Source organism: Drosophila takahashii, chromosome X (assembly GCF_030179915.1).
Source record: "Drosophila takahashii strain IR98-3 E-12201 chromosome X, DtakHiC1v2, whole genome shotgun sequence".
In the NCBI taxonomy this organism is placed as follows: domain Eukaryota; kingdom Metazoa; phylum Arthropoda; class Insecta; order Diptera; family Drosophilidae; genus Drosophila; species Drosophila takahashii.
This window is the reverse complement of record NC_091683.1, coordinates 16,653,959-16,889,054: the sequence shown is the minus strand read 5'-3', so window position 1 is coordinate 16,889,054 and position 235,096 is coordinate 16,653,959. Positions and strand designations below refer to the sequence as shown.

Sequence of the window (235,096 nt, the reverse complement as noted above, 5' to 3'; positions counted from 1 at the left end):
GTGCTTAGTCTAATTGAAACTGATGACCGCAGGATCGGAGAGAGATGGGTATAATGGTGAAGAAAGAGAGGGGGGATGTATTCTGTATAGGGATGTGAGTTACAAAGAAATATATAAGAATTATAAAATATATTTATATACCATTAAAAGCGAATCTAAATTAATTTTATAAATTACTCGCAATGCTTTTTCATAAATCCCCTTAATCGATATAAATTTTGTTTAAAATTAGTGGCCATCCCTAACGCCATGGGCCATTTGATTTCATGTTTTAATAATGCCAACCACAATTCCATGTTTTTACGTTTCATTCCATGCCATTTCATTCCATTCCGTTTCATTTCACTCCGTCCCCATCCCCCGTCACCATCGCCATCCTCAGTTGATCCTTTGTGTCCTTGTCATGTCGCCTGGCATTATTATTACGGATTTAACAGTAGAGCCCATGCCGAACACAAATCGCTGAACAATGGATGCCACTAAATATTAAATATTTATAGCCATGACCCCCGGGCGCCGCCGCCCCTTCCTCATTGTCATCTGCATTTTATATTTTATATTTTCATTTTACACTTTTTCCACGCCTTTGCCCTCACCGCTCAATTTTATTTTTGCAATTGCATTTCTGGTCTGTTGCAGGCAAAATGTCAATTTTTATTAATTAAAATTGCCGCAAACGGAAACTGACATCTGAAAGGCGGTTAAAAATTTCTCCGCATTTATCCGCAGCCCTTTTCCCATCGCTGTTAAGCTGTTCCATTTAATATGCACAAAATGAATAAAATCAAAATCCAATTGCATTTGCCATTTGCCATTTTCACATTTCCACGACGCGTCACACGCGGCGTATGAGTAATGCGGCAACTCTGCCTTTTTCCGCCCGTCTACTTTCCTTTTGGCTGTTTATGGAGACCGAGTTAAGGCTAATTATGGCACATCAACGACAAATTCCGACGTGCCATATCACATATGCACTTAAATACACATATATATATACCGTCTGAAAATATCTGTATGTATGTATGTGCATAAATCAATCAATTACGAGGGGAGGGGTTGGGGGTGAAAAAGGACCTCGACCCAATCTGTGTGGCAAGCTGGCAATCATAAAACTCACTCGATCGTGCAATGAATAATTTCCGCTTTAATAAATTTTACAACGCAAGATGCGATTTGCAGTGTGATTTCAGTAGCAGCAATATACACCCATCTTTGAATATATATGGGTATATAAATATATATTTGCCCATATGACTTGCACATATTTTTATACCCGTTACGTGTACAGTTAAAGGGTATATTGTAACAGGTAGAAGAAAGCGTTTCCGATCAGGGTCAATATAGATCAATATATTCCTTTGTTCCAGCAAAAAACGGTTTTGTTTTTTGTTTTTAATAACAAGTTCAGAAATGTTAATTGTTGTAACATATAGCTAGCTTCCTTTCTTGTTTTTTTTTTTAAATTGTATTTAAAAATATAAATATTTATTTAATGTATAAAGTCCAATGTCACATATGTATACTATTGTTTAATACAATTTATACATTTAATTCATTTTTGTATAATACTTTCAATACATTTTGCATGAATACTTGGATTGAATTTTATTCCCCATCAACCCAGATATCTGTAAAATTCAACATATGATGCAGGGGTTCGTGGTCCTTCAATATTTATGGCAACATGCGAGCTGCAGCACTCGAGCACTCGAGCCATTTTCGTTGTACGATTTTCCGATTTTGCGATTTTCCGACAGCAGTTGACAAATGTCGAGATGGTCGGAGGAAGCCAGCGAAGGGATATTGGATATGGGATATGGGAAATCAGCGGGAATAATCGTTGCACTAAGTTCATTTCAGCAAATCCACAAATGGATCGTTATCACTTTCAGCTGGAGCAGGAATTGAAATGTGGTTGAAAGTGTGGTGTGTGGCGAAGGATTTGTTTTCCCCCAAGGAAGGGGTACACTTGCCTCCTCCCCCCAACTAATGGCACTTTAATATTGACTGACTGTCCCAGCCACTGATGCTGTATCCTGGTGTCCTGGTATCCTGGTGTATGTGTCCTTGCGATGATGGGAACTGCCAGCAGCTGCAATTTGCGTGTGTGTGTGGTGGGAGGGGGCGAAAATCCTAAGGGCAGGGGACACTGGAATTTTTGGTAACTACATGTTCGAAACCAATCAAAGCACCGAAATGGAACCCCTTACACTGGCATTTCAATGAAGCCCGAAATCGAAATCGCAATCGAAAAGCGAACAGCGGGCCAAAAAAGGAGTGTACGAGTAGAAAATGAATAACGCAAGACGCCGACGATTGGGGCAACGACAACGCATGACTGAAACCGAATATGTAATAAAATACGCCAAAAAGAGAGCAGCCGGAATCGGTGGGCTAAGAAAATAAATATGGCCAGGCCAAGGATACGCGTATTTCCCAATTTGTTGCTAACTTTGGTTTAGTTATTTTTTGAATAATTCCTACTGTCCCTATCTACTCATTTTGGTCTAGGTAGGTGAAACATAAAATATTCTGCTTAAATCGGGGTTCTTTAATACATATATATTTATCCTACTACTCCCATCTAACCATATTTGTAAATATATATTTTTGGACTGGCGGAGATATATTCTCGTATTGAGTTATGATTTGAATAATTCCTACTGTCCCTATCTACTCGTCTTCCTCTAGGCAGGTGAAACATAAAATATTCTGCTTAAATCAGGGTTCTTTAATACATTTAAGCACCCCTTAAAATGTAATTCCCATTACTCCTATCCACCTATCCGTAGTTATTTTACCTGCGCTGGGCTCTCCGTTAATTTCAAGCTTGGCATGCCTTCAGAATCAATTGCGGAATTGAATTACTCTTGCTGGTCCCTTTTTTGCCTACAGATTGGCCACCGAGATGATATGACAAATCCCGGCTAGCCCAAAAGCCCGAGTTCCCAGCCCCGAGTCCCAAGTGCTGCCATCCAATTTGAAGCACATGGCTGGCAAACTTCAGCTGGAGTTGCGACTTCAAGATGCCGAGGGTTAAGGAACATTGAAGCGGCCCGAGGAAGTTGAGGACGTCGCCCACTTGTGTAAATTGTAGCCAATCATGATTTAATAGATAAAAAACTGAAAGAGTTCAAGTGGATAAAGCATAAAGCGTCATGCACACAAAGGGTGGAGGAAGATGATATGCCGCCGCCCCCCCTGAGGTCATGGGTGGAGGTGGGGGAGGGGGAGGGGGTTTCAGGGATTCAGGGAAAACATGCAAACCATTTTAAGAGCTCCCCCAGGATCGATCTCGGCTAAAGCTCGGGCTAATAGTGGCCACCGCAATGGGAGGCTGGGAGGTTCTGGGAGCCAGAAGAGATTGAAAATGCCAATGGGAAATGGTAAAGGAAACTTCTGTCCCGAGATATTGAAACAAGACCGTATGTATGTATGGGCAAAAAAAAAAAGAAAAGAAGCAGAGACGACGGCGAAAAGCAAAGGACAAACAAAGTACAGGGGAAATATGGATGGCAGGCAGCCCTTTTAGAAGCGAAGCCCGCATGGAAAAACCCCCCGATTTTCCGAAACTCAAGTGGAGTCGTCTTCTTCTACTTCCCGACGTTGATGGGGCCATCATCCTAGTCGCCTCGAATCGCTGCTGTTGCCGCTGTCGATGACGGAAATTGATAAACGCGCAAAGGGGGAAATGTTGTTGCTCGTGGAGGGCGCAATCAAAAATCATCCAGGGGTGGCAGCGAATCGGATATGCTAGTACGTCAATTGCTGGATGGCGGGGGAGGCCCACAATGGCCAAAATCAGAATCGAAATCAAAAATTGAGCAGCTTTTGATGACAGCTCAAGTAGCGGAGCAAATGCGAAGCTTTCAGCTATCGATTACGACGCACAAAACAACAACAACCAGGGGGAGGGGGGGTTGTTTGTTTGAAAGGCGATTCCCCCATCGAATCAACAGCATCCCCTCTTAATTGCCACTGCAACGGCCCATGCTTAACCCTTTTGCTAAGATGGAAAAAAGAATTCACTAGGGGTTTAAAAGGTGTCTAAAAGTATGCAACAATTTATTTAAAATTCATAAGGGGATGAAATTATTAGCACATACTTTTAGAAATCTTTTAGTTCATTTGTTATTAAGTATGTTAACGTTCTTTAATTGAATTAAAATTCTAAAAAAATATTTAAAAAAATAGCTTGTAGCACTGATATAAAATATAAAAATAATACATTTTCTTAAAGCAATTTAGGTGCGCAAGTTAAGGGTTAATGCCATGACCCGGGGCATCAAGGAAGCATGAATTAATCAAATTGCAAAGTGCGGCCAGCAAAGAGGAAAAAAAAGGGGAGAAAGCTGAGCGGGCAAAGAACTCAGGACGATTAGGAGGGTGGGAAGGGGAAAAGCAGCAGCTATTCGCTAATGAGCGACAGACAACACACAACAAAACATTCAGGACGGGGAAACTTAATACACAAATAGTGTTGGGGGAAAGCGCCGGGAAAATGGGAAGAAAAGTCGAGCAAAGGGAAGCCGGAACAAAGATGCGGAGGATTCACCAAGGAGTTTATTACGCAAAAAGGTTATTAAGATAAATACAATATTTAATTGGTCTGCCGATGGGCAAGGCAGGAGGCCAGATGCTTAGCTCGAGAAAGGAGAATGGATACCAGTCCTTAATAAACTGCACTCGACATCGAGTTCATTTTTAAATACAGTACAGCACAGAGAAGTGCAACTGGCAGGGGAAGCTGAAGATTTCACGCCTTTTAAGCAGCCTGGACACAGATGGACTTGCCAAAGACCCAGGCCGTATTCCCAGTTCCTGGGAAATGGGAAATAGGACATGGGACACTGGGTAGTGGACCCCTTGCCTTCGTCAGGACAATCCCACAAACGCACTCAACCTCTCACTCAAAATCCAGCTTCTGGCTTCCAGCTTCAACTTCAGTTTCAGTTTCAGCTTTTGGCCAAAACTTCGGCCTGCATATTTCTGCACTCTGCCACTCGCCCTGTATTTCTGTATTTTTTTCTCTTTTTTTATTTTCTATTTTTTGTTGCTTTTCGGCCAGCAGGAGCTGCAAAAAATTGAAACATTTGCATGCAAGCTTGCTTTTCTTTCATACCCTGTAATTGGGGTATCGTGCGATTCAGGGAAAACAATCTGTTTTCGGTTGAGGTATTTTAATTGACGCATTGTATGTGACACTACCCCTATAATCCGAAATTGATTTATAAATAAAATTATTAAAAATCCATCTTTTGCATTAAAAGAGTTCTGGGCCTTTGACTTTTTTTTTTGAAAAAAGAATCAATAATTTTTTGTTTTTATGGATTTTATTTAAAATGCTTTGTATTTACTTTATAAATGGAATAATATTATAATATTATCAATAAATAGAACAGTATCCGTTTTTATAATATATTTAAGCATTAGTGTTTTTAATTGTATTTAATTTATAGTTTTATGGATTTTACTTAAAATGCTTTGTATTTACGTTATAAATTTAATTGGAATAATATAATCAATAAATAGAATAGTACGTGTTATTCAAATATATTTAAGCATTTGTTCTTATAATTCTATTCATTTTATAATTTTATGGATTTACTTGGACCCATACACAAATATTCTGTCTAACTCATTCTTAAAGGGTACTTAAACCATCGGCTATTGCAAATCCCTTGTTGTTTTGCTGTGTGCTTTCCTACTTGTTGTTTTTGTGATTTGTGTGGCTTTCAAATTGCAAAATTCGCCGAGGCTGACATTTTGTTGAACAACAAGAGCAGAATGGAGCAGGACGGGGGGAGGTGAAGGGTGAGTCGCCATGGAAAAAATAAACCCGCTCATGACGCGGGGTTATAGAAATGGATCCGGGGGAGGGGATCGGGGATCGGGGGCGTCTATTGTACGGACGTGGCCTACATCAACATCTACATCTCCATTGGCCGATCCACGCACAGTCGGGACTCAGGAATCAGGAATCAGGATTCAGGACTCACGACTCTGGAGTGGGGCAACAAAAACACAATGAAAAAAGCAGCTGTGAGAAGAGATGCATTCAGACGAAAAAATATTATTGATTTACGAACGTTTCTTAAAATAATATCGCACACGCTTCCCGGGAAATTAAAGTTATTTCTGGTTTAGCTATAAAGAATGCCATTTAAAAAGGAAGCACATATTCGAAAAAAGTGGAGATTTTCTCAAAAATGTATTTCTTATGACTTTTTTCACTTAATAATTCGTACATTTATGTTGTTCTCCTTTTCAAATATTTAAAATTATTTTTACAGTAGAAAATATAGTTTTCTTTCGAATCAAGCTATATCTTATTTTTTCTAAAAATCAGTTCAATAATAAAATAGTAAATTAAAATAGTAATGAAATTTTTATTTGATTAAGCATTATATTAAATGAATAACTCAATTAAATATGAATTGATGAAAACATATATCTTTATATTACACACTGGATATTTTCTCTCAGTGTTTGCGGGGGCGTGTGGCCGTTATCCTGGCAACCAGTTGCTAAACCCCCCTTCCTCCCTCCCTCCCATTTTGGCACCCCTTTGCCCGATGGGCATTGACACCTACAATCCGTTTGAATGCTGCTCTCCGTTATCGCTAGTTGGAATTGCAATGGCTGTTGCTGCTGCTGCTGTTGCTGTTGCTACTGTTGCTGCTGCTGCTGCTGTTGTCGCATAATTTAAGCCCGACAGAGGTGCCGGTGCAGGTGCCATCCTGGCATCCCGGCATCCCAGCATCCCAGCATCCTAACATCCTGGCATCCGGAGTTGCCTTGGTGATTGCCATAAAGCAACCCGCACGGTGAAAACTCACGCCCGCCCCCGCTTTTCCCTTTGTGTCTGTTGGTGTGTCTCTGCCTGGGAAATAGATGCAAGATGTTTTGTTAGATAACCACTAAAAAAAGGGGACGCGGGAAGGGGAAACGATTGCCAATACTCTCTTGAACGCCCCCACTTTCGGCACTTTAATTCAATGGCTATATTGTCGATGGGAACGGCGACCTAATTGGCACACAAAAATGTGTGGCAAATGATGCAGGCGAATTGTGGGGCAAAAATGTTGAGAGGCTGTTGAAATCAAACAATTGAATTCGACACATTTTCCTTCAAACTTCTTCAGCAATCTATATTAAATTCGAGTAATAGGATAATTTGTTTTGGTGTATTTCTTTACATTTTTAAATAAAAATATTTAATCACCTGAAGTTACTAAAGGTTCTGGATCTCAATTTAATTTGAGAACGCATTGAAAATGCAAATGAAATACAAATGAGCATATAGACATTCGAATACATATATTCACTCAATAGTTTTCCTTTTCTTTGGTATTTTTCTCTTTTGCCTTCGGTAAATCCAATTTGCTGGCATTTCACAATTGCACCGCAATATTCTTTGCCGCACAAATAGAGCAACGAAAAGCGATACAAAAAAACGTAATCCCCCTCCAAAAAACCCAGATCCTTATCCACCCCCCTTGGAATAGACCCAGACCGCCGCCCATGCAAATTGGCCGCAGGCATTGGGGCAAACATTGATATGCATATAACCTGAACAAGCATGTGTACATATATTGCGAGTCTATGCACATATTTCTATATATGGAAGCCATTTGTTATGCAGTTATACAGTGCGTTACATGATCGTAAAAAATTGATGCATATATTTAAAAAAGTTTCTGCACTACGGATAGGAAAAATTTAATGTTATCGGAAAGCTAAGCATTTTAAAAAAAATTTCTTAAGATTTGTAAAAACATATTTTTCTAATGATAAACAGACAATTTAATAGTTCGGTGCAAATTATTCCAAAAAATAAAAAGAAATTTTTACTTTTTAGTCATATTTATTGAATTAAAGTCCAAAAAACATATTGGCATTTCCACGAAAATTGAATAAAACATAATTCGCGATGTCACCCCGGTATTAATTTCCAATTAGTTTGATCCTCATTTGTTTTTAAATATATGTATCTTGAAAACTATAAGTGGTTCAAAGTCAAGATCATTACACAAAATAGTAAATGAGTAAAAAGTTGAAAAATTAAAAGTATTTCTTTTGGTTTTATTTTTAATTTTTAAAGTATATTTTAATAATTTATTATTTCAGATAATTTTTCGAGAAATTAGAGCTTCGGACAACATAAAGTTGTGCTACGCACTGTGTGTATGCACACATAGAATTGATTAAACAAATATTTGCATTCGCCTGTGGTCCTTGGAAAGCCCCCCTTCATACGCCCCTGATCTTCCTTTTTTATTTCATGTTTCGAGTTGCTCCTGTTGTCGTTGTTGTTGTTTATGTTGTCGTGTGACAAATCCTTGCAATTACCGTAATGCCAGCGGCCTTGAATTGAAGGCCGAAGGGGCGTGGCACGTGGGGCGGGGAAGGGAAGTTATATAGGATGAAAAACTGGTCATGCATATGCATGAATTTACATGATGGACATATGTCGAGGGGCAGGATATTTGCAGGACTTGGTCATTTGATTGCGATTGTGTGTGGGTGTTGGTCCCTTTATTTATGAAATCCTGCTGTGGTAGCTCCTCCAGCAAAAAGTTTATCCCTTGGTCCTTTTAGCTTGTTTTTCTCCGGGCACAAGATGCATTTTTTCCCCTTTCCCTTTCCTTTTTGAGAATTATTAGTTTGTGCAGTTCAAGAGAGTTCTAATTGTAACTCTGAATACTAAGTAGTTGGCCTCTGGATTTCCTAGGACTGGAAAGCATTTAGAAAAACCAGCACACATGGCATTTACACAAGACGAAAATATTTAGATTTATTTTCTTTAGTAACTGCGGGAGATTTTAGTTTATATACCATATATATACTCCTAATTATAATTGTTTTACCAGTAACTTTTTAATTCATAATGATGTGGTTCAAGTTTGAAACTTTAAACAGCAAAACAAAAAAAGAGTTGACCCTTTTTTCCGTGCATTGTTCATTTGTTGCTGCTCGCAAGATTAATTGCACTCCCAGGCTGTTTCCCGGAGGCCTGGAGGACGATGATGATGATGATGATTCGGCTCCCAGAGCTACCGAAACTTGGAGATGTCCTGCCGATGACAGCCAACAGGCCTGGGCTCTTTCGGAAGGGGAGGGTGGCCTTCGGTACTATGCAATCCCACCGGGAGTGGCTTCCAAATTTGGCCTGCTCTGCAAGCTGTTTCCCTTCCGAGCTTCCGAGTCGCCAGCTGTCACCTCCTCCTGCCTTGCGGCTCTGGCCATAAGCTTCCTCTTCCTTCTCCGGGCACATTGCCTTTGTTTTTGCTCCGGGGAAAAGTATCTGAGGGATCCGAAATGTATCTGTATCTGTACCTTCTGTGTCCAGGTGACAGAAGCCCAGAAGTTGTCCTGTTTTTCTCGGACATCTTGATTGATTTGTTGACTCCCTTCGGCTGGAGGGCATCGCAGCTTCTGGGCATGTAAAATAATTCTAAATTTCGTCCTCATTCTGTTGCCGCCTGTATATCCAAGCGACCAAACGATGATGAATGGTCAAGATGCTTTGGCAGGTATTCAGGGGGTATAATGATTTCAGTGAGACGTTCAGAACACAAACCGATCTTGTAATGAATATATATATTCTTGATCAGCATTACTAGATGATTCGGTCTAGCCATCCGTCCGTTAGTTCGTCTGTCCGTTCGTCTGTCCGTTCGTCTGTCCGTTTGTCTGTCCGTTCGTCTGTCCGTTCGTCTGTCCGTTCGTCTGTCCGTTCGTCTGTCCGTTCGTCTGTCCGTTCGTCTGTCCGTTTGTCTGTCCGTTCGTCTGTCCGTTTGTCTGTCCGTTTGTCTGTTCGTCCGTTTCTACGTCAACTAGTCTATTCGTTGTTTTCCCTTTAATTTTCGATCTACAAATACTACTTTAAAGTGTAGTTATTCTGCTTTCACCGTTTGACTAAGCGTATTTTTTATTATACTTGCAGCAAAGTGGAGTGGAATATTTGTGTCCCCGTGTAACTGTTGCCGCTGCCTTTCGTTTTTTGGTTTTTTAGTTTTTTGGTTTTGGTAATGACCGCGCAACAACAGCCGGAGGAGCAAAAGTGCACTGTCCAATGGCCAATGGCCACTGGCAAATGAAAAATGGGCACTCCAACTTCGGGACTGCGGTCCTTTCGCAGCAACATAAACAACACACAGGAGCACAGGAGCAACATCACAGGAGCAACATCACAAGAACAACATTCTCGACGAGAGGTCGTCGCTTTGCTGCTTTCCTGCTTTGCTCCTCGCCAAATTGGAAAATATGTGAGTGCTTTTTGATTGTTTTGCAATTTTCCTGCCATATTTCTTCGTGTTGCATCCACTCCGTCAGCGTCTTCGTTTGCCTTTTTATTTTCCTTTTGGCGTTGCTGCTGGCTGGCTGCCTCAAGTCAAGTTAGTCAAGTTAGAAATTGGAAAATTGCACGGCAGCCTGGACAGGTTTTTGCAACAAACGTGCCAAAGATGCAGCGCAATCTTTCATGGCACTCACGTTGAGCGTTGACAATGACAGCAACACCGAGTTACACTTGCAGCACAACAGCAGTAAAACTAGCTGACATTTTGATAACGAGCATCCCAAATAGCCAATGGTCAATGACGATTCGAATCTCACGGAATGAGAATTGAAAATTGTAGCACCCACCCAAATGGGCGAACAATTTACTGAATGCCAGAGGTTCAATTTTCCCCTAACAGCGTCTTAAAGGGGCAAAAAAAAAAATATTAACAATAGTGTCATGGATTTACTTATATTTTGTTATCTGTTCAAAACAGAAGTATTTTTGGTGTAAGACCATTTTGGGACAAGTTACAGCAAAAAATCAAATAAAAATCGTATTTTTCCCAAAGAACTCATTCTACACAAAAAATAATAAATAAATAAATAATACCTCTCTGAAGTCGTTATTAAATTTCCAATCGATTGGCATTTAAAATCATGATGTAACCCCTTGTAAAAAAGTGAAAATTGCAACGGTATACAAATGTTTGTAGATGTTGATCTAATTGATCTAATTAATTAATTATTTAATTAGGTAAAATCCAATCTACAATGTCAAATGAAATGTGTCACCTTTTCTCTATCAACTGTTCTGGCATTTATTTTTTCTGGCAAGCAATTGCAACGAGTGAAGAACGTTCATTGCAGCTGTCAAGTTCTATTTTAGCTGATATCCCTGCTCCTAGAATCACCTGACGTTAATTCAATATCAATCGAATCAGCGGAATCTCGCGCTCCACCTACAACATATATATATAATACTGTATTCACTCACCTTTCCATGCACTTTTCCCCGCTCTCCGATTTTCCGCCGGAGAGGAAACCCTTAACTTTTCCACCTCCCCTTCTTAATGCCACCATTTTGTTCTCTAATTTGGCAGCCATCGACGTGCTTAGCAGTAAAAATATGCATCTGCGGGATTAGGAATGACTTTTGCTCCACATTGGGCGGTGATTGGGGGGTGGTGCTGGTGGAAAATCAGGGGGGTCGGGTGGACGGGTCGGAAAACTCTGGAGACAGCCATTGCCGGAGTGCCATTGAGAAGTTTCAAGTGGCGAGGCGAGCGGCGTGCAAAAAGTTGGCTGCAGTTGCAGTTGCACTTGGCCCAAGTGGCGGGCGTGGTCATAAAACAAAAGGGGGGTCGGCCACCCCCCACCCACCATCCCCCGAAACAGGGGTCACATATAGATATATACACCTGAATCTTAGCTAGACACCATTGTCATTGTCGTTAGCAAATATATGGCCAAAGAGGATCAAAGAGCGCTGCACGTTCGAAAAAAAATAATTGCAGTGGCGCAGGGTATGGGTGTGTGAAAGGGGGGCGTGTGCAAAAAAAGCCAGGCGAAGTAACCAGAGACGGGGTGGTGAAACAGAAAAAAAAGGGGGCGCTGGCATTCGTTTTGAAAGTCAAATTCCCCAAGCGATGATGAGGATGTTGAAGGGGCGTCGAAAGGGGGATCTTCATGGGAGCGGGAAGGGCGGGAAAAGCGGGAAAAACGCAGGCGCTAAGCCTCCTTAATGTCATTTGTCATCTTTTGGCCAAGTACCAGAAGGAGCTGCAGTCGGTTCTGTTTGCTATTATGCAAATATTATTTCGTGCCAAAAGCTGGTGGCGTCCTCCTGCCCATCAAAAGGCAGAGGCGGGGTAGAAGGGGTTCGGCGGGAAGAGTGTTATTTCTGCCACCCACTTTACTTGTATCTTATGCGGCAGGGGTTGAGTAATGGGTGAGTAAGCGGTGAAAAGAGGGGTGAAGAACGGGTAATGGGGAAGCGCCATTTCCGGTACCCACTTCACTTGCATTTTATAATGGAGCAGCTAGAAAAGTTGCTGCTCAAGACAATCAAAATGAGAAATATAAAAAAAAAAACACATTTGGCAGGAAGCGAGGGGCTGAAAAAACAAACAGTGCATCCGAGGAAAACTTATCGAAGACATTCAACTTTTCCCTATCGACGGCACACTGGGTGTGGCAACAAAGGCCTGTCAAAGGCACTGGCATTAGATTCCCGGCTCAGCCAATAATAGAGTCCCTGCCACTCTGCCATCCCCCTGGAAAAAGCCAACGCACCACCCATGGATGCATCCCCTTCACTTCCGCTGACTACTGATTCTTCCGGTTTGTGATGTTGTTGATTCGTGGCGTTGTTATGCCAGAGCAGAAGAGGTTAAAAATGTTTAGAGAAAAATACTTTATACTTCCGAGAGCGTGTTTTATTATTAGTGATTTATATTAATCACACGGTTCCAAAAATAAATTTATGTAATAAAAATAAATGCCAGAAATCTACCTTTTCATATCGAATAAAAAAGGCTGCGTAATCCCTATTTTTCATACATAAAATATAATAGAATGTTAATTAATTCCCCATTGATTGGCATTTAAGAATGAATTTTAGAATTTAATTATTGTGAATTTTTTTGTACAAAAAAAATATATATTATTCAAATAATATTTTCAGAAACAAGAAACGTACTTTTTTTTGAGTTCTTTCCTGTTTTTCTTTTGCCAAGTGTAAAACCCAGCAGCAATTAGTTTCGTAAGCATTTTGCCTGCCGCCGCTGCTGTTGCAATTCGTTTTCATTTTCATTTTCGTTCTCATCTCGATTGTGGAGCAAGTGTGGTTCTTGAGTTATCAGTATATTGCGCACACAAAAGCAGACTTGGCTGGAAAGGGGATGGGAAATTGATTCGAACTCCGTTGGCAATGCCAGAATGAATTGAAATGAAATGGAACGTGACCAAATTTGGCCACATGTCAATATGCTAATGATGATGTGGAGCTGCCAGCTCGGTGGCCCTTTTCCCCCCAAAAAGTAGTTTGCACTATTGTTTTCAGCCTTTTCAAATGGCAGCAGCAGCAGCAGCAGTTCAGCAGCAACATCGTCTGCGTGAAAAGGCTTTAAGCAAATGGCCAGAGAAATGGGACATGTGTAGAAAGGAAGGGGTTCGGCAAGGGGAGAAGGGGTTTGGCAGGGGGTGGAGAAGGAGGAGGAGGAAAAAAGAGCGAGGGAAACAGGATGGACACTGGCATTCCCATTGCCAGGGCCATGTTGTGTAATTGGCGGCCCGAAACGAATTGAAATGGGAAATGGCAAATAAATTGAATGAAACGTGTACCGCACCCACTGGGAGTTCGACAAGGACACCAGACGGAAAGAGACAGAGAGAGAGAGAGAGAGAGAGAGAAGGAGCACAGGTGAACGGGTGGGCGTGGCCTGCTGTTGACCGCAAAGTGGCGTTTCCCTTTCCACATCCGCCTTTCTCGCCCACTCCCCATCCGCTTCCGTTTCCGCTTCCGGCCGAGGCCATTAAATATTTACCAACCCCACGGCACAAGAAGATGGCATTCTGCATTTCGGAAGAGCAGGAAACACCAAAGGTGGCCACTTGAAAAAAGAAACAATACTTCCTCGGATCGTTTTATTTTACTCCTCCGATATACACAATATATTTCCAGTCTTAACTTGCTTTTTTCAACATGTTATGCAAATCGCTTTAACAGAAAGTGGAGCGTTTCCTTTTCCTCAAAGTCCCTCGGAAATCCTCATAAAGTTGACTGTTCATGGGGTTTCCCCCATTTTGGTTTTTTTTCCAGTGCCAACAGATGTTGCACCCCCTTTCCCTTCCGCGTCTTTCTTTTTTAAATAACTTTCTTCGTGCGCTCCTCCTCTATTTTCCCCCCATTGTTTTCGAGGACGGAGGGAAAATGCAGAGTCGGTGGCACGATGCCAGCTGAAAGGCAACAAAATCAACAAAGGAGCGGCTAGCAGATAAAGAATTAATTTTGCACAAATACGCTTACATGCTGCGTAATAGTCGGGCGGCAGTTTGCACTTTTCGCCCGATCCTGGCGACTCCCACTATATATCCTCTGTATGCCATGGGTGCCCATATATATGGGGCTATGGCATGGGGGCCATGCAAATGAAAGGATGGTGGATAGGGGCGGGGGAAATTTGTCTGGTTTGTGCATTAAGCGTAAGCTGCAACAAATGACAGGGGGTCGCGGGGGGCGGGGGAAAATGTGGGAAGGGGGGTGGGGAGGGAAAGGAAATGCGAACAATGGGAACTGAGCCAAAGTCCCGCAGGACAATGACAATTTGCGGGCGTTGACAGTTGCCCAAAAAGAATAAAAAAGAAATACTGTTTCATTGTGCATATGTGCACAGGAAGAAAATGTATTCGAAAACAAATTGGCAAATTATGCACTTAAGAAAAGGGTTTAGTTTATAACTGAAAAAGGGAGATTCAAATTGATCTGCAGTATTTCTAAGAAAATATTTTATTTCAGTTTTTTGGGCTCAACATTCTGATTCACTTTAATTGCAGTAAAATTTAGATCGATTTTTCCCAATAAGTTTTATGACACAGGCATTTTTATTATTAGTAGCTTTCTGCATTAGATCGTTATAAAACTACACAAGGCGATTTAAAACTGACTTAACGGCAAATGTTTCGTTAAGTCGAGATATTGTGCGTTTAGATGTGTGCCAATGTAAACCAAGTTCCATGGGGAGACACTTGTCCTCCGACGGGGCAACTTTGGCCCTTGTGGCTAACCCAATTTACCTTAATTAACCTGCTGAATATTTCATTAATCAAACATTCCCGCACACACACACACTTATCGCTTTCAATTAGGCTGCCCTGACATTTTTACACCCTGTTAGCAAGCACATAAAAATCCCTTAGTCTGTTTTTTTTATTCGCATTTCAATATCTTGCATATTCCCCCCACCAAGCATCTGTTGTTTTTGTTGTTCGGCAAAGGTTTCTAATTACTCACCGATACTGCCACGCCCCCCGGACGCCCCGCCCTTCCTTGACTAACTGGTTGACTGACTTAATTACAAATTGCATTATTTATCGGGCGACAAAGTTCGTCAAACTGCAGAATTCCAAGGACGAAGGATGAGAGAGGGAAATCGGCAAGGGGACTCGGATCCAGAAGCTCGACTAAAATCGACAGTTGACTTCGAGTGCCCGGAATTACCCATCTACGAATTCAAATAACTAAGCTAGGATTCTTAAATAATGCGTTTGGAATGGTAAAAAAAAATCATAAAAAAATTCAAAATTGGCGAAAATTTTATTTTTCCAAAATTACACGGAAAGTTTTATGGATTTATAGCAAATTTTGTTATCTGTTCAAAACAGTATGAGTTTTTGGTGTAGGACCATTTTTGGCCAAGTTACAGCAAAAAAACCAAAAGAAAAAATTCCAATTTTTGTCAAAAACTGAAATCGCGAATTTCCAAAAAAAAACCAAACCCGTTTTTTCGCTAAAACGTTGCAGTTTTTTCGCTATAACAAAGCAAATACTGATTCAAAGTATGGATTGTCATACCTTTCTGAACTCGTTGTTAAATTTCCTAACGATTGGCATTTAAACCTTGACAATTTATTCATTTTTAATTTTTCGCAAAAAATCATGGGGTACCCCCTTATAAAAAAATTAAAAATTGGCGAAAATTTTATTTTTCCAAAATTACACGGAAAGTTTTATGGATTTATAGCAAATTTTGTTATCTGTTCAAAACAGTATGAATTTTTGGTGTAGGACCATTTTTGGCCAAGTTACAGCAAAAAAACCAAAAGAAAAAATTCCAATTTTTGTCAAAAATTGAAATCGCGAATTTCCAAAAAAAAACCAAAACCCGTTTTTTCGCTAAAACGTTGCAGTTTTTTCGCTATAACAAAGCAAATACTGATTCAAAGTATGGATTGTCATACCTTTCTGAACTCGTTGTTAAATTTCCTAACGATTGGCATTTAAACCTTGACAATTTATTCATTTTTAATTTTTCGCAAAAAATCATGGGGTACCCCCTTATAAAAAAATTAAAAATTGGCGAAAATTTTATTTTTCCAAAATTACACGGAAAGTTTTATGGATTTATAGCAAATTTTGTTATCTGTTCAAAACAGTATGAATTTTTGGTGTAGGACCATTTTTGGCCAAGTTACAGCAAAAAAACCAAAAGAAAAAATTCCAATTTTTGTCAAAAACTGAAATCGCGAATTTCCAAAAAAAAACCAAACCCGTTTTTTCGCTAAAACGTTGCAGTTTTTTCGCTATAACAAAGCAAATACTGATTCAAAGTATGGATTGTCATACCTTTCTGAACTCGTTGTTAAATTTCCTAACGATTGGCATTTAAACCTTGACAATTTATTCATTTTTAATTTTTCGCAAAAAATCATGGGGTACCCCCTTATAAAAAAATTAAAAATTGGCGAAAATTTTATTTTTCCAAAATTACACGGAAAGTTTTATGGATTTATAGCAAATTTTGTTATCTGTTCAAAACAGTATGAATTTTTGGTGTAGGACCATTTTTGGCCAAGTTACAGCAAAAAAACCAAAAGAAAAAATTCCAATTTTTGTCAAAAATTGAAATCGCGAATTTCTAAAAAAAAACCAAACCCGTTTTTTCGCTAAAACGTTGCAGTTTTTTCGCTATAACAAAGCAAATACTGATTCAAAGTATGGATTGTCATACCTTTCTGAACTCGTTGTTAAATTTCCTAACGATTGGCATTTAAACCTTGACAATTTATTCATTTTTAATTTTTCGCAAAAAATCATGGGGTACCCCCTTATAAAAAAATTAAAAATTGGCGAAAATTTTATTTTTCCAAAATTACACGGAAAGTTTTATGGATTTATAGCAAATTTTGTTATCTGTTCAAAACAGTATGAATTTTTGGTGTAGGACCATTTTTGGCCAAGTTACAGCAAAAAAACCAAAAGAAAAAATTCCAATTTTTGTCAAAAACTGAAATTGCGAATTTCCAAAAAAAAACCTAACCCGTTTTTTCGCTAAAACGTTGCAGTTTTTTCGCTATAACAAAGCAAATACTGATTCAAAGTATGGATTGTCATACCTTTCTGAACTCGTTGTTAAATTTCCTAACGATTGGCATTTAAACCTTGACAATTTATTCATTTTTAATTTTTCGCAAAAAATCATGGGGTACCCCCTTATAAAAAAATTAAAAATTGGCGAAAATTTTATTTTTCCAAAATTACACGGAAAGTTTTATGGATTTATAGCAAATTTTGTTATCTGTTCAAAACAGTATGAATTTTTGGTGTAGGACCATTTTTGGCCAAGTTACAGCAAAAAAACCAAAAGAAAAAATTCCAATTTTTGTCAAAAACTGAAATCGCGAATTTCCAAAAAAAAACCAAACCCGTTTTTTCGCTAAAACGTTGCAGTTTTTTCGCTATAACAAAGCAAATACTGATTCAAAGTATGGATTGTCATACCTTTCTGAACTCGTTGTTAAATTTCCTAACGATTGGCATTTAAACCTTGACAATTTATTCATTTTTAATTTTTCGCAAAAAATCATGGGGTACCCCCTTATAAAAAAATTAAAAATTGGCGAAAATTTTATTTTTCCAAAATTACACGGAAAGTTTTATGGATTTATAGCAAATTTTGTTATCTGTTCAAAACAGTATGAATTTTTGGTGTAGGACCATTTTTGGCCAAGTTACAGCAAAAAAACCAAAAGAAAAAATTCCAATTTTTGTCAAAAACTGAAATCGCGAATTTCCAAAAAAAAACCAAACCCGTTTTTTCGCTAAAACGTTGCAGTTTTTTCGCTATAACAAAGCAAATACTGATTCAAAGTATGGATTGTCATACCTTTCTGAACTCGTTGTTAAATTTCCTAACGATTGGCATTTAAACCTTGACAATTTATTCATTTTTAATTTTTCGCAAAAAATCATGGGGTACCCCCTTATAAAAAAATTAAAAATTGGCGAAAATTTTATTTTTCCAAAATTACACGGAAAGTTTTATGGATTTATAGCAAATTTTGTTATCTGTTCAAAACAGTATGAATTTTTGGTGTAGGACCATTTTTGGCCAAGTTACAGCAAAAAAACCAAAAGAAAAAATTCCAATTTTTGTCAAAAACTGAAATTGCGAATTTCCAAAAAAAAACCAAACCCGTTTTTTCGCTAAAACGTTGCAGTTTTTTCGCTATAACAAAGCAAATACTGATTCAAAGTATGGATTGTCATACCTTTCTGAACTCGTTGTTAAATTTCCTAACGATTGGCATTTAAACCTTGACAATTTATTCATTTTTAATTTTTCGCAAAAAATCATGGGGTACCCCCTTATAAAAAAATTAAAAATTGGCGAAAATTTTATTTTTCCAAAATTACACGGAAAGTTTTATGGATTTATAGCAAATTTTGTTATCTGTTCAAAACAGTATGAATTTTTGGTGTAGGACCATTTTTGGCCAAGTTACAGCAAAAAAACCAAAAGAAAAAATTCCAATTTTTGTCAAAAACTGAAATCGCGAATTTCCAAAAAAAAACCAAACCCGTTTTTTCGCTAAAACGTTGCAGTTTTTTCGCTATAACAAAGCAAATACTGATTCAAAGTATGGATTGTCATACCTTTCTGAACTCGTTGTTAAATTTCCTAACGATTGGCATTTAAACCTTGACAATTTATTCATTTTTAATTTTTCGCAAAAAATCATGGGGTACCCCCTTATAAAAAAATTAAAAATTGGCGAAAATTTTATTTTTCCAAAATTACACGGAAAGTTTTATGGATTTATAGCAAATTTTGTTATCTGTTCAAAACAGTATGAATTTTTGGTGTAGGACCATTTTTGGCCAAGTTACAGCAAAAAAACCAAAAGAAAAAATTCCAATTTTTGTCAAAAACTGAAATCGCGAATTTCCAAAAAAAAACCAAACCCGTTTTTTCGCTAAAACGTTGCAGTTTTTTCGCTATAACAAAGCAAATACTGATTCAAAGTATGGATTGTCATACCTTTCTGAACTCGTTGTTAAATTTCCTAACGATTGGCATTTAAACCTTGACAATTTATTCATTTTTAATTTTTCGCAAAAAATCATGGGGTACCCCCTTATAAAAAAATTAAAAATTGGCGAAAATTTTATTTTTCCAAAATTACACGGAAAGTTTTATGGATTTATAGCAAATTTTGTTATCTGTTCAAAACAGTATGAATTTTTGGTGTAGGACCATTTTTGGCCAAGTTACAGCAAAAAAACCAAAAGAAAAAATTCCAATTTTTGTCAAAAACTGAAATCGCGAATTTCCAAAAAAAACCAAACCCGTTTTTTCGCTAAAACGTTGCAGTTTTTTCGCTATAACAAAGCAAATACTAATTCAAAGTATGGATTGTCATACCTTTCTGAACTCGTTGTTAAATTTCCTAACGATTGGCATTTAAACCTTGACAATTTATTCATTTTTAATTTTTCGCAAAAAATCATGGGGTACCCCCTTATAAAAAAATTAAAAATTGGCGAAAATTTTATTTTTCCAAAATTACACGGAAAGTTTTATGGATTTATAGCAAATTTTGTTATCTGTTCAAAACAGTATGAATTTTTGGTGTAGGACCATTTTTGGCCAAGTTACAGCAAAAAAACCAAAAGAAAAAATTCCAATTTTTGTCAAAAACTGAAATCGCGAATTTCCAAAAAAAAACCAAACCCGTTTTTTCGCTAAAACGTTGCAGTTTTTTCGCTATAACAAAGCAAATACTGATTCAAAGTATGGATTGTCATACCTTTCTGAACTCGTTGTTAAATTTCCTAACGATTGGCATTTAAACCTTGACAATTTATTCATTTTTAATTTTTCGCAAAAAATCATGGGGTACCCCCTTATAAAAAAATTAAAAATTGGCGAAAATTTTATTTTTCCAAAATTACACGGAAAGTTTTATGGATTTATAGCAAATTTTGTTATCTGTTCAAAACAGTATGAATTTTTGGTGTAGGACCATTTTTGACCAAGTTACAGCAAAAAAACCAAAAGAAAAAATTCCAATTTTTGTCAAAAACTGAAATCGCGAATTTCCAAAAAAAAACCAAACCCGTTTTTTCGCTAAAACGTTGCAGTTTTTTCGCTATAACAAAGCAAATACTGATTCAAAGTATGGATTGTCATACCTTTCTGAACTCGTTGTTAAATTTCCTAACGATTGGCATTTAAACCTTGACAATTTATTCATTTTTAATTTTTCGCAAAAAATCATGGGGTACCCCCTTATAAAAAAATTAAAAATTGGCGAAAATTTTATTTTTCCAAAATTACACGGAAAGTTTTATGGATTTATAGCAAATTTTGTTATCTGTTCAAAACAGTATGAATTTTTGGTGTAGGACCATTTTTGGCCAAGTTACAGCAAAAAAACCAAAAGAAAAAATTCCAATTTTTGTCAAAAACTGAAATCGCGAATTTCCAAAAAAAAACCAAACCCGTTTTTTCGCTAAAACGTTGCAGTTTTTTCGCTATAACAAAGCAAATACTGATTCAAAGTATGGATTGTCATACCTTTCTGAACTCGTTGTTAAATTTCCTAACGATTGGCATTTAAACCTTGACAATTTATTCATTTTTAATTTTTCGCAAGAAATCATGGGGTACCCCCTTATAAAAAAATTAAAAATTGGCGAAAATTTTATTTTTCCAAAATTACACGGAAAGTTTTATGGATTTATAGCAAATTTTGTTATCTGTTCAAAACAGTATGAATTTTTGGTGTAGGACCATTTTTGGCCAAGTTACAGCAAAAAAACCAAAAGAAAAAATTCCAATTTTTGTCAAAAACTGAAATCGCGAATTTCCAAAAAAAAACCAAACCCGTTTTTTCGCTAAAACGTTGCAGTTTTTTCGCTATAACAAAGCAAATACTGATTCAAAGTATGGATTGTCATACCTTTCTGAACTCGTTGTTAAATTTCCTAACGATTGGCATTTAAACCTTGACAATTTATTCATTTTTAATTTTTCGCAAAAAATCATGGGGTACCCCCTTATAAAAAAATTAAAAATTGGCGAAAATTTTATTTTTCCAAAATTACACGGAAAGTTTTATGGATTTATAGCAAATTTTGTTATCTGTTCAAAACAGTATGAATTTTTGGTGTAGGACCATTTTTGGCCAAGTTACAGCAAAAAAACCAAAAGAAAAAATTCCAATTTTTGTCAAAAACTGAAATCGCGAATTTCCAAAAAAAAACCAAACCCGTTTTTTCGCTAAAACGTTGCAGTTTTTTCGCTATAACAAAGCAAATACTGATTCAAAGTATGGATTGTCATACCTTTCTGAACTCGTTGTTAAATTTCCTAACGATTGGCATTTAAACCTTGACAATTTATTCATTTTTAATTTTTCGCAAAAAATCATGGGGTACCCCCTTATAAAAAAATTAAAAATTGGCGAAAATTTTATTTTTCCAAAATTACACGAAAAGTTTTATGGATTTATAGCAAATTTTGTTATCTGTTCAAAACAGTATGAATTTTTGGTGCAGGACCATTTTTGGCCAAGTTACAGCAAAAAAACCAAAAGAAAAAATTCCAATTTTTGTCAAAAACTGAAATCGCGAATTTCCAAAAAAAAACCAAACCCGTTTTTTCGCTAAAACGTTGCAGTTTTTTCGCTATAACAAAGCAAATACTGATTCAAAGTATGGATTGTCATACCTTTCTGAACTCGTTGTTAAATTTCCTAACGATTGGCATTTAAACCTTGACAATTTATTCATTTTTAATTTTTCGCAAAAAATCATGGGGTACCCCCTTATAAAAAAATTAAAAATTGGCGAAAATTTTATTTTTCCAAAATTACACGGAAAGTTTTATGGATTTATAGCAAATTTTGTTATCTGTTCAAAACAGTATGAATTTTTGGTGTAGGACCATTTTTGGCCAAGTTACAGCAAAAAAACCAAAAGAAAAAATTCCAATTTTTGTCAAAAACTGAAATCGCGAATTTCCAAAAAAAAACCAAACCCGTTTTTTCGCTAAAACGTTGCAGTTTTTTCGCTATAACAAAGCAAATACTGATTCAAAGTATGGATTGTCATACCTTTCTGAACTCGTTGTTAAATTTCCTAACGATTGGCATTTAAACCTTGACAATTTATTCATTTTTAATTTTTCGCAAAAAATCATGGGGTACCCCCTTATAAAAAAATTAAAAATTGGCGAAAATTTTATTTTTCCAAAATTACACGGAAAGTTTTATGGATTTATAGCAAATTTTGTTATCTGTTCAAAACAGTATGAATTTTTGGTGTAGGACCATTTTTGGCCAAGTTACAGCAAAAAAACCAAAAGAAAAATTCCAATTTTTGTCAAAAACTGAAATCGCGAATTTCCAAAAAAAAACCAAACCCGTTTTTTTGCTAAAACGTTGCAGTTTTTTCGCTATAACAAAGCAAATACTGATTCAAAGTATGGATTGTCATACCTTTCTGAACTCGTTGTTAAATTTCCTAACGATTGGCATTTAAACCTTGACAATTTATTCATTTTTAATTTTTCGCAAAAAATCATGGGGTACCCCCTTATAAAAAAATTAAAAATTGGCGAAAATTTTATTTTTCCAAAATTACACGGAAAGTTTTATGGATTTATAGCAAATTTTGTTATCTGTTCAAAACAGTATGAATTTTTGGTGTAGGACCATTTTTGGCCAAGTTACAGCAAAAAAACCAAAAGAAAAAATTCCAATTTTTGTCAAAAACTGAAATCGCGAATTTCCAAAAAAAAACCAAACCCGTTTTTTCGCTAAAACGTTGCAGTTTTTTCGCTATAACAAAGCAAATACTGATTCAAAGTATGGATTGTCATACCTTTCTGAACTCGTTGTTAAATTTCCTAACGATTGGCATTTAAACCTTGACAATTTATTCATTTTTAATTTTTCGCAAAAAATCATGGGGTACCCCCTTATAAAAAAATTAAAAATTGGCGAAAATTTTATTTTTCCAAAATTACACGGAAAGTTTTATGGATTTATAGCAAATTTTGTTATCTGTTCAAAACAGTATGAATTTTTGGTGTAGGACCATTTTTGGCCAAGTTACAGCAAAAAACCCAAAAGAAAAAATTCCAATTTTTGTCAAAAACTGAAATCGCGAATTTCCAAAAAAAAACCAAACCCGTTTTTTCGCTAAAACGTTGCAGTTTTTTCGCTATAACAAAGCAAATACTGATTCAAAGTATGGATTGTCATACCTTTCTGAACTCGTTGTTAAATTTCCTAACGATTGGCATTTAAACCTTGACAATTTATTCATTTTTAATTTTTCGCAAAAAATCATGGGGTACCCCCTTATAAAAAAATTAAAAATTGGCGAAAATTTTATTTTTCCAAAATTACACGGAAAGTTTTATGGATTTATAGCAAATTTTGTTATCTGTTCAAAACAGTATGAATTTTTGGTGTAGGACCATTTTTGGCCAAGTTACAGCAAAAAAACCAAAAGAAAAAATTCCAATTTTTGTCAAAAACTGAAATCGCGAATTTCCAAAAAAAAACCAAACCCGTTTTTTCGCTAAAACGTTGCAGTTTTTTCGCTATAACAAAGCAAATACTGATTCAAAGTATGGATTGTCATACCTTTCTGAACTCGTTGTTAAATTTCCTAACGATTGGCATTTAAACCTTGACAATTTATTCATTTTTAATTTTTCGCAAGAAATCATGGGGTACCCCCTTATAAAAAAATTAAAAATTGGCGAAAATTTTATTTTTCCAAAATTACACGGAAAGTTTTATGGATTTATAGCAAATTTTGTTATCTGTTCAAAACAGTATGAATTTTTGGTGTAGGACCATTTTTGGCCAAGTTACAGCAAAAAAACCAAAAGAACAAATTCCAATTTTTGTCAAAAACTGAAATCGCGAATTTCCAAAAAAAAACCAAACCCGTTTTTTTGCTAAAACGTTGCAGTTTTTTCGCTATAACAAAGCAAATACTGATTCAAAGTATGGATTGTCATACCTTTCTGAACTCGTTGTTAAATTTCCTAACGATTGGCATTTAAACCTTGACAATTTATTCATTTTTAATTTTTCGCAAAAAATCATGGGGTACCCCCTTATAAAAAAATTAAAAATTGGCGAAAATTTTATTTTTCCAAAATTACACGGAAAGTTTTATGGATTTATAGCAAATTTTGTTATCTGTTCAAAACAGTATGAATTTTTGGTGTAGGACCATTTTTGGCCAAGTTACAGCAAAAAAACCAAAAGAAAAAATTCCAATTTTTGTCAAAAACTGAAATCGCGAATTTCCAAAAAAAAACCAAACCCGTTTTTTCGCTAAAACGTTGCAGTTTTTTCGCTATAACAAAGCAAATACTGATTCAAAGTATGGATTGTCATACCTTTCTGAACTCGTTGTTAAATTTCCTAACGATTGGCATTTAAACCTTGACAATTTATTCATTTTTAATTTTTCGCAAAAAATCATGGGGTACCCCCTTATAAAAAAATTAAAAATTGGCGAAAATTTTATTTTTCCAAAATTACACGGAAAGTTTTATGGATTTATAGCAAATTTTGTTATCTGTTCAAAACAGTATGAATTTTTGGTGTAGGACCATTTTTGGCCAAGTTACAGCAAAAAAACCAAAAGAAAAATTCCAATTTTTGTCAAAAACTGAAATCGCGAATTTCCAAAAAAAAAACCAAACCCGTTTTTTTGCTAAAACGTTGCAGTTTTTTCGCTATAACAAAGCAAATACTGATTCAAAGTATGGATTGTCATACCTTTCTGAACTCGTTGTTAAATTTCCTAACGATTGGCATTTAAACCTTGACAATTTATTCATTTTTAATTTTTCGCAAAAAATCATGGGGTACCCCCTTATAAAAAAATTAAAAATTGGCGAAAATTTTATTTTTCCAAAATTACACGGAAAGTTTTATGGATTTATAGCAAATTTTGTTATCTGTTCAAAACAGTATGAATTTTTGGTGTAGGACCATTTTTGGCCAAGTTACAGCAAAAAAACCAAAAGAAAAAATTCCAATTTTTGTCAAAAACTGAAATCGCGAATTTCCAAAAAAAAACCAAACCCGTTTTTTCGCTAAAACGTTGCAGTTTTTTCGCTATAACAAAGCAAATACTGATTCAAAGTATGGATTGTCATACCTTTCTGAACTCGTTGTTAAATTTCCTAACGATTGGCATTTAAACCTTGACAATTTATTCATTTTTAATTTTTCGCAAAAAATCATGGGGTACCCCCTTATAAAAAAATTAAAAATTGGCGAAAATTTTATTTTTCCAAAATTACACGGAAAGTTTTATGGATTTATAGCAAATTTTGTTATCTGTTCAAAACAGTATGAATTTTTGGTGTAGGACCATTTTTGGCCAAGTTACAGCAAAAAAACCAAAAGAAAAATTCCAATTTTTGTCAAAAACTGAAATCGCGAATTTCCAAAAAAAAACCAAACCCGTTTTTTTGCTAAAACGTTGCAGTTTTTTCGCTATAACAAAGCAAATACTGATTCAAAGTATGGATTGTCATACCTTTCTGAACTCGTTGTTAAATTTCCTAACGATTGGCATTTAAACCTTGACAATTTATTCATTTTTAATTTTTCGCAAAAAATCATGGGGTACCCCCTTATAAAAAAATTAAAAATTGGCGAAAATTTTATTTTTCCAAAATTACACGGAAAGTTTTATGGATTTATAGCAAATTTTGTTATCTGTTCAAAACAGTATGAATTTTTGGTGTAGGACCATTTTTGGCCAAGTTACAGCAAAAAAACCAAAAGAAAAAATTCCAATTTTTGTCAAAAACTGAAATCGCGAATTTCCAAAAAAAACCAAACCCGTTTTTTCGCTAAAACGTTGCAGTTTTTTCGCTATAACAAAGCAAATACTGATTCAAAGTATGGATTGTCATACCTTTCTGAACTCGTTGTTAAATTTCCTAACGATTGGCATTTAAACCTTGACAATTTATTCATTTTTAATTTTTCGCAAAAAATCATGGGGTACCCCCTTATAAAAAAATTAAAAATTGGCGAAAATTTTATTTTTCCAAAATTACACGGAAAGTTTTATGGATTTATAGCAAATTTTGTTATCTGTTCAAAACAGTATGAATTTTTGGTGTAGGACCATTTTTGGCCAAGTTACAGCAAAAAAACCAAAAGAAAAAATTCCAATTTTTGTCAAAAACTGAAATCGCGAATTTCCAAAAAAAAACCAAACCCGTTTTTTCGCTAAAACGTTGCAGTTTTTTCGCTATAACAAAGCAAATACTGATTCAAAGTATGGATTGTCATACCTTTCTGAACTCGTTGTTAAATTTCCTAACGATTGGCATTTAAACCTTGACAATTTATTCATTTTTAATTTTTCGCAAAAAATCATGGGGTACCCCCTTATAAAAAAATTAAAAATTGGCGAAAATTTTATTTTTCCAAAATTACACGGAAAGTTTTATGGATTTATAGCAAATTTTGTTATCTGTTCAAAACAGTATGAATTTTTGGTGTAGGACCATTTTTGGCCAAGTTACAGCAAAAAAACCAAAAGAAAAAATTCCAATTTTTGTCAAAAACTGAAATCGCGAATTTCCAAAAAAAAACCAAACCCGTTTTTTCGCTAAAACGTTGCAGTTTTTTCGCTATAACAAAGCAAATACTGATTCAAAGTATGGATTGTCATACCTTTCTGAACTCGTTGTTAAATTTCCTAACGATTGGCATTTAAACCTTGACAATTTATTCATTTTTAATTTTTCGCAAGAAATCATGGGGTACCCCCTTATAAAAAAATTAAAAATTGGCGAAAATTTTATTTTTCCAAAATTACACGGAAAGTTTTATGGATTTATAGCAAATTTTGTTATCTGTTCAAAACAGTATGAATTTTTGGTGTAGGACCATTTTTGGCCAAGTTACAGCAAAAAAACCAAAAGAACAAATTCCAATTTTTGTCAAAAACTGAAATCGCGAATTTCCAAAAAAAAACCAAACCCGTTTTTTTGCTAAAACGTTGCAGTTTTTTCGCTATAACAAAGCAAATACTGATTCAAAGTATGGATTGTCATACCTTTCTGAACTCGTTGTTAAATTTCCTAACGATTGGCATTTAAACCTTGACAATTTATTCATTTTTAATTTTTCGCAAAAAATCATGGGGTACCCCCTTATAAAAAAATTAAAAATTGGCGAAAATTTTATTTTTCCAAAATTACACGGAAAGTTTTATGGATTTATAGCAAATTTTGTTATCTGTTCAAAACAGTATGAATTTTTGGTGTAGGACCATTTTTGGCCAAGTTACAGCAAAAAAAACCAAAAGAAAAATTCCAATTTTTGTCAAAAACTGAAATCGCGAATTTCCAAAAAAAAACCAAACCCGTTTTTTTGCTAAAACGTTGCAGTTTTTTCGCTATAACAAAGCAAATACTGATTCAAAGTATGGATTGTCATACCTTTCTGAACTCGTTGTTAAATTTCCTAACGATTGGCATTTAAACCTTGACAATTTATTCATTTTTAATTTTTCGCAAAAAATCATGGGGTACCCCCTTATAAAAAAATTAAAAATTGGCGAAAATTTTATTTTTCCAAAATTACACGGAAAGTTTTATGGATTTATAGCAAATTTTGTTATCTGTTCAAAACAGTATGAATTTTTGGTGTAGGACCATTTTTGGCCAAGTTACAGCAAAAAAACCAAAAGAAAAAATTCCAATTTTTGTCAAAAACTGAAATCGCGAATTTCCAAAAAAAAACCAAACCCGTTTTTTCGCTAAAACGTTGCAGTTTTTTCGCTATAACAAAGCAAATACTGATTCAAAGTATGGATTGTCATACCTTTCTGAACTCGTTGTTAAATTTCCTAACGATTGGCATTTAAACCTTGACAATTTATTCATTTTTAATTTTTCGCAAAAAATCATGGGGTACCCCCTTATAAAAAAATTAAAAATTGGCGAAAATTTTATTTTTCCAAAATTACACGGAAAGTTTTATGGATTTATAGCAAATTTTGTTATCTGTTCAAAACAGTATGAATTTTTGGTGTAGGACCATTTTTGGCCAAGTTACAGCAAAAAAACCAAAAGAAAAATTCCAATTTTTGTCAAAAACTGAAATCGCGAATTTCCAAAAAAAAACCAAACCCGTTTTTTTGCTAAAACGTTGCAGTTTTTTCGCTATAACAAAGCAAATACTGATTCAAAGTATGGATTGTCATACCTTTCTGAACTCGTTGTTAAATTTCCTAACGATTGGCATTTAAACCTTGACAATTTATTCATTTTTAATTTTTCGCAAAAAATCATGGGGTACCCCCTTATAAAAAAATTAAAAATTGGCGAAAATTTTATTTTTCCAAAATTACACGGAAAGTTTTATGGATTTATAGCAAATTTTGTTATCTGTTCAAAACAGTATGAATTTTTGGTGTAGGACCATTTTTGGCCAAGTTACAGCAAAAAAACCAAAAGAAAAAATTCCAATTTTTGTCAAAAACTGAAATCGCGAATTTCCAAAAAAAAACCAAACCCGTTTTTTCGCTAAAACGTTGCAGTTTTTTCGCTATAACAAAGCAAATACTGATTCAAAGTATGGATTGTCATACCTTTCTGAACTCGTTGTTAAATTTCCTAACGATTGGCATTTAAACCTTGACAATTTATTCATTTTTAATTTTTCGCAAAAAATCATGGGGTACCCCCTTATAAAAAAATTAAAAATTGGCGAAAATTTTATTTTTCCAAAATTACACGGAAAGTTTTATGGATTTATAGCAAATTTTGTTATCTGTTCAAAACAGTATGAATTTTTGGTGTAGGACCATTTTTGGCCAAGTTACAGCAAAAAAACCAAAAGAAAAAATTCCAATTTTTGTCAAAAACTGAAATCGCGAATTTCCAAAAAAAAACCAAACCCGTTTTTTCGCTAAAACGTTGCAGTTTTTTCGCTATAACAAAGCAAATACTGATTCAAAGTATGGATTGTCATACCTTTCTGAACTCGTTGTTAAATTTCCTAACGATTGGCATTTAAACCTTGACAATTTATTCATTTTTAATTTTTCGCAAAAAATCATGGGGTACCCCCTTATAAAAAAATTAAAAATTGGCGAAAATTTTATTTTTCCAAAATTACACGGAAAGTTTTATGGATTTATAGCAAATTTTGTTATCTGTTCAAAACAGTATGAATTTTTGGTGTAGGACCATTTTTGGCCAAGTTACAGCAAAAAAACCAAAAGAAAAAATTCCAATTTTTGTCAAAAACTGAAATCGCGAATTTCCAAAAAAAAACCAAACCCGTTTTTTTCGCTAAAACGTTGCAGTTTTTTCGCTATAACAAAGCAAATACTGATTCAAAGTATGGATTGTCATACCTTTCTGAACTCGTTGTTAAATTTCCTAACGATTGGCATTTAAACCTTGACAATTTATTCATTTTTAATTTTTCGCAAAAAATCATGGGGTACCCCCTTATAAAAAAATTAAAAATTGGCGAAAATTTTATTTTTCCAAAATTACACGGAAAGTTTTATGGATTTATAGCAAATTTTGTTATCTGTTCAAAACAGTATGAATTTTTGGTGTAGGACCATTTTTGGCCAAGTTACAGCAAAAAAACCAAAAGAAAAAATTCCAATTTTTGTCAAAAACTGAAATCGCGAATTTCCAAAAAAAAACCAAACCCGTTTTTTCGCTAAAACGTTGCAGTTTTTTCGCTATAACAAAGCAAATACTGATTCAAAGTATGGATTGTCATACCTTTCTGAACTCGTTGTTAAATTTCCTAACGATTGGCATTTAAACCTTGACAATTTATTCATTTTTAATTTTTCGCAAAAAATCATGGGGTACCCCCTTATAAAAAAATTAAAAATTGGCGAAAATTTTATTTTTCCAAAATTACACGGAAAGTTTTATGGATTTATAGCAAATTTTGTTATCTGTTCAAGACAGTATGAATTTTTGGTGTAGGACCATTTTTGGCCAAGTTACAGCAAAAAAACCAAAAGAAAAAATTCCAATTTTTGTCAAAAACTGAAATCGCGAATTTCCAAAAAAAAACCAAACCCGTTTTTTCGCTAAAACGTTGCAGTTTTTTCGCTATAACAAAGCAAATACTGATTCAAAGTATGGATTGTCATACCTTTCTGAACTCGTTGTTAAATTTCCTAACGATTGGCATTTAAACCTTGACAATTTATTCATTTTTAATTTTTCGCAAAAAATCATGGGGTACCCCCTTATAAAAAAATTAAAAATTGGCGAAAATTTTATTTTTCCAAAATTACACGGAAAGTTTTATGGATTTATAGCAAAACAGTATGAATTTTTGGTGTAGGACCATTTTTGGCCAAGTTACAGCAAAAAAACCAAAAGAAAAAATTCCAATTTTTGTCAAAAACTGAAATCGCGAATTTCCAAAAAAAAACCAAACCCGTTTTTTCGCTAAAACGTTGCAGTTTTTTCGCTATAACAAAGCAAATACTGATTCAAAGTATGGATTGTCATACCTTTCTGAACTCGTTGTTAAATTTCCTAACGATTGGCATTTAAACCTTGACAATTTATTCATTTTTAATTTTTCGCAAAAAATCATGGGGTACCCCCTTATAAAAAAATTAAAAATTGGCGAAAATTTTATTTTTCCAAAATTACACGGAAAGTTTTATGGATTTATAGCAAATTTTGTTATCTGTTCAAGACAGTATGAATTTTTGGTGTAGGACCATTTTTGGCCAAGTTACAGCAAAAAAACCAAAAGAAAAAATTCCAATTTTTGTCAAAAACTGAAATCGCGAATTTCCAAAAAAAAACCAAACCCGTTTTTTCGCTAAAACGTTGCAGTTTTTTCGCTATAACAAAGCAAATACTGATTCAAAGTATGGATTGTCATACCTTTCTGAACTCGTTGTTAAATTTCCTAACGATTGGCATTTAAACCTTGACAATTTATTCATTTTTAATTTTTCGCAAAAAATCATGGGGTACCCCCTTATAAAAAAATTAAAAATTGGCGAAAATTTTATTTTTCCAAAATTACACGGAAAGTTTTATGGATTTATAGCAAATTTTGTTATCTGTTCAAAACAGTATGAATTTTTGGTGTAGGACCATTTTTGGCCAAGTTACAGCAAAAAAACCAAAAGAAAAAATTCCAATTTTTGTCAAAAACTGAAATCGCGAATTTCCAAAAAAAAACCAAACCCGTTTTTTCGCTAAAACGTTGCAGTTTTTTCGCTATAACAAAGCAAATACTGATTCAAAGTATGGATTGTCATACCTTTCTGAACTCGTTGTTAAATTTCCTAACGATTGGCATTTAAACCTTGACAATTTATTCATTTTTAATTTTTCGCAAAAAATCATGGGGTACCCCCTTATAAAAAAATTAAAAATTGGCGAAAATTTTATTTTTCCAAAATTACACGGAAAGTTTTATGGATTTATAGCAAATTTTGTTATCTGTTCAAAACAGTATGAATTTTTGGTGTAGGACCATTTTTGGCCAAGTTACAGCAAAAAAACCAAAAGAAAAAATTCCAATTTTTGTCAAAAACTGAAATCGCGAATTTCCAAAAAAAAAACCAAACCCGTTTTTTCGCTAAAACGTTGCAGTTTTTTCGCTATAACAAAGCAAATACTGATTCAAAGTATGGATTGTCATACCTTTCTGAACTCGTTGTTAAATTTCCTAACGATTGGCATTTAAACCTTGACAATTTATTCATTTTTAATTTTTCGCAAAAAATCATGGGGTACCCCCTTATAAAAAAATTAAAAATTGGCGAAAATTTTATTTTTCCAAAATTACACGGAAAGTTTTATGGATTTATAGCAAATTTTGTTATCTGTTCAAAACAGTATGAATTTTTGGTGTAGGACCATTTTTGGCCAAGTTACAGCAAAAAAACCAAAAGAAAAAATTCCAATTTTTGTCAAAAACTGAAATCGCGAATTTCCAAAAAAAAACCAAAAACGTTTTTTCGCTAAAACGTTGCAATTTTTTTGCTATAACAAAGCAAATACTGATTCAAAGTATGGATTGTCATATCTTTCTGAACTCGTTGTTAAATTTCCTAACGATTGGCATTTAAACCTTGACAATTTATTCATTTTTAATTTTTCGCAAAAAATCATGGGGTACCCCCTTATAAAAAAATTAAAAATTGGCGAAAATTTTATTTTTCCAAAATTACACGGAAAGTTTTATGGATTTATAGCAAATTTTGTTATCTGTTCAAAACAGTATGAATTTTTGGTGTAGGACCATTTTTGGCCAAGTTACAGCAAAAAAACCAAAAGAAAAAATTCCAATTTTTGTCAAAAACTGAAATCGCGAATTTCCAAAAAAAAACCAAACCCGTTTTTTCGCTAAAACGTTGCAGTTTTTTCGCTATAACAAAGCAAATACTGATTCAAAGTATGGATTGTCATACCTTTCTGAACTCGTTGTTAAATTTCCTAACGATTGGCATTTAAACCTTGACAATTTATTCATTTTTAATTTTTCGCAAAAAATCATGGGGTACCCCCTTATAAAAAAATTAAAAATTGGCGAAAATTTTATTTTTCCAAAATTACACGGAAAGTTTTATGGATTTATAGCAAATTTTGTTATCTGTTCAAAACAGTATGAATTTTTGGTGTAGGACCATTTTTGGCCAAGTTACAGCAAAAAAACCAAAAGAAAAAATTCCAATTTTTGTCAAAAACTGAAATCGCGAATTTCCAAAAAAAAACCAAACCCGTTTTTTCGCTAAAACGTTGCAGTTTTTTCGCTATAACAAAGCAAATACTGATTCAAAGTATGGATTGTCATACCTTTCTGAACTCGTTGTTAAATTTCCTAACGATTGGCATTTAAACCTTGACAATTTATTCATTTTTAATTTTTCGCAAAAAATCATGGGGTACCCCCTTATAAAAAAATTAAAAATTGGCGAAAATTTTATTTTTCCAAAATTACACGGAAAGTTTTATGGATTTATAGCAAATTTTGTTATCTGTTCAAGACAGTATGAATTTTTGGTGTAGGACCATTTTTGGCCAAGTTACAGCAAAAAAACCAAAAGAAAAAATTCCAATTTTTGTCAAAAACTGAAATCGCGAATTTCCAAAAAAAAACCAAACCCGTTTTTTTCGCTAAAACGTTGCAGTTTTTTCGCTATAACAAAGCAAATACTGATTCAAAGTATGGATTGTCATACCTTTCTGAACTCGTTGTTAAATTTCCTAACGATTGGCATTTAAACCTTGACAATTTATTCATTTTTAATTTTTCGCAAAAAATCATGGGGTACCCCCTTATAAAAAAATTAAAAATTGGCGAAAATTTTATTTTTCCAAAATTACACGGAAAGTTTTATGGATTTATAGCAAAACAGTATGAATTTTTGGTGTAGGACCATTTTTGGCCAAGTTACAGCAAAAAAACCAAAAGAAAAAATTCCAATTTTTGTCAAAAACTGAAATCGCGAATTTCCAAAAAAAAACCAAACCCGTTTTTTCGCTAAAACGTTGCAGTTTTTTCGCTATAACAAAGCAAATACTGATTCAAAGTATGGATTGTCATACCTTTCTGAACTCGTTGTTAAATTTCCTAACGATTGGCATTTAAACCTTGACAATTTATTCATTTTTAATTTTTCGCAAAAAATCATGGGGTACCCCCTTATAAAAAAATTAAAAATTGGCGAAAATTTTATTTTTCCAAAATTACACGGAAAGTTTTATGGATTTATAGCAAATTTTGTTATCTGTTCAAGACAGTATGAATTTTTGGTGTAGGACCATTTTTGGCCAAGTTACAGCAAAAAAACCAAAAGAAAAAATTCCAATTTTTGTCAAAAACTGAAATCGCGAATTTCCAAAAAAAAACCAAACCCGTTTTTTCGCTAAAACGTTGCAGTTTTTTCGCTATAACAAAGCAAATACTGATTCAAAGTATGGATTGTCATACCTTTCTGAACTCGTTGTTAAATTTCCTAACGATTGGCATTTAAACCTTGACAATTTATTCATTTTTAATTTTTCGCAAAAAATCATGGGGTACCCCCTTATAAAAAAATTAAAAATTGGCGAAAATTTTATTTTTCCAAAATTACACGGAAAGTTTTATGGATTTATAGCAAATTTTGTTATCTGTTCAAAACAGTATGAATTTTTGGTGTAGGACCATTTTTGGCCAAGTTACAGCAAAAAAACCAAAAGAAAAAATTCCAATTTTTGTCAAAAACTGAAATCGCGAATTTCCAAAAAAAAACCAAACCCGTTTTTTCGCTAAAACGTTGCAGTTTTTTCGCTATAACAAAGCAAATACTGATTCAAAGTATGGATTGTCATACCTTTCTGAACTCGTTGTTAAATTTCCTAACGATTGGCATTTAAACCTTGACAATTTATTCATTTTTAATTTTTCGCAAAAAATCATGGGGTACCCCCTTATAAAAAAATTAAAAATTGGCGAAAATTTTATTTTTCCAAAATTACACGGAAAGTTTTATGGATTTATAGCAAATTTTGTTATCTGTTCAAAACAGTATGAATTTTTGGTGTAGGACCATTTTTGGCCAAGTTAAAGCAAAAAAACCAAAAGAAAAAATTCCAATTTTTGTCAAAAACTGAAATCGCGAATTTCCAAAAAAAAACCAAACCCGTTTTTTCGCTAAAACGTTGCAGTTTTTTCGCTATAACAAAGCAAATACTGATTCAAAGTATGGATTGTCATACCTTTCTGAACTCGTTGTTAAATTTCCTAACGATTGGCATTTAAACCTTGACAATTTATTCATTTTTAATTTTTCGCAAAAAATCATGGGGTACCCCCTTATAAAAAAATTAAAAATTGGCGAAAATTTTATTTTTCCAAAATTACACGGAAAGTTTTATGGATTTATAGCAAATTTTGTTATCTGTTCAAAACAGTATGAATTTTTGGTGTAGGACCATTTTTGGCCAAGTTACAGCAAAAAACCAAAAGAAAAAATTCCAATTTTTGTCAAAAACTGAAATCGCGAATTTCCAAAAAAAAACCAAACCCGTTTTTTCGCTAAAACGTTGCAGTTTTTTCGCTATAACAAAGCAAATACTGATTCAAAGTATGGATTGTCATACCTTTCTGAACTCGTTGTTAAATTTCCTAACGATTGGCATTTAAACCTTGACAATTTATTCATTTTTAATTTTTCGCAAAAAATCATGGGGTACCCCCTTATAAAAAAATTAAAAATTGGCGAAAATTTTATTTTTCCAAAATTACACGGAAAGTTTTATGGATTTATAGCAAATTTTGTTATCTGTTCAAAACAGTATGAATTTTTGGTGTAGGACCATTTTTGGCCAAGTTACAGCAAAAAAACCAAAAGAAAAAATTCCAATTTTTGTCAAAAACTGAAATCGCGAATTTCCAAAAAAAAACCAAACCCGTTTTTTCGCTAAAACGTTGCAGTTTTTTCGCTATAACAAAGCAAATACTGATTCAAAGTATGGATTGTCATACCTTTCTGAACTCGTTGTTAAATTTCCTAACGATTGGCATTTAAACCTTGACAATTTATTCATTTTTAATTTTTCGCAAAAAATCATGGGGTACCCCCTTATAAAAAAATTAAAAATTGGCGAAAATTTTATTTTTCCAAAATTACACGGAAAGTTTTATGGATTTATAGCAAATTTTGTTATCTGTTCAAAACAGTATGAATTTTTGGTGTAGGACCATTTTTGGCCAAGTTACAGCAAAAAAACCAAAAGAAAAAATTCCAATTTTTGTCAAAAACTGAAATCGCGAATTTCCAAAAAAAAACCAAACCCGTTTTTTCGCTAAAACGTTGCAGTTTTTTCGCTATAACAAAGCAAATACTGATTCAAAGTATGGATTGTCATACCTTTCTGAACTCGTTGTTAAATTTCCTAACGATTGGCATTTAAACCTTGACAATTTATTCATTTTTAATTTTTCGCAAAAAATCATGGGGTACCCCCTTATAAAAAAATTAAAAATTGGCGAAAATTTTATTTTTCCAAAATTACACGGAAAGTTTTATGGATTTATAGCAAATTTTGTTATCTGTTCAAAACAGTATGAATTTTTGGTGTAGGACCATTTTTGGCCAAGTTACAGCAAAAAAACCAAAAGAAAAAATTCCAATTTTTGTCAAAAACTGAAATCGCGAATTTCCAAAAAAAAACCAAACCCGTTTTTTCGCTAAAACGTTGCAGTTTTTTCGCTATAACAAAGCAAATACTGATTCAAAGTATGGATTGTCATACCTTTCTGAACTCGATATTAAATTTCCTAACGATTGGCATTTAAACCTTGACATTTTAATTATTTTTAATTTTTCGCAAAAAATCATGGGGTACCCCCTTATAAAAAAAATTCAAAATTGGCGAAAATTTTATTTTTCCAAAATTACACGGAAAGTTTTATGGATTTATAGCAAATTTTGTTATCTGTTCAAAACAGTATGAATTTTTGGTGTAGGACCATTTTTGGCCAAGTTACAGCAAAAAACCAAAAGAAAAAATTCCAATTTTTGTCAAAAACTGAAATCGCGAATTTCCAAAAAAAAACCAAACCCGTTTTTTCGCTAAAACGTTGCAGTTTTTTCGCTATAACAAAGCAAATACTGATTCAAAGTATGGATTGTCATACCTTTCTGAACTCGTTGTTAAATTTCCTAACGATTGGCATTTAAACCTTGACAATTTATTCATTTTTAATTTTTCGCAAAAAATCATGGGGTACCCCCTTATAAAAAAATTAAAAATTGGCGAAAATTTTATTTTTCCAAAATTACACGGAAAGTTTTATGGATTTATAGCAAATTTTGTTATCTGTTCAAAACAGTATGAATTTTTGGTGTAGGACCATTTTTGGCCAAGTTACAGCAAAAAAACCAAAAGAAAAAATTCCAATTTTTGTCAAAAACTGAAATCGCGAATTTCCAAAAAAAAACCAAACCCGTTTTTTCGCTAAAACGTTGCAGTTTTTTCGCTATAACAAAGCAAATACTGATTCAAAGTATGGATTGTCATACCTTTCTGAACTCGTTGTTAAATTTCCTAACGATTGGCATTTAAACCTTGACAATTTATTCATTTTTAATTTTTCGCAAAAAATCATGGGGTACCCCCTTATAAAAAAATTAAAAATTGGCGAAAATTTTATTTTTCCAAAATTACACGGAAAGTTTTATGGATTTATAGCAAATTTTGTTATCTGTTCAAAACAGTATGAATTTTTGGTGTAGGACCATTTTTGGCCAAGTTACAGCAAAAAAACCAAAAGAAAAAATTCCAATTTTTGTCAAAAACTGAAATCGCGAATTTCCAAAAAAAAACCAAACCCGTTTTTTCGCTAAAACGTTGCAGTTTTTTCGCTATAACAAAGCAAATACTGATTCAAAGTATGGATTGTCATACCTTTCTGAACTCGTTGTTAAATTTCCTAACGATTGGCATTTAAACCTTGACAATTTATTCATTTTTAATTTTTCGCAAAAAATCATGGGGTACCCCCTTATAAAAAAATTAAAAATTGGCGAAAATTTTATTTTTCCAAAATTACACGGAAAGTTTTATGGATTTATAGCAAATTTTGTTATCTGTTCAAAACAGTATGAATTTTTGGTGTAGGACCATTTTTGGCCAAGTTACAGCAAAAAAACCAAAAGAAAAAATTCCAATTTTTGTCAAAAACTGAAATCGCGAATTTCCAAAAAAAAACCAAACCCGTTTTTTCGCTAAAACGTTGCAGTTTTTTCGCTATAACAAAGCAAATACTGATTCAAAGTATGGATTGTCATACCTTTCTGAACTCGTTGTTAAATTTCCTAACGATTGGCATTTAAACCTTGACAATTTATTCATTTTTAATTTTTCGCAAAAAATCATGGGGTACCCCCTTATAAAAAAATTAAAAATTGGCGAAAATTTTATTTTTCCAAAATTACACGGAAAGTTTTATGGATTTATAGCAAATTTTGTTATCTGTTCAAAACAGTATGAATTTTTGGTGTAGGACCATTTTTGGCCAAGTTACAGCAAAAAAACCAAAAGAAAAAATTCCAATTTTTGTCAAAAACTGAAATCGCGAATTTCCAAAAAAAAACCAAACCCGTTTTTTCGCTAAAACGTTGCAGTTTTTTCGCTATAACAAAGCAAATACTGATTCAAAGTATGGATTGTCATACCTTTCTGAACTCGTTGTTAAATTTCCTAACGATTGGCATTTAAACCTTGACAATTTATTCATTTTTAATTTTTCGCAAAAAATCATGGGGTACCCCCTTATAAAAAAATTAAAAATTGGCGAAAATTTTATTTTTCCAAAATTACACGGAAAGTTTTATGGATTTATAGCAAATTTTGTTATCTGTTCAAAACAGTATGAATTTTTGGTGTAGGACCATTTTTGGCCAAGTTACAGCAAAAAACCAAAAGAAAAAATTCCAATTTTTGTCAAAAACTGAAATCGCGAATTTCCAAAAAAAAACCAAACCCGTTTTTTCGCTAAAACGTTGCAGTTTTTTCGCTATAACAAAGCAAATACTGATTCAAAGTATGGATTGTCATACCTTTCTGAACTCGTTGTTAAATTTCCTAACGATTGGCATTTAAACCTTGACAATTTATTCATTTTTAATTTTTCGCAAAAAATCATGGGGTACCCCCTTATAAAAAAATTAAAAATTGGCGAAAATTTTATTTTTCCAAAATTACACGGAAAGTTTTATGGATTTATAGCAAATTTTGTTATCTGTTCAAAACAGTATGAATTTTTGGTGTAGGACCATTTTTGGCCAAGTTACAGCAAAAAAACCAAAAGAAAAAATTCCAATTTTTGTCAAAAACTGAAATCGCGAATTTCCAAAAAAAAACCAAACCCGTTTTTTCGCTAAAACGTTGCAGTTTTTTCGCTATAACAAAGCAAATACTGATTCAAAGTATGGATTGTCATACCTTTCTGAACTCGTTGTTAAATTTCCTAACGATTGGCATTTAAACCTTGACAATTTATTCATTTTTAATTTTTCGCAAAAAATCATGGGGTACCCCCTTATAAAAAAATTAAAAATTGGCGAAAATTTTATTTTTCCAAAATTACACGGAAAGTTTTATGGATTTATAGCAAATTTTGTTATCTGTTCAAAACAGTATGAATTTTTGGTGTAGGACCATTTTTGGCCAAGTTACAGCAAAAAAACCAAAAGAAAAAATTCCAATTTTTGTCAAAAACTGAAATCGCGAATTTCCAAAAAAAAACCAAACCCGTTTTTTCGCTAAAACGTTGCAGTTTTTTCGCTATAACAAAGCAAATACTGATTCAAAGTATGGATTGTCATACCTTTCTGAACTCGTTGTTAAATTTCCTAACGATTGGCATTTAAACCTTGACAATTTATTCATTTTTAATTTTTCGCAAAAAATCATGGGGTACCCCCTTATAAAAAAATTAAAAATTGGCGAAAATTTTATTTTTCCAAAATTACACGGAAAGTTTTATGGATTTATAGCAAATTTTGTTATCTGTTCAAAACAGTATGAATTTTTGGTGTAGGACCATTTTTGGCCAAGTTACAGCAAAAAAACCAAAAGAAAAAATTCCAATTTTTGTCAAAAACTGAAATCGCGAATTTCCAAAAAAAAACCAAACCCGTTTTTTCGCTAAAACGTTGCAGTTTTTTCGCTATAACAAAGCAAATACTGATTCAAAGTATGGATTGTCATACCTTTCTGAACTCGATATTAAATTTCCTAACGATTGGCATTTAAACCTTGACATTTTAATTATTTTTAATTTTTCGCAAAAAATCATGGGGTACCCCCTTATAAAAAAAATTCAAAATTGGCGAAAATTTTATTTTTCCAAAATTACACGGAAAGTTTTATGGATTTATAGCAAATTTTGTTATCTGTTCAAAACAGTATGAATTTTTGGTGTAGGACCATTTTTGGCCAAGTTACAGCAAAAAACCAAAAGAAAAAATTCCAATTTTTGTCAAAAACTGAAATCGCGAATTTCCAAAAAAAAACCAAACCCGTTTTTTCGCTAAAACGTTGCAGTTTTTTCGCTATAACAAAGCAAATACTGATTCAAAGTATGGATTGTCATACCTTTCTGAACTCGTTGTTAAATTTCCTAACGATTGGCATTTAAACCTTGACAATTTATTCATTTTTAATTTTTCGCAAAAAATCATGGGGTACCCCCTTATAAAAAAATTAAAAATTGGCGAAAATTTTATTTTTCCAAAATTACACGGAAAGTTTTATGGATTTATAGCAAATTTTGTTATCTGTTCAAAACAGTATGAATTTTTGGTGTAGGACCATTTTTGGCCAAGTTACAGCAAAAAAACCAAAAGAAAAAATTCCAATTTTTGTCAAAAACTGAAATCGCGAATTTCCAAAAAAAAACCAAACCCGTTTTTTCGCTAAAACGTTGCAGTTTTTTCGCTATAACAAAGCAAATACTGATTCAAAGTATGGATTGTCATACCTTTCTGAACTCGTTGTTAAATTTCCTAACGATTGGCATTTAAACCTTGACATTTTAATTATTTTTAATTTTTCGCAAAAAATCATGGGGTACCCCCTTATAAAAAAATTAAAAATTGGCGAAAATTTTATTTTTCCAAAATTACACGGAAAGTTTTATGGATTTATAGCAAATTTTGTTATCTGTTCAAAACAGTATGAATTTTTGGTGTAGGACCATTTTTGGCCAAGTTACAGCAAAAAAACCAAAAGAAAAAATTCCAATTTTTGTCAAAAACTGAAATCGCGAATTTCCAAAAAAAAACCAAACCCGTTTTTTCGCTAAAACGTTGCAGTTTTTTCGCTATAACAAAGCAAATACTGATTCAAAGTATGGATTGTCATACCTTTCTGAACTCGTTGTTAAATTTCCTAACGATTGGCATTTAAACCTTGACAATTTATTCATTTTTAATTTTTCGCAAAAAATCATGGGGTACCCCCTTATAAAAAAATTAAAAATTGGCGAAAATTTTATTTTTCCAAAATTACACGGAAAGTTTTATGGATTTATAGCAAATTTTGTTATCTGTTCAAAACAGTATGAATTTTTGGTGTAGGACCATTTTTGGCCAAGTTACAGCAAAAAAACCAAAAGAAAAAATTCCAATTTTTGTCAAAAACTGAAATCGCGAATTTCCAAAAAAAAACCAAACCCGTTTTTTCGCTAAAACGTTGCAGTTTTTTCGCTATAACAAAGCAAATACTGATTCAAAGTATGGATTGTCATACCTTTCTGAACTCGATATTAAATTTCCTAACGATTGGCATTTAAACCTTGACATTTTAATTATTTTTAATTTTTCGCAAAAAATCATGGGGTACCCCCTTATAAAAAAAATTCAAAATTGGCGAAAATTTTATTTTTTATTATTTTATTATCAAATATCACCTCCACATTAAAATCCTAGATTCGCCACTGGGATAAACAAAACAAAGCCAGCTAAGCTTTTTGACAAATTAATTATATTCGATGGTATTAGCAGAAATAATATTAATATGTTAACTAATCCCATTGAAATTAAATAAATAATATATTTTAAATTAAAGTAATTTTCATTAGTACTTTCAAAAGAGAAAGGGCGCGGTCCCCGATTAAACTGTCTCACATTTCTGAAAGGTATCTCTAGGCGCAGAGGATCCGCAGCCTTCCACAATCCACTGGTGTTTTTGGTGGGCACCAAATCCTTTTGAATTTATGTCACCTGGTCAGTTGTAGCTCTCCCCTCTCCTTTGGCGGCCCCCCTGTGCCATGTGGTTTGGGTGGGCGTTGGTGGTGCAGGTGGGTGGTGCTGAAAAGTATGCTACGCTCTGCGCACATGGCACATAATTGAGTGACAACGTGGTCTGAAACATTTGCCAGGCGGACACCGTCAAGTGCTGGCCAGCCAAAAAGGGGTGGTTGGGTGGTTGGATGGATGGGTGGTTCGGTGGCTCGGTGGCTCAGTGGTTGAGTCGGTGGACTAGGTGGACTGGCAGCTGATGCAGGGCATTTGAATTTGTAATGAGATTACACACAGACAGAGACGCAGAGCTAGAGATATACTATACAGCCATATAGCGAGGATACAACACCTGCTGTCCTTCTCTCGTCTGTCTCTTTCCCTCGGTGAAGCGACTGTTAATTGTGGCCATAATTAAGGTGACCCCGAACCGGTTGGCCATACGCAAAACGTGACGAGCTCATTAATTTTATATGCTTTATTTGCCCTTAACTGTCCCGTCCTGTCCTGTCCTGCAACATTTTCCCTCGCTCTATTTGCGTCCCTTTTTTTGTATCTATCTCCATCTCTATCCGAATCCAAATTCAGTTTGCTTCTTCTCTAGCTTTTTGTGTGTGTTGATTTAAAGCCCAGATGCAGAGGACGAGATGAGATGATGATGGCGATGGCGATGGTGATGATGACTCCAGGACGTTGTTAGCGCTGTTGCTGCCACTTGGCTGCTTTATGTCATTGCTGGTGCCGAAGCTGGACGGCCGCCCACCGCCCAGCCACGCCCACATTTTTGCCAAGGGGAAAATTTGCATTTTGTGGAGCGAGCAAAACCCAAGAAAGAAAGTGAGAAGAACGTGCAAAAAAAAAAATATCATAGCAAGGTGTTGCGGAAAAACGAGAATCGTTATACTCTTGGATTTATGGATAATATCTTAGCATATGTACATTTTGCAAATGCAAACTCGAAAGTAAAAAATAAAAGCAATGTTTTACAGTTGGGGTATTTTATTTCATTAAATATGTTGGTAGTAAATATTATATTTAAAGGACCACCTTAATCTCGTGATGCAAACTATCGTATAAAATTATGATTCGCTTGGCAGCAGGGTATAGAAAAAGTACACACATTCAGTGGTGGCGGGTGAGAAATTGTTTGCATTTACTTTGGCTTGGTCTCGGTTTTAGTCCGGGTTTTTAGTCCTGGCAAATAGTAAATGGAGGCGTCTGCCTGTTGACTGCCACCTGGATTCTGGGATGCCTGCGATGCTGGGATGGCGGTGCTGCCTCTCAAACCGCGTTGCTCGTTAATTTTGCAGCATTTCCGCTAGCAATTTTCAGGCAACTCCCGCTGCTACTTCGTCCTGTGTCCTTTTAGTCCTTGTTGTTCTTGTTGCTGCTGCTGCCTGCCTGCAACCGGAAATGCAGGAAACGGATATTACACGCTCCAGAAAACTCACAGTGGAGGGGGACGGGTGGCAACTGGAATAATATGAAAGAGATATGACTTTTGATGACAACGTAGATGCCGCTGCCTTTGCAATTTGATGCATTTTCCGTGTTTAGACAGCTGCCCCCAAAAGTTGTCCTTAGCGCCTGGCACTCACCTTTTCTTTTTCTCTGCCGACTTTCCCGCCCCGACTTTTCTGCTTTCCTGCTTTTCCCTGCAATTGCAACTGGAAACCCAATTGGAGCGTGCAAAAACGAGAGCCATGCAACGCGAACGCGGCGCTTTAATTGCTTAGCCCATGGAATTGTTGTCTCGCTTTTCCATTTTTCTGTTTTTTCCCTTTTTGGTGGCTGACTGGGATTTTCCTTTCTGGCTGCTCAATTGTTGGGAAAATGAAATTATTGCAAGCCAGCAGAAATGGCAAAACCAGGTCACAGCTGAAAAAGAGGATTTTCGGCTAAGATGAATTGACTTTCCCCCACTAAAATAGAAAATAAATTCGCCATTTGGTTTTTTTTTTGTAAGATTTCATTGTTTTTGTTCGGTTTTATTTTGTATTTTTTACTCTTTCGTTTTTCCTTTGCATTTTTGTTTTTCTTTATTGAACATAATAATTTTCTGTTTCGGTTTTTGTTGTTACTTTTAATGCTTGCTCACTTTCGCTTGTTAAATTTGTAGCTTAAATTTAATTTGAAATTTTTCTTCAACGCTTTTTCAACGCGCGACCTTTAATTACTTCCATGCAATTTAATCCATTTTATGTGTAATTATTAGTTGTGTATGGTTTGTTTATTTTTTATAGGGGGAATGCGCTGTGTGTGTGTCCGTGTGTGTAAACTTATTTTGTTAGAATTGTAGCGTATTTTAAATTTAATTTTAATATGCATAAATTGTTTGCCCTTCGCCCCTCGCTAGCTAACCTTTTGACCCCTCTTTTCTGCCGCTTCATCGCTTTTTGCATTTCGCATTTCGCTTTATCTTTCCCCGCCTTTGTTTATTATTTAATGTGTTAAATTTTCGCTTGCTTTTATCAATTTCAATGCACGCATTTTGCAAAAAAAAATATTCTTTTATTTTTATATATCTATATATATAAATGGTTTTGTTTAGCAATATTTATTAATGAACATTTATTCGTAGCTTTATCTCTTTATGTATTTTGCATTTTGTATTTTGTAATTTGTTATTAGTAATTTGTATTTCGTATTTTGCTGTCTTTTGCTTTTGCTGCTGCTGCTGAATAGATTAAATTGTTGTTTTTTGGCTCTCATTTGTTTGTTAGTCTGCTATTTAACAATGTTGACAAAATATATATACACATGTATATCTATATATATTTCGATTTCGATTGTGTGTGAGTGTATGTGTGTGTGTATCTTTAACTTTGCCTGCGATTTTCGGGTTTATTCACTAATTTTAAAATGACTTCTTCCGCCTGTGTAAATAATTATATGAAATAATTCTTGCCCGTGCATGAGTAAATTCTTAAATATTTTTTGTTTGCTTTATTTTTTTGTTGTATTTTTCCTTCATTTATAACTTGACTTTTTGTGAAGTTTTCGTTTTGTATAAATTTAAAATTGTCAGCCATTTTTGTTGTTTGTTGTCTTTGTTGTTAATAAAAACGTTATGTAATTTATTTATATTTATATTTATGTTATATTTAATACGTCTACCGTCTCCAACTTTTTTCCTTTTATTTTTCGTTCTCGCTAAGTTCTATAAAAAGTGCGTAATTAAAAATTGTTGGCGTCCGCAGTTAATATTCAAGTATTCGGTATCCTTTCAGTTAATAGCTAAACTTTTTATCCCATATCATATATAGATACACACGGCTGTGCGCACAAAAAAAAATTTGTAGTTACTGCTCAGAGTGCGAGTTTTCCGCCGACTCCACTCGACTCGACTCGACTTTTTCATCGAGTTCAAGTTTTCCGCTTTCGCTTCATTGCGTTTCCTTTAATTTGATTTGATTTGAATTCCTATTTCTTTTCTTCTTTTCCGTTCAAATGCTTAGTTTCCGGCTTTCGTACTGGGCTTTAAAAATACTTTACCCTTAGGACAGTTCTCCATGGATTTATGTACAACATTTAAATTACTAATAGTAGTAAATTTTTTCGTCGCCTTCGCTTCGCCCCGGTATTTAATCAACTCTCAAGGACACAAAATGAAACGATAAGGACTTTAAATGAAATATTTGCCTTTCGCGCGGATTATCAATAAATGTTTATTTAATTTTTGTATTTGCCTGGGTTCTTGTTATTCTTTTTCTTTTTTTTGTATGTCGTTCTAGCTGTTATTTGCATAATGCTTCTTAAATATGTACACACAGAGAGTGGAAAATCGAGTCCGTAATTAAAGCGAATCAAGTTTGTGTTTTAAGTGATGGGGTTTATTAAGCACACCGGAAAGGATAAGAATAAATCGAAAATCAACTGACTTATGTTATTTTCGCTGATCCCAAGATCAAATCGGACAAGACACAACATTAGATTTGCACAACATATACTTCTACGATACCTATGGGTTCCAATTTCATTTGGGGGAGGGTTTCTTTCAGCTGGACTCGATTCAATTTGTATCGCCTTTGCGCTTTTACAACCGAATGTGTTCGTTTCTAGCCATAAACTCTATATATACTTGAAGTATGGTTATAGTAATTGCCTTAGCTCTCGTTCTTATATACAAATCTAATCGGTAAGTGCCAGAGTGGTGCGCCATGGATGGATTGTTTTGTTTTGGTTTGCGAATCGCTTGGAAAAATCAAAGGCAGAGTCTGCGGTCAACAATATATAAAACACCTCATCCTGGACGTACTTTGATTGGTTTTGTTTCGGGGAAGCCAATTCGTTATTTTGCGGGGTCTTTGACGTTGGGGGTAAGTAGGCTAATTTTGGACGCAATCGAAAATTTTCTCACTTTTACCTAACAAATATGGCTAAAAAAAAAAAGTACAAAGAACAAACAATTAAAGAGAATAAAAAAATTAATATATGTATAGACTATATTTTTATATCGATTGTTTTTACTTGCTTTTACTTTCGCTCTCGTTTCGAAATTAGCGGGCGGTGCAGCATGGCGTATGCGTGATATTTGTGGAACGAGAACGAAAAACGAGAAACGAAATCGTCGCCTTTCGCTTGAATAAGTTCTGCATATTCCGCTTCCGTGGGCGGATATATGCATGTGTATTGTATATATATAAAATGCCATTTCATATATGCTCTTCTTTATTTATTTATTATTTTCTGTGGCCCATAGCAGTGTTGATAATTTAGTTGTTTAGATTTTAGTTAGCGTTGTTTTTTGGGAGTTAAGTTGAGTGTTAGTTTAGCTACAAATACATATGCGTGTGTGTACTAAAATATCTCGTATCCGCTCCTCGCTTCACTTCCGTTTCCTGCTCTGTCTCTCTCTTGTTTCCTTTCCCCTCTATTTATCAGCTTTATTGCCTTGGCATTGTCCTTGCTTGGTTACCTTGTTTAAGTGTGTGTGTGTAGAGAGTGTGGAGTGTGTTTTTGTCACAAAGAACTAACGCTATAATTAAAAATTGGCTTTCTCTCTCTACTTTCTCTACCATTTTCTCCGTTTTGGCCGCTTTAGTTTCTTCATTATTTTCTCCCTTCATTTGCGTTGCGCAGCGTTTTTTGTTTGTTTAAATTTTTATGAGAACTTTTGCTACGTTGGTATTATAATGCATGTGAAATTAGCTTTAGGTTTTAATTTATTTTTAGATTTATTAACTGCTTATTGCGTTTTATAAACACTAACGTTTCATTTGTCTTATTTCAACTACTTACTTAAGCCGCCAGCTTTCTCTTTCTCCTTTCCTTTCTCCATTTCTCCACCGTCGCTTTCTCCTTCTCCCTTCGCATCTCAACCTCTTGCATTTGCTTCTGCCCTCCTCCATTTTGCCATAACTTAACATACATTTCGTTAATACTAGTAAAAAAAATGTTCTCATCTTCTGTTCTGTTCCGTTCTCTTTTTTTTTGTTTGTTACCTTTTCTTTTTTTTTTGACTGGCTTTCGTTTGCCAAACACACACTAATGCACAATTAATACTAGACAAAAAAAAAACATAGTTTCGCTTATTAGCCTAGAGTTGTAAAGGTCTATATAGAAAAAAACCGATCTTCACTCCTTGCCGCCGTTTTTTAAGTACTTCGTAGTTGCTTTGCGATCGTTTTCATATTTTATTTCCGGTTTTCGGTTTCAGTTTCCGCTTCCGTTTCCTTGGCCTCTGTTAACTGGCGAGTCGCTGGTGGTTGGAATGTCCAAGTTCCCAAACTTAGTAGCGCTGCTGGTACTCGTGGTGCCAGCGATTGAAGTCGATGTGGAATACTATGATCGAGCCCGTCGAGAGGCCGGCCAGAAGGTATCTGTCAGATAAAGAAGATAGATGGAAGAGCGACAGAGAAACAACGGTTAAAAATGAGGGCAAAATATAATTCTAGGGAAAAAGAAAATACTAGAGGTATAAAACCAAATAAATATCCTGGAATATGTACTGAATATACGTATAAGTCCTTGAAACTGATTTATTAAAATTTATTTAGTTACTTTAAAATACTTTTTAAATTTTCCCATCATTAAATAAAATAGTTAAATTGAAGGTAAAATCACTTAATTAAATTTTAAAGGTATCTATCTATTGTTGAATTTTTCGGAATTATAGGTATATAAGCTAGTTTTCGACTTACTTCTGATCGTGGGTGAGGGCCAAGGATCGGATGCCCGCGTTGCAGGCGGGGAAGGCATAAAGTGGTGCTAGGTTGAAGGTGCGCCACACCTCCACGATGCCGCGATCGCCGGCGGTCATCAGGTATTCACCATCGCGCGACAGCAGCATGCACTGTAATTAAGAAAAAAATAAAAAATTAATATATAATTATGAAATTATTTATTTTGATGTAAAAGAAGTAACCAAAATAAAATATAAAGTAGACCCAAAAAAAAAATCAAATAATTAAATAATTCAAATTCTATACTCAATAGTATTAATTTCATATGAAATATTATTAATATTAATATTTTCTAGTTTCATTTCTATACCGAAAGTTTAATTTAATACTTTTAAAAGTATTTATTTAAAACTCATCTTATTAATGCACATTTGACACTCAATAGTGTAGAATTCACGTAACAATAGTTTCGTTTCTATAACTATTTTTTTTGGGTGTATATATAGGTAGTATGTACTGGTGAAGAACCCACCTGCAGATTGTCGTTGTGCGTCTCGTGGCGCAGCTTCTTGCCATTGATGGTGTAGGCGGCCACATTGCCCTTGTCGTAGTTAATGACAATGAAGCCCTCGCGGGACATGGTGATTAGCTCCGGGGAGTGGAACTCCGCCGGCGGATCCAGCGAGCGCAGGAGGTCGCCGAAAGTGGTGTGGATCAGTACGGGTCCATCTGTGGAGAGAGTTTAAGGTTTACCCATAAGCTGCCGTTCTTCCCCGAAATCCCCCAAAGAGATAGAAACTCACTTGAAGATCCGGAGACAACCAGACCCAACTCGGCACTGATCACCACCGAGGTCACCGCCTGCTCGTGACCAGTTAAGGTGGCCCGAGGAGTGGGCACATCGCCCTCGCCCACGATGCTCTGGGTGCGGGCGTTCCAGTGCCACAGGAGCACCGTGCAGTCCGCCGATCCGGAGGCGATGTAGCAGTCCGAGGTGATGTTGCACTCGGAACGGGCCATGCACGTCACCACGCCAAAGTGCCCGAACACAATTTGCACGATTTTCGCTGGAGGTGGAAAAGATGGTAGAAATATAAACGATTTGGGTGTGATAAGGAGGGTGCTTTAAGTAGAGCTATGGATATTTTATATTTTTTACAATTTCCAATACTTAATTATTTTTACAATTTACAAAATCGGACTGGGAAAATTAATTATTACGAAAAAATATTAAATTGCTTTAGTTTTATCTTCAATTAAATTAAACTTGAATAAAGTCCTCAAACTCTCTGATTGATATTATTGTTGAAATTGGTTTTTATTTCCTTTTAAGCTTGTATCAAAACTAATTTTAGCATTGCTGGCATATAATTTATAATTATTATAAAAATTCTTGCAAATATGCAAGTATTAAATTTAATAAATTAATTTTGTATTTTGTTTCTATTAAAATAAAGTTGATTTTGGCATGTGGCATGTTGCTTTTAAAGATGTCACAAGTTTTTAAATAAAATCGAGACAGAATATATATTTCATAATAAGACTTACCTGTTTCGGTGGCAAAGACCCGGAAACTGTTGTCCCAGAATCCGCAGGCGATTAGGAACCGACTGTCCACCGTGGTGACAAAGCAGTTCGATCGGATCTTGAGCATTTGGCTGAAATTATCACCCAAGTGCCGCCGGCTGACTGCATTGCTGTTATTGTTGGTGCCATGGACAGCTATATAGAAAGGGGGGAAAGTTAAATAGAACAAAATAGTTATTCAGAGATAGTATAGTCTAAAATATAGTATATAGTATAGTATACAGTATACATTATAGTATATAGTATATTATATAATATAGTTTACAATATAAAGTATAGTATACAGTGTAGTATATACCACAATATACAGTATAGTATATAGTATAGTATATATATCCCTATAAAAACTCACCCAGAACCGGATCGATGGTCAGCGGCTGGTTGGATCCCGGCGACTGCGGCGACTCGGCGTAGCTGGGACTCTGGACGGAGGCGGTGTAGTTGCAGTTCCACCGGTTCACCGCGAACTGGTGGCCCGCGGTCACGGTGACCACCGAGGGCAGCGACAGCTGCGGATACGTGTTGGCCGAGATGTGGATGACCGGAGAGTTCTGGTAGAACTTGAGCATCTGGCACAGATCCTCGGGCATCGCACTGAACATCATCGGGGACAAATGCATGGCCGAGCTGCGCGGCGGATGCGGTTCCATCAGCAGCTGGCTGGGCGTCTGGCCAAAGTTGCGTATTTGATTCTCGACGGCCTCGCGCATCACGGGATCCAGGACGCCGTCCAGGTCGACGCTGCCCTCGTAGGTCAGATAGTAGAACACATTGGTGGCCCGGATGGCCTCGGGGCCGCGCTGCTTGTAGCCGAAGATCAGGTCGATCCACTGGTGCAGCTGGCAGGACACGAACTCCGACTCGAGGGCCATGCGATTGATGCGCACGAACTCCTCGGGACTCTTGGCCCACGGCGGCAGTTCAATGTCGTCGACCAAAGCGCCATCTTCGCGATGGCCCAGCCGATAGCCCGACGCATTGTAGAACATCTCGGGCAGGAAGTACCACTCGGGTATTAGCTCCTTCACGTCCGACGTATCCCGCTGGCAGTTCTTCCACGAAAGCGACACCGAGCTGAAAAGCCTATCGGGATAATCGAACTTGCCGCCCTGCAGGGCCAGGAACATGGTGGTGAAGGGCTCCACGCGCACCAACCAATTGAGGGTGAAGGCGGCCGTCGAGTAGTGAGTGCCGTAGTGGAAGGGCGGTATGGTATCGCTGTCCCAGCTCTCGTAGCGCTCCTCAAAGTACGCCCTCCTCGAGGGATTCAACGCCCCAATGGGCTTGGATAAATCCCTATAGTTCGAGGGCAGACTGAGATCCAAATCCTTCGACTCGTAGTTGGTCAGCACCCACGGAAAGATGGGATACTGATTCAAATCGTTGTACGTCCGTCCGGCGATCGTGTTGAGGAACATGAGATACTCAAAGTTGCTGATCTCGCGACGCTGCCACTTCTGCGTCATGTTGGAGTTGCGCATCAGCTGACGTGGCGACATCATGGAGGCGCGACGCGTCTGCGGAATCCCATACTTAATGCCCACGCCCACGCGGGGCAGCGCCTTGATCACCTTCTTCACGGTGTGCTGGTCGGGAAAGGCGAACAGGATCGAGGTGCGACTGGCCAGGAAGATCTCCAGGGCAACGTTCTGCAGGAGATAGCGTCGCGAGAAGATGGCCCTCACCTCGGAGAAGTACCACTTGCCGTGCAAATGATCGCAGTACTTGAGCACCTCGCCGTCGATCTTCTGGAACTCCGGGTGCTCCTCGTCCACCTCGAAGAACATCTCTGTGCTGGTGATCGAAACGGTGCCGGGTGCCACCAAACCGGGAGCTATCAGCCGCGCCTTGGTGCTGATGTTCACGGGGCCAGTGAGATCCAAATCCAATTCCCGATCCTCGATCAGCAGCTCGGCATCATCGAGCAGCTCGCCATTGTGCTGATTCGACGAAGGATGCGCTCGCGAGACGGCAATCTGGGTGTGGAACTCGTCGCGTGTCTGCAGGATGGCATCTTCGGGTCCTCCGTTCTCCAGGGCCGCTTTCAGCGTGGCCTGTGGATGCGAGGATCCCCGGGGATTCTGCACCATCCTCTTCCGACGACGTGCATCATCCTCCCAGGCATCCAGCTTCCAGTAGGGACTCTTCTGCACAGCACCCACAATTGCACCGCCACCAGTGGTACTCAAACTACTACTAGAATCACCCCAGGCCCCATGGCGATTGCACATTATGTTCCGCACCTTCTCCAGCAGCCGGCTGGCAATCACATTGTCCCTTCGCCGGGCGGCGGTGATCAGGTGATCGCACATCCGCTCCTCCTCGCGTCGCTCCAAGAGCGTTTGGGCGCACTGCGACTCGAAATCGGCATGTTTGAGCACATCATCCGCTCGCATCCTGTTCAGTATGAACTCCGCCTCGTTGGCCACTCGCACAATGTGATCCTTCATGGCGTGCGAGAGCAGGCGACCCTCGTTGATCAGCTCGATGAAGGCCAGGCCGGCGTGCTTCTGCAGGCTGTTCTGCCACTCCTGCGAGCACAGCAGCATCACCAGCTCAACCACCGAATGGGAGTTCTTGAATGTGGTCAGTCCCTTGCCCTCCATCAGCAGCTCCTGGCCGTGGGAACCGACGAGGGTCTTGGACAGGAACGGGGCAAAGTCCACCATGATCTCGCGCAGCAGGGGACACACTGGGCCCAAGGCAATCTCCAGTTTCTGGGTGAGACTCGCCTCGCGCGAGGGAGTCGTCAGCGGTAGTTGGGCCACCAGAGCGGGCGGCTTCATGGGCAGCTCCTCGGGACGCGGACGCTGGCTGGGCGGCCCCACCTGACCCACCTGTCCTCCCGGATTGGCTACCCCGGCACTGGGATAACCATCGGGCACGCGGACCACCGAGATCTCCGAATCGGGCTTATCACCCCGTTCCGAGTGACCAAGGGATCCATGTTGCTGCTGCTGTTGCTGTTGCTGCTGCTGCTGTTGCTTGTCGCTTATGGCATTGCCACCATTATCCACTAGACCCACAACCATGCCGGCACTGGCCGCCTGGACGGCTGCATCCTCGTTGAGATTCACATCCGTCCAGCTCTCGTCGTTCGAGTGACTCGGCTTGTGGTCGTCGATGAGGATCTCGCTGGAGGACTCCACCTCGGGCACCTCGTTCTCCGTGGAGTTCATGTTCAGGGAGCCCACATCCGAATCGACGCTCTGCGATTTTTGGATTTGTTTTGGGGGGTGTGGGAAAGAGATATGAAAATAAGTAGGCAATCAAAATATGCATGGAGAAGAGCAATCAAATGGGTCCCCAATTTCGAACGTGGGTTTCTCTCTACTACACTCGGCAAAATAGTATGCAAGTAAGGCCGTGAATTTGGGAAATTGATTCATTTGTACTAGTTATTTGCAAAGTGTAGTGCGAATGGTGAAATTAGAAATAAATAATATATTTTCATTTACGAGAAGTGAGAGATATTTTCTAAACTTTGCTGAATTTTTTAAAATATTTAAGGTTAAGGTTACTATTTATATATTAAATACATCAAGTTATATTTATTTGTATTGCAATAGTGTAATAAATTGTAATATAAATAAATTCTATAGAGATTTTCTTAATTTCAAGGCGATTCTACCCTCAGTGTAGGATCTATCTCTCTCTCGCTCTTTCGTGGGCGTGCTGATGTGAGCTGTGTTTGTGGGGGTTTTGATGTATGCCTATCATTTGCACATTAATTATGCACATCGGACTATAAATCAAAATTCCCAAGCAGCACTGCCCCCGTCCGTTCGTTTTGTCAACACATGCATTTGTCATCAACTCGAACCGGGATCACCCCATATCACCCCTCCCTAGCTGTCCACAACCCTGTTACCACCAACTGCCCCTTGTTTCCCTTTCCCTTTGGCTACCCCTGTTTATTCAACAACTGTCACTCATCGGCGTTCATGGCGGCGACAGTTTGTCAAGTGATTTGCATAAAAGTAGTCCAGATTGCCCCAAACCCACAGATTTTGGGAAAGGACAGGACATTAGGCAGGCGAAATGGAACGCAGCGAAATGAAACGATGCGGAATGGTGTGGAATGAAACACGTATGGCATATGACAAATTTTGTTAAGCGTTTGACAAATGTCAGCTGTCAGACACCAACACGAATGTCGTGGCCATAACCGTGTTTGTGTGTCCGTGTCCGCTTGTCCGTATGTTGTCCGCTCAAGGGAGAGATGTGCGTTTTTGGGTTTTCTTTTTGGGGGAATGAGGGTTTAGAACTCCCAAAGGACAGCTGTTGCGTGTGGCATCGGCATGTCATCAACACGAAATCAATCGCCTTTGTTTGCCCTCGATTTCTCGAGTGTTGCGGTGTCCGTATCCCTGGTCGAGCACCCAAAAATTCCAGTTACCCCTTCCCAATCCCCTTTTCTCACCCACTAAAAACCAATGCCTCATTCCGGGGTCTCCAATCTTGTCAACTGTGATATATGCACGCATTCATTAAGGGGGGGTTTTAGGTTGGAAAAGGGAGGGAGCGAAAGAGAGGTAGCATTGCACTTAGCACTCACCGACTCGCACACACACAAACGACAGCTAATCACTAGGCTATCCGTGTGTGTGTGCGTGGGGGCATAAATAATGCGAGTGTAGTAGTTCATTAGGGTGTGTGGGGATGTGGGGTCTTTCGGGGTTTACCCCAAAAAAGCGATAAAAGCCAAGAAGTGCTCCATGTGAGAGTGGGTTCGAGTGTAAGAGTGTGTGTTTTACAGCTATGTATCACTAATTGCACAAGACATACGCAGACATTAACATATACAAACACAAATGGGATAAATCACAAGCACTCACACACACAATGATGCATACTTTCAGGCGCCACAAGGTGGTTTTAGCGGCATTTCGGGTGGTCGGTGGGTGGTTGGGTGGTTGGGTGGTTGGGTGATTGGGCGTGCCTGTGCGACTCATTAAGTGCTTTGATTTGTCGGTGGAGATTACAAAATGAAACATGGATCCAACTTAATTGCAAGCTCATGGCCAAGAAATCAATGAAACACATTTAAATGTCAAATCAAATTCAAAGCATAAACCCCAAACAAAATTCTAAGGCAAACAAACAATAGGATAATATTAATTAATAAATCATTACGCAAATGATTGACATTCGGCTCAAGTCATAGGCCCCAATTAGGGTTAAGTAAATTTGAATTATTATTACAATTACGATTGCTTACATCGAGTGGAAATATTTCCGTTTTAAAAAGCTTTCAAATGTTGTACAAATTTTAATATTAATACAAGTAGATTTTAATTTTAGATATTATCCTTGGCAACATTTTTTTTACAGTCAAATAATAATAATGAAAAATACAAACCGAAAGTGTTATATTGAATTGCAAGTTTGTCGAGGAAAAACATTTTAATGATGATTTGGCCAGCAAAACCGACCAAATGAATGTCAATATGAGAGATAAATACTGGCAACCAAATTACAGACGAAAATACCAAGGACAAACAATGGCTACGGGCAACAAATTTGGGACAGCAATTAAAGCTCAACGAAAAACACACACAAAACTCAAAATCAAAACGCAATGAGTGGGCTGGAAAAATGTGAAAAATAAAACCGAAATTTGAGTTCTCAATTGTACGGGATGCAAACAAAACAAGAAATGAAGCTAGCTTCGGCCAGCCGAAGTTTATATACCCTTGCAGATCATTGTTATTATACTATTAACTTAAAAAAAAAAACAATAAATACAGATTTACTTGCGTATATGTTATAACAATCTAAATTTTAGCTGCTTTCGTATAAGTTTGGCATTGATTTTTTGATCCTTCCTATGGCAGCTATTATATAGCCGTCCAAATTTTGTTAAATTTAATACGAAATTTCCCAGAAATGAGAATGTAATATAAATCAACAAAAATATAATGTCTTTCCAATTAATTTAATTTTTCCTAAAGCAGCTAAATAATAGAGTGATCCGATTTTTTAAAAATTTGATGGTAATGATATTTCCAAGAGTAGAAGGTTTTATTTCGAAAAAAAGTTATAAAGTGAGAGACTTTTTTGCGTGGAAACGGACAGACGGACGGACATGGCTAATCAAGAATATTTATTTTTTATGGGATCGGAAACGTCTCCTTCACTGCGTTGCAAACTTCTAACTAAAATCATTATACCCTCTGCAAGGGTATAAATATATGTTGGTGTTTTTCGAGTGCGTCAAAGGTATTTGTAGCTCTGTACGTGTGGGTGGTTCGGTGTTCTTGATTTTCTTTTTATTTTCACAGAGGTGCAGTGGATGGTGTTTTTGTTTTTTTTTCCGACTGTCGATAGTTGTTGTTGTTGTTGCAGTTGCAATAATTGTTGCTGATTGGGTTTTTGTTTTTGCTTTCGCTTTATGGGATATTTTTACCTTTGGCAATTTTTGTGGCACCAACGGCTTTGGTGGTGACAATGGTTGTTGTTGAATTTTAATTGTTGTTGTTGTTGGAGCGTTTGCTGTTGTTGTTGTCTTAGTGTTGTTGTTGTTAATATGGGTTGTTGTTGTTGTTATAGCTGTTGTTGCTACTGTTGTTGTTGTTGTTGTTGTCTGGTTGGCCTGTGACATTTTTCGTTGTGATTGATTTGCATACAAATAATTTAGTTTTCGTTGCACATGCAAATGAAATTTAGTTTTCGTATTTTTTGAATTCTTTTGGCATTGAACCCATGAATTAACTCTAATCGAGGATGCAAACACTCACACACACACAATCTTGCGACACTCACACATGCAGCACTCTCTCAAACACACACATTTCTTACTTCTTACAAAAAAAAATGCAAACAGCCTTAGAAAAATCTAAGAATAATAAAAGTGTAAATTGAAATTCCTTTAAAAGTATGTCTAAAAGTCTAAAATGTGTGCGGGTAGAATTATATACCATTGCCCACTTTTAGACACCTTTTTGCTTGATTTTGAGTCCCTTTAAATCATATCAACCATATTTCAACACCCTGTATAATAAATTGAGGTACCAACTCACCTTTATGGACGGCGGTCCACTGGAATGTGAATCATTATCGGCCAAAACGGATGGATTGTTCTCATCGACAACGATTATTTCATAATCACTATCCTGGATTTGACGACCACCTGAAAAAAAAACACAAAAAGAAAGGCAAGAAAGAGAACAAATAAAGCAATGAGATTAACTAGTTGTTGATTATATATAATTTTAGTTTTAATATTATTTAAATATTTTCTTTGTTGTTGCAGTTACGATACAATACTAGAGTAGAAATCTGTAGAGTTTACTTTACGAAGCTGTAGACGAACTCAAGAAGTAAAACCAAAAAGGATAAGAAAAACAATAAACACATAATTTAAGACCAACTTAAACTCACACACACTCAAAGGTGTTTTTGAGGATTAAGCATTGGGGTGCGTAGAAAATGTGGATTACAATTTACAATATGGGGGAGTCTTGAAAAATCTGGCAACAAAAGGCTTACGATATTCGCGTAATTTTTTTTATAACACCATCTAAAAATTTTCAGCTAAAAGCTCATAATTTGTAAGATTTTCCTGGACTTGGCTCCCTGGCTTTTATCTGCAAATTAACCTTGTTCAACTGTTGGCCATGTCCTGATCTGGCTTAATTGAAATTTATGATTGTCCCGGAGACACGTGCTCTCTGTCTCTGTCTACAACCACTCGCCCCCTCTCTTTCTCCTCTGTTAAGTATGCTACACTTTTGTGCACACCCTTATTTCATTTCATTTTCTCTTTTTTTTTGGTTTAATTTTGCAATTATTTTCATGCACTGCCACGCCCCTTACTCCCACTTGCACACAGATACACACAGAGACACACACAGACAGATTCAAAGGGAGCTGGCCACAAATTACTTTTGTACAGAAGTCGGAGCGTGTTATCGGCTCCAACAGTTGTACAAACTGTTTTTCCACCTTTTTTCTTTTTTTGTTTTTTTTTTTGTAATTTTTCCCTTGTCCTTTCATAAATTATCCGAAAGTTTTTCCCAGTCTGTTATGTTTTCGTTTCGTTTTTTTCTCCTCTTATTTTTCGGTGAGACTAATTTACATTTTTGTCGCTGCCATTAATTTCGTAATGGAAATGTTGTTGCTGCACAGACTGCTCTGTGAAAAGGATCTATGGTCAGGGAATTTCCTTTTGGTTATTGCTTTAAGGATGGACTGATAGACTAAGTGATTTTATGCGATATTTAAAATTTACTCAATGTAATTTTAATTTGTTTTTAACTTTAATTTTAATTTAATATTTTTATTGTTTTATTTTAATATTCTATGAAAAAATAATTTAGTAATTTTAATTGGTTTTTTTTAATATAATTCTAATTTAAATAAATTTAAAATATTGTTAGTTTCCTGACAAAAACGGAGTTTAATTTTCATTCTGATTACAGGGTATTCTTCCATTTAGATGGAAATCAAGAGAACAAAACTGCCCTCTGCCAATTTTTCGGGCCTTCCCTGTTTTCCTTCCATTGGCCTTTTCCCTGACCATTTTTACAATTTTTACAATTTTTAAAATGCAGGCGTGCCGAATGCCGTTTTATGGCCTGTCTGCGAAATGTTTTATGCGCACTCACACTTGCCAACGCACACACACACTAATACACACTCACAGAAAGAGAGCTCCGTGTATGAATGGCAAATTGTATAATTTTCGTGTAATTCATTTTCATAAAATGTAAAATTAACGAATTATGTTTCATTGCCGGTGGGAAAGTGGGAGGTTTTTCGGGGGGAGTGCTCAACATATTCCAGCTTTCGCTCTGCCTATGTGTGTGTGTCTCTGTAAGTGTGAGAGTCTATTGCAAATGAAGATAAATGAAATGGATTTTTGCTGACAGCACAAAAATGACGAGCGCAAAAAATTATATATAGCTGGAGTAAAAGCAAGAGAAATGGATGGAGAAAGTCCTAGAGCCCCCAAAACGTGTCAAAAATTTTCTAGCTGTCACTGTGTGCATGTGCGAGTTTTACAAAGATAGATTGCAGTTTTTAAAAGCATATTTGGATACCGAATTTCCAGGCTGACCATTACACAATACAACCATTGCTTCCATTTTCCCTTTCCCACACATTAGAAGCCAGAAACCCAATTATAAACCTCCCTCAATCGAAAGGCAAAATGAACATTTTCCTAGCCGAAAATGAAGATTGGTTGGTTTTCAAATTTGGCGAAATACGAATAAAAGTGGTTGGTGCAGAGTGCAGCTGGAAAATCAGGAAAAACTGATGCGATTAAGCAGGATAAAATGGGGAATTATTAACTGAATATGAGGCGAAACAACACAAAATATAAATAGCAAAGCTAATACTTTAAATTCATTCTTTGTTTTTTTATTTATTTTGATAATTGATTTCTTATCTTAAAACCAATTAAGAAACAAAGAAAAGATGGCCAACAAGGAATATTCTTTCAGTCTATTTGCATCCTATATATATGACATATATTCCCACAAAAAATAACACAAATCCACACACACAGTCACACATCCAACGAATAAGTAACAATTAGCAGAATATTTCACATAAATCCATGTCTCAGTTTCAGTTTCAGTGAGTTTTTGGGTGGGAAAGTGTTTCATGTACAAATCTATAAATCTTTCAGCTTTTTTTTAATATATACACACATATCTACGAATACGGAAAGTCAAGGAAATGAAAGGCAAGTGAATCGAGAAAAATCAAAACCAAAATCGAAATCGAAAACAAATGAAATCGTAACGAAATCGCAAGGAAAGGCAAGAAAGTGAGCAACAATCTAGCAGCTAAAGATATAGAGATTATAGCCGTGTTCCACTGGGATATGGGTTTTAAATCTATCATTTAATAATAATTTCTCGTAACTTAAATTTTAAAACTTATGATCTCTTAGTGGAACATGGCTACTCAGCTAAGATAAATATAGAATACAGATTACAGTTTACAGATACACATAGATAGTTGGGCAGTAGTGCGAATTGGTTATTCTATAGACTCTACGACAGTCGAACGAGCGATACCTGTTCCAGCGGATGCGTTGCGTCCATTGTAGCGATAATTATTATTTATGGCGCTCGTCTTGTAGGCCACGCCTCCATCCAAGCCCCCTGCCACGCCCCCTGCCATGCCCACACCACCACCAACACCACCAGCAACACCAGCATTTGCATTTGCAACAACGCCCGTTGTTGCAGGTATTCCGGGTATGCCAGAGATTCCTTGGTTTCCCGGCGATGATGATGAAGTTGCTCCTCCTCCGTTCCTCAGGTTTCGCATATTGTTCATCAGACTGGAATTATTATTATTGCCGCTGGCATTGGATCCATGGCCATTCATCAGTCCCACTGTTTGGTAGTCGGAAATGCCGTTCTGCTGTCCCGCAGACTCTCCATTTCGTAAGTAACCAGCATGCGGATGTGGATGCGGATGGGAGTGGGGATGGTAGCCCGCCGTGGATCCATTTTCCGCATAGTGCTTACCATTCAGCTGCTGATGTTGCTGGTGGCCATTGATCAGTCCGTAGTGCGGCTGATGTGGATGGTAATGTTGCTGCTGCTGCTGCTTGTGCAACTGGCGATGCGACTGCTGCTGACTCTGGGAGGCCAAGCTGGAGAGCGAGGAGCTCGAAGCTGGCTGGGATGTGGCCGTGGAGCTGGCCGAGGAGCTGGTCGAGTGTGTGGCCAAGGGAGTGGGCGAGTGTTGCTGCTGTCCAGCTGCAACTTGCTGATGTTGCTGCTGCTGCTGTTGCTGCTGCTGCTGCTGCTGGTAGTAAGCAGCAGTCATGTGATGGTGACTGTGATTATGGGCAACCTGCTGTTGCTGCTGCTGCTGCTGCTGTTGCTGGTAGTAGTGTTGCTGCTGTTGCTGCTGCTGGTGTTGCATGTTGCTATTGTGATTCTGGTGCGATTCGGGCAGGAATTGCGGGTAAACATGATGTGACCATTGGGGAAACAAAGGACGCGCACTGGCGGCTTCTAAAGTTCGGTTTTTATATGTTTTCATGGTATTTACACACATATTTTGGGGGGCAAAGGCGAGGTATTCGGTATTCGTTGGTTGATTCATAATCAGTTTTCCGTTTTTATGCAATTTTTGGTTTGGTTTTGTTTAGTTTATGGTTTTTTGTTTTTTGTACAATAAATCCGAAAAAGCAGCGTGAAATGAAATCATCGGTAAACGGAACAAAGAAAAGGAAACATAAAACCGAATAGTATCTCCAACAATGGAACAGACATGAGATATTCTTGTGTTCTTAACAGCTAGTGATTATATATATATATATTGTATATATAATTTATAGTAGTAAAGGGGGCGGGGGATTGGTGGACTTTTAGGTGGGGGTGGTGTATGCGGAATAATGATGTGGGAGAGGTGAGTTACTTTTCAAAGGGGAAGACACACACACGCACATGAGAGGAGTTCTAGAGGGGATTTGGGGGTGGGTCCAGCGGTTAAAGTGCGGTGGTTGGTGGGCTGGGTGGTCTTGTGGGTGGGCTTTAAGGTGGATCGAAAAAAAACTCTCATCGAGTGGCATCTACCATTTAAAACACTTTTGTTCAGCTGTTCAAAAAACACAGAACACAAAACCAAAAGCGGAAACAAGCCGAAACCGAGATGAAAAATGGAACGAATCGATAAAACAACAATAAAACTAATAAGTATATATATATATATTTATTTAGGTAATATATATAGGTAATGGAAAACAAATCCAGTTAACTAGCGGCCGAATCGAAAACAGAGCCAAAAGGTAAAACGATAAACGAGCGTGAAGTTTTTGGTGCAGCAAGAAAAGGGAAATCAAATCGGGAACGAAACAAAAACGGAAATCAAAATCGAAATCGAAACGAGAAACAAACGCAACCGAGGAACACAAGTGAAACGGAAAACGAAACGAAACGGAAACGGAACACGAAATGACGAGAAGTTCGTTTCGCCGTCCCAGAAAATGATCATCTCTAGCAATGGGTATAATATAATAATATCTATAGCATTTCCGGGGACACTGATCCCGACCAAAGTCGGCGGGATGGGGAATTGTCTGGGCGGGTCTTTGATCTCCTCCCAGGGGCTCCACTTACCGCCGCCTGCCGTGCGCTGGAGCACCGGCGATTGACGCTGGATCTGCGGCTCTGCCGGCGGCTCCAGGATGTCGCGGTACTTGGAGACCATCAGGACCGATATAAAGTAGACGATCGCCAGCGACAGGAACTGTGCCTGCTTTGTCTCCTCCTGGAATGGGTGAAAAAGTACCAATTTTTGTTAATAATATGTATAAAAACCATTCTGTCATGGTAATAATATAATATTTAATTCCTGATAAGTATTGAGATTGGTTGAAAAATATGGTTCAGTTTTAAATTAAAATTTTATTGAATAATTGGGATTATTTAATTTGGGGCTTCAAATTGTCTCTCAATGATTTATAAAAAGCCTTTAAAATATTTTATTAAAGTATGTATTAAGACCACTCTATCATGGTAATAATATAATATTTAAATTTTTGAAAATATTTAAAAGGGTTAAAAAACTTTGTTTAGTTTTGTAGTTATTAATTAAAATTTTATTGAATAATTTGTAGGTATTAAACTTTATAAAAAGGCTCTTAAATATTGTATTAAAATATGAATTCAATTAGTTTTCGAAATTTAATTATTCATCGATTTTCTTGTTTTTCCATTTTAATACTTTTGCAACTCAATTATGCTGTTAATACTTAGCACACAATTCTCTAATTAATAAATAAAGTAATGTATTTAATAATGTATTTAATTTTAAAAAGTCCTATATAAAATCTTAGAGTTAGTATTCGCTCACCACATCGCGATAAATGACGGCGCGCAGGCGATTGACGTCCATGTCCTGGAGCAGCTTCTCGGGATCCTTGACGGGCGATAATTGACCGGTGATTGACTCGACAATGTTCTGTTCGAAACGGGGCATTTAGAAGGGGGAAGTGAGGATTGAGGACTTTGGGTTTCGGGGGGGCTGAGGGATATCTCACCTTGGGCGATGCCTGAGCACCGCGGATGAGCGCCTGCAGGTGCGCCGCACCCGGGACATCTCTCGCCAGGGCGCCCACATTGTAGCGCGTTCGCTCCTTGCACTCCAAACAGTTCCTCACCGCACAGGTGCAGACCAACCGAAGGCACTGGCGCAGGATGCCGCCACTGGACATGTTCTTCTCCGCCTCCAGCTCACCGAAGTTCAGGGACGTGGCAAAGATCAGCACATCCGCCATGTTGACCAGGCGCTGCAGGAAGGACACGGCCACCTCCAAGGGCATGCCCTGCGTGGGCTCCAGCACGTCCAGTTCGGACTGCAAGGAAAGGCAGGGATTATATTTTATATGTTATATTTTTTATGTTTTATCAAAATATTTAATAACTTTCTACAAGATGTCCCTAAACTTCACTTCCTTAAAAGTAAAAAAATTAAGGATATTTACTGTGCTTTCGCTATGACTTCTTGAAAAATAACTTTCTATTAAAATAACACAGCCGGGAATCCATGCTTTTAATCACTCTCAGCTGATAGAGATGCCGGACCGTTAAAAATATGTGAGACTGATTTTAGACCTAATTATTCACCAAAAATTCACCAAAAAAGTTGGTAAACGTGTTTTTATACTCGTGTAATTGTACAAATAGAAAATGTATTTAATTTTTAATTTCTAATGCCACTGAGGGGGGGAAAAATCTGTTGAGGGAAAGAGTTTGTTATATTTTAGCGATCTGGCAACGTCGATAATTTATATCGGAGTTACCAGAGCTGAAATCAAAGTAAACTTTCGTGTGCTGTCGAAATCACGAGCATTAAAAAGTTACAATGTAAATTATTAGGTGCCTTATTAAATAAATTATCTAATAATTTTTGCAATTTTTTAATTTCTTCTAAAATTTTTCAATAAATTTTACCTTTCAAGATTAAAAATGATTTATTAAGACCAAGCTTATACTCACATTGGGTGAAGTGGCGCTGGCCAGCAGGGGCAGCAGTCCTCCGCAGGCGATGATCAGGTTGTCCGCCAGCTGCGAAATCAGATGCACCGTGTTCACCACAAAGATGGCATTCTCACTCGAGTTGACAAAGTCGAGGACGCTCTTGGTGGAGTGACTGCGCCACACCTGGATGTCCGTTTCCAGCGAGAAGAGCACATCGCTGAGCAGTCTCTGGTGGATGTAGGACCACTTGAATTCCGGTATCCGGAAGGGTGGACGCGTGGGTCCCGGACTGAACATGGGTCGTGTGGATCCGGACTTGGAGCGCTGCTGTTGCTGCTGCTGCTGTTGTTGCTGCTGCTGTTGCTTGGGTTCCGGATTGCCGGGGCCATAATGATTGGCCTCCAGTTGGTTGGCCTCCGATTGTGTCTGCTGACTTGCGTACTCTTCATCTTCGATGGCAATGCCACCGGCTGATTGGGCCTCCTCCTCCTGGAGGACTTGCTGCACCTCCTCAACCATCAAATTAGAGCCCGCCTCGTTCTTCGGCGTCGTCTGGGTGGTGGAGTCCACCTCAGTGGGTTTCACACGCACTGGCGTCACAGCGGCTTCCTTGGTTAGAATCTTTGGCGACTGCTCCTCGGGAGCGGGCGAAGTCTGGGTGGTTTGCTCGGCGGCCACGGCCTTGACGGTATCATCGACCAGTGAGTCCAGGACTTGGTTCACAATGGCCACCACTTGCTCCTCTTGATTTTGGGGTAGTTCTGTGGTAACTTCCTGATTTGTTGCTTCCTCGGTTTGGTTATTCTTTTGATCTTCTTCAGGTGCCTTGGCTTCCTCCTCCTTTTCCTCGGTTGGCGCATCCTCCTCTTGGACCAAAACGAGAGCTGCTTCCACCACCTCATGGACAATTTCCTCGGCTGCAGCGGCCAGATCCTCGGAATCCTCTGGCTGGGAACTCTCCCCCTTGGGTAGTTCATTATTATTTGTCTCCGTTTTGATTTCACTGGCAGTTTCCGCTTCCGTGGCATCGATCACCTTGTCGATGAGTTGCTCTACGATATCCCTAACGGCCAAGGCCACTGGATCCTCAGCTTCCACTTCCGTTTCCGCTTTCGTTTCCTTTTCCTCTTCCGTCTTGACCTCGTTATCAGAAAGCTGTAGAAGATCAGCTTCTGGCTCAGCTTCGGCTTGCACAATAATTTCGGCCAGCTTCTCGTTGTTGTTCAGCTTGTTGGCTGCATCTTCAGTCTTTTGATTGGTTGCTACTACGGGGCTATTGGGTTCTATTGGGCTTGGCTTGGCCGTTTCCGGTGTTTCCACTTCCGTTTTCGTCTCCTCCTTGGGCGGCTGCTCCTGTGTGCTGCTCACGATCTCATTGGCATTGACCTCCTTTTCCGTTTCCGCCTCCTCCGTCGTCGTGGGCATTATGGGCGTGGCACTTGGACTATTATTATTGTTATTATTATTATTGTTGTTGAGCAGATTCTTGCTGTTCAGCAGGCTAACATTCACAACATCCTGCTCCTTGTTATCCTTGTCGGCCTGGGATTTCTTTTCGTTATTAAGCACTCCCTGAACGACCTCGTTCACGGCGAGCTCGATCTCCTCGTCCTTGAGAACGGACGAGGACTCCTGCAGCACATCGTCGACAGCCATTTTGCAATCGTTGAGCGCCGCCTCGGAGGCCTGAAGAACTCGCGCCACATGCTGCTCGGCATTGAGGGCATCCTTGGCGGTGGCCAGCTCCAGTTCCTCCACCTCCATGTCATCGCCCAGCTGCAGCGTTTCCCTGAGGGCTTCCAAAGGCGAGGCATCCGGCTTCAGTTCCTCTGCAGGATCCTCCTCCTCCTTGACCTCCTCCAGATTGCCATTGCATGCGCCTTGATTCGTTTTGATCTGCTCGTTGTAGACATCCGAAATGTTGGCTATCACGGACTTGGGTTCGGCCTCCTCGATGATGGGACCCTCTTGGATCTCCACCTCCTCGAGCTCCAGCTCCTCCACCTCCTCCTCGACCACCGGCGGCACATCCTCCAGCGAGGCAATGGAAACGGCGCCCGCTGCTGCTACTCCTTGATTGGAAGCCACTGCTGCTCCAGTTGATCCACCACCATTCTGCTGCTGCTCCTCGCGCTCCCAACCACTGATCGTACTAATCGGCCTGGCCTGACGCAGGGCAGGATCGGTGATGTTGTCGGTGCGCTGGCGCTCGTAGTGCTCGTACATCTGGGCAAACTGCAGCTTGAACTCCTCGTACGACACCTTCGAGTGGACAATGGCCAGGGTGTCCACCCAAACACGCCAGCCGCCGTACTCGTGCTTGATGGCATGATGGAGCAGCATGCGGAACAGCGAGTACACCATGTCGCTGATCTTCTGCTCCTCGCTGCTCTTCGGATGGATGTAGGCCATCGCAATGAGCCACTCCTGCCACACGGACATCTGGAGCACGGTGCGCCGGTTCTCCCGATTGCTGTTGCACAACAGGGTCATGTCCTGCAGGAACAGCTTCTTCACGTCAATCAGCGACTCGGTCTGCTTCGACTGCCGAATGAGGGTGGCCACCACCTTGAGGATCACTGCAGGGGATCACAAAGATTTCGATTTGGTTACAACAGGAAAAATCATTAAATAAAATTATACATAAAAAAGTAATTGAAAAAAAAAACATTTTTTTTATTAAAGGAGGAGTTTTTTAAGTTTCGAGGATTTATTTAATAGATTATTGTTTTAAAGAATTAACTATTAAGTAAATTTTTAATAATAAATCAATAAAAACCATTTTAAAAATACTAAAAAAAAAAGAATTTTATCAAAGAAAAAGTTATTGGAATTTCGAGGATTTATTTAATAGATTATTGGTTTTTAAAATCAAAGGTCAAGTAAATATTTAATGTTAAATCAATAAAAACCATTTATAAAATATTTAGCTAGAAAAAATAAATAAAAAAACAATTTATTTTATCAAAGGAAAAGTTTTTTGAATTTTGAAGATTTATTAATAGAGAATTGGTTTATAAAGTCAAAGATCAAGTAAATATTTCAACAATAAATCAATGAAAACTATTTATAAAATATTTAAAAATATTTTCCCTACATTGTATCATGGTATGCATTTAAAATTTTAAAATTTCATTCATATTTCGAATTATAATCTAGCATTAAAGATATCCCTTCACTTACTTGGATTCTCCAGACGGTAGTGACTCTCCGGTTCCGGATGCCGTGTGTACAGAATCTGCTGCGAGATGTGCTCCGTCATGATCTCGTAGAGAACATTGTAGGTGGGCAGGGACAGTGACTCCTCGTAGAGGAGCAATCGTTCTGCCAGCAGTGTGTACAGATTGTGTGGCGACATCACGTCGTACTTGCGTCTAAATGGGGACAATCAAAAGAGAGATGGGGGTTGGATTATACCAAAAGGTAGAGCATTCATTCATTTTCCCCCGCGAAAAAGGCCACTCGATAAAGTGTACTCACTTGTGAGTGCTCCGCGAGAGGAAGAAGCCCAGCAATTTGAGGGCCTGCAGCCGAATCAACTGACTTTCGGCCGCCAGCAATTTGAAGATGCTGCGCACACCGTGCTTCACATCGAAGGCAGGTACCATGGAGCTGGGGTGCTCCGACATCAGCGAGATGAGCATTTGCAGCACGTCGTGCAGGTTCTCGTCCTGCGGACAATACGGACAAGAAACAGGGGGAAACAGTTAATCGGGCTCCTCCTTTAGGGCTGTTAGACCCACCTCGTGCATGGTGGTCAGATAGTTTAGAATGCTCTGCAGTTCGTCCTCCTTCACGCCATTGCCGATCATGATGAGCTGCTTGAGGAACAGAAGGATGTAGGCGCGGATGGCCAGGATGTCCTTTTGAGCCGGACGAGGTCCATCTGTCAAATAACACAGGAACACAAAATTAAACTTTGTGAAATTTCCACGAACCATTTCAAGTTTTCCATGATATTTGGGTGCTCCTGAGTAAAAGTCCCATACAAAAGTATTTTCCATCACCTACAGGTTCCGCGGTATAGCTAAGAATACAAAAAACCGATGTTTGACGAAATTTTGAATTACATGGCCTATATAATTGGACTAACCTTTATTATTTTCGGTAGAACCTATTCTCAATACATCACGGCATTCCTAAAAAATAGTCCCCATTGTGAACCATTGCCCATGTCTTTGGAATTCGACGCCAAAGTTGAAAATCCCAAAATTGTAGAGATTTTTCTGATGGAAAAACAATTCTGAGGATTAAATCTTGAATGGAAGTAATTTTAACTATTCATTGTATCTATTGTTCATTGTATGCTTTAATTTCGGTTTAAAGCGTTTTCATGAGGACATTTTATTGGATTTCTTATACTAATAAAACCGATTTTTTTATTTCATTATCTACTCCTAAATGTTGTCAAATTTTGAATAAGTCATGGCAACCTCTAGAACTAAGAAACTAAAATACGTTCACTGAACATACAAAGAGAAATGTAAATGTTTACTCCCATTCTGTAGGATGCCTTGACTTTTTTAAAATTTGACAACATTTAGGAGTAGATAATGAAATAAAAAAAACGGTTTTATTAGTATAATAAATCCAATATAAAATATTCTCATGAAATCGCTTTAAACCGAAATTAAAGAATACAATAAACAATAGATTCAATGAATAGTTAAAATTACTTCCATTCAAGATTTAATCCTCAGAATTGTTTTTCCATCAGAAAAATCTCTACAATTTTGGGATTTTCAACTTTGGCGTCGAATTCCAAAGACATGGGCAATGGTTCACAATAGGGACTATTTTTTAGGAATGCCGTGATGTATTGAGAGTAGGTCCTACCGATATTAATAAAGGTTAGTCCAATTATATAGGCCACGTAATTCAAAATGTCGGCAAACATCGGTTTTTTGTATTCTTAGCTATACCGCGGAACCTATAGGTGATGGAAAATAATTTTGTATGGGACTTTTACTCAGGAGCACCCAAATATCATGGAAAACTTGAAATGGTTCGTGGAAATTTTTGGCTGTGTACCTGTGTAATTGTTAAATCAATAAAAAGTCGATACGAAATATCAAATCTATGATTCAAACTATCATTTTGATATTTTACCGAATCATTTAAAATACCATTTTAAGTATTTTATGAATATATAGTGTAAAATAAGATAAACATAATCTTTATTCATATCAAAATGATATGAATAACTGGATCTTTAAAAAATATAAAATTGACTAGCACATTTCAATCTGACGTTATGCCAATTTTTTTTTGTGTATAAATATTTTTCAGAATTCCTGCTAACAAAAGTCTTGCAAAGCAAATAAAATTCCATATAATAAGAGCTTTAAAGTAGACCTTGAAAATATATCGACAGTTTGCTGTTTCTCGATTATTAATTTGTGTTTTCCCTTCAAAACATCGATATTGTCAAAATATCGAAAATATCGATAATTCTCAAGCTCTACTTTAAAGACCTATCGAGAGTGGTGTTTAAAAATCTCTTTTTAAGAATTTTTATTCCAATAGAGTTACTCACCCAGTCCCTTGGGAATGATGCCGCTCTTGGCCCGCGGATTGACCACCCAGTAGTAGTACTTGAGGGTGTGCACCGTCTGCAGGACCGTGCTGACCCTCCTCACGTTGCTGTAGATCTGCGTGTCCGAGAGGAACTCGGTGGCCAGGTAGGAGTACAGTCGCGCCTGGACATTCGCGGGCGTGTATATCCACAGGGCTGGGTTGAAGAGCACGTGGTCCAGCAGCTGCCACGTGAGAAACGAGAAACAGAACAACTGCGGCGAATTAGTCAAGTAACTTATGCTGTCCTCTCACATTTCGATTGGGTGACTTTGTATAAAAACTGTGGGGGAGCTCGAAAGGGAAGGGTGTGTATATAGATTCTCAGATAGTATAGTTTATAGTTTGGGGGATAGGCAAAGAGATTAAAGCGTGTGGATATTTAAGAAAGAGGGGGGCAAAGAGTGCAGATTTTAAAAATATGAGATCGTTTGGTATACATACGGTTAAACATGAGTTTCGGTTTTTGGTTGTTGTTGTAGTTTATGTTGATTTTTATTTATTTGTTTGGGTAGTAGTTATTTTGGGAGTAAACATGGGTAACACATGCAGCAAACAGCATAACGGCAATCAACGAACATAAAATCAAATTCCAACGGAACGGAATGGTACGGAACGAAATGAAACGAAACAAACAATTGCATTCCGGTATTCATGAGGTTAGCTTCAAAAGTTAGGGGTTAACACTTAACTAAGCTAAATTAAACTAAAGCTAAATCTAGGCTAAGCTAGGCTAATTAAGTAAGTTAAGTTAAGGCTGTAAATATTTAAGTATATAACACAGTATGCTAATTTATATAAAGTATGACGGAAAAATGGCTTTTGATGCTTTCATTATGATATATGTATAGACTGATGGGAACTATCTAAACGATTGAAAATACTCTTTTCGACCAGGTCAAATTTACCTGGCCGCATATCAAATTGAAATTGATCTTAAATAATGTAAAATCGATCTGCGTTTCATATCAATTTTTTTTTTGGGTGTGGTAACCATATTCGTATACATGTTATAGTCTTTTAACCCTGACCTGCATCCCAATGAAATCCCTTTAACCATCTGAGCATTCAGCTCAAATCATCATCAAGCGCACTAATTGAAACTTCCAGCTGGTTTATTACCAGAGACCAGTAGAATATCGCCTGAAGAGTCACTTAATGGACGGCATTAAAGTGTGCAGTATATCTGAGTGTAATCCAGTTAAGGGCAACTTCTGGCTAGTGGGAATCGCAATCCGCTTTAATTTCATTCATCTGCTTTTGGCCGGGGCCCAAACAAAACTTGTTAAGCCATCGCCTCAACTTGTTGGATTGTCAAAACCAGTGTTGCCATGGCTCTCTGGCTCCCTGGTTCTCTGGCAACAATGCAACAAGGTTTTCACACCCCTCGAAAAACCCAAACCCAATCCCGAACCGAACCCCACTCGACTACTGCTGCCGGAGAAGTTTCCCAATTAAAAAGCTGTGCACCGAATGTAAAATAAAAATGCAACCAGCACCCCCAAAGGTGCCACGAGAAATATTTGCAGCTTTTCAACTCTTCGTATTTTTTGTACATTTCTTTCTGTTTTTTTTTTCCTACCAGAAATTTATTCATTTTGCGAAGGACAAGGGAGAATCGGATTGTGGAATGGTATGGAACGGTATATATATATATAGAGAGGGATTGGAGATATGCGAGGCGAGCAATTAGGAAGGTGCGATGCGGTGCTGTGAACACAACTTTCGCTTCAATTATCCAAATGACACATTGAACAAATTGAGTGAGGAACGGAGTATGTGGGGGTTGGGTATGGGGATGTGGGTGAGGATGAGAAATGTGGCGAGGGAGCAGGAAAAGCCAAAGTAAAATCTGTGACTGACGTTCGGGTTTTTCGGGGGGCCTTGAGGTTGCGCTCAAGGTTTTCCACACAGAGTTAATAAGATTATGCGGTTTATCGTTGCGGTTCGGCGGTTAAACAAAGCGTAACGGAACAAAATGGAATGAAGAGCGAAATGAGTCGGCTATATACTTAATATATATTTATATAGTAGGTATACAAATCGATGAATATGGGGCGGGAACGATGACGAGATGGGAGTTTACTTTTATATGTACAGATGATGTTCAACAAATTACGCTAAACACAGACACAAAATGAAACGAAACGTTATGAACAGTGGAACGGAAACGGAAACACATATGTTACACATATATTGGATATAGTATTTGGAATATATATGCGAGTACAGAGAGTACAGAAAATTCGAGAATTGAGCTTCACCTGGTAGAACTGTTGTTGATTTTTATGTTGTTTATAGTTCGTTGTTGTTGTTGTTGTAGTATTTGTGTGTGATTCAAGTGTTTGAGAATTGATGAGGCGCATTTGAATTGAGTTATCGATAACCGATCACAATAGCAAGAAGCGGGGAGGGGAACGATTGAAATGGACAAGCGATCATGAGTGTGGAACGTGTGGGAACGGTGGGCGTGGCAGGAAACACAGACAGATAGAGAGAGAGCGCAGGGGAGAGAGAAATAGAGAGTGAGAGTGAAAGAGAGAGCAGACAAAATTAGAAGAAGACAGTTTAGTTGTAGTTAATATTTGTTCTTCTTTTACGCTATTCATTTGTCATTCGCTGACTTCTGGCTAGGGAAAGTATTAATTTTGATTAATCTCATTTATGATTTCGAGCTGATCAAGCGAATCGAAGCGGTGCCCAGGCAGGTGCAAAGTGCAAGCGAAACGAAACGGAATGGAAACGAAACGCAAATGGATCGAATGGCTGCAACTGATCGGCAATCGGAACGCAAGAATGGAACAATTTGCTATCGGCCAATCGATAAGCTTCCTCGAAGCACATCACATGCAGATAAACAGTGTGCGAGAAATGCATGCAATAGTCTGGTTAAAAAATTATACAAAATTATAATCTTAAACAACGAATTCAAGTATCAAATTAAAAAATTTTTAAAAAAGACTCACAGATTGAAAATAAAACAGGGCATTATACTCAACCAATTCTGTTTGTTTTGTCAACTGATAAGAAAATCAATCAAAAGCCAATCCGTTCACTTTCCATACTCCGCTCAGCCTAAATAATAGAACAAAGACTTTGCTCTACCTTTAAACTAAGCGGGTTATAGAATTCAATGGGCAACCAATGGGATTTTGAGGGAGAGATACGAGTATTTCCCCCAGGTCGCACAGACTGGCAAATGGCATAAAACAAACATAAATATGCCGGAGATACTTGTATACATATATATACGTATATATACGTGTATCGTGTGGGTGGATGCTTGTGAGTATATGCGAATAGTACGAGTACGAGTACGAGTATATTTGCTTAAGAGATTCTCAAGTGCAGTTACTTATAACGAGAAATGTGAGCAGTTGTTTACGGTTGTGTTTACTTTTTTGAAAGGATTACGCAGGCCTGTGTTCAACTGTGCGCCATCATCATCATAACCATCATCATCATCATCATCATCATCAAATCATCATCAACAAAAGGCAAAACATAGTGAGTGCGATAGATAGAGTTGAATGTATATATTTATGTGTGTGTGTGTGTGTAGAAAGAGAGAGATAGAGACAGAGAAAGCAACAAACGAGACGAAATCGCATATCATTTCTGGGATTTTCTTTTTTGTTTTCTTGTTTTTCCGGAGAGATGGGTTCACATGCCACCCGGAAAACAATCGATGGGTTGGGTTTTCATTTTGTTTTGGTTTTTTTTTCATGTCGGGTGTAAACGAACAACAAGAACGCGTAACACAGTTGTAAATCAAATTCGCAAGGAGATTTCTTTTTTTTTTTGCTGAGGGGCGGGCTTTTTGCATGCTTAACCACCCCCCAAAAAACATAACTGGCACTTAGATCAAACTTAGTCATTGTAATATATATATAGATAGTATAATACATAGAAATACATTTCACATTCATCACAAAATAACACGGCATGCCAAAGACATTGCGCATACGCAGCGTGGTCCGCATTGCATCCGATCGTCCCTCCTTATATATATTATATATATATTTATAGGTATGTATATATGGTATTCTCATTACAGGCTAACGAATTGGCAGGCAGGTGGCGAACTCGCTGACGACTTACCTGCTTGAGCAGCAGATCGCTGTTGGCCGACAGGCAGGTGACCAGATACTTGGTGAGGTTCAGGAAGGAGCCCAGGACCTCGAGGGTCAGGTGTTCGCGGGAGGAGCGCTGCAGCATGAACGAGATGACCAGGAAGCCCCGGTTCTGGATCATGTGCTGCTGCACCGTCTGCGATGTTTCCACCAGTTCACAGATGAAGCCTAGCAGCTTGGAACTGAGAAAAGGGTAAAAATGTATGAAAATAATTATTAATAATCTGTTTTATTAATTATTATAAACCAATTCTGACTCATTGTTGCAATTTATTTACTTTCTAGGTTAGATAAATAAATTTAATTAAATTTGGTGTCTAAAAGTATGCAACAAAAAATTTCAAAACAGATAGACAGGCTCAATATCCTCATCCCTTTTTTACTGCATACTTTTAGACACTTTTATAATTTCTTTCAAAGCACTAGTGAATATAAAAACTTGTTTTGGTTTTAAATATGAGAAATAGGAATACATTTTTCATATGAGTTATAAAATTAGGTAAATATTTTTAAAATCCCTACAAGCAGATAATATATTTTACCACCCAAGTGGGTCTTTTTCGCACTCACCACAGCGTGGGATCCCGCTTGATGTCGCCCAGGCCCTCGTGGGCCATGTCCAGCTGCGAGAAGAGCGGGAACAGCACCTGGATGCCGCCAATCGAGTTGAGGGTGCAGTGTATCGAGTGCGTGACCACGGCCTTTACATCCTGCAAAAGTAAAAGCAAAAGCAAATTTCAATTTAATCAGAGGTCTATTAATCGCCTAAGCTGTCATCAGCTTGCTGTATTTCGCACAGGACACGTTCGCCGGTGCTTCGTGCTTCGGCTCCTGTGCTTCTGCTCCTGCTCCTGCTCCTCTTATGATTTGTGTGTTGTTTGCCCAAGAAATTACTACAAAATTTATTGAATAATTTTCGGCCAGCAACGCCGTGCTTTCCGGTGCTTTTCGGACCTTTTGGGCTAATAAGAAATGCCAAGGCATGCGCCGGTGTCGTAAAATTTCTGCATTGAATTTATGCTCCCTGGGAGGCTTATGCTGCCCCTCCAGCTACTTTTTCACCTTCCTCAGCGTGTTTCTGCCTGTCATTTACTCACCTGCAACATCAGCGCATGCGGCGTGTGCACGAAATATGAAACGTTTCCCTTGGGCGACGACTGCAGACACAATTGACCATCGGTGGCCACCGGATTGTACATGAACACAATGGCATTCGATAGTTTGCCATCGTACAGGACCTGTGGGCAACAAAACATGGGCTGGGTGAATAATCAGGGCAAATATCTGGGGAATCTGGGGAGTCTGAGCAGTGTATATGTGGCAGGGATTAGGCCGGGCTTTCGGCGAGTCATCGAGTGGCATCGAGCTGGGCACTAAGGATGGCCCAGTCCATGGACTCCATGGACCGGAGATTTGTCCTCAGTTATTGCAATTTACTTAGGCTTTGTCTTTAGCTTTGCTGTTGGCTTTGGCTTTAAGCTGGCACACAAAGTACAAAACCAAAAAAGAAGAAAACAAAAAAAAAGAAACAGCAACACACACACAGACAATAAAAGCACGTTTCCAAGGAAAAGCCAAGTTTGAAAATCCATAGCATTAAATACCCAACAGAGTTAAAGTAGCAAAAGTTAAATGATTTTTCGAATTTACTTTAAAAAAAAAATTAAAATTTAATATAATTCAAAGAATTAAGATATATGTGGTATTTAAGAAAGTTCCGTTAACTGATCTTGAAACTGTATGGAATATAGAACACTGCATAGAACACAATTTATGTGCAGCTCGGATATTAAGTCCTTTGTGCTCTGATAAACTCTGTAGAAATCTATAAGGAACTCTGCCAGGTCATTACAATTTACCCACACGCGTGCAAAACACAAAGACGGCACTGTGTATGTGTGTGTAAGTTTAATATTAAACTATTCCATTGCTGTTCAGGAATATATATACAGTATATACACAGCACGCATCGCTGCACTTATGCTGCTTTTTCCGGCTGTAGATTTTCCTTGAGCTTCGAGTTTTCATCTCCTTGTGTGCATTTCGGCAGTGTGTGTGTGTGTTGAGTGTTTGTGTGTGTGTGTGCCATACATGTAAGCTGGTGCTTAAAATATTATAATTACTTATTTTTGGCTGCCTAATTTGCTGCTAAAAATACTTCTTTGTAATATTTCCAAGGAAAGCAAATAATCAGGAAATTAAGCAAAATTTTTTTGAAGGACAAATAATAAAAAAAAAATAAAAATAATTCCAAAAATAAATCAGAAAAAATCTAAAAAGGGAAAATTTAGCTTTAAGAGAGAAAAATAAATGCGAATTTCTACTAGTTGAATGAGCGTTTCTTTAACTTCTATTTCGCGGCACAGTTTTCTTCTCGGGATCATAACTTTCGCCCACCCATTTTCCTCACCATTTTCCCTTAAAAGCGCAATGTTTGTGTGTGTAAATGTAATTGCGTGTGCGCGTGTGTGTATGTTTGTATGTGCGGCCTTGTTTTCCCATCCCATTAACTCAACTCCCGATTTGGCACATAAAAACAACATTCAAAATAACTAAAGCACTCACTTTCTCGACCCCCTCCCCCCTTTTCCCAGCCCAGCGCCGTGGAAAATGGCATAATACCTGGCACAGCCGGGTGGGAGGCAAGTGAAAAGTGGGTGGCTGTCTACATAATAGCTGTTTCGGGTCCTGAAATGTGGAGCAAACAGCGCACACACAGGCATAGAAAATGTTCTAGCGGAATATGGAACATGCGCGCCCAAAGATTTCCAACAATCTCCGGTGGGCGGAGTGTTTTTTGGCCTTACACATTCGCCTTTGTTTACCGCCAGTTGGGTACATTTTTTTTTTGCTTTTTTCCTGAGACACCTGCCCAGGTATACGCTACATTTACTTCTCCTTACTGAAAACGGGAATTGTATTGGGGCCCATAAACTCACCAGCTTCAACTTTAAAACCCAAAAACAAGTACTAGTAAAAAAAAAACGAACCTCAAGCTATCGATTTAATGGCTGCCGCTAACTTCTTAATTGCTCACCGAAATTATAAAAACTTTTGGTTTTTGATTTCCACAGGGAACACATAAATGTATACAAAAAGTACTACAAATTGTTTAAGGGGAATTTATAAGTTTAAAATTGTTAAGTAATTAACTTTTTAGTAAAATTATCTACAAACAGGTCAGTTAAAATTCCAATTTATGATCTCCTGCAACCAAAAAAAAAACATATCGCGGTCAAATCGATATGCGTATGGTAAATTTCTGGTATTGCATTCGCATATCGTTTTTACCGAGCTTTCTTGGAAATTCTCTAACTTCGAAAGAGAGAGGGAAAATCAAACTATCTGAATTCGAAATAGAGCGAGATAGCGCGTAAAATTATGTGAGTGAGAGGGAGTCAAAATCGACATAACATCAAATCGATCTTCGTTTCATATCAAGTCTTTTACTTTAAGTTTTCACAAAGAAAAAAATAATAATAATAAAACCAGAGTACGAAAAACTTAGAAGTAAATTAAATTAAAATATAAGGTAAATAAAGTTGGCTTACAGCTTTCAGCTGGTTGACCTCCTCAGTGTCGGCGGTCCCCGACATTGAGTTCAAGCTGCTCACACTGGACATTCGGCGGAGTTGCTCTAATTTTCGGTTCCCAAATGAAAAGTTAAATACAAATTAAAAGACATAATTAAAAAATGAGGGAAAAGCAAATGAAAAGCAGTGTGTAAATACCAAAAGAAGAAGCATTTCCAGTGGGCAAATGGCCGAGCGGATCGTCCGCATTGCCAGTTGATGTTGCATGTTGCTGCTGTACCGCTGCTGCTGCTGCTGCTGTTGCCTCACTCTCTGTGGCAGCCGCAGATGTTGCTGCTGCAGCAGCTGTTCCTCCTCCTCCGCCTCCTGCTGTTGCAGAGCCTACTGCAGTGGAGCTACTACTACTCCCAGCCAAGGTCACCGCATTGCGGGCGGTTAGAACCGCTCGAATTTTCACAAAGGCCGCATTCAAATCGAGCTTCTCATCGGACCAATCGATCGCCCGCGCCTCCTGCTCGGCGGCCAGCGTTTGGAACTGCAGCTGCAACTGTTGTTGCTGCCCGGCTGCAACAGCGGCCGCTGCTGCTGCTGCATCGCCTCCGCCTCCGCTTCCGGTGCCACTCCCACTTCCACTGCCCGGCAGTGATGACGCCCCCAAGGTCGCTGGCAGAAGTTGAAAGTGACTCACCCGCTTGTGATTGTCCGGCAGATTTAGATAGCACTCGTTGTCGAATCGGAACTGCGACTGTTTTTTTCACAGTGTTGTGGGTATACATTTTTTTGTTTTGATTTCGGTGTGTGGTGCATTTATGTATTTTTTTTGTAGCAGTGCATCGGACAGGAAGTTTTGAAAAACACGGAAAGAGAGAGAAAAAGAGCAAAAAAAAAAGGAAAATATATATATAAATATATATGTAATAAATATATATAAACAAATGACGTTTTTATGTACAGACGAGGACATTTTTGCTGCTGCATTTCGGCTGTGCAAAAGTGGTGCAGTGGTGCGTGCGCTTGACCCTCGCTGCCGATGGGTGGGTGGTCTGGTGGTGGGGTCACCAGGTCACAGGGTCACCGGGTCACCATTGCAACCACCCACCGGAAAACCTTACGGCCATCCTACAGCCCACTTACCTTGTAGCCGGGACCCAGGCGGTGCATCGCACAGATCTGCTGCGTGGTCAGCGCCTCGCTGAAAAGGTAGATAGCCGACATTTGGCCACAGAACACTCGCTCCTCGTCCAGTTCGGGGGTGGCTCCAATGTAGCACTTGTCAAAGGGCTAAAAAAGGGTTGGTAAATCGATTAAAATGGGCCCATGCCATCTATAAACAGTGCAAAACGCATCAGAAACTAAACTCATACCGAAAATCATAAAAATCATAAATTCATAATCATAAAAACTAAACTACATTATTTCTAAACTATTGAGTTTCAAAAATATCTTAATAAAACTTCCTAAAGTATTAAAATTAAACTTTGAGTATGGAATTATACATAGAAAATATAAACTTTAAATTATTTAGTGTAACTACATATTACAGAGTTTATATTATTTGTTGTTATATCAATTGTAAATTATAGAACAATTTTAATACAACTAGTTTTAAGAGTTATGTATAAATTCAAAGTTAAAAAAAAAACAAATTAAAAATATGTACACCACAAATTAAATAAGCGAAAATGTTAAAATTCCTCTATTATCAATATCCTTATCTACTATTTAAATATAATTCCATATTAAACAATCTGAATAATACAGTTGCATTTTTCCGATACCGAACTTAATAATAATAAAATATTCTTAGTATAAACGGATGCCTCCTTATTACAAAACAAAGCACAATAAAACTCGACACGTTTAATAAATATTTATTGAAATGCCATCCTATTGAGATGTACATCGGTACTCACATCGTTTGTGGAAACAAACCAGGCCATCTCAGTTGAAGAGGCCAGCTGTCCATTAACGAGGCACTTGATTTCGCTTTTCGTCCAACGATTGTATATATACACTATGGCAATCATATACCACTGAAACCGAAACAGAAACAGAAACGGAGACCCAGTCAAGGCAAATTCATGTGGAGAGATGAGAGCTGTGGGGATTTATCTCTTACCTTTCGTGGCTGGAATTCGTATTTGACACAATGCTGAAAGCCCTTGCCCTTGACCTTCATCGAGGTGAGGACAAGGCAATTGCCCACAAAATGCGCCGTATAGCCCACACCCTTCGATGTCTTGAAGCTGTGAATATAAGAAGGGGATTTTGGTTGAGAATATGATAATAATATAATGTAAGAAAAATATATAAATAATCTCGTATGTATATTATAATATTTATTAAACATAAATAAAATAAAATTGATATAAATGAAATATGTATATATTTTTAAGGGATTTTTAAGCCTAGCTTAGTACTCACCAGTAGAGATAGGGCTTCTCCCGCTCGATATTCACCGAGTTGATAGGATCCAGCCGGAACCAGGTGGTGAAGGTGAATCCGTTCTCATAGGGCCATTTGGCCAACGGCGGCAGGACCATGGCCTATAAAAGAGAAACCCAAAAACCGATTAGCATCCATTTAAATTTGACCAGCAATTCTATGCTAAATATCAATTACGGACAGTTTGGCACTCGATAGCTTGGGCACTTAACATTAATAAGCCGCATAATTGACTTTGCATATATAGACACAAAACAACTCTCGAAATCCCCCCGAAAGGCTTCAAATTCCCGAAACCCGAAAGCGAAGTTGTGTATAAATCACAGAGGGAAATACTTTTGACTGGTTAGGAAACTTGTGGCACATTCCACTCCAGAACACAAACTACACACGAATGTATTTCCTGTGGCAACCTCAACTCAAAGCCATGCCAGCATTCAGAATCCAGAAACCAGAGACCAGAAATGCAAAAGGAACGGAAAGGCAGATGGAGTGGAGAATTCAACAGAAGAAGCCGCAAAACAGAAATGAACTGAAATTAAAAGGAAATGAGCACATTTGATTTATCATCAATGTTGTGGCTTTACGGCTGGTCAACGATGTTTGCAAGAGCAAAAGAAAAAGTCAAATTCAAGCAACTATTTACTGTTCTAGGTGAAATTCGAAATTCTGCTGGCAGTTCATAAATTTAATTCTGCCTTCTGCTCTGTCGTCTGTCCAAATAATCGTTTAGAAAATACCATTGCATTAGTTCTTTGCAGAAATTCCATTTGACATTATCCGCTTGAGGCATCAGTTGGGTAAATTCATCTCCAATCTGATAATAGATATTTATGCATTTGATGGCCAAGTCACCAGAGTTTGTCACTCATTGTTTTCCCTTTGAGATGACAATCTCTTGCTATTTATTTAGTAGACCTATGATGGCTTTAAATAATTGACTTGATTGCAGGGCACTAATATTTGATTATAAAATTGGAATTATTTGATTGATTTTAGTTAACCATTACACTCTAGTTGAATATCGATTTGTAGAAGAAAATTTTCAAATCGGATCATTCGATAAAAAGTTATGAGCAACTTACTATTATTATTTTCATTATGGGCTTAATTTGGTAATTATATATTTTAAATATCAATTTATGTACTTAGTTTATTGCTTTAAATATTTGAATTTATTTTCTGAACATAGAATTTTACTTAATATATCTTAATCCCAGGCTTTTCCTGCTTTCGCAATAAATCACACACATAAATTCCGTCCAACTCACCATTTAAATAATATTTAAATGGTGCGACCCCAGTATTTGACTCATTGATTGTTTATGATTTATTTTACGTATTTATTCGTTGAGTTATTAAATCACTTGCTTGCTCTTGAACTCTGTGCAACTATTTAGCCCTCTTACGAAGATCAAATTTCATTTACTTTGCACTTATCCAGTGGTCTCGTCCCTTCGAGTGGGAAGTTGCGACATGGAGACCACTTTTTGGGGGCCCAGAAGAGACCAATGGGGCTAAATGGGTTAAGGCCAGGCGGACGTGACAAAGGCTGACACTGTTGTTGGAGTTTTGCTGCGGTTGCAGGCAACTTTGCACCGCACACTCCCACACTCACACACTCCACTTCACATTTTCCCCAATTTTCCCCCATTTCCCGTGACAGTAGTGGGAAAATGCGGATAGCGGGTAGCGGGTAGCAGGAAACTGAAATGGTGCCCTGGTGATTTTGGGTTTTGGCTTTTCCGAAAATCTCATTATTCGAATCGAGTCCCGTCGTCATCCTGTTGCAATCAGCACCATCAATGGCATTAGGCGTGCTTGTGGATCGCAGATCGTTGGGTTAGGAGGGCTGCTTTTCCCACCCCGAATAGCCTGGCTAAACGGAAAATTAAAAAAAGCCAAATGCGTGAAAAGTCGCCACGGTAGAGAGAAAAATAAACCCGCAAATAAGAGGAGAGTGCGCGGTGGATTTAATGTGGATTGGATGGATGGATATGGATAGGTGGGCGATTTTCGTTTGGCTGGGTGGCACCCGTCTATTTATTAGACATTTTGCGACAATTGCGAAACGCCATCCATGCGATGCTCACATTTGACTTGCAATTCACTTTATGGCATTTTTTATGTGTTTATGGGACGATGGACACATCGATAGAGTGCTCTCCAAATCCCCCATCCCCCTCAAAAAAAATAAAGCAAACAAAACGTGGGAGTGGTCAAGCTCATAGATAAGAAACATACACACACACACACGAGGCTATTCTGGTAAAAACACATTTCGAATTCGTTTTAAGTGCGACGCAATAAAATAAAAGCCCCCGGAAATGTCGAGGCACCCCCGGGGGACCTCATCCTATATCGAAAGTGCCGGCTGTATGGAGCCTTTGTTCCTTTGCCAGATGCAATCAATAAAAAAATTCAGGCGAATTGCATGGCCTCAAAATCGGAAAAAACAAGTAGAGGAAAATATAGTTGGCCAAGCTAAAAACTAAAGATATTAAAAAGTGTAGGTACCTATTGGTTACGATTTGTATTCCAACAAAATAAACTTAATTTCCCTTTAAACTAACTCCTTCAAATCATTGAGAATGGAGCCTGTAAGTAGGCAATACAAATTTTAATTACAGCATACTTTTAAACACTTCTAGAAACCAATTTGAAATCACCAACTATTTTTCGATATTTAATTTGAGTTTTCCCTTCATGAAAATTGTTATTGTTGTTATTGTTAAAATATCGAAAATATCGATAATTTGTGAGCTCTAGTTTTATTTCTGGTTTAAATACGATCCATCTTCACCAATATCTCTATTTTTTAACGAAGTTTAGTATATATAGTTGCTTAATGGGATTTCGATCCCTCATCCATTTTAGTCTACTAGCACTCACCGATCCCTTGCGGCCCGGAAAGCTGAAGAACACATCCGGCCCGTTGCGATGTGGCATCTGCCGGAGGACGTTCAGCAGCTTGGCCGAGTGACGCGGCCACTTGCCATTGGTGGCCTTCATCGTCCCGAAGAGCAGCTTCAGCTCCTTCACCGTTATGCTATAGCTGGCCAGCACGCCCAGCATCTCGATGAGCAGATCTGCAAGTAGAGGTGATGGGAAGAGATGGGAAATGGTTAGTGTCAGCGGCAGAAACACGTTTATGCAATCCACGTCAGGAGTTTGAAGCTCAAAGGACTAAATGGCTGGCTGCCGTTAATTGCACATCAAAATGATGGACATTTATGAGGATTATCTGCCTTGATTTTAATTATGTAAGCTTAATACATGTTTTTCAAATATGTGATGAAAATAATATTTAAATTAAATGTATTTATTTCTTATATCTCTTTTTGGGTTTTATATAACTTTCTTCCTTGAGCTTCAAAAATATCCTCAGCTTGCTAACAATATCGATACTTAAATAAAAAATTAAATTTTTGCCTTTGCTCAATTTTTTTTATAAGGGTTTACATCATGGTTTTTTGCGAAAAATGGTCAAAAAATAAAATGTCCAGGTTTAAATGTCAATCGATTGGAAATTTAATAACGAGTTCAGAAAGGTATGACAATCCATATTTGGATCAATATGTCCATTGTTTCGGTCAAAAGACGAGTTATTTTTTGTGGAAAATTGGGTTCTGGGTTTTTAGTAATTATAGTTATTTTTCATTTATTCAGTTATCTTCCTAGAGCTAAAGTTAACATTAAACTTAAATAGAAAGCACTAGCCGTATCGAAACTGTGAATATATCTAAAATATCGATTATTTTCAAGTTCTATTTTGCCGGCATAAACAAAGTTAGCGATAAACAAAAGCAGATCTGGAATTATTCAAGCTAAATGTGCGGGAAGGCCGGAAATGGTTTGAAGGCCTAAAGGATATGCGCAAAGCCTGCCAAACTCAACTGTGTGTGTGTGTGTGTGCTCGTGGGTGTTTGTGGCAACAATCAAGTTCCCGTTTTAGCTCAGGTGGCAAGTTGCAAATGCAAATGCAAATGCGAAACCGAATGCAAAGTCCTCGCGTTCATCCAAGTGGCAAGGACACGCGCTCTCATAGCGAATGCTAAGAGACAGTGAGGGGCGGGGCGGGGCAGAAAGGGGCTAGGCTGGGGTGGGCGTGGTCGTGGTCGTGGCAAGGCCATCTCAGCTATATTGCATTTGATCTAGCACTGAGAGGCGCGAACGGAATTAGAATTTAAAGCCAGGTCAAAAAGCCTCAAAATAACAGTCATATTTGTTGTTAAAAAAAAGAAGAAGGAAAAGAAAAAATCAAGCTTTAATCCCTTTTTAACCTTCTGACCAAAATTATAATACCCTCCGCATATATAAATATCTCTCTATAAATATCAAAGCAATATTCAATGACTAAATACCAGCTACAAAATATTATTTAAAGCAGCTGCAGGACATTTACTAGCATTCCTTCAAATAACTTTCAAGTTTCAATTGACTTGCAATATAAATTATGAAATTTTAATAGGAAAACTCCCCCGGGGTAAAAGTTTTTGAGCCAAAAACTATTTCCATCATTCATCTATCTATGTCTTCAATGAGCCACGAGGACGATGATGATGATGTCGAAGATGATGCCCTCCCTTTCTCTCTCCCTCTCTCTTTCTATCTCATTCTGTTTCTAGAAGTTATGGCTTTCTCGCTCGCTTTTCGCCATCTCCCTCTTGTGAGGGCTGCATTTTCAATCAAGTTTAGCCAAAAGCTTGGCCAAATAGTTATTAATTCCGGAGTTCAAACTGATTGCCTCCGCTGGCTGAACCTCTTGCCCTCTCTTTCGCCCACCGCCTCCGCCCACTGGCCACGCCCACCTCCCGAGGGGCGGAGTGACGTCGTCTGGTTTTCCACCGACTGCTGCGCTATTCCCAAACTTCATTTGTAATGCACACTAATTGAAATGGGACGCTCGGGCCGTTTTAATGCTTGGACTGTTGGCTCACCTTCGTTCGGCCCTCTCACTCGCTCACATACCTTTCCGTATTTGCCGCCCACCACCCACCGAACACACACACAAGTACTGTTCTGCACCGAAAATATTTAAAACATATTTTTAGGATCAGAGAATATAATTATTATAAAGTTTTGGTAAACATTTTATAGTAAGGTGTAGAAAAATAAATACAAAATGGTTGGTCAATGAATTTAAGATTAATACTGCTTTTAAAATAAATACTAACTTAAAAATTGTTTTATTACCGAACTATGAGATTATGCAACTTTTGAAATATAATTATTGTAGACAAATAAATACAAAAATGGTTTATCAATGAATTTAAAGATTAATACTAATTTAAAAATAAATACAAACTTAAAAATTGTTTGATTACCGAATAATAATCTCATGATTATGCAACTTTTGAACTCCCTTAAGTTTATTAAATATTTTCCAGTGCATGCACACTATTCAGCACGTTTTCGGTTGCGTGAATTAAGGAATCGAGTAACTCTGGCAGGCTGAACCTGCGGGCCACTGGCTGACCCAAGTTATCCAACCTCGAACCTTAAGCCCACTACTGCCCATTCCCCTGCGGCATTCCCAGGACGACAATGTCGCCCAGTTGGTCCCCAGTTGGTATTCAGCCCCCTGGCTTTCCATGGCTTTCCCCACTCTTCCGTATACTTTTTCCCTCCCAAAACGCCACAGCTTCATCAGCATTTAATTACATTTTCCTTGGCATGCCAAAGTTTTTACTGCCCCAACTCATCATCATCATCAGCAGCAGCAGGAGAAAAATCAGCGAGATGAAGGATATATATATATATATATCCTGAGATAAATATGTAAGGAACAGGAGAGGGAGAAAGAAGTGAGAGCGTTTAACGCAACAATTTCTCTTATCAAATTTTTGCGATTGCATTGCCGAGTTTTTAAGCACTTTAAGTTGGAACTCGGGAAAGTGGGGATACAGATACAGATACGGATACCCACTCATACGCAGACACTCATACTCGTATGCTACTTCTATGGAATCCAAGAATTTGCCACTCTAAGCTGAACTTTGCCCGAGACAACGAACTTTTAACTTATCTAATTTCTTGGCAAGTGTCACGTTTTGGCATTTGTCAGGTGACACACACACACATATGTATAGTTAGTGGGGAGGTGAAGAGGGGAATGGAAGAGACAAACCTAATACACTGTACAAAAAAAAGGAAACTATTATTAAACAGAATAAAAAGTGATAAATAAATACCTTGAAACAAAAGAGGACGCCACAAAAATCACTAGAATTGTTTTAAATATCTCTTTAAGTTGTCTAAAAGTATGCTGCAATATATTTCATCTAAAATATTAATTTCTCTGCACACTCTTGGGATGCTTTAGAAGCGATTTCAAAACCCTAATAATTTTTGCGTCATATTTTATCCAAATAATAATCTTAAAGTCTTCTTTGGAATTATAATGAAGCTAATTTTAGTTGACAAATTATTTCCCTTAGTGTACGTATGAAATTATGTCTTTGTTTGCGGCCTTTCTCCCCTTTCTCTGCTCTCTCCTTTCTCCGGGCTCCAAGCACACACACACACACACATGGAGCTCAAAAGTCAGCGACTACAAATTGACAGCAGTTACAGTTCGTTAAATGCGGAATGAAGAAGCAGGGAGCTTGGGTGGGTGGTGCAAAAAGATATATGAATGGGGGTGGGATGGGGGAGGGTGGTTAGTGGTGGGGTGCTGGGATTTCGTGGAGACCGCAGATGTGTCATTGACTTAATAAAATCAAAATCAAAGCCAAAGGCACGCACATGCTTAAGGCATCATGTGTGTGCGTTTGTGAGTGCGGCGGTGGTGGTGGTGGTGGAGGGGTGGGGCAGTGGGTGGTGCAGGAGGCGGTGGGTGGCTCAGTGGGCGGTTCCAGCGAGGGTCGCTAATGAAGAGCAAATTTGCTGCCGAGCTGCGCCATTCCATCCAATTCACTACCCTATTTCGCCCCGGCTTTTCACTGTGTGCTCCACTGGTGGGTGGTTTTTGGGTGGCTCGGTGGTTTTCCAGGGGCGTGGAATGGGGGACGCAACTGGGCGTGTCAGTGCTGCTGACAAGCGTGAAATTAATCGAGAGGCAATTCAGCGGACCAGACCAAACGCAAAACCAAAAACCAAAGCCAACTTGGGATCTATTCAGAGCAGTCAAACAATGGCCGAAAAGTGTAAACTCTATTGTTCTGCGCAAACGAAAATCCTGTAAGAAATGTCCAGCCTAAAATTTTGATTAAGCACCGAGTGAAAATATTAAAAGGCCACTCGGTAAATAAACTTGCGTGTTTTGAATGTGTAATCATTAAAGCTGAGAAATAGTTGCTATCGGCTTTACTTGTTTTTAAAAATGCAGAAAATAAATGGTTGATAAATCTTATATCTTAAAATAAAAATCACCGCATTCCTAATAATTTATTTTGGTTGAATATATACTCGTATTTACATGATTCTTCGGACTTTTATTTTTTGTTGCATAGTTTTAGAGACCTTAATAATAATTTCTAAGCCACCCTCAAAAGTAAATGGTTGATAAATGTTAAATCAAAATTCGCCGCTTTCCTGATAATTAAGTTTGGTTTATTAAATCTATTGGGTGTGCGTCTAAAAGTATGCAGTGAAAAGAGAACATGATTCTTAGGACCAAACATATTTTATTGCATACTTTTAGACACCTTTATAAGTGTTTTAAAAATCTCCTAGTTAATTCTAAGCCACCCTCGAATATGTAATTATTTTCTAGGGTTTTCCCAAGATTTTCTCACCTGCCACAACCGTTTCGGAGCGCTGCAGGCGGACGAGGACATGCTCGATGAGGCCGACATCGGTGCAGGCCTGCAGGTTGCGGACGCTTTTGCGCAGGATGGCAATGAATACGCTCCAAATCTCCGCCTGCAATTGGAAAGCAAACAAAAGAAATGTTTATTTTAAATGGCTATCAACAAATATAGAGATAAAGATTTTCTTCTTCAAGGAAAAGGCAATAGAAGGACGAAGAGGAGATCTCGAGAGAAAAAGTGTATGGTGAAATCAAAGTATCTTTTCCCCAGCTCAATAAGCCAAAGTAAAGTGGCCCACACAGATACGCACACTCACATACACACATACACATATTCAGGGCAAACAAAGGCAGGAAGTGGAGGAAAAAGACCAAAATAAGCAGCTCACGCGCTCGAAAGTATGAAGCACTTATCTGCTGATTCCTCTCTCTTCCTTCGCTCAAGTGTGTGTTTGAGTGTGTGTGCGAGTGTGTGTGTGTGCCTAATGTAAACAGTCATTGAAATAAAGTAAAATAATGGAAAGTAATGGCAAAATAATCGCAAGCCAAGACCGAGTTTGCCTCCTCGAATTTCGTTTTTCCTTTCAGCATTATTGCCTCAATTCTCGAGAACAAAAACAAAGCGTTTGACGGTTTTTTATGATTATTGCATTTGGCACACACACAAACACTCGCACAAGCACACACACACACACACAGATACGGCCGAACAGATACATTCGCAGAGAAGATTGCACATTGATTGGCAATTGCAGAGAAAGCATTGCGAATATCGCTCTGAATATATATTTTGGTATTTCAGTTATTTCTCCCATTTTCACAATTTCGATATAAAAAAAATAAAAAAAATATATATATATATTGTCAGGCATCTCGTGTGACTAAATTTATAAATAAATAAAAGAGATTGTGGCCTTAATAACTTATTTAAATGTTGCTAAGCGGTATAATTTAATTTCATAAATTTGTAATGTAGTAAAGTCAGAATTTTGTAGAAAATTGTTAATAATAAAATAATAACAAATTAAGGATTTAATAAATTCATCCCGTTTTTGCACCTAAAACGGCGTTTTAAAAAATCGTATTTTCTCTGTGTATGGTTATCAGTTTTTAGGTTCGTTTTCCACTTCATTTACCGCTGCCTGTATTTTTCATGTCCTTCAGCTACGTTTCCTGTTTTTGTTTTTTTACTGTACTGAACACGCATAATGTAATTTGCCGATTTATAAATTACTCACAAAAGCTCGAATTTCCACAACATTTTCCTACGGGGCCCGGAGATTCACCAGGAATTTTGTAAAGCGTCTTTTGCATTTACAAAAGGTAGTTAAATTACAAAACTCACTGCTGTACACGCTGTGTACTTTTGTGTAAAATCAGAAATACTCTTTCTGCATTTCAGTAAGCTGCACCACAGGGCACTTATTATAACCCAGGGTCCTTTTGTTCGTTTGCCAGCATTTTCCGCTTTGCCCAGCGTTCCCTGCTGGCTCTCTTTGCCCTTTGATTTTGGCCCTGATTTTCCTGATTTCTCTCTGTTTTTCTGTTGGCCAAAAAACGACAGTTTGTTGGCCAAAACTCATTTATTGCTGTTTGTTTAGCAATCGATATGAAGTTCTCCAGAGCCTTAATTTCGGTAATACATTCTAAGACTTTTAACTAGTTAATTTAAATTACATAAATACTACTACAAGTAATTATTTTCTCCTTATTATAAAATACCTTTATACATTTCGAATATTTCATTTCTGGTGCAAACAATCAAGCCGAGTAAGCCCACTTAATAATTAAAATCTTTACATATTTTGTTTATTTTCTTTAGAGGTCTTAAATTAGCCTATTCAGTATTTGCCTTTTGTATTTCTTGTTTATTTATTTTCTTTGTATCTTGGCACATTTAATGTTTTGCCGCTGGCGAGATGGGAAAACAAAACAAAAGTTGATTTGACGCCGTTGCGTTTTGTTTTTGCAGCATTATTTCTTAATAAGCGCCAAGCGGGATTTTCCAGCAGGTTCCCCGCGAATTTTCCGCCTCCCGTCATGGACTTTTCTCGTTGTTTTTTTTTGTTCTTTTTTATCCCCTACCAAATCTCCTCGAACAATTTGCTCCCCATTGAGGAGAGATGGGAAGAGAGGAAAAGATAAAGAAAAAATTAAATAATAAGAGTAGAAACTTCAGTCAGATTTTATTACGTAATTGGGTAGCAATTTCTTCATGGCCCAGCAACAACAACAAGAACAACAGGACCCAGAGTTGCCACAGCCACTGAGCACAAATTAAATTTGGTCTTTTCTACGCCACCCCCCTCAGCCGCCTTGTCATTTTTTTTATCTGTCTCTCCTCCATCATTTTCCACGGACAACCCCCCTTAAGTATGCTACAGAAATGCGGCTGCTTCTTTGAGCCGAGATTTTCCGACTTTTCGTTTTTTTTTTTTTGTGTTTTACTGCGGAACTCAGTCGAGCATTTTCATCTGCTTGTTGCTCGCTTTTCCGTCTCCGTCTCTCGTTTTTCCTTGGCCAGGTTAAATTGAGCATCGCTTGTCCAGCGTGGCCGGTCAAAGGCCAAATGGAAGAAAATTAAAAATTAAGTGCAAAGTTTGCCAAGATTTTGTGTTGTGGCCCCACAATCCTCGCCGAAATAGGCAAAATACCTATAAAAGCCGCCCGCCAGAACAAGATAAAATTTATGCAATGGCTAAAGTTTAATTGCCCACGCGTTCGGAGCCATTTCAGTCGACAGGCAGAAAAATAATATCACATATAATGACATTGCCTAAATTGGTAAAAGAAATAACATTCAATAAATAATAATTTACACATTTTTCTATGACAAGTTTTACTGATAGAACAAAAATTTTCTATGACAAGTTTTACTGATAGAACAAAAAAGGTGTTACTATTAACGTATTTAATTTTGTTTTCTTTATCTGAACCTTTCACCATTTTAAAAATCTGACTTTTCATTAAAAAGTTATGGGCAAATGATGGAGAGGTTAGTTTTCACGTGTGCAAGCAGTCGCTTCTCTTTTAATATAAAAATAACTTTATAGCTTGAAGGTTTTTTTTATACTAAAACCCAGCTTAAAATCTTTTCTTTTAAAAATCTGTAATAATAAATATGAGTAACCAATGTTTTCCTTGGTTTACTTTTTTTTTTGTATTTTTACACCCAAATCAATCACATTTATTGCACATTTTCTCGCTGTGCACAGTATCATGCAATTTATTTGCAATTTTCTACAGTTGAATCTCCTCTTTCCACATGGAGACAATTTTCTTCTGCACTTTACTTTTTGTTTTGCACTCATTTTCCACTTTATCAGCGATTTGTGTGGGTCGCTGTCCCTGTCTCCTTCTCTTTCTCTGTCTTTTGGTCCTTGGTCCTTGGCGCAGTCAAATCGTTTCGTTTCAATAGAATTTCAATAAATTTATCAACGTGTCTTGGCCCCTTCTCCTTTTCCTTCTCCTCAGCCGCCTGCCTACTTTTCTCCATCATGATGCCATGGATCGAGATCCATTCTCCACTTTTCCCCCAAAGCACTTCGCCCCAACCTCCCAACCCCCGATGATTTTCCATTTTCCATTTGCATCCACACCGTCTGGTTGAGCGTCTGCGATTTTTCCTTTTGGCCCGTCGAGCAGAAACGGGCAATCGGTCGTATACTTTATCAGGCGACAGCGCATCGTTTGCATGCCTGCAGTGCGAGTTTTTCCTTAGCCCCCCTGCTTTTCCACCCCACCTTTCCCCGAACCTGACGCTTCGTTACCCCTATTCAATTTCAACACCCGCCCGTCTCTATCTTTATGTCATCTTTTTAGTGCCGAGCTGCAATCTCCTTCCTTTTCCTCAATCTCCTTCTTGTCTTGGCCAATGCGCTTATGTGCTTCCTTCCTGTTCCTGACTTTTCCTACTTTTCCTCCCTCCGCCCCCCCTAGATTTTCACCCAAAACGTGCCGCCCGGCGAGCCAACTGGTTTTCCCCTTTTTGCAAATCTGCTGCGGCTCTAACGGAAATTTATTATTGACAGCATCTGCCGCTGCAATGCAAAAACAACTGCGCAAGAAGGAAGGTTTGCGCTAGCTGTAGGAAAATGGGAAAATGGGGGTATATCAAGGAAAAGCGAAGGCATATAGCACACAGCACACAGCACATAGCACATATACGCACATGCAAAATGCCAGAGTCGGCAATTTTGCAGACTAAGTAGCGTGTGCCTTCTTCATCTCGGCAATGTCTGCTGGCTGAATGACTGAATGGCTGAATGACTGACTGAATGGCAAAGACACTGACTGAAATTGACGTTGTGCCACGGCTGATGTGCATAACATTGACACAAAGTGCAGTCCTGCAGCCAAAGGGGAAAGGGGGAAAACTCCGGGAAACTGCTCCTTCGATTCTGGTGAGTCATCAAAGCGAGACAGGCGAACAAAGTGGCGGCATTAGAATGGCCAGCGAAAATCGTAGGGATAGCGAAAAGTAACAAAACATACATTAAACTAATAAAAAAATATTAAAAAATACTAACTAAACTCAAAAACACCACCATATTATCAACTACAGAGAAAACAACTTTGATATGAAATAGGTCATTCTACATTTTTTTTCTACATCATTTCATGCCAATAAGAACCCCATATGATGTATTCAAATTTATGGTTTAAACACATAAACTTAATATTTTATCCTAACAGTTATATCATAAAAATGATAAAACATACTATTTTAAAATACCAAATGTAGTATTTTTTGAACAAATAATGTCATATCAAAATGATGTGCATAACCTAATCTTTAAAAATATTAAATTGAAATGCACATATCAATCTGATCTTTTGTAAATTTTGTTTCTGTGTATAATTTATTATTGAATTGCAAATGCTTAGCAAAATCAAAACCAATTTGGCATTGCAAGTGAGAATCAAATTGGCAAATAGTTTCACATTAGCCAATCAAATTTAATGCTCCCAACATGACATACATAAGTAGGATGTCAATTTATAAAATTCAAACATGCAAGAGATTCAAACAAAACGGACTGACAGTTATCACTGTTTTCCACCCATGAATTATTCAATGCGCCTGAAAAGTGCTGGCAAATCGCTAGCGACAGTTTATGTGGGGTTGATGGAATCGGATGCCTGTTCCTGGATAGATTGCTATATCTTTAATGGACGTCCTGTCAGTCAATGTGGCTGTTGTTGTTGTGTTTGTCGTTTGTCGTCCTTGCTCGTTGCAACGAACGACTTGAACTCGAACTCTGTCACGTTGCTACGTTGCCACTCAAGTGCCAAGTGACAAAGGGCAATCACTTGCCCTGACCTCTGACCCCCACCCCCTTGCCTTTGTCCCTCCCACAACATCCGCTTCGCAACTTCACTTCCCCTTAAGTTAATTACGCCAAAGTATTCCATTTCAATTTTGTTTTCGGGCACATTTTCTAATTTATTTAATTAATTTATGTCAAGCGGTTGAAGGGTTGGGATGTTCCTTCTTTTTTTTTCTAATGGCAAGAAATATATTTTCGCTTGATGTTGGTTTTATTACACTGGGCAACATAGTAGTACTTCTGGTTTATAGAGTTAATAGCAAAGTTCATCGAGTTGCTGTATAATTATTATTTATAAAATTTACACAACATAAACTAAAAAAGAAAAGAAAACCTTATTTTCATTTTTGTGTAAATTTTTCATGTTGCCTAGTGTTATTTATTTGGATTTTTCCTGTTTTTTGTGGTCATCTTCTAATGATTTTTATTTTGTCGGTGGGTTTGTTTGCCCTCAAAAATTATCTTTCGCAAATTAAAAGTTTCTCACTGCTGCGAGGGAAAAGGGCGAAGCAAACAAAGTTCGATGAGGCGTTCGACCCTTTTTTTTCTTCTTTTTTTGGGGACAACATCCACTAACAAGTTAATTGAGAGCAATTTTCAGTTCTCTCATCGTTGAATTAAATTTGCCCGGAAAAGTGGAAAAGTGGGGGGCAATTTGGGTTGAGCTGTAATTAAGAATTGACCGAAACCGATTCCCGAGAGACCCGAGAGCACGTTGTCCCTGCTCAGTTGGCCATTAAGGTGTCGCAAATTGAAAGCGAGCTGCGAGAAACGCGCTTAAAGTCGCGCACAATCACTGACGCCTGACGGATCCAAAAACGAGGAGAGAGAACACGAAAAAACTTAAAATAAAAAATCTCAAAAGGGTAAGAAGGCTTGGGAAAAAAATGAATTATGTCAACCTTTTGATGCTGTCAAGTGCCGCAAATTGAATTATGCACAAAGAAAAGGTGTCGCCAAAGTCAGCAGTTTTTCCCTTTTTCCTCGCATTTACCATTTCCCAAAACTATTTATTTTGCTCTAAAGCATTTCTTTTAAAATGTTGTTGGACAGTTTGTTTTATTCAAGATATATATCGGACAACTCATTAAAATTTCATATTAACTGCATTGCTGAAAACAATTTTGACCACCGTCGAAAACGTGGTTTTTTATAATTAACTATTATGGAAATTTAGCTTTGCTTTTGACCGCAGAGAAGCATTGTGTGTGGCAAAGGAAATGTGATCCCAAATCTGAATCCGTATCCCGAATCTGATGCGAATCCGAATTTCCCAGTGAAGCCAATGGGAATCGCATTAAAATTTCTCGCATAAATCCCAAAAAGCGTTGGGCGGTGGGTGGAAAACAAAAGGAAACTTTCGATGGGGGTCAGGTGGTTTTTCCAGGCGGCGGTGGTGTTGGTGGTGTCGTGTCAAACATGAAATTCAATTGTGCTGGCAAAAAGTGGTCGAAAGTGCTTCTAGCATATGCGCACCATCGGCAGTAGAGGGTTAAGCGGAAGCATCGCATTTGTGCAAAAGTTTCACGTTGACATTTCCATAATAATTTTCTTTTCATTCTCTCCTGTTTTTTTTTGTATTTTGTATTTTTTGCTTCTTTTACTTCTTTTTTTTGCCACTCTCTGTGATTTTATTTGGGATTTTTTTGTCGGCCGCAGAAAGTTTGCATTGCTTTTGACGCACGACTGAGTAGCGGAAGTGGGCGGTGGGTGGGGAAAAAAAAGAAGCCAAAAGGGGCGGGGGGCGGTGGCGCTAAAAGTGGGCAAGGCTAACCCCTTGTCGCCGAGTTGACCCCTTTTCCCTACTCAAAAGCATCAGCTTTCGGCTGTTGCCTTTTTGCATATTGATGAGGCTGAGAAATCTGTTGGATCTGGGTGGAAAATGGAAAATCTGAAATCTAAAATCTGAAATCTAAGTTGCCAAAGGGGAAGAGGGGCTGTGGCGAAGAGGGGGAATTTGGAGGGGTTGAAAAACGCGTGTCAAAATTGAATGACAAAACTCATGTGTGTGCGGCATTTTGTCGCTAAAACCCCTTCTACTTTCGCATTTTCCACCGGCGACACATGTGCGTCGATGCTAAGCCCACAAGCCAAAAATGCAAAGCAGCTCAAAAAGTATTCCAAACAGTTTTTCACAGCGACCGCTAAATCCAGACATAACGCCCATTCTCCCTCCGCCCATCCGCCCCTCCGATCGGCCACGCCCATATGGCTCGTGTGTTTGTCCTAAGGCCTTGGCGGAACCAGAAAAAGAAGAAGAAGCTCTAAACTTTATACATTTTTCATGGCTGGCAGCAAAGCGGAAAAACGGAAAAGCGGCATAACAACAAAATAAAATAATAAAAATAAACAAAAACAAAAGCAAAAAAAAAAGAAAAACAGCTTTTCTGCGGCAAAAAATTTCCATAGCTGTGGGATCTACAATTTTTGCAAAGAAATGCACTCTAATTGGCCTTTAACCTGAGATTTGTCAAGGCCACCGGAAGAAACTGCGGATGGAAAGCGAAAAGAATCAAAATAAAAGTGGATTCCAAGTTTACGAATTTCATTTAATTAAATCGAATGAAAAATTATATTACAATCAATTTAATAATAAACGTTCTCTTTTAATTAAATTTTTCCTATTCTTCCCCCATTTCAGGCCAATAATGTGCTTTTAATTTCAATCGAAATTAACTTTCAAGTTCGCCTTTGATTGGCTGTATAAAACTTCTATTGCCTATATGCTTTGTGCATCCAAAAATCCGCCAAAATACCCTGAACCCATCGTACTTAAAATGCTATTAACTCAAGCGAAGAGCACAAAACGAACCAACGAAGGGGAGGCAAAAAAAAAATATTGAAACTTGTGCGGCTTTTGGGATTTTCGGCTACGCTATTTCGGCCCATTTCACTCCACAGACCATTTTGGTAATTCTATTTTTCCTGCGGAGGAGAGGCGTCTACTTAAAAATACATTTACACTTTAATGACGCCCGCGCGTCGGTCTCGAAAGCGCACAAAACCCTGAGAGCCGAAGCAAAAACAAATCAAAAAGAAATTAAATGACCTTTTCACATGCCAGACAATTCTTTAAACTCAACGGGTGGCCCCAGGACGAAAGCACCGCAAGGCCGGAGTAACGGTTTCCATGGGCGGTGGGCGGTTCGGTGGGTGGTTCGGCGGCCACCCAGGGGCATGGGGGTCAGGTTCGGGTCATTCAATGTATTTGACTGTCGTCGTTGCCATCGCCGTTGTCCCCTACGTGACGAGTGCTGCCAATAACAAAAAATAAAACAAGAAAAGAAAAGAATCCCAAAAGAGGGCTCCAAGAGAAGAAAGAGTGGGCCAAAATCGGATTTCAAGAAAATATAGAATGCAGAAAGTTTAAATACCCTAGAAAGGTTTAGAAAATATAGCAATAATAGTGTTACCATCATATTTAGGATTCGTAGAGTTACCAGACTCACATATGCATCTCAAGCATCTCACATAATATAATTAGTGTGACCAACATATCAGCACCAACCAAATAGGTCAAAACAAATTGATAACAATAAATTGTAATGGCATACAAATTTAATTACCAAAAGAAAAGAGTAAATTAACCAGTGTCCAGCCATGTATGAAATACCATCGAAAAGGGTATACAAAAATCAAGGAGAGAAAAAAGGGAAAAACGCGGGGGGAAAAGCATATCGCCAGCGTCACAAATGTAATAAAAGGCGGCATCAAAAGGCCAAAAACACACAAAAGGCAACGCTGCCAATACAAATGCCAGGTCCCGGCTAATGTTGAACCCATTTCAAAGTGTGTCCTTCCTGCCCAACATCGCTCTATCTCTCTCTCTCTTCTCTATATTTGTCCCTTTCTTTCCTTATCTGTCCATCTCTCTTTAGATGGCTGCCTGCCTGGCAATCCTTGCTCCATGTCCGCTGTGTCCGTAAAACTTTTGTTATTCTTGTGTGCATTTCAATTCGATTCTGTCCCGCTTGCCCCTTTCTGTCTCCTGTTTTTTTTCTTTTATCCCTCTCTTTCACCCGCCGACTCGCCCCGTTTCTTTCTCCGCACCTCCTGTCGGGGCAATCACAATTCATATTTAATGGCGAGTTCGATTCCTGCTGCCCCGCAGTGGCTTTGGCATTCAGGGCCTTGACTTGCCTGACTTGCAGCAAGCTACTTGCATTTCAATTGATTCAGCTCGTCGTGAAAGTGTGACCAGACTTAAATGACCAAAAGCGGAGAAACTAATGAAAATGTGAAAAAGTTTTGAATTTAAGTACCAAAAATGAGTAACTAAAAAAAAACCTGCTAAATTGTTTCTTGCAGTGTGACCATCCATAAATTTAAAGCATCATTTCACACCATGATTGCAAAATAATAACTCGAAACGGTCTGAAACTTCGCTCTCCTGCCAAACAGACCAAAATAAACAAGCGCAAAATAAATCCCCCGAAGAACGCCGCCAAAACATAATCTTCTTATGCTCATTGCTCAGCATTACACAAAATACAGTCACACTGGCAAATGGAAAGAGCAAGTTCGCTAGCAAACACAACAACGAAAACAGCTAGAACATCGATTGGTAGAGGAAGAGGGTGGGCCGAATAGAAATGGAAAACTTATAAAATATCTGCGAGGAATACAAATTCAATTCATGAATAAATTTCATGTATAGCCCTTGGCTGCCTTTCTATTTTATGTATTTTATGGCATGTGCCTCCGTTATGTTGTCGAGGTTGCCGGGGATACCAAAGAGGATAACGCAGAAGTGGAGGGCATCTGCATATCTGCCTGACTTTGGCATTGCCACAGAAGCAGCAGCAGCAGCAGTTGATGATTTACCAACGGGCCAACACATACTCCAGATAATTACGACGCGGTCTAGACTTTAAACCCGAAAGTTGCCAACTGGCAACGGAAAATCGTTGGCTGGCACTGACTGCCACTGCCAACATAATCACAAGTTAATCCTCCGTGTAACTTTACCACCAGCAACTGGGCATTTGGGCAGCGCAGTGGAGTGGCTTTTTGCGGGACGTTCGGCAGGTTGGAGAAAACGTGGACGCCCCTGTTCGAATGTAGATAAGCGGCCCTAAGCCAAAGATACAACTTTCAGATACTTGCCAAACTGAAATGTTGCGATGGCTTCGCACTCCCTCAAAAAACAGCAGCAGCCAAAGCGGCAGCTTAAAAATGTTTCATTTTTATCGCAGCCAGTCAGAAAACGAAGCAGTAGCAGAAGCAGACGGAGAGGTGGAAATTCCTTGCCAGTAATGCCAAAAGGAAATCTCTCTGCTAGGGTTTCCCCACCCGTCAAGCGGATATCTTTATCCAACTTTGATGTTTGACCTAGCTCGGAGTGCAGAAGTAAAGGTATCTGAGTAGAAAACTTAAAATATGGCAATACTTCATATGGGTTTCGAGCAATCGAGCAAAAAGTAATCAGATTTAATAGTGTGACCAGACTGACTTATGATTCAGAAACATTAAACCTTCATAATTAAATTTAACTAAGACAAGTTCGTGTTTTAAAATAAACCATTTTTAATAGAAACTATAGTGCTAGTGTGACCAGAATGGAAAATAAAGCAAAGTTATAAAGTGACCAAATTAAATTCGAATTTGCCTAAAGCCATAGGCTAGACTAGAAAAAAGGTCTTTTCCCTATTCCAGCTGTTCATTTTTGAGAAGCTGGCCGTTGGACATTGTTTGCCGCTTTAACAACGTTATTTACAGCTCCGAATGGAGAAAGAAGCAGAAAAAAAAGGAAAGGTGAATGCAAACGACAACGAGACGAGGGGAAAACAAAGAGCGGAAACCAATTCGACGAAAGGTGAAAGGTGTTCTCGTCTGTTGATTCGACCCTCCTTTTAACCCCGCCTCGAACTTTAACCGCAGAAATCAGCTGGAGGTCCTGGACCATTTCCCCCTCCCTCTACCTATATACACCCTATACATTTCTCCCCTTCTCGACACTTCGACTCTGTTCTGTTCTGTTCTGTTCCTTTCTGTTCCGTTCCTTTGAGCTCTTTTTGACTGTGGCAAGAGTTACGCAAATTGCTGAGCTGGCAAAGGCTGTAAAATTTTATTGGGCATACACACAGCCGACGAGCCGGGACAAATATGCGGCGGTTCAGGCGGTGAATGGGGTTATTTTGTAGGTTGTAGGTTCAGTTCAGTTCCGTTGGTTCCGGTGACTCTGGTGGGCCGCCGCATTACGGCCTTAATTTCCAGGAGGAAGCTTTGATTTAAAAGGGAAAACACGACGCCGACGACCAAGGGGCGAAGAATTTATTGTCGGGAGTATAAAATGTTATGGCCGTCAGGTAGAGGCCGAAGAAAAAAAAAAGCAGAAAGTAAAGGGCTTAGCGGGGGCGTGTCACCTGTCGGCGGGACAAGGACTAAAACTGTTATTTGCACTTGGCTCAGTTACGTGCCGAATCAATTGAGCAACGGCTGATGCTGAAATATCAGGGGTGTTGTTACCAGGGGGGGCTGAGAAAGGGGGTCGAACTCATTTCAGGGGACACACGACTGGGCACTGTAGTTGAGCATAAATCATTTAAGTCGCCTCCGTTACATGCAAAATGTTTACTCAACACCAGTCGCAAAACGACGAAGGAAAGCAAATTTATTTGGCCAAGTTTAAGGTTCGAAGTTTGGAACACCCTAGCTATACGATTTAGTCATTAGATTTAGCTTTAAGATTTAATTTCCAATAATATATTATATATCGATATTATCGATAATAAGGAAAATTAGAGAAAATAAACATAAATTACAAACTAAACTAAGCAATTAAAACCAAGTTCAATATCGTCGTGTTCTAAAAAAATACATTTAAAATAAAATTTTTTAGCTGAGCGATTCTGTCGATAATGGTCTCAAACCATCGATGTTTCCGAAATGTTAATAATAATCGATAATATCAGATTATGGTTTCTTCGAAGAGAAATCTGATGGCTATAACTTTAATGTAAATATTAAATGGAAATTCCTTTGCATATGTAGTTACAACATTACAAATTTATATACCTTCCAAGATTCCAGCTATTCCCTTCCGTGTAAACTTTTGGGACTAACATGTAATACCCCATGAAAGGCTGCATAAAACGGAGTGCCCATAAAATTGCTGTAAATTCAGTGGGTGATTGCCGTGTGGTTGGTTGGGTGGCTGGGTGGTGCTATTGGTGGCTCACACCTGCCTCGCATGCCAAATGAAGTAAAAGATCTTGGCGCCGGAAAATCTAACAACGTTGCCACACCGGGTGATGCATATTTGATGCTTGTTTTACATATGCCAACAATCCAGGGACACATGCTCGTAGCAGCCTATCCTCCCCAACCACCCAACCACCCAGCCACCCAACGATACACGCACACTTTGCCAAAATTTGTCACTGACAATTTTCATTAATTTAAAAAGCCAAATAAATTGTGAAGCTTCAACCGCAACAAGAGCAAACATCTATGCCAACAAAGCGGAAACAAGCAACTGACGCATATCATTAAAGAGTAGTTACTGTGGGTGGTGATGAGGGGGTGGCTGGTGGGTGGTTTTACTGGGCGTGAGGTTTGCATATGTAAGACGCTCTTAAATGGATAGCTTGTTTGTGACGCACAAACAAACGCACTTACGCACTTGAAGGCAGGTAAAAGATGCCAGAAACCACTTGCCACCCACCACCACCACCCACAAAAGCCACCCAGCTATACAAACACACACACACTCTGTACGCACACCTAAATAAAATCAGAGACAAAGAGTTGAAGTGGTATGAAAAATTCAAATATATCATTTGGATCAAAAATATTGTATATAAAATGTCGTAAGAAAACCCATTTTAAATACCAAATTAATTAGTACAAAAACATGATATTTTCCAAAGATTAAAGCATCAAATTCCAACAAACATGTTGTTATTCTCCCATTAATATGTGAAAAATATGCCATTTGATACTGAAATCGCGCTAAAGTGCGAAATAAAGTTCATTATCTGTGGAATTTTATCATCATATCCACCGTGTTTTTGCAGTGGTTAAACGGTTGAATTTCAAGAGGGTCAACGAACCAATGCAATGTAAACTCATAAAGCAGCAACTTTGTTGCGATTGTACACTGGGTGTAATACGTCTATAGATGTGAGTGTGATATATATACATATATAGGGATATATAGCTTCTGTAGCTCCAACTTCCGATGTCTGCGCCTTCGCACTTTGGATGACACCGGCAACAACCAGAAAACCAGCGACCCACTCAGTCTGCCAGGAGGAAACACTTCCTGTCATCACACACATGCATGGAGTGGGGTGGAGTGGCTTGAAAAAAGAGGAAAAATACGAGGAAAACCACCCACACACACATGAAAAGTTACTGGATCCTTTCGCCAGCAGTCATGCTAATAATTTGATGGCACAAGCGAGCGAGCAGCGACAACGTCAGGTGTAAAATATTGTTAAGCGCAAACACAGAAGCACCCTGACACACAGAACACCGGCCACGCCCCCCGTACACAAATACAGTGAGAAAAAAAGGTGTTCCACTCATAATTGATAATAATAATAACAGCAAATACAACCAAATTTTGTAAAAAGTCGGCGGGAAGTAGAACGTTTTGTTAAAAAGAACACATGAAACAGTGACAGCGCCTTTTAGGACTAAACACAAAAACAAAAAAAACCCGGGATCAAATCGATGTGCTCATAGTAAATTTCTGGCTTTTATGGCATTTATACGAATATCGTTTTTACCATGCAACACCGATTTCTCTCTCTCGCAGATTCTTTGACTTCGAAAAAGAGCAAGGGGAATGATGCATTCGAAATTCGAACTGGCCTAAGTAGAACATGTCGCTTACATTTCGATCATATCAAATCGATCATCGTTTCATATCAATTTTTTTTCCGTTTTAAAGTCATAAATTCAGATAGTTGCTTTTCTTTTCGTGTAACCCTTATTCATATGCAAATCGGGGGGGAAAAAAAGAAAAGCCAACCGCCGCCGAGGAAAAGGGGGAAAAAAAAGCTGGCGGAGCGAGTTGAAAGGCATTTCGTGTTGATGTTGCGTTTTCATTACGCGCAATTTCGGCTGCCACGCCCCTTGCGTTGTTAATTTTCTTTGATGCCGCAGCGCGCGAATTGAATTAAATTCTATTAAAAAGTCACCGGCAAACGGCAGCCGCGATATATGTGTCGAAAATCTGGGATTTGCCGGTTACTTTCTATTGGGGACGTGTTTTTCGGCTGACGGCGAAACAACTTACCTGCAAATTGGGCGGACAATGATCCAGCAGCTCCAGCATATGTTTGATATTCTGCGCATCCTGTATCACAAAATTCAATTCCATGTCGAATTCACCGCCGACCAGCTGGAAAAAAGAATAATACAGATGTATAAGTTAAATGTATCCAGTTTGCATATTGTATAAACAATAGGCGAGGGGGGAATTGTTGAAAAATGTTCACAATTAGTGGAAATCATTCGTTCTCGTTCTTTTTTTTGCAGAGGGGGTTAAGTTTATTTTGTTGGCTCTGCATGTGGATAATCTGGGGGAAAAATATGCGAAAAGTTGACGGCAGATTTGTAATTGGTAAAGTTTGAATTGGAAATAATGGATGTGTGTTTTGAGAGCGTGTATTCAAGTGGGGCGGACAGGGGAAATGGAAAATGGAAAATGGGTTGTGGGAAATGGTAAATGGGAGATGACTGACAAAAGTTTATTCGGGGAGTCGAGAGCCATGAGATAACAGAGAACACAGGATGCTGTTGGCTTAAATCCGTTGATTGGGTAAAATCAATGTAGTTTCCATTTATCTAGACCACACAAAAGTGCAAAGCCCCAGATAACTTTACCGGCTTCTTTTAATTGAAATCGAATGCAATGTATGGCAGCGCATCTGTATTTATTTTAAATAAAATGGTTTCATTTTGAAAACAAAAAGTAGAGAAACATTTTCTGGAAAGCAAAAAAAAGAACATATTTTATATAATTTTAAAATTGAAAAACTAAAGCCACATATTAATAAATACCAAAAATATTAATTAGACTGAAATGGCTTAAAGTGGAAATTTTGAAAACTAAATAGCAATCTGTCAAAGTCATTGCTTTTGCCCCCCTTTTCAATTTAAAATACAAAACCAAATACTAAGACTTTAAAGACTGGTTTAAAATATCTTGAGCCTAATTCTATTTGATGGATGATGATCGGACTTTAAAGAGCCCAAATCTGAGCCCCATTTTCTTATCGGGATTATCATTTAGCAAACCATTTGCTTGCTTTTTTTTTAAGAAGAAAAGCCAAAAGCCTTTGCTTTCATTTCACCCTCCCTCCATTTATTTTCACCCCTATTATTTTTGCCCAGCTTTTAGTTTCCCTGGGCTTAGGCTAAGTACAGTCGAGTGTGTTAACTGCTTGAGAGCGTGTCCTAGACACATCCTTTTGCCATCGAGGAGCAATCAGGGCGTCCTTTCAGCAGCAGCAACAACAATAACAATCAAGGATGCTGAAGAGGGTGGTGGGTTTTGGGGGGTTGGGAGAGAAACCCCCAGTCACGTCACAAAAACGGCGGCGGCAAAAAAGGTTCTAACTTAATTATGCCAGGCGCCAAGAAAATCCACTTCCATCGAAATTTCAGCCCCGCCCCCTTTCCGCCTTTTCCAATGTCAATATATTTTTGTGTCCAAAAAAATTGTTTTTCTTGCTTTTTGCGCGCTTTAATAAAATCAGCAAAAATAAATTCAATAAATAGATTAGAGCAAAGGGGAAAGAGACAGAGACAGAGGCAGAGGTTTTTTCTCTGTCTAGCTCACAAGTGGTTACAAGTGTCCTTACACCAGAATAAAAAAAAAACACACACACACACATACAGAGGGCGATATAAATCCCCAACTGTATTTATGTCTGTTTTTGTTTGTTTTTCTCGCATTTTTTTCTCTGGGAAAAACCAAGTGAGAGGTGGAGTGGAGAGGGGGGTGCTTTTGGCGGCCGACAGTTTGGCGCCTGGCCATCAATGGACCACACCCACAATCCAGTGTCCTTAGCCCAAACCGCCCAACCACCCACCCACTCACTACTTTTCTGCGAGTGCACTCGAGAGCTGCTTTATAATTATGCGAAAACGATTTCACCGGCATTTCCCCCACCAACACCTTTATTTTTTTCTCTTTATCCCTTTTTGCGGTTTATGGCCACGGCCACGCCCACGATTTGCCTTATCACCTGGCAACAAAAACAAAAAACAGAAATGGGAGGAAAAAAAAAGGAAAAGCCAGATAACAATATGGCCAGCAAATCTGTTGTGATGCGAACATAAAGCGAAATCAAAGCCAGAGACTTCTCACCCTCGGATTTGTTGCCCCGCTTTTCGTGGCAATGAAAACAAACAGCAGAGGAGCCCCTAAGTCCCACGGATTAGGGAGCAATTTATAATGCCCCTTTAAGTCGGTTGCCCAAGCCATGCAAAAGCAAAGCAACGACCAATCTCAACGGAAGGATTTTCCTCATTTCGCAGCATAAACACAAAAACATAAGCGCCTATTTCAGGTCTTTTGACGGATTTAAAGCACCCGCAGTTGCCCACTTGAAACCAATTCAAGCTACACTTATTATATTTCGAAATTCAATTGAATTATAATATTATGGAAACATGGAAGATTCTTTGAAATAAATACACCTTAAGAAAAGTAATATTTGTTGACTAAAGCATTTTATGATTTTTAAAGGTTTGAAAATTTATTTATTGACTTGCAAAATGAATCATAATAATATTTTAATATTAATATTTCATATAACAGTTAGTATTACAATTTAAATTAGCAAAAGACTGAAATTTAGATCTGAAAGAGAACCATAAATTCCATTACGCGAAAAACCACAAGTGTGGCAGGCAAAGAAATCCATATATTTTAAACGAAATGAGAAAGACCGAAGAAGAAAGAAAAGGGGCGAGTGCGGAGGATAGGAGGGAAAATGCTCATTCATATTTAAATTAAACTTTGTGGAAAGTTTTTCGAGTTTTCCTACCCATCAAACCAGCCTCCCAATTAACGCCGCCACCCACAATTTCAGCCTGCTTCGCAGCGTGTCTTAGTACAAGCATTTTAAACGCCGCTTAATTATATTCGTCTGCCACCCCAAAGAACATAGCCACCCACCCCCTTCCAGGCCTCTTGATTTTCTACAGTTTTCCCAACGCTCGCCAGCTTTTCCCCAAGGAGCCGGAGCATCGCACCTTTTTCTAGCACATTTAGTCAATTTGAAGTTCATTTAAAAAAAGAAAAGTTTTTTCTTTCTTTCGTTTTTCTTTGCTGTAGATTTTCTACATTTCATTTGTGCGGCGGAAAAGCTGTGGAAACTCTGGCATTGACGTGTCGCCCGTCCGCCTGTCACCTTGTTATCCCCACCCACCTGGTCGCTTATTTAAAGTAAATTGAATTTCTATTTTATTTAAAATGCGCATTGAGACGCACTAAAAGTTCCTCAAGTGCCAGCATTTCCCGGGGGAGGGAGTGGAAATGCCAGTTTTCCGGGGGCTTCTTTCAATTTTTTTTTTGGCGCTGTGAAGGTGTAAAAATTACAATTTTACACTGGCAATGAGACCGAAATTTCTTTCTTTGTTTTTACTTCTTCTTGAAAAAGCAGCGGGTCTGTTTTCCCTTCTTTCTCTTTGCAAAGTGAAAGAGAGTTTGCCTTATCTCTTTGGTAATTCAATTTGATTCCAGCAAGGAGATGGGCAAAAAAAGGAAAATACAGAGGGGCGTTAACTGCATTGAAATTGTAATTGAGGCAGAGTTAACTTTTTGAATAAATAAAAAAGTCAGTTATGCCCGGAAACGTTTAATAATGTTGTCATTTCTGTAAAAAAAAAAGTTGAATTGGGTTTAAGTTGCATAAAATCATAACTAAAATTTGGATCTGGGTTTTTGGTAAAAATTGGAATTTTTCTTTTGGTTTTTTTGGTGTAACTTGGTCAAAAATTGTCCTACACCAAAAATACATACTGTTTTGAACAGATAATAAAATTATCAAAACATCCATAACACTTTCCGTGTGATTTTGGAAAAATAAAATTTTCGCCAAATTTAAATTTTTTTTTATATAAGGGGTACCCCATGATTTTTTGCGAAAAAATAAAAATAAATAAAATGTCAAGGTTTAAATGCCAATCGTTAGGAAATTTAATATCGAGTTCAGAAAGGTATGACAATCCATATTTGGATCAATATTTTCATAGTTTCGCCCAAAAAACGACTTAAATTGGACTCTGAGTTTTAGGAAACATTTTAAATTTCTTTCTTTAAATTCTAAATAAAATTTGAAATAAATTTGGCTCTAAGCGAACTTGGCTGTCGATTATCTAGTGTATTGATTCGTTCTGCGCTCAATCTCCGCACTAATTTTTTTGGCCACATTTCCAGAGCCATTGGCAATCCCCCAAGAACCTTGATTACGCCTATGCAGATATTCACAGCAATTGAGTCGCAGGTCTCGGGAAAAACTCGCCTTTTTCTCCAATCCCCATTTTTACTTGTTTGGGGAAATGCGTTCTGTTCTGTTCTGGCTTTTCCGACTATTCTCGCCAGACTTGCTCACACTTCGTTTTCGTCTTGGTTTTTCTGGGACAAGGCCCTCATCACCATGCCACTTCACTTCCCTTTGCTTTGTGCCAAATTTTCCGACTTTCCACACACCGACAGCCACCCCCTTTCTTGTGTCATTAGGGAATATTCGCAGTTTTCCCGTGGTTAAGCTTTTAAAACAGTTTTGAAAAGTACACAGCCTCTGAGCCTCCCATTCCATCCACATCCACATCCCCGCTTATCATACGTAAAAATTGTTGCCACAGTTTCCTTTTTCGTTCATTTTTTTTTGAACGCTACTTTTAAGTTCGGTTTTGGGTTTTCCTTTTTTTGGCTTCGCTTCTTTGTATGCTTTACTCAATTTCTGTTTTACTTTTGCTCGCAACCAAAGGAACCGAAAAAAAAGAATTGCTCGTTGGGGAAATTTTCCTGCAGAAGTTTTTATTGTTTTTTCTTCGGTTTTTCGCATTTTTTTCTTGTATTTGCCTTGGCTTTCTTGGCACCTCCTTGAGGGCTTCCCAAAAGCAACTTGGTAGATTACTTTTGATTGTTCTATTTGAATATTTTACAGCTGGCATTGCGGCAACTCTCCGACTGATGGCCTCATTAGTTGTGACTCCATGGGGGTCTGGAATATATCTTCTCCGTTTTTTTTTTTTTTTGTGTGTTAGGAATTATTGATGATCTGGGGGAGTGTGGGGAAAACTCCCGTTTTCCCAAATCCGAAACTCCCAAATCATTTATCATCACGAACAATTGCCCCAGGCCCAAACAAGCTCCTATAATTATTACTTTTCCACCGCCTTTCACTGCCTCCTTTCTTTGATAAAAGGATTCCTGGGATTGCAAAAACACACACATACGCATAACTGACAGACATCAATCAGATTCCAGGAAAAAAAGGCAACGAAACAACCAGAGAAAAACAATAAAACACAAATAGATAAAGAGAGGTGTGTGGTGGGATTCACTGTGGGAAATCTAGACCTACATTTTTGGATAATATTATTATATTTTAATTTATTATTTATTTTTGGGAAAGTTTCAGCCTGATAGCGTTAAAACTGAGAGACTAGTTTGCGTACAAACGGACGGACAAACTGACGGACAAACGGACGGACAGACGGACAGAAAGGCGGACATACTAGATCGACTCGTCTGGTGATGCTGATCAAGAATATATATACTTCTGCAAGGGTATAAATATTTTTTAATATTTCTTAATATTGGAAACTTTAAAAATAAATATTCTCTGTGTATGCCTAGATGTCTTGCCTTCAGGTTGTCTATATCCTCCCGCCCTTTCTTATTTTTATTTTGGTTTCTTTTTCCGTTGCCTTTAATCTGTTTTATCTGGCACAGCTTTCGCTCCTTGGCTTCTCCTTATCAATATGCAAAAGTTCGTTCCGGCAGAAAGGGCGAAGAAATGGGGGAGTGGGCGTGGCATGCTGGAAACTTTTGGCTAGGCGGCAGCTGATTGAGTGTATAGTCCAGTGGACAGGGGCGGGGGAAGGGGAAAGGGATGGGGACTTACTTCTCTGCACTGGAAATTGTTAAGCATAGACATTAAAATAAATTTATGCCATAAAAATATACAGACATACACGTATATAAGTATATATCTAAACACTGGGTGGATTTGGGAAGTTGACTGAGCACAGAAAACGCTGAAAATTGTTTATCGCCATGAAAAGTTTTCAGTTTGCCCCTGCTACTGGTTGTTCTTGTTGTTTGTTTGTTTGTTTGCTTGCTTATTTTTCCTATTTTCCATTGCAGCGCATGTGTCTGTGCCTGTGTGCGTTTGCGTGTGTGTGTTTGTGTGTGTCCTGTGTCTGTGTGCGTTTTCAGTTAATCGAAAAAGTTAATCATCGAAGTTTTGCGCCACAAGAGCTGCTTGGTCACTGCGAAATTTATTTCACGAAAAACAAATGAAAATCAAAAAATTAAACTCTACATAAGCAAGCGAATCGACCTAATAATAATACCCTCTATTTAAATTGCAAAATTTTCATAAAAGAATTTATAATTAAATTATAATTTACAATATTTAACTAAATTAATAAGTGGATAAAATGGGTAATTTACTGGTGTATTTATTGTTTAATTTATTTATTTTTTTTACATTTTTATTTAAATATATTCCGATTGTTGAATTTATTTTTAATTTATTTATTTGGTTATTCAATACATTTATTTTTTTAAAATTAATTCATGCATTAAGAAACTCGGTAAGAGTCCAACTACATAGCAATAAATAATTTGCTGAAAAAAAAAATCGAAAAAAAATTAGACATCAAATGGATAGCAAGAGTACATTTGGCAAATGAGAAACGGGACGCTTTTCTTGTCTGTTTGTGCGTTTGTATGTTTGTGTGTTTGGGAACTTCCTTTTCATCATCTGAATATCCTTTGGCCTACTCGACTTTGATTTCGAGGCTTACAATTATTACCTTCCCAGTTGATTGGCTGCCAGTTGAAGGCCCAATCAACCACCCCTGACTCTGACTCAGAATCTGAATCATCCGACCACCATTAGCCACAATGAGCTTCCTTTTAGCGGAAGTTTTCGACTGGCAAACATTTTGTAGAGACGAGAAATTGCATTGCATATTATTTGCTGATTGATTGAGTGATTGATTACTGGCGAGAGGCACCTTCGACAATTTGAAATGAAAAAAATCGAAAGAATCCACCCTCCTTCGCTGCCTTACAGCTTTTACTCGATGGTGGTGGTGGTGGTGCCACATCATAGTCATCACGTAGATATTTTATAGGCGCTGCTCCATTGAAAGCTTTACAAATTGTCATTTGAGCCTGGGGAAAGGAAAGAGCAGCTAGCAACGCTGAGTTATTAAGTGCCAAATGACAGTCCTCTCCGTGTCCTTTGACATTGACTTGACTGTCGGGACTTTCCTGGGCCACCCCAATCCGCCATCTCGCAGGAAAAAAAAAGACAGCCATTAGTTTGTCATTGTCTGCGACATCCTCGACTTTGAACGTCAATAATTGAGCGTAAAATATGATTTAAAAAACGTGAATTGTGGGTGGGTGGTTTCTGGTTTCTGCTTTCCTCCTTCAGAACGGGACGAGAGCACCTGCACTTGTCTTGATTGCTGTCTAGTCTGACTTCTGGATAATAACGAAAGATTCCACTTGTATTTTTTGGTACCTAAATATACACACAAAAAAATACGCAGGAATAAAATCGATATGAGCAAGGTAAATTTATACGGATATCGTTTTTACCATGTACTACTGGTAAAATTGATATCATATAATATTATTTTGCCGAATTCTTCCTTTCGGAGATTCTCTGACTTGGAAAAGGAGAGTGAGAAGCAATATGACGATACTCTCAATTAGAAATAGAGCGAGATAGCGCGTAAAGTTACATGATTGGGAGTCGAGCATTTCAAATTGAGATGATTATCATTTCATATCTGGTTTTTTTCTGGGTGTATACATGTACGTACCCTCCTGCCACAAAAGTTCAATTTGAAAATGGTGGGTCTAGGTGGATAAGTACTGCTTGACTGCGCTTTTCAATCTGCACAAAAAGCCAACGCAAAGTCGGGTGGGAAAAATAAAAAGACAGAGTGTGATAGAAAAGCACACATTACTGGGGCACAACAAAATGAAAAATTAAGAAATCTTCCATTTTCTTCGAGGCGGGCACACAACACACAGAGCGAAAAATAATAAAAGTAATGGAAAAGTGAGAAGTGAGAGGGAAGAGGAAAAAAGGATTCATCTGTGGCTTTTCGCCGGTGCCTTTGGCCCAGAATGCATTTGTCTGCTGATGGCGATGTTCGCTTCGACCGCAATTCATCAGGCAGGGAACTTTGGCCAGGACAGCTGGAATCGGATGCGAGACAGGATTCAGGATTGGAACAAATTAGATGACAGGATATTAATCTGGCAAGCGGCGGCCACGGTGGCTTCTTGATGAGTGTGTTTTCGTTCTAGTTGCAATCAACGAAACTCCTTCGTTTGTTTAATTCGATTTGCTCGAGGTCGTGTCATTAGATGATTAAAGCCTACTGCAATATTTCCTAGACTTTATGGCATAATTGCCTTTACCGTTGCGATTCTCTCAAGATGTTTTGCAATTAACCTCAAATAGTTTAGCATTTAATTTGATTGCCTTGGAAATTCAATATGATATGATGACACTGCTTTGGAAATTATTTGGCAAATTATTCATGCCTCAAATAAATTTGCTATCCATTCGATTTAATTACTTTGAAAATCGAAGTATTTTAATTCCAATAATGCAGTCTGAATTTTCTTGTTAAATTTAGCCCATAATCCAATAGAACCTGTATTGGTTAGATTGAATTGATTCGAAAGTAATTGCTTAACTCATTGATAAATATTGTGTTAAAATAACGTTTAAGTTTGAATTGAATACATTAACATATTGAATATTAAACTTTCAAACCAAAGTAGCTTTGAAAATATTCTACTAAATTTGAACTCAACATCTAGCTACATCTTTGTTTTTAAGTGCTCCAAAGGAATGGATGGCTCCGCACTCAAGTCGCCGCTGCAACAACAAATGGCCAAAATGGGAAATGCTGCTGGGGAAAAATGTGGGCGGGTCTGCAGAAGGAAGCACTTTGCAACTTCCTTGCTGCAATTGGAGTGGCAAGCCTTTATGGCGGCTGGCACTTCGTTTTGGCACAGGTAAAAGACAAAAGAAACGGAATACTTTCACGATGCAAAAAATAGGGAAAAACGAGACAGGGAAATGTGCCTGTGCCTTTCAGCTGAAAAGCCAACGTCCTCTATAACTCCGCCCGCTTTTTGCGTTTTTGCATTTTGCTTTTTGCAAAATTAGACAAAATTAGCAGGAAAGCTTAGCTTCAGCTTCAGTTTCGTTCTCGGTCTCAGGCCAAAAGGAAAGAGGAATAAATAAAAGAGGAAAAAGGGGAATGGACGAGGAGACAAACTCTTGAAATCCAAAAAGCCGCAGCTAAAATGGGGATGGGGCTAAAAAGGTGGCCACTTTGCTTAATTAAACGCGCCAGTTTCGTTGTGGCTAGAGATTGAAAACTGTGCCAAGTGCCTCCAGTCGACACTTCAAGTGGGCTCCCTCCTGGCTGCCTGACTGCCTCGCTGGCTGGGGCAATTTTTAATTTAAATAATTAAAGAAAAGGTGCCAACTTGAGTTTATCAGCCGAAGAAACACGGAAGTCTTGGTGCTAGAAAATAAAAAAGAACGCTCGGAAAAGCGAGGAACAAAAATAAGATAGGAAAATACCACCCCTAGTAAGTGCCATCAGCATTTGGCATCAGCACTTTTCATTTTAGCACCTTTCAGCAATAAAATTTTCTGCACAACTCGACAATTTTACGCTCTCCTCTCCTCCAGACAAAAGGTAAAAACACAAGAACGGGAGTCTGGGAAAATAGAAAGAGAGCGACTAGTCGTAGTTAAAAGATCAACACGCTCCGATAGGCGTAGACTTTTTAATGAAAAGCCAAAGGAGAATATCCTTAGCGCACCCCCACAATCTCAAAAAAAAAAAGGAGAAAAGTCTTGTACAAAAGTTGCAAGTGAACGAGACTGCGATGTTTTGCCTTAGATAAGGACACATCCTTTGGACCCGCAATCCCAAAAGGCTCAAACACACACCACACCATACCGAAAAGCCAAGATGGAGATGGTGTTGCCCCGATAAGGTCATTTTATTGGGTCGGGTTAAAGAGGCAAAAGCTCCTCCGACGAGAAGTATCTAAATATCAGATTATATGCGAAACATCAGAGGTGTCTTTTCAGATGGGTTTTTCTTATAGGAAATATTAAATTCTTCAAAGAATCTTGTTTTTATTAAAGATTTTTGACTAAATATTTTGAGCTATGCCTTTAATAGGCTTTCATCATACAAAAAAAAACGCTAAAGGATGTTCGAGAGAGATGGAAATAGGCATGCATCATATCGACTGCTTGCACTGCTTGATTTCCATTATTTGCTTTGCTCATAACTTTTAAATGAATGGTCCGATTTGAAAAATTTCTTCTACATTTTGATAGCTATTAATAAGAACAACCAAATTGCACAAAAAACTAAACCCGAAAACATTCAAAGACTCTCAAAAATAGGGCTAATATTTATAAAGACTTGATACACAATAACTAAAATCAGTTAACGATTATAGGAGCATACACATTTAATAAGTCTGGAATTGAGCATCTTAAATGGGATTAGAAATTCGCCCTTAATTGAATACAATGAATTAAAGCCAGCCAAGGGGCGAATTTAAGACAATTCATTGGATCTTATTCCTCGAACCCCCCTTTTAGTCAGTTGCTTGGACAAGTCAACTAATTAGGTGCCAAATGAGAAAAGAAAGAAGGGAGAATGAAACTAAATGAGAGAGAGAAGGAGAAAGGGAAGGAGCAGAGTCAACGATTAGCTAATAAGACGATTGGCAGTGGCAAACTTTTGCCATTGGCCACTTTGTGAAATTGTTTGCCATATTTGCAGCTGCTGAAACTTTATCGGCCGTGGCAACACTAATACATGGACAATGGAGCTCACAGATACAAAATACACATATCTGTAAGCACACACACACACACGAACTAATCAAATAAACTGAACCAACTTGAGGCGATGAACACAACAGCAATAGAGTCAACAGAATGGAGCTGGATGGGCTATATGTCCTATGTCCTGGGATCAGGCGATGGCCACGCGCATTGAATATGGGCACTTCCAAAATGTCGCTCGGGACATTTGCACACCTTTAAAGTTGAAAAAAAATTGTAAAACAATGGATTTTAATTTTAATTATGGGCTTTTCTTTTCACTCTTCCCAAGCTCTATTTTTGGTAAAAATCTTGATTTTGTACCACTTCTAGTTTTTAAGATATCGGTAAAAAACTGCCGTATTCGCTCGGGACAAAAATAGAAGTGGATTTCGGGGAAGTTCATACAACACCAGAAATTAGCAAATTCTGATGGAATATTTGAATGCGATTTTTTTTAGAATGTTGTTCAAACATGTCGCTGTGAAATGCTTTTGGTTTTACTCAAAAATTTTTTGCCGTTTTTTTTTTTATGCAGTTTCAACCACATTCGCTCGGGACATGTCGCTCGGGACATTTTTTCCGACTGTTTTGTAAAGCGAATTTCTTTACCTCTATCTCTCAATTGCTGTATGTTTTGCTTTTAACTTAATAGTTTAGCATGTGAATGAAGCATTCAGTACAGAAAATTGTCACATATGAGCATTCCTATAGGATAAATTTACAACAGAAGACAGGTCCAAAAAATAACAAAAAAATAGCCAAAAACGGTTTTTTGCGTATATTGGTGGGGTTTGTCATAAAATAAATCAAACTATACTCCAAATTTGTAGTTAAGCTCAGTATCCAACTAATTAGAAACTAATATCGGGGCAAAATCATGTGGAAATATGTTTTATTCAAGTTTCAAGGTTTTTGGCTTGGTGGACTTTTTTTTGGAAGTGCCCATATGGAATATATGCGATGGCAAAACACAGCAGCAGCAGCAGCAACAGCAGCAACACCAACAGCAGCAACACCAACAGCACGGCAGCAACAATAAGGACTCATGTCCAGTGCGGCAATATGAAGAGCCTTTATTAAGTAGAAGGTCATATCGAGTTACACACTTCGTGTTGAAATTTGCACAAGGAAAGGCAAACGAAACATGTGCGGCTACACTGAGAAAATAATATGCGACCAAATGGTTAATAAACAAAAACGTTATTAAGTAAAGACGATCAAAAATCTAAAACGCGAATTCTTTAGAACAATGTTTTAATTGAAAATAAATGGTAAAAAATTTTAAAAAAAATATAAAATATTACAAAATATTTGCTTTCTTTCTGTGTGAAAATATCACAGACTCGGTGGGTTAAAGTTTGTCAAGCTGTCGCTGCTTTCCGTGGCAAGTGGCAGACTAATTAATGAATTGGCATAAGTTTCTGCGGACCGACCACCCAAAATAATTCCACACACTCCGCTGTACACAGCATAAATGTCAAAAGTAAGAGGAGAAAGTGGCACAAGCTATGTGCTATAATTTACTTTGGACTCGCCTTGCCTTTCTTCTACTTTCTTCTATACGATTACAGAGCCCAGAGAGATGAAGTTCTTTCTAGAAAAAAAAAATGTGGCGGAATAAGACTCAAGGATAACACGAATGACAATCGAATCTTTATATTAATGTTATACTTTAAGAGAAAATATTCAAGAACAAGGAGCTATTTGAGAAACAGGTAATTTGAGATATAATTCCATCAACCTACAGAATCCGAAACCGAAACCTACATCCATAATAATAATGCAAGAGGCAGGATTTCCAATTTGCCACTGGCAAAGGCAAACATTTCTTGGCCATTAGTGCAAGTTTTGCTAATTGCTGAAAACCGAAATTCCAGCTTTCAGCCACCGATGCCTTGGCACCACCCACTGAGCCACCGAGCCCCTGAGTCCATGGGCTACCATCGAACCACCGAACCGCTGAGAACGTGGAAGCTGGCAAAATTGCTGCCAATTAGCGAGTCTTGTGCGAGTAGGCAATTATTATGCGCTAGATGTTGCTGCGGCTGATGCTGAGCCAAATTAGCGACAGCAACGAAATAAGTTTCCCTGTTTAACTACTCTCCCTTCTCAGCTTCTCCCTTCCTTCTTTCTATTTATTTTCTTTTTTCTAGATTTTTTTCCGCCACCCCATTTAAGTGGTTGAGCAAAAATTGTAGCACACTTTTAAGCGTTGGTTGAGCTTTTTTCTTCTTTTTTTTCCCGGATAAAGTTCTTTCACGGCCAGAGTGCCATAAAATCCACAACAAAGAATTGCATAATTTATATAGATATGTTTCGCTGTATTTTAAATCTAAAAAAAAGTATAGAGTAGGGACATTAGCCGCATTTTGTCTTGGCAACCGCACACACACACACCCTTAAACCAAAAAAAAATAGGAGAAAAAAACGACACCATATAGAAAATACACCAACACACGTGTCCATTTTCTGCATGCGAATCACGTAGGTAAAAAAGAGGCGGCAAGGGGGCGTGATGTTGCAAAAATGCTAGGTGTTGCTGGTGTTTTTGTAGCTAGTTTAAATGCTCAACGCCATGCCATGCTCATTTTTTAGTGAAGTTTTATTCCAAAAGACAAAGTCTACGACATGTACGTGCAACAATACACAGTGAGCGAAAGAGATGGCACTACACCGAGTGGCGGGGAGAGAAAAGGACGGCCAGAGTGGCCAAAAAGAGATGGCTGGAGATAGATAACTAGATAGATGGCACCAAACGGGGCCGCGCGATATCCATTCAGATAGATGATGGGCCATATGTATGTGTGCCTACCCTCTCTTTCTATTTTCTATCTCTATCTCTTACTCGTTCTTTCACTCTTTTTTTTTTTTGGTTTTACACACACTAGCGAAATTGCCAGATTCTTGACAACATTTTCCAGACAGACAATGAATTTCAAGTGCCAAAATGTGAGGAAAGGCATTCGCCTCGTAAATTGAATCGGTCCTGCCAACTATTTGATCCTGTTGCCATTTGCAGGAGCTCCTCTACGAAACCGAAACGAGAAAAAAACAAAACAACGAAGAATTGCTAGAAATGCAGAAGAGGTTCTCCAATTTGCCATTCCAATATTTGTTTTCTTTTAGGAATATAATTTGGGCTACTGAAGTCGACTGCATTTTAGAAAACAATCACGTTTTCCCAGAATGACTTGCATCTAGAATACTACTTTGAAATATATTTATATGTGTAGAATTTGAAACTTATTAAACGCTTTTGTTAAAGTACATTTCGTATTTATTAAATGATATTTTGGTCTTGGTTCACATTTGAATAGTGCATTTATTTACTCTCCACAAAATAAATTCTCCTTTTACACTTCAAATTTTGGCATCTTTTCATTTTTGTTTATTTGCATCACTCCTTATGCAACAATGCCAAATACAAATACCGATAACATAGAAAAAAAATCTTATAATTAAAAGGAAAACTTTGAAGACCATTAAAGTGACACATAGATTTATGTAAATACAGAAAGTATTTTATAAACTTGGTCACACGATAACTAAACATCCTGCTGACACTTTACAATTCCGTTCAGTGTATTTGTCTGAATATTTGTTTTATGGTTTTAGTTTGCGCTTAATAAACTGTTTAAGTTTTGAAATGCAGACGGCTGAGTGGCAGACAGAATGCTTCAACAGTCGGGCCAACTTATTGTTCAAATTGTGCCACTGGCAACAAACACTCGCACATATGCAGATGCAGATGCACACACACATACACACCAAACACACACATACACGTGACTGCATAATAAGCAAGTGCTTGAAAGGCCTCAAAAGCAAACAACAGCAACAGCAACACGAGTGGAACAAGCCCCCTTAACGATTCTGTTTGGGTTGCTGATGATGCACAACCGTCAGTGGATAGGGGGTTTAAAACGGGTTTTAGAACGGGTGAAAAGGGGGTGAATGGGGGGTGAAAAGGGAGCGCGGTGTTTGTGCATGTTTGCCGCATTCGGAGTGTACGCAAATTTGCATAGATTCAAGCATCACGTTCGCGTCTCACCTGTTCAAATGGGGAAAGTCCATGGGAAAAGGTGAAAGAAAATCCTAAGGAAGAAAGGAGCAAAGTCCCGAGGAAAAGGGCTTACACGTTGTGCCATTAACAATTGTCTTTACATCCTGCCATTTAATAAACAGAATCTGTGAATAACTGTGAAGTACTTTAAATCTATTTTTATAATACTGCGACATTTTCTATTTATATATTATGTTTATAACCCAAACTTCCAAAAAAAACCGTTTTTTGGCCGACACACCGCAAATTTTGATCCAAATATGGATTGTCATACCTTCCTAAACTCGTTATTAAATTTCAAATTGGCATTTAAACATGGACATTTTTTTTTTGGTCCTTTTTTTGCAAGAAATCATAATGTACCCTTTTATGAAAATATTTTAAAAAATTGGCTTTAATTTTAGTTTTTCAAAATCACACAGAAAGTATCATGGATTCATGACACTATTAAAAAGTATGCAAAAAATTTGTTCTGATATCCGAATATCTAAACACTTAAAATACTGGCATTTTTCAACACATTTACTATGATATTTCCAAAGGTTTGTTATTTAAAACTGGCATATGTCATTAAAATCCATTCAAGTAGGCCAAGAGTTTTGCATCTCATCAATTGGGCTGGTTGATTTTCATTTTTCATCAGTCAATCGAAAGCGAGCAAGAGTAATGGAGTCGGGCAAGAAGCAAATGACCGTTAGCGTGATTATAGAGAGTACCTGGCGTTTGACAATTCAACGGTATGCAATGGGCAAGAGAGCGCCATATAAACACCTGATGGATGCGGTTGCCGAAAAGTTCAAATTGGACCTCAAAGATTGGGAGTTTGTGGGACCCGGCGGACTGTGCCTTGAGACATACGATACGGCACACTTACTGGAATTCGCCGACTGCCATGACATATTGCTCAAACCATTAAAGTAAATGCGTCGAAAATATGATCTTCATTGTTAAAAATAAAATATTTCTTTGTTTTTAGTGATGAACGCAGCTGCGAGGAAGCATATGAAAAAAGGCGCATAAAATTAAGCACAGAATGGGAAACCAAGTGAAAAAAGAATTCAAATATCAATTCTGAAATAAAATTCAGTGGCGCTGGCTAATTGAGCGTCATTTTACCTCAGAAAAAATTAAGGATTTATTTATTTAAGCGGGGACACTTGACTAATTGGTTTCATATGAACACGTAGGTTGAAAGTTTCCCCTTTCAGAACGCGCATTGTGCCAACCACTTTGAAGTATCAAATATATTAATATTTCGGAATTTCGAATATATAGTTGCCCAAGGAAGAATAAAAAAATTCATGTCAAAATAATTCAAAATTGTAAATTTTATAATTTAATAGAAATTATCTGCAAGGGTATATAAGCTTCGGCTGGCCGAGATAAGCTTATTTTCTTATTACATTTTTGACATCAGTCTTTTAAAGATGACTCTTGTCATACAACCCCCTTAGTCGTTTTGAAATTGATGATGTCGACGCACATTATGAGGTTCAATATCCTGGATAATGACGACAAATTGCGCAATATTTGCACCAGACATCGGCAAAGGAGACATGTCCTGCAGGATCTTGTGGGCGGTGGGCTGGCCTGGGTGTTTGATAGCTCGAGTGTCCTTGGTCACCGACTCCACTGCTGTTACTGCGGTCAAACATGATTGATGAACGCTAATTAATGCGGCGGGCCTTGTCTTCGTCTCATTTCGATTCGCTCACAAATTGTGTAATTAATTCTCATCTCGAGTGTCCCCATAATTATGACGCCCACCAGCACAGACTCTCGAGTTTTCTTTTATTTCTGTGATACCCAACCACTCTAGAGGACAAAAGAAATTTGAGTGTGCGATTTACAATGTAATTTTGTACAAAATATTGTTTTAAAATTAACTTCTTTAAAGAAAAAAGAAGTCGGTATTTTGAATTTCAAGAATTTATTTTCAACGAGTAGCAGGCGCTTGAATAATCCAATTATAACTACATTTCCCTTATTTTCCCCCATAATTTTTCCTTATTTATGTCATTTCCTTATAGACCATCGATATTACTCCATTTATCACTCAACCTCGGAGGATTATTGAGTTGGGGAGGGAGAAATAAAGTGGAATCCAATCGGAGCGATTTAAGGCCACCATTTTCCACGGTTAGTGTGGTTTCATTCCCCTTCCGATCCCCTTCTGTTCCCCTTCTGTTCCCCTTCTGTTCCCCTTCTGTTCCCACTTCTGTTTCCCTTCTTTACCCATTCCATTTCGTTCCGTTCGCTCGATTCGCTTTGCTTCAGTGGCAGACAGAATTGACAATCATTTTACACTTGGCAGGATATTATGTAAATTGCTTTTCATATTTGTGCAACATTTAAATTCGCACAAACTCACACACGCACACCAAAATCAAGGAAAACAGTGGGAAAGAGAGAGAAAAGCGGATGACAGCTGGTTGAAAAAGTGGGCGGCGGAAAAGTGCGGGTGGAAAGTAAATCACGACTTTGGTAGATGGTAGATGGTGTTGATGTCAAAGCAAAAAGGCAAGGATGAATCCCGGCAACATCATTATAACGATAGGCAGCGGGCCCCAAAGGCTGATTGAATGCGAGACTGACTGGCTGACAGGCTGAATGAATGAATGACTGAATGCACGAGTGAATGAATGAGTGAATGAATGAGTGAGTGAGTAGGCAGACCCTCGAACCGAAAGAGACGGAACTATAGAGTCGAGGCCTAAGGGAGAAATTAACGATGCGTGAAAAGTCTCTCGCCGATTTCAAATGGGGCATGGCCACACCGAAAAAAATAACTGGTTTATTAAATTACAAAAATTAATAATTAAGCTTTACTATAATGCTTTTATTTATTAATTAAAACGACAAAATGTTTATCCAGTAAATTTAAGGGGTACCTGTTAGTCGGTTCATTTGCCTTTTATTTATGGCAACAAAGTAAATGTATCTCCATCTCCGCCCTTTTAGGCGTGTCTGTGTTTTTTACGTTTCTTTCGATTTTACCAACTTTTTTTCCTTTTTTTTGTTGTATTTTTCACAGCCTTGGCCAAAAAAGAGGAGAGCAAAAAAAGAAGGGAGAAAGCAATCGCAATGTGTCAGTTTTAATGGGCCTGCAATTGCCGCAGGCGCTTGATGTCGGTCTACGTCTCTGTCGCCGTCTCACTCTGCTCCCCTATCCCCGTCTCTTTCCCCTGCTTTCATGGCGAGGTTTCCCTGAAACCTATTGGGTGCTAAGTGCATTTCCAGGCCGACATTCCTCAAACCCCCCGTATATAGCGCCTGCAATTAAGCCCCGGGCCAAAAGGCAATGGACAAAAATACCAGCAAAAATCATAATAAAGGAATACAGGCTGATTTAGGGATGCTGATTCCAAATTACAATCTCATAAATTTTCAGAACGCTTTAAAGTTTTAAATATATCAAATTAAAATAGCTTATAACTTTAAGGGAAAATAATCGTCATCCTTTAATCAATCGGTAAATATTATTATTATTATATTATTTTAAATTTAAGTTTACTTGTTAAAAAAGATATGTTTAAAAACAAAACTGTTTAACGTAATATTTGAAAACATATCATCAACGCAATAATTAAACGAAAAATCCATTAAACGTCAATTACTGTGTTTATACGATGCCGAATTCACGCTATCATTTCACGCTTTCGGCCGATTCGTGCTTGTATAAACGCCATTTCGTGAATTCGGCTACACACGAAAGTTGACTATGATTTCAGCCCAAAAGCGTGATTTGATGATATGCAATCTGGTAACTCTGTAAAAAATGATTGACGTTGCCAGATCGCTAGAAATTGAAGGCCTTTTATAGGCCATTTCTCTAATCAGTGGTATTAAAAATTATATATTTTTACCGGTCCGGCATCCCTATCAGCTGAGAGTGAATAAAAGCATGAATTCTCGGCTGTCGTATAAACAGGGGCAATTTCTATATCGCGCTTTCAAGAAATCGTGATTGCTATCGTATAAACATAGTATATGTCTATTTGAATTTCTGTCGGATAGCTAATTCAATTAACATCACTCATCCGCCCAGTGGGCCAACTGCCAGGGCATTAAATGAAAATTTCAAAACTTCAATCTGATTTCCATGTTATTCAGAGCCATTTTCCGGACACAAATCACAGCACAAGTCAACAAAACTGTCCAGATACCTGGAATACCTGATTTTTTTTTGCGAGATTGGGACTGAGAATCATAAATCTGTTGGGTATTTGCTCTTCATTATCTTCGCTTCGACGGACTTACCTGTAAGTAGAGGAAAAAACAGAGAGGGAAAAGGCGTTAGTGAGTGGGTCAAAAATTTGTGTAGACAAGCTGAAAATCTTTATTAGAGCCCTTTTTTTCGGAGGCTGGGAGATGGGGAATGGCTTATGGTTGTCGGTTTAAAAAGGGCCCATAAACTAGGTCAAAGGTGCTCCCCATGCATGCCTGGCAAAAATTTAGTTATAAAATCCCAAAATCAGCTTGCCACAGGCAGGGCTATGCGAAATGTATTTGCCTATTTACAGCCTATTGCACATTTTGATGGCAGGTCCAAAAAAAAAGAGAAATAAGGAGAAAAAAAAGAAAAACTTAGTCGAGCGCAAACCGAAAACTAAATTGAATTGTGCCATGGGGGGATGAAAATGTGGGGGTGGGTGGGGTTTTCGGATGTTTGGGATGTGTGTATGGATTTTTCGGTCTCTCTCCCTTGATCTCTACTCTGTGGAATTTTTATTTTTCGGATACTGATACCACTGATACCCCCACTGCACGACTTACCGAGAATGCTTTGAGAAATACCAAACACTGTATGATGCCCTCCATGGTGTCGCCCGTTAGGCAGAAGGTGCCCGTTAGGTGGCGTCCCTTGCGACCCACCGTCGCCGCCGCCAGCGAGGCATGGACCAGCGCCCTCTGTTGTCCGCCGCCGGCGGCCACTGTTGCTGTGCCACCGCCGCCCACATTGACCATGCCCTTGCCGGCGGCGGCGGCTGCGGCGGCAGCGGCTGTTGCCACAACGCCGCTGGTCAACATTCGGGGCAGAGGCGCCGCTCGCATTAGACGCTCCAGCGAGTCCATGGCGGGGGTTTGTGGTTATCGTTATCGTGTTATCGGTACGTCGTTTGTTCGTTATCGCTTATCGCTATAATCGTTGATTTTGGTTTTCCTTTTAATTTGTATTTTAATCGATATTTCTTGTTGTTTTTTTTTTTTTGTTTGTTTCACTCGAGTTGTTTGGTTTTTCTTGTTGTGGTTATTGTTTTTCTTAGTCTGTCAACAGCGCACATTTTACTCAACTGCAAGTAATTTTTAGGATACGATTTTTCGATTTTCTTTTCCGATTGTTTTCGAGAAAGGAAAAACCCACAAAAACCGAAAAACAAAACCAATCACAAAAAAAAAACTTTGCAATACAATTTGCCAACCAGTAAATAATAACAAACTATATAGAAGTGGTAAAAAAGAAAATAGGAGGAGAATTACATGGTTATCGGTCAACGGCAGGCGAACAACTGAAGCTGCAGCAAAACAAGTGACCCACAAGTCACTACTACTTTGGACCATATATAATTTATGGCCAGGACAGAGACAGAACGAGAGAGGGAGAGAGAGAAAACATAGACCCCCCTATAAGGACTATCAATAACCAGCAGAAAGTAGGCAGCGAAAACACCATAAAGAAGTGAAGAGGATGAGACGACGACGAGTAGAAATGAACTGCGAAATGCGAAATGCAAAATGTCATTGTGATGACTTTGTGGCCAGCATTTGGGCACTTTGTATACCGAAAAATACGAGCATATTCCAAGAAGGCAACATGACAACCACTGAGAGCATCCGTCACGCCCCCAACTGCCACATTCTGTCGTATATTCCGTATATTCAGTATTTTCCGTTGCCCCCCACACATCCCCTCGAACTTTTGACCGCTGACTGGGGACTAATAAAATTCAAGTTAAATGGTTGTTAAAAATTTATAGCAGACGCCTCGGCTTCCGTGTGCCATTTTGAAGGCATTGAGAAAATAGCAACAGACGCTACAAACAGAAAGAAAAAGAGAGAGAGAGAGAGGGGTTGCGGAAAGAGAAAGAGACAGAGAATGGAAAGAGGGTCATATGGAGGTAGTCAACAAACTGACAGGGGTTCTATCTGGGTTCTCAGTTCTCGAGAATTTCCGGTACGCTGCTTTCCGATTAAAAAAATAGTTAACAACAAATTGATAGATTTTTGATACATGCATTTTTAATGCTACCGCAAGTTATAGGTTATAGGTTATTCAATTTTAAATTATAGATAACCTTGGCATTTATTTAGGTTCATAGGTTAAATAATCCATTTTAATTTAACCTGGGGTTAAATGTATAAATCTATAATATTACTACCCTTTTGTAATACAATTCCTAAAAAACTATACCTAAAATATAAATTAAAAGTTTAAATTATAGATAACCTTGGCATTCATTTAGGTTCATAGGTTAAATAATCCATATTAATTTAACCTGGGGTTCAATGTATAAATCTATAAAGTTACTACCCTTTTGTAATACAATTCCTAACAAACTATTCCTAAAATATGAATTAAAAGTTGTAAAGCAAAACTGAGCTTATTGTGGTGATTAAACTTGAATGAAGATTTAGAAAATATATCCTTATTTTAATGCTTCCCGATTGACATAAACTTAGTAGTCTGACCAAAGCCAAGCCAACAGATTCGAAATAACTTTTAAAACCTTAAAACTCCTGTATTCCACTTTGATATGAAATGCACCAAAGAATTTGTTCCTTGAAACCAAAGCAAGACCAAGTGGAAACTTTTGCCGCCTGACCAAAGGACTCCTCACATGTGTGTGTGTGTGTGTTTGTTTTTTAAGTCCTGGCAGCAGTTACAGTTGAAGAAAAATAAGCATACAAATGCTTGACAGTCGGACAGTCAGACAGGCAGTCCTTGGTGCTCCTCGGTTCCTCTGACTTTGGCCATAGCTTTTCCTACAGCTTTGGCTTTGGGCTTTGCCAGCCGTCATCCGTTGGCTCTTCCGCTTCCATTGGTCCTGGTCGCTTGGAGCGTAATTTATCTGCTGGAGGGGAGAGTAGGGAATCCTTCCTGTCAACAGGAGTCCTACGTTCTGCGAGTCCTCTTTGGCCATGGGTAAAATTTATGCAAACCGACGTATGGCCAAACGGGATGAGAGAGGCTGAAATATATGTTCGGTGGAACTTGAAGATGGGCCACATGGGCCAACAAAAAAAATATATATGTATTTATAGGCAACAGACAGAAGAGGAGAGGAGAGAAGGGGGAAGCCCAGTGTATTAACTGCAGCTAAATCAAACTTCTGAGCCAAGTTATGAATTATTTGCCATTGTGCACCAGGCGAAACATTCCTTTTGTCGCTGACTTTGTCCCTTTTTGGCAGGAAGCCCGGTTCTCTTTTTTCCCATTTTCCACCCAGGAAGGACATTACGATCCACCTGCCGAGTCATCCGAACCCCCAACCCAAGTCAATTTGAACAACATTTTGCCGCAGCTCTGGTTATACAAACAAGATTCCACATTCCGTTTCTTGGCTCTCGTCTTCTTCGACTTCGAAAGGCCTTTTCGTTCTTTCTCTTATTTTTCTGTCTAGCTGTGATGATTTGCCATTTGGGGACGAACGGTCTGGTCCAGAAAGTTCCAGGGGTAAACAAAAAAAAAAAACAAGAAAACGGAAAAAACTCTGGCAAAAATTAAGTGAAAATAATAAACCCTTCGCACACACACACACACATGCTCATTTTCTGGTAATGGAAAAGGCAACCGTAAAAGGCAAAGCAAAGGGGCATTACACACACGTTGACCAACGGATGTCCTGCCGCCTGATGGCATTACAGTTAATTAAAGGTGAACCTGTAGTCAAAGAGTCCTGGCCGATCGCACAGTGGGTTGCAAAGTGCACATCACATTAATTCATTTAAATGTTTGAGGAACTTCTGGCAAACCACAGAAAGTTTTCCTTAACATCGCATAGAACAAATGTATCAATTTATCGATCTATATTATGGAAAAGTTTGATAACTTTGCAATAATTAAATCATTGATTTACGTATCATAATTTCCTGCTACATCAGTAAAATTTTAAATTAAAAGTTTTAAAGTAACCAAATGAATCGATAACTAAGTCGCTCAAATTGTCAAATTAATTATCGATAACTTGGAATTGATAACTTATCGATTTTAAATATTTATTACAACAACATTCGATAGATCCTCGACAAAAGGTATTTTTATGATAGCAAAGTTATTTTCCTTACTTCGCTCCTGTTTTTAATGACAAAAATTTGAGTTCTGGTGAACCGGAAATTATCCCATGGTGACTGTGCGTATGTGAGGTCCACTAGTGTGTGCTTACATACACACACACATGATGTGTCTGTGTGGGCCAGGGCAAACTGGAAACTTTGCAAATGAATGGCAAGGCATTGGAAATAATGAGCCGTATTTACATTTCAAAGCGCTCACGCAGGCGGAGAGCGGTAAAAGTTTTTAGCCTTCACCCAACGGGTCGAAATCAGTTACGGAACTCTCAAATAGAGAAGGATTGCGTATGAGGAGGGATAAGCAACCAACAACCAGGGGTAGGACAATACGCAGACACACAGAAAAAAATTCAAAAAAGATCAGATTGATATGTGCAGGGACAAAATCAAGGTTTTAATATCATTTTGATATAAATAAAGATTATGTTGATCTTATTTTACATTATTCGTTCAAAAAATACTACATGTGGTATTTTAAAATAGTATTTTTATTATTTTTATGAAATAACTGATATGATAAAAAGTCAAGTTGATATGCTTAAATCTGAAATTTGACATTAATCATATTTTATTGATATGAAATAAGGTAAATATTACCCTATTTCATACCGAATTTTATTTCCTGTGCATACATACGTAGATGGGGTCAACTAAATCTCCTCCAGAGTTGTGGGGAGTGAATTGCGAAAGCTTTCGGTGGCAGGATTGCATATAATTTGTTTTATGGCCATGGCGTGCACATTAAACGCGCACTTAATCACACGCAATGGGCGTGGCATCGCCGCCCACCATCGTCGTCTGTGGCGACAAATCAAATTGATTTCGTTTTTCTGGTTTCCCTCCTTTCCCTACTTTTTTTCGTTTGCCCCTTTGTTGTGCTGTTTTGCGCCTTATTAAATCACTTTTATTGCCATTGAAATGTGCAGAAAGTTTTGCTTTTGCTTTTGCGGGGGCGAGATATGCCGTATATGTAATATGATTTTTAGCTGCTAGCCGAACCAAAAAAAAAAATAAACAAAAATTCATATTTATGGGAAAATGTTCTTGCTCAGTTCGATGAAGAACACACACAGAGACGAGGAGTAAACGATATTGTGGCGGAATATTTCGGAGAACCCACGGGCCATTTGGTCGGCGGTTGTCCATGGTGAAGCCTTCATTTGGCCCACGGCCGCCACACCATCTCACCGCCATCTCGAATATCGAAGGAGATGTGTCTTTGTGCGCCTGACAACCGCCACACAAATAGACAAGACAAACACTAGAGGCTCTGGATATTGAGTCACTGGCTTCGGTTTCCGACTCAACTTTCGACAGATGACTCTCTCTTGACTTCAACTTGGTCGAGAGTATCGAGTGCACGCACAGAAAAAAAATTCAATATAATATGGGGTCATTTCTACCTTATTTTTTTATATCATTAAAAAGCCGATATGATTAATGTAAAATTTATGATTCAAACAAATCAATTTGATATTTTATCATTTCATAAAGGCTACTGTTTTCAAATACCAAATTTAGTATTTTTTGAACACATCAAGCAAGCCAAAAAATTGGGTCCCAAAACTAAAGGACCCTATTTTTTTCGCAGGAAATATGATGAATTTTGCCATTATATTTTCCGAGCATTTCTCAAGAGGCCGTGGTAGAATGGCGCGGCTTAAAAAATGTTGAACCATTTTCCACCATTATCCTTTTTTCCGCCAGCCTAATCTACAAGAGGCAAAGAGGTTTCCAGCCAAAAAAAAATAGAAATAATATTATAAAAGAAATTCCACCGACCCCTAGATTTAGCCACAGCGTTTCAGCGAGGCGTGTAATTAAATTTTCATGCCACCTGCCTGTGGGGTGAATTTGAGGGGGTGGTTGTGGGCGTTAGTGGGGGAATAGGAGGGCGGAATATGGGAGTGGCACCACACAAAGAATGCAAATTGTCGGGGCTATTCCAAAATGCAAGCATCAACGCCTTCGAATGCAGCCAAAGCAGACGGAAGTAAATGCAGCAGCTTCCCTTTTTCCCCGTTTTCCCTTTTCCCTCTCCACATTTCCATTTTCCTCTTTCCGCTGGTATTTTCTTCTCACCTGCCACTCGACAAAAACGACACTCAAGTGGTCAGGCGTTAACAGGTAGGAACACTGTACTTGAGTTTAAATTGCTGCCAAGAAGCTTGGTGACCACATTTTAGGGTTTTTTTAAATAAATATATATTTTGGCACTGAAGAGGGGTACATATCATTAGCAACTCTCTTAGTTTAAAGCTGTTGAAAAAACCAAAACTATTAAAATCCACTATAAATCAATTTTTTAAAGAATTTTCAAGTTGGTACCCATTGTAATACTTTCCGATACATGAGTCCATTATTTATTGATACTTTTAATATTTTTTATGGAAATATTCCCTGCTTTGTCCCAAAAAAAATACCCTGTAATTCAGCTATTCCCAGCAAGCTGTGGGCATATGTCTATTTAACTTGCCAGATTCGATTGAATAAACAAACGAAACAAGCAAACAAAACAACAGCCTTCGAGCAACAAAACACAAACAGACGACGACGACGACGACAGGAGAACACAACGCGAAAAGACAAAGGGCACAATAATTTGCTATTGCAAAAAATAAATATACAAATATATTTCGCCAAGATGCCGATGGTGATGCCATGTCGTTCGCGGGCCGCCATGAAGCTGCATGCGGATTGTTATGATCGCCTGAAGAAACCGATATATTTGGAAGCGCCAAAGTTATCGACCATCGAGGAGGAGCGAAAGTGCGGCGTTCGCAGGGATAAGCCCGTAAATCCAAAGGTGACCAGGCGACCTTTGCCGCCGGGCACTAGGGAACCGAATCCGGTGGTAATTCCCGGGCAAAAGGTCACCCGTTCGCCGGTGGGCGGTGGAAAGGCGCCGCCGCGCAATCGCAAATACGACGGAGCCAAGGCCACGTTCTTTCACATCCAGGGTCAATCGTGGGAGTCCAAGGGCTATGCGGAAGTATCGCCGGGAGAATTGGATCGCATGAGGGCGTCGAGGCCGCGAACCACCGAGGAACGGCGAGCGGAACAGGATCGCCGGATGGAGGAGCAGCAATATCACACCGCCGAGGCGGAGCGAATGCGTAATTATTTCCACGACATCGACGAGCAGCGGAGGGAAAAGGAACGGGAAACCGAGAAGCGGCACGATGACGAGGCCGATGAGGATGTGAACGAAGAGCGGCGAGTCGAGGCCAAAAGATTGCAGGTGAGTTGGTTGCTCTATCGTTAAGAATAACTTTCGATATTAAAATCGAAAAAATCGATTGGTGTCTTGGTGCGATAAAAATATCGATTTACATATTAATATCACAATTTAAAAAATCGATTCTAATACTGCAATTTTGAAAATCATTCTTGGCCTTGAAAAAGATGGCAGGTGAGTTTGTTGCACTATCGAGAAGAAGAACTATTGATATTAAAATCGAAACAATTGATTGGCTCGATAAAAATATCGTTTTAAATATTAATATCACATTTTATTTATTTATAATTATAAATATCGATTTTATATTTGTCAATCGGTAAAAATCGATTATAATATTGAAAGTTCAACATTTCAATAACTAAATAAGGATATGAGGACTACAAATTTCTCTTTTTATATCGGCTTTATATGCTTATATCGATAAAATTCGATACGATACACATAAAAATCGACGCTTTATATATCGCTCTAATCTAAGATATTCCCTATTGCAGGTCCTCCACCGCGCCCTGGATGCCAAATACGAGTCTGATGTGCGGGTAAAGGACGCCACTCGAGCAATTTCCGAGGCCAAGTGCAGTGCCATGTGGACGGCGCAGATTCAGGAGCGCAAGCTCCTCAAGCGCATCCAACTCGATCACGATGAGGAGATGGCGCGCAAGAACCGCGACTACAACAACGCCAAGTGGGGCACCGTGGAGCAGCAGGATCAGGCGGAGGAGGAGCGCCGCCGGCAGTTCGGCAACGCAGTTCGCGAACAGATCAGCGATCGTGAGAAGCTGCGATTCCTGGCCCAGGATCGCCTGCGAATGGAGGCTCGCGATCTGCGGGCCGCCGTCGACGAGTACAAGAGGGCCGAGGCGGCGGAGGGAGAGTCGCGATCCCGTCGCAAGTTGGCCTATCGCGACGAACTGAACAAGTACACCAAGCTGCATCGGAACTTCGTGCGCATGATGTGCGAACAGGATCAGAGGGACGAGAACCGCGCCTACGAGTATCTGAAGCTCAAGGAGAAGGAGCTGCGACAGCAGCGGGCGGAACGCGAGGCCATCGAGGCGGACGAGAAGCGCAAGCGGGATGTCCTGTTCGCCGTGGGCCAGAAGATCCTCGACGCCAAGGATAATCGCGAGGAGATGCATTTCCTTGCGGAGCACGAGCGTCTCGAGCGGAAGTACCGGGAAAATGAACGGCAGGCCGCCGAGAAGGAGCGGAAAATGGCCGCCGAACTGAAGCGTGCGAATATGGAGCAAATGGATCACCTGAGCCAAATGAAGGCCTGCTATTATGTGCAACGTGAGCGGGAACTCAAGGAAATGATCGCGTATCGGGCCAAGCTGGAGGATCAAATGAAGCGCGAGGCCGACGAACAGGCGGTGAAAAAGGCCTGTCTGCGCACCAGTGTCGCCTGTCAAATTGAGGAGCGCGAAAAGGCCCGTCGACGGGAACTTGAGGAGGAGCACTTGGCCTTTGAAAGGGAGCGGGCTGCGGAGGCTCAGCGGCAGAAGGAAATCGATACGGTGATCACCGTCAAGCTGGATGATCTACAGAAACGCGGTTGTCTGCCCAATTTGGCTGTGCGATCGCTAAAAGGTCGCGTTGAAAATGCCGGCAACAAAAAGAAGCTGGGCTCAGAATTCAGTTAAACTAGAACTTTTCTTTTCAATATTATGTGTTGCCACCTCCTAAAACACACACTACACACTCTCCCAAGTTGACAATGGCATAGATGATGGCTTTTCCAGCTCGGCGGAATTAAAACTTGCAGCCAACTTTTCTCTGTTCATTGGTCGGGTGTCTCTGTTGTCAATTCAATAAGTTAAAACTGCAGACCGCAGACATAAAGACATATAGACAGACAGGAAACAGAAATAGCAACGAGTGGCACTCATTAAGCCGCAGCTGATAGAGCAAACAAAGTTTTTTCTATCGCTTTCTGCTCTCCTCAAATAAATATACACACACATTTCAGGATTCCAGTGCCAACTAAGAGTTAACTTTATCGTGCGGCATTTGCAGCTGCAAAAATAATTAGCCATACAAGTTTTGTAAAAAAAGTACAGAGTTTAAAGCTTTTCAATTAAATGAATAACTGGCTTGTTAGGGGGCAGCCTTTTAAGTACTTGGTACTGCAAGTTAATTGCAACGAAAGTGTGGTCTATTTTCAATTTCAATTAACATTAATTTAAAACCAGAGAAAAACTCAGCTAAAGGAAGTGCGAGGGAGATGGATATATGCATGCTGAAAAGCAACTGCTTGCACTGCTTGAATTCCATTATTTTCTTGGCTCATAACTTTTTAACGAATGGTCCGATTTGAAAAAATTATTTTACATTTCGTACCTATCGAAAGAGTCCAATAGTTTGCATAAAAAACCAACTGGATTTTAGCAAAAATCTACAAAAAATACTAAACCAAACACGTAGCAAAATCGAGTATAAATCACAAAAAGGGGCGCCGCAGCCACGCCCCTTCGCACGAAGCTATCAATTCTGTAAAGTCAGAGAACAGAACGCCGAGATTAATTGAGTTGGATAAATTTCGCCGGGCTAATACGTCTTTGGGAATTAACCCACGATAGATGAGTGGGGGCTAAAAACGGCACACAGGCACACACACACACACACTCGGATTAGGGTAAATTAAGTTGAGTGTAAGTAGGGAGCATTTGTTTCACTTAAATTTCCTTAAAGCGAAATTAATTTCACTTGGCCGACTATTGATTTGATTTTGTGAATTTTCGCAAGAGATAGCTGGCACGAATGGGTTAAGCTGACCGTGACTGCATGGCTGTGGGTCATTTCTCATGCCGGTTAGAGGCAGAGGGTTAATGATGCAGAAGAATATCGCCCTTGAATGTACGAAAACGTCAAAACACAAGAACCCAAAAAAAAAAGACGAAATCGACGGGGGAATGGTTTTGTAAGCGGGTTAAGGCCGAGATGAATGTGTTTCTGGTTCTGGGAGTTAAACGGGGAGAGAGGCTTTTCCAAGGCTTAAATACTTGCCATGATGTAGCATTTATGGGCATAACCCCACCCTCCTCACAATATAATTGCCAGTTCCTGCCAGTCGAACACAGAAGCAAAATCATAGAGTTCTTTTCTAAACTCAAAAAAAAAAATCTTTTAATAAAAATACAGTTGTGGTCAAAATAACAGCACATCTTTTCTTGTTTTTATAAAACTTAAAAATCCAAATTCAAGATCAATTTTTAATAATTTTTTTATTTTATTTTATTTTGTGAAATGCATGGAAAGTACATAAAATGTAATGAAATTTTTAAAAGTAAATATTTTCAGTGCTATTTACGCATATGTGTATGCATGTTATATGTGGCATATATGTATACACGCACGCATTTGGAAAGAGGGTAGCTGTGTGTGTGTGTGCGTGTGTGTTTGGTAAAAACAAACAATAGTAAAACTGATTAAGTCGGGGAAAACCACATCAAGCTAAACGATGATGAAGAAAAGACCAAAAGATTACGAACGTTGAACGTTGAACGCCGAGCACAAAAGGGGGAGACAAATGGTTGAAAGAGGGATAGAAAAGAGAAAGAGATGAAGAAGGACATGTGGGGAAAGTTAACTTGATGCGGGCCAAGGATATACAAACACACATGGTCACTGGAGATGAAAACGAGGTCCGAGGAATAAAAGAATACAACAAGAAAATTCTACCACATATCGAATAATTGAAAGGATATACACATATATGTATATGTGTAGTAAATGGTCAGGGGAGGGGACCACAATTTGTAAGATATGATAGTAATTCCCCCTTTCTCCCCTTTCCTATTCCCTTTCCTTTCCATTTTCCCCATTTTTTTTTTTTATTTTTCCTCCAACAATGACAGCAAAATTAGTCATTGTCCTCGGCTTCAGCTCCTGTCATTTGCATATATGTGAGATAGTCATCTGTGTGTGTGTGTGTGTGTGCGAGTCTATGAGTGTGAGTGTGTTTTGCTAGTCCTGACAATTATGTACAATTTACTTTGCATAACACTCGAAAGCAGAGGTTTAAAAGCCATCCCAGGAATGAAGAGACTGGCACAAAGACCTGGCCAAAGCCAACTAGTTAGCATATTTGTTGTTCAGTCCCCCAAGTGGCTTTAGACCCAAGGAATTCTCACAGGACGAAAAAAAACTGGGAAAAGGAAAAAAAAGAATGGCAGAGAGAGGAAACAGAAACAGAAACTAGAAAAAATTAAAGCGAGGTAGAAGTTAACCCAACAATCTAAACAAAAGTAAAAAGTTTCGAGAGTTCCAGCCGCATGGAAGGTAGAATTTTAAACTGTGCGCTCTCTCTCTTTCACTCAGCACAAAACTATAAAAAAAAAATATTAAAAAAATATATCGGCATCCTTTTCTCGAAATAAAATATGCAAGAATCTGTATGTTATAGTAGTTTTCGGATGTAACCTTACTAGTACTCTTCGGACACCACACGTGTGCGATTGTGTTGAGTGGTTTCGCAGCTGCAAAAAGTTGGGAATTATTAGAGCCGGGCTTAACAATACAGAGAGAGAAAAAACAGGTGACAAATTGCTGGCAAATGTGTGTGATAGAGATAAAGAGAGAGAGAGAGGAGAGAGAGGTTTTTTTTTTTGGGTGGATTGGTGCGCTATGAAGAAAGGATTCGGGTGATTTACGTATAAACGGTGGGTGGGTGCCGGTTATTCTCTTGTCCAGTGGGTTAAAAAAACGTAATTCTGATTTAAAACAATAGAAAAAAGTGCAAAAAGGTGGAAAATACTCATGTGGTGAGCACTTCTCTGAGCAAATCGGCTAATTAGGGGTGATCGGTGATATATGCTTAATATTTCTCAGTTGAATCAAGGTGAAAACTATAACCGTTCTATGGTGAAGAGTGCACGCCGAAGGACCAAATGTGAGGGCCTGAAGTGAAGGGTGAAGAGAAAAGAACAGGCAGGTGAATAAAAAATAAGAAATGCGGAGAATGAAATCATGTTCGAGAAATGTTGTGCAAATTCATATTTTTAGACTAAATATATTTTTGAAAATTCCTATTAGATTTCTTTTTTGTGTCGGTTTTTGCTTTTTGGTTAAGGTTCCATTTCGTTTTTTTTTTCTTGTTAGACTTTCTTTTTTCAGTTTGTTGGCTTATGTTTTTCTTTTTTTTTTTTACTTTTTGCTAACCTTGTGTGGGGTGTTTCGCTTTGGACAATTTTGTGATTTTGGTTGCATTTGGTTCGATTGTTGGTGATTGCTGAATTTGAAAATTTGATTTCGATTTGATTTGGCTTTGATTTTTGATTGGTTTTTTTTTTCTTTTTGATTTAGGCGATTTTTGATTTCGATTGGCTTTTCTTTTCGATATTTTCGATATATTTTGAGATCGATTGAAGTGCAATATGGTGAGTAGGGCTGTACAGGTATGATATCTGAGTTATCGAATTGATTCTGAGTGGTGATCTGATCTGAATTAGAACTTTTCCGATATGCTATAGATGCGCTTAACGCTAACGCACTTGCGTCGCAGTCGCTCGCACTCGATTTCCCTGAAGTCGGCGTGCGAATTGGCGCTTAGTGTCGTTTCTCCCGCAACGCTGAGGTGATGATGCAGATGCTCCTGTCCGGTGGCGATGTCGTCGATGGCGATGTGATGGATCCTGGTCAACAGCTGTTGTCGCGTGGCCGCACAAATATCCGGCTCACTGGTGGCTCCTCCCACGTACGAGTGCTGCTCCTCCCGATCGTCCTGATCCTCCTCCTCGTCGTCGTCCTCCTCCTCCTCGTCCTCTTCACCTGGCGAATACTGCTGCTCCTCGGACTCTACAAGATCGTCTAGATTCTCGGCCAGATATTGTATCTGCTGCTCCTCCTCGCACTGCGGACACTGTGAGTCCTCGGGCTCCGCTTTCTGCTCGGATCTCTGGTGATTTTTATTCTGATTCTGGCTTATAATAGCCCTCTTTAGCTCCACAAATAGCGGCGATTGCAGCTGCAATGGCGGCACCACCACAGCCGCTTGTCCCGGCTGATCGAAGAGACTCGAGGGTATCTCGCCACCGGGCAAAGGTTGACTGGTTATCACAGCCGCCTGTCCCAGGACACTGTGATGATGTCCCGAACCGGCTCCCGCCTCCGGATGAATGCGATTATCCGAGTTGGTCGATGAGAATTTCGAGAGTAGCGATCTCGAGCTCACTTTATTCTTCAGCTGCTGCTGCTGCAGATAGTAGTAGTCGCGGGGCAGCGAGTTGGTGGCATGCAGCGGATCCTCGGGATCGTAATATCCCAAGGCGGCGGGACGAAACAGACCGGGAGTGCTCAAAGAATGATGTTGATTCTGATTGGATTGCGACTGGGATTGCGATTGGGATTGCGATTCCTGATCGTACGAATCACTTATAACACTGGCCGTGGAGGCGGTGGGCGTGGTCGTGCTGCCCAGCGTCGACTGCGAACCGGCGGCAGCGGCCGCGGCTGCGGCGGCGGCGGCTGCAAATTGAGCGCCCAGCAGAGGCGTCAATCCGGCGAGGAACTGCTCCTGCTGCTGCTGCTGGCGCTGTTCGTCGAGTTCGCGGCGATAGGCCTCGATTTGGTCGCTCGGCGATGGGGTATTACTGTGGATGCAGCCCTGAAAGAAATCCAATGCCTCGTACAGGATGAAACACAGGCCCAGGACGAGGAATGTCTCCATCATAAGTAGCAGCTGGTAGCCATTTAAATGTTTGCCGAGCGGAAACGGAACGGAAATGGAACGGAAACGAGACGGAACGGAACGTGGCGAAACGAAGCGAAACGGAAACGAAACGAAACGCGCGTCACCGAGAAAAAACGAAACGGAAAATACCTTTTCTACTCGATTTCAATTTCGTCTCTTGGTTTTCGCTTTATTTTCAACACTTTGGCACTTCATTTTCCCTCATTTGGCTTCTCTTTTGTATCAGTTTTTTTTCTTTTCTTTTTTTCTTTTTTTTGTCTAGGGGTTGGGCTTTATCCTTGGCTGAAATTGAAACCGAAGCGTTTCCTTTGTTATTCAATGCAAATTAATTTCAAATTTGTTTGGCGTTTGTTTTGTCGGCTTTCTTTCGCCCTCTGCGCACTTTTCATTTGCATAAATTAAATATGTTATTTATACATACAATATATTTATTTTTATTTATTTGATTGTTTTTAAAGATTTCTCGTGTGCTCTTGTTTTATAGTTTAAGGAACAGGCAGGCAAACGCACATACATTGACACATACACATACCAGTACATTTACGTCTATATATATATATCTATATGTATATTTGAAAAAGTGTATTTCGGTTATATACTATATGTAATTATTTACAGCAGATCTGGCCAGCAGCTAAGCAGATAGTGGACCAAAGTTCTAGCTTTGTTTTTAATGTTTATTGTGCTCTGCGTGTGTGTGTGTGTGTTCGTGAAAAGTTTGCAATGGCTTTTTTGGCATCGGTGTGAGTGTGCTGAAATTTCGAATTCATAAAAGAAGCATAAAACTCGAGACCCCAAGGGATTGTCGATTCCATAGGACAGCTCGTAAAGCCCTCGCATATAAAAGCCGGCAACTTTTTAAACAAAATGATAAGGGACGACACAAAATGTCAGGAATACTCAAAGGCACAAATAGTTAAATTAGAAAAAGAAACAAAAACTACCTTTTAAAGGAAAAACAAGAGAGAACGAGCTAAAGTCGTCAAAGCTACTGGCTCCATCTAGCGGTCATTTTATTTTTGCTCATAACTTTTCAAAGGATTGTCCGATTTGAAAATTTTCTTCTACATTTCGATAGGTATTAATAAACACAACAAAATGGCATTTTCGGCTAGTGATCCTGATCAAGAATATATATACTTAATAAGGTCCGGTAAATATTACTGGAACTTCTCTACATTTAATCGATACGTTATTACCCCTAAGAGCCAGTTCAAACTGTCTGGCAACTGAATGTGCATAAATGTGAATTAACTCACAGAACGACTCAAACTAATGCCTTATTCATGGTGAAATTGAAGTTTGAAGTAAGATGAAATATGCTTGTTTTTGCATTGGACATTTTGCACTATTTTTGCATCCCCTTTTGCTGCTCTGTAAAACAATTGTTTTCATTCGAGGTTTTGTTGCACTTTTTATGGTCAAAGCAGCAAATAAATTTGCCTGCTTTTTCTTTTATTTACTAGCCCGGCATGCCAATAGTTTTCGGTTTTTCGGGCTGCCGCTGTCATTATTATACCGATTACTGTTGGATTCGAATGGTCTAGGCAATTGAAATATATTTTTTGAAATATTTCGCATATTTGATAAACTGACAGCCATGAAAATGTAATGGACTTGAGCTCCAATGTAAACAACTTCATTCGGGGGCAAATAGTGCCCTTTTCCGAGGTTAAAATTTCAATTGAACAGATTCGACATGACTTCGATAGATATTTACAATCATTTAACTGGCATCGAAGTCATAATAATCATAAAAATCAACGAAAAAAGTACGAATAATAATCATAAAAGAATTTTCGTGTGGTTTTACACAGCAACCCTCGTTTTTTTCTTTGGCCATACAGTGGGGCAATGATGCGGAAAAGGGCTAAACCGAAGTCAGGGTCGGGATCTCCCCTTTTTTTCCGAGAACCCCCTTCAGTAATATACCGTGGCCAATCCCCAAGCGAAAGAAAAAAAAACAGGGGTCCCCATCAAAATGCACAACGTGTCGTTATTTATGCCCAACCCTGTTCTCAAATCCTCTTTCTAACCACTTCGGCTTAACCCTTAGCATGACAAAGCGGGCCTCGGGTCCCAAATGGACCCCCAAAGCGGAGGACAAAACACAGAGGAGAATGCATAAGCCGCGAAACGAATTGAGAAGGCCAAAACAGGATATACGAAATAAAGGAGTTTATCAAAGTCAACGCACGGAAAGAAATGACTTTTTACTTGGCAAATTGGCTCTCTTTTAAAGAAAAAAATAAATACAACAAACATAAAAAATTAAAAAACACATTTTAAATCATTTTTGATAAATTAAACAAATAATTGGCATATTGTAATTTAATTAATAATATATGTATATATTTCCCAACTTGGCCATATTTAATTTGACAAAGAGGGCTGAAAAGTTTTTGTACATCAGCTGACAAATTAAAAGCTCAACATTTAACAGTAAATCACTCGGCTAATGAATGCCCTCAATAAATTAAGGATGACAGGCAGAGATTATGCAACTCAAACCGAAAATTCTCATTCGGCTCAATTTGCTGAAAAACTTTTTCGCCCGATTTGTTTTGATTTCTGATGTCGAGGCACTCTCTAATTAAATTTTTAATGTGTGCGAGGGGAAAAAGGAAGAAACTTTTCCGGCTGCTGCTTGGAAAACTTCAAACAAATTCCAAGTAATTGCACATTGAAATTGACAGAGACAGGGACAGCAAGATAGCCAGATAGAGAGAGAGAGAGGGAGACAGCTACAAAGGGTTAAAAAGAGACGGGGCACAAAACTGCAGTCTGTGGGCCAAGTTAAGGGCACATTGTTATGCCCATGTTCAACTTTACATGGCCCATAGTCTGTACAAAGTTAGTCCAGGAACAACAAAAACAACAAGATGCTAACGAGGGACACACAAACAGATATACATTTTTATATACATCTGTAGGGAGTGCGAAAGAGATGACCATAGGGAGGGCGAAAGAGATGGCTAGAGAGGGCGAGTGCTGCCTGAACGAGTACAGCTTAAAATTGTTATCAACAATTTAATCATTGAAAACCATTAAAACAGCAAACAACAAGAACTTTCTCCTCTTCCCCTTTTTTCGCCGTGATTTTTCCAACAGTTTTTCCTCAGTTTTTCTTCACTTCTTCCCCTTTTTTTTGTTGTTGCAGTTGTTGCTTTAATTGCTATACACAATGCAGCTGTGATTATGGTCACCAGAAGTGAAGAAGTAAGACGGCAAGAGTGCCAGAAAGAGACGGTGAGAGGAGACACGGAATCCATTAATTTCATTTCGCTATCTTTCTTTTCTTATTTCTTTTTTTTTATTTTCTTTTTTATAAAATTAAATTCCACAGTTTGTGCATTCTTTTGACGCCATCTTTTTTCCTTTACATGGCCTTTAATTAGAAACAGAAAGAGACTGGGCGGTGAGTTGGTCGGAAAACGGGGTGCCATTACATCTGCGTCAGTCATTTGTTTTCGTCACACACGAGTTCATGTCATGGTCAACACATGCGAAGGCAACAAACAAAATTAAAATGCCGAAAACCCCACAATGCTAGAAAGTCGCACTGTCAATTCTCTAAATTCTCATATCAATAATAAAGGCGATCATATCAGTTATTTTATAAAACCCCTGTTTTAAAATAACAAATATTGTATTTTGAACAATTTTACATTATTGGTAATAAATAAGATAAACTAAAACTTTATTCATATTAACATAAAATGAATAACTTAATCTTTACAAATATAATTTTGTCCATTTTTTTCTGTATACTCACTGAAAAATCTTGTAATCGGAAAAAACGAAATTAAAAAAAAGGAATAATCAGATAAAGGACTAAAACTAAAGCGATACCATACCGCCTATTTATAAGGAATATTGTGAGATAATCAATGACTCCGTGAAGAAAATTAAGAATAAATGTTGTATCCAATAGGTGCCGTTTTTTCTTTTTATTTTATTTTTTCCTTTAATATTGTGGACTGTAGAGGCTGCCTGTGGACTTTCTGCATTGAAGGTTATATATTTCAACGGCAACTGTCACGCTGCTGGAATTCAGCTACAGCAGTTTTCTTGGCTGCTGGGGGCACTTTATTGTGTGGCCAAAAGGGGGGTTTGGGTTGGAAAATGGGGAAAGGCTAGCAGCAAAAGTAAACCAACATAAGTGTTGCGTCGTTCGGTCGTTTTATTGTTGTGTGGAAACCGGATGCAGGACATGGACCGAGGCTCGGACCCTAGCAGGTCATATGTTAACTAACCTCTTTTTGGAACCCCTGACCCAACCCCTTTTTTTGGTTGAAACCATCATCATCCCCTCTCCATTTTGTCCTTGTGCCTCTGCCTGTGCCCTGTGCAGCATAAATTTTTAAAACGCTTGCCACTGCGGCTTGTCAACTGCAGCAACCTTGCCCTTGTTGCTTGCCACGCCCCCAAAGGAGCAGCAATTGTGACAATTTTAAAACAATTACATACATCCATACATACACTACATATGTATAAATTGACCAGACTGAGAAATGAGAGACAGAGCACTAGTTCCAGTGGCCGAGTTAACAATTTGTGCAATCCGCATTCACGAGCTGACCGCAAAAACCAACGGAAACATAAGATCATTATGCCACGCACTCTGCGGTCGACATCATGATTACATATCTGCCACATATCTGATGAATTGGGGGTTTATATAGGGGATGATTGCTATGCAAATGGGGCGCATCGAGTGTCAATTAAGTTAATCAAATTAACCGAAAGCAGAGTTATCACATTAATAAATTTCGCTTGGTGGGAAAATTTCGGAATTATCGAAATTTTAAATCGATTAAAATGGCTTTTTAGCTCGTAGCTTGGACAATTAAAGGCCTACAGCTAAAAGACCGACTGTTTTGAGCAGCAAACGACCTAAACTAACGAATCCCATCACTTTCCGGGAAATTTATTTTTTGATCAATTTTTGCATTTTTTTTTTAAGGGGGTACATTACAATTTTTTGCAAAAAATGGAAAAAATAAAAAATTTCTAGGTTTAATAGCCAATCGTTTGGAAATTTAATTACGAGTTCAGCGAGGTATTACATTCCATATTTGGATCATTATTTTCATTGTTACGGCAAAAACAGTGAAATTTAGGATGGAAAATACGGATTCAAATTTTCGACGAAATCAGTTTTTTTTTATGGTTTTTTAGTTGTAGCTTGGACAATTCAAGGCCTACAGCTTAAAGACCGACTGTTTTGACTGTATAGAAATATAGAAATCATATGTAGCGTCATCTGGGGATCTTTAATCATGAGACGGCCCCCTGAATACCTACTCCACAAAAAGCACCCGAAACCACTTCCATTCCAGCACTTCTCGTGCCATCTGCATATCCGTGGTGCAAACTTTTGAAGTTTGTTTTCGTTCAATTTGCTGAGCAAACAACTGAACCATTAAGAACATCTTCAGCGGCAGACGAGCGAGTTCATCTGGAAGTGGAAGTGGATGTGGATGTGGAAGTAGAAGTGGATGTGGGAGCCCGCGGCTGTCGAAGATTTGCAGAATGTGGTCGTCGTGGCGAGAGTTGCGAAATAATTAACCAAAAAATTAAAGCCGTCGCATGGCGCAAAGCTTTAAATCCGTATTCGAATTGCATGTTGGATGTTGCATAGTGCACTTAACCAACTCTCTCCTTTGTGTGCCATCGTATTATATCCTTTTCGCATTCAAATTCCTTTCCATGCTATTTTTAATATGCAAAGTATGCATATATGGATTTTATTTTATTTCCCATCGCCTCGGCACATGATGTTTGCTTTCAGTTTCGCATCGCATCGAAGAATGCCTTTTGTGAGAGGCCTGCTGCCCCGTCAGAACCCCCTGTATTGACTCTCCATTCTCCGCTTTCCTTTCTCCCTTCAGATGGTCATTAAAAATATGAAATTTTACCCACACACACACACACACACATGTACTGGGCACACCACTCAATGGAACACTTAAATGAATTACAGTTCTCAGCTGGGTTTTTGCATATTTCTTCTTTTTTCCCCTCTTTTTGTTCATCGAAATCTGTTCGAATTGAATGGCTGGATGGACGGGAAAAAAAGAAGAAGTTGGCAGAACGAAACGAAGGAGATTGGAATATGTTTTCGCCCGATTCATGGGCGGCCATAATCCCGGGGAGAGGCAAACCGTCATTGGACCTTGGCACTCCTCGTTTGCATTCTCCTTTTCACTGCCATTTTGCTGGAAATCTGGCCTTTTACCGAGAGCCTCCAATAAGTTTTTTTCCCAACCATGTGATGGGCTTATTTCATCCATAAGTTATTGATTTTGATGGAAAAATAAATAACATTATTTTGTGAAAGACCAAATAAATTGGTGTTTCTTGAAAAACATAAGCAATATCAACGATTAAAATCGAAAATATTTTATTATCTCAAATGAAAGATATTTATCGATTAATTACAATTTATTTATCGACGATTATTTTGCTGATCAAAGTATACATCGATAAATAAAGCCCTAATAAGGCTCATTTATCGATGACATTTTATCGGACATATAATAGTTCGAAGCAATCCAATTACCAATTTCCCCTTCCAATTGTCAGCACACAAACCTATCGATGATAAGCACCAGGAAATCCCATTGGGTATCTGACACAAAACAACAATAATGGAATGAATTTGAACTCCCCCATGGCTACGCCTCCTCCAGAGACTCACACACTCACACACTCGCACCTTTCAATGTCAGATGGCTGGGATGTTGGCTGCATTATTTGACGGCCATTGAAAAAGTTTGCCACAAATGAAATGGCCCAAAGGAGCTGTCAAATCTGCTGCGTTATAACATTTACTATGAGTCTGCATGGCCGTAGAGGAGTTAGGAGGGGTCACAAGGGTTAAGGGTAAAAGGCAGCCGCACAAAGCGACGAGCAAAAGTTGCACAAAAATTGACAAAACATAAATAAAATATGGCGCAAACAATAAGGAAGATTTTTGGGTGTGGGGGTGGAATGGGATGGGATCGGATGGGATGGGATGGAAAAAGACATGTGACACAAACAGATGCCAGGTGGAAATTTTTTGGGTACAGAGGGGTGGGAACCCTGTCACAGTGACGTTAATATCACCCGATAAGTATTGACACAAGTGGTGGAGTGGAAGAGTGCCGACAAATAAACAAACAAACAAACAAAATGATGAAAGAGCGATTGGCGATGGCAGGGTTTCCATCGTTATGTAAGAGCAAGCCAACTGCCAGAGTTGCCATCGTTATATATATATACGCACATATAATATATCCAATTGCCATTTTACAATGATGACGTAATTGATTTTTAAGCAAATACAAATACACATTGTCAGTTGTTAAAAAGAGAAAAGGATAGACAGGGGGAAAAAGAGCAGAATAAGAAAAGATTTCCAAATAAATAAAGCGAAACGTGCAAACATCGATGACGACGAGTGCTTGTTGAAAACCTTAGCCTAGAACCCCTCAAAAAAAAAAAAGGAAAGGGGAAAAATGGCAGACGAAGAAAGCCCCGAGTATATCAAGTTAAAAGCAAAGAAAGAAAACGAAGATGGGGATGGGGAGGCTCCTCCACGAGGAGCCACAAGCTCCAAGAAACGTGCCACGACTGCAGGTGAAACCCAGATGTACGTGTGTGTGCAGCCACTTTTGAGTGCTTGCACAACGGGCACGACTTTTCTTTATTTACACTTGCTCCTTACATCAACACACACACTCACTCGCAAAAAAGAAGCCGAAAAAGAGAAAAATCAGCACTTGAAAAAATTATCTTTAAGGATTATCCCATGATTTCATTTTAATACGGTTTATTTTGTTTTTATACATATCTCAATAATTTAATGAAATTTATTTTATACAGTCAAAGTTAAAGTAATAACTTTTATACTGTGGGTAATAATATATTTTAAATGGACATATTTTTGTCGCAGTGCTCGAAAGTAAAAACCCTGACAAAATCCTTGAACACGAGGAAGAGAGTGGGTCTTAAACTGTGATTGCAGCTCTTTATAAAGTGCCTTACCCCCAGCCATAATTCAAACACTTTTCCAACGAAAAGAAGAAAATTATCTGGAACGATTCTAGGGTCAAGTCAAAAAAAAAACTTTGAACTTGAGTTGGGTCGTTTAGGAATAATTCGAGTTTAAGTCATTAACTTTTAAGCATTACAACATTTTGGTAATGAGGGAAATACCATTAAACTACCACGTTTTACTTAAAGAAATTATTTTGAAGAGATATTTTAAAGCCAAAGAAATTGTAACCCTACTTTATTTTTTCATTTGTACATTTTTCCAAATAACATAAATGTGGCCTAGAAGTTCAGCTAACAAAGGTCCAATCACATGCTTATAAGCTAATTGAATTCATTATTTATTGTTGCCACGCCATTGCCAAACTTGTGTGTAATTGAATATTGAACATTTAAAGCCAAAAAGCTTAAGCCAACAACTTCTGCCTCGAAGCTGTGCTCGTGCATAGCATGCTCCATATACATATATATAATTATATTCATATATATATATATAGGTATATCTAGATATGTATATATACGCGTGGGTGTTTTGTGTACGTGTATGTGCTAGTGCAAAAGCTTAGATTAGTCATTTGCATCTGCCACAACCTTGTCCCCGCAAGTCCATTTCCCCTCATTAAACACCATCAATCCTCTTGCAAAATGGACTCCATTGATTGGAGCAACAACAACAACAATAATAATATAAACTGCTGCAACAATAACCCCTCACAGCAGCAGCAACAACAACAACCATCTATAAACAATTAGTCGAACAAAAGGTTTTGCTGTATTGAGCATATATTGAATGAAGATGAATTCGCATGGGTGCTCAGAGGCTGGAAGTCAAATCAAAATTGTTGCAGCCATAAATGGTGTTTGAAATAGTGATGATTCCGGGGGTTAAAGTCCAAAGCCACACGACAACCTTGATTTAATTATGCCCCAAAATTTGGCTACACTCTGCAGATGAGCCGTCTTAGATGCTCTTAGCTAAATTATAATCATGTCTTTTGTTTAAAACTATTATATTGGCTGGAAAATAAATTAATTTGTTTAATCTTTAAAGATAAATCCCTAATATATTTGCAAAATTATTTAAGCATTTGTAAAACAGTTAAACATTTGTTTAATCTCTAAAGTGAAAACCCTAAAATATTTAAACTCAAAGTTTTTATTAAAGAAAGTTAAAGGTAAATTTATTTGAATAATCTTGCAATTTTGAAAATTTTCTCATAGTGTTTGGAAAATAAATCAAAGATATTCTAAATCAATAATATATTTGAATTAAACGTTTAGTAGCTTTGAACTATAGGAATTTTCCTAAATTCCTTTTAGGGAAAGCTTGAGATTCAATTACATTTATTTTAATAATCTAGCAACGTCTTCATGTTTTGAATCTAGCAAACCAATTATTATTTATTTATGCATTTTTTATCTCACAAAATAATTCAAAAAATTGCCCAGAAAATAAAGGCTGTATAAAGCTGGCTCGTCAATACTGAAACTGAACATGGAGATAATGATTGTGATGGTGATTTTTTTTATATACACACACACACGCACGCTAAACCCTCGCACACACACACACACATACGCACTGGGTTGTTGTTGTTGCTATTGCTGTTTATGTGCTTGCTTTTATTGCAATTGTTATCGCTCTGCTTCTTGTTCATATTCCCCAATTCCATTTCTGGACTTTTCTTTAGCTCATTTCGTTTCTCATTCTCTTATTTTTGTAATATATTTTATTGTTGTTTTTATGCTTCAGCAAACACACGCACACTCGCAAGCAAACAATCAAACAAATAAATAAATTCACGCACACACGCATACATCTCTCTTTTATTAGCATTTGTTTACATTTCTCTTGTATATATATGTATATTTTTTTTGGTTTATCTTAATTTTTCACTTGGCACACAACAAAGAACAACAAAAAAAATATTTTAAAAAAATTGAAGAACAAATTTTTGAATATTTTTGATTGCGAATTATTAAGATTGCATTTGTTTTTTTTTCGTAGCACACTTTTTTGGGCGCGCGTTTACGAAGTCGTCGGCGTTTTTATCTGTTTATGTTTTTAATACTCGATGAGGGTTTTCCAGATATTTATGCCGTATTTATTTAATTTAACATTTCAAATTGGTAGGTTTTTAAGGGCTACCTCAATGCGTTTAACTCCTTTAGCTTCTATTTTGCAATTGCCGCTTGTTAGAAGTTTTTCTTAATTTCCCTATTTTGTGTGGTTATTTCTTTTGTATTTTGACATAATGTTTTTATTGTATTTTGTTGGTTTTTTATTTTTATATTTTTCGGTATTTTTTTGATGTTGTTGTTTTTGGCTGCTTGGTATTTTTGGTTTGGTTTTTTATTTGCTTTGCTTTTCAACCGTGCTCGACGACCGCTTTACGCCCGTATTGAAAACAGACTGCGGCGGCCAGCAGCGAGATTTATCCCGTGAAGATAAGTGCTGCAGACGAGCGTTCGTTTTTCCGCTTTTGCCGAGCAGAAACGAGCACGCACACTCACGCACAAATAACACACTCGGACACACACACACACTCAGATACACCTACACAGGGAAAGTCGGAGAGATGGCGGGCAACATTGTGATTGTGTTGTTGTGCTTTCTGTTCCATTTTCTTTTTGCAAACAGTCAGCATCCGCTGTGTGAGCCTGTGTGTGTTTGGGCACCAATACCAAAGCCGAAGGAGAAACCGAGTGGTATTTGCATCTGAAAATCTCTTCTTCGGCTTTTCTTCTCTTCTCTACTCTCACTCTCTCTCTCTCTCTGTCTTTTTATCTCTCGTTTCTCATCGCTCCTTTGATGTGGTGAAAAAGGAAAAGCTTTGGTGTTTTGAGCAGGTGGAAATCGCTGGAAAATCGCGATAAGGTGAGCATTGCGATCATTTGTTAGCCGGCTTAAGGGGCTTCATCCATCCATCCATCCTCGGTTTCAAAAATCGAAACCGCATTAATGACTTTTGTATTTAATACGATTTTTCAAAATTCAATAGAATATGAATCGGATGACCTAAAACAATTGGAACTAGCCGCGTAGATTTTTCTTTACTTGACTTACTTTTCCGAGCTTCTCAAGAAAATTTTTTATTTGGTTCAACTTCTCATTAGTTCTAAATTTATTTGTAAAATAATATATAATTGCTACAACCCTCAAAAACTAAAGCCCCAAGAGTATATTCTCCAAAGAATATTTTAATTTGCAAAAAAAAAAATATTGTTTGTTTACTTTTTTTTTTCAACGATGCTATTACGTTTTTGAAGAACACACCCATATATTAATATTAAAATGATATTAATAATAATTCGAATGTAGCCCAACAAAGCTGTGATAAGTAATAACACAGAATAATAAATTCCATTTGTCCGGCTTTTCTTCTTTTTCCGACTCCCCTGCTGGCACTTCGAAAGCATTTAAAACAATCAAATAAACCGAAAGCAAAACAAACCCCTCGCCCTGCCTTTTTCGCAGCGCTCTCTTACAGTCGCAAATTCTCTTAATTCTGTGGTGGGTTCACATTTAAACTTAAGAGAGTGGAAAAGCTCCACGCAAAGCTATGCTTTTCGTCAATTTTTCTTAGATTTTTGCCGAGATGGACTGCAACAGTTACAACAACGGTTGAACGCAAATCGAGAAAAAGAGATTCACTTAATGATGGCAGAATAATGGGTGGTTGGGTGTTTGGGTGGTTTAATGGCTATTTCGAGTGGCAGTCATTAGGCGCAAATAAGATGCTGAGTGTGTGTGTGTGTGTGTGTGGGTGAAACACTACAGGACACACAGCTAATTTGAACGAAATTAGGCAAACATTTAATGAAGTAATTAGCAAATTTTTGGTCAACTGCCCTTTTGCCCTTTCTTAGTTTTCCCATTGATATACCGCAAAATTTGGGACACTTCCTGTACACGAAGAACTTACCTCAAACGTTAAAATATATAACGTATACCCCAAAAAATAGACTCAAACCCCGTACATATTCATAGATTTCCCCGGGTGAAGAAACCGCACGAAACATCAAAGGGGATTTCACTTTTACACATCAATGTGTTCTTTTTCTAGCCAAGGAAAATTGCGTTTACTCACCTGAAAAGAAACAGAGTGGGGAAAAAAAACGTTAGATGGGTCGCAAAAAGTTTTCTTATTTTACACATATACTTATACTTAAATATATATATATATAAACGTGTTTTATTTTTCTCCGTAGACAAGACCTTTGCCCACTTACAATTCAAAAGAGGGGAAAGGTGGAGGCGTCTTTGACATGAGTAAAGTGCAAAACTCTGTTGCATACTTTTTTGGGCCTCGAGTGTTGGGAATTTGCTGCAAATTGTTTTGGTTTAAAAGTAAGTGAATTTCACTAGTGAAACATAATCCTTGAGGTTAGGCAGTGAGCACTTGAAGTAAACGGATTTATTTTAGGGGATACTTATTTTAAGCAATTCATGTACAAGTAAATCATGTTAATACCGATTACAAGTTTTTAAATTAATTACTTTATAATCTTTATTAAAATTTTTTTGTATAATTTATTTTCTTTTTAGTTTTTAATTCGTTTCTAATGGTTTTAAAGAAAAATTACCCAATAATTAATTTTTAGAACCTATAAAATCCAATTCACTTGCATCTAAAGGATTTCTAAAGTAGGCCTTTCAAAAAAAAGTGGACAAGATTCCCCAAAATTTTAAAACCAATTTTTTCAAAATATTTTAACTTATTTGTTTCAAAAATTAAAATTTGTTTTATTCGAATAAGATTCAAAAATTCTCTTTTTTTTTAATTTTAAATTTTGTGCAGAAAACTAAAATGTAAGTTTTCTGATGTCTAACCGATGGACATTACTAAAAATGTAACTAACATTTACCAAAACATTCGAAATATTTAAAGAAATTATGATAGGGTGCTTGATTTTGTAACAAAACATTAAAGCTGCCATCTAATGAGCATAAAGCCCCGCTCTGAATCATTAAACCTTAAGAAATAAGCCCGCAACAATTGAAAACTATTGAAGCCAAATCAAAACCGATTCTGTTTTTCTTGGCATCTGGCATTGTGTTGGCAATTGTGTTGCCTGGAATTGGCCATTTTATTCGAACTTTTGTTGGCCGCCTGCACACGGGGCACAAAACTACCTGGGAAATTGTACTGGTGGAGGATTGAAGGGGGGAGGGGGGGCTACGGAAGTGGACTAAAGTTAGATTGATGATGTCTCAATAAACCCCATTAGGGGATTGCCATCGAGACCGACGACGACTGCAATATAATATCGCAAATGAATGGCCCGCCCTTTGGTTTGAGTTCGGGTTTGAGTTTGAGTTTGGGTCGGTTATTGCTGGGTAGTTATATGGAGGGTTTATGGGTGGTATTTTGATGATTGTGCACCTGCCGTTGGCACAATTCAATGCTCTAATTGGTAGCAAAGTGGAATAAACTATTGCCCAGGCGAAACTTTTCTCTCGTTGCTCTCGGTTCTCGCTTCTCGGCTCTCAGCTCCTTTTGATGTTCGCAGGACACGATGGTGGTCTTCAAGAAAATGAATCACGAGCCAACTAACTGTAAAAATTCATTATGTTCCTGAGCAGCAAGCTGAGTATAAAAAAAACAAAAAAAAAAGTAGAAAAGAAGAAACACGAGTAAGCTAAGGAAAATCCTTGGCGACAAAAAGTTTGTGTGACTGGAATTGAAATTCCTCTCTTCTGGCCGACAGACAAAATTGTTGAAAATTTCAGATACAAGATACAGAGGTATTTTCATCATCATCTTGTTGTCGACGTTCTCAGTCAAGTGTTAAAATCGATTAAATAAAAGTTTATTGCTCAAATTTTGCTAACTGGCTAAGCTCAAACTTTGCTGTTGGCTTTTTTCAGGTTAGTTGCATATTTCAGTGGCTTAATTCGCCCGCAGCAGAAAACTCGACGGGAAGGGGCGGCGAAAACTTAAAAAACAATTAGAAACTTTTCCCTCTCGGGCCGCAATACTATCCTATATATATGTATATATAGATTGCCAACTATCCGAGGAGGGGTATCAATCGCCGGGCTCATAATTTCCAGCCACACCCCCTGAAAGCCGCAACATAATTGGCCCTGCGATAACTTGAAAGTTAAAAACAAATTGAAATGCTCGAAGAAGATTCAGTCACGATTTTGGGAAGCAAATTTGTGGGGGGTCTTGCAGAGGAAGATTAATTTTTGGGGAGGACGATAAGATTTCGTTTTCAAATGCTAAAATATAAAATAGTGCGAGTAAAAAAGATACAAGTTAATATAAAATACAATACATCAAATAAGGCATAAATGGAAAAGATATGTTCTTTAAATATGTACATTTTCCCCTTGTTATAATCAATAGTAAATGTTTACAGATTGTGGAATTCACTATTACATCTCGTATTTCATACATTTAATTATTTTATTATAATAATATAATTCAAAGAGAAAGAGAGAACAAATTTCTGAGTATCTGATGATGGGTTTCGAACCACATGAATAAGTGGTTAATGCTTAGCTAAGCCGTACCTTCCCCTTCTTTCAGGATTTTCTCCCCTTAATTTTCAAAACTTTAAGGGCACGTGCTCCGCTTCCAACTTTCACCCAAAAACAAGAAAGGGAATGAGAGGACAGGAAGACAAATTTCAAATTAATATTACACAAGATTATTTTAACAACAAATTTTTGTTTCTGGTCTTTTCCTTTTATATTTGATTTTTTTTCTGTTTGTCGGAAGCTTGAAGCGCACTTGAAATTAATGAAAAGCATTTTCGATTGTAATTATGTATTCGTGACTGGAGGGGCCAAGAGGCATTTCCCTTTCTCTCGATTTCCAGCCCCCCTTCGTTTGGCACTTATATATTTCCCTGAGTTTCCCTGTTGCTTCAGATTTTTGCTCAGCTCATTAGGCATAATTTGTGCTCTCCCTCTCGCTCGCTCTCTCCCTCTATCTCTTTCTCACCCCCTGGTCATGCCTGTTTCCTCAATATAATACGGATGAGTTTATAGAGGGTTTCTGGGGGTCCGCATTTAATTGACTGTAAATTTGCTGCTCTTCAAAAGCTTCAACTACTCATTAAAATAAAACACAAAGAATACAGCAAGCTTTAAATGAAAGGGGAGAGAAGAATAATGGTAAGCGTGGATAAGGCCTGATAGATTATTTTAAATTAATATTATATTTTTTTACGAATTTATCTGATTTTTTTTAGATTTTTATGTTTGCTATTGACCGTTTTTTATAGATCCAATTATATTAATCTAGATTTATAAATCAAAGTTTATTTTAGCATTATATAACCTATAAATTTAAGCCGTTTTAAATTTTTTATTACAAGATTTGTAAGCAATACAATTTGTTTTCTGTGCACCCAAAAATAGATTACGCATACGCCCTGTATGGCTTTGGGACTCAGGCTGTTTTATTAATTGCATGAGAAGATGGGAACGTTAGAAATACAAATTTCTCGGCTTTTTCGGGTCTGGCTTAAAAACTGCACCCACATGAGCTGGGTCCCATTATCTGCATTTTTACGGTCCAAATCCATTTCCAGCACATTCACAGAAACACACATTTCACGGGAAGGGGTGGGGGTGAGGATTTCGGTTGCCTTGGCTTTAGTTTTCCTCTCATTTCTTTTTTAGGTGGACGGGGTTGAAAAGAGAAATGGCAGGCAGCTGTAATAACATAATGGCCAACGAAATGTCTGGGCCTTAAAAGCAAAGGTAAGCTTAGCCTTCTATCTTTGTCTTTCTGCATGTGCGTGTATTTACCACATCACTTTCTCTTCTCTCTTTTTATGCACTAAGAAAAATAAATATGTACATTAAAGAAATATACAAATATTTAACAAAACCTTTAATAAGAAAATTAATATATAGGTACTTCAAATAAAAAATAAAGTAAATTATTTTTAGTTTCGAAACCTTTTTTCCCCAGTGTACCCATGTGTGTGTGATTTTAACAAAAGTAAAAGCTAGAGATTCCGAAAAAAACTACCAAAAGCACAAAACAAAGATGTGGAAAGGAGAAGAACTAACAGCAAAACGCAACAGACAAAGAAAAGAAAGAGACGAAAGGACAAGAGCAAAAGAGAGGGGTAGAATTTGAGATGGCAAACAAAAGTTGCTTGGCAGTAGCATAAATAAATAGAGATAATTAGACCATAACGACAACAAACAAAAGACCCAAACAAATGCCAAAGGGAATGAGGAAGGGGTAGGGGGGGTTGGAACAGAAACAGAAACAGAAAGAGACGGAAACAGGCGGCGAGAAAGAGACCGAGCTAGTGGGACCTTCATTTGCGTCCTGCCTTTACATTTTTTGCGGTTTTAATTGTATGGCTGCACATTTTTGCGACCACAGGAGCAGCAGAGCAGCGGAGCATCCGAAAAAGTTGACCACACAAAAATGTTGGCTAAATAAAAGGTAGCCAACACTAAGTTGACCATAATCTAGTTTTCATGAAGCACGGCCAGCAGCCAAATTAGGTGAAGGATATGACAGAGACCAACAAAATGTTTGTGGCTAACGTCGGTGCGAGCAGAGTCCCGAAATATGTAAATAAATGGGGGCAAAAAATAGAAGTCACTCATTTCAGTTAGGTGAGTTTTCCACAGGCAAAAAGCACAAAAAAAACGTGAGGAAAAAAACATGGAAATTTGGGAAATCACAGAAGGAATATTTAATGTTTTGGGTGGAACCCAACTTTACTTTATGTAAGCCAAGACTTTTAGTTTAAACTTTACTTTTTTTTTTTGTCAACAAAAAAAAAATATTTTTAAAACAATCAATACTATCATTCTAATCTAGTTTCCCAAATTTTCGTCTTATTAGCAGCTTTTTTTCTCCCCTACCACCTTATTTTTCGAAAATATTTTCCCCAACATTAACATGCAAATCTGAGTTGCAAAACTTAGTGAATGGGTGAAATCGGCGAAGGACACGAAATGCTGTTGGTATTTCTAAACCTGCAACCGAAACTGAATCTCACTTCATTTATACATATATATCTTTCTATCTTTTTCGCACATCCACTACCCGTCTCTTTCATTCTCACTATCCCCCTCTCTCTCTCTGTCGCTTAGTTGGTGTCTCAGTGTCGATTTGAATTGGAATTTGGCATTGGAATGAAAATCTGTTTATTTGCAGTGACACGTGACCGCTGCCTGCCACTCAATCAAGTTGAACTTTGAAGCGATTTCGGTGCTGTGATATCCTCGAGTTGTTGTTTGTAAATGCAGAGAAAAAAATTTTTATCCGTGTAAAATTTACGGTAGTTTAAGCCCTTACAATAACAATAATACTATTATTTATATTTTTAAAAAATATTATTTAGATTTAAATTAATTTAAAAATAGTGTTTTTTTAAAGGCTCCAACCAAATAAGTTGATAATTGATTTTTTCACAGTGACCTCTTGTGTTTCGCATTGCCATCAATCAATGGGTTGAAGTTTTCGGCTTTGGCTTTTCGCATTCGGTTTTGGCCAAGTTCTATCAGCCTGGGCACCCTTCAATCAATTACCTAATCTCATTACAACTTAATAGAGCATGACTAACACATACCATGTATTGAGTTTCGCAATTGCAACATTTCTGCGGAATTCGAGAGTCTTCTCCAATTGCAAGCTGACGCTAAATGAGTTGGCAGATCAAACTTGAACCCATTTGTCAAGCAAATGGGATATATATTTATTTAAACAGATATTGACAGTGAATACTAAAACTAAAATTAAAGTAAACAAAGTAATACGTAACGAAATAGCTAAAAGTCTCTAAATTCTAAAATCAGTCTCTCTCGCTCTATTTCTTTACAAATCTCTGTAATTTACAGAATCACCATTACCATTGTACTCATATTTTGCAATTAAATCCTCTTACAGCTTTATTCAAACATAAATCTAGCTTTTCAGTCAGTCCATTCATCTATTCATCACTAATTAGCCGCGTTCAATCAGGGAATCCATAGAGTTTGCAAATCCAAATGCGAAATGCAAATAATCGAACCCAATTGATTTTGGCTTGCTGTTTTTTTTTGTATTTGGTTTTTTTGTTTTCTTGCTCGCTACATAGTTTTTGTGTCGGTTCCTGATGTTGTTTTGTTTTTCATGTTTTCATGTTTCTGTATTATTGCCCACAACTTCATTAACGTCGACTGCAATTTTGTAGTTAATTAATTGATTACGCTCAACGCTCGAATGCACCGAACACTGAAATCAGTTATAGAATTTGCTACGATTGCCAATTACAGCGAGGCAATTGCAACAAAACTACACAAGAGCCCAGAAAAGTACTCTTAAATTAAAGGAAAGCGAGGAAAAGCGGGTGAGCAGCGGCGGGGGAAAATGCCGAAAGCAATTTCATGATTTTTTTTCTTTTTTGTTCACGTTTATACACCTACATATATATTTTTTTGCATCAATGAACAAAAGTTGAAGAACTAATTAGAACGGTAACAAATTGAGGTTTATGGAGAGGCAGAGAAAAGTAGAGATGAATTTTAAGTCTATAATGGGTACAGTGGTAAGTAATATACACAGAAAAAAAAATTTGCAAAAGATCAGATTGATCAAGTTATTCATATCATTTTGATCTGAATGAAGAAAATTATGTTTATCTTATTTTACATTATTTGTTCAAATTGTATTTTCAAATAGTATTTAATCAATTTTATGAAATAACTTATATTTGGAAATAATATATTTGGTTTATACTTGTATATTTAATTTATAAATATTGCGTATAATTAAGAGGTATTTTTATAAGCGGACTAACCATTTTCAATTCGTTCAACCGAAAATTTCAACTTACTCCCCCAACTACCTATTGATTTTCTCGTTTTTTCCAATATTTTATGACTCTATAATCCCACTGTTGACCATAACTTAATAAATATAGCCCACGAGGATAGCCAAGGCAACGTGACTGAAAAAAGAAAAAACAAAATAAAAAGAAGAAAACCAAGGACCTGGGACATCGAGCCAGACAATTTACAGACCAGTTAACTTATTAGAGACCGAGGACTTGACTCCAAGACGCTCGGGCTGATAGACAATATGATGGTCCAGCGCCAGGAGTGATTTTCCCGCCCTCACCGCTTTCCCGGCTTTTCCACCCCTGCGGTTATAACTGTTAACTGTTAAGCGGCTGTGCTGAAAAGTTTTCCCTTGTAGTTTTAGTAATTTTTATAGCTGCTTCTTCTTCTTCTGCGCTCTACCCATATTTTGGTTTCAAGTTTTTTATCTACGAAATCCCAAACTCTTGCAGACAAGTTAAGTTGCAATTGGTCAGACTTTGGCGACAATTGTCAGACATCGAGAGTCAGCAGAAATATACAGCAATCTGCCACTTGAATTTGAAGTTGCCTTCTCTCAATTGTTCTTGCCCTCAATTTTATATATACATATATGTGTGTACTTCTTCTTTTCGTAAACTTTGCTACATTTTTTTGAGGCTTTGTATTCGATATCACGTTTAAACCGTTTTTGGTCTGTTTGAGTTATAAATAAAATTATTTGCATAATTATTCAGAATTTAAGCCGAAAGAAAAGAAAACAGTTTCGGACTTAAAATATTATTTTAACAATTTTAGTTTTTTTTAGTTTTATAAATGCTGTTTAATAAAATAACTCATTGTCTTGGCTATGCTGCCTTACAATTAGTTCAAGCTGAAAGCAAAAGTGGCTGAAATTCGGGTTGGTTTTTTTGGGCTCATCTGACTCAAGCAAACAAATCGCTAAAAATAAAATGAAAGCGCGACAAAACAAAAACCAGAATGTGCGACGCATTTTGTTCTTCTCGTTTCATTGTTATTTATATTTGAGCGTATATAAATTATATGGCGAAAGGCATAAAAGAGCAGCGGCGTTGTGGGAAAAGGGAGGGTTTGTTTTAGTGAGCTGGTTGTTGGCTGTTAACCATTCCCCATCCACACGAGAGGAGAGAGGAGACTGAAACCAGAAGGACAACGTCTTATAATTCAAGTCGCATCCCTCGCACCCCAAACCCCAACCCCCAAAAGTAACCCCATCCACCCACCGACAACCTCAAGCTCAACCATATTTCATGTGGCATGGTTAAGAATTTTTGTGCCTCGCGGTGCTGTAAACTACATTCAAGAAAGGGAAATTTCACTGAAAATAATTGCACTGAGGTCAAATCGATATGCGCATGGTAAATTTTTTGGTAATTATACGCATAACGTTTTTACCATGCAATACTGGTAAAATGTGTATTAAATGATAATATTTTCCGATTTCTCTCTCGAAAATTCTCTGACTTCAAAGGAGAGTAAGAAGCAATTTGACGACCTAAATATTAAACATTACTGTATCAAATTGAGATGCCGTATATCTTGTCAAAATTAATACCACATAATATCAATTTGATCATCGTTTCAAATAAATTTTTTTTGGCGAAGTTTTAAGCATTATTTTTAGCAAGGCCTTCAATTCGTCGACAGGTATTAAAATATTAATATAATTAATTTTTAAATTTTTTGTAGGAAATATCAGAATTTAATACATTATTTTCATTATATTATATTATATTACATTATATTTTAATGGCTTGTCTAAATTTGATCCTGTATTATTTTAAGTGTAAGACAGCCTTCTGTTCTCGTTCAGCTTGTCATTGTAGTTGATGTTAGTTGTTGCTGGGGCAAAAACAATTGTCACACAGCACGAAATGTCGTGGCTGGAACAATCAGCATCAAAACCCGCAGCCGAGAGAAAAAAGATGAAACAAAGCAGCATCATCAGTTGAATCAGAAGAATGAAAGGACTACGAAGGATCCCGAGAGCAGGACAAATAAAACAAAATGGCTACCTCGAGGTCGAAGATGAATGGGCTGGCATCAGCAGAATACCTGTACCCCTTCATTCTGTTTACAGTTGGATGCTACAAAATTAGAAACTCTTAGGAACTTAAATTTAACATCCTTAAACTTAGAATCATTACGATCCAAATCCTAATTTGTAAGAATTTTAATTTTTTAGTAGATATTTTTTAAAAACTAACAATACTTTTTAAAGTTTAATTTATTGAATTATTTTAAACCTTTCTGATGGGCAACAGATTTTCACATATTCCGCTTTAATTAAATTTCGTACACAACTTTGTTGTCGTCATTTTGCCATCGATTTTTTCCACCATTTTCGATTTATTAATTAAACAATCTTTTTCACTGGGTTAATAAACCATTTTGATTTTCATTCTGCGGAATGGGAATTTGATTATCAACTCTTATGGGAAATTTAATTGAATTTATTGCTGACATTTGTTTGCAATTTCTGTATTGTTGAGATTGTTTCAATAATTCAAATTTCCTTACGCCTGACTTCAAATGCAATTAAGCGAACGATTATCAGAGGCAAATAAAATTATTATGCCTGTTGTCGTTGTCATTGCAGCGGCATATACGTACACTCAAAAAAAAAACAGCCCGAAATCGCCATTAAATCAAGAAATTCGCCATGAATTTCAGTCGATGGCGATTTACCGTATTTTTTAGAAAGGAATTTTCTAAAATTTAGAAAAAAATTTCTGAAAAGCAGAAATACTTTTCTAAAATCAAGAAAAATTGCCATAAAATTGCGAAAAATTTCCTTAAATCCAGAAAGTACTTTTCTTGAAAATAGAATTTTTTTTCTTAAAATAAGAAAGGACTTTTTTTATTTTCAGAAAATTTTATTTATTTTAATAAAATGTATACATATTTATTTTACTATTTTATTTCCTAAACAAGAAAGAGAAAAGAAAATAAAAAGGATGAAAAGAAAATTATTAATATTTCCTAAACAAAAAAGGAAAACAAAACAAAAAAGATAAAAAGAAGATAATAAATATTTCCTAAAGAAAAAAGAAAACAAAAAAAGGTAAAAATTACATTATAAATATTTCCTAAACAAAAAAGAAAAAAGAAAAGAAAACAAATAAAAAATTATTAATGTTAATATTAAGTAGGTATTTAATATATTACCTATTATTAAAATTTACTTACTGCCAAATTATCAACAATACCTGAAATTGAAATTATTCCTGCAATCGAAAATAAAAATTAATATTAGAGAAGGATGGTATTTGCGGCCTGCAATAGTATGCCCTTTGCTTACCATAAATTTTCACACACTTACCAAATTTATATTTAAATTTATTTAAATTGCTTACCTATTAATTGCCTCTTAGAGGGATCGCACTTTAACTTTCTTAAATGGGCTCAACACAAACTTATTACTTTGAATGCTCATCCAAAACTGAGCACAAGGGTTCAAAATGCAGCGCAACGCAAGCAACTCTCTCGCGAGAGACTGCATTTCCAAAACAACAACGCAATAAAAGTTACAGCTACGCACAAGAAAATTCTCGATCATACGCACAAACACACATAAACATATACATACATACGCCAAAAACTGTCGTCGCAACGCGCCGCGGACTAACCCCTTGTCTTCTTCTTTTTCGTTTCGAAGAAAGAGTGAGAAGCATAAAAGAAATACAAAAAGATTTTCTTAAATCTATGGTGATTTTCTAATTCTACTTTTTTGTTTTCAAGAAAACATTTTTTTTTAATTCAGAAAAATTCTTAAAATTTAGAAAAATTTACCGTATTTTTTATGGCGACTTTCTAGATTATAGGAAGGGCTTAAGTACATTTTTTCTTAATTTAATGGCGAAATCGCCATTAATTTAAGAAAACTTTTGGAGAGCAAACTAGGAAAAAACACCATTGATTTAAGAAAAAAATTCATTTTTCTAAATTTTAGAAAGGTTTTTCATAAAATTCTGTTTTTATGGTCTTTTTTCCTAGATTCAAGAAAACAATTTCTAAAATTCAGAAAATTTTCTAAAATTAAGAAAAAATTTCATTTTATGGCGATTTTCTAAAATTTAGGAAAAAAAATTTTTTGAGTGTATACATATATTTTTTGGGGTTTATGGAAATGTTTTTTATTGCTATTAAATCAGCTTAATGCTTTTCCTGTATTTGCCAGCGCTTCAATTAAATGTTAACACATGAAAAGATGTGTTACGTGTACGTGTTTGTCCATTTGTATTGTTTTGACCCTTTGGGTAAGCCGAAAAACGCTGAATTATCAACGCTTAATAGATTTTCAAGCACGTCCAATGAAAATTTGTTTGCCTCCGTCGTGTTTGTCTGTATTTCTGTATGTGTGCGCACGTGTGTGTGCGTTGTTGTGATCCCAAATGGCCCGAAAGCCAAGTGAACCGTATAAACAATTTATAGCGTCCAGCAGCAACAACTTGCACAGCGGCAGCATCAACACACACACTATACTCGCCAGCAACAACAAATACACGACATTGCCAGTGCTCGTAAAAATGCAAAATGAAGCAGCAATAGCAACATCTAGAGCATGAGCAACAGCAGCAGCAATAGTAGTAACAACAGCAACATTAGCAGTAGCAACAGCAGTCACTGCAACAACAACAGAAGCACTGATACACGGAAAGAAAAATTCATATCATATTTATTAAAATTTTAAAAACAGTAACTTACACCTTAAATGAATAGATTAAACATTTAAAAGTAGGGTTGGTGAAACTATCGATACTATCGATGGTTCTGAAATTTGGGAAACATCAATGGTTTGGATCCAATATCGATAGTATCGCTTTGAATAATTATTTAATTTTAATGAATTTATATTAAATTATATTTTTTTCAGACTTTGTTTATTTGCTTGTAAAATTTTAATTCAATCATCAATTTTCAATTAATTTTTTTTGTGCAATATTTGGTTTATTTTCTCCAGTTTTCGATAGTATCTATAATATTGATAATGAACACTATGTTGAATATCCCTTTTCCTACGTCTACCGTGAGTTCTCATCATTTAGACATTACTTTATGGTTCTATGTTCCCTGTTAATATTAAAATTATATCAAGTTGACTTTTGTTTCCGTGTAGCAGTAACAACAGCAACATCACCCATAGCGGCAGCAACACCAGCAAAAACAGCAGCGACACTAAGGGGAAAAGGGATAAAAAGGGCCGAAAGAAGGTGGCAATAAAGGCCAAGAGAAGAGAAAAAGGGAAGAGCAGAGGAGGCTTCATCATAAACCACTTATTTGCGCTCCAAATGCAACAACAATTTGATAAATGTATATGCAAAGTTTCATTTTTTTTCCACAACGCATTTTTCTCTTCCTCCTCCTATTTTACACACATTTCCCAGCAGTTTTCCACACCCTCTCTAGCTGCAAGTTCTGTGTTGTTTTTTGTGTTTCGGAGCCATTGTTGCTGCTGTGGCCGAAAATGCGATTAAAGTTTCGGCAGCAACGTCTATGAAAAATTGCTAGCATAATTGGCCAGAAATCGAGAGGCCATTGAGGGAAAATCGAAGCAATTGAGGAATTAACTTTTTGCTCTCTCGCAGGAAGAAGGGAGGGGGTAGAAAAAAGGACACAACACAGTCCACAACAGGCACAAAAACCTCGACTGAACATTACCGCAGTGACCCAAATTCTGGGCCCAGACCATGGGGCTGCAATACTTGCAACAGTTGCCGCAGTGTTGCACTTTTTTATGCCAAAACAGCAGCAGCAACATAAAACTGACAACAACAGAAGCGACTGGACTTGTTGTTCGGGGGCCAAGCTCACACACAAATTAAAAACAAACCAAGAATTTTATTTATGCCTTGTCAGCGGCAGCAATAAAAACAGAAGCAGCCGTAGAAACAGCAGCAGAACACCAACTAGGCAAAGTCAAAACAATATAAATAGTTGCAAGCGCACAAAATAATTCAACGAACAATTTATTGGTCCAAAAAGCGTAAAACTTTAAGAGCTGAGCTGAAAAGTTTGCCGCAAAGTCTGCCCGCGGGGAAAAACATCCCGCCCCCTCCCCTCGGAAAATCCCTCAGATAACCGCAGGCTGGGAAAACTGAATCATGTTTCAATTAAAATTCAGTTTGCGTCCTGCCTGCGAGTCATTCATTTAGATCACTTCTGCTTGCCTAAACTTTGTCTCCTTCTCGGTCCTTTAATTTATATCATTCTCGCTTGTATCCAGGACTTTTTTAGTTCCCGAAAAATCCGCTCGAGGAGCTTCTCCTATAAAAAGCAAAGTTATGGCTCGTAGAGTCTTTTATGGAAAGTTCAGTCCCTTATGGCACTTGAGTCCCTTATGGCAAAAGATTCTATAAGAGTTCAGGACAACACAGACCTTTAAGGACATGCGTTTTTCTTTATATCCTAAAAAGTAGCGCCACCTAGGTTATTTTACAAGCTTGCACTTTGCTATAATCATTCATACCTACGTTTTCGACAAGTACTTTGTGTAGTGTAAATAACATGTAATTTTACATGAATTGTATGTATTTGTCGAATTTAACTTTACTTTTTCTTCTTTTTTACACAGTTTATAAATATACTTTGTGAGAATTTAAAAGTTGTTAGTGAAATAAATATACTTTTAAGTTTATTTTAAATTCAAACTTATTCTTGTATGTTTTGTGTACGAAATTATCACTTATTCAGGGGTGTCAAAGAAACAGGCGACGGATATGGAAATGGTCCACTTGGAAACCAACCCATCAAAACCAAAATCTGTAGAGTTTTCTAGGAGTTTCGATGCAAATTTGCACTGATTTGAGGAACATTCACTTCAAAGCCTACTTTTAAATATTGACATTATAGCTGTAAGTTAAAGCAAATATATTCTAAATTGATTAAGCGCAACTCGAGATATACATAAAAACACGGTTGAATCAAAAAAAAAACTTTAAAAAGTCTTTAAAAATATGTTCTTTTTTTTTTGTGATCTAGGTTCAAGCATAAATTAATTTTTAAATTGTATTTCGTAGTTCGTCAGTTCTATTGATTTCCAATAAACTTTTTTGAATGAAGGCTGCAAAAAGTCAAATAAATCACGTCAACTTGCGCGGGTAGCGTTAATTGTTAATATTAAAAACAAATATATTCAGTGCAGTTTCAGCACTACAACGCTTGAAAAACGCCCCTTGAAAAATCCCGCAATGGGCGGAATACCCTTTTGTCCTTTTGGCCCGAACCGAACGGAAGGACATTGTTTGCTCGGCGCCCCAAAGCATTGTCAATAAATTGTATGCAAGATTTATTGTCCCTGTCGCTGGAGAAATGTCCCACCGCTGCATGGCGAGCTCCTTTTTCGGAAATCCCGCCACAGTATTTTTTGTTTTATTATTATTTTTATTGTTGTTGCATTTTATGTGTTTAATCTAAGCTAATTGGATTTGCAAATGGCCGGCGATATCCGTCTATATGTGCATGTATATGGGCATAGAAAGGCCTATAAATAATGGATGCACATTGTACATAAATACACATTTGGATATGGCATGTCCTTCGTGGTTTGTTCTCCAACTTTAAAGAGTGAGTAATAAAAAATTAAAAAATATATATAGAAATGTATAAAGGTATGTGTATGGCAGAAGAACTTTAAATATTTATGACACGAAATGGAAATACGAATCAGTCATCGGGAGATGGAGGAGGAAAGTTCATAAACTGTATAATGTAAAAACTTTTGCCAAGCCCGAAAATCCCCAAACTTCATCAAAGATGTATGCAATGAATTCCGTAAACTAGTCCAAGTCAAAACGGCAACGGAACTTTATTCCTTATTCGATGGAATAAATTATATATACGCATATATATACGATACGTATTCGAGTTGATATCCCACCCACTGTGAAACGTCTGTGTCGTCGGCTAATTTTAATGACTGGAAATTGAATATTTCCCATTGATTGCCCTCGAACATATTTTTTCCATTCGTTTTCATTGCTTTCCATTCATTACCATGCATTTGGTTAGTAATATTCAATGAATTATGCCCGATAACAGTTGAATGCTAATTGCCAAATTCAATTACGATAAATTCAATGGAATATCACGCCCACCTGGACGGCATTTTTGTTTAATTGGTTTTTTTCCCTATAGCACTCCCATTGCAAAGCACTCCTACAAAGGAAAATGGATGAGTTGGATGTCACTTTTAGTCGTTGCGATACAATAGAAATTATGAAGCTGGCAGCTGCCATTGTAAGCAAATTAAAAATGACAAAATAATCAAATATAGCAAGAAATAATGCCTTCGTAAATTAGTTTCGTTTATTAAACGCAAAAAAACAATCGTTTCAAGTTAAATTCAAGCATTTATAAAATTACAAAACAATAATCTTAAATTCTTAAAAATAGTATGAAAAGGAAGTTCAATAAAATCAAAGTCTAAATTAATAATCATAGAAAGTGAGGCAACCACACTTTTCGGCAAGTTTACAAATTAAAACCATAACAAATTAAGTTAGGTTAGACAAACAATTATGAAAACTAATTGGTGTAAATATGCCTTTGTAATTAAATCACAAATTTGACAAGCTAAACACAATTTATGAAATAGCAAAACCTCATGTCATTTAAAAAGGTAAAACTATCTGAAGGAATTTTCACAGTAATTCAACAAACAGAAATAGTTGACTAATAATTGGAGACAACACAAAAATTTTACAAAATAATGATTGTTAAAAAAGAAATTCCAGATCCCACAAAGCAAACAAAATTTTGGGATATGGAAAAAGTATGTGAGAAAATAGTAAGGTAATAAACTTAGTCTTCAATTTAATAGACACAAAAGGTTTATAGAGCCAGGAATTAAATCCGGTAGAAAGAGAAAGGGTCACACAAATCGAAGGAAACTCGGAGAGGGGAAAAACTCTAAGGACGAGAGTAAAAGTTGGTGAAAAGCAAAAGTTAAACATTTCTGCCGCTTCCTGTCTGTGTTTGAGTTATGGGTTTTGTCATTTATGCTTTTGCACTTGATAACCGGAAGTTATACAAAATGTAAATGTTGGCCCACACACACAGCTGTATATGTATATATTTAAATATCTGTATATTTATACGTAAAGGGAGATTGCTCATTAACTTTGGACCCAGTTTATAGATGATGGAGTGTGGCAATTGTTTCTTCCACGAGCTTTGCTCCTCTCAATTGCGCTTGAAGAGAGTTGGAAATCCGAGTTTTCCTTTGCCTTTGCCTTTTCCCCGCATTTTCTTTTTTTTATTTGCCATTTTGGCGCTACTTGAATTTGATTTGCCCGTTTGGGTTTCGGCACAAGTCAAAGAAGTTTTCCCATTGCCGTCTGTCGCACTCTCCTCACTCGCCTCAGTTGACAGACAAACTTTCCTAATTAGAAATAATGCACCCCACACAAGCACACACATGAGGGGTTTTTCGGTTGGATTTTCCGTGGCGGGAAATTCTGGTTGTTTGGGCGAGAGCCTCACTGAGTGAGTGAGTGAATGAGTGTGTGTGCGTGATTCTGTCAGGATAAACGAGACAGGCGATGAAAATCTCCAGAAACACGATGGCTCAGACAAATCCAAGTGGGTCTTGATTTATGGGATTTGCAAGAGGATATATATTTTGGGTGTTTTTTTTTTACAATTGCTGGACAAAAATAAAAGACGAATTTAAATTCGTGTTAAATTTTATTTTTAAGAGATGGATATGCTAGGCAGAAACCAATTCCAAGAAATTTTAAATAGTTTGCGACATATTTGCTGGCTTGTTTAATTAAACAGGAAAAGTAGTTAATGAAAGTGACTGGGAAAACGCGATTTGGGGGGGCAAAATTTAATGCGCTTTTCCGCTTGTGCAGCTTTTCGTTTTTGGAACTAAGTTCCCTAGTGATGGCATAAAAAGTATGGACGAAAATTAATATTCTAAAATATATATTCAATAATTATATAATATGTTAATAATATTTTAAGCCATAAATCTTTTGGTTTTATTGGAATATTTTAAGTAGGTTTGGCAAAAAGATCGATAGATCTATCGCTAATTTTCATTGTTTTAAAATTTGGGAATCATCAATGGTTATCGAAAATATCGCTTAGATGTAAGATGTAAAAAAGTATATTGAAGTTTATTTTTCAGAACACGACAGTATTTTAATTTACGAACATTTTTGTGATGCCTTTTGATTTTTGAACAATTTATTAACCCCTTAAAGTGGACTATTTTAATGTATATAAAATAGCTACTGTTTTATTTATGCATTTTTATGTATTTTAATATTTAAACGATGTATCTAAAGCTTTCTTCTCTAGCGTAGGACATTTTCCCCAGTATATTTTCATGGCGTGCATGGAAATGCGGGCACCAGCCTAAGCAGCTCACAAACACAGACAAACACAAACACAAACACAAGCACAAACACACACCTGTCCAATCAGACACACATACACGTGTGTACGTAGGGGTATGGGGAAAACTGTGGTGCCTGCTTTTCCAAGCCCAAAAATGCAATTAGACGCATTAGCGGATTGCGGCCATGACAAGCAAATCTAAGCAAAAGCAAAAGCAAAGGCAAAGACGAAGCCAGAAGATTTGTGGCTCTGGGTGGCTTAGTGGGTGGGTTTTTCTTGGGGTGGCTCTTCTTCTTTTCGAGAGCCAAAGAAAATTGCCATGCATAAATTGCCGAAAATTTTCATTTTGACATTTAATTAAATTACGCGAAATTGAAATGGAAATGGAAATTTTTTTGTGGGGGAAAAGAAAGAGAAGCGAAAATAGCAGCTAGTCAACCACAAATGTCGCTGCCTAATTAGTTGCCAACAAACGGCAGCAAATAAAATTGGTTTGTCGTTTGCATTTCGGGTGACGTAAATCGACAAGAAAACAAAAAACAGAAAAAAAAAGAAGGAAAGAAAAACAATCAAATTAGAAGGACAGTGTGCGGGGGGAAGGACATTTGGCCAACACAAATACAGACACATTACACATTATCCCCTCGCAACTCCTGACCCCGAGGGTCCCATCAAATATTTATGTCATTCACAGACCTCGGAAAATGGAGAAGGCGGTGGGAGGACTGAAATTGAAATCAGCCTGAAAATTAGCAGGCCAAATTGACAATGACAACAATTGGGAAAGGGAAGGGAAAGTAAAGAGACGTTATTCTACAGGTTGAAACTTTAAGAATATTTCAAGAAAAAAAATGATAAACTATTTACAGCACAATTGTTTTTTTTTTATAATGTTTACCATTGCCCCTATTTAAATAATAATGTGCAATGCAAAAAAAAAACGATAAAACCACGATTATTGGCAATGATTTTCATTTCGCACAAATGCGGCAAATAATATTTTCCGGGCTTTATAAAAACCCATTTAAACTGTCACCTGAATGCATTCCAATTCCGACTCAAATCGGGAATTACACGCTGGGATATGCAGCGCAATTTATGACCATTTTATTTTGGCCGGTCATTTCATAATTTAATTGCCAATTTTCAATTGATGTTAATGTGCTCATTCGCTCATTCGTTCTTTCAGTTCGCTTTACTCCGTTTTTCGGTCCTCCGTTTTCTGTTTAGTGTCGTTGGCAATAGAATTCAATTATCGCCTGTTGTGGTCATCCTGCAAACGTAAACTATTCTACAGAAATCAGTAAAATGCACAGCGAAAATAAATCGTTATTTTTGGTTTAAAAAAAAAGTTAGAAAAATAATAATGCGATTGAAAAAAAAATATACATCGCTTGGTCTTTCAAAACAAAACTTGATGAATTCATCGGAATTTGGAGAGTTATTCAATCAATTTAAATAAGAATTTTATTTACATTTTATGTTAAATATTTAAATTGATAAATAAATTGAATATGTAATGTTTAATATTTAATATGTAAAAGGTAATAATAAAGTTTGAACAAATTGGCATATTAACTGAAATCCTTTAAAACAATTTCACTTAATTTAATAATGACTTCATTGGAATTTTGAGAGTTATTCGATAAGTGAAAAATACAATTTCACACATCAGGACATTCAGTTATGATTGATAAATATTTCGTTGTGTGTAGTGCTGTCAATGGTTGCATGTTGCATGTGGCGGCGGAAGTTGTGTGTTTCAATAAATTACCGTAAATGTTCGCCCGCCATTTATATGAATCAAGCGGAGCATGGCGCCGCTTTAAGCTGCCATTCAACTGTTGAACCGCCCCTCATTTTCCTTGATTTTCCCCTCCGCACAAAAAGTTGCTTCTCTTTCTGCTTTGTTTCGGCTATTGTGAAAGGAAAAAAGAAAAAAAAACTCCAGCCAGCAGGAAAAACAAAAACCTCTTTTTGTTGGTCTGTGGCCAAATGCAAATTCAAGTGTGCGCATAAATCCCAAAGTCCACTACAAAAATGAAAAACGATAAACTGAAGGTGAATGGCAGGATGCAAAAAGGGGGTTTAATATATATATAGCATATACCCACCGATTGAGGATGATGCAGCAATGACTGCGCTTTGTGGTTTATTTCCGTCCAAAGGCAACAGCGGAAAAACAAAACCAAAAATAAAAATAAAAATACAAAAAGGGAAAAAGGACACACAAAAAATAACTTTGATTTTATCCTCTCGACTTTTTTGCGGCGGCTGCAACTGAAGTTAAAATTGTATAAAGTTGCCGCGCTGCTTTGCCCGCTTTTCCCGCCTTTTGTTGTATTGCATTTTCATCTGTAATTACATTTTGTATGGCCGAACATTTTTCGTCCTTTCATCATCGTCTTTGCGTTTCTGCATCATTAGAGGGATATGGCCCAAAAAAGTGAGAAATTTTTTTTTTACGCTGCACCCTAATGAAAACGGAATGGCAAATGAGGGAAATAAAAAAATATATATTAAAAAAACAGCGGAAGGAAGAAGCACTGCAAAAAAGTTTGCAATACAAAAAAGGAAAAGAGAATACGAATAATTTGTTAAGCTTGTACAATGCCCTATAAATGTTTTTGAAACTCTTTTTAAATGTAAATAAAAATACAAAATTTCGGAATAAATAATGATTATACAATTTTGACACATGTTGTTCTTAGGAAACATCTATGTTTTATCCTAAATTAATATTTAAAGAACCTGTTTACTTTGTAAAAATTATGTTTGAATTATGCCTTGTTATTTTTTCGAAAATACCCTTGGCTACCCTATTATGAAAAAAAATCAAGTGTAAACAATGCCGCCGGCAGCATCAGACTGCCACCAATTGCAATTTGCCGCTGCCGGACGTTCTGAGCGCGTCTCAAGTGGCAGACGCAACCCTTTAGCTTGCCTATCCCCCCTTTCCCACGGCCATGGTAGCAGCCCCCTTTGCAAGCAACCCCCCCGAATGACTAATGGATGGCATAGCCCGAATGGTTGGGGCTTCGGTTTCGGTTTTGCGGCGGCAGTTCCTCTTGTCTAGTCAGCTTTAAGGTTGAGTAAAACACAAAGTACAAAATACAAAGTACAAAATACAAAGTACAAAATACAAAGTACAAAATACATAGGGGCACAGAGCTTAAAGACTGCCTCTACATGCTGCGATTATGCAAATGCAAAAAACAAACTAAAACTAAAACCGACTAGTGTCTCCTCTCCTGCGTGTTTTGTGTGTGTGCTCTAAGGTTATAAATATAAATTAAGCAAATGTGTTGTGTAAATTGCTGTTGCTGTTGCCGTTCCCTTCTCCCAAAAGGTTGCTGCAAAAGTGGCAGCAAAAATTACGAGATACAAGTACAGATACACTTGGAAAAGATGGGGTTACGCGGAGAAATTAATGGTTGTTACAAAAATAATGTTAAACCACGGCGTGTTTTTTTGTGTGTCGTTATAGAAGAATTTGAAATTTGAAAGAATATTTTTATTCTACCCACTAAAACAATGCCACTATTTTATGTGGCTAAGAAAAATAAAATATAAGCTGCATATTATTATTTAGAAAATCATTTACATTTTTTTTATTTGTACTAAACTGTCACCAGTTTGTATTCTCGTAAATTTTATTCACAGTGTAAAACCAACAGATGCAAGGCAATTTCAACGGCATGTGTGTGCGGATACACTGATACCACAATATTTGCATATCATATGCATAAACACACGCGACAACCCTGGACCCATGAAACCCTAGACCGAAATGCAGACTCCTCGGCAGCAGACAATTGCAATTAAGTTGGGGCATATACATATGTAGGATATCTGGGATATCTGGGACCACCTCTGTTGTTGTCTGCGAGTGCCACAAGTTGCAACAACATGTTAGTTAGCGTCATGCCACCTGAACTTAGTCAATCAGTCAGTTTTTGGTCCATGGTCATGGCATTAGCCACAAGGCAAAACATTTTGGACCCCCAAATTGCCAGTTGTGTCAACATTGCCAACATGTCCTGCATATGTTGCTGCTTTGGTGCTTTGCTGTTTTGCTGCCGCAACTGCAATTGCAGTTGGATTTGGATTTGAATTTGGCAAACTTAAATGGAAAATCATTGCGGACAGGGCAAAAATTATTTGCCGACAATTGTCAAACATTTGTCGAGTATAAAAACTATTAATAAAAACAATCTTGAGCTTGATGACACCCATAACCTTTAGATCTTTCAACAAACAAATTGAGATGGATATTTCTCATATTTAAATATGAAACATGTAAGGGTTTTGAAATCTTAAAAAAAGTTTGTTAAAAGTCTACATATATATTTAAGGTATATCGGAAATTATATTGTGGCTTTAGACACTTTTAGACATAAGAAACAAAATCGAAATTCATTCACATTTCAAGCATGTAAAATTGAGATGCCACATATCAAGTAAAAATTAATACCAGTTTTTTGGTTGTAGGTTTTTCAAGCCTAACAGTTGCATTTTTTTTTTTTACCTGCACTTTCGTTTGGGTTGAGTTCATATATTTTTTTTCTAAGCCCTAAAATATCAAAGGGAACTAAGTGGTTGTTTGTTTTTTCAGGGATTCAGTTGCTGCAATCACTTGATTTTAAAATGTATTTTTAAAAGCTGTCACCAAAATAGAACAAGGTTCGGTGTATTTAAACACTATAACATTCAACTCTTCGCGCATTAAATAAAGAGTTAACGTGGTAAAAAAAAAAACATGTAAAAAGGGGAATGAAAATAGCTATTATGCGGGAATCAATCAAATTGCAGCTCCCTCGATTGTGATGATTTTGCTCTGCTTCATTAATTATTGCACTTGGGTTCATTGTCTAAGTTCACACAGACACACACAATCGCATTGGCACACGCAGAAACACACACACATACAAACGCGTAAATACAATTGCAATTTCCTGGGCTCCATTGCTGTGTGCACTTTTCACTTAATTGCACACAGTTACGCACAGGGATAAAAGGAGAGGAAGGAAAAGCGGAAAAGAGCGGAGGAAAAGGCACTATTCAAATCATAAAATTAGCACACTTACACACAGACACCCACACCCACACACACACATAGCGAAATCAATTAAGATACAAAAGCGCTGCTCGCCATTCGCAAACAACAAAAGAAAAGTACGAAAAAACGCAGCACGGGAAGGGCAAAAAAATGCGGAAAACCCCTCTTAAAAGTGCGGGGAGAATTCTGTATTTTTTTTTTGTCAACTGCATAACTTGCGGCACACCGCCCAGGTGTAATGGTGTGCGTGGATATGTACGTATACGTATATATCTACAAATATATAAAGGACTGATATAAAATGCAAATGCTTTAATTAAAAGCTTTGCAGCTTCGTGGAAGCGTGGCGCCAAATTGCGTGGGCGTTAATACTCCCCAGTGGGAGTGGCACTAGCCAGTGTTGCATAATGTTTAAGGTTTAAGTAACACAGACACCGCAAAAAAAAATAATTCATATTTTGAAGAAAAAATAACATTGTCATGAATTTGTTCTTTATCGACAATGATTTTTCTGCCAATTAGCTGGGTTTCCATAAAAGCAAAATATTATCCGAGTGGGAGTGTCACTAGCCAGTGCTGCAAAAAAAAGAACATGATTCAGAACTTGTAGAATTTGTTCCTTATTAATAATAATTTTTTGGTTCAGTTTTAAACATAACTAAAATAGATAATATCAAAATACTAAACAAACAATTTTCTGTGTACCGTCAAAGCGTCAAGCTTGTCAAAAAAAGATGGAAAAATATGTGGAAAGAGGGCTGCAAAAAAAGATGGGGAGGGGTTGGGGTTGGAAAAAGATAGGAAAAACCGAGCTAGCTGACACACATGTTTGTTGTGATTTTTATTGCATACTTTCGAGCGCCCAGCAATTTATGCAAGATTTTCAGCAATTTTCCCCTCCCGCTCACCAGCTTTCCTGGTTTTTCCACTCTTTTTCCCTCACCCGTTTTTTTCTCCTCTCATGTTTTGCATAAATTGTGATGCTATCACTACCTGCCACCAGCTGCAAAGTTTCACCCTTGTGGCCCAACTCATAATAGCCGAAGATTATGTGTGCGCAGCGGAATGTACATACTCGTACTACAAGTAACGTGAAATTTAAGAAAACTTGTCAATATCAGAAGTTTCATGAAGCGGACTGTGGAACACAAAGGGATTCCTCGAGGCGAGACCTCGTAAAAGCAAAGGAAAATATTTTAAAAAATAACAAAAAAAAAGGTAATCTGCAATTTAAAATGTAGTCTCGGGTCTTTTAAACTAAGAAAAAATTTTATCTCACAAATCTTTTTTACCTATTAATTAATAATTATTAATAAAAATCTATTACCTTTATAAACGTGGCAATATATATTGAATTCTAAGGTCCGTTTTCTTGTCCGCGTGTTAAATTTAAAATAGGGATAAAACCTTATAAACGTATGAGAATTCGAAAAGTATTTTTTTAAACATTTATTTTAATATTAAAAATGTAAAAATTATTACCTACTATATTTTTGCAAATAAAACGATTTGAAATCAATTTAAATTTAAACGAGTAAGAAAAGGTATTCCTTTTATGTAGTTCCACTATGCGACTGTTGTTTCGCTGGGGCCCGAAGAAATTACATAATTAATTGATTGCAACATGATACTTTTTCCGCCCCACACCTAGTACTTTCCCATTTTCCGCCTGCCCTTCTGCCTTCTGCCGCAACTAATAACAGCAAACAGGAGAATGGCAGACAAAGTTTTGTGGTGGGTATAGAGCGATGGCGACTTCATTAGGCAGCCGCCTCGATGATGACAGGAAACGAGATGCGAGGTCCTTCTAGTGGGCCTTTCCCCAAGGGGAAGAGTTCAGAGTCAAAGCTGCAAGTATATGCCAGCTATTAGGGTATCTGCACAGTGAGAAAAGTCGTAGATTTTTGGAGCTACTCCTTATAATTTTTTCCAACTTTTCTTACTTTTTTTATAAGAAACCGGTTTATAAAAAATACAAAATTAAACGAAAAATCATAATAAAATCGAATGAAGGTAAGTTGTTTATACACAATATGATAATTTTAAATATTCTTGTAATATCTATTTAATATTTCTTTCCGTGTAACTATGTGTGTGCTGCGTGTAGGTAAATCGCGGCAAATGAGTTGGCAAAACTGCAGGAGCAATGAGCATTCGCATTCTGCCAGAAGAGTTTGTGGTGGAGAAAGGAGAAAGGAGAAGGGAGAAGGGGGAAGGAGAAAAGGGAGGGGAAGGTTAATGGGGAAAAGGACACTCTGCGTCGGCATACAGCATTTTTATCATGCTCAACTAATTGCAGGGCACAGGAGTACGAACTGGGAACCGGGAATCGGATCAGAATCAAGAGCGTTTGCCAGCCAAAAAGGACGAAGGACCGAAGGACGAGCAGCCACGAGCCGCTCAGCAGGGCGCCAGCAGGTCCTGCATGTGTGTATATGTATGTGTACGCTACCACTGCCACCCCAACCTCCCACTCCCACATAACATAAATTCTCATAAGCGTAATGCCTTGAAATTGGAGCAAACTGTGATAGCACTAGACCAACTTACACGCCCGATTCCAACCACCACTATTATTACTTCGCCCCATCTCGCCCACCCTTTTCGCACGCTCCTCATTTACTTATCTAACCGAACAGACGAGACACTGTGACTTGTGTATGAAGGGAAAATTATGAAAAGCACAAACCCTTAAATTATTCGCATAAACAAAACTTAACAAAATACAAATACCAAATTCCAAATACAATTGAAAATTGTACAAGTTTATCTGCGTTTATTGGCATTCATATTTAACATTTTAGAGATGGAAATACGAAAGTGGCGCCATCTAGCGGAAATTCCTTATTTGCTCATAACTTTTTAACGAATGGACCGATTTTAACATTTTTTTTTTACTTAGTCGTTTCCGGATCAACTCGGCTAGTGATCCTGATCAGAAATATATATACTTTTACTCTACGAGTAACTGGTATAATTAATATAGGTCTTACACTTTAATGAGAAAAATCGTAAGGACCTAATATTATTATTTTATTTATCTGATTTCAGTTTGATCAAACAAAACAATGTAAGCTTAGATTAGCTGTAAATTTATAGGATCTACCGTAGAATGTGTTTCTTTTCTCAGCCACGTTTAACAATCCCCGACCACTGTATGCTTACAATGAGTTATTGAAATTGCAAGTTGGCGGCCCTGTTGCCATATCTTTCCCATCCTCCCCCCGTTTATCACCCGTCTCCGTTTCTCTGGCCCCTTCGCTTTAATGAGCTCCACGGTCTCTCTCTGTTCGTCGGTGCTGGAGGCTTTAACGGAATTAATAATGCCCATATATGAGGAAGAAGATGCCAGACGGACTTTCCCATCTCGGTTTCTGCGGAGGAACTTTAGGTTTATTTTACCAGAAAACTTTGATTTTTGTTTTTCTTATGTTAGCTCGTTCGTTGATTTTATTATAAATAATAATCAACTTGAAGCAGGCGAAGGAAAAGCGAATGAAAACAACAGAAAAAAAAATATATATAAATGGAAACAACGATGAAGGATTGGGGGCGGGGGAGGAAGGAAAAATCAATAACCACCCGGGCCAAGGAAAATTTACATACACCATGCAAGAAAAACGGGGGATGGTATCATATTGGAGTGGGTGATGAAAGGCTGTTTGGCGTGGGTGTGGGTGTGGTGCACCTCAAGGTTGCGCCGCAAAATATCTTCACATTGTTTTTGCATCTTTTTCTTTTTTTTCCCGCTGGGTAGGTTTGGAAAATAAAGGAAAACAAAGGAGGTTTGGGGGCTATGTTTGTTGGTTCCGGAACAAGGGCAAACAAAAGCGCTCAATAAGCGGGTCTCGAATATCCTCAGAACTCAATGGGAAGTTTAATATCTTTGCTTTATTTGTAATGAGAGCGCAATAAAATTTCGTTTTGGGGTCAATGGAAAGTGGCAGGAAGAATTACGATACGATATTTAATAAGAAATTACATTTAAATATTTAAAATTCGACACACAAACATTTAAATAATCCATTCAACACTGGGCCAATTAAAAATATTAGAACCTTGCCGACAATTACTCATCGTTAATTTGACTTTATTTATTGTGGTCAAATACAATTGATTTTATTTAAATTGGCCTAAGAAATGACCACACTAATTGGAAACACTTTTCAGTTGGCTTCTTCATTTGCAATGCATTCGGTTCGAGGGAAAATGTATTAAGTATTCCACAGCCAAACTGTTTGAACTTTGTTACACTTTTCGCCAATTATTAGTTCAAGGCAATGGAAATCCTTGCACATGTCAGCCAAATACACACACATGTGCATAACTAAGCGGAGCTTTCGGGGAATGCAATTTCATCGTCATGTGCAGGCGTTCACTTGGTAAATTATGACTAAGAGCTGAAAATAATTGGCATTGCTAACCGGCCAACAAACAACAGTGTAGTATTGAATTCCGAATTCCGAATGGTTCAGTTAGGTCTTTATTTGCTCGCTAGGAGGTTAAGAAACTGCCAACTGACCTGCACCCAGAAAAATATCGAGGAAAAAAATGCTCATTAAACGCGGTCCATTATTTTCATATGCAATTTTTTAGTGACAGTTTTTTCATTGGGATATACGACAACTGATATATATTTGAATTTATTGTTTAATTTTGTTGTCATTTTTAAATAATTGTTTTCGCTTTTTATACAACTATTAAATATATATTAAACATATTCAAATAGTTTGAGACAATATTATGGACCATTAAGTTTAAATACATTTTTTTTTATTAAAGAAGCGTAAACAATTTATAATGTTGTATGGCAATTAACAAAAAGTATTAAGCCTATCGAAATGTAAAAAAAAATTTAAATCGGGCTATTCATTGAAAAATTATGAGCAAATAATGACTTTTCCGATAGATGGCGCCATTTTCACGCTCATTCGGCTAAGTAACGGGTATTTGATAGTCGATATACTCGAATTTAGCGTTCTCTTTCGTTTTCCTTGTATTACTCATGTGGCAGTTTTTCGTATATTTTTTGTTCTCAGTGCTTGAAATTGAGCTGAACTGAGTTCGCTTCAGTTCTTGACGGTACTGCACGTTTATTTATTGTGTATTTGCATTATTAGAGCAACTCAACCGTGAAAAGCAACGAGGGCGAAAAGGGGGTTGAAGGGTTGGGGTTGGGTGCCCGCCCGCCAGCAAGTGACCATCGCAACGCTTTCCGATGGACAGCTGACTGAACTGAAATTGACTGAGCGACGTGTCCTTTGTAGTCCTTGCAGGCACACCTACACTGCTACACTTCTACACTCCTAGGAACACTCACCAACTGACTCACACCCCCGCATTATTATTGGCAACTTGTAATTTCGTTATGTGCCCAGCAGCAAAGGACTGGCAAGGATATATAGTATAGTATGGCTGTATATCGGATATGTACATATGGGTGGTACACAACAGAATGAAATACGTATGTTGATATTTTTAGACAGTCCTCCTGCATCGGCCCATCGATCCTTTTTGCTTGTGTTTGTTTAGCTAATAGAATCATCTCAACTTTTTTTTTTTTTACTTTTTTCTACTTTTTTTCTCCATTTTTTCCTACGTCGCCTGAAACTATAGACAAGTATTTGCTAAACACGTACACACACACACACACGAGGTCCACTAATAAACCCACACACTCACGTATTTTGTGGCACGTGGTGGGAGGGAAAAAATGAAGAAGAGGAAGAAAAGTTAAGGCAATCCCCAGAGGCAACCTGAAGTGAAGCTATTAAAAGCAGAATATAACCAGGGATACATAGAGAAACAATTACTAAATCTTGGGGTAGAGGTTTAAAATAAATAATTTACTTATGGTATACAATATATACTTTCTATAATTTAAAGGCATTTTAATTTTCCCAAAGAAACAAAACAAAATGGTCGAAGTTACATGGATAAAATTGCCCGTTAAGAGGCAATAAAAATATTCATATTTAAGAATGTTACCCTGAGTGTCTCATAAGACATACATCCTCAAGAGCAGGGGTTTTCGTATCCCCACCTCCACCGCCCATGAAGCACCCCACTCACCAACAATTCCTTGAACGAACATCAAACATTTTTGGTTGCAACATTGCCAAGTTTGACAAGCCAGAAGATTGAGTACGTGCTGCACATTGACAAATGGAACGCGCCACGAATCTCTGGGATTATTTTGCGAATGGTATGGGAAAATTAGTAGATAAGGGAATATATCTGGGGGAGTGCGTGTTGGGTTGGGATGGACAGGGCACCCAACCCTCATGATGGATCAGCCACTCGAAGGGAGAACTTCTTGGGGAAGAGGAGATTTCGCGTCGTCTTACGTGCAAATTGCATATTTGTCTGGGGACCATAACACTCACCTGGAAAAAAAAAAAGAATAGAGAAGAAGAGAGAAATTCAATTAGTTATCACGTCAAATTGCGATTTGATTTGTGTCGAGGTTGTTGAACTTGAAAATTGAATTTTATATCATGTTGTGTATGCAAAAGGTGGCCAGAGGAATGCTAAAGTTGCTAAGCTCTTGAAAAAGTTTTCAGACTGCAGCAAAGGTTTCATCGGGTCAAAACTTTTTATCAAAGCCAAGTGCTTCAGTTAAAACTTTGTGCAATATTAATTACACAATGGAAAAATTAAAAAACAAAACACGAATAAAAAGTTCACACTCGCCGTTTAAGATGTTTAGAGTTTAAGGTCGACTAAATGAAATTATAAATATTATATTCATGCGCGGACCCACGAACCCACGCGAATCCACGCGGATCCGCCAATCAGGTGAAAAAAAAAAAGTAAGCAAAAAAAATTGTTCTGATATCCCCCAAAACAAAATCCTAGATCCCCCACTGATGAAAAAAATAATTAGTTTTTTGATCGTAACAATGGAAATATTGATCCACTGATTATATTATTTTATGTTATACACTCTTTTGTTAATTATAATTTATCCTCTAAGCTCGAAAAGTTTATACTTCAATATTCAATGTTAATGCCTATCCTACTTGCCAATTAAAAATAATTTTATTTTCCTTGCACTTTTCATCTTTTTTCTTCAATTTCCCCCATCAAACTTTAACATAAGCACCCAAGCTTAAAGCGTTTTTTAAGATCCACACATGAATAGGTCTCGGCTTTTCCTTTTGGCCCAACTGCAAGCTCTAGAGGTCATTGCTTGGTCTTTTGCCCCAACTCCCGAATGGATCGCCCCTGGGGGCGTGGCAAGTGCTCCATAAGAAGTCATCCTCGTTCTCATTCTCAGTCTCCTCGTCATCGTCATCGTGGCATTGACAAAAGCCCCAAGTAACTTGGCTCTTGTCTCGGTCGCCGTCTCGCTCAACTTGGCCGGCTTATGCTTTCAGGCACACACGCATTCAATTTGCTAGCCCACACAGACACCCACACATGGCCTATTGCACTGAGAGAATATTATAAATAATATTTGCTTTTTTCTTTAATTTATTATCTATCACATGAGTATCTGTTGGGAAACATTATTTTATCGAAGTATATATTCCAAATCAGTACAGTTTCAGCATGTACATTTTTAAAAATTATTTTTTTGTGAAATAAATACTTAAAAATACTTTTGTAATCTGAAAATATACAAAAAATCAATACTATCGATAAAGGGACCAAAAAATTATTTTATCTAAATTTTAAAAAAGAATCGATTAACTCGATAGTGCTATCCATCGTTTTACCAGCCCAACTTTAGTTTAGTGTAGTTTTGCTTTAAAAATTGCTTTTGCTCCAGGTGACCCCAAATAGCTGCAAATAAGTGAAACAGAAAGAGGCAATATTTACATAAACCAGATAGGCAATTAACTTTAGTCCATGGTCTAAACAAATTTAATTTAGTATCGAAAAAAATATTTATTTGATTGCCACTACAAATTTTTTTTGCAACTGTTTTTGTGCCATGAATTTTTAAAGCCAGCAGCAGCCAGCGAAGCGACGACGACGACGACGATGACTGAAGTGGGAAATCAAATGTTTGTAATTAAAATTAAATATTCTATTAAAGGATCAAAACTGCAAGCCAAAAGGATACAGGATGGATGCAGATGCAGCCAGTAAACAGCAATCAAAAGCGGAATATGCATATAAAGTAGTCACCCGCATGGAGCTCTGAATGGGTGTGTGAATGCGGATTAGTGTGTGTGTGTGTGTGTGTGTGCGAGTTGCTCTGTATATATTTCATAACACAAATGTTTAATCAACGCAGCGGGACGAAAAGGACGAAAGGACACCGAGGACAGCGAGGACAGCCTAGACCGAAAATAAATAGCACATCATCAGTGTCAGCTGGGGCCAAAAATGGGAGTGGATGTGGGCAAATGGTGGGAAATCGCAGGCTGAAGTCATGGAAAAAGGGATGTTGGTATACAAAACGTAAGGGTTTGAAGAAGAAGAAGAGGGATCTAGGGGAGGAGTAGGAGAAACCCAATGCATTTGGGAATCCAGAATCCTGAATCCAGCAGCATCGACTGACATTACGTTGCGTTGCCTACCAAGTGCCATCTATGCAAGCGTGAAATGTCAAGTGCTCAAGTTTGAATTTGGCTTGGCAAACATTCACTCGTACACACACACTCTCTCACACACATACACACACACACACTGACAGAGATACCACCAAAGGCAATTGGGAGCAAAAGGCAAACATGGCCAACTGCACAAGCCAAAGGCAAAACATTAAAACAAACAAACAAACACATACGAATGGGGATGGATATCCATTTAGTTTGCTTCTTACAACATCAATTAATAATTGAAAAATATATATATATAAATCTATTTGCCAACGAAATTGCGGAAATTGAGATGGGCTTCGTTGATTCAAGATGAAAGAGTACGGTAAACTGTGTAATTCTTTAATCAACAAAAGTTATTTACAAATGTTTCAATAAATCTCAGTAGACCTTAAGGATTTTTATTTTTTGTTTTTAAAAATTAATAATTTAAATTGTAACCATAATTTACATTTACATTTACCGTGTTCAATATAAGAAATCAAACCTACAAAATTATGTCATTTAAGCATCACCATTAAATAATTTTATCTCAATTGTCAGATGTATTGACAATTATGTTGTTTTTAAAAATTAAATAATCCAAATTGCAAATTTATCAAATTTTGTATTTATCCCGTTCAATATATTACAGCAATTATTAAAATTAAACAAACTTCTAAGTATCACCCTCACATAATTGTATCTCTTTATCAAATCGATCATTTTATTTACTTCCATTAATCCAAAATGACAGCTGGCATATTGCTAATGAATGATGACTGCAAAAGATTACGCATACCGGGAAATCATTAAACGGAAGCGATTTAAAACGATTTTTGCGTTAGATGTTTATACTGAAAGGCCCCATCAAAACCAATATTGAAACATTTTAGCATTTACTTTCATCAAATATTTATAATACCGAAGCGTGGCTATTTTCCTTTTTTTTGATGGCTTTGCGTTTTTAATTCGTTGTGCAATAAGTAAACATTAAAACTGTGTAAATGTAATGCATGAATAAATGATTAAATAAATATTTATAGAGTTTAAGCCGGATTCAAAGCAGTTGTTAATAATTTCGAATTATGCAAATTAAGGTAGCTGTAAAAAATAACATCACCACCTACAATTGATTGTCGCTTGTGTTGTGAAAATTATGATTGGAGCACAAATGAAATAAATTGATTTGCAATTGATTATTGATATGATTTGGTTTTGGTTTATGGTTATTGGTTTTGTGTGTTCGGGCTGGCATTTTTTTTTTTTTGGCTGCAAAAAAACCGCAAAATTATGTTTAGATATTATCTTTTTTAATTTTCTCCCCTTAGCTATTTGTGTTTTATATTCGAATTGACTAGCTGGATTATCTCTGGTAGATTTATTAGCAAAAAAAAATAATATTACAAATAATTTACATCAATTAAAAATATTTACGTTTCCTTATTACTCACCAATATTTTTATTTGTTGATAAATAACATAAGAAAAATTTAATTACAAGAGTAAAAAATTCATTTAGACCTCATGGAGATTTCCACATATTCGACTTAATTCCGATTCCTTTTTATTGTCCTGCCCAGATTGTCAGATGTGCTCAAAAATTACCCTCGCTTTTCCCATTTCGCATTTCCCCCTCCCAAATGTTTGCATTCCGAACCGCACACACAACAAACTCTGGTTGGCCGGCAATTTCACGTTTATATTTCGCCGGATATTTCCCTTTAGCCCTCGTCGACTGCATTCTGTGTTCTACATAAATATGAAATTTATTAGTGAATGTTGCATATCCTTTTGTGCGTGTCAGTTCCGGCTCGGATTGCATTTTCGCAGTCGGAAAATCGAGGAGGACAGGACCGAGGACCAAAGGACCAGAGGACCCGACCCGGCAACAACATCATTATTGGACATTGCCCAAAAAAGCCATTTCTCCCTTTTGCTTTTTTTTTTTTGCTTCTGCGAACAGCCAGAGAGCTTTATTGCCATTTCGTTTGGACGGTGGTTTCTGCGATTTTAATTTGTTAAATGCACTTTTGTCCTCTTCATCTGGCATATCGGGCGGTGCACTTAACCCGGGAATGACAGCAGGGTCAAAGTTATTCAAGGGATTCGGTAATTGCTGGCTTAAATCGGAATAAATTTGAATTTAAATTTGATGAAAATAAAGAGAGAGTTTTTTTTTAGTTGAAATTAAAATTATTTTGTCATTAATAAAAATAATTTGATAATACTCGATTGAAATTATTTTTATCAGTTTGTGACCTTACTTTCTGTTAGGTGATTCACTTTTTTTATATTTAATTTGGCTTTTTGGGTGCGCGTCAGAAAGTTTTTCCAGCTTCAGTTGGAAAATTTATTCATTGCTCCCTGCAACTGGGTTAACTTTCTGGTTTGGCGACGCGGGCAAAGCTCGACGGCGACATTTTATTGTTGTCCCTTGGACAGGGTTTTGTTCCCCGACCCGGCCTTTTTCTCCCGATTTCTGCCCCATTCTCATATCCTTGGGTTTTTATTTCTTTTTTTTTTTTTTGAGAGAGGGGAGCTTTTACGCTATTATTTGATTTTTATTCGGGTTCCGTTTGGCCCCTCGCCGCACTTCATGAGTTATTGTCTCATGGACTGCGGCTTCAATGCGAACTAGGCCAGTGACTTAAAAGGAGGGGGGACTGACAGGAAAAGCTGGGGAGAGGTTTTTACAGCCATACTGTCGCTGGCCTTTTTGGCAACTTTTTTCTGGTCTGGCGTCATTTTTTCTATGCACACTTTTGTGGTAGCGATGACAGAGCAGCGATACATAATGGTGGCATAAGATCAATCATTAAAGTTAATTCATAAAATTAACAAAATTAATATTGTTTCTAAAAATATTAAAAACGTTGTAAATGTTAATCGATAATTTTTCAACGTTTTGCCATCTCTATCAGGAAGATAAAAGGAGACACATCAACTGTGAATCGGTGAGAGGAAATGTTTGACCACCTCTCGATGAATGTTTTCTGGTAAGGATATGCTTGAGGCCAGTGCGTTTCCTTAATGCGACAATGTTTGGTCAATGTCAAATGCCTTCCCCATTTGTCTACCATTTTCTGCTGCTTTGTCTGTGTGACTTCCGTTTGCCGCAGCATACGCCATCATATATCTGATATATATATATGAGTTATATGAGTTACCCAAAGCGTTGTGGCATTGACAATTATGACACGTGCTTAAAGTTTTCGACTTTGACTCGAGGCTCTTCAAAGAAATCCTCATTAGAAGTCCCATTGAAGCGGCACACAAATTCCGCATGTTTTGCAATCAACTTAATCAATTGTTTTCGCTTTTGCCATTGCCTGAATTCAAAGTGGAATAAATTTCAATTATGCCAAAGGCAAAATAAAATTGTTTCTAAAAGGTATTTGGTTCTGTTTACTTAGGGATGCGAACTATTTATCAATTGTACTTTTCCCATGAAAATCAACAATTGACAAGTGAGAATGAAAACTGTTGATACACCAAGAAAAAAAACTTGACATGAAACAATGATCGATAAATACCAGAAATTAACCATGCGCATATCAATTCGATCTTGGCGTGATTTTTTGGGTGTAGATATAGTATTCAATAAGCTTAAATTAATATTCAACTATTTCGCTACCGATTTAATAATATTAATTTGTATTTCAATAATTCAAGCATGTAAGAGAAAATTTGAAAATTATTTTATAGCACACATATTGAATAAATTAATTAAATAAAACAAATTTCAGGTTATTCTACTGCAGCACATTTCAGTACATAGCATCACAAATAATTGACCAATTGCCTGAGAGCTCACATGAGGTGGCAAATTCTTTGGGCATTTCCCATGTATTTACCCTCTGGGAAAATACGAAAGAAAAAAAAAGTGAAAAAGGAGCCAACTTTTATTTACATTTAGCCCCAGAATGAAAATTCACTTTGAGCAACAAATGTTGGTTGTTTGTGCCGTAGTATTATACGTTGCATGTGTGGCTAAGATGCTTTGGCTTCACCTTTGACTACAGCAAAAATTCCGGTAATTTCGTGTGTGAATTACCCGAGGATTCCCTTGCTCCATGCTCTTACTCCTTGCTCCTTGCCAGTTTTAGTTTCAGTTTCGGTTCCAGCTGCAGCTTCAGTTGTGTGCTTGATTATCAAGCACCAAAAGCTGTGTGTTTGTGTTTACGTAATTCAAGATGGCAGCAAACCGACAAGCTGAAGGGCAGGAAAATGTGTTGAAAATAGGTGGAGGGAGTAGAGGTCTTCCCCAGTTGTAGTATGTAGTATGTAGTAGTAGCAGTAGTGCCATGGAGCAGTGCGAAGTACAAATGTAATGGCAAATTTTTGAAATTAGTATGCAACACGCATAGCAGTCGAAAGAGCTGGAGAGATGGAAAAGTGGAAAAGGACATGGACATGGAAATGGAAATGGGAATGGCAATAGAGTTTGGGAGCCGAGAGCTGGAAAAGCGGCTAGTTTCACACTCACAGCCCCATTTTCCGCCTTTTTTGGCCCCTTTTCTCTTAACTATTATTGCATTTGCTTCGTTGTGGAGAACATCAATAAGCGGCATATTTAAGCTGCTTGTTGGTTGGGTTTTAAGTAATTTTTATGGCAATTCTCTGCAATGCCATTTACCATTAAGTTTAATGTGGGTCCCGCAAGGCAGCGAACAAGTGGGGAGCATTATTAGTTTTAGTTGTTTGAAATGCGGGGACTTCACGGAAAGTGTAATAGAATTTAAGCGAATTGTACAAGTGGCACGTTTAAAATGTAATGCAAATTGCGGTTGTGTTGCTTAAATTCAATTGAGCAGCATTGCAGTCCAATTAGAAATAAAGTGCAGCCATACTTAAATGTAAAAGCACTCATAGAAAAACCCTGGTCACACTCAGTAATGCCAAATGTACGATATATTATAAAATCCAATAAGAAACAAAGTGCAGCCATACTGAAATATAAAACCAGCCATACAAACAAGTTCTGGTCACACTCAATAATGACAAATGCCATGCAATAGGTCAAGAAAGGGGCAGAGAAACTAATCGTCAAATTTGCTTTTCTCTGCCAGTACTTTCTTTTGCCCTCGTCCAAACTTTAAGACAATGCAACAACTTTGTGAACATTTTGCGTTTCTCAAGTTTTCTATACTTGCCAAAAAAAGAAAAGAGAAAAGAAAATAAAAGAAAAAAAGGGGAAAAATGTATCCAGCCCAGCATTTTCAAATTCTTTATCTGGCCCAAAACCATGGCACTATTCTCTATCTCCACACTGCCCCGCACTGTCCACCATTTTGCCGCTCACTTAGTTTCATTAAAACAACGTGGAAAAAGTTTTCGGTAAAAATGGGCTGAATGAGGAGGACAGGCGCCATACAAATGAGGCAAAAGAAAAGTGCTGTCGCAGGGCGCAGAAGTCTTAAACTCGGTGAAGAACTGAAACGTTGGATCCCCACACAGCCGCACTAACCCGATCCTAAGTACTCCCCATAGTTTACAACTATCTTTGGATTTTTTTTGTTGTATTTGAAAAATTTTCCCCTTTTGTTTTCATCGTTGCTGCTTCGCTTCTTTTTGCATCTGTTCTTTTTTTTTCTTTTATTTTGTGTATTTTATATCAATTTTTAGTGTGCCTTTTTTTTGCCTTTTCCAAGCACACTTTTATCCGCTTGGTCTTTGTCTGGAGTTGTGCAAGTTGTCGTCTAACTTATGGCATCTCATTTATCTTCGTAACTCGAAGCGAGGCGACGGGCCAAGGAGGACTGAAGAAGCAGTTATTGCATTTTGTACGCTTTTTTCTAATTTTTTGTTGTTTTTTTTTATGTTATGTTTTTTTTTATGGTACTATATAGTATACTCATATTTATTTCTCTGTATTTTGACTTATTTATGAGACACTCCGGCTCAATCGGTTGGACCTTCGTTTCGATGCAGGACACGTAGAAAGCGCTCGATATCCCCTGCTTGGGCAGCATTCAAGAGGGCTTCACGATGGTGGTCCTGTGGTTGCAGGATCGAACCCAAGACCCCCGATTGGAGGCCTAGGGAAAAGTAGGACAGGCTTTCGTAGAATTGTGGGGCACGCAAATGGTTCAAAATTATCTGCGTTTCATAATTGGTAAAACTGCTGCCTAATCGAATATCTCCGCATCGGGATCTTGAAATGCCAGGGGAGCAGGAGCAACTTCTTCTTCTAGGACTTGACGCACTTCCTCGATAGCCGGATGATTCTCACTGCCACCGAAACCACGGTGCTGGGTTCGATCCCCTTCCACATCCGTATCGACATCTCCTTCGGCCGCCGCACTCTCATCGTATTTCCTTGGGCCGCTGGCTATAAGTTCGTTGATCCGCTGGCAAAAGTCCGCATCCCTTTCCGCCTGCGGCTCTTGCATCCAGAAGAAGTAACGCTGCGTGGATCGTGTGTACTTGAGGACATATACCCGACCCGTTTTGCATTGATCGATGCGGCGGAACTCAAGGTCGCCCGGCGTGGCAAGAATGTCCAACTCAACGGCCCCGGATCGCCGGTCCATCCAGTGGATGTGCACCTGGTTATCACCGGCGGATCGGCGCACAAAGAGCAGGCCCTTGCGCTCATCGGGCTCGACTATTTTGCCCAGGAGGGTCATGCGGCCGACCTTGTACTCGACCAAATTGGGGGCCTCCGAATCGGCCATATAGATATATGGGGGTACTGGGAATTTTGAAGCAATTACCGGAGCTTCGATTTGTAGATTTAATACATTCTCAACTGCCTACTATGATTTGGAATGTGCTTTATTTTAGAATTTTTAAATTCTTAGTACTCAAAATGTATCTCTATGTTAGAAAAGAACGTCATCTTGTGGTCTACAAATATTGTGTTGCATTCTTTGGAATCGCATTCTTGGAATAGCACTATCGATGGAGGTAATTTAGTACACATCGATGGTTTGAGGGCACTATTTATTATTATACTATCGCTCAGAACAATAATTTAATTTTACTTGTAATTTTTTAATATTTTAAGAAAAAAGGAGTATTTTAAGGTATATATTTTAGAACACGACAGTATTTCAAGTGTTAGGACTCAACGTTGAATTTTGTGTCACTTTAATCACAGAAAAATGTAGATCGTTTTTTTTCCCATAAGTTTTATAATACAAACATAAATTTTAAATTATTTTTTATATAAATATTAAGGAAACTTAATATTTTGTATTTTGATTTGTATTTTTTTTTTATAGTCTCGATAATATTGATAGTGACGACCATCAATGGTCAAAAACATAGATAGTGGACACAGGCGTAAAAGAAATAAAACTATACATTCATTTTGCAAGTATATTAATTGGATATAGAAGGCAATAAAGGTTACGTTTAAAAAAAATATATATATTTTTTAGAGGGGGACACACACATCGTCTCATTTATGGGCTACTTCAGCGTGAGCCATTTGGCTGTCCAGCCTGAGCGGCAATTGACCTTTAATTGCACACTTAAAAGCACATAAAAACGTGGCCAGGATGCACGAGGAACACGAGGAAGTTCAAGGAGCAGACAGGAAAATCGCCAGTGGCCGGAGGTCCTGGGTCAACAGAGGCGTAAGCGAAGTGAGCTTAGTCGGGGGCAATTAAAATTAAAGCGATGACTTATATGGCTTAACGGGCAGCCCGTAAGGTAGTCAGTCACTCACTCGAGCTTCTGGCCCTGCTATTACATCAAATTTTGATGGCAACTATAGATAAGCTTAACGATACATTATCGCAAAGCTTTCAGTTTATCCAACCAATATTGGTTCCAATTAACTTACTTAATATTTTCTTTCTTACAAGTATACATTTGTGATGTTTAATTTCAAATAAATTATTATTTTTTATATTTAGTATTTGTTTTTCTAAATTACCAAAATAAACAAATAGACATAAAACACATTGATCTGAAGACTTACAAAAGCATTACAAAGTTTAAATTTATTATTTCTTAAAATTAATATATTTTTCTAAATATTTCCATCTAATTTTTATTTTATTGTCAGCTCTTAATTTTATTTCCTCAAAATGTTGTCTAATTTTATTTGATTTGGACACATTTAAATCGATCCCAATCATCTTAGATGTATTTGAAATATTTTCGTTTAATTTAATTGGATTAGAGTCAATATGATTGGCATGATTTGTTTTCATTCAATTAAAGTTGATTCGATTGGATTTGTCAGACTGTGTGAAGCGATGTCATGTCTTCATGATGAATTATTCAAGCAGATTGAATTGAAAACGAAAGCCTGATGTAGACACATCTTTTAGTTACCTTACACTTTACACTCTTTCCCAGAGAGAACCAACACACCTTGATTTCTTTTCAATGGACTTCTGCACACGAGCAGATATATATATAGATATAGATATAGCTATGGACCAGTATATATATTCGTTTTAATGACAGGACTCCTGCAGCTTTCGTCGCTTTCCGTTCGAAAGCAATTACAATTTAAGTATTTAATTAGGGAATTACGTGAGCAAACACCCAGCCACCCACACACATGGCGAGGTCAAATAAATGGAAAAGGAAAAAAAAAAAGAAATGGAAAAAGAAAAGAAAAAGGAAACCGTGTATGAAATAAAATAAAAATAAAAGGAGCGTAACGAAGTTGCCCCAATTGTGGGTGGGGCTTACCCACCTGCCCACCTGCAACTACCCCCTATAAATGCCAATAAAAATGAAGCCAATTGCTGTTGCCGCAACAAAAAAAAAAAAAGAAAAGCAAAAGGAACAAGAAGCATTTGAAGCAACTACAAAACAATTTGTAGTTTACGCTTTACGCGTACAGTTCGTCCGTAACGAGAGCACAAGCTGAGACCCCAAGACAAAACATAAAAAAAGGATAGGGAAAATGCGGAGAAGGTGAGGAAAAACCTAAGGAAAACTGGGGGAAAAAAACGTGAGGACGACGGCGAAGGAGGCAAAGGATAAGCGTGTCCTGGCATCCGACTGACTTAACCTACGTCGCCGTTCGTCGACACCCGCAGTCAAGCAAATAGTAAATAAATTCAAGAACTATAAAAACCCAAAAAGCAAACAAAAAAGTATTATAAAGGATTACTAGAGTCGTAGGTATATTTGAAATGTCTTTAAAATCACCTTTAAAGGTGTCTAAAAGTATGCAACTTTATATTTCGAAATTTAAAAACTGATTCCTTTGGCACGCGTTACCAAAACTTTTTTAAAAAACTAAAACAAATATAATATTAATTTTTTAAGAATAAAACTTAAACACTCCCCATTTATAGGTAAATCGTTTTAGTAGCACATCAAAGAAATTCCCAATGAACACCATGGCGTATACGTCATGCCCTTTGCTAGCCATCAAAAAGAAAGCAAGTGAAAAAAAAGCGAAAAAACGCACAAAAATTACAAGCGTTGTGTTGACAAATGCCTTAACTTCAGTTACCAACCCAACCGCTTTTTTCGCCACCTTGGAAATTTCCCTTCATTTTCAGTTTCATTTTTATGGCTACGTTTCGGTTTTTCTTTGCTCCCAATTTTTGTTTCTTTCTCTCCTGCTCCCTTTTCTTTTCTTTTTTGCGGGTATCAATAAATTGACGTCGACCAAAGCTAACAAGAAAAAAAAGTAAATAAATAAAGGGGTGGGCAGTTGGGCGGTAACAGGTAAACAAGTGTGTACATATTACGTGGAGATGTGCCATATAAGGTATGTACGGTATATGACTCTCTGTGTGGGCGACAGTTGTAAATGAAATTATCGCCTTTTTGACTTTCAACCATCACGGCAGCAGCGTTGCGAAATATTTTTCGCTTTTCGCCTCAATTTATGCTCCGCAAATATGTGCGAGTTTGTGTTTTTCGCCAGTATTTGCCCTGCATTAATAAAGTGTTGGCCGTAAATATTATATGGCATGAAATAATCATTTCGCAGCATCTCAAAAGGCCGCAATTTAAGATTTGTAATTTAAAAATCTAGATAAAAAAACGTGAAAATTATGCATTTAAATTGGTTAATGAACGAAATACTCAGAAAAGAGGTAATAAATGTGGTAATTCCCCTTAAAGTTACTAGAAGTGTTAGACTGAATTCAATTTAAGTGTAACTTCGCCGACAAAAGGATAATTCCTTAATTTAATTAACATTTACGCTCGACTTATTTCGTAAGGTTTAATTTTAATCAACGAAATATTTTGCTTCAAATTGCTGCACTACAATTGGCCAATGGCTACAAATGTCGATGGAAGTAAAGCAAGTCCTTCCTAGAGCCATGAATTATTGACTTGTCTTAATTGAACGGTTTCATTGCATTTCGGGCTAATGAAGATGAATATGAAATGAGTTAATTAATTGAAATTTGTCAAGCCCAAGAATGGTGGTTCAATGAACCCAAACCCGAAAAAACCTTCGTTTACCTTCGTTTCTCTTATTTTTTTGTCGTTCTCCAGTTGCGTCATTAATTCATAAGCATGAACTTCATTTGGTGTTTTCCCTTTGTAATTTTCCCTGCTTAGTTTGTACAAGGATGTGAATGTGTGTGTTTAGTGTCAGTCTGGCCAATTAAACGAGTGAAACGAGGAGTCAACTTGAAATTAACACACACTCGCACACGCACGCAAGTTTATGAATCTCAAAAATGCGCCTCGTTGCCCTAAACTAATTTCACCCACACTCGGGCACACTAACACAGGCACGCACACTCACACGCACACACCCACGGTCACGCACACAGTCACGCCACAGGAGTTAGTCCTTTCTGTTGTTCCTGTTGCTTGTTTTCCGGCCAAAGGAGCCAACGAAAAATACACAAGCACACAGGGGCAAATCCTATCTCCCAAAATCCAGCCGAATTTATAGGATACCCTTGAAAATGTCGACATTAGTTTGTTAGTTTTTCAAGGAGATTTATGGATGTTATATAAGAAACAGAAACAAAACAAGAAAGGAAGCTAGCTTCGGCCAGCCGAAGCTTATATACCCTTGCAGATCATTCCTATTAATTAACAAATCGCAAAAATGTTCAATTTTCTAATATTTATCATTAATTTTCCGATGGTTCCTATGACAGCTATATGATATAGTCGTCCGATTTTGATCAAATTAAAATTGAAATTCGGAATTATTTAAAAAGAGTCATATCCAAGAGTAGAAGATAATACAATAAAAACCAAAGAAGCTAGAATTTATTTCCTATTACTTTTCCATTAATTTTCCGATCGTTCCGATTTTGATAAAATTAAAATTGAAATTCGGAAATATTTAAAAAGAGTCATATCCTAGAGTAGAAGATAATACAATAAAAACCAAAGAAGCTAGAATTTATTTCCTATTACTTTTCCATTAATTTTCCGATCGTTCCTATGGCAGCTATATGATATAGTCGTCCGATTTCGATAAAATTAAAATTGAAATTCGGAAATATTTAAAAAGAGTCATATTCTAGAGTAGAAGATAATACAACAAAAACCAAAGAAGCTAGAATTTATTTCCTATTACTTTTCCATTAATTTTCCGATCGTTCCTATGGCAGCTATATGATATAGTAGTCCGATTTTTTAAATAATTTATTCGAAATTCAGAAATATTAAAAAAATAACATCCCCAAAAGTAGAAGGTAATATTTCAAAAAACACCGAAGTTAGAATTTTTTAAAGTTTTTTTTTTCCGATTGTTCCTATGGGAGCTATAAGATATAGTTGTCCGATCCGGTCGGCTCCGACATATATACTACCTGCAATAGAAAGAAGACTTTTGGGAAAGTTTTATCCCGATAGCTCAAAAACTGAGAGACTAGTTTGCGTAGAAACAGACAGACGGACAGACGGACAGACGGACAGACGGACAGACGGTCAGACGGACAGACGGACAGACGGACATGGCTAGATCGACTCGTCTAGTGATGCTGATCAAGAATATATATACTTTATGGGGTCGGAAACGTCTCCTTCACTGCGTTGCAAACTTCTGACTGAAATCATAATACCCTCTGCAAGGGTATAAAAAGGAAAAATTAATCCTATTTCATATCGATTTTATTTTCTGTGTAAATGTTATTATTATAATAGTTATTAATTACTATAATTTTTAATTATTTAAGGGATTAAAACATTCTATAAAGATATAAATACTAAAATTAAATTAATAATTTTAATATGTTCAAATTATTTATAGATTTCTATTCTTCTTAAATTCCAGAGTACTTCGAGCTCCAAATTGAAAACTTCAAGTTGAGAAGAGCATTTCTCTTCATATGATTTTATCTGCTGATTATCTTCCCAAGGTTTTCAAGGTTTCATCCCATCATTTATTATATTTTCTGCATCATCATGGCCCGAAAAAACTAACCAACCCCATACCTTTCGTGACCAGGAAATCCTAGAATCCTGTCAAATTGAAAGTGTATCTCGATGCTTTTTCAGTTTATCCAGCAGCAACCCGTTGGCAAAAAAAAGAGAAAGGAAAAAGAAAACCCCCCGTCAGGGTTTTCCTTTGCCCCCGAAAACATACACACACACACCTATGATTGGCGGCAGGTTTTGTTAATTTACGTATTTTTTGGTCTCGTCTCTCTTGTTCCTTTATTTTTGCTGTTTTCCCTGGCACTTTACCGCCTTCCGTTGCTCTTTAGCCTGGAGTGCGTGTTAGATAAACTGACAGGTGGGGAAACTCTGGAAAATTCGAGGGGGTGGTGAGGGGGTGAAAATGGGCCAAAAAGGACTGGATAAAGAGGGGCGAAGGGGGAGAGGGAGGGACGGAAGGAAACTGCAGGATATGCCGCAAGGGCAAGCGGATGTGTTGCCGCTTTTCCACTAAACCAACCCATCTGCCACCTCCAAAATCCGACCTCTGCCTTATCCTTAACCCCTTAGCCCCCCTGCCGCCTTAACCCTTTGACGGCAATTCATGTGTGGGCGTGACAACCGCCCTAAATGCCAACAGCAACAAAAACGAGAACAGCATCCACTGTAGGCGGCATTTTTGCGGTTTTTGTGTGCTTCCATTGCTTTGCCAAAAATATATACTTTTATAACATAAACATTTTATATACATTTCCTATATGCCTTCTTACGTCATTTAATTCGTACATAAGGCCTGTTTGTCTTGCCATCATTTAAACTTTCGAGTGGTTGCTGGCAATGCAAAAAGCGCAACAAGGGCCACAACTTATGCTACTTGAAAATGATTAAAGAGTCAAGGAATCGACTCTTTGGATACCTATTATATATTCAAATCTTTGCTAGTTTTCGAATGTTAAAATAATTCTAGTGCACAATATTTTTTCAGTACAAAAACGTGACGACTCTTTAGATGCCTATTTAATAATTACTTAGCATTCAAACTAAGTCAAAGCCTTGTTAAATATTAAAAATCAAAATCTAAAATCCTAACGATTTATTTCGAATTATTGCATATTTTTCGACATTTTCATATATGCTTTTTAAATATGTTCCGTAATAAATATAGGTACTTTAGTTCTACACAACATTTAATGAAAGTTAATATATGTAAGTACGAAATAAAACCGGAAAACGTTCCATCCACACACCCTGTGAATCTCGCTCGAGGCAAAAACAATGGTGGACGTTTAATAAACATCATTTAATTACAGTCAAAGCGAGCTGAAAAGGGAGCTCTGTAGGGATAACCGAAGGACCCTTGGTAATTTGTATAACTTTTTTTTTTTAATTATTTACTTTTGTTGGATTTTTTCTCGCCGCACTCTTCCTTGCATTTTCCACTTTTTTTATTTTTATTTACATTTTTTTTTTTGCTTGCTTGTGATTTAGTTACACAGCGAGAAATCGCCGCGGGTGAAGCTTAGCAGATGGTTTAAGGGGGGTTGGTTGTTACCACAACAGTCGTGTCGCAGATTAAAGTTGTGATAAATAGGGGAAGCGACTAGGAACCGAGAGGATGATGATGGGGGTTAAAAAGCGAGTGTTCACCTGACGATAGGAAAAAACGCATTAACGCCAAAATGGTTGAGGAAAATGTGAAAAACAGGGGTTAAACGGGGGATAAAGCAAGAAGGTGTGTTCAACCTTTGAATAATTATTGCTCTTCCATTTAAACTTCATCTTTTAAGGTGTGCTTGTGCATAAGTGTCTCTCACCTCTTAAATACAACATTTTTAGTTATATAACCAAGAAAATACGGATCACTTAATTAGCTCGGCCATTACAAGTATTTCATTTCGGAAAATCCCCAAAATGATACCCGTATCAACTTAATTGATACAGTCATAGACAGATAGAATGCCCGAGTTTTCCACATGTGAGCCATATCTTCACCTTGAATCGCTTGAAACAGTGGGGAAATTGACCAATTAAATGAAAAGCCCGACGCCCAGAGAGCCAACATCTTTAGCTTGGCCATAAATTGCGCACAAAGTGCCAATATAAATCAAGTGTAAACCGCCTTCGACTTTGGTTCACCTCCATCTCTACACACTCCACACTCTATACCGAATTGAATGAAGGGAAAATAATAATAATGAATTTATGGTGAGGATTGCAAGGTTCCAGAGGTTGCAGCAAACAAGTTCCGGGGACCATTAAATAACATTTAAAATGTCAAAGCAAGGATGCACACAGAATACCAGAGAACAGGCCAAGAACAGTCTCGAACAGTCCTACGTATAATGGGGAAAAGAAATTGAATGGAAGATGCTGAAAGACTGGGCGCCCCGGACCCAAAGAGATGAATCGGAAAGGGACGGGAACCAACAAAGCTGTAAATCTCAAAGCCAAAGCAGATGCGATTCTGGCCGCAAAACAACAAACAGAACTCGAAAGCAATTTAGATGCATTGCATATGCAGCAAGGATAAGGATATGGTTTTCAAAAGGGGGGCTGGCTGTGGGGGCGTGGGGCTTCTGGGTGGTTTTTGGGATCCGCAGTGCCGCCTTAGCATGCAGCACACAATGCATAACCGATGGTGAAAAACAAGGCTGACAAGGCGCACTCGCTCTAGTTGCAATTACAAGGACGCGACAACGTCGAATCAGGTTGCCTATCCACCGAAAAATAGATGGAGAAAAAGGGCGCAGAAAGGTCTAAATAAGGGGAAGTGACAGTTCAAACTACACAGGGAAAATATATACCTTAAAGTTATTATTATTACACATATCAAAATGTAGAAGAACTCATGTAGTACACCCAAATCAAAAACTTGATATGAAACGGTGATGAATTTCATTATGCGGCATATCAAGTTGATATGCTTGAAATGTAAACAACAGGCCAATTCGAATTACGAATGGTATCTTGTTCTTGTTTTTCTCTTTTTCGAAGTCAGATAATCTCCGAGTGAGAGAATTCGGCAAAATTATATAGATATGCGTATAAAGACCAGAAGTTTACCATGCGCATATCAATTTGAACACGGTTTATTTTTTTTGTGTGTACTACACATATTGTTGTGAAATGGACTCAAAATATTTTGTTGCATCCTTTTAGACACCTTTATTTGGCTTTATTTTCTTGCTGTGCACTTGATCTTCTCCAACAGCCAAGATAAATATTCAATTAAAGGAAGCGTAACGAAGGCATGTACTTCTTAGCCCTGGCAAGATGAATCGACTCGCGAAACGAACGACGAATTGCTCGAGAAGATTGCAGCAGATTTTGCACCCGTCACCGTCGCCGTGACTTTTCTAACCCTCCCAAGAAGACGGGATTGTCACCACCCACTTTCCATTTTCCACCCAACCGTGTCAGTCATGGTATTTATGTTCACTGCATTTCGCTTAGCCTCTCCTTGCACGAGGGCGTCACAAAAGAACAAAATGGCTGACATTGTTAAAGTCAAAGTACAGCATTCCTGTATATATAATAAAAATAAAATAGGGTAGGGTAAAAACGGTAGCTGAAAATATAATACTAATAAAATGAAAAGGAAAACATGTTTATAGCCGGAGCCATGACATTCCGGCAGTCATTCATCTGAAGAAGTTCAACTTTATGTTGGATTAAAGTCAAAAATAAAATAGTAAGGACTAGATTTATTCGAAATTAAAGAAATAATAATAATAGGAACTTTAAGGATTGCAAATAATATTTCTAAAAATTTAGTTAATCATTAGACACAGTAAAATCGAATAAGAAAACCAAAATTATAAAAACAGCTAAAAAATATTATTGAAAATATTATAAAAATAAAAATATACATTTTACTTTGTAAACATTTTTGCTGCAATGTTGTTGCAAAAATTTCCACTGTGCCGCTGTGTGTAGTCACATTCTTCAAGAGTGTGACAAAGGAGGATGCCAGCGAAATAAGAATCGCGAGGTAAAATGAAAATAAGTGGGGAAAGGAAGTGGGAGCTTGAATTCAGGACGAAGAAATATGCATTCCAGCTGCTGCTGCTGCTGTGTTCGGTCCTTTGGCAAATTCCTTCAAGGATCCCAGCATCAGTCAGTCAGTCAGTCAGCCAGTCGCGCATTTCGTCATTCATTCGGACTCGCATTCACTCGCTCAGTCAGCCGCTCATTCATTCATTCAGTCATTGCAACGAGAGCCTTTTTGCTTGACTGCGCCACTTTTGGTCGCTCATTTTGGGTTGACTTGACTAATGTTCGCAGCTGAACCTTGAGTCACCCACACAGAGACAGAGGGAAAGCGGACAAACACAAATGCAAACGCAAACACACTCATAGGAACCGTCATCGACTTGTCAACATGCTGACTGACGCACACACACACATTCGCAGAAGAGGAAAAGACATGGGGAAAGGAAAAGGGGCATTGAAAACTAAGTAGATGAAAAGCAGTCTAATGCCTGTGCCCAAGGTGAAAAACGATTTAGTAATACTCTAACTTGGTGGTAAATATCGATATTATCGATATAATATATCGAAACTCTAGAGTGTCTCTTTATCTTAAGTGATTATTTTTGGAAAGTCGAATTAGCGAATAAATAAATCGAAATTTAATTGATTATCGAAATACCTATCCTATAACATCATGATTTTTTGCGAAAAATGGTCAAAAAATAAAATGTCCAGGTTTAAATGCCAATCGATTTGAAATTTAATAAGGAGTTCAGAAAGGTATGACATGGTATTTATGGCATTACACCATAAATTTCCGTGTATTTCCAGAATGGTGGAAAAAGGAGATGACCCCTAAGGCTGCTCGGTGCGTAAAGCACATTTTTGAGACTTTTCCACGGGATCTATTCATTATTATAAACAGCTTCCTTACTAAAATAAAAAAAATTATTTTAATTACCATAAATAAATAACTTTCTGCATGAATAATATTTTAAGATATGAAAATGATTAATTAAACCATATCCTAAGATTGTCACGTATACGCAGTGTTGGCAAAGTCAATAATTGGTTGAAAACGTAATCTGGCCTACGTGTCGTATGAACAATTTACGTGTCAGTTTAAGATTTTAAGCCGTATTAAGTTAATTTGTAGGTAAAAAGTGAAGACTTCAAGCATAGGGTATTCGTAGTACCCTTCATCATGAATATGCGGCCAGCAGAAGATGGCGGATGGATGCAATTCCACAGCGTGTATATGTCAAGTGCTTAATGCGCCTCGCACACAGACACACCTCCGTTCTCTCTCTGTGTGTGTGTGTGTGTTTTAGTGCGCCTTTTTGTTATATAATAGAAAATCCTTAATAACATTTTCTTTACAATTCTGCAAGGGAACGAGCATAGAAGTTGGGGAAAATTCGAAGGGGAAGATTTGCACTAGGCAACACACACAAACACACAAATCTTTTTACGAGGTTCCCGGTTCCACGTCCACACCCCTCGAATCCTCGAATCCTCCTCCAGCACTTGAGTCGCCATCGTCACTCGCTCGTAAACATTTCACGCTTTGCCGAGCAATAAGTTCCTTCTCTTTTCAATTTTTCCTTCCGCTTTTCCTCCAAAATTTTCCTCCTTTTTTTTTGGTATTCCTCTTCTTTTTTTTGCTTACTTATTTTTCTGTTTGTTCAGTCAGTTTGCTGTATTTGTTTTTGGCAGCTCGGAACTCCCGGATCCTAAATCCTGAATCCAGGATTCTATATATCCTGCGCAGCCCTGGGTGACTTCATCACCCAACATCGTCAGGTGGTCTATACTGGATGGCAAAAAAGGGTGGCACACACACACACACACTCAAACTGAAACTCATGGAACTGAAAAGCCAAATTCCTTTGGCCAAAATAGAAGACGGAGCTGGAAAAAGCTGAATGCTTAACCGCATTTCTATAACCGAAACCAGGATGCTGCTAAGTTTGTTATGGTTACGCCGCATGTTTGGGATTAGGGCACGAAATGGGATTTTGGCTTAAATGCGAGCTTCCTGCCCCGAGTTGCCTTTGCAAGTGCATTGCAATTGATCCCCAAGACAATAAATATATGCTTTCAAAAGGCCAGTGAAATGTACATTTCCCCAGATATTAATAGTATTAATTAGGTCAAGTTAGTGAAAATAACATATCCGATTAGTTGGCCTCTTCAAAGGGAGTCTACGTTGTTTGTTTAGTTCGATTTAAATATAATTATACCATTGCTGAGGGTCTGTCCGTGCACCTGTCCGTCTGTCCGTCCGTTTGTCCGTCCGTTTCTACTCAAATTAGTCTCTCAGTTTTAAAGCTATCGGGATAAACTTTCTAATTTATGACCAAAATCGATTGGATTCCATAGAAAAAAGGTAAAACATAAATATCTATATTTTTACTAGAAATATAAAGGGTGAAGCATAAGCAAAAAAAAAAATTTGATTGTATATTTTAATAGAAATATGAGTTAAATTTACATAAATGAATATTTATGCCTACAGTTTCAAATCCTCAGTCAAATTTATTGATTGTCTGGCCCTAATGTTCGTTTTTCCAGCCAGATAAATCAAACTAAATGTTCGCTACGTTTCCGCAGCTTCTAGAATCTGGAATCCCTTGTCATTGTTCAACGTCATTAGGCGATAAATTGACCTTCACGCATGGCTGATGGGGTTTTGGAATTGGAATACGGATTTTTGGGTTTCTGTGGTGTGGCTGGTGCAAGGCAAGACGTGTAGGCGTTGATTGCTAACCACATGAGCCGGAGCCACTTTGCCCAAAATGCCAAGGAAAGGAAGAGTAGGGGGCGCTGAAGGTGCCAAAAGGGGGCGGATTCCAAAGGGGGGAAAAGCGGAGGGGATGAGGTGGTGAAACAAGCGATGAGCGAACGAAGCCAACTTATGAAGTCTTGAGCGTGTGCCACAAGCCTTGGATGGATGTGTGGCACGAAGGCAATATGTTTTCAATGCAGCATCACGAGCTACGAGCAACCGCAGATACACAGTGCGAACGCAGGGGAATCCCAGAATTTTATCAGTGTAAAAACTATTCCCTGATATTGAAAACTTTTTATCCTTTACAGCCTTTAAATATATTGTATACAAATTTTCTATTTGCAATAAATTGTAGAAAAAAATAATTAATATTTTACTTCGCTTCTCTGATAGCGTACAGCGGTATTTTAAAGGTATTTATTTTAAAGGTGTCTAAAAGTATGCTATAATATTTATTAAAGAGACTTAAATACCTTAAAACAGCGCAGATTTTGTAATATCAGCCTCATAATGTATTTCCTTTGAGCCCTCTATTGATTGCATCTTGTTAAGTTAGCTGCCGGTTACCGATAAGCCAAATAAATAAAAAATCCAAAAGTCTGAGGGATAAACGACGCTCTTTTCCTTATAGCATAGTTCTAGACACCTTTTTAAGCTACTAGATGTGTTTGTAAGCATTCTGTATCCACTTTATTTCTCAGTGCACAATACCGCATCCACATCCTGAACCTTATAGCCGTCGCCTTCGTCGTCGTCGACGGCTTCATGTCTCGTACAACACGCAATGTGTAATAGTTATTTGATAATCTACCTGTTATTGACCTCATTTTTATGTGTGTGAGTGGCTGGAGTGTGTGTTTGAGTGTCTGATGTTTGTATTTGTATGTGTATGTGTATATAGGCGAGCTAGATGGCAAACTTACACGGCACACTCACACACTCACACAGGCAGACGAGTGTGAAACGACATGATATTGGCGTGTAAATTATGTTTTGCTTGTATGTTATCCTCTTCTATCCCCCAACATATCCCCCAAAACCTGCCTGCATTTCCCCACCCAAGTTGCAGTTGAATGTAAAAATCTAGAGAAGCAATTTCTCGAGGAAATTGACATTTTTCTTGCTGGCACAAGGTTGAGAAACTCGGAGGAAATGGAACGTGGTAAATGTCGAAGATTTGTCATAGATGAATTGTCGATATAGGGCGTTTTAAAAATTGCCTCACAATACTTCTTAAATAAGAAAACTATTACTATAACTGATTATATTTACTTGAATTTGAATAACATGCAACTTTCCAACACTATTTAATAAAGTTTAAAAAAAGCTTCTTGTAAAACCCGTTTTGTGTTTAGAAATATTTTTTGAGGACTAAACAAATATTTTTTGAAACTAATTTCGCTTCATGAAATACTGCTCTCCAACTTGAATAACACCCCGTTTTCCAACACTTGTAAATAACAATTCCATAATTTATCAGAACACAACACACATACAAATGAACCCATTTGAATGGCCTGAAATTGCTAGGACAAAAAACTAGGAAAAAAAAAAAGAAGGGAACGTAAAGAAAAAACATTAGTGAAGGCCTGCGTGACACATTGTAAGCTCGATATGCATATATATATACGTGTGTGTATATGTATACATAAATTTATATAAATGTGTGTGTGTGTGGGTGAGATGACGAAATTTGCTAGTGTGGGTGGCTTTTGTTCTGAACTACGCTCAATTGCAACAATTACAGCAACAATGCTGCCCGTGAGCCCATTTACAGCATTTCGAGGTGTCTGTGTGTGTGTGTGGGAGTGTGTCTGTGAACAATGGCTTCACACACACATATATACCCACCCACACACTCACAGTGGCATTCAGTGTGCGTGTTCAATGGCAAACACAATGCTCGAAAGGAGGGCAAAGTTCCAGCGCAAATTGCATGCGATGAGAATGTGCAACAGCCGTGTCCGACCACGCCCCCATTGCCCACTTGCGCCCTCCTTTCTTTGCTTCTTTATTTTTTGGATCCTTTTTTTTTGTTTTTGTTGCACCTCAGTAGCCCCCTTTGCACCCCCTCCTGTTTCCTTAAAAACTGCTCGCTACAAATGACTAATTTCACTTTTTCCTGTCTCCCTTCGTAAATGTGTGTGAGTGTTACCTTCTTTTCTTTTTTGTTGTTGCGAATTTCATTTCGTTACACTTTCTCCACCTCTTGAAACCTGCCCGTATTGTTTAACACGTTGCCACTCGAAATTCGTTAAAAGGAATAAAATGATGTGCGAAAAAACGTAAAAGTTATACTACGTACTTGGCATAATTAAAAAAAAAGTAGGTATATAAAAACATAATATTTTACCAGGCATAATTAAAAAAAAGTAATCTAATTTGGTTGAAAATTTGGTTTTGATCTAAACAAATATTGTATTATACTTTTAGGCATCCTTATTGGTGATTACAAAACCTTACTGGCTTCTGTGGCAACATTTAACAATTTTCCATTTATTTTTTGTCTCAGCCAAGCCACCTGAGTAAAGTGCTTTTTGTTCTATTTAGAATTCCAGTTTCTTTTGTGTTCCGCATACTTAGTTCACTTTGGCGTTGTGTTCAATCATTTGTCAGCTGATAAAAATGCTTTCCCCCAAAAAGGGAAAAAAACCTGCCACCCCAATAAAGCCATGTCAAGGTCTCAGGGCAAATTAGGACTGCCAGTGTTGGTAAATGCAGTTGGCATCGCACTTCATTCCAAAGGACTTACCTAAAAAGAGAAGAGAAAAAAGAGAGAAGGGCAAACATTAGTTTTATGCACGTTCTATTGGCTCAGGTTTTTGTAGATTCAAAGTATTTGCTTTGCGAAAAGTATTCTGACATGGGGAGATTAAAAGAGAAATGTTTGCTGGCAATTAGTAGTTATATTTAAGATCCTTTAGTAATTTTGTGCCTAAGGAAATATCTTACTTATATAATATAAACAAGCTGCTGTTACATTGTATGTTTACCTAAAAGTTTAAACTCTTTGCTGACTTTATGAAACTTGTACAACTTTCAGGCGAGACCCTGATAAGTCACAGCTTTCGATTAAGGCTCAGCTTCGGCTCAGAACTACTTCCTTGGAAAAACCACTCATCTATCTTGTTCACTAATCTTCTTAACTGGCCCCAAAGGCAACCGAATTTTAAATATTTTACCATCGAATTTCCGTCCCAGATTTCTTCTTCATCTCACTCTTTCTCTCTTAATCGAGCACATAATGCAGTTAAAGAAAAAAGAGCAAAAAAAATATAGATAAAATTGGAAACTTTGGCCAACACTTAATCCAGAACGAAATCCCTACAAATTGTTGGTTCAAAGCTGCAGCAGCTGAAAAAACTCCATCTCTCTCTCGTTCTGGTGGGCGAAAAAAAAATGTGAAAAATTTAACGAGAAAATTTTCCTCTGCTCCTCCTTCCCTACCCCTTCCACTTTTCCGCATCCTGTCCCTATCTTCGCTTCCTGCATTGCTTTAGATTTTTCATAAAGTTTGTGCATTTTGTATGTATGCAAGCGAGGGAGCTGGCGATCCCCCATTCGCAACCCCTCTTGCTACCCCTTCCTCCATCCGAAACCCCTTTCGCACCCCTTTTGCACCCCCTTTCCGCACTTCCTTCCGCAACAAGGTTTGGGAATCACTGTACGCATAGCTAACTAACCACAAAGCGCAAATAGAACTTCCTCTCGGCTCCACAAACGGTAAAGGGATGGGGGCTGTTTCGGCTTTTGCACAATAGAGGGGTTAAGGGTTAGGGGGTGGGACCGCATTTGAGTGCAAATCAAAGTTTTGTTTTTGACCAAGCTCAGGAGCCGATGCCTCTTCAAGTTCCTTTCGGCCAAGCTGCATGCCATAACTTTTGTCATATGCATGGTTGAGTGCAAAGTGGGTACACTGGGAGAATTAAAGTGCATTAAACATTTTAATTAAGTTTAGTTTTTAGGTGACAAAAGTTTGGCATGAGAAAGGTTTATTAACAGTGAAATCTATATGCGCATGTACATTTCTGGTTATGCAATACGCATATCGATTTAACATGAAATACCCATTTCGAGTATAGCGAATTTAATATGCGTTAAAATTGATATTACATAATGTAAAATCGATCAATATTTTATATCGATATGTACACTAAACTTTCGAAAATATGCTTATAATTCTCAAGTGGTTATTTCGGTACTTATATTAGCTTTTCTACAATATTAAGAAATGGAGAAATTTTAAGTTTAGTTTAAGTTGTTCGAAACTGATGCTTTCAACACATATTACTATTTGTAATAGATACTTTATTTTATTTTTTAAAACATCACATTTTTTTCAAGTGCATAGAACGATCTGCAGTTAGTTTACAACATCCGTTCCCAGCATTGCTGCGGCTGTTATTGCCTAGCGCCTTTGGCAGTCGCACCCCCTTCCTCTCTCCACCCTCCACGCCCATGGAACGCCCTCTATTCCCCTTCACGCCCCCTCGACCCCCCTTGAATTTCGGAATGTTCAATATAACCACGCTCTACGAGCAATTGCCATGCTGCAGGGCTTCAAATGAGTTGGCAAGATGGTGGAAAGTTGGCAATGGAAATGGGTTTGGTTTGGCTTGGTTTGAGGATACCAGCATGGATTGCTCGCTGAATGAATTGAGTCGCCTTCTTCCATGCAAACATATTTTCAATTACAGAGCTACAACTTTTTTGGTTCACTTCTCGTTGCATAACAATAAACACCCACACATACGCACAGAAAAGTTGGGCAACAAAAGTTAGCATCCCAGCTTCATGTAGAGTCACTCAATTAGCCAAACGTACACGTAAATGTGGATCCGTAAATGGGATTATATATTGGTCGGTTACTCGGTTTGTTGGGGATGTTGGTGCTTTGCGGCTTGTTTCCAGCTCAAAGTTATCGATGGTTATTTTAAAACATTATGTAATGCAGAAGTGACCAGTGGCTCAATAAATATATACTTGCTTGTAGAATATATATTCTTGTAATGTAGAAAATACATTACGTATATTAAATATTACTTATAATATTTAATTTGAAGCGAAATGATTTATTATTTAATTCACTTTTTAATTAAATATTAAATAGTAACTTGATGGAATTTTTTAAAATATTGAGGAGATGAGTAATAACACCTTTAATATTTATTATGTTTTCACTACCTTTTCAGCCGAAATGAGTGATGCTCAACCTTTAACCGACTCACAAATTTATTGATATCGTTAGGAATCACACCCAAAGGGCAGAAATCCAAGCCAACTACTCGTGAATGAAAGCATTTGACTAACAAGTGTCGAACCCAAATCCGACCAAAATAAAATTCTGGCCCAAAACAACAAACTTTACACCATCACCTGGCCGATGAGGCGAATGATGCAGAGGCCAGAGGTCAAACTTGATTTAAATTCTTAATGAAATTTTATGGCCTGCAGAGGAAGGTGACATGGGAAGAAGGGCCAGGAACAAGCTTCAGAAAGCAATTTATTATTTAAAAACTAGACCGGACAAGGACATCATAGTCCTTGTGCAACAAAACACAACACAACATAACACAAGGCAACTGGAGAGCCAGAGCAGAGCAACAAGGCAAAAACAAGATGAAGTTCTGGTAAATATACACCGAGGAGTTGCTGCCTAATGACTTCTGGTCCTCATCCCCCTGTTAGTCATAAATATAAAAACCCTGGCAACTGCCATGGAATATTTAAGGACCTTCACACACACATAGATGTACATACTATATGCAAGAGATTCCACCTTTGTGCGACATTTTAAATATTTTAGCAACAGGTTATGTAACTCTCCACAGCTGGAAGTACTTTTTTTTTTTGCTTGCCGTTCATCCCCTCAAACTTTTGGCAAACTTTAAGCGAATCCGAAACCTTTTTTTGTTCGTGGATTGAAGGCATTTTAAATAATTTATGAATGAATAAATAATCCATAATCCAGCAAGCCTCAAATCAAGCTAAACTTTTGGACCCCAACTCGAAGACCCCCAAAGACATGGAGAAAAAAAATTGAGAAACTTCTATGGGACTTGTGAAAAAGGGACAAACAGAAAGGCGGAGACAATTGATGGCGGAATATTTCAATTGGATTACATTTCAAGAAGTAGAAAAACAAGAGCAGAAATAAGTAAATGGATAAAGAAAGCTTTAACATTTAATTACAAACTTTTGAGAGAACTTAGAGTAACAAATTGTATAAAATAAGAAGCCTTTTCCTAAAATATAATTTAATTTAGCGGAATTATAGCTTATATTTGTCTAAAATGATATAAATGCAATGTACTTTCTACAAATCTTTTGTTTAATCTTCTACACACAACAAAAAACACGACGGGATCAAATAGAATATCGTTTTTACCATGCAGGACTGGTAAACTTGATAGTAAATAATATAGTTTTGACGATTTCCCTTTTTCGGGAGATTCTCGTTTCATATTAAGTTTTTTAAGTTAAAAAGTTGAGTTCTCAAAAAGTGTACAATACTTGCACTGAGAATGTGGTTGATTCAGACTTTCGGATTTTGTGCAATTGCCTAAGTGGATAATGCCCATGCAACCACCCTCGTGCATCCGAGTCCCGAATCCACCCCCTCAGACACACCCATAAAATAAAACTCTGGTCTCGGCCCATCACGTAGTCTGTTTTATGAGAGGCAACAAATAAAAAAATATATCCTAAAAAAAAAAACAAAAATAGAATAAAGAAAGAGGCGGGACAGGGTGTCGAAACTATGGCATAAAATTTCCAATTTGCTGTCTCGACTTTTCGGCCGAGAAAACTTTTCGAAACAGTTGCCTTCCTTCCTCTTTTTTTTTTGTTGCCCAGAGACACAAGTTTCTGCACCTATTGGTATGTGAGTGTTTTGTTTTTATTTGAGGAAGGGGGCTTTGAAGTGGCAGTGAAGCTTATGATTCAGCGAACCTTCGGCCCCTCTTAACCCACGACCGCCCGTGGATATTGAATTTTGAACAGCGCTCTCTTTTCCTCCATTTTTCCTTCGGACGCTGGCTAATTTAGCGCAAATAAAAATGTTGCACAGCCGCAGGAATAGTGAGTTTGCTGCTGCTGCCGGGAAATGGGAAACTGAAAATTCGGGGGTCGGCAGTTTTCGCTTCATTTTGAATTCATGCGCTGCCTTGGCTTGGCAAATAACTTTGGACTTTGGCAGGAGCATCCAGCAGTGGGCTATAAATCTGACGCAAAAGGGTAGCAAAGGTATATGCTGGTAATACTAGTGATAATATTTAACAGAATTATATATATATAGATCATAATGTCGAAAAGTAAAAACCAATATATTTTGAGTCTAAAAAAACAACTTGCATTTTTTGACGCTTTTAAACGCTTTTTTGAGCTATTTCTAATCCCTTAATTAAAGAAATTTTACAAAAAGTTTAAATAAAATCAAATAGTTAAAAATTCTTTTGCCGATTTATTCCTATACTCCAATAATGTTCTAAATAAATATTGGCTTTCACACTTGGTCCTTTCCTTTTGGATAGCTCCCCTCAGGTGCTATCTATTCATTTCACTTATATGTTCATCTATTTCCTGTTCCAGGATAACCTCAAAGTCCTTGCCCACTGCAACCGCAACTCGACTCAAATAAACTTTGTTTTTCTCGCCTTTTCCGGTTCGCTTTTTGTATTTTTATTTTTTTTATTTTTGTTTGTGGGTGTATTGCACCTTTGTGGGGATGGGCGAAGCTTGGCTGGAAAAATGACTCAGAGTCCTGAGGGAGCGGGAGGCACAATAAGTTTTTCGGCCACATTGAAAACAAGTGGGCTTCGTCTGGTTCTGTGGCTTCCAGAGTCCAAAGTCCAAAGTCCGGGCTTTCCGACGGTTTGATGGCCTTCTGTTTCGCCGGACGCCCTCGGGCCTGGTTAGTCCACTGTAATTGAAAGACGCTGGATGTGGCAGCCAGAGAACCAGGGAACCAGAGCCCTCGTCCTCGACTTCCCACTGTTACTCCTCCTTGTTGCTTGGTAATTAAAACTTTTGCCCGGTCGGAGGCCAGTTGGATGCTGTTGTTTCCAGCAATACGTCAGTTAGTCAATCGTCACCTTCTACTCATAGCTACACCAAAAAAAAAATAATAATAATGCACAAGAAATGTAAAAACTACAAACAAATTATTCAAATTTTTTTTTTATTTATATATTTTTTTTCTCAAAAACCAGTACATTTTTTTAAAATGGGTTTTTGAAAAGACAGACAGTTTTGGAAAATATTTTCAAATTTAAAATTTAATAAATCTGGAAAATGTTGGAAAAAGTTAGACTTTTTTTGGCAAAAAATTTAAAAAACTATTTTTTCTGGGTGTAAAGGGCACATTTGAAATTAGTTAAAGTTTTCAAAGTTTGCCACCTCCTGCTCTCTCTCTGTCTTTTACTCGCTCCCTCTCTCTCGCTCTCACTCTTTCTATTTCGCAAGAAAAGTTTAATTAGTGGGCGTGGTGCAAAAATTAATTAAGGCGAGACGTAGCTGCTCATTATCAATTCAAGAAGTTTGGAGAAGTCGGGAGGGTCGTGGGTTGGTGGGCAAATAGAGATTGGCTCAGTCATTCCATTCAATCACACACAAACACACACACACACACAAAGACACGTGGCTTCATCTATCAATCCATCAATCTATCATTTCGGGCATCGTTCATCAATGTCATTTCATGTCTTTGTTTTGCTTTTGCTCCGCTTTCTTCCCCGCCTCCTTCGTCTGCCTTTGTTGTCCTTTGCCTATTTTGTTACGCTTTTGTTTAGCTCATAGGAGGATTACGGCAAAGCAAAGAGGCGGAGGATGAGGATGATAAAGAGGGGAAGCAGGAGGAGAAGGAAGAGGTTGGATGGATGGCCGGAAAAGGTAAGTAAATCAAAGCCGTACACGGGGCGTATGATTTATTTTTGGGCCAGTGCGAAATCTGTTCCTTTGCATACAAAACTAACGCAGGGAATTTAAAAAAAAACAAAACTGCTTTAGATTAAATGGGGTTATTTTAGAATGCGGAAATAAAATATAAAAATGGTTGATTACAAATGAAGAAAATCTTATAATTTATAATAAATTTTCAAGTTTTTATGAATGTAACCAAAAAGATATCGTGTTTCCAAAAGTGAAACCATAAACTATTACTATTTTTTTAAATATTCCTAACCACAAAAGTAGATTTAATGATCCATTTTCCAGTTTTTATAATTATAGTCAAAAAGGTATCACGTTGCTGAAACTCAAATCATAAACTAAAATGTTGCATTATTACAGCCAACAAAAAGTATTCTTCTACACAAGTTGCGTTCAGTATGAATGAAATATTTTTCCCTTATTTTTAATTGCAGAAAAGTTTCATTTTTGTGACATTGTGAGACTCAAATTTAATCTCATATGCGATCTAAAATCCTAAAATGAATCATAAAATTTCCTTCATAAAGAAGCGACATTTTCTGGTTTATTTAAGGTTTGAATGTGCCTCACAGCTATTTCCATTTAAATTTTATTTGGTTTGCTTTGGGTTTGCACTGCATTTCATGCAGATGCCAAAGCATTTTCAGAGCATACTTATGCGGGCAGCGGGCAGCCGTCCAACTAAGCCAAAGAGCTCTCCATCTCCGGGGTTCTCTCTCCATTTTTCACTGGTCTTTCTCCAAATTTCGCTCGCTTTTTTTCGTTTTCTCTTTTTTTGCAATCTTTTTTTTTGCCTTTATTTTTCGGCTGCATTGCAACAAATATTTTGGCAGAAATGTGGCAAAAATGTTAGCGAAATGCGTTCCAACTTGGAGGCCCCCTACTTTTCGAAGCTGCTCCTCGAACCCCACGAACACCAATATCTCCTCCCCCATTTGCTCCTTTTATTCCTTCATTTTTAGTGCCCAGCAATGACATCTTACTTGGCAAGTCGGGGCCATGGAACCCCCAAAAAATATTCCCAACGACAAGTCATGGTGGCAACGCAGCACTGAGAAAAAATGCTATAAAATAATAGTTATAAAAAAAGTGTGAGTTAAAGAACTTATTTTTTTTAATAATTTAAAACCTTTTTTAAAGGTAGCTGAACATGAAGAATACAAATAATATTTTAAGGATATAAATAAAGTTTTTTAATACTTTTTTATTTTGTAAAAAAAATATATTATATATAATATGTAATCCTTTCATATTATCCCTACATTTTTTTATACCCTTGCAGAGGGTATTATGATTTCAGTCAGAAGTTTGCAACGCAGTGAAGGAGACGTTTCCGACCCCATAAAGTATATATATTCTTGATCAGCATCACAAGACGAGTCGATCTAGCCATGTCCGTCTGTCCGTCTGTCCGTCTGTCCGTCTGTCCGTCTGTCCGTCTGTCCGTCCGTCTGTCCGTCTGTCCGTCTGTCCGTCTGTCTGTTTCTACGCAAACTAGTCTCTCAGTTTTTGAGCTATCGGGACAAAAGTTTCGCAAAAGTCTTCTTTCTATTGCAGGTAGTATATATGTCGGAGCCGACCGGATCGGACAACTATATCTTATAGCCCCCATAGGAACAATCGGAAAAAAAAAACTTTAAAAAATTCTAGCTTCGGTGTTTTTTGAAATATTACCTTCTACTTTTGGGGATGTTATTTTTTAAATATTTCTGAATTTCGAATTAATTATTTAAAAAATCGGACTACTATATCATATAGCTGCCATAGGAACAATCGGAAAATTAATGGAAAAGTAATAGGAAATAAATTCAAGCTTCTTTGGTTTTTATTGTATTATCTTCTACTCTAGGATATGACTCTTTTTAAATATTTCCGAATTTCAATTTTAATTTAATCAAAATCGGACGACTATATCATATAGCTGCCATAGGAACGATCGGAAAATTAATGGAAAAGTAATAGGAAATAAATTCTAGCTTCTTTGGTTTTTATTTTATTATCTTCTACTCTAGGATATGACTCTTTTTAAATATTTCCGAATTTAAATTTTAATTTGATCAAAATCGGACGACTATATCATATAGCTGCCATAGGAACGATCGGAAAATTAATGAGAAATATTAGAAAATTGAACATTTTTGCGATTTGTTAATTAATAGGAATGATCTGCAAGGGTATATAAGCTTCGGCTGGCCGAAGCTAGCTTCCTTTCTTGTTTTCAGTATATTATCCCTCGTTTTTGCACTTCTCTTGCCGCAGAAAGTTCTGTCTATTTTCAACTTCCTTTTTTATTTCCGTAATCATTTATATGCAAATCGCTTGCCTGGCATCCTTACACTCGCCCGTACACACACACTTAAACTTGCCACGCCCACGTAACAGCCCAAAAAGGGGGCGAAATTCGGCCCACTTGACTTGTCTTGCCTTCGATTTGCCATCAAAAATATATCCTCGCTCAAGTTGTCTCCCCCCACTTCATTGTTTCGGGTTGTTTTCTTTATTTTTCCTCCTTTTTTTATACCTATATATAGATCTATTTTTTTCAGTATGTTACATTTTAAAAAAGGGAGCTAAGCTAAGGCAATCGTTGAGCTTTCCTTTCCGGCATTTCCTTCGCTTTTCCCCAATAATTTTGTTGCATATTCCAAGGCGTATGTGTGTGTGTGTGTGACAGAACTAACATTTTTTTTTCTTTTTCCCCTCTGTCATTTTCAAGTTTTCCTGGGGAAAATGGAGAAAGCAGCAGGAGGCAGCAGCTCATTAAAATTGCACAACACTTTGATTTGCATAAGCTGGATGGTGGAAAAAAAGACGGAGGAGCGGAAAAAGGGAAAGTTTTCCCAGCTCATCCAGTATTTCCCAACCCCCCAAAGCCCCGCAAAGTCATTATCATTTGCCTGCGATGTTGGCATTATGAGATTGAAATATCGCAGCCAACTCGTGTGACCCATTCAATGTCGCTTATCTGCTGCCAAAAAAAAGAAATAAAAATGGAAGTTGGAGAAAATTCAGGAAGCATGGAAAATTCTCATAGTGGGCGGAGAAAAGGGAGATTGAGTAAATTCAGAGCTGATTGCATCCACTGAGCTGTAATAGTATTGAAAATGGCTGGGATCTGAATACTTAACCAGATTTCCGGTGACACATTCATTTTCATTGCACTTTACAATTTTCCCAGGTCCCTTGGACTGCAAGGCAAATTTAAATTACATTTAAAATTAAGAACTATATAATTTATATTATAACTTAAAACTATAACGATACCAATCTTTTCGGTAAACAATTAAACACCATTTAAATTTTAAAAACATCATTTAAATATGTTAAGGTCCCAATAAACAACAGCACAAAATCTTGTATTGTTCCAAACGCAAGTAAACGAAAACAATGTGTATAAAAATGCATAAGCCCAAATAAACAGCAGAACGATATTCTAAATTTCCCTCGGATGTAATTTGGTGATGTTCTCGAATTTTTCCTGCCATTTCCGAATGTTTCCGCCTCGAGGAAAATACGCTTGACTCAGCATTCACACACACACATATCGCAATGAAAAGTATTTGTTTTTTTTCGCCTTACTTTGTAACTGGAAGCCAAGAGCGCCTAAAACATATTTGATAATTGAATTTGTAATACATTTTGCTGTGCTTTGAGGTCAACATGAATGGGGGGGATGGATGGTGCCTTTTGTGTTTTTCTTGGTTGTTAGGGATAATTTTCTCGCAGAGAGGAAAATCATACACACACATACACACTCAAAACATAAAAACGGGGAAAAACAGGGGGAAGTAAAGTGACGCATTGAATTAGCTTTCATTGTATTTTATTTGACAACAGAAAATAACGTTAAATAAATACGGACATTGTTTTTCTGCTTGCTTACATGACTTGTGGGCAGTGCGAAAGAGATAGACTCAGAGACAGAGACAAAGACAGAGTGAGATGAAAAATGTCACACAAATTTCATTTGATTTATTTGCCAGTTTTCTTTTCAATCCACACACACTCACACACACTTTATACCCCAGCTTTCTTGCCATTCCATTTGACAATTTTCTGAAAATCAAATAAAATTCGCAATCCCAACCAACTTACAGTGCGTATCGCAACTATAAGTAAGTGTCACGTTATATATTTATTTCGTTAATAAATTTCATCATATATCTTTAAAATAGCTCCCTATTTTGGCTACCATAAATTTTCAGTACCCTATCGATCTGGAATCAATTGAATTTTAAACGAGAGAGAACGGCCATTTCATCTTTTGATCATAACTTTTTAATTGATTGTCCGATTTTAAAATTTTCGTCTACATTTCGATAGGTATTAATAGTCTACGAGTAATTTAAATTATATCTCGTTTCATAACTAAATATTTAGAATTCTTATTCTTACGTACTTTCTCTCTTTTCTTCATCCTGTGCCCCTAATAAGATTTCAATATGGTATCGCTTTAATTGTTATATCTTTCTTTACAGCTTTCATTCTCCGCTCTGCTGTTTGGCCATCCCGACATCTTTATCTTTGGCTATATCCCTGGTGGCTAAGCTCATTATAATTAACCAATCAATGCGAGAAGAGGCGACACAACAACGGAAATGCCGAGACAAAGTCAAAGTCCCCGTCCCCGGGAGATCTTTCCACCCGAGAATCTCCTATCTCCTCCATTCAATCCCCAGCGCTTTTTTTTCTGTGTGTGTGAAAAAGTTACTTGGGCAACGCTGATTTATTTACTGAAAACAAAAGAAAAACCAAACAACAAAAGAAAAAGATGTGGCGGCCGAGTAATAATAATGCGTAATAATGAAGAGGGAGGGCAGGGGCGGGGAGGGAAAACGAAAAGCGAAAAAAATGAAAGGAGGAAACGACAGATTCCCGGAGGGACAAAAGGCAAAACGGAAGTGACCGGCAAGAGGAAGAGTCGCCGTCGAGTGAAGGCAAAACTTCTCAGGTAATTATGGTCTAAAAGCGCAATATTCTTTTCTTGGATTTTTCCTGCAGGCAAAAAAGCAAAGGCAGACGAGCCTTACACACACATAATTTAGTACATATATATATATTTGAGTACTTTCACCGTTTGTTTATTGACACACGCACAAGTTGGCCGCAGTTTCTACTTAATGTAATTAGAGTAAATTGCTTTTTAAGTGCGCCAAAGCAGAAAAAGCAGAAAAAGCAAGGAACAAAGCACATATAGAGCAAATAAACAAGCGCCCACAAAGTTGAGCAGCGAAACGAAAAAGATATGGATGAGGATGAAAGATGGAGTAATGGTCTCGGTCCCTCATCCTTGGGCAAAAAGTTAGCCCCCTTTTACGGCTAAACTTGCATTGTGGGTTAAAGTTCAGTCACAGATTTGTCATTTTCCATCCATTATGAATACGAGAGCTTTTGTATGAAAAGCACATCCATAAAAATCATACGAGCACCAAAAACGATATATTGCGGGACTTATTGAAGACATAAATTTAACTAAAATGCCGTGTGAATAGGTGACATCTAAGTTTATACCCATTAAGAATTTTAAAAGATTTGAAAAAAAGCCTTGCTGATTTTTTAGAAACAAATTTCAAAATCGTACAATTCATTAAAAACTTATTAGTAAAAATGTAACAGCCGCTAGATGGCGCCAGTAGATTTGACGACTGCAGATCTCCATCTCCCTCGCACTCCCTTTAGCTGAGTAGCAAGTAGTACGTTCTCTCCTGTTTTAAGTTTAAATTTAAAATTGAAGCACATTCCCAAAATTACTTATAAAGGTGTCTAAAAGTATGCAGCACTATATTTTGAATCCAAAAGTACAGCTTTTTTAGACAGCTTTATAATTTCAACTTGCGAATAAGTAAATGAAATCCACTTTGTTTCTTGATGCCCCCTGAAACAATACGATTAAATTCTCTTAATAAGCTTGCCATGGCCCATTTCCTTAGCCCAAATCGTTGACCTCCGATCTCTGCAAAGCCGTACACAGTCCACAGGACCTGGTAATTCATCAATTAGATCAATTATCAGGCCGGGAACAATACAAACAGCAGTAACAACAACACCTCCAGAAGTTACGGCATGGAACCACCGCCCCCAAAACGAGGGCGTGTCGAACATGATTACCAGAGCAGCAACTACTTAGGCACATAATTGGCAAACTCTAGACAACAACGAGTACGGCAAACAGGCAACAATGGCCAACACATGCACCACTTAAAACTATGTTCGAAGGGACGAAGGATAAAAGGGGGCAAAGAGCTGCACAAACTATGCAACAATTTCGCTCAAAGTTTGCAACAGTTAGCGGACATCTTCAACAGACTTTGGCAGGTAATTAATAATTAATAGAAAAACGATTGCCTAAATAACGAGCAAAGTAGGCAATAACAAACAAAACTTTTGCACAGAGCAAGTTTACAAAAAGGAACCTGAAGGACTTCATTTAAACTGCAAGTAACAATATTAATTACTATCATCATCATTTCGATCATATTATAAGTGGTTTTAGAACAATAAATATTAAAAATGAAAAATTAGAATAAGTTAGGTTTTTTAAAAATCACTTTTTAATCTTAAAAAATGAATCTAAAAGTATGCAATGAATAAAGAATAGTCGTCTTTCTAATTAAATTCATATCACTTTTGGTCTAAATTTATAATGTTGCATACGTTTATACGTTTTGACATTTAAAAGTGATTTTGATTTTGGATTATTTTCTTTTTATACATTTTTGTTGAAGTAACCTGGAAAAGGTTCCATTTTGTAGCACAATTTGGCAAAAAGTGTTTTAAAAAATGTTAAATCTTTTCATATAAAATAAATAGCGCTGGCATATAATTAAATAAAGCAACATAAAAAACTCTCGCTTTTGCCATTTTAAGCTTAAATACTTTTCCTTCAGTGCTTAATTAAGAACTTTTACTTTATTTTTGATGCATAATAATTTTTTTGCGTCCGCATATTAACAAGGGTATTAAATACTTCAACTCCAGAGGAACACTACTTTTTCCACACATACTCTGTTTTTTCTTCTTTTTTTTCTATTTCTTAAACCCCATTGCCGACGAACAGCTGCTGTTGCTGTCAGTTCAACACGTCCCACCGCTTTCACATTTTCACACCATCCCCTGCTGGCTGCTTAACTCCATCCCCCCTTTAACACTACCCCATTTTGGCAGTCGACGCTCATGTAATTTGTTTTAGTTCTGTGTCCAACTCGAAAGTTTGTAATTAACATTGTTGGCGGGCGGAGAAAAGCGCGCACTGCTGATGATGATGATGGTGAACTTTTAGCGAAACAAATATTTTCGTTGCAACTTTTAAGCAGCAGTCACACTTACGCACGAAAGCTGGCCAAAATAATTTAATACAATTAATAATAATTAAATTACCAACGCGATGGGACTTTAATGCTCAGCTATTTTTATGCGGCAACAGCTATTTGAAACGATGAAAACCATTAAAATGCAACACTTTTTACACGTGCCAACAGCTGGGTAAATATAAAAAAAAAATAAAAAATGAACACATACATTCATTCATATGTGTGTGTATAAAAAACAAGGGGGAGTGGCTAACCATTAGAGTAAAAACCACAACAATGGACAGGCGTTAAGGCAACTAACTGGGTACACGGGACAAAGGATCTGATCCAGGCGTAAATAAGTTGGCCAGAATGGGTTAACTATGGCACGCCCACCCTGGTAAATAGTTTCCAAACGGGCGATGGCAACTAAAATGCAGCTAGCCAAGCAATTAAGTGCGAATTTCTGCGATGAAAGGGCGTTAAAAGGTTCTTCCTTCAGATAATCACTAGAAATGGTTTGCAGAAGAAAAAAATAATTTCACACTGTGTTTTGCCAAGTTATTTAATCGAGTCTGTGGTTAGATCTTAAACAGTTCATACTGATTAGGAAATGAGTAATTAAGCTACAAGAAAAGTCCTGCCTTAAATGTATGGTTATACTCAAAAAGAAAAAATACATAGTTTAACTCGTAAAACTCGTTTTATACTAAATATCATAAAGTTTATATTATCTTTACATTTTATACAAAAATTAAAACACTTCGGAAAGTATGATTTTTTTTAATACTCATCTTATTTTTGAGAATCTATAGTTTCGAATCTATGTACAATAGTTTAGTTTCTATGATAATTTTTTTTTTGGTGTAATAAGCTGACATGAAAAGATATGTAAAGGTGTCAAAAAGTATGCAACAATATATTTTGAGTTAGGAAATCCGCTTGGGTTTTCTGTTGCATAGTATTAGACACCTTTTTAAGTGATTTTGAATAATTGTTTTTATTTAAGCGCATGCCTTTTAGTATAGTTATTCATATCGCCTCACGCACTCATCGCTATCCGCTATTGAAATTGGTTATTTATTTTTCCATTCCTTTCTGTTGGTCGACCGGCGCAACCATTTGCAACCACAAAACATGGCGACAATGTTGGGTCAACGGAAAGGAGCAGCCCCGCGAGGCGAAAGCTGATGGACAAATGGTCAAAGGGACAGACGGTGGGTTGGTAGGACTGCAGGATGGTTGGATGGTTGGATGGCTGGATGGCTGGATGTTCAAATGGCAGGATGGTCGGACATGGCCAACAAACAATGAACCTGGCAGCACACCTTTCCTTTGTCCATGTCGCTGGCTGCTCCTGAATTTTGCTCCTGCTCCTGCTGCTCCTACTCCAACTGCTGCCCATCCGATGTTGCTGTTGTGTTCTGACAAACGGATGTGCACATGCAGCGGATATATTGATTGTCAAGGAATGTACATAAAGCCGAGTATGACAGCTAGCTTTTAACCACATGCACAGAAAATAAAAAGAATATAGTCTTTAAATTTATCTTTTCATTTGCGAAATTATTTCAAAACCGATGGGGGAAGATTTAATATAATTTTCAGAATAGAATAGTGTAAATAGAAAATATTAAATAATAAACCACGAAAAGTATATACAAAAATATATATAAATAAATATATATATATACTCTATAAGGTCGGAAACCTCTTCTTCAATAAATTTTTGTTTTTTAATTTTTAAAACGTGATCATTTTAAATTTTTAATCACCATTTTCTAGCATTTTTTTACTGTGTGCTTGCAATTTGACCACCGGAGCACGGACACACGGTGGGTTGCCATAGAACGACTTTCTGTCGGGTGTATTTTGATATTATTAGAACGCACAGGGAGCTCAAACTAGGTTGACTTCAACTGTGACACTGCAGGGAAGCTGGGAAAGTCAGTTGGCAAATATTTGCGGGGCTATCTAGCCATTGGAAGCTTGATTAAGATATGCCAAACCAGGTAGAAAAAATGTGCAAATAAGAAATTTGATATTTTGTGTGCAATGCATTGATTCGATATTATTATAATTTAATTAACTTTAGATAATATTTTGGTAATATTAGAATCAATATTTGTATAATTTATAAAATGGTTAACTTTTTCCTACAGCCAAAAACCCTTTAAGCTTTATTAATTTAGTTTCAATAGTTCCTTTCTGGACAAATTGCGATTGTTCAGCATATTTCTGCCGTCCTCCTCTTGGGATGCCCCCCATTTATCTATCGTAATCTCCGAAATAAGCTCGGGATCCAGTGAATTAATTTATATACTTTTGCGCCATACGGAGCGCACTCACATTTGATTTCGTTCGCCAGCAAATTAGTTATGTTTTTGCGCCACCAAAATCCCTTTTGGGGATCCCTTGCCCTATCCCTAGTCCCGGGACAATCCTTTCTATGGGCTATAATAAAATTTACAATGTTATCCCAAAAGTGTTGTCGAGTTTTTGTCATTTCATTTTCAGTTCGGTTTTCGTCCCCTATAATATGTATATATTTCGTTTTCGTTTTTTTTTGTTGTTTTGTGTCCAGCTGGCAGCCCACAACTATGTGGGCGGACAATGTCCTTGCGGCATGTCCTGACTACCAGTGAAAATAAAAAAAAAGGAAATGGGTAAAGGAGCCGAGGATACAAGGACGCGGATGGCGGTCCCCTTGCTTGTCATAATTCGCATATTAATGTTGTTCATTAAAGTTATATAAATTATGAATCACATTACACGACCATATGAGGCTAAGTCCTTTCAAAAAGGGAGCAAAAGGGCAAAGGATGTTCAATTTTCAAGGGAATTTCTTGATAACTCGTATCGAACATGTTAAACGCAAAAATATATAATTTTGCTAACTTTCCTTTCCTTTTATAAAATTTAATTTTTTTTATTATTTTTTAAAATTTTATAACATTTGAATTTTTATTTACGAAATATTTGCACCGAACATTTCTGTTGCTCTCCTGCAATAAAGTTCCCAGCGGATTTTAATATTCGCCTTTGAGGTTTCCTTGTTAATTTTACCAAACGTTTTGATGCACATTTTTTAGCCATTAATAATAGTCACTTGCTTTTAATCCTTTTTTCACACTTTATTTTGACATGGAATTTTCATTTCATTAAATTTACTTTTGCCACAGTATTTTCCAACTGTTGCAGCGCAAACCCATTTTTTTTCTGCTCCCCTGTGCAAACATATTGATTGGCCTCCAACCGCTTTTTCACCCACAAATCAAAAAAAAATAAAATAAAATAAAAAAGAACAGGGGACGGCAGAAAATGTTAACGTTTTCCTCTGCCACTTTTCTTTTGAAGGAGCGGTGAAGATGTGAAATATATGTCATTCATTTATGCATGCAACATTCTGCACTTGAAGGAGGAAAAAGTAGGAAGTGCCGAGGAAAATCAGAGTGAGGCGATGGAAGAAGAGACCCTCACCCCACTGATTTGATGATTGATTCGATTTGCCTCGCTGCTGAGAGATGGCAACAAAATGAAAATGTCCGCAGTGCAGTGAAAAAGGAAAAATGGTGAAAAAAAGACGATAAATAAAAAGCAAGATATGGAGAAATATGAGGAACATTCAAATAAAAATGTATAAAAACCAACAAAAATAGGAAAAAAAAATTTAAAGTTAATAATACATATAAAAATGTATGAAAAAATCGAAATAAGGTAAAAATATTTTAAAATTACCAATATATAAATGTAGGGGAGTGTAGGGTAATTTGACGAGTAGGGTAATGTGACGAACTCGTCGAATCTCATATATGACGTCACGACAAAAATTCCAAATAAATGTAGTCGTCTCCCCTTATCGTGTCGACAATGTATTTACAGTAATATTAATAAGAAGTCCCGTAATTTGTTCGTGAGGTAATTTTCGCTAAAAATGTGGTGCGCAAACTAGCAAACCCATTCAATTAACTTGTGTTTCAGCAGTGCCAGAGCAAAGATGAGTGGAAAATAAAATCAGGCAAATATATGCACGTATACATGAGATCTTTATCAACAGTTTTTTGTACCTCGCGTTTTTTTCTTTTGCGCCGTTTGAGAGTGACACCGTTTTTGCTCCAAGTCTATTTTGTAGGGTATCGTGACGAACTTTTTGTAGGGTATTGTGACGAACTATTTTTATTCAAGAATTTTAACTGTTATCGTTGATTATTTGTAAAAAAAATATAATAATAACAGATAACATTTACTGCTGCAGTTTTATTGTTGTTTTTAATAGTGACGTCAGTTTAAAATAATTTAAAAAAAAATTTGCACTTTGACCTTTTTTTTTTTGTAAGTTTGGGTATTATCTTATTACTTATTTATTTTCCGTATCGAAAATAACCTTTCCGTAAATAATATATAAAAAAATGTATTTTTTTGTTTGTAAAAAGTATGGTTTACACCAAACGCTGTGGGATTTGGCTATGTTGAAATTTCAAATCCAAATATTCTTAGAAATATGCTCAGTAAATGTAAGCAACTTTCTGCTTTTACACTTTTAAAAAATATTGATTTTTGGAGAAGTTACATTAAAGAACAAATCGTTCGTCACATTACCCTACAACTTTTGAAAGTGCAAAAAAAATAGGGTTCACGCCAAACGCTGTTTGAATTAGCTGCATTGGAATTTCCAATTTCGAATTTTACAGGGATATGCTCAGTAGATGTAAGCAACTTTCTGCATTTACACTTTTGAAAAATATTGATTTTTACAAAAGTTACATTCAAAAAACGAATCGTTCGCCACCTTACCCTACACTCCCCTATAAAAATATGAAAATAAAAAATTATACATATACCTCTGGTATATAGAAAGTTCAAGGAAACCTATTCTTCTTTATATTTATATTTATAAAAAAATATCTAAAAAAGCTGGGGAGAGGTCATAAAAGGCTTATAAATATTGTATTTTTTCTTTTCTGTTTTTTTCGAGTTGTCGGCTCGTGTCATCATTAAATCCTGACAACGCAATTCTGGCTAAACGCAAATGGCCAAAATCCGCCGAGTCACGGCTCCCCTGTGGGTTCCAACCCCTCACCCTCCGATTTTTCCAGCCATCCACTACGGAAAACCTCCTGCACCACTTTTCCCCAAAAGCTTCCCGCTAAAGGAAAAGAGAGAATCTGTTCAACTCAATTGGCAAGATTTTCGCTTTTATTTGCACTCAACCGCTGGCTCGGTTCGCATTTATGTTTGCATTTTATTTGAAAAGCCATCAAGAGACGGCCAAGAGAAAAGAAAATCGCCATTAGACGCAGGACCTCCTGCGTTATATATATATCTGTATACATATATATTTATATGTGTATATAAATGTCCTTGGACCGTTCTGCAGTGCAGTCATCGAAACGTATTACACAATCAATTAAGTGCCGCAGGATCTCCATTTCCCCCGGCCAATTGACATCTAATGTGTGATATTTAAACTTGAAACAAAGTTGGGCAATTATTTACTTAAATTTTCCTTTCCAGAGGAAAGCAAACACAAGGCTTTAATTAGTTGAGAATTTTGTTCAGCAAAACTTTCATTGTCAGCCCTAACATTAAATAAATTGAATAAATTGCAAGTGAATGAACAACTTGCACAACATTTTATCACTTTCCTCGGACATAATTAAATCAAGGGAAACAAGCACGCTTCAATAGTTTTCAATCCCATAGCGTCAATTACATAATCACAATCGATTCCTTTTTCGTACACGGCAGCCGAAGGACTCCTCAAAATGTCCTGCGAAAGTCTTCCCAGGGAAACATTTGGGCTGAACCTTGAATAATATAAAAAAAAAACAAAAAAAGAGGAATATGACCAAGGGGGATGGTTTGGCTACTCTGTATCTGTATCCGTTTTTCTTTCAGGTTTTGGGTTCCGTTTCGGTTACAGTTAAGGTTACAGAGAATCCCCGCTCAAGAAAGGGAATCGCTGACAGGCGAATTAACGCACAAACCGAACCGAAGGATTGCCCCAAATAGAGCTGTTGACCCCGGTATTAAAATATAGAATCGCAATAAATAGCATTCTTCGCAAGTTAGATTTAAAGAAGGCCTTAGGTTTAAACTTTAAAGCCTACTTTAAATTTAACATGTGGACGAGAAAACGAACTAACTAAACTTTAAGTTAATAATCCCCTTAACCCAGTGAATTAAAACAATAAATTTCTGAAAAGTACAATACAATTTCTTTAAAAATAATAAACCAATAAAAAAATAAAAAAAAACAAAAAATCTAATTAAAATTACATAATTTTCAGTACAAAATGTAATAACCTCAGGTTAAAACTCGCACCGTTTTGGAATTCAAATGTTATAAATATATCTATTATATATTACATCTTGGAACAACAGGAACCGGGTTAAATGCAATCATTTAAGGGTCAAGCCAGATAAATTTCAACACATCCGGTATTAACCAGATGTTAATCCGATTTCGCATTTGCTACCCCATGGTATCCGTTAGCCAGACCCGCCCACTTCTTCTTGCTTTCCGCCAGGGTAACATACATAAATAAGCAGGCGACAGCGAACTGTGGACCACCTCCAAAAAAAACTGTGGGAACCCAAGGATCAGACTTCCCCATATAATGCATGCCATATATAAATAAATAAAGGCGGGGAGAAAGGAAAAAAAAAAAAAGAAAAGTAAGTGAGAGATGGGAGGTGGGTTGGCGGAAAATGCGAAACAACAGCAGCAGCAGCTAAAAAAAATTAAAACAGATTTTAGCCACCACTACCGTCAGCTTTATCACTAATATAGCCACCCGAAGCGACCATAAAACCGTTTGCCTCCTATTGAATTTTATTGATTTTTCTTCGACATTTCAGTTGCTGTTTTTTCACTTCTTCTTTTCTTTCGCTTCAGCATTTGTCGTCAACGTAATTTGCCAACCCACGCTCCAATAAACCCGCCCTCTTTGTGTTTGCCATTCTTGAAAATGTTATTAAAATCTGAAGAGGAAACATCTCGGGTTCCATATAAAGTTTCTTATCACAGCCATCAAAGTTCTCTAGATAAAACTTGATTAGCCAGCGGATCTATTGACATAGTAATGGTTTTTTCGTTGGGTAGAAACTCTATTGGCAGGAAACCTTTTTATTTTATAATTGTTATTTAGTAAAACAACTAACAAATTTAATTTTTTTTTAAATCCCATTAAAAAACCTAAAAATAACAACTAAATTATAAACGTAGAAGCCAGAAAATTTATGTAAGTTGTAAAACAACCATAAATAACTGGGACAAATTATATTTTCCAATGTGTCAAAAACATATGGGATCCCCCAAACTCGAACGTAGAATCGAAGCCAAACAACAAATGTGACCACTGCCAAGTGGCCAAGAGGCGTCGGGCATTATTTACCAGGGGATGCAACGGGTGCAGAGGGGGTGTTTGGATGTGGGTCGATCACCCCCTCCCCTCCCCCTCGATTTCCTCGATTTTCCACCCGCTCCTTCTCCTTCTCCATCCACTTCTCTTCGAGTTTTTCCCTTGCACACTTACGAAGTGAGCCACACACTGATAATGACGTTAATGAAGTTCCACAGTTGCTGCCGCAGAAGTTTTCATCAGCTTGCCACGTTGCGTTACAAAATGTGCCCATAAATGTGTCACGCCTCCAATTCAACCACCCATTCCACCCCCTCCCCCCCTGTAACTTTCCACCCCTCCCCCAGGAACAACAAACCCAAACACACAGAAGAAGAATAGAATATTTGTTTAGATAAACGAAAATTGGAATACTCTTTAAGAAAAGTAATTTTCGATTTTGACCTTTATTAATTTTCATATTAATCAGACATTTTTGTATCACAAAAAGTAAAAAATCGATATTTGTTATCGAACGTCTTAATTTACATAACAATCGTTATTTCATCGATTTTACAGTTGGAACGATTTTAAAAGATTATCATTACTAAGCCCGTAAGAATGTAATACATATATTCGATATTAATTAATTATCGAGCATTATTTATCGAAGTTTAATATCGATTTATCGATCGATTAATCATTTTCTTATTAAAATATTTATGTTTTATATTTTAATTTTTAACAAATATATATTTTTTTGAGGGAAAATAGGAGGTTAGTGATTATCAAACTTATTTTCAAATTGCTTATACCCCCCGAAAAGAGGGCATCGAAACCGGATGGTCGAGCCATGCAATCAAAGGGCCGTCGAAATGGCTACCGGTTACACATAATACGTCCGTAGTCCGGGGACCCAGACCCGTAGCTAGATTTTCCCGGCTCTACGTGCCCACGTAATGCGTAATGCGGCGGGCGCATGCGAGAATCCCTTCAGTCGTAGACTCGTCCTTAAATAACATTGCGTTGTTCTTTATTGGTCGTTAAATCTCTTGCGGTTGTCGTGTCTTCGTTTTGGCGCGGCACCCACACCCCCTTTTCCCCCGCCCCTGCCACTCCCACACACACACACAAACGCCCCTCCCTTGTGCTGTTCTGTGCAAGCAGCCATTCCACCCCTCCGCCCACATGGAAAACTCCTTTGGTGGCCACGTTTTCCAACTGGATGTGAATCTTAAATGCGTCAGGCGCAATGGGAAACAAGCGGGGATTTGTGCTTATAAATCTTTTTACACAACTTGCATATTGTCATTAAGGGAAATCTAAATGTGTATTACTTCCTAAAAAAAATTTTTTTTGTAGAAAATTTAAATTTGTTATCCAAATTGATATGTACCTGTTTAAACTAAAAAAACCGAGCTCAATTACCATCCAATGAGTTTTCTGCATTATTTATTCCATTTGTATAATTCTGTTTATAAATTAATATTCTAAAAAAAATAGTTTGTGATTTTTAAAAGTTTCTTGACAAGCCTAATTTGTATTGTACAAATGTTTCAATATTTTTTCCAATTTTTGACCATAGTGCAGGTACTGCTGTTGTTGTTTTTATCGCAGTTGTTTTTGTTATAGGTACTGCTGCTTGCGAAAGTACGCGAAAGCAGCCCAAAAACCACTCGATTCCATTCCAGAACAGGCCAAAAAATAGAGGGAAAAAGCAGGGGCGGCGAAGGGGGGGCGAAACAGAAGCAGTTGGCCAAAAGGAAGAGGCAAAAGCAAAAACAAAACAGAGGACACAGTGGCGCCGTTTCTCGTCGCGTTTTGTTGTTGTTTAATTTTCCATTTAGGGTTGAAAGAGAGAGCGAGACATATAGATAGACAGAGAGAGGGGTGCAGGGGTGGAAGAGAGCGAGCGAGAAGGGGCGAGCGGCCCATCCCTGTGTTTGTTTTTGTATTAACGTATACGTTTCGTTTTCACAAGAAGAAGAAGTTCGTGACGTTTCATTTCGTTTGGCTGATAAGAGAGGCCAAAAGAGGCTAAGGGGGAGAGGGGAAGGGGGAGGTGGTGTTTGAGGGGGTGGGAAATCCCCACCCCAAAAATTAATCCACCCACTTGCATTCCACACGTTGTCTAGGCGAGTTTTCCTTTTCGCTCTCTCCCTTTGTTCTTCATTTCACTTTCTTCGCTCTCCACTTTTTACTTGGCAACACAAAATCAGGGATATCTTTTAAATTTATAACTAAAAAATAATTAAATAAAAGTTAATAATAATAAATTTATAGGACCATATGTTGTTCAATTTATATTCAATTCAATTTTTCCATTACTTTTTCGATTGTTCGATCGTCTGATCAAAAAACCGTCTAAATATGTGTATTCTCATTAAAATAATTTATTATTTGAAACATTTTTAAAACCAAATAGATTTCAAAAAATATCTTTATAAATATATATTTTTGTTTTTAGACGAAAACAGAATTTTATCTGTTTTTAAACATTTAATAATAATAATATAATAAATTCTACGAAAACTCTTAATATAGATTTTTCCCAGTGCTCTTTGCGGCCGCCAAAACCACCCACTCAGTCGCCGCCACCCCCTAAAACCACCCCCTCTCATCTGGCGGCGGTGTCCTTCATCAGGATGCCAACAATATAAAGCCTATTTTCATTGTTTCCCCTCTGACACTTGAACAGCTGACAGGCGTCGACGTCAAAGTCATGTTGCTATTGCTATTGTTGCTGTTGTTGTTGTTGTTGTTATCGTTGCCCGGGCCGTTAATTAAATTAAGTAAAAGTAGCAAAGTATGTTCGTACATTATTTAGTAGAACCCTCATTTCTATTTTGTATTTTTCCACCTTTTTCTCCTTCGTGCTGAACGACTTTATCAGCCAGAAAATGATATGTAAAGGTGAAGAGGGAACTAAACAACAAAAAAGGGGGGCAGGGGAGGAGAATATACATATAAAGAACAAGATAAATAGAGGGGGGTGAACAGAACAGAGCACCTTATACGTTACTAACTAAATGTGGAAAAGAAAAAATACTGGCTCTCCGACAACAATTGCTGATTGTGAAACGAATGTGCAAACATTTATCTAGATAATATTTATAAAACGAATTTTCAGATGGTGAATTTACAGATGGTACAAAAGATACAGCTTTGGACATGTACAATTTTAGGATTTATATATATAAAGAAAAAATTGTATATATTTCTACAGATATTTTACTTTTTTCTTTAACAATTACAAAAAGGAATTTAAATTGTTAATGTTCATTCCTTTATAAAAATAAATTTCAAACGCACCTTACTAAATTTTTATTTTCTTGGAAATCAATAAAAAATAACGTTACGACCACTGCTATTTGGAAAATCCTAATTAAATATCAGGAAAATTAAATGTAATTAAAAGGGGCTCCCCATTTGCCCTCAACGAATAAAACATTGACAAAACCCAACCGAATCGTTATCCTTTTTTATGCATTTCCCTGTTGGATTTTTAATGCAAGGAAATACCTTCTTATTTTTAGGGGCTAAACAAAAAGCGATTTGCATTAAACGATTATTTTACTAGCGGAAGCGAAGGGAAGGGAAAACAAGAATGAGAACGAGAAATCGATTAAAAGGCTTTTTGCCTCTCTTGCACGTGACACCAACAGAAGGCTTTCCGAAACTCTGGAATCAAGAGAGTGGGCGGTGGGGTGGTGGGTGATTGGGTGGACATTTGCTAAGCGGGGTGGAACGCCCCTGGCCCATGGCCAAAAAAGTGGGCGGGGGGAGTGAGTTGTACTAAGCTGAGGCCCAGAAGCAAATGCGCCACATGGCAAAACGGGCATAATTGAGCCGTATAACAAGCCCAATGACCGATTAAGCCAACATGGCGAGTGACCCTCAAGTGAGCCAAATGAGTTGAGTTCAGTTCGTATTGGTTTCGGTTTTGTTGAGGTGGGGTCGTAAAAGTACTGGTAAGGACTGGCGGGAAAAAAGGGCAAATTAATCAATTTTGTGGCCTCGAAAATGAAAGAAAATATTACATATTATGTTTTAGAAAGAGTTGCTTAAAAAAATAATTCCGTTCAAAAGTTATAACGATTCAAACATTTTTTCTTTTTGTGGGGTGGCAACTCTACCAGGAGAAGTAGTTTGAGTAGTATATTTGTAAATATAAAGTTTTAAAATTTAAATTATTAATAGAAAAAAGGGCAAATTAATTAATTTTGTGGCCTCGAAAATTAAAAAGAGTGGCATAAAAAAGTAATATACATTTTGAAAATCTTTCCACATTCCGTTCAAAATTTTTAACGATTCAAAAACCGTTTTCTTTTAATGGGGTGGCAACCCTAAGAGAATAAGTTTTTTAAGTAGTACATTTGTAAATATTAAGTTTTATAAGTTAAATGCTTATCAAGAGACATTAAATTCAGATCTCGCACATAACAAATGTGTGTTCCTTATCCAAAATGGAATTTCCAAATTGTTAGCCATCCATTAACCTGCGTTATCTGTGAGATACGACCCATGAAACGCATCCATTACTAGTCCTACTCCCAACTCACCTGGTCTCCAATCTAAGCTATCCATATCCATATTTCCACTCATGTCCCTATATCAACGTTTGCCATCCATTAACATCTCCATATCCATAATCATTAATCGACCACGTTGTTTCTATTGATTTTTTGGGGTTTGGGATGTCTTTGGAGGGGGTTTTTCACGGCCTTTGCGTAGGCGTAGGTACTTTTCTTCTTTTTATTTTATTATCTTTGTGGAACATTTTTTTTTTTTTTGGTTTTGGCGGCTAGAGTTTTTTGAGTCTGCAGCTGGCATTGGAACACGTCAACGCATTTTTTCACGCTTATCAGATCGTGCCATATAATGTACTATGTATGTATGTATATTATTCTCCCCACTTGGCACACATTCCGCTTTTTTTTTTTTGCTTTATATGTAGGTGTATGTGTGCACCTGTGTACCTGTGTCTGTATCTACAATTTATCTGCCGGTTTGGCGCTTATCTTATCTGAGGCTATTCGAGTGCGATGAAAACGACGACGACGACGACGACGCCGAGCGGATGACGAACTTCAATTCAATTTCTTTTCAATTTCTTATTACGAACCCCACCCCTCCACCGACTAACTAACACCCCCTCATACTTTCCCTACCCCTTTTTCAGCCCTGATTTCCTCTTCTCGCTGACAAGATTCACATCCTTTTTGCACTTGGAAAATGTAAATCCCCTATTTTGAGTTAATTACCATAAATTGTAAATTGTAAATTTATTTTCTTAATTACTTTGACGAGAAAAAAAGTAGAAAATAATTCTGTATTTGAATTATAAGCAGAACCCCTAAATTGATTTCTTATTTTATTTATTTTTGCCAGTGTAAGGCGCAAAAATATTTTTCGCATTTTCAGCTGAGCCAACGCCAAAAATGTGGCCCCCAATTGGATGGAGGTGATGTTTTTCTTATTTTATTATAATTTTTTTTTTTTGGCTGGAACTTGGATAATTTTTCCGACTCAGTGGCAGGCGCCACCTGGCGGTGACTGTTTGGATGACGCTGGGTTTTTCTCCATTTTTTTCCCATGAGCCCGGGGGTGCGGGTGAAAAAAGTGAGCGGTAATGATGAGCGACGGTGTCGTGTTTTCATTAAGCTTCAGAAATTTAAATATGTTATAATAATAATGTTCTCTCCACGTGTGTGAGTAGGTGTTTTGGGGATGGATGGAGAAAACCTGAGGAGGGTGGAAAAGTTGGGTGGTGAATGGAGAATGCCGGGACATGAAGAAGACAAGTGGCACAGACATTGTCTTAGTCCCCAGTCTTTTGATCCTAATCACAGAGCCCCACAGTCGGGCGAGATTTTTGGCATACTTCTTATAATTTCACCCACATTCACAGCGACCTCCAGAATCACCCACTCAGCCACCCACTCAACCCACCAACCCCCTTCTTATCCTTTTGCATTTGCGGCTTGCTGGAAATGTTAATTTTCCCCTAATGGGAATGGGGAAAAAGACTGTCTTGCTGTGTGTGTGTGAGGAAAATGACTTTCTAAACAGAGAGTTAAATTGCTGTCGAGATTTCAAGTGCATTTGTTTTTTCGCTTTTAATTGTCAGGCCTCTTTAAGTTTTCAAGCCAAATTAAATGCGGCTGGCTGTTATCATTGATATAATTTGATTTTAATTTTATTTACGCAACATTGCAACACCTGAATGTAATTAAACTGCATTTAGTTTTTTTGTACGCATTGCAGTGGCCTGCATGAATGTTAATTTTAATGCTATTTATTTTATTAATTGATGAAGAACGTTAAGGGAATAATATATTTATTTAAGCTTTTTTATCTTAATTGCCATACAATGCTATTTAATATAAATGAATACATTTTATTTTTAAAATCAACTTTTTAGTGGCCTAACCTTTGCGCTAATTACGAGCTACTTAAATTTGCTTATATTTCTCAGTTGTGAGCTCACTAGTTCATATGGAACCCATAAACCATGAGTTTAAGCGAGTGGCAAACAAAATGTTAACCAATTCACTATTCTGATCTCACTTCAATGTTGTGACCCACAAAAGCAATGACCCTTGCAAGTTTTAAAACATAATAAAATTAGCCAAGTAATTACTAATATGATATAGTCTCAGTCTATTCGGGGAACTTGTTTGTAGCTAAGCCTTTAAACTTTAAAAAAATAATATTATCGATATTTTGTGCCATATCTTATTTACGTAACTTGGATCATAACAAATTTTCATAAATAAATGTGAGTAATAAATTTAAGACTTAGGGCTGCAACATGCACAATCGATATCACAGTGCAATGCCCATCGATATCTTTCGTCAGCGCCTCTGATTTCAGTAATGAGCTTCGTAATGTGACAAAACCTGTTCAAAATGTACATAGTTTTTTTTGGTTGATTGGCACTTACCAAATGCAGAACGGTATTGACCACCTCCCGGTTGGTCACCTGGCCAACCTCGATGAGGCCGATGAGGACGGCAAACTTGAGATTGTCGGCGGTTGTCATTCTGACGATTTCGTCCGGCCGTTTGATCTCACTGTACGGCGGACGCATGATGTCCGCCATTTTGGTGCACGATTTGTGGTTCAGATTATTTTCGTTTGTTTTACGGAATGGTTTGTAAATTGTAAATTTTTTATTTATTTATTTATTCGCGTTTTACATGCGATTTTGTTTGTTTGTTTTTTTTTTTTTATTTATTTTTATGTGTTTTTCGGTTTTATTAAATTTTTTCGTTTAGTTTTTCATAGATTGAGTTATAGAATTAATGGATGGAATGCACACGAAAATACACACACACAGATACACAAATATATAATACATATATAATAGATATATATGATGATTGTAATGCTATATATATATATATATAAACAATTAGATATTGCCAGGCAATTGGAGGGGAGAAAAAAATTATTATTTCAAATTTTTAATTTTTTGGCTGGATTTTTTTTTGCTATTTTGATTTTATTTTATATATGGATAATTTGTATTGTTGCACTTTTCCAATTTTCATCTGCTGTAGTTGTTGTAAGGCAGCTATATTGCTGTCGTTGTTGTTGCTGCTTTTTTTGCTCATATTGAGCAACTTTTGCCGTCGACACTTGACCAATTTTGCATTATTTTTTTATATAATACTTGGTTATATTTTTAAATTGCACACTTTTTTTTATAAATTATTTTGATTGAGGTTTTGGTGATTTTTGGTGTGGTTGGTGGTTGTGGTGGTGACATACATAAAAGAAGAGAGAAAGAGAAATAGGTACATGAGTACGAATGCAATAACTCTGATATGTTTTTGGATACAGTGCGTTTCAAAAGGGTAGGTAGTAGTTAACTTATTTTAAGCAAATTTTAGAAAACTTCAGCTTGACTTTTATAGTGGAAATATTTATTATCATATCATATCATAAACATTTTAAGATTGAACATCCTACCGTCCTACTGTCCTACGCTCTTGAAACGCACTGTACTCGTTTTGGGTTTCACAAATTTAAATGAGTAGGTACATTAAAAATTAAATTAAATTCTTATTTTACATATAATCCAGCTACAAAGCAAAATTCTAAATATTCGTTTGATCTGCCATGGGTTAAGTTTTCGGGGGGAGTTGGGGTTTTTGGGAGGTGGTATTAGTGGTTTTTCAGGGACGCGGAAAGTGGGGAATTTTTAGGGGAGAGGGGGTTGGCATACACGTGCTTGATGGAGCAAATTTTCGTTCCATTATTCATTCGCTTCTTGGCTGCTCACAGAGCAAAGTGGAAAATTGTCTGGGGAATTTATGTGCATTTATAATTTTCGTTTTATTTGTTACTTTTTTTTTATTGTATATTTTTTTCTCTCAGCCAAACTGACGACTTGCATTAACTCCCGGCACGATCTAGACCCAGATTTATGTAATACCACGTTTAAAAAGTATTTGGCTTTTTTGAAAATCTCGGCTGATGATCGATTTCATTAGCTTATGCTTTATGGTCACTTTTACTCTATATATATGTTTAATACCTATGGTTTTCTCGACTGGTCGTCACGCACCGACGATAAGACTGGGGTTAATGCCCCGCGGGCACTCAAAGTGCTGGAAAAACCATGGGAAAACTGTCGAAGGCACCAAGTTCTAAAACGTTCAGCAAACACCACTGAACGGGGATAGTAAAAAAAAAAATGAAGGAAAATAGCGTACATATATAACGCTGACACACCTGAAGAACAAGGTGTGTGCTTCTGATTCAGCTGGCGATGGAAAGACCATAAAAGAAACGCAGCTGTGTGTTAAAGGAAAAACTCTTCGAAAGGGGGTTTTATTGGAAAAATGTCGAACAAGACAAGTACACTTAATTAGACACATTTCTATTTGCAATCCCATTTGGTTGTGGTAAAAATATTCAACTAACTTATAAAGGGCAAATTTGTTATCTTTATTAAATTATAAAATTAACAAAAACGTGGTTCCTAACTCTACTAATATAATACATACGTATTTGCATTTAATCTATTTTCTCAAAATCTAAAAATTTTATTTAAAAAAAAATTTGATAATACTTTTTTAAAAACCATCGAGTTGTGTAATTTTTTATAGGTTAAAGGAAGGAATTAAGGATTTTTTGTCGAGGGGAAAGTTAATAGGTCTTACAAAAATGCATTTTTACATTCTTCTACTATTGGCAAGCTCTTTTTGATTTTATTATATACTACATTTTATGATATAAACAGTACGAAAATAAAAAAAATAATCACAAATTCGTAAGAAAGCAAGAAAAAAAAACGAAAAAGGCAAAGAAGAAAAACCGGCGTGGCAAAAAACAACTGGTTTCTTGATTTAAACTTTTAACTTTTCTTTTCTTTTAAGATCCGGTAGGTGGTTGATACCACTTTTTTTGTGTTTAGATAGAGCAGGTGATTCATTTTTTTTTTATTGAGTTTGGCTTACGATTTTTGAATGCGGCCACTTTGCTAATTGCACGTCAACAGAAAAAAATTCCAATACTGAGAGCGAGTCTCATTGCGTTTCATTTGCTTTGCCTTTTGGCTTTGAGCTGCTACCACTTTTTGTAGTTGTTTTTTTTATGGTCAAAAGAGAGGGGGAGAACCGGTAAGAGAGCGAGCGAGCGAGAGTGGGAGAGATGTTGGTAATTTTGTTACGAAATAAAGATGCAAGCCAGTTGGAAATGAAAGTCACGCGTTCAATCGATCAAAAAGATCTGTAGAACCGCCATACGAACTTCCTGTTTTAGTGGCTAAAAAAATGGTCAGAAAAACTGCAAGTGTCATTTTATTACAACCTTTTCTGTACGAATTATTGGGATTTTATTAATTAACCTTCTTTTAGTCTTCTGTTTTGACTAATTATTATTATTATTACGTTGTTTAAGGTCTAGAACCCATATTAATCAATTTAAAAGTTTTTATTTTATTCCCTTTTTCAAATTTTTATAAAAATACAATTTTTTTTTTAATTTTATTTTATACTTTGATAGAACTCTCGTTTTTGTTTAAGTTGTAGTTACTAATTAAAAAAGCGATCAAATTGATGTTTAATCATTTTAAAAAAAGCCTTTCTAACTATCTTTAAAATTCTTGTATTTAAATAATCTTAATTTTTAAGCCATTGTTTTCAGTTATTATTTTATTTTTAATAATTCTAAAATTTTAAATATATTTCCAAGCAATTATTAAAAGTTAAAAAAAGAACGTAGGGCTATGAAATTTCGGCCAAAACTAACTAAATTCTCCGTCGTTTTGCCCACGTTCTCTCATTATTGTTGTTGGTTGGAATTGTCGTTGTTTTTTTTTTTACCCAACTTTTTGTTGGTGGCCGAAAGAGAGACAGAATTTGGTTTTGGTGGTGACTTTTTCGGGAATGGGGGGTGGTGGGGGGAGTGGGGGTTCGGCTGGTGGTGGTAGGGTGTTTGTGAGGGGGGTAACCCGTTTTGGGTTTTGTATTTGTTTTTGTTTTTATTGCAATTGCAGCAGGCGGCCATCTAATTATGAATTGCAGTCACGCCGAGACAAGTTTTTCCTTTGTTTTCCTGCCGCGCTCTCCCTCTCTCTCCTACTCGCTCTTCGGGGCTTTTCCCTCTCTCGCGCTCTCTCTTGCACGGCTTTTCTCACTTTTTCAGTGGGAAAAATCAATGAAACGCGAGAGAGTAGCGCTCTCTCTCTGCACCTTCTTCCCCATCCCCTCTAACTTCCTTCTTCATTTCGCCACCCACCTTCGAACTCTCTCTTCACTCTCTCTCTTCCTTACACCAAAAAAACGGACACACGTCGTCAGTTTGTTAACTTATTACACTGAGCAAAAAAGTTGTTTATTTTAGACTACAAAATAAATAGAAGTTATTTCAACTTTTTTTGTTTGTTCTCCTAACAAATATATGTTTTCTTCAGCTAAATAAATTTCATAATAAAACGTTATGCTGAAACAATGAGCCAACTTTTCTTTCAGTGTAGTTTTTACCACACACACACACACACTCAACACATACAAATGCTCTCTCGCGCTCTCCCATTCTCATTCTCTCTCGCAACGTTGCGGCTTTTTCTGCTTCTTGCCACTGCTACGTATTTTTTTATCTTATTATTTTGCACCGCTTTGTTGGATTTTGTCATATTCCAATAAGCAAACACAGCGACACCGAAATGCTAATTGGCCCAGCTAACTATACCAGTAAAACCGAAAAAAAACTAATCACGAAACTCAAAAAAAAACTCGAAAAAAATTCAAAAAACTGCAAAAACACAACAAAACGTAACGTAATAAAGAGAGCGTAAAACTTTATATTTACGTTGATTTTTTAGCCGCTTGCCGCCGATATTTTAAGTCTGTTTACTGTTGTTGTTTATGTTTTGTCGTTGTTGTTGTGGTTGTTTCTGCTACCATTATTTTTGTTGTTGTCTTCGCACATACACAGTAAAAAAAAGTGGCAAAAAAAGAAATGAGTAAAATAAGACGCGGCGGGATGCAAAAAGGAATTGATTCATAAATTCAAAAACGCAACGTTCACGTAACAACAAAATACAACCATTTCTTTTTTGAATTTGACGCCTTGTTGTCCGCAAAAGATGATTTAATTGAATTACCCAGCGCAGTTCACCTCCGCATTGTATGAACTTTAGTTTTCCCAACTTCTTTCGTTTTTCGTTTAATTCACGATTTCGATCAGCGTTTTGTGTCTTTCGATTCTGTTCTCTGTGCTTCGGTTTCTCGTTTTTCTCCGCTTGGCGTTTCCCATCCAACTGAAATTCCTCCGCTGTTCTTTCCGCGCGCTGCTTTTTGTTATTTACGCGGCCGCGTTGAAAAACGTAATGCTGCGAAAAACAGAGGGAATTTTGGTTTTGCGTCCGCGGCACCAGAAAGAGAACTACGGTTATTAATGGCAATTGGAAATGGGAGAGCTGAGAGAGGGAGAGCGAGAGCGGGCGAGAGAATCCCAATTGGAAGGGGAGAGAGAGAAATGAGAGGAGAGAAAATGTCCAGGGATGTTGCGTTACTCTAGTAAGGAAATTAACCTTTTCGAAATTCGAAATCGCGGGATTACATTATGTTAATAGAAGTATACCATAACCTACATTTTCTGTTATTTACTTAACATAAGAAACAAACAATAAAGTTTTAAAAAACTACAGAAGCAACATTTTTAAATTTTAAAATGGTAACCCAAATCTAGTTCACTTTAATTTGTAACATTTATTCATTTTTTAGTTACCCAAAACTAAGCTTTAACCATTTTTAGATTGATTTTAAAGTGAGACTGGATTTTTAGTTAACAAACTGAGATCTTTGTTTTCAGATTTGGCATTTTTACAGAAATAGCCCCTGTTACAATTTTTTAAATAAGCCAAGATTTGCTTAACTAAACTAAAAAACTGAGATTATAAAAGATACAAATTGCTAAATATTAAAATATTCTATGAAATAGTCAATTGCAAATGTTTTTGGAATCCGGAATGACCTCTCTCTTTCAAACAGCTGATTGAAGGGAAATTTCGAGTTAATGTCGCCAAGGCGCGTGTATAACAGATTTTCAAAAATTTTAATCTGTTCGAAATGTGATGGATAAAAATGGCAAACAAATGAAATTTTCTGGTTTAAATACCAGTTGATTGGTAATTTATTAACGAGTTCAGAAAGGTATGACAATCCATATTTGGATAAATATTTACATTGTTACGGTCAAAAAACGAATTTATTTTTTTGGTTTTTTTGCTGTAACTTGGTTAAAAATGGTCTTACACCAAAAATACATGCTGTTTTGAACTGATAACAAACTAATAAATAAATCCATGACACTTTTCGAGTGATCTTAAAAAAATAAAATTTTCACCATTTTTCAATTTTTTTTAAGGAGATCATGCTTTTTCCGAAAAATGGCAAAAAAAATAAAGTGTCTAGGTTTAAATGCCAATCGATTGGAAATGTAATAACGAGTTTAGAAAGGTATGACAATCCATATTTGTATCAATATTTCCATTGTTACGGGCAAAAAACGAATTATTTTTTGTAAAAAATTGGGAACTGGGTTTTTGGTAAAAATTTGAAAATGTTCTTTTTTTTTTGCTGTAATTGGACAATCCTGAATCTGTTCAGCTGAACGGGACCGCAACTACATACATAACACAAATATACATTACAAAAATCCCTAATTAATAAAAATGGGCACACTGTTTTCTTTCTCTTCCTCTTTTGATTTTGACATGTGAGTGACTTTTGTGGGTGCAGCAAGGCATTCACAGTCGAATTCTATCGGCCAACATGTTCGTGGTAATGTTCGCGCTTAAATTTCACTGTAATTGGTTCGACAAAGATAGAAACAATTCTTTCTTGCCTGAGTTCTCGTAAATATTGTAAAAATTGCCTAAACCTATAATATTAAGAAATGTAATTTTTTTTATTTTTATAATAAAAAATACCAAACGAATTTCTTCGTTAAACTTTCACTGGCAATAAATATTAGTTTTTACTTGTAGCGTAAGGATATATAAAGTTAATATAAGTAGGGACCTACATATTTTCATTATACTTAATATTGTTTTTGTGACTAGTGCATACATTTATAAGGAAATCCTTGTAGCACCAGGAAATAAGAAAGAAAGAAATAAATAAATAAATGCTATGAATAAGTACGCGGTGGCTGGGCCAAACTATCGGGATTATTTTACTTGTCCGTATGACAGTGCTCACAGGATCAGGCCAGCCCGTTTCACATTGCATTTAATAAGCTGTGCTAAAAACATTCCTTCGTCTAAAAAGGTGCGCTGTCCCTTCAACATAACCCATAAGGACGAACATGCTAATACATGTTATACCCGATCTTCAGGATCATGTTGTCGAGTGCCCCGACCGCTCTACTCTGGAACGCTACAAGCTTCCTGACTTGTTGCCCCCGGCAGAGCCAGGACCGAAAGGAATTTTAATCGAGACTGAAGAAGATTGGGACTTCGAACACAACATCCAAAAGAATACTGGGAAAGGCCTTTTGTTATAAGGAATCCGCAGGGAAATCCGCCGGCCGACCGTCGCGCGTTCCGCAATCGTGAATTCAAACGCTTCATGGGCGTGGAAATGGACACAAAGGACGGATTTTAAATTATGTAACTTAAGGAACGATTAATCCAATAAATATTGGACTTGCCAAGATAGTTCCATTTTTCCATGCGATATAAGGACAATAGTGATGGGTCTTAAATATTTCGTAACTTAAAAAGCCTTCTAACCAATAAATATAGGACTAGCGAGAATAGTTGTATATTTTACTTTCTCAAGTACTTTGCGAAACTATAAAACAAACTTGCTCTGCGCAAGCAAACTTGAATCGGCATATTTTCATTATACTTAATATGGTTTTTGTGACTAGTGCATAAATTCATAAGGAAATCTTTATAGCACCAGGAAATTAGAAAGAACAAATTAAAAAAATAAGGGACCCTATTACCGGGACTATTTATGACAGTGCTCACAGGATCAGGCCAGCCCGTTTCACATTGCATTTAATAAGCTGTGCTAAAAACATTCCTTCGTCTAAAAAGGTGCGCTGTCCCTTCAACATAACCCATAAGGATCATGTTGTCGAGTGCCCCGACCGCTCGTCTTTGGAACGCTACAAGCTCCCTGGCACGTTGCCCCCGGCAGAGCCAAGACCGAATGGAATTCTAATCGAGACTGAAGAATCGAGACTTCGAACACAACATCCAAAAGAATACTGAGAAAGGCCTTTTGTTATAAGGAATC

The 235,096-nt window shown here is 37.5% G+C and overlaps 5 protein-coding genes and 2 long non-coding RNA genes across 28 annotated transcripts; 3 read left to right on the top strand and 4 right to left on the bottom strand.

Moving 5' to 3' along the window:
• Window positions 1-44,317: 44,317 nt before the first annotated feature.
• On the bottom strand, window positions 44,318-232,210 carry rg (A kinase anchor protein rugose). Of its 20 annotated transcripts, XM_070219269.1 has the most exons (32): window positions 231,949-232,210; window positions 231,654-231,763; window positions 227,275-228,030; window positions 101,789-101,893; window positions 87,198-87,324; window positions 82,351-82,547; window positions 79,438-79,559; window positions 79,133-79,259; window positions 78,927-79,046; window positions 78,148-78,294; window positions 77,212-77,758; window positions 77,032-77,117; window positions 74,578-74,718; window positions 74,051-74,190; window positions 73,449-73,662; window positions 69,310-69,562; window positions 67,517-67,659; window positions 67,254-67,444; window positions 66,957-67,147; window positions 63,792-66,352; window positions 62,834-63,148; window positions 62,647-62,754; window positions 61,911-62,061; window positions 59,850-60,803; window positions 56,841-56,950; window positions 56,228-56,413; window positions 50,171-53,027; window positions 49,780-49,953; window positions 49,035-49,298; window positions 48,764-48,960; window positions 48,250-48,401; window positions 44,318-47,928 (listed from the first exon to the last, which is right to left on the bottom strand). In XM_070219269.1, the coding sequence occupies exons 3-32, from the start codon at window positions 227,431-227,433 to the stop codon at window positions 47,838-47,840; spliced, it is 11,130 nt and encodes a 3,709-aa protein (XP_070075370.1). In that variant the 5' UTR covers window positions 227,434-228,030; window positions 231,654-231,763; window positions 231,949-232,210; the 3' UTR covers window positions 44,318-47,837. The 20 variants fall into 20 exon arrangements, with proteins under 20 accessions (XP_070075370.1, XP_044249510.1, XP_070075372.1 ...); XM_044393575.2 differs by having other exon boundaries at window positions 231,654-232,210; XM_070219271.1 differs by lacking the exon at window positions 231,654-231,763 and having other exon boundaries at window positions 231,891-232,210.
• Window positions 117,297-117,842, top strand: LOC108054350 (uncharacterized). The gene is made up of 2 exons (XM_017137256.3): window positions 117,297-117,623; window positions 117,683-117,842. The coding sequence occupies exons 1-2, from the start codon at window positions 117,373-117,375 to the stop codon at window positions 117,753-117,755; spliced, it is 324 nt and encodes a 107-aa protein (XP_016992745.3). The 5' UTR covers window positions 117,297-117,372; the 3' UTR covers window positions 117,756-117,842.
• On the bottom strand, window positions 121,906-145,917 carry LOC108054349 (mediator of RNA polymerase II transcription subunit 25). 3 transcript variants are annotated; one of them, XR_011419841.1, is made up of 4 exons: window positions 145,123-145,917; window positions 133,400-135,212; window positions 132,667-132,717; window positions 121,926-122,000 (listed from the first exon to the last, which is right to left on the bottom strand). XR_011419841.1 is itself a non-coding variant. In XM_044393602.2 (2 exons), the coding sequence occupies exon 2, from the start codon at window positions 134,907-134,909 to the stop codon at window positions 133,686-133,688; it is 1,224 nt and encodes a 407-aa protein (XP_044249537.1). In that variant the 5' UTR covers window positions 134,910-135,212; window positions 145,123-145,917; the 3' UTR covers window positions 133,364-133,685. The 3 variants fall into 3 exon arrangements, 1 of the variants encoding a protein (XP_044249537.1); XR_011419840.1 differs by lacking the exon at window positions 132,667-132,717 and having other exon boundaries at window positions 121,906-122,000; XM_044393602.2 differs by lacking the exons at window positions 121,926-122,000; window positions 132,667-132,717 and having other exon boundaries at window positions 133,364-135,212.
• On the top strand, window positions 127,476-130,139 carry LOC108054348 (cilia- and flagella-associated protein 45). Its single transcript, XM_017137254.3, has 2 exons — window positions 127,476-128,239; window positions 128,734-130,139. The coding sequence occupies exons 1-2, from the start codon at window positions 127,643-127,645 to the stop codon at window positions 129,880-129,882; spliced, it is 1,746 nt and encodes a 581-aa protein (XP_016992743.2). The 5' UTR covers window positions 127,476-127,642; the 3' UTR covers window positions 129,883-130,139.
• Window positions 183,303-184,483, bottom strand: Rpn13R (Regulatory particle non-ATPase 13-related). Its single transcript, XM_044393607.2, is given in 2 exon segments — window positions 183,303-183,854; window positions 183,857-184,483. Coding segments are annotated over 2 exon segments (774 nt in total). The 5' UTR covers window positions 184,400-184,483; the 3' UTR covers window positions 183,303-183,623.
• On the bottom strand, window positions 199,149-199,782 carry LOC138913946 (uncharacterized). Its single transcript, XR_011419842.1, has 2 exons — window positions 199,720-199,782; window positions 199,149-199,519 (listed from the first exon to the last, which is right to left on the bottom strand). It is a non-coding gene; the product is annotated as an uncharacterized lncRNA (long non-coding RNA).
• On the top strand, window positions 209,147-210,503 carry LOC138913841 (uncharacterized). Its single transcript, XR_011419705.1, has 3 exons — window positions 209,147-209,632; window positions 209,724-209,810; window positions 210,174-210,503. It is a non-coding gene; the product is annotated as an uncharacterized lncRNA (long non-coding RNA).
• Window positions 232,211-235,096: the final 2,886 nt, after the last annotated feature.

Bases quoted from the DNA above. Each gene is read 5' to 3' on its own strand.
- LOC108054350 (XM_017137256.3), top strand. From the start codon at position 117,373: ATGGAGTCGGGCAAGAAGCAAATGACCGTTAGCGTGATTATAGAGAGT. The intron at 117,624-117,682 runs GTAAATGCGTCG...CTTTGTTTTTAG, and splicing joins ATATTGCTCAAACCATTAAA to TGATGAACGCAGCTGCGAGG.
- rg (XM_070219267.1), bottom strand. From the start codon at position 121,782: ATGGACTCGCTGGAGCGTCTAATGCGAGCGGCGCCTCTGCCCCGAATG. The intron at 74,719-77,031 runs GTAAGCCAACTT...TGTTGCCCACAG, and splicing joins AGGTCAACCAGCTGAAAGCT to GTCCTGTACGATGGCAAACT. The intron at 60,804-61,910 runs GTAAGTGGAGCC...ACCGAACTTTAG, and splicing joins CCAGCGCACGGCAGGCGGCG to AAGCCGCCAGTGCGCGTCCT.
- LOC108054348 (XM_017137254.3), top strand. From the start codon at position 127,643: ATGCCGATGGTGATGCCATGTCGTTCGCGGGCCGCCATGAAGCTGCAT. The intron at 128,240-128,733 runs GTGAGTTGGTTG...TCCCTATTGCAG, and splicing joins TCGAGGCCAAAAGATTGCAG to GTCCTCCACCGCGCCCTGGA.
- LOC108054349 (XM_044393602.2), bottom strand. From the start codon at position 134,909: ATGATGGAGACATTCCTCGTCCTGGGCCTGTGTTTCATCCTGTACGAG.